General features: G+C 40.6%; 2 protein-coding genes and 1 pseudogene across 2 annotated transcripts; 2 read left to right on the top strand and 1 right to left on the bottom strand.

The window, feature by feature from the left end:
• The first annotated feature begins 3,199 nt into the window (after positions 1–3,199).
• On the top strand, positions 3,200–36,554 carry elp2 (elongator acetyltransferase complex subunit 2). Its single transcript, XM_085262745.1, has 22 exons — positions 3,200–3,358; positions 3,486–3,564; positions 3,922–3,995; positions 4,209–4,353; positions 6,153–6,230; positions 6,608–6,672; positions 6,794–6,860; positions 10,070–10,216; positions 10,471–10,566; positions 11,529–11,629; positions 17,624–17,755; positions 18,242–18,391; positions 20,432–20,623; positions 20,830–20,899; positions 21,047–21,142; positions 23,581–23,638; positions 24,581–24,653; positions 28,353–28,545; positions 33,898–34,019; positions 34,170–34,309; positions 34,744–34,854; positions 35,760–36,554. The coding sequence occupies exons 1-22, from the start codon at positions 3,227–3,229 to the stop codon at positions 35,953–35,955; spliced, it is 2,517 nt and encodes an 838-aa protein (XP_085118871.1). The 5' UTR covers positions 3,200–3,226; the 3' UTR covers positions 35,956–36,554.
• Positions 36,555–45,659: 9,105 nt separating this feature from the next.
• Positions 45,660–46,300, top strand: LOC146549411 (uncharacterized; annotated as a pseudogene).
• A 490-nt stretch (positions 46,301–46,790) lies between these two features.
• gabbr2 (gamma-aminobutyric acid (GABA) B receptor, 2) lies at positions 46,791–246,497 on the bottom strand. Its single transcript, XM_085262608.1, has 19 exons — positions 245,825–246,497; positions 196,020–196,157; positions 157,295–157,465; positions 148,525–148,626; positions 134,193–134,258; positions 133,691–133,879; positions 130,154–130,396; positions 117,947–118,007; positions 108,389–108,469; positions 107,556–107,706; positions 105,521–105,653; positions 103,569–103,676; positions 98,959–99,081; positions 61,431–61,541; positions 58,854–59,078; positions 58,460–58,642; positions 57,969–58,098; positions 53,390–53,507; positions 46,791–50,582 (listed from the first exon to the last, which is right to left on the bottom strand). The coding sequence occupies exons 1-19, from the start codon at positions 246,137–246,139 to the stop codon at positions 50,417–50,419; spliced, it is 2,814 nt and encodes a 937-aa protein (XP_085118734.1). The 5' UTR covers positions 246,140–246,497; the 3' UTR covers positions 46,791–50,416.
• Positions 246,498–265,187: the final 18,690 nt, after the last annotated feature.

Raw genomic sequence — 265,187 nt, 5'->3', positions numbered from 1 at the left:
AAAGAGAGGAGTTCAGGCTGAGGTCAGGCGTCCTGTTTGGCTGTTCAGCTGGATTTGCATTGACTTTATTTAACTTACCTATGGTTATGTTACGGCTTAAAGGTTTCAGTTGTTTGTAATGTTAGATGAGTTTAATCCCAGGTGTTTATGTTAATACAAGCTGTGGTGGTCAGAGGATATTGCACTGCCTGAGTGAAAACAATATGCAGAGAATAACAGACACTGGCTGGAAAGACATTTTAATATGTTCAAAATAAAAAGGAGAGTTAAGTACAAGTGCTAATAAGAAGCGGGTCATGCTATCCTTCTGCCAAGGAGGCGCCCTCGGGGACAAGACAAATTTAATTGTACATAAACAAAACCAGGCAGCAGCAAAGTGGCATGCAGACACCCCGGCCCTGCAATCTCGGCTTTTCCACGTCTCTATTTCTGCTGTTACATAATCGCGGACACCTCACATAGCCTCATTATCATTCTGTTTTCATCCAGACCATCTTTTTTCCTTTTCCCCCCCCTTTTTCTGAAGGCTGCCTCGCTTGTCAGAGATGCTTTCTGCTGTTTGAAATAACAAACACATGGGGCCGTGTGGAGATGACACACATAAATGGTTATTAGTTTAATTTGCATTCTCGCACGCAAGTGCGCACCAAGATAATCCCACTCCTTTCACCTTGAAGAAAGAGCTCGGAGAAAGTATTCACAGTAAGCTGTTGCAAAATGCTGTTATCACTTGGGAGTTTGGAATTGTAAAAGCATGACTATAGACTCATTAGGTGTGCTTTTGTAGACTCTTGCAACCACAGAGGCAAAGTATGCCTTTTTCTGGGTTTGAAAAACCAGAACACTATTTTATTAGATATTTAAAAAATATATTAGGTCTCTTCATCATCCATCAGCCCATAAGTACTCTTGTAGAATATAAAATTTAATCCAGTGATTCCATAATTTGCTATATTCTAACAAAACTATCTTCAGAGATCCTTGGTTGCACCTGTAGGTAACAAATGGTACAATAAAATGAATGAGTGGAACATTTAAAGACATTTTGTGCATTCATTCATCCTTGTGAGATTTTCACAATTTTGTAGACATTATTTAGAAGTGTGTTTATACATTTCTGTCACAATTCAGACTTTCTGAAGTAACAACAGAAAGAATAGTATTAAGTTTATCATTAATGTAACATGAAAAGTTCTATATTTAATGAAAACACAGAAAAAGTAAAGAAACCTGCATTTATATCCACAACATTTGTCATGATACAGACTCCAGACTCTGTTAAATAATCATAAATCCATTACTGTGGATTTCTTATCAAACTGACCTTGCTGACATACACAGAATAGCAGGAAACAACGTTTTTATCTTCCAATCATAACCACATGATGAGGCCATCAGAACTGATGCAGAGTGCATCAGCTGGATAAATTAAAGTACTTTCTTTGTAAATTGAATTACAAGAGTTTGTACTGTGTAAAGATGTGTTCACATAACCATATACACCCCGTTTTCCACTTTATGAGAGATGAATGGGATCTTTCCTAAGTAAATCTCCCCTCTCCTCCAATGACCTGTCACATTTGATCAAATTAATCATGCATTATGTAAGCAACCACAGAGACACAAGCGGATGAGAGATAATACAGATACTTCGTCACAGATGAAGCTCTTTGGCTGCATCTGAAAATGGCTTTTCTGCCACTCATGAGCTGACACTCCAAAGATGAGAGCCATAGGGTATCCTCCACATGGCGTGCGCCCCATAGAGAGGTTGTCTCACCCTGCCAAGTCTGTCTAAATCCTGCTTCACTGTGAATGAGGAGGGACAACAATAGCAAGTCGGGCATAATCTATTTTCTGCTGAAGTGTTGGTGACAGGGTGTCTGTTTTGTCTTTGTCACACCCGTATACCGTAAGTCAGCTTGGTCAGAGGTGAGCCAACACAGGCCCAACACTCTCCCTTTCTTCATCCTTTCTCTCTTTCCTTATTATTTGGGCCTGTTCCTGTTTGTCTTTGCTACACTGTCATTTATGATATGACTTAAGGCCTCACAGTCACCATCATTTTCCCCTCTGATCCTGTCAAATAGGTGCCCCGAAAACTCCTTGTTACAAAAGTGTCAGCTGTGCAAGCCCAAAAGACCCAGGGGGCTTTTTTCTTTTTCTTTTTTTTTCATTACAAGTAAGGTTGTCTGGCTAGCAGCTAGCTCAGCTGCGATCACTCACCCTCAATATAGAGTGACAAGTAGATGATGCAGTCTGACACAGCTCTGTGCTTATGCTATGGCGTGTTGATTGTTGAGAGAGAGTTTTAATTGAGATTTTGATTGAAATGGCACTCACTTGCCCTATAAGAGCTAGCGTCTCTATAGTACATACACATATTTTATACAAATCCACAGTTGTATATATTTGTACATTGTCTGATGCAGTGTGACTGTCCTTCAGGCACAAGACAAGAGAAAATCTCCAATCATCCATCCTGCTAAAATATCTCCAAATAAGGCTCTAAATCTCCAACAGTTTTGTTTTTGTCTGGCCTTCAAAATTCCCTGTAGGGGAGATGAAACGAAATCTCCACAGAATAACAAATAATCACCTCACTGTTATCCTATTTTACTTTAATTCAGCCATGCTAGAGATCGAAGATCAAACAAATAGCTTATTATGTATACTATTTTATTAATGTTATAATATTAATACAATACAAATTAGAGCATATTATGCATAAGGTGTTACAATGAGTTATAAAATGTCCTTTGTGACTTAATAAAGGGGAAAACCCTTCCCTTCCTGTCTTAGTGATGTTTTGAGGCAGCTTCAGTGCATCTTGGCATTAATTCTTCACTTTTCGCTCCTACTACTCTAGTCAACAGTGTCGCTCGATATTCTCACTTCAGGAGTCAAAAGTTCAGGTTTTGCCTTCAAATTGTTGCGCGTCTGTAGCGTGTCTATGGATTTGTGATAGCATTACGCCATCTACTGGACTCCAATCGGTAGCGCAACTACAACTAATCCTCCCCGAGATATCTGTCACTAGTCCACAGTAAGCACCCATATTGTAATTAAAATATTAATATTATTAAAATAAGTCACGTTATAGACGTGTGTAAATTGTTTTTTAAAAAAATAACATTCACTGTGCTCAAAATGTGGAACCGTTGTCACAACGGTACCGTTTAGCCCCGGCCACATTTACAGTAACTCCACAACTTCAGCTTTCAAGATGGCGGCGGCCGTAATTGAAACATGCCATGTAGCTTGTTGTGCAAACAGGACGCCAAATGTTGTTTCTTGGGGTCGCGGAGGAACTATCGCTTATGGGACATGTAACTCGGTGGCTCTATACGACCCAGAGGTAGGACAGGCCGTCACTTTCTACTGAGAATCCGCTGTTAGCTGTCACAGCCAGCGACGAGCATGCTGAAGTTTTAAATGGGCCGATATTTGTTTTTATTACTCCAGTAAACTTGTTCTTTCTTTAGGTGAGGAGAGTTGTAGCTCTTCTAAACGGACACACCAGCAGAGTCAATGCGGTCCAGTGGGTTCACAGAGAGGACAGCGGTGAGTGTGGAGAGAATGGAGCTGATGGCTGTCAAACTGCTTGTGTGTGTGTGTGTGTGTGTGTGTGTGTGTGTGTGTTTGTTTCCGTTGTTGATCCAATGCTGCCACAAAGGCAGCTGTTCTTTAAGAGCCTCGCAGAGGTTGCACTCGTGTTGAGCTATATTCCTGTCAGGACACTGTGCAGGTTAGTCACCTTATTCTGCAGGAAGCCTACAGCGAGCTCTCCAGAGACTCCTGGCACATTGAGAAACTATATTCCAAAAACGTTGCCATATGCTACAAGATTTATGTTTACAGTAGTTGTTACTGTGTTATGTGCGCCAAACCATCAAAACCGTGTTACTGTTATTGTCACAGCTCCAGAGGGTCATCTAGTCTCAGGAGGATCAGACAATCGGCTCATCCTCTGGGAAGCTCAACAGGATGGAAAGGTGAAGCAGCCGCAGCACATATTGCTCATACTGTTTCTTACACCTTGCCACCTCTTTAAACAGCTAGTAAAGCAAGTGCATGCTCCTTGGAGAAATGTTTGATTCCTCTCCATAATAATGGCCATACTTTCTGAAGTGATCTCCATCATGATTTGGCAGCATATAGGGTAGCACAGGTGGATTAAAAAAATAAATAAAATGTGATGTTTCCAGTTTATCCAGTCTGTTGAGTGTAAGGGCCACACTGGTCCAGTATGTGCTGCTGATGCCATCTACGTGGAGGACTCAAAGATACTGGTGGCCTCCTCAGCATCAGACTCCACAGTTAAACTCTGGCTCTGCTGTGATGCCAAACAAGGTAAGAGACAAAAAAAAGAGTGACTGATTTATTCATCAATTACAGTTGCTGTGATTCCTGAAATTGATAGTTACACTACAATTCTACTTATATTAAACTTGAATGATGTTCCCATAGAGAGGAACAGCCCCTCAGCTTGGATTTCCTGCTTAGGATGTTGAAGCAGCCCCAAGAACCCAGAGTTAATAGTCCGAGATGGCTGCAATGACCATAAACAGTAGTAAACACATAATAATATTCTGTCCTGCCACTGTTGTGTATTTGTGGCTCACTAAATAAGCCAAATAAGCTAAATACGCTTTTCCTGGAATTCATTAACTCAGGAGTAACTCCCGAGTTCCCAACAGCTAACTTCCTTTGTAACTGGAAGGCAGCATAATCACAGAAGCCCGACACAAAATCAAGAGTAATTGAATTAAAAGGAGAGAAGCTAGAAGATCTTATTTCATACAGTGGATGAACTGAGGGGCTGCGTCAAGACCAAAGATAAGCTAAATGAGGATAATTTTGAACGATGAATCATTCAAAGCTACTGCAGTTCAGTCTGAAACAATATGGAGCTGGTTAAGAGTGTGATTAGTCAGAAGTTATGTCTTCTTCTTATGAGGCATGGCTACTCTAAAGATCTATAGTTCTCTTCACATATTGTTTGATGTGTTTCAACAGAGATCCCTAAAGTGGTAGCACTGCAAAGCGTTTACCACAAAGAAAAAGCAATCATTTGTGAAGAGCTTTAAAAGAACAACATTTTTGTGTCCTTTAAGATTTCACAAGATATTAACTAAATTACATGACCTGGAAACGTAGGGGGTCTACAGCCACAAGCTAGAATGCTTCAGCATCCTTTCCCCTCTATATACCAACTATTAACTGACATATAAAATGTTAATTATTTGAGTTTATCATACTGTTTCTGATTACCTGTCTAGTAATGGCTTTCAGAGAGCATGGCAATGTTTGTAACTTGATTAGCGCTGTGCTGCAAAACTATTTAGGCTTGTCATGTATGCCACAGCACTTACAGTAGACTGTCTTCATGGTTCAGTGGACTTACTTACATTTAAGAAGAATTAGATGTATTTATTTGTAAAGCTTTACCTTCAAAGCTTCCAAACTAACTCACTCTTCTCTCTGATATAAATCTTAAAACTAAGTCACCATGTGCACAATAATTGGTTACAGGTACCGATCACCTTGCAAACTGAATGAGCCTCAGACTTTCCTAACTAGAGTCATAAATTCCCCTTGAACATCTAAAGGCTTCATTATCTGATTGTTCTTCTAAAGGGTAACGTGTATGTTTATAAACGTAGGTAAAACAACTTGCTGGTGATTTAAAAAAGAAATAAAAAGGCCAAATTTTAGATGGAATTTTTTATACCCCGTATCATACAAAGCTGTAGAATTATCCCTGGTAAAAACTGTGAGCATCTTTCGTGTTCCTGTCTGTCATCCATGATCCTTCCCTTGTTTCTAGCTGTCCCCCGTAACGTCTCCTCTTTGCTGAGAGTTCTCGTCCAGGTCTCAGTGCAGAAAAACATTAATGAAGCCTGACAGTTGTCGAGCTCAAGCGTGCGTTTTTGTGCACTAGGCATCACCTTGGGTTATATTCCCAGTTAAGAATACAGTCTATTTCAGATCGGTGCTGTTTGAAGAGCAGTGGCTCGAAATGTACTCTCTTCATCGGCGGGGGGGAAACTCTGTGTCCACATGTATAATGTCATCTGTATTATCTTAAATTATTTCCTGTTATTACATCGTGTTTAAAGTTTAATTTCATGTATGTTTCCTTTCCTCAGCTGAGTGCCTCCATAACTTGTCCTTTGGCAGCGGTTTCATGATGGATGTCTCTCTGGTACTGTTGCCAGGCAGCAGAGGTAAGCCTAAGCCGTTCATCCATAGACATCTCTTAAGTTATGAGACACACACACTCACACATACATTCTTTTTTCCTCTCTTGTCATCCATCTCAATTTACACGACTGCTTTAGAGCCTGTAACTGAACGTCATATTCAAACATTCAAAACTCTGTCTCCGTTTGAAGTGTCTCGCGTCATTTTGCCTCGCAATTTTACACGCTTTTCTGTCTGATTCATGCTGTGCTGCTTCCTTTCCATTCCGCTTCTGTTTATAAAACCTAGATGGGGATGTAAATGCATGAAGCCTGCTGTGAGAGCGAGAGTGTGTGTGTGTGTGTGTGTGTGTGTGTGTATGCGCGTGCTTTTGTGACTGTGTGAAAACTTCTTCTCACAGTTCCCATATTGGCCTGTGGGGGTGATGACTCTCGGGTGCATCTCTATGTGCAGGCCGATGGGCAGGTAAGCTCGGGTTGATATTTCTTTCAGGAAATGCTCTTTTATGTTCTTTGTGTGTACGCTTTCCTTTGAATTTCCACAGTTAGAGGGCAGTGTCTGACCCTTTTTAATCCCTCTACAATAGCTGCAGAGAGCCATGTCCCTGCAAGGACATGAAGACTGGGTTCGTGGAGTGGAGTGGGCATCTACAGGTGAGTGGTAATGTGTGTAGACTCTTTGTATCAGCTGTATAAGAAGGTTATTATCGTAGTAGAGTGTACGTGTGACACATTTAATTAAAAATCAAAGTACAGTAAGTCTTGAGCGATCTCTCACTTCATTTTATTATAATAGTTATAATAGATGCAACAATTGATTGAAACGTTTGCAGTTATATATGTAAACACAGTATGTAAGGCAAACAAAGTCAGCCGTTGGTATGGCCACCTTTATTCTTCAACATAGGCTGAACTCTTTCGAGCTCTCTTGTAATTTCTTTATGTAGTTTTAGGAATATTTCAAAAACCTTCTTGAAGGACATTTAAAGCTCTTCTTTGGATGTTTGCCAAGGAATAACTTTGAAAACCTGGAAAACTATTGCTAAAGACGGCTTTGAAAAACTGGAAGTCTTTCTCCTTAGAAGCAAAATGTAAAGATCTGAGGGCTGACTAAAAGGTTTTGCACAAAGACACAATCATGCTGAATCAACATTCAGTAACAATCATTATTTTATCATTTTTAGTTATTAAAAATTGAATAAAATAATGTTTGTTACTGGTCAAAGAGTTCTGTGGGTAATAAATGTACTAAGCTTACTAAAAAGGGACCTGTTACGGGCACCGAACATATTAAAGAAAAAAGGACTTGATAACTTTGTGGTCTGGAGTCCCTTTATCCCTTTATTTACCCTTTTTATCTTATTTTCTTTTTTCTGTTATGGTAGTGTTTTATCTTCCAGAGCTTGAAAAGCATGCGCTTGATTTCTCACTTATCTTTAGTCGATCTTAAGAAAGCGGGATAATGCAGTTTCTGGGCTTTGAAAGAGTTAGATAACATGTTGCTGAGTAAATGCTGAGAGGTGGGAGTAGATTTCCTGTCCTGGCCTTTAACCAATTTGACAAGAAAGGCTGACATGTGGTCTTTGACCTTTGCAAATTGAAAAACAAAGAAGTGGAAAGGCAATTTTCTCCTCGCAGACCCAGAAAATGTCTAAAGCATGCATGTGGTTTCCATCTTTCCATGCCAAAGTCCAGCCTCACCATCCACTGCATTCAGACTATTTTGATAGCACCCGGTAATGCATGGATCCAATCCAGGCTCTACTAATTGTGTAACCCTCTTCAAAGGCACTTCATTACTGCACTGTTCTGACTGTGTAAAAGCTATTTCATCTCCTTAACCAACCCTCTTCACCAGTGTCTCCTTCCTACTCACAGTCTATGACCTACCTTGCTGCCAAGCTACGAGCCAAAAAAGAGAGAGAATGAAGTTTGTTTATATGAAGTATTCTCACAGGAATGACAAAAACCCTCTCTCTGCTGCGAGGGTAGTTAAATAAATCAGTCTGTTCTTTTATGATTCGACAGATGGCAAATTGGAGCAGTAGAGGAGCAGTTTATCATAGCTGTACAATATTGGGGTTCAGAACATGATTTCTAGTTTTGTATTTCTCTCTTTTAATCTGTTTTTTTTTTTCACTAGGTTTAATTATACGTTACTTTAAAATCAGCTTGACATCTGTCATGCACTAAAAGCTTTGTAGAAAGAAGTCTCACTTGAAAGGCTTTTAATATGTTTGCTATTTTTCCTCATAATTAAATGGTCAGAAAACATGGCCGTGTTGGCCTTTTCGCAGACTGTGCAGAAACTGCAAGATTAAGATAGTGAAAGTATCATAAATTAAAAGTCAAAGTTAAAATGACTTTGATGCCCAGTTCTCGTTTTAAAAACACTGTTGCATAAGAAGTAGTCACCACTGCGCGTCGTTTCGGCACAGTTTGAGGCGAGTAGCAAAACAAATCATGGCTGTCGTTATCATTAGTGTCATTATGCTATGATTGACAAACTATAATGGCTTCATCCTTCTTATCCCAGCATTCTGGAGGCCTTTGGTGGTAGCAACACAGGACTTTTTTTTTTTGTTATATCTGTTTATCTTGGCAGAGATAAAAATGGAACGGTGGCTACTGCACTAAAACTAAAACACCAGTGTGAGAGACGGGCACACTCAGGAATAGTGGCATGTGCTTTGTTTGCCACTTGTCGGCGCGTATTTGACCCGCATACCTGTGTTCTGACTGGCTACATCACACTCAGCAGCAATCTTCTCCTAACTAACAGATAAGTGATCAAAGTGAAATTAAACATCTAGCTGAGGCTTTAATGCTCATTACAAGGCTGAAAACTAAGGCTCAGTATTTAATTGTCCCACGTGGCTCGGCTTTGACCACTTTAAGCACGATGAGCTCTGCTTGAAACTGAGTGCTGAAGCACGCTGACTTCTGTTAGAAATCAGTGGAAGTTTTATTCAAAGGTGCTATAAATAATGATTTTAAATTTATGATGAATCAAATGAGTGTCTGTGGGAAATTAGCCTACACTCTGCATAACTTTATATATTTTGTTTTAGCCACCAACAAGCTTCTGGCATAATTCTGACTGGATATTTGCCACTCTTCTGCCAAATATCTGCATTTTAACCATCTAGTTGTTGTTTTGCAGTGAAGTTGAAGAATTTGAAGGTATTCTTCCAACTTTGTTATTCCATCTCATTCATTCCATCCAGAGCATGATGCTACCACCACCATGCTTTCCAGTTCATGAAGGGGTTGAGCCTTGATGGTTCATGGGTTGCTTCTAACCAACTTCGTCTTATTTGAGGGTAACAGTTTGGGTCTTCTTCCAGACCTTGGCAAAGTTTTGACATGCCCAGATAAGTTGTACAGTTCTATAAACTGGTGATTGTGGAATCTGCAGCTGTTTAGAAAAGCTTCTGAAAGAGACTTGTCTAAGCCCTGACCTCAACCCTATTGAAAATCTGTGGACTACGCTTAAAAGCCGGGTCTGTGGACACCAATCTCAAATAATTTTAAATTTGTACACCCAGTTCTTGTTATTTAAAGTCACGGAAGATGTACAATTATTCCACACAGAACAGTACAAAGAAGTGATGAGGTTTTCAACACGTTCAAGTATACTAATGTGTCTGATCTCTCTATGGTTTTTTGGACTGTCATTGCTTCTGTTCGCACCAAAACAATACCACTATATTTCATAATACCACACATTTCATTGAAGGATATGATCTGATTAAATAAAACGATGCAAAGTGAGGATAGATTCTGCAATAGAATATTTTAAGAGCCGACACAAAATAACTTTGTAGTGAAGGTTTTTGGGTTTTTAACTCTCACTCATTCAGGTGGGGAGCTGTTATTAGCCAGCTGTTCGCAGGACTCTCTCATCAGAGTGTGGAGGCTGTGTGCCAAGTCTGGCACAGACACCCATGCAGAGGACAATCACAGCATCATCAAAATGAAAGAGGACATTTTTGAAGTGAAGGAGAGAGGTGAGTGGGCCACCCAGGCTTGATTATAAAAGGGGCGCTAATTAGCCAAATGAAGAGAGAAGGTTTTTGAAGGTTTAATGGCACATGATGGTTACAGACCTGTATGTATGTTTATACATAATTGTTTTTTTGTGTGTGGAATTTTTCAAATTTCATGCAGTTGTTCTCGTAATCAGACACTATTTCCTGTGGAGGTTTTTTTGTTGTTGTTTTTAAGCTGTTTTTTTTAGGCTTCATTTGTGTTCTTTCTACAGATAAGTCCTCGGTGTATGCTGTGTCCCTTGAAACGGTGCTGGCAGGCCATGAGAACTGGGTGTATGGGGTTCACTGGCAGCCTCCTCTCTATCAAGGTACCTTGATTAAAACCTGGGAGGAAATGCCTGCTATGACGCCCATTTTTGGGCATGCACTTGCATAAATTTGCCAGTAGGTCATTGCTACAATCTATTAGTTAGTCAAAAACACAATCAGACCATTTATTATAGATTCAGAGAAAAAAACATTTCAATCACTTACTCAATTTCCACAGCTGGTGGAAGTAAATGAATTGGCTTGGACACAAAAGGCATGTTTTTTTCCCCTTTTGTCTTTCAGTCTTGGCTTACAAAAGCCAGCGAGAGACTGTGACATTTTAAAAGGAAAAAGAAAAATAGAAGTGTTAAAAGTTATTGACTTAATTAGTCCTCAAAGGAATGACCGATGTATGCGATAAATTCTTGCTTTAAACTCTGGTTTACATATATCTTTGCTTCAGATACATCAATACAAACAATCTTTTATTTTTAATTTATAAGTCAACATAAGTTACAATAATTATGATGCAGACACATGTGTCCAAACTGAAAAACACTTCACGAAATGACAGTTGCACTCTCCCTGCAGTTTGGTGGTCTTTGCATGGAAAGCAGTCATGCCTGCAGCTATCTGTGTGTTTGGGGAGCAGAGAGCTTTTAACCACAGCACCATCATTTGTGATCTTGTCTTGTTCTTGGTGTTTGTTGTAAATAGAGAGCAGTCAGTTTGAAAAGAGCAAAACATGTTCATCAGTACTCCTTGAGTTTTTGTGCTGCACTAAAAGTAAAGAGGTCGCTGAGATGATTAAAATAAGTAGTTAAAAAAAAAACATGCTATGAAAATTTGACTGTTCAAATAATTTGCACATGCGGCCGAGAACAAAGGATGTTGGGAGTAGGATGTACTTCAGCTGAAACGTGATAAAGATGGAGAAGCACTGGCCTAATGATCAACTGTTAAGCAATTTTTTGATCTCCATGCTTTTCCTGAAAATAGATCTCTTTATCTCCTCCTGCAGGTGGCGAGCTGCAACAGCGTCTCTGTTTGCTCTCCGCCTCTATGGACAAAACCATGATCCTCTGGGCTCCTGAGGAGGGTTCTGGAGTGTGGATAGAGAAGGTCAGTGTTGTGCATGCAGGTCCACAGAGCCTACACACATATACAATAAGTGAATTCAGTCATTCTTGATAGTCAGCACAGGGTTTGTTCACACATCCACGGAGACTCGCACACCCACCTCCTCAGTCTATTTTGGCCAGTTTTCCTTTCAGTTGCTTGTGACATGATCTGGAGCCTGAATCCCCCCACCCCCCACCCTGCACCCTCCGTCCACAGTATCCCTTCTCCTGCTGTCAGTGCCCTTGCGTCAGTTTCCACTCTCCCTGACATTGAAGTGTCAGGAATAGAAGTGATAGACAGTGATGAAGAGGCGCTGAGCCCAGCACTGTGAGTTTAGCAAAGCCGGTGTTGTCCTCCCCCCATCCTCCCTTCTATTACTTACTCACACTGAGCCCCCCTTTTTTAACAGCCCATTCCCTAACACATCCAACAAGAGATGGAGAGGCTGCTGGTGGAAGATGTGCCATAGCCTCTGACTGCAGCACCTTTCCTATTTTTTTTTTTTTTTTAATCATCAGTCTTTCTTTTTGACTCTTTACACCCACCTTTCATAATGTTCTCCTCCCTTTCTTTTTCTATCCCCTTCTGACATCATCTCTGGCCTCCTTTTCTTCCTCCCCCCTCCACCTCGTGTCTTTGGTGCCCAAACAGCTGCTGTTGTGCTAGAATGAGACTAAATTTAACTCAAGTGTGGATGGCAAAGAAAAAACAGTTCTCTGCCCATCTGCCCCACAGCTTTTTCTTTTTTTGTGCAAAGCCTATTCTCATGTGGTTCAGGGCTACCTCAGAGTACCTTCCTTCATACCTGACACTTACTGCATAGGCGTCTGATACAAACTACTGCCAAAGATATGCTCGGACGCAGAGGCATCCCAGAATGGTGGACCAAAAATGCTCTCACACACACATCGCACTCATCCAGTTGAACAGAAGTGGCTGACCTCGTCATGGCAGGCACCTCGGCTGTGATCACATTCTGCAGTAATGAATAAGATTCCACACTTGATCAGTTGCATTTTTGCACCTTTGATCTCATCGTCCACATTCAGAGCGACGAGCAACAAAGACTACAGAAAGGAGAAAATTCTAAAAGTCTAGAATCCGACAAAGGGACGATGATTACGACCTGAAGCGAGCATTGATGTCACAAATTCTTCCCAGTATGATTAGACAAAGCAGTCAGAGGGGAAAGAATAAGCAGCGATGGGCGTCAAGTTTAGTGCAGCCAATCTCCCTCCATAGCCAGATTTTTTTCTCTTGATACCAAGAATAAAGAAATAACCCCCATACCTGAAATAAGCTTTTTGCTGAATGTAAGAGTGCATAGCATACGAGTCTCTTCCTCTCTTTGCTCTCCCCTTCATTTCTTTTTGAGATTCAAACCCTTTGAACTGACAGTTTCCCCTGCCTGCAGACGCTTTGTCACTTACACCAGAAACACACAGGTACAACAATGACACCTTGAATTGAATTAAACTCAATTTATATAATGATATGTTTTTGGGAATTAAAGGCATTTGAGTGTTTTCTCTACCCTCACAAAGGTTTTCTTTTTTGAGACTAGCATTTTTTTGGGGGTCCCACAGAGCTAAATGACCAGCCATGTGTGCCTTAATTAGCTGTTTTTTACAAAGAAGCGCTCCACTTCTTTACGCTGATTAGAGTAATTGGTGAGATTTAATGGAGAGCAGGGCTAGGAGTGGGATGGTTGGGGCCCACCGCTGCGTAAAGCACATCTCACTAACGAGGCACACTGGTAATTAACATCTTCAACTGACCACAGTGGGCCACCACAACGCCTAGAGGGATTATCAGTTTGTGTGTGCGTGTGTGTCTGAAGATAACCTTTTATTTAGACCTTGGCGTATGTATCCTCCTCAGGGTACACTTAGTCGCATGGCAGATCACAGAAAGCAACAAAGTCCAAAGAGAGTTCTGTTTTATAGATGACGCTACAAGTAGTTCATTTCATGCAAAGTGAGTCTGTAGTTAAAAAAAAATCAGCAAGTCAACCGTGTCAGTAATGCAAAACATGTGATTTTTATTATTTTCTTTTTGCAAAAATCTTGAGCTACATGCCATTTCTTTATATTTTTTCCAAGGACCCAGACTTTCTTGTAAGTTTTTAAAGAGGTCTTGAGCAATAGTTCTTCGAGGTTTGTACATGACCATTTTCATAGGAATGTGTTTGTTTTAAGTTTATGATAAGCTACCTAATGTTGACCTACGAATCATTCAGGCACAAAAAGGGCACCTAATTCGAGAAATGAACCACACATGACAAACAACGCAGCAAACAACCATTTTTAACTTGCATCTTTAGACCCTTTATTACTAGCAGTCTGTCACAAAAGCACATATTCTGCCGTTACGTTAGTTGGAAAATACCAAAGGAAGAAATAAAGCAAAGACCTGATGGAGGCATTTGGAATTTCTGCATCGTCTTTGTGTCTGCTCTTCACTGAAGACTCATCAGAAATGGTCTCAGTGGAAAGGTGGCTGTCAAGGTTTAGGTGTGGCATTAGAAAGGAGGTACAATAGTGAGTATCTACAGCCATGCTTTTCATGGTTTGGAGCTGCATTTCACCAGCATGATCCATATTGCAACACGATCAGGCTGCGCTGAAGAACAAACCAAATATTAATTTTAAAGTTCGTTAAAATGGTCGTTTGTTCCTTACGTACTGTTTTTCCATGTAGTTTTGTATGTTTCATGAAATCACTGCAGCCATTTCCCATCATTCTTGAGCAAAATTAAGAAACGATAGGCGGCCCAAGACTTTTGCACACTACTGCGTTACTGAAAATTGAAAACCTGAAGAAGTTGCATTGGGTTCTGAGATGTATATCAGTTTTCTCTAAAAATTAAAGACATTAGTTTCTGTTGCTGTTAACATTATGTGTACACAAGCGTTAAAGTACTAAAAAAGTGTTTTTAAAAAGAATTAACAAAGACAAAACCAAATCATAAACACAAAAAGCTAAAAAAAAATATTCTTTTACACGAAAACATTTTTATCTGTACTTCCTAATGAACCACTTTCAAGTTGAAAATGAATTGCCAAATAATATTTCAAGTAATAACCCACACGTGACAGTCTGAACTCAGTTAAACACCCTGCAAACTTTATACTGAGAGCACTGTAATAAATAGGCGGCCCTTTTCTGTTACAAATAGTGTACACGTCATTGATTCATTCTTATTCTGTCAGATCTTTTCTGAGGCAAGCACAAATATTCCCACACTGTAGATTATGCTAAATGTCTGCCAAGATAATTAAGAGAAGTCCATTTTTGCATATATCATGGAAATAATCATTCACTATATCTTTTATTATATTTTACACGCATTGTATTTTTTTACAGGACTGAGAAAAACCGAAAAGCCGCTCTCACCATCTTTCAGTGTTGCTCCAAAAAAAAAAAAAAATGTGGGTTTTAATACCTGTGCTTCATGCTGAATGGGTTTTCTCAGTATGGCTAAGCTCTCTCTCTCTGAGAATGATATATACCTCCCCATTTTTACCGTCCTTGTTCTATTACTCCCAAATACTCCCACTACCCACTGTCCAGCGATAAGGCACACCACACATCCATATTGTTCCTGCTCTCGTAAACAAGACAGATGACGGCTTTTTGCCTCTGCGAGTTTTTACATGATTTACGGCTGCCCCTTGTGTGCAGAATTTTAAAATCAATCTGCTTAATGTTGCATCCCGTTCTCTCTCAATCTCGGCATCTATGTTTCTTCCAGGCGGTCTCTCTTTCCTCTCTCTTACTCTGTCTCTTTCTAGATGGCTGGAAGATTGTGCCATTCAAAGTAAAGGCATGCCTTTATCGCTGCCATTAGTTCCGCTGTGTTTCAGCCTGCATACGGGCATTATTTTGAAGGTCACTGTTGACCAGTATATGCAGGCGAGAACGTAGGATGATTGAGATCCTCAGTTTACTTCCACATACAGTACACTGCCGTAGCTAAATTATGTATGTTCTGCTGATACTGTGTTTTTGCGTAGCCTCTTAAGGTCTTTGTTTGATACACATTGTTCACTGTGTGTTCTGCAGTTTGCCTCAGGTCACTGGTGACAATAAACTACCCTTTTAAAAAAACAAAAAACAAAGGTTACTGACCAAGCTGTACAATAGGGGAAAAAGTGTGAATTTAGCAATTCTCAAATTTCCTCATAGCCAGTACATATATCATTTTAAGGCATGGGCTAATTAAAGATGGAAGAGATACCTGGATACAGAACACAGTGCTGCTGAGGGAGCAGCGTAACACTCGAGGTTTGGTTTGACTGCTATCGATTTGAATAGATCTCCCCTTTGGGCCCAGTTTGCCTCCAAGGCCTCAAGGCCCAATAAAGCTTTTAATTGTTTGAATTCTTCATGGCAGTGAGAAGTTAACCTGGTCTGCAATATGCCCGCTGTCCTTGAAGTGTACAGACTCGGTGTGTCTATCACTGTTGAAGGATGAAGGTAGTTCTGGTTGCATCACTTGACAGCTCATGGTTAAAACGGCTCCCTGTGGCCTGAATACTCTGATTAATTTCTGCATTGTTTTTAAGTTATTTCTGTCGCGTAATCCCACATTGAATTGTACTGGTTATATAAGCAACAGCACAATACTAATATTGTCGTCTATTTCAGGATGTAATTTAAATTTTCTTTGGGTATTAATTTCAATGAATGGTTGAATTAATCCAGTGCAGTTTATCTTTGGAACTAAAGCAAAGCTTTATAGTCTGTATTCTTGTTGCCATCTAGTTCTTGTGGAATATAAATTTTTTGTTGTTGCAGTTCTCCTTTAACTTCTTATATCAAACTTGATTTATGTATTTCGCTTCTTTTCTCTTCTTGCCTTAGAATAAACTTAAAGTGAGTTCGGATGACCTCATAGGTTTAAACAGTGAATTTTCATTTGTTTGGGTAATTGGTAACTGCACTTAAATCAAAATGGGTTTTCTGTTACAGGCAGCGATTTGAATCCACAAAATTCAATACAAAACTGTCTGTATGCACAAAGGCAAGGTGCACATGATTGGACAGGTGATGAAAATCCTAAAGGAGTCAGTCGTTTTTCTGGCCACGATTACTGGTAATTTTAAAATTGGATGTCTTTTATACTGCGAGCTCACACCACATGGAGGGTTTAGTCTCTATATAGCATGATGTACGGGTCACGAGCTCTCAACCAAATCCAATTTATGCAAATCTCTCAGTGTTTTTAAGCTCAAACATTTTTCATCATTATTTGTTTAATGTGATACGCTGGGCTGCAATTGCATTCATTATGTATTAGACAAATGTATTTGTTTGGAGGGGGGCAGAGTTTATTCAACTCAATTTTTATTATTTAAATTTTTAATTTCTTATTATTATTCAATGAGACTAATAAGTCTCATTTTACATAATTTCTCATCTGGCTCGCTGGCTTAATTTGTTAGGTTTTAATTTTTTTCCTGCTTCTGTCTGCTATTACGGAGTCTGTTAGTTAATAAGTCTTAGAGGGAGACTGAGAAGAGCTTTGACAATCCTAACTTCTCCCTCCCTCAACCTGTTTTGCATAAACCTCAGCGTGTAGGCTTACATAGAACCAAGAGGAGACACATGAGCTTTATGCACTACTGCATATAATGCCTTAAAAGCGAATAATAAAATCTTGACTTTTATTTTGAACTCACAGGCAACCAGTATAGGGACACTGAGATAATGTGGGAGATATGTGGGGTCTCAATTGCACGTGCCAGTTGATAACCACGCAGCAGTGCTTTGGAGCAGCTGCAGTCGGCTAAGCAGTGACACACTGACACATGAATAAAGCTTATTACAGTAGTCGAGTCGAAACAGAGGAGTGGCTTCACTTTTGTGAGTAGACTGAGATAAAAAGAAGCTAGTTTTAGCATTACTTCTAGGTTCCTCGCAAAGTTTTTTTTTTAAAATAATGCATCCCAATAAGTTTGCCCTCAGTTATTTTTTTTCCTTTCCCGCCAGGTGCGTGTTGGGGAGGTTGGTGGTAACACTTTAGGCTTCTACGGCTGCCAGATGAGTGCAGACGGCTCCATGATTCTAGCTCATGCTTTTCACGGTGCACTACATCTCTGGTGCAAGGACCTAGACAAAGAGGTGAGAGCCATAGATGTGGTGATTATACTCAAACTTTCAAGTCAATGTCCTTTACTTAGTTGCATCTTAACGTTTTTTTCCCCCATTATTTCCAGAAGAAGTATACATCGTTTTTATGTTGAAGCAGAGTGGCAGTTCAATTTGAAATAAGATTCACTGTTTGTGTATTTCCCCCTCGGCTTCACTGTGAGAGTGTATTTGAGTGTAATTAGTCACACCAGGTTTCCTGCCTGCCACTCAGTATGACTGGCTTAGCATTTGTCTTTGTTGCTTGTCCCTGAAATTGAATAAATGTCTCAAGGCCCAATGATTTAATTCTGAGACAACTGGGTTTACATTTATACCCAGTTGGAACTTACATTTACAGTTCAACACAAACCTGAGGTTGTGTTTTAAAATAAATTTGCCTCTGAGACAGGAACATGTACCACTGATATAGCTGTTAATGTCTAAAACCAGCTGAGCAGTTAGGATCCTTTCTTCCAGGGAGAGTGGAGACCTGGAGTTGTGATATCAGGTCACTTTAATGCAGTTCAGGACCTGAGCTGGGATCCTGAGGGTGAGTTCATCCTCAGTGTGGGCTCTGACCAGACCACCAGGCTATTTACTCCATGGAGGACACAAGAGAGCAAAAAGGTAAAAACAGATGCAAAATTAGCAGCATTGAATCATAACAACAGCAGTTACAGTGACCTTTCCGTCTCACTATATGGCTTTAGAGATATGATACCATGAAAATGTGTTTGAGGTATATTAGTTATTTCTTTTTTTCTCGCTGCTCAACAAAAATTCAAGCTTCGTTTAGCATAAACCCTACAATCCGTGCCGTGTCGAACATGCACACATTCAGTGTTTCCCTGAAATAATCCAACAGCAGCCAATCCTTCAATCTCAGTTCCAGAAATCATTCGTTTCTGAAAGCTTGACCGAAAACTTATGTCTTCTACTTAGATTTAAAAATGGTCAGCTGATACTTGTCTGAGGTGTTTTGGTCTTGTACCGGCATATCTACCACATTTGCCGGTACAAGACCATATAAGGCTTTAAACAGAAACAGCACCACTTTTTAACTCTGTAATGCACAAGGAGGCAGTGCAAGGCTCTCTTGGTTCTTGGTTTTTTATTTTTGGACTCATTGAAAAGGGGTAAAAGATGATTGACTAACTCCAGTGTATCACAGCAGTCCAGTTTAGATGTAACAAAACATGCACAACATCCACAGTATTTTTTTTGTCTCTCAGATGTCAAATTTGTGTTAAAGATTATCCCAAGGTTCTTAACTTGTGTTGAACCACATGATTAATGACTTTCTACTTCTCAGGCCCCAGTCACACAGGCCTAGAGACCAGTGGGAGGTCTTACATTTCAGGGAATGGTACTTTATACAGGAATGCTATGGGGAATGTGTGTACTCTGCACACTTTTTCAAGTTTCGCTCCAGCTCAGAGAAAAAATGGCAAGTGTGCGCAAGCCAGAGTCTTCCATGCAAACAAGGGGCAACTGCAGCAGTCTGCTTGCCATCAAAGTAATCACAGGAATGATTTCATCCAGTATCTGGCAGCGATTAGATGTTAACAGGAGTTGCTGACCATGACTGTGTGACTTTAGAATTAAATAAAATTGCCAAATGGTAATCTTTGTCTAGTGATTTGGATACATGTTAAATCTCACATTGTCATGAAATAAAACCGTTCTGATTTCTACGTGTATCCTCATTCAGTGGCAAGATTAAAGAAATAGGTGCCCAGTTATTAACAGTACAGTAATATTTCACAGTTTAATTATACTTTGCTCGCTCTATATGATGAATGCTTGGGATACACTGATAATAGAAAACATACCCATCAAAAGTTCATATTCCTTACAGTAAATTCAGATTTAATTAAGATTTAGAATTTTAGTTAAAAAACGACTACTTGTGGCCGCACTGCATTTATTTTTTTTCATCATTTAATATATCAATCATATTTCATGCACTTGTATTTAATGAATATCGTTGCCATTCAAATGATTTGCTTCGTCTTGGCTCGTCCTAACAGTTGCTACTTAGCGTGTTGTTCTTTTTTGGCGTAGGCCGTTTGCCTACGCCAAAATATATATGCAGGTTCTAGTGTATTATTCTTTCCATTTTTTTAAAATGTCTTTAGGCTATATCTAATTTAGTTTCAACACTATATATATTCTAAGATGACTCAGCTGGGACTGAAACCAATATTGCAGTGGGGTAATATATTAAAGTAAAAGATTACACTTCTAAATTGCCAATATAGTCATCCACCTAGCATTTTAGAAGCAGGGCAAGACATACCAGTTTAGCATTCAGTTGGGGTAGAAACATTTGTAGTCACGCTTCCTGCTTCCACTACATTATTCAAGTTGCCAGTTTGGATTATTGCCACAATACCACCTGATTCTAGTGCCAAATGAAATCTAGTTATCACAATGGAGGCTTCCATCGTCCCCTGTGAGAACACTTTGAATCTTAAGCTGGAAATGTTTCACTTGCACGAGAGAATCAATGGTGTATTTGGCGTCGTTTCAAAGGCCTGGGTTTTGGGCCAAGAAAATAAATCCCCAAACATCAGAGATCTATCGAAAAGGGAGGCACTGCCCAACGCGACCAAATGAACAGAGCCACGTGTTCAGCATATGTTTTTGTGGCTGTCATCACTGCAGGTCACGTGGCATGAAATCTCTCGGCCGCAGATCCATGGATACGACATGCAGTGTCTGGCCATGATCGGGAGGTTTCAGTTTGTGTCTGGAGCTGATGAGAAGGTCCTGAGAGTATTTCAAGCACCTCGTAACTTTGTGGAGAACTTTGCTAATATATCTGGGACTTCAAAAGAAACTCTGTTAACATCCTGTGTAAGTGTTCAGCTAAATGTGTATCTAAAGAATATTTGATTTTATTCTGAAGGTATATTATTCCCATTGGTGGAAATGTTTGGAATTAAATCTTACGAAAGCTTTATTCTCTGAAAAGTACTTAATGGACTGTTCAGTCCCCTTAAAAAGCCTTTGCAGTCTCTAACACATGAATATACCTTCTGCGTTTGTTTCAACTATGTCAGGACTCTGCCGACCTCCCAGAAGGAGCCAGCACACCTGCCCTCGGGCTGTCCAACAAGGCTGTATTTCAGGGTAAAATAAAAAAATTACACCGCAGTTTTGTTTGATGATTTCCATCAAAAATCAATTTCGCTTCACTCTGTAGTTTGAGAAAGCTTATTCATATGCGGGTTTGTTCATCGCTTTTGCATAATGTAACAGTATAATTTCAATTTCCAGGTGACCTTGTGCCGAAAAACAAAGAAGAGGGGGAGCAGTTCAACAGGGTATCTGACCAATACCAGGAGTCTTACTTCCACCCACTCAACCTGACAGGTACTGCTGCATGATCTACACTTTCAAGTATTTTTACAGATGACCTAGTCTCACTTAAAATGTGGTAAACCTCTCTGATAAATAATTTTGAAGCCAAAAGGGCATCCCTGTTTCCCTCTCGAGTCTAAAAGCCTGAGTCATACTCGTCATTTAAGAGTTTGAGAGATATGCCTATTGCTGGTTGCTCTTATAAGAGCCGATGATATGCAGTTAGTTAGAGCTTTATTTATAGAGTCCACTGTGTTTTCTCTTGGGGAGGTGGGCTGCTGAAGGCTGATGGTATCACAGCAGGAGAAAGTTTGGAAAAAGAAGAGCGGTCTGGAGCCAGTAATGCAAGCAGAAGCAACAAGAAAATAAATTAATAAAGACAGGAGCCAGAAAAAAAGTTTGAAAACTGATCATTTAAAAACAGAGAAGGTTTAAAACGGTCACCGAGGAAAAGGAAAACTAGGGGAACAAAAGAGAAGGTAATTGTAGGAAACAGGCAAATGGGAATTGAACGAGAGTCAAATGAAAAGAAAGTAGTGCAGCCTTTTAAAACCCCTGGGCTAGAGGGTGTCAAGGGCTGTCATCAGCATGATTGAAGCCACTCCTTAATCTGCAATGCTAATTAGAAAGCGGGTTTATGTGATTGCAAAGTTTAAGTATTGATGACCCCGGGCTATGTCGGGAGCAACCAAGTGTGGAGACCGCTGTTAACAATGCATTTTTACTTGTTTGATTGGGTTCTGCGGGCAAGGAGAGAAATGAATAATCAGGCTAAAAGGGGAGCCCATGTCCGATAGCAAAAACGCAAAAAGTGCAGCTATCGACTACATGCCTCAGAAAGGGAAACTGAACTTGTGCAGATCCGGTGATGTGAGGGAAAGAGTTGGGCATCATTTAATCCCCCATGAACACCAGCAAATGTTAAGAAACACACAGTAGAAAGAAACGGGTTGTTATTGCAAAATAATGTGTTGCTTTTAGGGTGATGGGTTTTATTTCTCAGGATTTCATGCAATTAAATGTAAACATGCGAATGTGAGACATTGTCTTGAGCTGATTATCATGTTCTTAGTGTTTCTCCTTTTCAGTCTGTATCATAAACCTTTTTGAAAGGGGATAGTCACACACTTCTGTCATAGTTACAGCCTAACCACAAACCCTTCTGAAACACTACACCCTAACCTAATGTGCACTACACCCTAACCTAATGTGCACCAGAGCTCCTTCAGTGCGAGACTGCTGCATCCTCGATGCATGTCCTTCCTCCCTGCAGCTGTCAGACTGTACAATCAGAACTGCTCCCAACAAACATAGATGTTTACATCAGCGCTGTAGCAACTTCTACTGTTATAACTGCGCATTACTTTTCTCAGCTTGTATATACACTAACTTATTGGACGTTACATGTCTACTTTTTAATGCACAGGTACAATACACAATCTGCACTTTTCTAATTATTCTAAATATTCTTAAGTATTTAAACATCTTTCAGTATCCTGCCCTGTTTGCACACTATCTGTACGCTAATAAACAGCTTGAGTCTAGGTTGAATTTAGACTAAAGCTTAGTTTTAGTCTAAATTCCAATTTTCTGAGAGCATTTGAGTGTGCCTACCTAATGTCTGAAAGTGCAGCCTGTTCACAAGTTAAGAAAACAAAATTTGGCAAGAGCAGGAGACACCTGTTTCCAGTCTCCCTCTCCCCCAAAGAACTCCTTTGAATTCTAAAAAATATATTATAATTTTATTTTCTGCAAATAGTATAAAATCTTAGGATCAGATTTTTTTTCTTATGCTCAACAAACTTTCTGGTGAAGTGTTAACAAACTGAATAACCAACTTGTTATTCTGATTTCTGCAGTTTAAAAGTCTTTGAGTTTCTTACATATCTGCAGCATCGGACATCAACAGAATCAAAAAACATTGCCACTCATTTATTCACACCACATCTGGAAGCTGTTTAAATACCTTCAGAAATTATCCCTGACTTGGAGACGGGATCGATCAGGATCTGAAAGCAAATGATGATGTGTGCTTAGTCACAGTTTGTAATCTACAGTCTCGTAATCGTCTTATTCAGTCTACTAAACTCTGGAGCGTGTGTGTTTACATGCCTGTAACTATCAAAGCAGCTATTAACACGTAGCTGTGTCCCAGTGTAGCTACTGAGTGTGGTACATTATGTTCCGCAAATACTAGTGATGTTGTTTCTGAAAGGGCTTTACTAAACCCCCTTATAATCCTTTAAGGTCTTTCTTTGCTCTTTAATTTGTGTGGATTCCAGATACACATTTAAATTCAGATTATAACAGTCATTCCTTGTTTATTCAGCTGATTGTTGATTATTTTTGAACAACTAAGATTTCAGGGCATTACAAATAACAGCAAACTATTTGTATTGTGTGTGTGTGTGTGTGTGTGTGTGTGTGCGTGTGTGTGTGTGTGTGTGCAGAGCCACCACCAGAGGATCATCTTCTCCAGAACACACTTTGGCCTGAGGTCCAGAAACTGTGAGTATCTAAATCTTACATGTATTTTCTGTTACCTGCTGTAAGTGAAATGCTGACATACTTATTGATATATTTGTGTCTATAAAGACATCAGTGTTTCCTTGTGTCTTCTATTGAAAAGTTTCTACTCTATCTGAAAATAATAGATTTCCCTACATAGACTTCTTTGTTACCCCCTCACCTCTGCACCCACAACTCCAGCGGCATATTCATCAGTCAGAATCCAGCTACTCGGCTTCCCATGAGCCACTTCTCCAGATTGAATATATTGCCACACTTTGGCCAATGTTAAATCCATTTACCGGTCATTCCACCATAAACATGACAGACGACACGGCCATTTATTTGAGGTGCGAACACTGTGTGTGTTGAAAAGCATTTTTCTACCTTCATTTGGCTTCATCCCTTGAATCATTTAGTGCAGAATAGAAACATTAAAATGAGTAAGTGACTAAATTATTTTTTGTGGCATAATTAATCCTCTCCCTGTTGTGGCCAAATTGCTGCAGTGTTTGAAAGCTGGCTGGTAGAGGCTGGAAATTCTTTCCACTGAGTTGCAGACTGCAGTTTGAGCTTGTTGGCATTTTAAAACAACCAGGTGATGGCAAGCTAAAAGCAATTAGGCCGTGAGTGATTAGCTAGAGCATCATCATTGTTCATCTGTGTCAGCAGGAGAAGGACTAGTCATCACAGATCAGTATTTTAATTTCACACTCTAATTATTTACCTGTCAGCAAGTGGCGACGGCTCGAGCCTGGAAGCTTGTTGGAGTGACACTCTGGAATAAAAGAATATTTAATTTACTGTCACACTGGGAGCTCTTCCTCTGTTCTGCCTCACCATGCATCCCTTCCCTGTCTGTCTGTAACATATATCTGTCCTTCTGCACAGTCAGAGTGGCTGTTCATGGTTAACCTCTGTATGATTGTCCCCTGTCCACAGGTACGGGCACGGCTTTGAGATGTTCTGTCTTGCGTCTGACAGCAGCAGAACAGTGGTGGCATCTGCATGCAAGGTCAGTTTGATAAGCTCCAGGCCGGACTGCATGTCACAGTCAGCCCTGCAATTGCAGTCGAAAGTTTAATTACAGTCATCATACAAATGATTGCCAAGGCAATATCAGGCTTTCAATGCTTTCTTTGACCTTTTATGGGGCTCAATGATTGGGCAAAACCCACAGTTAGGAATAAAAAGATTGCCGCCCCAATACATACAGAATCACAATTATACATGGAAGACACTTAATATATTTCCAGTTTAATATTTGAATACTCTTATAAGCACAGTTTCACAGAGTCCTGTGAAAAACCAAGTACAACCATCATTCAGTAGCTTGTAGAACCACCTTAACAGCAATAACTCGAAATAATCGTTTTCTGTGTGACGTCGCCTTGTTCTTTTTAGAGAGAAGAGGCAGCCTCAGTCTTCTTCTAATTGTGCTGTCATAACATGGCAACTGAGGTCTGTAGAGTCTGAGATATAGCTCTAAAGTGTTTTTGTTTGTTTGTTTTAAATATAATTTCTCTGAGCATTGTGTGGTTTGACCTTGGGACATCCACTGGTGGAATTGTGTTCACACATACCCAAATGCTCCAGACCAGCAAACTGCCAAGACTCACACCTGCTGATGATCAATTAATCGCATGCATTTGATCAGCAACATCTGGCTGCTGCTTACCCTCTTAATTCCTTTGGAAGCATCGAGGTATACTTTGACTTTCACATGGCTGTAAGCACAGTCCACACACTTTTAAATAAGTTTGAGGACAGGACTTGAGGACAGGACTTTGGCTGTTTTACTTATTCCACAACCACATTTAATGTGTGTTTGGGCTCAGTGACCTTTTGAAGCACCCACTGTGTTCAAGCTTCAGCTGTCAGGCTGATGGTTTGAAGTTATGTTGAAGATTTCTGAGGTAGTTTGCCTTAATTACTACAACCACGTATGCCAGTCCCACAGATTCTATTGCCCAGCACTATGATACCTTTACTTCACTAGATTTATTTGTCCAGTTATGTAAATTTGTGCATTTTCGTTGCTTAAGAGATTGTTTTCATTTACCCAAATGGGTTTTATTAGATTCCCCTCAATAACCATGTAAATTTTAATTGATTTTCTTTTTTAATAGATTCAATTAGTTCAACACTAATCATCGGGTCATTAGATCTTTAGATGAAAAACCTTCAAAGCAAAAACCAGATGTAAAAATAAAAACCTATATGCTAATAAATGTACACATCTGACAGAACCATCTAACTAACCTTTACCACTTCATTTGACTATTTTCTTACAATAAATGTAAATAAAGCCAATCCCCAATTATGCGCACACCAAGCAGTAGTGCGTCATTTTTACTTTATTTACTCAAATGTATCTGAATTATTCAGAGAAAAGGCTGAATTATGTCGTTCTTTTTAACCACTCTTCACCATAAGCCCATAATTTCCTGTATACAAAGTTTGTGACAAAGTGACCCAAATGTGCTTTAAATACAGTTAATTTTTATTTTCATCACTCTGTGCACGTATATCTCAAAACTTCTGGACTGCTGCTGCTCTTGTTGCTTTGTGGGTCTTTTTAACGCTCTGCTTGGCAAATCAGACTGCAGATTGGTTCTACTTGGTTTGCTTTCCAGTCCGCATGTTGATTTATTTTCCTCTAGGTCCCAATATTTTCTAAAATCCCAGGCTGACCTGACAATACTTGTAGCCAAACAACTTAATTTTGGTCTCATCTGATCATAACACTTTCCTTCAGAGGTTTTATTTCTTCGTCCATGTGGTCAGCTACAAGCATTAGCATTAGCTACGAGCCAGGTCCTTCTTTATTGGACAGCAGCCTGTCCTTACGTAGCCATGTAAGACTCACTTGAGAGTAGACAGCAATGTCCAGCAGCTTCCAGTTTATGCAGGCCTGTACCTTTGTGGTGTCTGGATTGTTTCTGACCACCCAAACCAACTTCCTTATAACTGAGGGTGTTTTCAGATCTTGTGCAGCTGTTTGAACAGATCATCTTGAATTATGCAGAAAGAGACATTACTAACTTGTCTAAATCTGTGATCCTCTTTCTCGGATCCTCACTGAGATCCTTGAACGTTAACATTTTACTGTGTGAGCTGTGAAACCCTTTATGTTTGCACAAATAAATTACCAGCTGTAGTTAATCACGGATACTTCATAGACCATTAAGAGGCACTACGTTAAGATATTCTCTTAATTTCAGCAACACCAGATTTATTTCTATGTGGGTGAATGTATATTTTTGATCCAGTATTTATTAAATGGAATCCCTTTACTCTTCAAGATATATTTTGTGCAAAACATCAGACTCAGACAGAATTATTAAGCCCCTGTGAAATTGAAGGTTTTTGTCAAAAATGTTCAGTGTTTTTTTCTTTTCAACAGACCGTGGGATTTTCAACATAGTATTTCTAGACTTTTTTTAAAAAGTTTTCTTTAGAAAGCATAAATCATTTTTGTTTGCACACAATAACAGAATTATTTCAGGAAAAAAAACGAGATTATCAGGGTCTATATTATTAGACCCCCTGAAAAACGGACCTCTTTGAGTCAAAGCAGAAACCACTGCTGTGCAATGGTGTACTTTAACTTTGTAATGCTCAAAGCTTCTAAAAATCAAGTTCAAACTGAGAGTTATCTTCCAATTTACACACTATAAAAACTTCAGTGAGAGTTTGATCAGTTACTTGAGAAAGCATCATGCCCAAAACAAAATCAATCAGTTTAGATTTGATAAAAAGATTTGTTGATGCTCACAAAGCAGAGATGGATATGCAAAGTTATCACAGCATTTCCAAGTGTTAAGATCTGGAGTGAGAAGTATCATCACAGAGTACCACACAGTACAGAACAAATTTGGCAGAGGGTAGGAAGCAAAAGGTTTGAAAGACTCTGGAAAGAAAACAAGTGTGAGTCTAAAGACACCAGAACAACTGCTAAGATATCATTGAATGACTTAGCCAGGTCAGGAACTGTGGTCTCAAAGAAGACAACCACTAGATCCCTGCACTGGAATGAAGTGTGAGGTTGCATACCAAGGAAACTTCTGCAGATGAGACAGCTTGAATCTAGACTAAAGTAAGAAAGAACGACCTGCAGAAAGTTTATGCGTACTGGAAACGAGTGCTCTTTGGCCACAGAGGCACTGTTTATGTTTGAAGGAAGAAGAGAAAGGTGTACAACCCAAACCCCCGTCCTCACAGTGAAACACGGAGGTGGATGTATTATGGGGATGCTATAATATGTAAAGATTTTGAAAGACAACCTCAAGTAGTTGGCAGCAAAACTGGGTCTGGGTTGTCTCTTTGTCTTTTAACACAACAACCACCTAAAACATACGTCGCTCCTGGTGAAGAACTACCTCCATAAGACCAAAGTAAATGTTACTGAGTGGCCTGCAAGAAGCCCCAACTTGAATTCCACTGAAAACCTGTAAGGTGCACCGAAGACCAAAGTCCATGCCAGAAGACCATCAAATCTGGAGGAGCTTGAGAAAATGATACAGAACTGACTGTTAGCATCAGGGGTGCTAATTGTTTTGATCGTGGTAGTTTTTGTTTTTTGTGAAATAATCTTGTTTCATTGTGGAACACTTCAACTGTGGAAGTAGCTTATAAAGTAGACACAGGTGCTTTTATAAAGCATTGTGTGTTTTATGTCTGACAATGAACTGACCCCTTACTATCTTTCCAGGCATCCAAAGCTGAGCATGCAGCAGTGCTGCTGTGGAGTACAACCACATGGCGTCAGCTGCAGGTTCTTCCATGTCACACCCTCACGGTTACCCAAATGGCCTTTTCACCTGATGCACAGCTCCTGTTGGCTGTTTCCCGAGATCGCACTTGGTCTTTATGGAGAAGGAATCTCCCCACACCTGAAAGTCCAGGTGAGAAATGAGGACAACACAGACTAATAAGGAAGTCTGTTTTACAGGGTTATTAGTGTTTGGTCTTCAGGATTAGATTTTCAAATGCAGCGTGACTCAGGATGAGACGTTAGTTCCTCATAATGCTTTGTAAATAAATTCAGTTTAATTAAAAAATGTGCTTGAGTGAATATTAAGAAAAAACGACAATGCCGGAGCCCTTCTGGCACATGGAATTGCTCCCCTAATTCCAAATAATTAAAATAAGGTAAACCCACAGAGCAGATTTCCTCCAAATTGAATTTCGAGTCAAGCTGGCCTTATTGGAAGGACTCCCCTCATTAATACTATGAAGAGCCAAACAAGTGATGCACTGAATGAATCGAGTCCAAAATGGATTTAATATAGGAAAGATTTGAAACTGACCAGACTGACCAAAATGAACGATTGGTGCTTACTTCCCTCCTTCAAGGCTTATAATTCCACATTTGTAGGTAGAGCAGTGATTTGAAACAGGCTTTCAAATGGGTAATTACAATGCAGAATACATCAAATCCTCTGCGGTGGATTGCAGAGATCTCATCAAATCTATGCTCTCTGGGATGAAGCTTGAAAAGAAAATTCTGAAGTAACACTTTGAATAAATACAGACATAAAGCACGATGCAGTAGCCTTTGCATGCGCTGATAAAGACAAACCACAATGATATTTATAGTTTCTTGTTAAACTGGGATTTGTGATATTGGGGGTAGCGCTCTGTGGGGCTCTGATCTGTGAAATTGTAGAGAAGTAAATGAGAAAACACTGAAGGTACATGAACGGTTTGTGAATATAAAGAGGCCTCTGTGTGTTTGCCAACTTCAGCTAAAGCCACAAAAACTGTCTTTCCCACTTCCAGTGGTGTTTGTGGGTCAGTGTAGGTGCTAAAATGTTTAAAAAGTGTGATCTTCAGATTGTGTGCTGTGTGCAAAAAGCCAGTTTAACCCATAAAGAGGATACTTTGATGCTTCCTTGCGGTAGGTGTGAGATTTGTTTACGCACTTTGAGAGCTGGTGTCTTGCACTAAAAATGTGATGGTTGGCAAATCCTGTCATTAGACAGGATTTGCCAACCATCACTCACTGATGGTGACTCACTGAAAACTATTAAATATTAAACTATTAAGAGCAAATTTAAGAGTGTATACACTGCTGAAAGTGGAGATAATGAGGTTAAATATCCCCCAATTACCTTGAAGAGTAGTCATGCTGCGGTCAGCTACAGATGAAATTGGCCCAATTTAACCCAGCAAATATCAGCTGAAAAGTCTCAGTTTTAGCGCTCTCTCAGTCATTTTGTCAATTTCTTTTGACCTTTACCCTCCTTTGTGACTTAACTCAGTGGTTTTGACATGGTCAGAGAAATAGATTTGTCTCTCTAAGGTCAACACTGTCAGGATTCACATTGGGTGAGAGCTTTCTGAGTGAGAAATCGTCTCTGGACTCAAATCTTAAACGATGCCATGGAACAACCATCCAATAAAACAGTCTCACTTTGCTTGTCTTTTTAATGTTTTTTTTTTTTTTGCCTTTTTATGATCTATTAAATAAATAAATTTGTTGATTTCATTTTATTACATAATCAGTACAACTTAGATTCTAACCAGTCACATCTGGCATAAGGTATCTGTTTGGTCCCAGATTTATTCAGTCAGAGTCTCCAGACACACGAGCAGAGTGATAAAGGGTGATAAATATTCACTGATGATAAAAAGGAGCTCTGCCAGAAGTGGTATGAAGCTGTAATCCCGACATTACAGAGTTTTTAGCTCATCCAGCTGAAAGATCATCATCTGTCTGTTCACCCGGCAGTCACACAGTACAAACCTCGGCTAAGGCAGCTCGCTTTCTGGGCAGCATTTACTTTTAAGGCAACATTGTTGTGTTTTCTGTATATTCATTTTGTTTTGTTTTCTTTGCTCTTTTTAGACATACTTTAAAAACTGTGGAATTAAAATCAGATAAAGGTAGCATGACAGATACTCTAATTGTACGAACATCATGAAGGAGTAGGTAATACTACGTAATAGGCAATGATTTGTAAATAACTGGACATAAATAAATTGAGCTTACGATATTTGTCTACTACATCTACTATCTAGTATCTAGAAATGTACCACAATATATTTCTAACTAACTAGGCAGCTTATTTACTTTCTCTTAACAATACTTTCTTGAAACATATAATGCATTTTGGAGTCAACTTGAAAGAAAGACAGATGTAAAATGTAAAAGTGAGACATTTTATGGCCTTATTTGACCTTGAAGAAGAGGCCAGGGATTAAGCCTGTATGCTTTAAATATAAACTGATAGAAAGAAAGGTTTTTTTAAATAACTATATAGTGTTATCACTTTGACCTTTAGATGACTCTATTGGCCTTGAAGAAGAGGTCAGAGTTCAAATGTAGCATATTTAAAATCTTTATAGGGTTCTTTCTATATTATGACATTACACATCTCACTTGTCAAAAACATAGGTTTAACATAAGTTATAAAACTTTTTCTGAATTTTCAACCATAAATCATAGTTGAATTTGAAGACATTGGTGGATAAAAGCCAAATTGTAATAGATTGCACTGGAGGATTGGTCAGAATTTAATCAAAATTGCACACAGTGATCACCTAATGGATCTTCACCCAAGCTGTGCTTTGTTGTTTTGCAAACATTTCTCCATTTTCACAGCATATGCTTCATGCACACTACTTACAATTACAAGTTCTCGCTCCTAGTGTACTGAGCAATATTAATATGGCAAAGTCATTAGCATGAGATTTTTGGTGTTGATACATGTTTCATGTATGAAGTGATATCGCTTTGCTACAGATTTTCCATACGACTTGTATCCTCTTAGATGATGATAATCAACTGATAGGTTATGATCATGGGGGCGTGGTCTTACTGGTTGACCACATCCTCCAAATGTTAGAGCCTTCCTGTCACCATCAGTAACATCAGCAATACAGTCAGTGCTCTGACATGCCGAGGTATTGACATGTTTTTATACTTTTTATGACCATTGTTACTACCGACCATGTCCTCATAATACTTCTGAATTCAGAGTAAGTAGAGATCTGATCTAGGTTATCGTATTAAGATTTGGGACACATCGTCAGTAGTGGACCTTGGATTCATCGGGTGTTTCGGCCATTATCATTAGACACCCTCATCCAAGGAGGCCCTGCTGGGGTTGATCAGGGTTGAGTGTGTCACTGGTTTATGTTAAATTGTTATTTCTCTTGTTCTTTCTTCTGTTTAGTTTTCTACAGTTTAATTGCTCCTATCTATTCACTGCAACTGAGAAATAATACTTACCTCTTTAGCATTTATGGAGCCTCACTTGTTCAAAGGGATAGAAAAGGTGATAGAGAGAAGTGAGACAAAAGGGACGAGATGGGAGAGAGCAAAGAGGAGAGCCGGAAGGGGGGGGCGCCCGATCTGGCTTCCCACACCTCCCCTACATATATGTGTTTACTAATGGTGTGATACTGTGAGAGGTGCTCTTAATTTTATACTTTCACTCTAAGTAGGTAGAAAACATCTCCCAAATCTAATTCTCAAACATCTGAAACATTGTGAATATAGATCCAGATAATCAATAAACCTTGAGAAACAATACATTTGAAAACAATCAAACATTTTATTTAAAAGAGAAAGAAAAAACTAGCTCAGATATTGGATTTCTGTTGGCCTAAGTTCTGTGTAGAGCTGTTGCTGTTGTCAACAGGAGTGTGTTCTTGGAGAGGATGTTTATATGAGAGAACCTCAGCACACAGACTCTACAAATAACTCAATCCTGCATTTAAGGTGAACAGAAAACGACATTTAAGCCCTAAGGATTACCTCCTCCTGCACCTGGTAAAGCATCTTATGTTTCTCTTGGCTTCTCCGGATGGTGTTAATGGGCACTGACAGAGGCGTCCCGCACTCCTCTGTTCGCCTGAATGGTGGGCTACGCAGAGGCAGGGTGGTGTGTGTGTGTGTGTGTGTGTGTGTTCCTGTCTAGCTATCTTTGTGAGGACCGAAATCTGCATTCTACTATACTTGTGAGAACCAACAGTCACTTGTGAGGACACACTAACCGGTCTTCACAGGTTTAAAGGCCTTTTTGAGGCTCAAAATGTGGTTTTAGTATCAGGGTTACAATTAGGTTTTGGTTAGGTTTAGGGTTAGGCATTCATTTTTAATGGTTAGGGTAAGGGGCTAGGAAAACCATTATGTCAATGAAGGTCCTCACTAAGATAGCTGAATGGGTGTGTGTGTGTGTGTGTGTTGGTCTTTGGTTTCTCTTAAGAGAAATGGCAAGGGATTACAGGGTTTTTTGTTTTTTTGCTTTTTCCAGGGGCGGGGGGCTCCCCGTCTGTTCTGGTTGACTGCTGAATCACTCAAGGTGATTGTGAGGAGCACGCACGAGGACACGCACAGTCTCCTACCTTCAGACTAGGGAAGGTTAAATGAAGTCAGAGCTGATCAAACAAATGACTACCTCTATTCTATTCACACATCTTCTGGCCCCTACCTGTTTTGCCTGAGCGTTTCCCTCCACCGCCCTATTTTGTCTTGGCCTTGGAGACATTGTCACCTTCTCTCTCCTCCTCCTTTTTGTTTTTTTTAAACCTGAGTGGGCTTTTATATGTTCTACCTTTTAGTCTTCTTGATACGTTTTGTGTGTTTTATCAAAATGGACACTTTCTCTATAGTCTGTGTCTCCAGTCCCCATCTGTGTGTGATGTGATATAGCTCAACAGCCAGTCGTGTTAATGAAAGATTGTGAAGGAGGGAGAAGGAGAATCCTTTGAACACAAACCTCAACACTTTGGTTAACTCGGACTTTTGTGGCAGTGCTGATGTTTTACAATAATTATGCTATGTGTGTGTGTGTGCGTGTGTGCGTGTGTGAGAGAGAGCCAGTGGAGAGCAGGACTACTGCAGACATGCAGGCAGGCAGCTGCCAGCAGCATACAAACAAGCTCTCTAGGGAAACCAATCTGGAGGCTGAAATGACTTAGGCTAGGGAAATAAACAGCAGCAGGTCATAAACCAAAACTGAGTGAAATGGAGGGCTGGAATGAGGTTCTCTGTCTTGTTCGGTTGTTTATTTGTCGCTCGGGAGAGTCTTTGTTGCTACTGAGCTGTGAGGCAGGGATCTAAACGTGCTGATGTCATGCTGCAGTAATCATAACGCAAAGTTTTGCTACCAGCTCATCCTCTGTTGGAAAAGTGTTGTTGTGGAGATGAAATGTGACACAATACATGTAGTGCCGGCACTCATACCATCGTTTGAATGCAGTTGTTTGTATGATCTCTCTTGCTCTTTGTTCCCGTTTCCATATAGAGCCCCTGTTCTCGCTGTATGCGCACACAGAGAAGGACACAGCCATACACAGCCGAATCATCTGGTCATGTGACTGGAGCCCTGACGGCAAATTCTTTGTAACATCAAGTCGAGACAAGAAGGTAATTTTTAAATGTTGCGTCACATTATGCGTTGACAATAATACCACCTGGTTGCACCCTTGAGTTGTAGCATTTTTTTCTAAACAAAGTGTGTGTGTGTGTGTGTGTGTGTGTGTGTGTGTGTGTGTGTGTGTGTGTGTGTGTGTCCAGGTGATAGTATGGGGCCCATGTAGTTTGGACTCTGGAGACCCTGTGCTGCCTCCTGAGATTAAACCGTGCTCTTCCATCTTAGATGTGGGCGATTCTGCTACTGCTATAGCGTTCTGCCCTGTACTCTGCTCTAATGACAGGTTTGTGTTACATGACATCCAACTACCGTCATATCGACTGGCCAGGTCTTATATCTGTCTTCAGTACTTTGGAAGTTTGTTTCATTAATTTGAAGCTGCAGTTTTGAACTATTTTCTTCTCCCTTAAACTGCTCATCAGTTAACTGATTGTTTAATTGGTTTAGAAGCTGTTAACCTCACATAAAGAAACATTATATCCAATTAATTTAAACACATGACATGACTGTGGCTGACACTAAACTGCTTCATGTTCTCATCTAAAGACCCCGGAGGTTCAGTCATACTGTGCTGAAATGGAATTAAATGTGGTAAAAATGTCTAACTCTTGTAGCGAAGAGTGACAGTACTGGTTCAAGACATCTAGGTCAGAGCAAAGGAAAACGAGGTCTGCTCTGAAGTTCGATTTTGTTGTGTTTCCTTCCTACTTTCCGCAGCTACCTGCTTGCAGTTGGCCTGGAGTGTGGCAGGATCCGGCTGTACAGGTGGAGCCCTGGCAGCGAGCCTGCAGGAGACGACTGGAGCTGCTGCGGAGAAACAGACACCTCGTATCCTTACTGCACACATGCAGTCGATCTGAGGTTCATCACAGTGTCAGTTGTGGGTCTTCACTCTGATTGCTGTTGAGAACCAGAAGCTTTCTGTCATTTACCATTTAAATAATAATAATAATAAAAAATTAGATAAGCGTGATGGAGATTATGTCTGCTTCCTTTGAAGAGGAGATGCAGATGGCATCAACCGGTACCTTAATTTTGGTTCTGTCGATGTTTTATCTCACACTGGTCTATGCCACTATAGTCTGTAAAGATCAAGATAGGTTGCACAGTCTTTGCATCAGGAAGTCACACCTCAGATACGCCTTTTTTTTTCATATTTTAAGATGATATATAAGTTGGAAAATTCATTGGTTACTGCAGGTAAAAATGAACAACATATAACAAAAGAACTTTAATATGTATTATAATAATATAAATACAAATCAAAGGTACTTTCTTGCCACATTTACGGCCCCTGGAACCACTGAGCATTGTTTCTACTTAACTGCCTATTGTTGCAGACCAAGTCCATCCCTTTATGACCACAGTGTACCCATTTTCTGATGGCTGCTTCCAGCAGGATAACACACCATGTCACAAAGCTCAAATCATCTTAAACTGGTTTCTTAAACATGAGAATGAGACCACATTACTCATATGACCTCTGAGGATTGTTTAAACGCCTTGCTGAATCTTTGCCAAGAACAATTAAGGTAGTTGTGAAGGGAAAAGATGGTCAAACCCAGGTGTAGCAAAATATACCAAACAAAGTTTTTGTGTTGTGTGTTTAACAGAAAAATTATGGTTTAGTGTAAAATAGATGGGATGTCAGTTGTGTAGATTTTGTCTGAAAGCTTGTTTTGTCATCCAGACAAGTATTCTGTTGTCTCCTTTCATCACACATCCTCTCACAGACAAAGCCACACTCTGGCAGTAAAACGGCTCCGCTGGAGGCCCAAGACTGGCCGAGCAGGTCGGGGGAATGGCAAGAAGGATGGACAGGGTGATGGAGAGAGTGAAATCGAGGAGGAGAGCTCCTGGGTCCAGCTCGCCAGCGCCAGTGCCGACCACTCTGTCAAAATCTTCAACATCAACAAACGGGCTCTTTAGCACCACCAACACTGACACTATTATGTCTCTCACACCCAGAGAGACACTTTGACTGAGGGCCACAGGCCTAACTGAGGCACCGAGGCCACAGCTGCTTGCTGGCATGCCATGCAGTCCCTGTGACAGCCAGTTAAGTCATGGGTCAGTCACAGGACAAACCCACAGCACACATGCCCTGCAGTCTGTCTGCACACAGCTGAACGGATTTGATGGGTGGAAGCAAGATGGTAAAAACACCATGACCTTTGGGCGGTATTTTGCTTAGACACTTCAAAGTGTTTTAGATTCAAAGAAGAAGACTCAGCAGGATTTCTATACAGACTGCGTATTTATACAGGTCATCCAAGTAACCATTGGCATGGCGAACTGTATTCTTGAAGGAACAATTCAATTCTGAGTGCCATCAGAGGCAGGGCTTGTGTTGCATGTTTGTGCCTTGGGATCAGTTGATTAAATGTCTTTCATGTATGTCACGTATGTGTATAGGTAGTGTGCAAGCAGTCCAGTACGCAGCAATGATATATGACTGCTAGACACTAGGGATCACATTTTTATCCTCTGTGGAAACGTGAGTGTATTAAAGATGACCATTTTGCAAATATTGCTGCTGTCTCTTGACTTTTTAATAGATTTCTCCTACCTTGCAGGCATTCTGTAATCCAGTGCACTCAACATATTTTTGTGAAAAATTACAGTAAAGTGCTTTACAAAGGAAGTCCAAAATTTGACTTAGAAAAAATGATGGAAAGTTTTTAGCACGTTTCGAGGAGTTTTTTTTTTTTTCTTTCTCGTGAAATGAAACCAGGTAAGATTGTCTGTCGCCGGGCTGTTCTCATGGTAAATGGTTGTCCTCTCTAGCTGAGCACTCAATGCGCTTTATGCAACTTGTCTCTTTCATCCATTCACACAGGCACTTTTGTCTGTTTTTTTTGTTTTTTCCTTACGTAAGTGCTTTCTAACATTTGATGGATGGATGCATTAGAGAGCAATTTAGGGTTAGTATGTTGCTCAAGGATATTCGGCATGCATACTAGAGCAGCCAGGGATCGAACCAACAACCTTCCGATTAGTATGTGACCTCGTACCTCCTGAGCTACAGCCACGTCATCATCAAGCACAGTGGGTGAAATAATTGATCCCCTGCTGTATTTGTAAGTTTGGTAATTTGCAACAAAATGAACAACAACAACAAAAAAACACATTACAAGCACCATGTGCCGTCTTCTGCAGGGGAACCTTGCGGGCACTGCAAGATTTCAGTACATTATGGTGTTGTGTATTACCAGTGGTGTTCTTGGTCTCTGTGGTCCCAAGTGGCTTCAAATCATTATCAAGCTCTTCCCCAGGGGTGTAATTTCCATGGGGGTTAGGGGGGGTTATGACTCCGCCAATAATCAGACCCAACCAATATAAGCCCCCCCCCCCCAATAAAATTATAATTTATCTTGCGTAAATATTCTGTTGATTTTCTTTACTCGTTTCAGGTATTACCAGCAAAACAGTTGCATGTTTAATCATCTGGGAATTTACCCAGATTTATTTAGACAGAGATCTTGACCGCCCCGGAGTTCAGCACAAAGTTACGCCGATGCTCTTCCCATGTAGTTTTGGGTTGTTCCACCAACACCACCTTTCATGATCATCCTCAGCCCATGAGGCGAGATCTTGCCTTATGGGCTCGCCAGACTGAGAGCGACTGAAGGTCATTTTATATTTCTTCTGTTTCTGAATAATCTCACCAACAGTTGTCACCTTCTCATCAAGTTTCTTGCTGGCCAATCTGTGAGAGTCAGAATTCCTGCTAGGTTGTAGACGATCAGTTTCTGTCTCTCTCCATTAATATTCAGCTATCGTAAACCTTTGAGACTGTTAGTTTCTTTGTGAGTAAACTTACAAATTCAGCGATAACTGTTACCTCCACTGTACACCTGGATTCTGGTCGGTGGTGTAATAGGCTGGACATTTCTGACTTGTATCTGTTTTTGGTTTTCCACAAACTTCTGAGTGTAAAATCCTGCTCTCTAGTAGAAAAACTCCCCACTGTGTTCACCAAACTAGTTTTTATCTGTATTTTTTCTTCTCTCACCCTTTTTTTTTGGAAAACATCGTATTGTATGGTAGTCACGGACAATACTGTAGGTTTAATGGAGCTTTTTTCACAACCTCACAAATCAAAAAATGACCTGCTAAAATGCTGGTAAAAAAGGATGGATAAATCTAAACAGGGCTAGTTTTGAACCCAGATTTTGATTTAGGCTACATCTGCTTTTGGCCAATGAGGATCAGAACTGAATTCTCAAGGACAGGAGAATTCCATGTCACGGATTTATTGTGAGCTCATCCGGGTGTGCCGTCATTATATGTTAGCCATAAATGTATCTGCAGGAGACTGTAACTACTGGCCATAACTCTCCCTCTAATCACATATCCTGGTAAATGCAGAGGCATCAGTCAACCCAGGCTACACACTGCTCCTCCAGGAAATGGCTGTTTTTCAAAAGTAAAAAGAGGTTTTGGGACAAGGCGGCCATTTCTCGAGAGATTTTCTACATCATATATAACATAATGTAATAATTAAATCATTATCACTATGTTTCCATTTAAATATGAGAGATTATCTTGTTAAGGATATTCAAGAACACATTTGTTGTAAGAGCTCTTATGGCTTAAATGTTCTGCCTAGCATACTAATGCATGAGGCATATATGCGCACGTTTTCTCCAGCGTGTCCTTGATCACTCATCTGAGGTGGATTGCCATAATATAATATAGACAGATTAAAAGTATCACCTAGAAAGCCTTTAATGCTGAAGATTAATGGAAAAAATTAAAAGAAATTGTGACCATTCACTCAGTAAATAAACCAATAAGAAACTTCAGGACCAGTGCTTTAAAAAAGGGACTGAACAGGGGAATACTTGGGATGATTATATCATTATGCTTTGGTGTCAGTCTGTTCTCCCAGGCAAATAATCACAGATTTTAATGACTATTTTTTACACAGTCTAAATGATAATATTGCACAGAGTGTATCTACTGTTTACTTGGCGAAGTTTCTGAATAGGTCATGTCTTAGTGTGTTTGCTTGAGGGTACTGATATATTTTCCCGCCTCAAAGTAAAGAAAAATTGGTTTTTATGGAGAGGTACACTTGAAATTAGTTGCCAATGGGTGTGGGCTACAGATTGATCAAATTCTGTAAATACAGACATTACATCCAAACATAATTATTACAAAATCCAATTTAAAGTGGTTTGAATGTTTAGTCTATTACGTCTAATAGGATGTAAAATAGCCCTGTTCTCACAATTGTGCTAATTATGGAGTTCCACAGGGTTCTGTGCTAGGACCTGTTCTACGCTATATTGCGAAAAGTATTAATTCATCCATCCAAGTAATCAAATTCAGGTTTTCAATCACTTCCACGACCACAACTGTATAAAATCAAACACCCAGGCATGCAGGTGTTTCTACAGATTTTTTTACGATGTTTGCGAAAGAATTGGTCGCTCTCTCCTCTAAGTTCCTGCTTCTAAATTCAGATAAAACTGTGGTTATTGTAGTTAGTTCTAAAAACCTTAGATACATAACCTGATAGTTGCTCTGGATGGCATTACTTTGACCTCCAGTAACACTGTGAGGAATCATTTTTGACCAGGATATGTCCTTCAATGTGCATATTAAACAAATATTTAGGATTTCTTTCTTGCATTTGCACAATATCTCTAAACATCCCATCTCAGAATAATGCTGAAAACTTAGTCCATGCATTTATTACTTCTAGGTAATAAATGCATGGATCAGGTTGTCCTAAAAGTTCCCGGAAAAGTCTTCAGTTGATCCAAAATGCTGCAGCAAGATTACTGACAGGGACCAAAAGAGAGAACATATTTTTCCCATATTAGCATCTCCTCATTGGTTCCCTTTTAAATCTAGAATCAAATTAAAATACTCCGGGGTGTTTAAAAGTAGAATGTGATGCAGAGTCTTCAGTTTTCAGTCTCATCCTCAATAGAACCAGCTCCTTGTTTGAACTGTAGACAGACACCCTCTTTTAAGATAAGGTTTAAAGCTTTTATTTTCGGTCAATCTTAGTTAGGAATTTCTTGCATTTGCACATCTGAGCATTGAGGTTTCTTCCTGTAAAAAGGGAGTTTTTCCTTCCCGCTGTCGCCAAGTGCTTGCTTAATAAGGGGTCATCCGATTGTTGGAGTTTTCTCCCTATTATTGTAGGGTCTTTGCTTTACAACATAAAGCTGCTTGAGGAGATTGTTGTTGTAAATAGGTACTATGTAAAATATAACATTGAATTGAACAGATTTGGGGACTTTGGAGAAAAAAAAAGTAAAAAATAACTACCCTTTGATTTTTACTCACCGCTTAATATAAGTAAATTAATTAGCAGAGCTCTCAGCTGTACATAAAATGAGATGAAACTTCAATAGTTAAGAGTCAAGTACTTCCGCTGTACCTTGGTAACTCGGGGCTAATGGCAACATTCTGATTCTGATATAGTTTAGCCTGCCTCCACTATCACAGCATGTTAACATCTGCTAATTAGATTAAAGCTGATGGGAATGTCCTAAACCAAAGTGCCAGACAGACTGAACATTTGAACAGACAATGCTAGACAGAAGAGTTGTTTAGAAATTTCACTCTAGGCTATAAATGTCACCTCGTGGTAGAACCAGATGAAATGTCAGGGGGTCATTAAAGTGATTATGATCAGGACAATATGTCCCAATGTCCTTATCACTTTGGCAGATGTAGGCTTTGAGTCTCAAAAGTGAACTGCCTTAATCCTGCATTGTCTGACCAGCAGAGGGCGACACCTCTGACTGAAAAATAGACTTCATAGAAGAAATTTACTCACTCTTTTCTTGATTATTGACCTCAATAACAAATTCCTATTGGGTTTAGTTGCTGGTTTTAAGTCATCTATAAATACACCATGACGCTCACTTTGTAAACTCGTGGGTGACGTCACGGTCGCTATAACCACATGATTTCTTCTGTATCTGTCCCTCTCTATTACAATCTTTAGATCAATGATATTAATGTGTGTGCACGAGTTCGATAAATTGGATAGAGTACTGGCTTGCATACTTTCCATTTTATTCTGCAGCCAGGCTTAATTTCTGCAATGGAGCCATCACACGAAGGAGGATACATAGACGCTTCCCTTCCACTGACACTTAGGTCAACTTAATCAATCTGTCTTCCATTTGCACAGCACGATCCCGCTGAGACAAGAGAGAAGGTCATGAAGCATTTACACACACTGGAGCATGTCTTCCTGCCAAAGCCTTTCTGTGAAATGCGTGGATATCTCTGAATCAGTAAGCAGCAGAACAGACATCTGCTGTATTTAAAAGCTTGATTCATCAATTCATCAGTTGATCACTTGATGTCCTGCTACGTTCCCTGAAAAACAATTATAGTTATTGCAAAGTTATCAGTTTTCTTGTAAAGGCCTTTGAAAATCTATCTCATCTGAGAATTAAAGGAAGAGTTACAATTTATTTTTGCACACATGCAGCTTTTGCTTTCATGCAACATTTAGAAGAACAGGACCACTTCTTTATCTGGACACTACCTAGTAAGGGTCAAGGCACACTGCTAGACTTTCTCCAAGAACTAAAAAGGTTCACATGCTAGAATCTATGAAGTTAAATACTTAGCACTCCATAGCTTTTTCCTAGAGCGGTATTGATCTTTACATGATCAATACTAAAAACTAAAATGGTCTTTAAGCATTCATGATGTTTAAATTAGAATTTTAGATTTCTGGATCTACTCAAATCATTTTCCATGTTAATCTGGGATTTTCTATAAAGTAGAGTACTCACACAATCCACAGGTTATTTTTTGTAAATTAGTGGCTAACAGTTCAACAGCATCAGAAACAGAGTTTTTAACCAGCATTTGTCCATTGGACAATACTACGCAAAAGTTGTGAGCCATTTCCTTAAATTTCAGTGATTTATTGAAAAGTCCAAACATACATGTAAATATTTCATGTAAAGCAAAAAAAAAAAAAGAGTTTGTACAATTCTAAAGTGCCTCTAAGTCAATATTTAATAAGACCACCTCTGCTCTTCAACACAGCCCAAACACTCTTATGCAACTTTTCTTGTAATTCTTTTAACTAGTCTTGAAGGTCAAAACTCATCTTTATTTGTTGGCTGTCTTTTTTTTCTCTTCCCCACTGCTTCAATAATGTTAAGGTCTGGGCTCTGGATGGGCCAATCGTTGACTGATGGTGTTTTATTGTGCGTTTTTCTATCCAGATATGCCTCTACTGGATTGGCAGTGTGTTATGGATCGTTGTCATGCTGAAAAATGAAGCACTTGTCAATCAGATGCCTTCAGATGATGTTGTAGGGTGGAACAAATTCAGATGGTACTTTTTGTGTTCATAATTTCATCATTTTTGACAAGATCCCCAACATCACTGGCTGAAATAAACCCCAATCAATGATAGAGCCTCCACCGTGTTTTACAGGTGGCTGTAGACACTTGCTGCTGCATGTCTTTCCTGACCTCCTCTATATATTTTAGTTTCAGATTTCATTACTCCATAAGACCCGTTACCACTGATTTTCGGTCCAGTTCTTCTGTAATTTGGCATACCTCAGCCTTGTTTCACTTAACTGAGAAAGCATCTTGACAGCCACTGACACCATTTTCTGATGAGGCTTCAGTTAACAATACATTAACTACAGGGCCAGATGGAGCTCTCATGACACACTCCACATCATGCTGAGATATGCCAAGGTTTTATATAATACCTCTTTGTGAATCACCTTGTTGGTGCCAACATACTATTTTATACTTGTCGGACTATGTTATTGCTGGTATTTTTAATAGATTCAGCTGAAGAAATTAGAACAAATTTTGTGTTTCTGTGACATTCCACTAGTAACAAAGTCCCTAAAGAAACAAGTTAAAAAACAAATTAAAAATGTCTAAATTCTGTTAGACACACCAGTTCAATCCTTCATCCCTCTGAAAATATCAACTGCAATGGCTGGGCTGAAAATCAGTGAAAAAGCAACTGGTGTCCAAAGAAAAACTTCAAAAGATTTTGGAAAACCACTTTAAAAAATCTAAAAAAATTCTTTCTGCTTGGAAGCAACAAATATCAAAATATGAGCACTGGCCAAAGACTTTTGCACAGTACCCTTTTCAGAGGGGAAAAGTGAAGCCTTGGGTGAATTAAACCTAAATTATGTCTACATACACTACCAGTCAAAGGTTTGGACGCAGCTTCTCATTTATTGTTTTTTCTTTATTTTTACTACGTTCTACATTGTAGATACATAATTAAGACATCAAATATATGAATAAAGATATATGGAATCATGTCGCAAATAAAAAATAACTCTAAATATTTCTTATATTTTATATTCTTGAAAGTAGCCACCCTTTGTTAACAGCACTGCAAACCCTGGGCCTTCTCTAAGTGAGCTTCATGATGTAGTTCCCTAAGATGGTTTTCACTTCCAGCCCAGATAAATGCCACACAGAGTTCCAGTAGCAGACACATCTCTACATCAACTGCTCAGAGGAGACTGCACGAATCAGGCCTTTATGGTCTAATAGCTGCTAAGAAACCACGACTAAGGAAAAACGACAAGCAGAAGAGATTTGTTTGGACCAAAAAACACAAGAAATGTACATTAGACCAGTGGAAATCTGTGCATTGGTCTGATGAATCCAAATTTGAGATCTTTGATTCCACCCACTGTGTCTTTGTGTGATGTGGAACAGGTGAACGGATGATCTCTGCATGCATGGTTCCCACCATGGAGGTGTGATTGTGTGGGGGTGCTTTGCTGGAGACACTGTTGGGCATTTATTCAAAATTGAAAGCACAGTGAACCAACATGGCTCCTGCAGTGGCAGGATGCTGTGGTATTTTTCAACAGGACAATGACCCCAAACACACCTCCAGGCTGTGTAAGGGCTATGTAACCAAGAAGCAGAGTGATGGAGTGCTGGGCCAGATGGCCTGTCCTCCACAGTCACCTGACTTAAAACAAGTCAAGATGGTTTGGAGTGAGAGGGACCGCAGAGCGAAGGCAAGACTTTTTCACATTTAGACTTAATGACTTAATTTAGACTTAATGAAGGCTGCACTCGGTGTAGAACAGTCAGTTCATGGTATGCAGTCAGCCACAGTCGCAACCGGCTGCTCTATTGGTTCTCTGTGTGGAGCACAATGCTGCAACCATGTTCAGGCTCAATATTTGCAAATGATAAACAAGCTTATTTAAATGAGTCATAAATGCAAATGCAAAAACAAACACACTGTAACACACTCTCCTTCATCCTGTGTGCCACTGGGTTCAATTATTTATCAAACTCAGTGTACAAGACTTTTCTTTGTACATTTATTCTTTGCACTTTGCTTTCATGTTTGAGGACAGCAGATTTCACTGTGGGCCCTTTGCATGCCAATAAGAGCCTTGATGTTGACTGGCCAGTGTATCACATCCACACTTTCTTGTGCTTTGGAATCAAATTGAATGTTTGCTGTATCTGCAGTGCTGAGGTTTCTGCAGTTGTCTTCACAACAGTGGTATTGGCCTTTTTTGCTAATTCTGTGTATGCTAAGTGTTTCACTGACACAGTATTGCAACTAATTGTTCACCCCCATGCCTTTCCTACTGTGACGAATTGAACACCCTTAGTAAAGGGGAGATTTTATTAGTTATTTATTATGAACATGCAGTTCTTACATTTTACTGACTATTCACTGGAGGAGATGGAAGAAATACCAGCAATTTCTTATTTCTTCGCAATTAAAGTTATTCTGTTTGTATCTAGTCCAAACCATGTGCAGCAAAGGCAGTAAGGTTTTGTTTTCTGTATGTAATGAACATCAGAGCGATTTTTGATAAGTGTAACGCTATGAGCAACATAATTGCTTAGCTTAGCTATTAGCTAAGAAATTGTAAGTACATATTACTAAATCGCACAATACTGACTGAAAATGTCATTTTTTAAATGCACGACAGCATGGGTCACCGTTCACACAGCCTGATGTACATAACAATATATATTTAATTCTGGAGAACAAGCTCTGTTCATAAGGTTAATAGCTATTAGTAATTATAGCATTAGCTTCAAAGGCACATTCATTACCCAACATTTGACTTTTGCTGTCTATAGGTAGAAATTACTCTGAATCACAGCTCCGCTGGCAATAACACTCTTGGCCATGAGTGAACTAAAGAAACCATCCATCTTCTTCTGCTTGTCCAATTCCCGGTCGTGTGGAGGGGTCTGGAGCCTATCCCAACTTCCATGGGTTGAGAGGCGGGGTACATGGTCAACAGGTCGCCAACTAGTGTTTGCACCTATTGTTTCCTGGCCAGGTGGCTACTCAAGGATCTACTTAGGAAGATCCTGTGTTTTGTGGTGGCTACACACTGGCTGTCACTTGGTGTTCGCTCTCTCTGCGGTAGGGTATCACTCCCTGTTCCTGTTCCAACACACAGTGGTGTGTTTGAGTAGCTTATCTGCATAGCAATTTAATTAAACACATTTAGATACCTTCTTTTTTCATAGTATAATCTTCATGTGCTTCATCCAAAGCACACTCTCTGTGTACTCACTCCTTAATTTATTGCCAAAGTATTCACTCACTGTGTCTTTACTGTTTCACTAGCTTAGCTTGTAGCCGACTCGCTAGCAGCATGGTCTCTTCACCTGTTCCTCCTGCACTTTCCTGCTCATTGTGTCAGATATCTAGTTACTCCTTGGCCTCCTTTAGCAGTAATGATACTTGTAATAAATGTAGCCTCTTTGCAGCTCTGGAGGCCAGGATTACTGAATTGGAGACTCGGCTTCACACCCTTGATACACCTGTAGCTAGCCAGGCCCCTATAGGCGGTGCAGCCGAAGGTAGCGTAGGCCCCGGCAGACCCCGAGCAGCAGGGGAAAGAGAACGGCTGGGTGACGGTAAGGAGGAAGCATAGTCTTAAACAGAAGCTGCAGGTACACCACCAACCTGTTCATGTGTCTAACCGTTTTTCCCCACTCGGCGACACACCCGCCGGGGATCAAACTCTGGTAATTGACAATTCTATTCTCAGACATGTGAAGCTAGAGACACCGGCAACCATAGCCAATTGTTTTCCAGGGGCCAGAGCAGGCGACACTGAGGGAAATTTAAAACTGCTGGCTAAGGGTAAACGTAAATTCTGTAAAATTATAATTCACGTCGGCAGTAATGACACCCAGTTACGTCAATAAAATAAATATTGAATCGGTGTGTAAATTTGCCAAAACAATGTCGGACTCTGTAGTTTTCTCTGGTGTTGCTATCAGTGTGTGAAGAGTGGGAGAAGAGGGTTGCATTGACAATCCAACACAATGGGCAGCACATTGAACACATTTTATAAGTGGTCAGAAACTTGTAAATAACTCATGAAAGAATAAAGTTACGTTGAAACCAAGCACACCATTGTTTTTCTTGTGACATTACCAATAAGTATGATGTGTCACATGGCCCTCTTCCTACTGAAAAAACAAAAGTTGTATCCAAGATGGCCGACTTCTAAATGGCCACCATGGTCACCACCCATCTTGAGGAGTTTGCCCCCTCGCATATACTAATGTGCCACAAACAGGACTTTAATATCACCAACCATTCCCATGTTATTACGGTGTAGCCATATAAATGGCCCAACCTGTATTTTGGATCTCTAGCATTTCTAAAAGCATAAACTGATTTCACCACTGATCTTTAAATCAAAATTGTACCATAAAACTGTAATTGTACCACATCCAAGACATGCACGAAAATAAAAACAACCAATACATGATTTTCGGTCTCACTTTATTTAATGATGATGTGAAAAGTAAAGGCTGTCCATAACATTCAGACAACAAAAGAAGAATGTTTTTTTTTCTCCAAAGTCCCCCCCCATAACAACTAATGGCTCCAAAAATGTTCAGGTGTTCCAAGTGTGATACTTATTTTATACAACTTCTTCATATCTAGACCTCATCTGTACATAACATAGTTACAGATACTGTAAATTAAAAAAAATGACTTCCAAGTATCCTTGTGGCATTTTGTGAAACATTTTCCTATGTAAAAATGAAAATGTACGTAAAGATCTTTACATATACATATATATAGTTCTCTATTCTTTCTGTAATAAGAAAACAATTTATTGCCCCTCTTAAACATGTTGCATTTAACATAGGTTTTGTTTATCATTTTAAACTCTTAATTGAACTTAATGCCATGTGATACCACATATCAAACCGACAAAACAGTAACAGTATGGACCTCTGTGTTGTTCCACTTAATATATTTGTCATATTACTATATTTTTGGACATGTATGTTTTGTGTTCTCCAGAAACCCTGATGATGACACATACAACGATATAATATATATACGTACATGTCACTTTGATCTTCAAACTTAAAAGACCTGTGGCAAATACAAATCATCAGCATGATGTTATTCATTACAGGAATTTATGAGCCCTTGACCTTCCACGATTGCATCTGCTGAACAATTTTTCATTCATGTTCAAAAGAATTGAAATGGTTCATAAAAGAATAAAAATCAGGGCACCTTACAAAATATATCGAACAACAACTGATGATCTGCATTTGGTATTTTTGAATGGACTAAAAGGAAAAAAAAGTAATTTGATAAATTGGTAAATGCCAGGAGTGGTTTATTAAGATTGATCGTTTGCTACTACTTTCACTTTATTGCCCTCGGTGAATTGTTGCTAAACCAGTAGCATATTCGATATGATGATGTTGAGTTTACCCACTGAGAATCTTGGCATTGACGTGTGTGAGCTGATTAAACAGGTTAAGAGAACCTAAATCCATGAGCAAATACACGTAAAACCAAATCGCAGGTGAGAGGATGAAACTACAGAGTGGATTTGTCACAACAGTTGCAAAAACAGAGGTAACTCTGTGAATTATACATTTTATTTCATGCCGTCTTGAGAAAGCCAAATACCAAATATTCCATACATGGACACCATCATCAGGGTATCAGCAAATTGTACACAATCACATTTAATGTAATATATAAAATGTGCGGTTGGTTTGTTTTATCTCCTGAAGGAAGAACCAACCCTCTGACAATGTCTCTCACTCACTTGTCAAGTGATCGTGATTCTCTGGTTGGCAAAGGTGCAGGAGAAGCTGTGACTCCTTGGGCATCTGTGCTCAGGGTTTTCCCTGCTCCTGTACTAAGCAGGAGCTGGAAGGGGAGGAGCTCTCATAGGGGGGGAGTCACCGTGATATGTCCCCATAGCAGGCGGGTCCCTGCTTGGTTGTCTCTTGCTCCAACTCGGTCGCAGGAGAGATCCACTCCAGCTGAGGTGGAGTATTTGCCAAGTACTCCCAAACTGTCCCGTTCACCGAGGCATGGAATTGAAATTAATCTATGACACGTTGTACACTTTACAGATGTGCGGCCAATGTTGTGGGTCAGCGCATTTACCACACTGTGTATGTACTGTGGGTCCTGCAGGCTACAATATAAGACAACAGGCACAGCGCTCAACAAACGCCTTAAAAACTAAAAACCAAGACACCAATGGTGAAACAATATGCTGAGGACAAACCTTCTCACGCTCGATAAAAAAGTCCTTTGTTTGTCCGGAGTCATTACTTGCTTTTCTCCTGCATGAGGAAAGTTTTACAAAAAACTGTCGATGACCGTTGTGCTCAATGCGGTTCAGCGGCACTGAACATTACATTTCCATAGCAACCGAGGTATGTTCACTGTTGCTAAGTGTGAAGTGGGTTTTCATGACACTCGATATTATCTGTGAAGAAAGCCCTGTGTCTGTGCTGTATCACTGTGTCCAGCAGTGGCGGCATCACCGTCTTGGAACTGTAAGCTACAGTCGGTAGGGGCTTATTACTTGAGACTCCCTTGTGTTTACTGTCTTTACTACCACTCATGGAAATTCAGGTCAGCCCGCTTAATCCAGACTAGCTGTGGAACCGGAAAACCTACATCCTTTCCACCATCACTTCTCGAGTTTGATCTCTTCTGACAAAGCAGCTTTTTATTCATTTCAGAGTCTTGTGCCTTTTTTTGTGCCATTGACTCCCCCATCGCCCTTAACTGTGCCGGTTAGCTGTAAGGGCTAGATCGGACGGACATCTTAACAGTCTATGGAGACCAATCTGTGGGGATCAATAAGACCAGGCCCGTCACTAAAGCAGTGTCTGAAAAGCACCCGATCTCATGAGGCGCTCTCATATGAGCGTGTCTTTGCGTGTGCACTTCTTGGCATATTAACACACATAAACGACATCTGTGGAACACTCTCATGGCGTTCTATTTTCTAACATATGCAGCCTTTGAGACTTTTTAAAAAGGCATAGCACTGATATTCTGTATAACATGCTTTCTGAAGACATATTGAGCAGACTGTAAAATATGAAGGCTTATGCAAAGTCTGATGTGAAATCTCTGATGAAAACAAAAAACAGCGGTACAGATAAGCAAAGTGGAAAAAACAAAATAAAAATAAAAAAAGAACCAAGTTGTTTAAATTTCAAATAAATGGGCACTGGTGCATTTTGATATTTGGTGACTCAGACTTTGATGTATCTTACTTTGCTGCCCACAAGCTAATTGATTAACAGTTACACAAAAATCTATATCTCTCATACATATGTCTAATTTGTAGGATGCCATGTTTTATACGCTTTTCATCTGAAATTGTCATGCCTACCTGCCTCTGTTATAAGCCTCACGCTTAGAACCAACTTAATTGTCCATTCACAGCATATACAAAGCTTACAGTACATCAATGTTAAAAATGATGATATTTACATATCTGGACAAGATTGGGAAAGGGTAAAGCAGTAAATTTGATGATTTCCTTTTGTTGGATTTTGCAGATTCCTCATCTCCAAACCATTATCCAGTCACTGAAGCAGTGAAATACTCAAGTTAGATGACAAACTTACGTGTTGCTGCGAGCACATACATACAACAGATTAGGAACAGAAACAGACAATCCCCTCTGAAGCAGATAAGGCTACACATCATTAGGGTTGGTCCACCACAGCTATTGGGGTGTCGCTATATTTGTGCATGTGTGTGTATTTGTATATAGCCTATCTGTGTTTGACTGTGCATATGTGTATATGCCTAGGCAGGCGGGGGGGCAAATGGACAAGGGGATGTTAATTAAAGGAGTTTTTAAGGGTCATCCAGTGCTCACTCTGTCTCCTCATACCCCATCCTGACTGAGGATATCAGTTTACAAGAAGACCAAGGTGAAGAGGTATGAAGAGTGAACCCCCCTCCCCCCCTCCCTTCTCTCCCTGTCCTCCTTGATCCGAGACAAAATACGCACTTACGCTGATGATATCAGTCTATTGTAGAAAAAAAGAATCACATATGTCTCCTCTGCAAAGAGCCAGGTGGGGGAGTGAATGAAGCTCACAGGCCAGAGACCATTACCCGGTAGGAGGGGGGCATGTGTCTGTGCCTTGGGCTCGAACCAGGGCTGCCATTAGGGCTGGTGCAGCTAGCATCTACCCCTCCTATGGAAGGTAAGTAGGCATGATGGAGGATGGGCAGCTGCAAAGACAGTCGACGCTGTATGCTGCAGATAGAGAAGGAAAGGAACAATGTCAGTGATTACAGCACATTTACTGAAGTATTATGTTATAGTCAGCAGTCTGCTCTTTCTTTTCTTGTCATTACTTACAATATAATTTCTTTGCATATCCCATGGATGCTGAAGAATGTGGATTTTTTTTTTTCACTGACTTGAAATTGTTATTTCGGGCTGACAGATCACACGCTCCTTGTCCTCCACCTGCTTTCTTCTTTTTCTTGTAATCTGTTTGCCTTTTTTCATGTCAACTTTGACATGAAAAAAGGCATGTGCTTTTCTCCCACATGAGTCACAGTGAGTGTCTCTGGGGAAATGCTATTTGGAATCTCATGGAAACTCTTTGTAGAGCTGTGCCTTTTCTTTGTACACAGCTGTTTCAGTTTCTTTAGTCAGACTTTCTGTTTCTTTCTTGCCTCAGAAGTGCAGGGTTCTCTCTCGCAACGTCTCGCAACGTCACCAATTTCTTGTCTTTTCCTGAAGGTAAATGTATTTCCGTATATAGAAATATCAGGGCGTAGCAGTATGGAGACGATAATCAGGCTGTATGCAGATTGCACAAGTCTGTTGGTTCAGAATGATTCTGATTTACTGACATACCCACAGTGGTGAGAACATACGTTTCATAAATCTGATGGTAATTTTGCGTAAGCCGTTTTCTGCACGGGATAAGAACAGATATTAATAAATGAGAACCAATGTGTCTGTCTATCACGTTGGATCGCTTTGTTGTATAAATCTAACCAGGGCTGGATCATTTTGCTTCTAATAATGAATTTACCCCATTTTTACTCTTGCTGACCCTCTGCCAGAGTTCCGAGTCAGTATTTGTCATTTGCAAATTAGTGTCTTTGTAAGTTCAAATGTGCGTTCGCAGCTGTGCCCCGGACAGTGCACTTCATCTGCTTTTAGTGATTCCTCTTGCATGATTTATCTGAGCATCATATGGGATATGCAGAGCTAAATTCAGTTCATCTCAGGTTATCAGCACCAACCGCAGCAGTTTTTTCCCCCACAAATTAATTAACACATTAGCCATAAAGCTAGTGACGGAATTGAATTCCTCACTAAGCAGTAAGCATCTTATTTTTCATTAATTTTAGCAATGGAGCTCTTTCAGGCAGATCTGATCCTGGAAAGGCTTCAATAAAATGCTGTGTTTTAGCAATATGGCCATATGAGCTGGATGTTGCTGTCAATACAACAATTTTGTCACAGTCTGGAAGTGGCATATGCAGTGGTCTTGCTCGATTTACTATTAAAATGTTCGCTACACACTTTCACACATATCAAGTTACAGTGAGAAACTGAACATGGCGAACAGAAAAGATGGATCATAAAAGACTGGCATCTGGCATTGCACAGCTTCCCACAAGCCTTCAGCAATTTCTTTAATTGTTTTCTGTGTATTCTTTAGCATCCTCCTCTCTAGCTTCTTCTTCTTACTAAGCCCCTAATCCACCGTTCCTCTTTCCACCGTCGCTTCTGGGATCGTCTGACGTAAAAGAACATTTCATGCTTCCGCCTGGTGTGACAGTTTGCACCCTACCTCGCCAGAGCCATTGCCACTGCCAGCCATTTTCAAGAAAGTTACATAAGCATTTGGTTGTGTAAAAAATTAAGAGGGGCTAATAAGATTCAAGCTTGTTCTGCATTAAACGTAGTAAAATGTCTTAATTAGGAAAACTTAAATATTAATGGTCCTCAGGCCTTTTCAGTTATTCTGACCCGTTCTACTTTATGTGATGAAAACACAACAGCTTATGAAGGAATTTCGGGATATTTTTTGGAATATCATATAGGACACGGGTGCTACACTTCACAATAACACACCCCTGCATTTTTCATGTCACAAAATATTTATACAGCTCGATCTCTCTCTATTCATAACTCTTTTGTAACTTATTTATATTTGTCTCTTCTTTCTCTTCTCTTTCTCTCCCTTCATCTCTCTTCCCTCCATGTGATCAAACATTCATGTGGCATGGGAACAGCTCCAAGTGTTCCTTTACTTCTGTTCTCCTCCCTGTCTATTTTCAGAGCTGCTTCCAATGCGGGCTGTAAATCAGTGGTTACATAAGCCTCTGCGAGTCTCTACCTTCTTCTTTCTCCCCTCCTTCTTATCTCTGCCTTTCTTATCTATCTAAACATATTTTTTCTCTTTAAACATCTTCTCTGTGTAACTGCCCTCTCCTCTGCATTGTATCCTCCTTGCCTCTTGTCTCCGCTTTCTTCATCCATCCATCCCTCTACATCCTGCATTCTTCTCCTGGTTCTGGTTAAACGTGTGTGGGAGGGAGGGAAACTTCTCAATGATGCATGAAGTGTCCCCCCCCCCCCCTCCCCATTGATGAAGTTGACATCCCTCAGCTTTGCTGCCTTATGAATAATAAGTGAATGCAGATCTGCATTTGAATGTTTTGAGAGTTCATCTTCCTTTAAAAGTTGAGAAAACAAATCAATTACCTGCGTGTATATGCATGCAAAATGGACATGTGTGTTTTTGTGTGTCCGGCTGTAAGTAAGCTGCAGGACGTTCAGCATACTTGGAGAATACACTTGCACTCTGTGACGTGATATGCATGTTGGTGGTTGATGGTATGTGCGTTGCGTGGGAGAGAAAAGTAGAGGGCCAGTCCATGCTTTCATAAGGCTCTGTTGCCAGAGCAACTGCCTGAGAGCTGCTGGTGGTTGTGCTACATGTGACATGTCGTCTGATGAGAAAGCTGACAAGACAGAGGGAAAAAAGGGGAGAGACACGGGAGTAGAGGGGCTAAGGAAATGGGAGAGCTCACTGTTCTGGTGAGTTGATATCCTCGAGAGGACCTCTGTTTATTCTGGAAGGATCCATGGAGCCCCACTGCGCCTGTGGTTTCTGCTCTAGGTGGTTCTTCAGTATCGACTTTTCTCCATCTGCATGAAAACATGTGTAGACAATAAAGAAAATTGCAGGCTGTCACCTGGACTTTCATATTTTGTCAGTGTAAGTTGAACATGACTAGGATTTCAAATAAGGCATTGGCCTTCAGTCCTAACATTGGGCTTTCCAACCGTGCAAAAAATAGCAACAAATGCTAATAAATCAGCTAATGCTAGGTGTGTATTGTATGTCAACACACACCTAGCTAAGTTAGTCTGTGAAGGATCATGTCAGCTCAGATGTCCATGCTCACTGCATATGCTTCATTGACACTAAGAAGTTAAACCAAGTGTGTTGACATTCAGTATGAAGAGACCGCTTTTGCATGATGTGCAGACTAGCGTTACAGATTAGTTCAAAAGGAGCAGGTGAAAATGGCTAAAAAAACTAGTCAAAAATTTCTCGCTCAACTATCTGCATGCTAGACAAATTACACAAGTCAGACTATGTTTTGGACAGAGATGCAAAAAACAAACCTGCTTTGCTCAAACTTTGAAAGTGGACGCTAACACTTGGACCAGATTCATTTCAGAAGTGGGGACTGGGTGATATCACAACAGAACAAGTGCACTGAGTCACCAGCTGAAGATGCCAGGATTCAAACCACTGGCCCTGAGGACTGAGGCTTAAGTGCTCTACCACCAAACACACAGCCACCAAAACATTACTGTTTGTGAGTGCCAGTAATCTAAGGCTATCTCTTTACAACAGGGAGAAAAACACTCCCGCTGCATTAAGTAGCACCACATGAGCCGTCTTCTTTCTTAAACGGGACTGGAAGAAAAAGAAAATGTATATCTAATAGTTTAAACCTGAGAAGAATTAATTCAAACGGGAATAATTGGATCTTGTGAGGTGAAAAGCAGGCAAATACTCCTTGTGTACCGTCCTATCATAGGGCAAGAAAATGTTTCAATGAAAAAATAATTTAATGGTATTTAAAGCCTGAAAATTCGCAAATATTCCACAAGTAAAAAAACAAAACAAAAACACTGTAAAGTATAAAATATTTTGTCTTTCTTTCAGTGCTGTTAATCTATACATAACAGCATTTAACTTATCATGCTAAAATCAGGCCATGGCTGTCAACCTGTCAGAAAACCGCACCTTAACTGTCATCTCCTGGTGTTCTCCAGCATTGCCATGTGCTTCTACATATTCATGAAGACAGCTAGAGCGAGGGAGAGGTGGAGTGTCGCGTCTCACCCTTTGTGAGTGAGCGTAATCGCTGTTGACACAGCGTTCTTCCCTTATAACAGCCAATCATTCACAGCCCCCAATACATTTAGACCAGCTCTCTTATGAATACTGATGACTACAGTTAGAAGCCAGTGGTGATGATGATGATGACCGTCAAGCATAAGTAGAATGAAGCTGGGAAAAGTTTATGTGCCGATGATCTTTAAAGGAAGCTTAACTACCTGTGATTTTATTGTCAGAACGTGTGTCAGGCTGACATTTGTGAGCAGCGCCTTACGCGCGCTCTCTCTTTCTTATTGTCTCCATAAGAGAGAATTTCAGCAACCCAGCAGCTGATACGCTGTAACCCAAACATAAAAATATTTTCTCATTTAGAGAAAACTATTTTTTCATATATACTTTGATCATCTTTTAATTTTTGAAAGGTTTAAAAGAAATTATTTCCAATAACCTACATCTTCTTTGACATATCTAATTTATTGGGCTCCTTTGACGATATAAGCGAGGAAGCACTAGAAAAGGCTGTGTCTTAAAATAGACCCAGTTTTATGAGCCCACACAATCTGAATTTTACTTCATTACACTGAACCTGATGTCAGCTGCCAGCTGCTGCCTCCAATTTCGACAGATTTTTTTCCCTCAGCAAGTGTAAAACAACAGGTAAAATGATGCATTTTTATGAATTGAACTACACTGTGGGATCCATTGATTTGACCTTTGAAACCACGCATGCTAAAATAGACAAACTAAAATAAGCTCAGTAAGGAAGATTCACACTGTATCCACTCATCTGCCTGAATTCCTGGGTGTTCAAGCTGCTACTCTATTCCTTACATCACTGTCAAACGTAACTCTGTCATCATCACACTGGCCCAATCATTTTTTGGGTAACTTTCTGTGAACCAATCAGCCTCTGTCCTGGCTCTTGTTCAGTCTCATTTGTGTGACCCACCTCCAATCCATTTCCACCAGAGATCTTTGTCCAGGTCTCCAACTGCTTCATCTCTGCCACCACTAGTGTTTTTCTTCCAGGTGCTCCCTTTAGGGATCACCACAGCAGACCATTTGCCTCCATCTCACCCCACCTCTGAAACAAGCTACATCTCTGCATACTTTCAAAAACAGAATCAAAACTTTTTTTGATCCAGGCTGACACGTAATAGATGTTGATTTTCTTTGCTTTGTTGTAGTTGCTGTTTTCAAAGAAATGTGCTACATAAATAAAATTGCGATAGCCAAAGCCATCCTTATATACATCCATGAATCTCCTCTGTGATCTTCTTTTCCTCCTGCCTGACAGCTCCATATTCAACAGCCACTATCACATATCTATATAAAATCTATCCTTGTATCCTCGGCACCGTCATATAATATCAATAAATAACTTAAAGTAATTTTAAAGCCAAACTATATTTAGTTTCAGACAGGAGGGCGTACACTTATTTTTAGCACAAACACAAAAGGCAGGGGCAGAGAATACGCTAAAACACACAAAAAGAAGCATTACACACATTTCTGTGTGAATGTGCTCATTAACAGCCATCAGTTCACTGCGTAACTATGAACTTTCACAGATGAGGAACTTCTCAAACAATTCCAACACGCTCTGCTCCCAATTGGCAGAATGAGCGCAGCTGTTGTGCTCTTTTACCTTCCCGAGCTCAGACAGATCCATTAGACACCCCTGAGAGCAGCTTTGTGCTGGCGTGTGCAGCAGACACGCTGGATCCGGCTGCTGTACATCAGCGTCACTCTGCGACTCTTAAAATGGTGCCTAATGCAAAGCGACGCTGCTGGGCTGTAACGATTCGCTGATTCAATTTGAGGCAGCAGACTTCATAATGTCTGCCATACATGCATCGTTTAAACAGCACAGGCAGAAGTTTGGAGGACTGATGGGACATGCATCTTTATATTTCAGCAAATTAGGATTTGCTCTTCGTGTTTCCATAAACTAGTCTCGCCCGATGATGACTCACCTCACCTGCTCTCAAACTTTTCTTTACTCTTATCTGGTTCTCGACTTTGTTTCACAGACACTAAACTACCGTACGCCCCAAACAAGAAATAATTAGGTATAAAACCGAGTGTACACCAGGGTTTGAAAGTGAGGCGAGAATGACGTGTGACTACAATATGTGCTAAATTTGACAAACAGCAGTGGAGCATACGTGTACTGAGGTGCTGTAGCTAATCTCATGACTCATTACAGACGTCACAGATGCTCCTGTGTCCCTCGAGCTGACAGGTGCTCCAGCAATGGGAAAAAAAGAAAGATATTCCTTCATCCAGCTGCTCTAAAAGCAGAATTAAAATCCTTTACTAAAACCACTGAATATGGAAATGCACCGTAACGGTGGCAAAGAATTAGTATTAGATAACGTATGTGAGGATTACTTTGAAACTGAAGCCAGTTCAGGATTTTATGATAGTCCTGAAATTGTGATACAAACCACTAAAATGTAAATTACACTCGCTAATGTGTAACACAACGGAACCACAAAATGATACTAGCACAGTGCACGATCACAACATGATATCAAAGTGCATACATTACAACAGAACTAAACAAAAGCAGTTTTGATCTCTATAGCTTATTTCCTGCTTCATGATTAATGTTCGTTTTTTTAAATAACTAACTAGTTCATGCACTATAGTGGCACCACTGTGTAAAGAGGCGTGGCCTCTTAAAGTGACTTACAGATTAGGGATATCAAACTCATTTCACATCATCGGATGCTTAGAGCCTACGTTGATCCTAAATAGGCCAAACCGCTCAAACTCCACTTTCTGTCACTGAAAAGTCGTTTAACTGCACATTCAATCTCTGAGATTTCTCAATATATGAAAAAGTGGTGCACTTTCATCTCAGCGCACCTCAGTTTTTTTTAAATGATAAAAAAAAAAGGCTGCCGTAGTAAATAGTAACAAAAGCTCATTACTGTAGTATGAATGGCTGTGCGCAAGGTCATTATTGTTAGGAGAAGCTGTAAAATTAAAATAAAACACATGCCCCCGTTTACACTTTCCAAAAATGTCCGGTGGGCTGGATCAGGGACGATTCTGGCTGCTTGGCTTTAGGTTTGACACCCCTGCTACAGATGGTTCTGTGAGTGAAACAATTTTTCACTAATATGGGATATTTCCCATGTGCCTCAAATGCTTATTGTCAGACAGATATAAAAACAGAGCTATAAAAACAGTATGGCAGTAGTTGACCAGGGCTAAATGAAAGCATGCAGCGAGTATCTCACCTTTGCCATCTGTAAAGTTGCGTATGCTGAGAATGTTGTTGGCATCCGAATAATGGTTCTGTTTAATGTAGGGAGTTTTCTCCGGCGTGTCCTGCAGCTGCATGGTCACTTCCTCCAGCTCTTTGTCCAACTTTTTACCCAGAAAAAAATGTTCTGTTAGTTCATTGAGTATTACAGTTGATCACTTAAAGTAAGTACATTCTCACCCATCACTTAACTATTGTTTCACACCAAGGTTTCATTAATTATCCACAGACAGCCTATCTTACACACTGTGAGGTTATCAGCCAGAAATGAACCTAAATTAAGGTTTGTCTGGGTGTGACTGACTGCTGCAAATGCTACTTTGCCAAAATGATGAAGAAATCTTCAAAGAAATCTTTTTTAAAGTGTAACAGAACATTTACTCTTTGTGCCCACTGCATCGCTGTCCTGTCTGAAAGGTGATGAATGGTTAAAAGATGAAAACAAAGAAGCTGTAACTGGCTGACCTCTGTTATCCTCATACGGAGGCGGTGGTTATCAGTCTGAAGGCCGTCCAGTCGAGAAGTGTTGGCTTGGTTGACGCTGGTGACTGAGGTGGAGGTCTTGGAGTCTTCTTTCTTCTGATTCTGGGTGAACTTTAATCTGCGGTTCTGGGTGGCTGCGTCTGGGTTTGTTCTCATCGTAATTAGCTGAAAGTGGAGTTATGGGCATTAGTCACAGCTGCACTCTCGCACTCTAAAATTGCATGAGTGCAAAAAAAAAATCAACGCCTAACTGTTTACGCTGCGTTTTCAGCTTTCAGGACTTAGCTGAGTGATAATTAAAAGCTCTAGTTTATGTCATTGCAGAGTCTTTCAGCCACGCTCACACACACACCCTCTCTGTCCTATAAAAACTGACCTTGGGAACGAAGACCAGACAGAGCGTGATGGTGCTACAAAAGATGATCACCAGCGCTACAATGCAGAACTGGACATTGGGCTGGTCCCTCGTCAGAAAAGACACCGCGGCGCCAATGATGCACATGATGCCGACGTTGTACACGCTCATTCCGATATATTTGCTATCGTTCAGAGCGGGAATGCTCACATTCCTGGTCTCCCATGCCAGAAAGCACCCAAACAGCTGTAAGAGAAGAGAAAAGGAAGAATATGAGTTATGTTTAAGAGAAGATCACACAAAGATCTGAGAACAAATGAATGACTTTGGTCATAGAAAGTCTGGACTTGTCTTTCTCCATCAGTGACGTTTAAGCAGCTCTCATTTTCCTCCTGCTTGTTTACATTTCTGTCTGAGGTCTTTCAGAAGAATTATTCATTCTTAATTTATTTCTGATTGTTCATGGAGTGGGGGTTGTGTAATTTCACTTAGCTGAAAGCAGACAAAAATAAACTTCATTATATGATGACGTGGTAAAGGGCTGAGATACAATCTAAAGAGACAGCAGTTAGTTTCACGTCTGGAAAATTTTATGTGCGAGTGAATTGTTTGTTGCAGCAGCAGCAGACTGCTGAATAATTCACAGTGAGCTGTGTAAGAGGGCTGCCTGCTTATTCAAAGTCTAAATCAGAGTTTGTGGAATGACAAGCAGAAGAATTAATAGAGCAGTCATCGAGGCTTAGTGCACCTGAGGTGTGCGAGCATGTGGATGTCAGGTACGGCTGCAGTGTACTTGTATGTGTCCATATGTGAGTTTGCATGCATGTAAAAGCAGGGATGACTCAAGCCATAAACGTTTTGGTGTTGCGCTGTACCTCCCGGTGCCTCGCGGAGTTGACGGCTCCTGTCAATTACATCACTTTAACTTTCTGTACCGCTAAACTTCTTTGTTCCTGTCTTATTATTTTACAAGAAAGTCTCTTGGCTTATTCCTCTACCATCTCCTCATTCCTTCCATCTTTCCTTTTTGGGAACTTTTAGGTAGTATTTTTAGCCAGGCTACTCTGTATTCTTTCAATCTGCTTAAGATGAGTCATACATCACCAGAATCTAGCTTTTACTAACACCTAATAATGAGGAACATTTAGTACATGCTTTCATTTTCTTCAGTCTTGATTATTGCAACTCACTCCCTTTTCACATGCGTCTTTCAGCAAGCCCTAGCCCATTTTTAACTGGTCCAAAATGCAGCAGCTAGGCTGCTAAAAAAAACTATTCAGCCCTCACACATCACTCCTATCCTTACTGCCCTTCACTGGCTTCCGTGGAAGTTCAGAATTCCCTTTAAAATATTGTTAATAGCATACAAAGCCCTTCATAGCCAGGCTCCTTGCTATAAGGCAGACCTGCTGAGACCTTATTTCAGCAGTTGGCCTCTTCGATTATTCGATCAGAGTCTTTTAACTGTTCCAAGCTCTTACTTTAAAACTAGAGGTGACCACAGAGGTTTTCTTAAACTTTGTAACAGCTGAATTAGATCAGCAGAATCTGTGGTTTGTTTTAAAGATTAGCTTTTTCTTTAAGCTTTTTCCCAATATTTTTGGGTCTTGTTTTTCCATTTAGAATGAATGTTCGACTGTGTGTTTGTATAGCTGGACATGTGCAGCACACTTATCTTTAATGGTCTATCTTCAGTGTCTCTCTTTTTGTGGCAGGCATTATACAGTTTCTCCTTCTTCATGGAGATTTTAAAGCACATATTATCTAGCTATTAGCTAGCTGATAATAACTACACATTCAGAGTTTGAAGCTCTGCTGATGAGCTTAAAGTAACACAGAGTTTTCAAATGAAATCACTGAGGAAAACCATTTAGTCTAAAGTAACTCAATATCGCTGATCCAAAAAACAAAAAAAACCAAACAGAAATTTACTTTAATGTCTGTAAGTGTTAAATCAGTAGCAGTTAGAAAAAGAGGCAGTCATACCATAAACTCATACAAGTGCAAATGAAACAAGTAGCTTGACATATTGCAAACTGCGTGCTTTCATTCAGCTTCTCAAGAGTTAGATGAGAAACTCTGTCATATTTGTTTTCTGAAACTGTTAAGGAAAGTATAAAGTCAGGAAAAAAGGAAGCCATTATCCACTCTCATTTCCTCCCCCTTTTTTAATCAAAGCTTCTCCTGTGTTATTGAAGATTGTTTTCTTTCCAGGTCTTTGTATTGGAGAGAAGGGTCCTTCCTGATCCTCCAAAATATTCACCTAAAGTTTTAGGGAAAAAAATCAAAATAAAGCTGAAAGTCTGCACTTCAATCACATGTTCATTGTTTGAGGAACAATCCAGTGTTGTGGCGTACAGAAGCAAAATTACAAAAATTGTGTTTTTGTCCTAATCATCTATTGCATGTCTGTCCAAAATGGGTCTCTTGTTCCTTCTGCACTTTTCTTTGTTTTTCCTGATTAAAAGGTGTTTTATATAGACTTGTTGGTAAATGTAAAGTATACACTAGAGATAGATTGCAAAAGAAAATCCAAGCCACATCAGCAGACACATCTGCAGATCAATCTTTACATTTGACGAAATCCTGTTTCCTCACCATTAGTAGCCCCTTGTAGGCATAGACGATGCCCAGCCAAATGGTCATGTGGGTGTTCTCACAGTGCTCCAAGAAAGGTCGGATGGCAATGTCTCGGCCTTGGGGGTCGGCCTGTTGACAAAACAACAAATAGACAAGAAAAAAAAACTGAGTACAGCTCCCACAAAAGTACCAATCTCATCCCAGAGATTGAAACATTGCTGTTAACTCATAACCGCCTGGTTATGAGTAGGAAAAGATTGCTGTTTTGGTTCCTTCAAAACATTAACCCGACATGTTTGAAGACAACATTTAACTGTGACGGCAAGGCGAGTGCCACCCACTTTGCTATTGCATTGACAAACACTGTCACTGGAAGAAATGATAAAACCAACAGAGAAACACTCTAAATAAGCTCTACATAAAAAAAGCCCTCAGTGAGCCTTTCGGCTGTTCTCACATTAGTTTTCGCTTTGTGGCTTACTTCACAAAGGAAATACAGACTATCCAATGCTCCTGCAAATTCAGGGTGTCTGTGATCAGCTATCCAGGTGTGAAATCAAACTGTTTCCCCATCACGGCCACTGGGCCTCTCCAAAGTCAGCTAAAGTTAAATTAATCTGTGCTTAGGATGCTAATGGGCACACCTAATGAAGCTTATTCATTAATGTGATTTACACCTCCTCCTTTCTTTCTTGTTTCTCACTCAGTCTCCGTCACGCTATCTCTTAATCCTGCCATCGTCTCTCCGTTCCTTCCAGCTTTCTCTTCGCTTCCACTTGTCTTTCGCCACAGCTCATGACACGAGTGACTTGCAGAGCAAATTAGCACCTGTGGTGGATATTAATACGCTAAAACACGTCACCTCCCCTTTCCCTTTTTCCCCTCTCGCTACCTTTGAAAAGCCTTTAATAAGAGCATTAGCTTGGCTGCATGGACTCATCTGAGGCCACTCTAATATATCAACTGTGAGACACCTGGGGCGAGGCCGGGCACAATGCCATGATGCTCTCCAGGTGTGTGCATGTTTAGTATTCGCAATTAGACATGTCTAATGTCTCAGCAGATGGTGTGTGAGCGTATGTGTGTATAAGCAAACCCAATAACATTTTTCACGAAACGTAGTCTATAATCGAAATTCCTGGGAAACAAAAAAAGAAGAGTAAACAAAGGGAAAAGAAATACACTGAAAAGATTGCCTTGTTTCCATCCTCATACCTATGACACTGTACTTTTTATTAATGCTCTCAACCATTCACAAATGCACACCTACACATACACACCCCAAAATACCTTGTGCACTTGTCATTCTGACATGAATATTCTCCATTCAGCTTGCATTAATTTAGATTACAGCTATTCATGCCTCCCTTCATGACCTTGATGAATTTATATTAGAGGTTCTCTATAGGATGATGGCTTAAAATGGGAAATTGGTGCTTAAAAAGGTGCCCTGACTCACCCGAAAGAAAGAAAAGAAAAGAAAATGGGCCCATAACACATCATTTCTGGGTATCCTTGGCGAGTTATATCATAGTACAGTTTCCTAGCTTTTATTCCCATGCCTCTATCGTAGAAATACAACTTCCACAGTGTTCCCTACTCAGCTTCTCTTCACTGCTCATTCTGTTTCAAATGTTCAGCTCTGCACAGGATTACATATGCAGTTAGTTAAACATTGCAAACGGTTTGCAAAAAAAAAAAGAAATAAAAAAGAAAATACACGACACAAACCTTCCCTCCCCCCACAACAACTTCTCCACAATCTTCAAAACTTCTGATGTCGCAAAGCAGAAACATACTGAAGACTGAGGATCGCTTCGGTGGCAGCGAGTTCACACACTTTGTCAAAGCACTCTCGTACCCCTTCTGAGAGTTTCCGTGGCAGCCGCGTGGTTCATGTCGCAAGCGTCTGAGAATATTCTGGGACTTGAGTTTTGGATTCTTGTTAGCTTTAGGTGAAGGACTGATGGAACGGGGTTTCTGCTTTAAAAGCCATCAGAGGTAGACACTCGGGAAAGTGGGACAGGAGATGACGCACAGAAAGGCTTTTTTTTTTCTTCTTTTTTTCTACATGGAACCACAATTAGGAAAAGGAATCCTAAGATTTTCATCGTGCAGCTACAGGGAGCTTCTACTTTCATTTTATTTTTAGCTTAGTAATGCTGTGAGCATGAGAATATCTGTGCATCCCTTATGCATGAGATGTCCTGGTTTTTGCCAAGTCGCAGGGCAGTAGCAGGTTACTGGTTTCATCTCCGGTCATGGGAAGTAATGCGGTTTTTAAACAATGAAAACAAGCAATCTGCAACCTGCTGACTACATCGCAGAGAAGGGCAGTATTTGTATGCACGATACAAACAATGCTTAAGTGAAATACATTTTTTTTTCTTTTCTTTTTTTTTACAGAAGACAACATGTTTGAAGCATTTTCAGCAATTTTTGTAATTATGTACTGTCAGACCTATATTGAAACAAAATCCTAAAATTATCTGATGAAGCCTGTGAAAAAACTAACAATGAGTCTCCTTTGATCTAACTTTCCACTCCTTCTCCTTGTTCTTCTGATGTCAAATATCCACAAGCAGTAAACAGCCTGTAAAGACTAAGCCTTGAGACATTTACGTAACGGCCGCCCATGAAAGACAAATGCTGATTACACCAGCAGATAAAGTCAGCGATGTTACATTCCGTTTTAGAAAAGACCGCTGACAAGTTGTTAAGATCGATTAAGACATTATTTTAATTCGATAACACGACATAACAGGCGATGCATGATGTAATTTCACAGCATTTACTGTCTAACTCCTCGGAATTTATGGTGTTATTATACTTGTACAAATCAGCAGCTGAATTATGTAGCATCTCCATTAATGCCTCTTGGCATACGTTCTATGTCTCTCTTGTGTTCCGCTTCTGTGATGAAGTTGCAGTGCACTGTTTGTGGCAACATTTAAATACGCACAGATGCGGAAAAGTGCAAGTATCTTAGTTTCCTGATTTTTTACTTTAATTTATCGACCAATGCAGCTGTGCTCAGTGTAAAGGATCTAAAGGATTCAGAGACGAGCTTGAATAGACAAAAATGAACCTAAATATCAGATATTTATTACGAACCTTTAAGTTGTTTTGTTTGATCTATGTTGTCAGACCTCTTGAGAGCTTTTCTACAGAACAGCTTTACTCCATCGTTCTCCAGCATCTTTGTCATTTTTGTATATTTGTGTTTTTGGCTGAGCAGCCTCTTATTCCAACAACAATGCTCCAGGAAGTCACACTTCTTGCAAATCAATTTATTCATTCACTACGAGAGACGCATTCTGCATCGGCGCGCTTTGCATAGTCGCAGCTCCGAGCAAACTTGTGTCACTAACAACTAAATGATAAGACAAAATGAGATATAATGCTTATTAGGCTTGGCTCTCTATCGCAGCAGAGCAGACAGGAGTTCTCGCCTTTTGGAGAAAAGCTGTCTGGGGAGTTGCCAGGCAACAGGGCTGTTGGCGGCAGGCGGTGGTGATGGCGGTAAAAGTGCCGGTTCGCTGTCATTTTTCAGAGCATTAGCCTTCTAACGGGATCACTCTGGGAGGGCTGCAGCGAGCACAGTGGTGGCAGATTGTCTATGGAGAGATGGATCTAGATGAAGCGACTGAGGGAGTGATAGAAGAGGGGAGAAGAAACGAAGGGTGCGACGGAAAGACGACCGGAGCATGAAGTATGGATGGAAAGATTGAGTGTGAAATAAGTGGAGTAATCAAGGGGACGAACAGATCGAGAAGTAGATGATGCTGATCCTGTTTTCTCAAAGGGAAAGCTTGAGGAAATCAGAAAGAGCTATGAAAAGGTGGAGATAAAGATTAGGATTCCAACTATCTGATACACAAGTCATGGTTTTGCACAGGGATGAACATTTACTGTTTATTGTCGTAGCTCACTTACTACACTAGCACAAGTGGCAAAAACCAGACTTGAAAGCACAAAACTAAATTTAGAAATTCCTATTGTTGGCCATTTCGTCTTCCAGCTTCTGTAACTAAGCTTATGAACGGGATTCTGTTCAGCAAGTGACTGAAGTTTCCTGTTACCACGCAACAACGATGAGCCCTTGTACAAAAATAAAACTAGACATGAATATGCTCATTGTGATGAATTATCTATCTCAAAAAGAAGTCTATTTCCCCCACTCCCCACCCCAAGTCGATTATTATACTGAACTGAATTAATTAAAAGACAGAGCTGCCTGAAAGGAAGGTTTCAAAAACCTAAACTGAATGATGTGTTTGGAAAATTTCACTTGTTCACTAAACCCTCATTAAATACTGTCATGTTCCTTTGAAGTCGTTTAAAAGATGAAAAGAGCTCAGACAAAAACTACAGCCGCATGGAGAATCCTGCCTTTCTGTTTTCCCATGACTCCAAAAGTAGAGCTACTGGGGCTTGTTCTAAGATATGGATCTCGATCTGACTGTATCACGCCCTCTGGCCCACTGGACAGCAAGAATAGATAGACCAGTATGTGAGGGGAGGTGGAGAGCTCACTCATTGTCACCTGCAGCTACTTCACACAGAGGTGTGTCAGTGTGAAACATATGTCACTGTGGGTGCCAACTTGTGCACATTCTGGCTGTTTGTGCGCTGTGTATGCATGTGTGTAGAAATGAGCTATTAGGTAAAAACTGAACAGAAGAACTCCATCCCTCAAACCAGCCATTAAAACGCAGGAGATTTTCACCACTGTGAAAGAATGAGGGAGAGATGAGGACAAAAATAATATAGGTCTCTTGGCTGGAATTTTAGACTACTGCAACAGTCTGTGTCAGTGTAACGTTGGGCAAAAGAGATGAAAATGACTGTGGTGGAAAAAAGACATGAAAAGCACCGGAAATGGGATTTAGTGAAAAGATAACTGTCTACAGTGGCCATTTTTTAATCCCTTTTTAACATTACTTTGTTGTGATTACTGCAGAGATTAAATATATATATATATATATATATATATATATATATATATATATATATACACATATATATATATATACATATATATATATATATATACATATATATATATATATATATACATATATATATATATATACATATATATATACACACATATATATATATATACACATATATATATATATACATATATATATATATATATATATATACACACATATATATATATATATACATATATATATATATATATATATATATACATATATATATATACATATATATATATATACATATATATATACATATATATATATATATACATATACATACATATATATATATATATATATATATATATATACATACATATATATATATATACATATATATATATATATATATATATACATACATATATATATATATACATATATATATATATATATATATATACATATATATACATACATATATATATATATATATATATATATATATATATATATATATATATATATATATATATATATATATATATATATATATATATATATATATACATAACACTAGAACATTTGAACTTTATTTGAAAACATCAAGCAATATTATATGATGTACATCTCGTAATAATAGAACTGCTTGGATTTTGTGATTTGTGATTGGTAATGTGTTGAACGTCAGCGGGTGGCATTACGGCTTTCTGATGCCAAGGGAATCGGCCCAGCCAACTGTTTGCCTGGGCACGGGGACAGAGAGAGAAACACTGATACTGTGCTGTCTGATGGATAGAGATGTCAGACAAACACATTATCCTGTGAGCCATACACTGTTTTCAGACATGAAAACATAGTTGGGTTTTTTTGTGCAATTATAGCTTTAAAATGGCTTTTGGAGATACCCAGGAAGTTCTATGTATACTGCAATATAGTTTATTTCATACTGAGGAAAGTGTAAAAATCAACTGGAAGTATTTAGCATACTGATCATAAGTGAAAAGGATGTAGGTGCTTAAAGGAATGAATGAAAAAGACATGAAAAAAGGAGCATGAGAAATTGGAAGAGTGGCAGGTGGAAAAAACCACATCAAAAACCCCAGAAGGCAAAAAGATGAGAAGATAAAAGACATCCTGGCGCCAGAGTAATTTGTAGGAACTCATTTGAGAAAGAGCCAGGACCGTTTTCATGAACCCCCTAAGAAATTTTGAACAGCAGTAAAGGCCTTTAGACAAGCAGAAAGAAGCAGTGCATAGTTGGTAATTAGCTCAGCTAGTCGGACATGGAAGATGACACCAGTTCATGCCAAAAAAAGAGACCATTTAGGAACTTTTATTTCTAGATCCTACAACAGAAACAACTACAGATCCATGCATAAGCCAGATGTCAACCTTTGCATGAATAAATGATGATTTGTGACACATCACTGGAAGCTTATTCCCAATATAACTTTTCACACAACACTTTTGTAAGTCTACCGTAAGATCAGGACTAACTTCCAAACTGGTCACTGACACTTATAAGAAAAATGAGTTTTAGTTACCATCTGAACATGCATCAGACGCACCAGTAACCAAAACACAAGTTTTGAGTGGAGGACTTTAAACACAACATCTTGGAATTCATCCTGCATTATCCAACATACTTTTTCCAAGTTTTATTTTATGTCCTAAATGGAACAGTTGGCTGCCTGCAACTGTCGTTACTATTGGATTCTAGGCAATCAAATTCTTATACTTTCTATATTTTACCTGCAGCCAAAAAGAAATATTTTCACACTGTGCACTGTGATCTGATACTGCAGTAACACTGGCAACAAGAAACAAAGCCATCGTCAAAACTGTTGGATTTGACTTTTAAAACTTTTTTAGCCTTTAACACATAAAAATCTGCCATTTTCCTTCTTGTATACATAATGTAATACTTACATTTCCCTCCAAATTTAAGTGTATGTGTAAAAATACACCAAATGTCTTTTTTTTCATAAATTTTTAAATAGATACACATATGTGCACTATATCCAAAAAAGAGTAGAAAGCCAGATTGAAGATCTAAAACAATAGCAGGGGGTATCGTGTGTGTTTTTAATGCAGGGTATTGCCAATGCTGAATTGCATATTTTTTTTTATCTGACTGCTTTTCAATGCGGTGTTTTGCAAAAACAAACAAACAAGCAACAACAAAGACATTTGTCATACTGCCATAAATAGAGTGATGCTGAAAGCTTGTAATTCTGAATCTCATCTCACCTCTCCACAGAGGTGATGAGATTAATAACAGACATTTCCACACTTATCCTGAGGTTATCAGGCACTTTGCTGTTCTGTGGCAGCAAAGCACCTGACTGTGTCACTTGATGTGGCTCATCACTTGAGTGTCAGATGACAAACATGGGATGACGCACAAAAGTCATCTGTCAGGGTCTAAAAGACAGAAATCAGTGGTAAATGGACTGGTTCTTACATAGTGCATTTTACTCTGTATGAATACTGATTTACTGTAAGACACATTCATCTATTCACATAGATTTTCTTTCTTACTCTATGAATCAGGCAAATTCTAACGATCACAAATTCACCCCCTGATAGATGCATTGGGGCCTCAGTCTCTTGCCCAGGGAAACTTCAATGCATGGACACGAGGAGGCAGGGATTAAACCACTGCCCTTCTGCCTGATAGAGGAGCTGCTCTATCTCCTGAGCCAAGGCTGATAACTTTAGGCCTAACTTATACTTGAGTTGTACTCTGACTTTTGCTCTTTGGCTAGTAGCTGGAAACACTTTTTTCTCCACAGAGAATCTTCACTTTTTTAAAGTTAACCTTGTTTACAGCTGTGATACCATGGTAACATAAACATCCAAATGAGAACATAACATAATTATCACAGTGTGAACTGAGGTCACATCAGATAAGCAGTGTGACCATTTTCTGGTTCACTCTTTGTAACCAGAGGGGATGCCTACTGCTGGCCATCAGCATAAATGCAGTTTTAAGCAACTTGCCTGAGCTTCAGTTTTGAGATCCTGAGGCTAGGCCCTTATCATGCTGTACCATACCATTTTATTTATGAAGCACTTTTTAAAACAAAAACAGGGCTGACCAAAGTGCTGAACAATAACACCAAACATAAAAGGCCAGAGGGTAAAAAATAAAGAGGCACAAAGAGCTGTAGACGTTAAACAATAAAGGAGTAACTTAAAATCACAGTCAGCATCTCACACTGGGTCAAAGGCCAGGGAGTGAAAGTCTGTATTTAAGCAAGATTTAGTGAAGGAGACTGCCTGAATGATAGTGGCAAATCATTCAACAGTTTTGGAGCTGCAACTGTGAAAGCTCTTTGAGTTTGCATTGCGTCACTGGAAGCAGTAAAAGCATCTAGTCTGCTGAGCTTAGGAAGAACAAGATGGGACACATAGGTCAAGCAGTTCAGACAGATTAAAATGAGACGCGATCATTAAGAGATATGTTTAAAAAACAGAAGCCAGTAAAGGGAAGCTAAAACTGGAGTGATGCACTTTTGCGCGCTTGCACCAGATAAAAATCAAGCATGGGTATTTTGCACAAGCTGTAGGTGAGCAATGGAGGGCTGGCTCATTCCTATAAAAAGCACATTGCAGCAAAAGAGATGAGACATAAAAGAATGTATTAGAGTTTCAAGGTTGGATTTGGATGGATAAGGGTTGATTTTTGTCACCAGCCTCAACTGGATAAAGCAATCATTTCCCCAATGTGTTTATATGAGTATTGAGCTTTAGAGTAGGATCCATTTTATACCTAGTGTAAATTGGTGATAAGGATTTTGTTATATGGGGCTTTTTGGAAAATAGCACCAAATGGGAGCAGGTATAAAGAGAAAAGGAGAGGTCCAAGAATCGAGCCTTGTGGTACCCCCAGGGGAGTTCAGCAGAGGTGGATGTAAAGTCAACAGCGCTAACAGAGATGGGTGTCTTTCCCAAAATGTCAAACAGGACAGTTGGTATCATATTTATATGCACTGCATCATTCATTAGTACGTAGGGTTATTGTTTTGAGGGGCACATTTTAACCCAAAACACAATCTTTCCCTCCACCTCATGAGTGAAAGCAAAAGTAAACTGTGGTCTCTCTTACTGAAAACAGGACAGCACGTTCTCAGCGTGAGAATGAGAAATGAGCAGAAGTATAGAAAAAAATAAGCCATCAGGGAAGGGCAGGAAGGAGCTGAGGGAGATAGCTGAGGGAGGGAAGGGGTGGCCCAGAGAGGCTGACCTACATGCAGAGGGGGCATGGTGGCAGGGCAGCAACATGCCGCTGGCACTCCAAGTTGTGGGTCTCAGCCGTCCTTCACAGTATATGTGAACACCATATAACTGTATGAGCGCGCATGTGTGTATATGTGTGTGTGTGACTGGGTGAAAGAGCTTGTGTGGGTTTTACTGTAGTGTCCTAGTCATACCAGATGGGTGACTAGGATATTCCACTCCAGTGCATCTTCACAGATATTATTCTGCCTCACTTCAGAGGGAGAACTGAAGGTAGAGGTGGAATGAAAGAGGGAAAAAAACAACAGAGATAACGAAACACGAGTTCACTGTCCTCTGTGCTGTCTCCACACATGCATACGCTTTAAACTGTTCGGTCTTTAATCTTCATTAAACTATAGAATTCACATCTCACCATTCAGTTTCCATCCCTCTTAAGACAGTCTCCTCCTCTTCCTTTCGACTTCCCCACTAATGAAGATAAAGCGATCTCTTTACTTAAATGTCTGTCTGCATTTCAATATTTCTGCTCTCTTGCTTGCTTGAGCATCCACCCCCTTTTCTTCCTTTTTTCATACTAGCCTGTAATCCCATTTGAGGACTAATCCCTCTGATAGAACCGTGGCCCAACAACCTTCTAACCACTACTGGGCCAAATTGGCATAAACTGTGAAAGGGTTTTTTCTCCCCTTCCTTCTTTCTGTTGTTCTCATCTTTGCAAAGAAAAGGGCACAATAATATTTTGACAAAAGACTGATTTCATGTTGTTCAGATAACTGGCTGAACTGCTAGTGCTCGACAAAGCAGAAAAAAAACCTAGAGCTTCAGGCAGAGAAATTAACCACTGGTTATGGGTTCATATTCTCAGTGATGATTGTCTGTGGCTACAGGAGCCTGTACTTCCTGTATCCCCCCCGCCGGGTACCAGTAGATGCTGTATCATCTATCTGTGTAAGAGTGTGCTTTAATCTGAAGCATTAAATTGGTCTTGTTGTATCAGTAGCATGTGTCAAGTTGAACGTTTTTTACCTGAGATTCACATATTTGTATTTTTACCAGCATCTGAGGGCTATGAATTGAAAAATTCATGAATCGTCACATTATCAACAAAGTCAGAAGTGTGCTGCGATCCCTGGTTAGTAGCACTAAAACATTTACTGCAGAATGCTGCGTTTTATTAGCACTGTCATCACCAGATTCATTTTCACAGTGTGATACGTTTTGGGTGTTTTGTGCAAGAGTTGTGCAACCAAACATGAGAGGTTTACTTTGTTAACAAGTACTAAAATAGAAACAAGTAGATGAGCGCTCCCAAACAGACTTATTTACTCACTAATGCATTCGTATTATTACGGCACAATGACACACACGAACACACAAAGCTACATTATAATGAAATATGCACGCACTCACACTGGTGCAGCTCCCTGGGCTCCGACGGGGAGCTGCCTTAACTGATTTATTAAGAGCTAAACGCGTCATTAGTGTAAGCGGCTAACCCTGAACGTTGGACTCATTAGAATATGCAAATGCTGCGGTATAGCCTCACATTCTTTTGCGATCAAAGGCTCCAAATGCTTATGTGGCTGCTGTTCTTTAACACAACTCCCCGCCATAACCCTAGCTTACATCAAACTGCCCATCTGTGTTGCTGTATGTTGGGCGCAACTGTAACTGCCTTATGTCGCTGTTGCTGCCGTTTTCATCATTATGGAAGTTTGTACATTGCTGGGGAATTCCATGTACTTGTGGGAAGTGGTAGCATGACAGAGAAATGGGAATAGTGTTAATGAGATCTGTGTACTGCTGGGAAGCAGGTGCATCCTTTTAGAGGCATGATTTTATATTCTGGGTTTATACATAGATAAGAATATCCAGTGATCTAGAAACTTAAAGTATATCCTGGTACACTCAAAGCTCACTGGCTGCACAAAAATGGCAGAACTAGACTAGAAGCTGCTGTAGCATCAGTCAGAGCTAAACAGGAGAGTATTTGGTCAGTGAAGGAAGAACAAAGAAAAGCACTTATTTTTTCTAATGACTGCCTTTGGATTTAACCACTGGGATCACGTGATGCTGTGATGCATTGATGAATTGTTGATATTTGTGTCTAAACTCATTCTGTGTATGGGGCAAAAGTGACTGCATTGCTAACATGTGAAACATGGAAATAAGCTACAATTTCCACTCACATGTCCCTCCCCATTATCTAAACTTTTAAAATCCAGTCCACTCAAAGACACGCCCCTTTAACACCTCGGTGGACTTCTTCATCTGAAGGGCCACAATCAGGGTTTGTAACTCAGTGGATTCACTGAGAAATGAAAGCCACGTAGAACTTGAAGGATAAGCCATCTAATATGACGAGTTACTCTCATACATCACCTCACTCTTAAGAATTTCCTCTTTTTTTCTTTCCAACTCTGATTTCCCTTAGCGCCATCTCTCTTTCAGCTCCATGTTTCACCTGGTGCTTGAAAAAAGGCCCATTTTCCAGTTTGCAGACAGGTCAGTGTTTGATGACTCCAAACTTCATCTTCAGATATGCTCTTCTCTAGGACAGATTGGCCCTCAATGTCCCTTTAAATCATAGGTCCCATATATTAGTGAAAGTTTGAGCACCCAAGCACTACATATTTTACTCCACATTTTCCAGCAACAAACACACACATAGCCCTGCACAATTTCCAAAGCTTAATTTAACTTTAGCTCCTGATTGAAGTACTGAGGATTGCAATTACTGATGCCCTTTTCAGCCTTCTCTCAGCTCTTTCTTGATCCTTTGCCCGCTTTCTTTCTAAAGGCACAAAATTCACAATTTGGTTTAATACCTGGAGAGTCTTTGGTGGCATTGGGTTTTCTTGTAAACCAGTCTTAGTCATTACACACCGCATTACACTGAAATAAAAGCCCATCATTATGTCATCAATAACCCTTTTCCATTCTACCTGCTTCACTACATTTCCCATCATCCTTTGTCAAACAAACCCGTGCCAAAAAAATGGGGGTTTGCTGTCAGGAATTAATTTCCGTTCATTTTCTCTTCCTGCTTGTTTACAGTGTCTGACAGAACACCATCCTCATATATCATATAAAGTCTTCCTCAGGAAATTACTGGAAATGACCTGTCGTGTTAAACATTAATTGAACAGAGAAGAACTATTCTATCTGAACCCGCCATGAGCAAGTGCACTATGTTCACAGAATGACTTAATCTGCTTACGGACACATTCATCTCCAGCACCTAATAACATCAAATGCAACAGTGATTTCACACAATATGAAAGCAGACTATAAATGACCTATTTGCAAATATCCATTTATCTTTATACAGGATGAAACTGGGGCAGGAAATCCCCATAAGGTAGTTCCCTATTTAAAGAATCCAACTGTTATTCTCCTCGAACACGTAGTCATTATTAATGATCACCCATAATGCATATGGGTGCCAAGCAGAATCTTTGTACTTCCAGCATGAAGAGAACACACTATCCTCTTTTCAGGAATCTCTCCCTATACGTATTTTTCTCTCTACCTCATCCTCTGTCCTTCCAAACCGAGAACAGTAATTGAGTCCTCCGAGGCCTCAAGTTGCCATGAGCCCTGTGTTGTGGCTGCTTAATTGGCTGTGTTATTCACAAGTGAATCATGTTGTACTGTACTGCGTCAGTGGTGGAGGCCTTTGAGAAGTGTTTGTCTTCTTCACCAAGGGAGCAGATGGAAAAATTTATACTAACTATATATTTCCTAGTCAATGCATGTGTGTCTAGGAACTGTGCTTTATACTCTGCTTTCATTCTCATAATCTTCATACTTGTTAACATGATAACTGTATCCTGTACATTTTCCTTAGCATTGCCATTAAAAAAAATCTGTCTTCTTATATATCTTTCTCTAAACAGATATTTGCATATTAATGTGGACAATCTGTAGGCAAGGGCCGAGATTTTTGGACTGAAATAAATCTTTAACTCCGTGACCCATGTGTGGTCGCCCTGATTATCTCTCTTCGAGCCAAGTTGTGACAAGACACTCTTGAACAGCGTGTAAAGATGGATATTTTCTGCCTTGCTTGCTTCACGCACTGAAGTGTGTGTGTGTGATTGCATGTGGAGACTAATAGGAGCAGACAGCATAATGCATCCCTTCTCCACTTCACCCTTCCATCAGCTGGCTTCGCCTACAGGACTCAGGTGTTTCTTGACGTACAGTCAAAATGCAAAAAATGTCCAATGGCTGCACATGGATTTGGAATTGAAGAATATTATCTTGGCACATGTGAAACAGCCAACCATGTGAAAACCTTATGTAATCACTTGCTTTGTTAAAGGTCTCTCAGCAGGTGGAAGGACATTAGACCTAATGCAATTATTCCACCTCAGTGGTAGCCATATTAAGAATTTTAAAGGATGAAAATCATTAAAAAAATGGATTAACAATTTTATTTGCATTGCAGAGCCTGGCATCCACCACCTGTTCTCCACCTGCCCTTCTTGTTTCTTTTTTCTCCTTACTATATACCCCCCATTTTTTAGCTTCCTTCTCCATTCCTATCCTCTCTCTATTCTCTCCGTTCCCTAGTTTCAATCTATTGCCTGCGGGGTCCAGCCTCGTGCTCAACTTTTGGGAGAGACCTAATGATGCAGAAATGCTCTGCAGGATCTCCATGATGCTCTGTGAGAGCAGGAAGGAAGCGCACACCCTCATACAAAAACACAAACACAGGCACACATACAAAATGCACACTCAGGCACAGCTGCAGAGCAACAATTGCAAGTGCCCCCCAGATGCCCCCATACACATGTCAGGGGCAAGTAGTGACAAGAATGTGAACAGTGTGTCACACTGAGAGAAGGAAGAGAAAGTTATATGATAGGAGCATCAATAGCAGCCTGCAGGGGCTGACACAATGAGTTCAACGCCACTGGCTTAATGTGACAGTCCTGCCAGCACCTTGCAGCCTCTGCATGGAAGACATACACACACACACACACACACACACACACACACACACACACACACACACATGCACATGGACATTTCCACATAAGCTTGGGTGAGTCAACACTCCCAGGGGGCATCTCTCCACCTAGCTGAAACTTGGCTCTGACAAACACAACACCTTATGGTTAGCTACTGGTGGTGCCCAAGGAGGGACAGCAACACAGGCACCGTTCTTATTCCATGTCTCTAACATCTCTAATAATGCACAAAGCACAAACAGCGCTTCGTGCAGCAATCTCCGTGCACTCCTATTCAGTGCAACATACCCTTTAACATAAGCCAGCAAAGGTTTCTCGCCTTTCGTTGTTTGTGTTTGAGAAAGAGAGACAGAAAGCAGTGTGTATACAGTGCAGGTTGATCAGCCCTCTGCTACATCAGCAGCAGGCAGGAAATCCATAGGAGCTTGACAGTCAATTACTTCAACTGTCATTGGCCTGCCATTGCTGGCTTCCCCAAGGACAGAAACCAGTCACTCCAAAGAATGATGCAAGAGCACCAATCCAAGTAAAGTAGTATCCCACCTGAGCCACGGAGGGCAGGTGCATTCTCAGGTGGGAAAGAGAAAATAGGTATTGATCATTACATTACTGGGATGGTTGTTTTTGGCCTGCCGATGTGCATGTAAATAATAAATAAGTAATTAATGCAGAATGCTAGACCATAAAATACCTGAAGAGAAGCAGATTCCAGCCCTGTGAGGCCTGTAAAAACACTCATGTGTTGCATAAAAATATATTTGTGTTAGATGAGGTCACACAAATATCTTCTACTGAAAATGAAACTAGTCAAAAAAGTATTTTTGAAACTGACTGTCCTCAAGGTGGAAACTTAGCGCAATCAGATTGCAAAAGCTTCCCGCTTCTTTGTGATGACACAGAAACACACACTCAGGCATGCACACTGAAGCACACCTTTACTTTTTGTCAAATTCTCAACCTTTTTCCTTGCTAATCCAAAATATCTCCTCTACAACTCTGGAAACAAGCCCACTGGCTCTTTTCTCTATCGCTGCGTTCCAGTCAAAATGTAAAAAAGGTACACAGACAATTCCTGTTAGGAAAGACAAGCAAAGACAAGTTCAGGATATCATGTGTCTAATCAGTTATTCACTCTCTCATCAGCAACTAATCTAGGAAGTTTTCAATGCATCAAATCAGCATCAAGATCTAGTTCCTGGTAGCAGGAGATCGGCTCTTGATTTCAGTTTATTGATAGAGTTGTTGATTTTTCATTTGTTGATTCGTGTGTAACATTAGATAGTTTAATCATGCCACAAAACACTACCCAAGACGGCTGTCCAATTTCAGGACAGCACCCTGCTGCATGACCAAAGATTGTCAGCAGTTACAACAATTCCTTGAAGCCTTTAAGTTTCACTCCAGGGTTCTTTCTTTTTTTCTATTCTTTTTCTTTTCACCTCATTGAGAATTCTGTTGCAGTTTTTGAGGTTACACATCCAGGGATTGTTGCCTATCTACAGAATATAGCATTAACAAGTTGAACAAAAGATGGATGATAGCAGAAATCCCAGCAGAGAAGAGTAATATCTTCTCTCTAATGTGCCGGCCACATGGAACTGGCAGTATGACAGAGATTATTATTATCATCAGATGGTCAGATGGTGCTTGTTTTCATGGCTCAGCTGGTTGAGTTTGGCCATCGGGACCATCACCAGGTGCTGCCACGTCCTCTCTCAGCACAGACCTACCATTGGAGGGCACTGCAGGGTAAGTGCATTCCCTAGCAGGCAACAATGTGACTAGAATTATGTGGGAAGCATATGATGATTTTTTTTTTTACCCTTGGAGGATAGTATCAGATTTAGATCATATCAGTTTATCTAAATGTAGATGGATTTTATAAAAGCTTGTAAGGAATAAAGGGAGGCAGAAGTAAAGTTCATAAACAAAGAACAACACTCACACTAGGAACAAAAAAAAGCAAGGAGAGTCCAAAGGGAAAAGAAAAAAGTCTATAGCACACAATCTGTGGGCATGTGATGCTGGAGTGTCTTTGAATTAATTTAGTCCAAAATGTAAGAATAGAATTTCTACTCTGATTGAGGCAGATTAATTAAAAACCAAAGCCTTGTTAATTATACCCAGCTATCTCAGACAGATGAGGCCTCTGATGCGTTGCCTGTCGCTCCCTGTAAAGCTCACCTCAGCTCCTCTGGCGCTGTCCCACTTTAGTTCCAGCTCCCCTGTCTCTAACACATTTTGCAGCTGGGAACATAAGTTCACGCCGCAGATAAAACAACAGCCCCACTTTGACCCTTGTTAAAATGATTCCTGTACTTTAATTCTATTCTCACTCATAATTTGTACTTTTCAATCTATGCATTAGTAATAAGTGAAGGTTTACACTTTTCTTTGACAGCTTTTTTTATTCTACTTCTTTTTTTTTTAAGTGGATACTGTGATAGGCACGACGCTAAATACTTGAGGGTCGAGTTGGGACTGTGCCGCAACAAAATGCTACTACTCCCTTGCTGCCACTTCTCATTTCTTTCCTTTTATAGGTGTAATGAAGAACAGCGAATACATCTCGCTCCCTCCCTCTCATTCTTGCTCTCTCCCATCTTTCGTCTCTCCATTTCTCTGCCACCTTATCGATCCTCCAATCCAATCAGGCTCTTGCGGCTACGTGAATCTCATTCTGAGGACATGGCAGCACATTTAATCTGAACACAAATCAATAGCAGTATGTCTTGTGAAGGAATGCAAACTGTATATGTATTTATGCATAGGAAATGTGTGCGTATATAAAGCTGGAAACAAGAAAAATGCTGCATATTATTAGTATGATTTTAACCATTCAGGCCTATATTTAAAATGTTCTAATAACTAAGAATCTGTCATCTAAATTTAAAAACTTCCACTTTATACTAAAGTGCTGCCTCCTTAGTGAGTGATTAGGATAAGAAAAGGTGATATACTGGCAATGTGTAGATAAAATGATGCAGATAAGTGAAGTAACAAGAAATGTAGCTTTCCGTAGGTGCTTGCAACCTGACACCTTGCTGCAGATAATATAAAAAAAATACTGCACTGCTGTTAGGACTGTTTTGAAACTGCTGTGTAATTCTTTCAATATTACAAACACACATACACACCTCTCCTATGGTTGCAGTATAGACTAAGTTTGCTTTTTTACCTTCAGAAACAAGATTCCACTCATACGTCCTCTCTGTCTTTGCTCTTCTGTCATGTACAGTTACTGTGCACTATAAAATGCTTTAACGGAGCGCTGTTATTTCTTATTTCTTATTTATTTGTTTTCACTGTGCATCAGATTACATCTCAGCAATGAACACGGACACAAATTGTCACGCATGGAGCACAGACCCATTAGGATCAGAGCCTGGAGAAATAAAGTCATAGGCAGGCAGAGCAAACACGTACACACACACAGTTTTCAGTAAAGGCAGTCAATGTTGCACAGTATGTCATTCAGGTTAATTACCGGACAGATGGTTGTCAGCGCGACTGGGTGGGTGTGGATGTGCATAACAGGGAGGTGGCGTGCCTGTAGCATAACGACACCTCTTCTGTAAACATACATATGCAATGCATTTACAGTGGTAGGTGAGAAGTACAGTACAGTGCACTGAACACGCCGACGTAAACTGACTGACAATCAGTAGACTCTGTTTGCAGCAATGGAAAGATCTCCTCCTGCCTAATCATTTCCAAACTACTTTGTCGCTCTCCCTCTCGCCATCACCTCTTCTTGCTCTTTCTCTCTTTTATGCACTCCTAACACCCCTTCTGCGTCGCCGCGCTCTCACTAATCCACAGTGACACATCTCACCGTTCGAATCTCACACAGAGACCGCCTGCCTTGCTGCAGCTGATAATGTGCAATGCGCCACAGAGAAGCAATCAGACGATTTAACACAGAAATAAACAAGCAGTTCGCACATGACAGGTAATTCGTCATTAATGACTGTAATTTTCAGCAGTCGTATCTACTTCTGGACCGCTATAGTTAACATGTCAACATGCAGCTGTTGCTCAATTCCATTGTGAAAATCACATATTAAAAAAGCCAGAAGCATATGGGCTTAAGCTATATTGTCATATAACGTTAAATGAAGCGGAGCTAGGACGATGTGTTTCGTTTCTAAATCTGGAAATTATGATAACAAATCTGTGATGCATAGCACTGGGAGATCTCATGCTAATTGCAGCAAGATGCTAAATGTTTTCACCCTGAGTAGAGGCACTAACGTTCTCCTGATGTACTGTATTTAACTTTGTGAAGGATATAACTCTAATTTTTTGTCTTATATACATACAATTACATGCTGGATGTCAATAAATATGGCCAAAGACTGAAATTAATGAGGTCACCATATGTATAAAAAAATCTAGGTATAGGTAGAGCTTACAACTTAATACATCATCTCAGCCCAAAGAAACCTCTGACATGTTGTTCAGACCTTCTGTTTGAGAGGAGGAGCCAATCAGAAGAAAGTAAGCTGAAAGGAGGGGTAGATAAGCTTAGTTCAAATAGTGGCTGAACTGAGGGGCTACACCAAGCCATAGTACAAAATAAATAAGGCCATTTTAAACTGGATCGTGCAAAGCTTCTCCAGTATTATTTAACAATAAAACTATAAATGACTTTCTGAAGAGCAAAACCCCCCAAAAGGAGCAAAAAAGCACTATAAAGGGCAGTAGGACACTTAAGTGGATGAGGTATAGTTCAAGTAGCACCATATAGTTTACATCCCGCCCTCCCAGTGCTCCTTGTGAGCTTATTGATCCGGGACATTCATAATCGCTCTCTGCTCTTTGTGTTTCCGGAGGTTTGCAATGGCAGAGGTGGCTGCATACACCAGAGGACAGACAAATAAAGGGAGGGAAACCAGGCACAAGGACAGCCTGTCACATTCACTCAAGTGAGAAGACCACAATAAATAGGACATATTTATTGCTACATTACATAAGGATAACTTAACGTGTTCTTTGGCAGGGATGGTGCATTTAAAGAAGACAGGAGGCAGTCAGGTGTAAAACACACCCTAAGCATTGCCAAGCTAAGATGATAAATTTGACACAGGTACGTTAACACAGAAACTTGTGTGGCTTTTATACATTTAAAATGCTTCACATCAGATTATCACTTAATTGGAACCAATTTCCTCCTCAGTGTTTTGTTCCTATCACCTACACCAACCCCTCGTTTTTATGTAAAGAGCATTATTAATATCGGTTAAAGCAGCGTGTGCAGGCTTGTCTGTAAAAAAAGATGCTTGCAGATCAAAGTGAGTGGAAAATTCACACAGGTCAAATCCAATCTCAACCATGCTACTTACTCTTTGAAGAGTTGACTTTGGAAATGACAGTGAATAAAATCACAGGTTGGAAAGAGTTTAAATAGAGGTGAAATTCACATGCGCACAAACACCACATGCTACAGATCACAGACAGATAAGAGGAGGGAGGGTTATTTACTACATATATCCTGAGTGAGTGAACCTGAAAAAAAGACTCTCTCTGGAGAACTGGGTTACATGACTCAGGCGTGTATATATATTTATATATACATATCTAAAACCTCTCCCTTTTATATACAAATATTAAACGCAAACATGTGGACAACAATAGTTTGTCACAGCTACCGCTGATGATTTATAGGCGGGAGCAGGACGGGCGTAGTGCCAGGTTCCTGCAGCTGCGCTGGGTTTAATTATCTGACCTTCTCGTCGACTGGCTTGCAGGATTCCTGCCGATGGCAAGCGCTAATCAATGTCACCCTCGGCAGTGTGATGATAAGTAGCCATGACACCCTTTATTCCCCCCTTCCCTGTCTCACTTTGTCTCTCATCACATATCTTCAACTTCTTCTCCTCTAATGTCTCCATCTCATAATTCTAGCTGGTATAGACCTCTCACATTTTAGCTCCCGTGCCCCCTGTAGCTCTTCAGCCTTCTCTCTCTCTCCTCCAGCTCTGCCCTTGTCTCTTTTCACTCTCCCTTAAGTCCCCGGTCCCTCCTTCCCATTCCTACTATCTTCAGGTCTCTATACTGCTAGTGTCTGCAGCGTGCCAAAAGCTCAAGGTCTTGTGTAAAAGAACCTTTGCACTTAGTGGGATGTATTTGTATGCCTGGGCTATAATGCTGAGGCCGTGCTGGTAGTTTGTTCAAGCAGCACAGAAGTGCTCTCAGCTCCCCATCACTGGCAGACCTTGGTCGTCTTCTATATCTGACTTCTCTGCATACTGGTATATGTGTGCTTAGGTGTTAGTACATAAATTTGGAGGGTTGGCTGGGTCAGTGATTAACCTTTCTGTAATTGCCCCCTCCCCCTTACTGTGTCACTAAGTCTCTCAGTGGTGGCTCGTTGTCCTTGAGGTGAACCCAGCTCGGTCAAGGCAGTGCGGTGTCGCTGCAGTTTGTAACAGCTTGTGGCCTCGCATGAAAAGTAATTAGCGAAAGAATAAATCTCCAGTAGATCTCACCATAACATAGTTCACACCTCAAACACAGCTGTTACTTTAACTTATCAGAATTTAGATTATCATTTATTATTCATTCACATCAGCCCGCACCAAAGTCAGCAAAAGCACCACCTTGATTGAGGACCTGGGATGTATCAAAGAAAGAAAGCAATCCTCTTCCTGACTCAATCCCTGGCAGCAGTATTTTCAGCTTAGCCAAGGGCTGGGTTGCAAGCCAGCAAAGGTCACAGTGACTACTATTGGTCGGTCTTTCTATCCTGTCTCACGCTGTCTAGACAAAGAGTAGAGATTAGTAGCTATAAAGACCATAGTATTAGGTCACTGGAGATTGAAAAGGGTGTGAAAAAAACACACTACTTTTCTAAGCTTTATAACATCATTTTCTTTTTTGAGGGAAAACATTTCTTACAAGTAGTATCAGTTTAGCAGTGCAGGGTTAGTGGCAGGAAAGTAATTAGCATTTCTGCATCAAGCATACTGTTCAGTTTAGACTGGTAGCAAACTTGAGCTCAGTGGTAATCCTGGCAGAATAGCTGATCACAACATCAGACCACATCAGCTGATTACTCAGCTGATACCATTTTGCAAGCTGACAAGTCTTACATAGAGCAAGCTATTCAAAATGCTTTAGTGTGCCTACACTTAGTCCTTGTTTTTCTCTGCAAGCTGCTTTGCAACCCACCTCCAACCCACTATTGCAGTTTTCTTGCTGCTCTCTCCAACTCCCCAACTCCACGCCTACAAATGAAATTACTGGGAGGTCTCAGACCACAGCTGTCCAGATGATACACAATTACTGCTAATGGAAATAAAAATCAACTTTGAACTGTAGTGCTGATCAAAATAAAATGTTCTTAAAACTCATCAGACCACAAACAACAAATTTGTCATTAAACTAAGTGACAAAAACACACTGTTTGTTCTTTCTTTCCTGCCATTGTCTTCTCATATTTATTAAAGCTTGAATTCTACTGAAGTACCTCAGTCAGTCAGTCCACTTGTCTAGCTATGACAAATTTCAGGTAGCTTATTCCTCATAAAACAACTAAACAATAACAACTCAAATATTCCAATCTGATCAAGTAAAAGGATAGCCCCATGCACTCTTATTTGATCCCTGGCATATCTGCAAATTGTCTATGTTATTCCCTGTTCCCGTTTAATTTCTCTCTAGGTGTCCCTCATCATCACCTGACTGCTTCTGGGACCACAATCATCATCATCTTTGCTATCCTGACTATCATTACCATCATCATCATCATAATCATCATCATCATCGCCATCACAAAAAGTCACTGGCATCATCAAATGCTGCATCTCTATCTGGAGTTAATAACTAATCATAGCTGTGCCCCTGGCCAGATGAGATAGAGCTGCCTTTCCCTAATCTGTGAATGTGTGTGTGTGTGTGTGTGTGTGTGTGTGTGTGTGTGTGTGTGTGTGTGTGTGTGTGTGTTAGCCACCAAGCCTTAATGGAATCCTCAGGGCTGTGTATGAGCAGACGAGGAGCATTGATGAATGCGCCTGGTCATTGATAGGAGGTGTCTCTGGTATCAACGAAAGACAGAGGGAGGCAGGAAGATGGAAAGATGAGGGTAAGGCCAATTGTATGGATAGAAGAAATGTGAGAAGGGATAAGAGTCAAGGGAAAGAAAGAAACCCAGAAGAGTGCAAGAAACGGACAGCACAATATTGATAGAAATACGAGGGAGGGGAAGCTGCATATTACAGCTGAGTGTTTGCATAAGTGAGATTACAGTCAAGCATACTATTTCATACTAAAGCCTCAAAAACAGACGTAATCACTTCAACAGTGATATTTACAGGCACACACACATGCACAGAAGTACATACCCATATTATTTTGTATGCGTACATATGAGATTCATGCAAATTCAAATATGCAGACAGTATATCAACAACCAGTGTCCACACTACAGCGGTTAAAGCCGTAGCTGTAAGTGTGGAAACTCTTGACACCACTTTTCATTTAAAAGACTTCTAATTGGTCAATTGCATACCCCTCATGCTCAATCAGCTGTTGCCTAGCAACTGCAGTCCAGGGAGCAAGGAGAGAGAAGTCGAGAAAAAAAAAAAGGTTCGGGAAAAGAGTGAGAGGAGAGTAAAAGAGGTGCAGGTGACGGTGGAGGTCGGGGGTAATTCACTGTTTGTGCTTATTTTGCGAGAATGAAAGACAGCTACACGAGGAGGTGAGTGAAGAAAGGGAGGGACAGACAGAGAGAGGGAGAGAAATCACACAGCACATACAGATGGAGCAGAAAGCAAAAGGAAGCAAATGCTGCCAACGAATTCCATATTCGACAGATTCACTTGAACAGGCTCAGTCATGCACAACCACATGTCCAATTTACCAGCTAGAGTGTCAACAAATACTGCACCTGCGAAGCAGTCCTTAAGAGTGCTCTCCCGCATGATTCAACGATAACGCAGTCAGCTTACACCTACAGTACACTGTTGTCCCTCACAAGACAAATACCACTGCATTGCCAAACCATAAAAAAAACATACTGGGCAAATAATCTTCACAAAATGATGAAATCCTGTGTAAACTACAACCTCTTTTGACTTGGCTAGATGTCCGGGTTCCCCTCTTCTTCCCCTCCCAAAACAGACTGAAGCAGAGAGGAAATAAATCAAAAACGCAGGAAACATGAAAATGCTTTCAAACTTCAAACAGCTTTATGCAGGGGTAAATCATAGAGGAGCTAACATATCTGACAAGACACGTGGAGCTAAATCAGCTTTAAATATAGAAACATGGAGGCGGAACTCCATTGATTTATTTATTTTTGAATATTCAGACATTCAGAAGGTACAGCGTGCACTCATAATCTTCTCACAAACATGATTTCCCATATGGAAAAGAAATAGTAAAAACATATATGATTTACTCATGAAAGTGGCCACTTTCTCATTACTTTCATATATTTTTTTAGTAAGTATACAAAACATACAAGTTTCATTATATAATTTTCCAAGGGATCTTATATGTGTTTTCACTCTTGTATGCTTTTCATACAAGTTTCACACAAGACAGATACAAACTTTATAAGATTTATATATATCTTTTAGGGCTGAACGATATATCGCATTTGCGATAATATCGCGACATGATCAAGTGCAATTTTCTAACCGCAAAGGCTGCGATTATACTCTGGACATGTCCAAATTCATGGGCTGCATCCTCCTGAGGCCGCATTTGTAGACCGATTACGTCACAGCGACGCGCCGAAGGCTGTCCAAATTACTACCATATCCCAGAATTCATAGCGCGGCCCAGCCAAACTCCAGTTTCCAGCAATGGCGGCCGCTACTAAGTTTTAAAATTACTCATACTAATCTTTCTGGGTCACAAAATAAACTTTTAACATATTTTCAGGCGAGAAAGTAGTTGTGTAAACATCAAATATCTGCTCGGTTTATCAAGATATCCCATATTTGCAAAAGTGCTTCGACGTTTTCAGAGGCGTCTGCTACCCACCAGCTCGACAGCTAGCCGGGAGCTCGAGGATTACTGATGCGGCCGAGAGCGGCACAACTCCCGGCACATCATTTTCAGATCACCGCGGAGTTTCGCTGCTCGGGTTAAACGTAATATATAAGTCACTTAGACAACCTAAAAATGTTATTGTTGGGCTTTTTTCAGTGTTTTGTTTGTTCGTGAGTAAATCGGTTTGGCTGAGATTAAAGTTATTAGATTAGATAAAATAAAACTTTATTAATCCCCCGGGTGGGTTCCTCCTTGGTTTTCACACAGCTGACTAAACGTCAAACAGAAAACTTATTAAACAGAAGTATGAGACAGTCGAGAATTTACACCAGTGTCTGGTTATATTTTAGATAGCAAGAAGCAGACGGCCGAGTTTATTAAACTCCACCGAGACAGCGGTGACGCTAATCAGAACTAGACCGTCCAATTTCACGCCTTTAAACTTTAAAGGCGTGTTTGTGTGTGTGTTTATACAATTGCTATTATGTTTGCACTTTATGTGTAATGTTACTGACTGCAGAGATCAGTAAGATGTGTGTATTTTTTATTTATTAGTTTTATTTATTTAATATTATTTTTTAATTGAATGACTGTCTAGTAGTTCACAGATGTCGAAAAACTGAGTGTGGTAAAGCCACTGATTTTGTTTATGTATATTTCTGCAATCTGCACATTGTACTGACTTTCATTTTAATGTTTACACCAGGGTTCCTTGTCAGCACTTTATGCTCAGATGTTTGTAAGCTAAAAATAAACTATTGTGTATGTTCAAATATACTGTTGTGATTGAAGAAGTTAAATAAAAATGTCAGTCATCAATTCATGCATCACCTCATGTCATCATAACAGAGGTCTGTCTTCCAGGAAAGAACAGTTTAAAATTAATGTAATATAGTATTGGCCATACTATATGATGTATTGCTTGTCTTTGTTTAATAATACAGAAGACAAAGACCTTAAAAAATAATCGCATCGCAATCGCAATATTGGGGCAAAAAATCGCAATTAGATTATTTTCCATAATCGTTCAGCCCTAATATCTTTTCCATATGGGTTCAAGTGCAGCACAATATACTTTCATCAGCTGGCACAGTTTGATGGTTACGAAGAGAATAACTTAATCTCAATCTATCAGTGGTCTTTAATTTCTAATTGGCTTGCTCCAGTAGCTTTCTGGTCCATAAATCAATTAATTAACAGTTAACATTTAGACCACAGTTGCAAAATCGATGTCCCTTCACAAAACATTTGGCCCTAAAAACAAATTCAGCTTGAGTTTTCATTAGCACATAATGCAGCACTCTTTATATAGGTTGGGGCATGCGTCCTGTCCAGGTGGAGATTAGATTAAACTTGCTGCTGGCTGGGACATTCAAATACAGGCATAACTATAAATAGAAATAGGACGTCCCTCAGGGAAGACCTGTCACACAGTTACTTAGAGTACCACAAAATAACAGGCCAATGACAAAGGCACCATGTTGTGCCGGGACCTACAGCATGTACAGCAGAGTAGCTGCACAGTATGTGTAGAAATGGGTACACAGAAATGTGATCGTCAAAGAGTCACTTGCAACTGGGTCTTTTTCAACAGTTAACTATCCAGTTACTTAGAGGAGAGCACCTTGTCATTCATTCAAAACACTAATTTAACACAAGTAAAATATAACACAGCACACACAGTAACAACACCTTATTATACATGCAACAACACAGAGCTTGCCTATCTATTAGGCAAACTCTCAGATGCTCATGCAGCCATGCAAAGCACCAAGGAATGTGTGAGGTCTGTGTACCCTTCCCTTTTATTCTCTCCCTCATATCCTGCTTCCCTCTGGAGAGGGTCGATGAGAAGAGGCCTAGGTGGGTGGCGGTTATCCCTTAATGACCCGGTTTACTTTGAAAAAGCATTGATCTCAGCCAGAGCTTTAATGCTAACAAAGGAGAGTCAAAACCCATATTAGCACCACCTTGGCAATGCTGCTGCTGCGTGGATAATGCGGCAGATGATGTTCTCCTTCATTATGAGTGAAGACTTTGTGACTCTCATTGCTTGTCCTGTGATCACTCATTGGTAAATCCCTGTATAATTTACTTTTAAAAGAAATCCAACAAGCCAACCAGAGTGCAATAAATACAAAACAGGAGTTGATTTGGGCTCTAGCAATGCTTTGATAGTGAAAGGAGAGCATAGTGTCCTTCAGATGGCATTCACATAATCAACAGTTGACTGAAATGGATCAACTAAAACATCGATTTTTAAGATGTCTTAGTTGATTAAAATCGATTCTAGCTTGGATAACGTGATATCGGTTCATTAAAATCCTGAATCGATTTTTTAATATAAATTTATTTTGCCCGAAAAGCCAGAATCTCAGGTTAAACCTCACAAAATTTCAACAACCACCAAACAGTAAATGAGAGCAGGTACACGGATTCTGCACAAAGACGTAAACACAAAGCGCGGACCCGCCGACGGATCAGAATCAGTGAGATGTCACCTTTCTTACCGGATGGCACGGACTGGCTGATTCTGATGTTTCGGCGGGTCCCCGCTTTGTGTATACGTATTTTTTTTTTGCGCTAGATTCTGAAGCTGCAGGTTTTATCTCTCTCCAACCAAAATTCACTGAACCAGCAGCAAAAGAAGCAGCAAACTACACTTCACATTTGATAAACATTGTCATGAATTCCCTCTTACTTTTACTGTTTTGCTTCCACCCAGGGGCGCATCTAGAGAAACTTTCTTAGGGTGGCATGAGGGTGGCAAAGAAATCAAATGGGGGTGGCAAAATCAAAGCCTTTATTCCCCCCCAAACACGTTTTTCATATAAATATAGTCTATAACTTAATTATTGTCTGTAGCTGACATGATTACACACTTTAGTTACATAAAACATGTGAGTTTTGATTTTATGTACTGTATAGCCTGTATAATAAATAAATATGTAACCCAATAAGTGTAAAATCCAGAAAGCTACACAACATGGGGCGGTTCATTTACAAACACAAGTCTAACTCCAAAAAACAGTCTCACACTGTTTTTTGGAGTTTATACATGCTTCGTCTCCAGGGCCCACTGTATATATTTATATCTAAACATATATAAATAAAACCACGTTTGTTTACATTAGTAATTCTTTTTGTGCATAATTTTATATTGTTGTTAATAATAAATTAATTAAAGCAACAAAGCAACCTGAAGAGCCCGTTGGGAGCCGAAAGAGCCGGTTCTCTAAAAAGAGCCGAAAATCCCATCACTATTGTTTACAGCGCTGTCGGCCGCTGCTTTTTTCCTTTTACTTACTTCCGAAAAGAAAGCCTCATTTTTGTTGTTCAATAGGCTACTGAACAAATTTAAACTTTTTAAAACTATGCAAAATTGCAAAACGCTTAGCTGTGTCTCTAATAAAACCTCTGTAACTTTGCTCTGCTTCCCTTCAGCAGCATCAGGTAATGTTCATATGTTGATTAAGGGTTTTCTTTCGTTTTTGATCTACTGCAGAACATTTTTATAAAATCCCAGGCCGGGAAAATCACCTTCATGTTTTTCTGTGTTTTATCCTCAGCTACTTTGACACAAAGGCATCTGCTGTAATGCTCACACCTTTGATAAAGTCTCGCAAGTGTCAGCTTTCTTTTTATAGATATAAAAATATGGAAATGTACTGATGCATGATCTGAATTATAATATTTCTGACTGTCTAAGGCAAAATTTCCCTGATTCACATCGAATCGAATCAAACCGAATTGAATTGAATCGAATCTTCGGGACCTTGTGAATCGGAATTGAATCGATTTTAGAAATCAGTGATGATACCCAGCCCTAGTAATTAGTTCTGAGTCCATTTTGGAAAATAGTAGAAAACAACCGGTGCTCGATGGAAGATACAGTCATGTGAAAAAGGAAACTTTTGCAGGACTCCATGCATGTGAAAAACTAAGTTCCTTACTGCTACCAAAGGAATCCAGACGGTAAGTAGCAACTAGGTACCAGTAATAAAATGCACTTGATAAACTGATCATAAGCTATAGCACATCTATAAATTATTAATATAAATATAATATAATATTTAATAATTTTCTCTAAAAAGAACATGGCAGCATGGAGTAAGCTTGTAGAGTTGCATCTGAAAAAAAAGAAACCTACTTTGGACAGTAGTCCAAAGTAGGTTTGGAGACGATTGGTCACACTGCACAAAACCACATTTGTCAAAAACCAAACACAGCATATCAGCACAAAAATTTCATAAAACTGTCAGCATGGTGGCGGAGGGGTGATGATTTTCGCTTGTTTTGCAGCCACAGGAACGGAGCACCTTGCAGTCACTGAGTCAACCATGAACTCCTCTGCTTATCAAACTACTCTACAGTCAAATGTAAGGCCATCTATCAAGTAGCCAAAGCTTGGCCAAAACTGAATCGTCTAACATGACAAAGAAGTACAGCAGCAAATCTACACCACAATGAATGCATGCAGGTTGTTACGATGGACCAGTCAAGGTCCAGCCCTCAACCTAAATGAAATGCTGTTGCGGGACCTGAACTGAAGCAATGTTGAAAGAAGAGGGGGCCAAAATTCCTCCACAATAATGTGAGACTAATAAAGTTATATAGAAAATGATTAATTCAAGTTATTGTTGCTAAAGGTTGCTTTAAAAGCTACTGAATCACTGGGAGTTGTATTTAGTTTTTCACAGGACTGCAGAAGCATGTTAGACCAAGAGGATCAAACACATTTTAGTTCATGGCCCCATAAAGTTCAATTTGACCTCAAGTGGGCAAGACAAGTAAAAACACTGGATAAAAGCTGACAAGACATGAAAAAAAATCTAAAACCATAAGCCTAAAGCCTATTTCCCCCAAATTCACAGTCTGTCATATATTCTACAATTTACAGAGCCTAACAGAAAGTCATAAAGTATTCACATGTGCATGAGTATTTTACATATATAGTTACAAAAAAAACCTTGTCTAAATCTAAAAATACTATAATCTTTCCTTATGTTACAAATTCCTGTGCAAAACTATCCAGTGGGCTGAATTTGACCCTTTGAACCAGCTGCTAGTTTAACACCTCTGACTTAACTGTCAGAGTAGAAGCCACACACACCACTAGCGAAACAGAAACATGACCTTTGCCCACATAAATCTAAAATGTTTCTGTTTAGTCTTGGCAGCTTTTCTTAGATCAATGAGCACCCACGAGGAAGAGGTTTCTAAAACAATCGTCTGACCACAACAGTGTGATGGATCTGAAATTTTTGACACAACTAAAAGCTGATTTTATTAATGAGGTCACATAACCCACAGGCTGCTCCGACTACAGAATCAGAGTTTAGAGAGAATACATTTATACATATAAATGTAACACCCATGTAAGGTGCAAAAAAAGGGTGACCAATAACAATAAAAACTCAAATAGCCTCAGTGACCTTGACACACAGATTCCCACTGGAGTAGTACACGCGTTCTCTGACTCAAGGAAATTTGCTGGCACATGTCTCACTCCCTCTGGCCACACTCGCTACTTTCCCCAACTCGGCCCATCAGCACCAAATCCTGACCGGAATTGGGCCAGATGTTGATCCCTCCCTTTGAAGAGGTGGAATTGAGAAACTACACAGAAGATGGTGAACTGAGAGTAGAAAAAAGGAAAAGAAACACCAGAATCAAATGAGACAGAGAAAAGGGGGTGATGAAGAGAGGTAAAAAAAATTGAGGATGGGGGAAAAAAAAAAAGAGTGGTTCAGTCCAGCCTGAGTTTCATCCACTGGCACTGCTGTCAGAAAGCACTTTTTTTCATCCCCTGCTTTTTTAGCACACTCCCAAAGGGTAATAGCTGGACAAATAAAGAAAAGCAGAAGAGGGGTAGAGGATAGGCTGGGAGTCATGGAATAAATAAGGAGGTTTGGCAAACAGAACAGGGGCTGGTGACATGATTCTGATGGTTAAATGTCTAACATAGGTAGAAGGCAATTCGAAAAGTAAACAATATAAGCGCATGGTGATGAAAAAACAACATGAAATGAAATGTGGGGACTGAATGTGAGAAAACCTTATACCTGTGGGTGCAGGAGAGTGTGTGCGAGTGTGTTCGTTAAGTCTGTGTCTGAATCTGGATATAAACACATTAAGTATTAACCTCTCTACTTGATATTCATATGAATGAATAATTTAATGCAATTTACTATCACATGGGGGTGATGGATGCAACATGCCACATTAATACAGCATATGCAGTCAAATGCAACGGAGCGAAATAATGGGGACAAATGTCAAGAATGAAGAGTGAAATGATTCAGCAGGACAAGTGGCAGGCAGTAGCAATGCAAACAGCACAGCAAAAACTGCCAGGACTGCTTTGCAGAGTGACTCTAAAGTGTGGAGTCACATTGATAGCAGGTGCCTGCTGTCAGACTGGTCTGATGTCATTATTAATAGAAATTACAACAGATGCAAAAACTGGCCTTCTTATTTGTTGCCCACAGTGTGACTGTTGTCTGCGGTTACCTTTCCTCTCTTTTATTTAGAAATGATGTGAACAAAAATGTTTTTTTTCTCCATCTTTTAAAAATAGCATTTTTAAGTATTACAAGAACAGATGGCATTTTACAGCCTCCCGCCAAGAGAAATGGCTGTGTAATCTGAGTAATTGCCTTACTTAAGATGTATTTTCATAGCACAACTTTTTTTTTTAAACAGCGCTCAAATGCATTTATGTTTGGGGCAAATAATGAAGACCATAGCAGCGTCCTTTAGCCTCTGGTCAGATTAGTTATGCATCTTAACCCTCGCCGCTTTTGTCTGAGCCTGGCAGTGAAGACCCTGTCTCGATTTCCATTGCTGATAATGGGGGCTCCCATTCAAGCTAATCAGCATCATATCATCGCTGCATAAAGATGAATATTTCCACATTAAATGCTAGTGGTGAGTCATACTTTGCTTGCTCCTCCGATGATATGATACTGGGACCAGGTGAGTGCATTGACAAAGCACCGGGATTAAATTCCCTCCACCCCCCTTTCTCTCCTCGTCTTGCTGCATACAGGTGGGGCAGCAGAGGCAGAGAAGCAGAGGTAAACTCTCAGAGATCTTCTGGAAGAAAATCCGCATGCATGAATATGTATGTGTTGATAAATCTGTTCTGCTTCGATCAGCCATTGACGATCTATCAGCCTTGGGCATGTATTTCTGTGTGGATGCTTAAAGTTTTCCCAGCATGCGTTGTCATGCTGAGACGGGTGCCTCAACCCATTATTTTTGTCTCGTGAATCAACAGTGCCGCTCTCTGCGTTATGGATGTCAGGAACCATAGCCGTTGCCATGGCGATGCCACACTGCAATATTCTTTTGCAGCTCTCCTGCCCGCTGATGCTTGCAGCAGCTTCCAGGCTGCAAAAAAAATAAATAAAAAAAATACACGACAGAGGAGGGAGGGGAAGAAAGAGAGGAGAGGAGAGGAGAGGAGAGGAGAGGAGAGGAGAGGAGAGGAGAGGAGAGGGGGTCTGCGGCAGGATTCACCAGAATGCTAATCATCCTTTCTTGACAGTTTGTCCTTCATTATGCGGGGGGGACAATACCCTGGATCCACAAGAGTGGATATGAATGCATCCGTAAACACACAGGCACTCATACAAAAACACATCTGCGTATGACTTGCCACATTCCACACGTGTGTACACTGACACTACAGCATGTGTCAGTACTGCAGGGCTTAATTTCTAGCAGCCAGCAGCTGCTGAAACATCCATGCCATTAAGGAATGGACAATTATTAACGAGCCACAGAAGGGATTTTAATTGCTCACTGCAGCCCAACAATTCCATCAGCATTCCCAGGATATTTGGGGGAGCGGTCAGAACGATTCCTGCTTTCTGTACATTAAGTTTAAGAGGGAGGGCTGTAATTATCATCTTAGTCCATCTACATTCCACTTTGTTTTGTTTTGTGCTTTTCTATATTCAGCATGTGAGTCTTTATTTCATAGTATAGTATATAGTAAAAGCAGAGGAAAATTTCTTATAGTATCAAGGTCAAAAGTCATTTTTTGGGAGAGCACCATCATCCATGTAGTGCAATTAAAACTACAGGCTTGAAGTGGAGCCATAAAATATGACTGGGGGGTGTGAGGTTACTCTCCTCCCATTTGAAAGACTTAAAGACTTAACTCCCCGCACGATCTTTGGCTCTTCTTTACTTTTATTTGGGAGGGTATTAAATCAGTGATGTTTTATGAAGTGTTCCACAAGGATCTATTGTCAGCCTCTTTAGTTTCATCTTCTTGTTAATGCTAATAAAGGATGCAAAGGGGAATGGCCCAGTTTTGTGAATGGTAGCTCATTAAGCTTAGCTTGCTAGATTCAGCAGTGGGATTAACCCTGCGGAACTGAATTTTTCCAAGTTGCCCATGTACATCGCAAGCCCAATCATTTCATCCAAAATCTGCGATAGCCACTGACTTTGGCCACACACTCTCTTTGACTGTGTCTATTAAATTAAAGAAAGAAAAAGAAAAACTGAATACGCTTGTTGTTTAGCAAAGACACCCTCCGGTGAAGTGGTACAAACAGCAAAACTGGCAAACTAGGTAGCACCGTGACAGTTCAATAACACTGCACTGACATACAATGTATCCTTGGATACAGCAGGTGGGTACAGCTTAGCGAACCCAAGGTCAACTTCAATTCTCCACAGAGGTGAAATGTGAGGGGGTGTAGGGGAGTTTCTGACAAAGACAGAGCGAGAAAGAGAGAGGGAATGAAAAAAAAGAAAACGAAAAAGAATGTTGGCCAAGCATGATGCGGTAGTTCACAGGAAACTGGGTAACTAATAGTCCTTCTCTTTGAGCAATTTACTATTAGTGAGTCAGTCACTGGCTCCTGAGCTCCATGGAGACCGTTTACCACGGTCCTATTCCCCATCCCCTCAAACAGTCAGACTTAATCTACCTTTCAGATCAGAAACAACACACACAAACAAACACACACACGCGTATGCACACACACTGGACTACAACTGCAGGAGATAATGTAATAGTACTGGGGAGAAAATGAAATATGATGGGATCACTCTGTATTGTTTATTATTATCTTCTTTTTAATTGTCTTTCATTTTCATTGGATACTAGTAGATCACAACACCAACTGTTCCAACACCTCACTGAACCCAGTGGAAACGCTGAGTTATTTATTGCAGTGCTTATGCCATTATGTACATGGCTTAAAACCCTTCTGCCTCTGTTTATAAAGCAATATTCTCTGTTAGTTTTGCTTTAAAATTATTGTTACAACCACAGCTATTGATGAGTTATCGTTATCTCCTAACCTCTCTTTGCTTCTTGTCTACTTTCAGTTTATTTGGGTTGCCTTCTGGTTTGTGGTCCCACGTGGCAGGCCTGGAGGCCCAGGGTGCAGATGAGCTCCAGGCTGTCTCTTCCCTCAGCTGAGCCCCAAGGGTCCACTGGTGCCGGTGTTTGAAATCTGGCAGGCAAGGCAGGTTTGTGGACCCTATGCCTCAGCCCAGGCATGCAGATTCATAACCTCAGGGGAAATGCAGACTCCAGCACTCAGTGGTTTATATATATTCACAACCCTCCACTGGCCAGGACATAAAGTCTGAGACTACTCCATAAGGAGTCAGCTGCCCATGCTGATAACATTCACAAATACTAAGCAAGGCTTTGTTTTCCTCTTTCAGCAGGCTTAAATATATAAGTGGCTATATAACACAAAAGAAATACAGCTTTCTCTAGAGTTGTGTAAATACCTTTCATTGTAGATCAGAAGTAGTCAAATAATACTGCCAATATAATACTGCCAATATAATTTACATGTTTTCATCAGGGTCCGCAAACTGGAATCTTTTTATCCAGGACTCAGAGAGAGAGAGGCTCTCTGACCTGCTACTCTTTGATAAGCGCTATTTATCACTTCACAAGATTTTCATCTAATTGAAGAAAGTCAAAATTGGGTGCAAGGTACCTTTCCACCCCCACAGGACCTTGGCAACAAGCTGGCAAACAAGAAGAAAATCTATTCAGGATGATCAAAAGAAGTCTCCAACAACAGACCCAGATTTTCACCGCACCAGACTTCTGGCAACCTCTGTTTAGCAGCAGGGTCAATGAGTATGCAGCTAATGCTGTCAGTTTCTGAGGATTCCTAGGGTGCAGTTAGCCATCTTGTGGCCTGCATACAGAACTCTGTGGAACTCTTTGCTCATTAGGTGAAATGTCATCTTCGTACTAGCCGTAATCTCCTGTTTGTAATTTGAAAGAAGCAACAGTAAAGTAAATGTAATCGCGCTGTTCCACTGAGTTTTTAGCCAACACATAAAGAGAATAATACACTGTAGTATTAATGGAAAGCAGATTGTTTTTAAATAGTGTTTTCAATTCAACATACCTGGGACCTGTAGTACTACGCAGGTTCAGAATATCTAGGATATCTTTCTGCCATCTGAGTTCACTTAAGCTAACAATAGCAGTCACCTACTGTATGTGATGGTGGTGATAAACTCAATAATTCAAAACAGAGCTTCACAATCTATCTATGACGATGGTTGGTGGTATGTTTTAGGAAGACTGTGGAAGTTAATCAAGCAATAATATTAGGACAAAATTAATAACCCAACTTCAGTTGTTCCTTTGAATTAACAGGGTATGTTGTTTGAAAGCCTTATTCCTTCAGCTGCAGCCTGGAGAACCTCGTGCAAATTGTTAGTGCAAAGTGTTTATACCCAACATTCTGTGCACGGAATGTTCATGCGAAATGTTCGTACCCGAATGTTCGGGCAGAATGTTCGTACGTGCGGAATGTTTGTACCCAAAATTCTGTTCACGGAATGTTTGGGCGGAATGTTCATACCCAACATTCTGTGCACAGAATGTTTGTGCGGAATGTTCGTGCAAAGTGCTTGTGCCCAACGTTCTGTGGGCGGAATGTTCAGGCAGAATGGTCGTCCCCATTATTCTTTTCACAGAATGTTCATTCGGAATGTTCGTGCACAATGTCCGCGCAAAATGTTTTTGCCCAAAATTCTGTGCACGGAATGTTCGGGCAGAATGTTCGTACGTGCGGAATGTTCGTACCCAATATTCTGTACACGGAATGTTCGTGCAGAATGTTCGTACCCAACATTCTGTGGACGGAATGTTCGCGCGGAATGTTCGTACGTGCGGAATGTTCGTACCCAATATTCTGTACACGGAATGTTCATGCAGAATGTTCGTACCCAACATTCTGTGGACGGAATATTCGTGCGAAATGTTCGTGCCAAGTCTTTGTCCCCAACATTCTGTGCATGGAATGTTCGTGCGAAGTGTTTGTGGCCAACATTCTGTGCACGGAATGTTCGGGCAGAATGTTCGTACGTGCGGAATGTTCGTACCCAACATTCTGTACACGGAATGTTCATGCAGAATGTTCGTACCCAACATTCTGTGGACGGAATGTTCGGGAGGAATGTTCGTACCCAACATTCTGTGCACAGAATGTTCTGTGCACAGAATGTTTGGGCAGAATGTTCGTGCGAAATGTTCGTGCCAAGTCATTGTCCCCAACATTCTGTGCATGGAATGTTCGTGCGAAGTGTTTGTGGCCAAAATTCTGTGAGAGTATGTTCGTGCGGAGTGTTTGTACCCAACATTCTGTGCACGGAATGTTTGTGCAGAATGTTCATACGCAACATTCTGTGCACAGAATGCTCAGGCGGAATGTTCGTGCAAAGTGTTTTTGCCCAACATTCTGTGCACGGAATATTCGGGCAGAATGTTCGTACGTGCGGAATGTTCGTACCCAACATTCTGTACACGAAATGTTTGTGCCCAACATTCTGTACATGGAATGTTCGTGCAAAGTGTCTGTGGCCAAAATTCTGTGCTAGTATGTTCATGGGAAATGTTCTTACCCAAAATTCTGTACACGGAATGTTCGGGCGGAGTGTTCGTACCCAACAATCTGTGCACGGAATGTTTGTGCTGAATGTTCGTGCAAAGTGTTTTTGCCCAACATTCTGTGCATGGAATATTTGTGCGGAATGTTTGTACCCAACATTCTGTTCGCGGAATGTTCAAGCAGAATGTTCGTACCTAACATTCTGTGCACAGAATGTTTGGGCAGAATGTTCGTGTGGAATGTTAGTGCAAAGTCCTTGTTCGCAACATTCTGTGCTTGGAATATTCATGTGAAGTGTTTGTGCCCAACATTCTTTGCCAGTATGTTCATATCCATATCCAGTTAAGCAGAAAAAACAAATCTTCACTTGAAATTTCTTGCCTGGCTACAGTTTTTGAGTGAAGAGTTGTTCTTTAATACACTCAGATTATAAAAACTACAACTGGATTATGGATTTGAAGTATCCCTTGGCCTAACATATTCCATCATCTTATGTATCTGATAATTTGATTAGGTTAACAGACTTGGTTAAACCAGTGAATTTTGTAATCATCTATATGTTATTGATTTATCATCTATTTTGAGACTATCTGCATCGATATTTGCAGATATTCTCAAAAACAACAACAACATGCACAGCTTGAAGTGTCCCTGGTTGAAGTTTCATGTGGAGCAAAGTGAGCAGATGTACTCAAACAATTAGCTTTCCTAAACCACAGCTGCTGTATACTTCATTAATAAATCACTATTATAGCCAGATCCTTTCGCCAGTGGGTCCTCACTGCACCAGTGATAAAAAAAAAAGGGCACTCCTACTGACTTCAGGCAGTATGCTCAACACAGAAATATGAAATAAAAAATAAATCACCCAATTCAACCAAAGCGACTAATACCTCTGAGTATAGAAATATTCACTTGCCTTGCTAATGTGTGGATTCCCTTAATATCACTGATAGTTATGTGCTAATATGCTATGCCTAACTGAAAACACACTTCACACATCATCAACCTCTAATGCCAGAGCTACAGTATGTTCAATTGAGCCAATTGCGCGCAAAGCTAGACTAATCCTGCACCAATCTCAGAGAATCTCAGTCTCTTTACAGTCACAGTATACTGTAGCAGTTTTAATTTCTGCTCCCTGCCATGCCAACTCTCCAGCGAAGATGAAACGATGCCAAGTGCCTCTTTTCCAGTGGAGCTTGCCAAAGTCTCCCATTCAAGCTGGCAAATGTCCGGCCACGGGATGGGCACAGGAGGCAGCAATGGCTAACATCCTGACCCAAAAATAACAGGCACAACAAAGATGCTCGTGCAGGAGCCTATAGCAGACATTTTGTTTGGTTAAACTCAAAACACTCAGGCATTTTTAGCAAGACTTTATGTCACCAAGACTCCCCACCAGCTAAGGTAAGCTTCATTACCAAAAGCGCTGCAAGTGACCACAAGTTTAGACAAGATGACTGACCTCCAGGCTGTATTCCTCCACAGTCCTCCTAAGTGGGTCCACAATCTGCCAGCAGATGAGGATGCATAAGTCGATTAGCAGCATCCCGCCAACGATAATCAACAGCTTCTGGTCCTTTATGATCTGAAGAGGGAAGAGAAAATTAGGTGCTTTTATTAGCTAAATAGCCCACACCTGCTAATGTTATATGATAATGCAAGTATCTGTAGTGTCATTTCAGACAGCATTTCTTATTGACCACACTGATTATGTGAAGTGAGTTATTCACATCCCATCTGAGGTCCTAGACCCCTGCTGTTTTCATTTTAACCATCTAATCAGGGTCTGGTAATAATGTATTTAACTGCAAATGACCACCTGCTGGGATCGGAATCCAGCCAGGCCTGTGAGTCCAAAAGACCAAGGCCTGGTTCAACATTCGATAAAGACACGTAGCGTATTTAGCAGACTGTAATCATCCCGGGGGTGTAAACCACGAGTTGACATTCAGTTGTGTCAATACTATGCCACCAACAAGCAACAGTTTTGTTACCTTGTGGTGAGAGAATGTGGAAAAGATCCACCAAACAAGAGCCACTGCAACCACAAAAGCTCCTCTTTTGTACCCTGAACTTTAGAGGGATGAAAGCTGTGACCTGTTTGTGATCTTTATTTATAATAGCGTTTGACTGTCTGGAACCGCAGATCAAAGGAAAGGTCAGGGGACGCAGGCTGGGCTGTGTTTGGTGAGTATCACATAGCCCAGATGCAACTCAGCAGTGTTGTGCAGGTCTCCACCCATAAGTGGGCCCAGGATGAGATAAATAATGGGACTGTGTTTTTTGATCTGCCATCTTTTGATGCAGTGCTTTTGAGCAGATGTATGTCGGCAAGGCAAAACAAGGTATGTGCTCTGTTATTGTTTATCACATTGCTTCGGGCCATTTAGGACAACATGAAGAAGAAAATCAACATATATTACATATACTGATTAAAATTCTATAAATCTAACAAGTAATTAGACATGTTATATTTCTGAGAAATGTACTCTACCCTACACCATCTGCTAAACTGTGATATGTTATTCTGCCAAGGCAGTAATTAATCTAAATTACCTGAAGTGTTGTCTGTTTTCTTTCCACCAGTCACACCAGTAAGGCTCCAGTGTGGCTGTAGTTACTAATTTGAGGAAAAAGCCCAAATAATTTAGAGCCACCACAGAGCTATGTTCTTAAAATGATCCTTTTTGTTGATTTTTCAGGATAATTTTTATGTTGCATCCACATCTGCATTGTGTTGTGATGTGTGAAAATCTGTCTACAGGTAGATGTATATATAAATATACATTTCATTACTGAAAACTGCCTCTGTGGCACTTCCATGACTGTATCCTGCTTGGTTCGGTACTTTCTTGGCAAAATATTTCTAAAGACAGACAGATTTTCTTTTCTCCCTCTACATGAATTGTGAGTCCATGGTACTGGGGACATAGATGGTTGCTTCTTTTATTTTTTTAAAGTCATGTTTAGAGTACCAACATCTGACAGCACTGGTAGTTATCATGACATTATCCATGCGATCTACCTCAGTAACACTACAGTAAAGAGAGGGCTGTCTTTGCAACTAGGAAAAACTGGAGGTTACCTTGGTGATTACATTGCATTTTTTCTCATTTGGCAACTGGTTGCAAGTAGCTGTGGTAACCAAAGGTTGAGTGTGCAACACCTTCAGTCCCTGGGTGTCAGCTTTTGATTAAAGGTGATAGCACATATCGCATGTTGGGAGGCAACCTGTGACTCAGATGGACTGGCAGAGGTTACAAATAACTGCTGTACAAATGCAGATAGTCGACAAAAGCAGCATAGTCAACTCAACACAACTAGTTGAGGTGCTAGTTGGTTATATTCTTATTGTACTCTTAGAAAAAGGCAGGTCTGCTAGGTGCCTATACCATTTTGCCATCCTGCAGCAACTGTGTCAGTATTTGTGGAGGAATTATTGAATTTCTGTTCAATATTGAGAAATCTACAAGGTCTACAATGCACTCTGAACAGAAGTAGTAAATGTGAATTTCTTTGTCTGTAAACTGCAACAAATTTGCAGTTTTCATCGATTTGTCACAGTTAATTGCTGCATTTTCAGAAACAGATTGCATGTAACCACCTTGAGCTCATTTAATCACAAGCAGACTGATTCTTTGTTATTGCTGTTTCATCACCATCTTAAAACACCAAATTTGCTTTGAAGATTTGCCAACTGATTCCAAGTGGACGCAGGACCAGTCTCTGTCCATGCAGCAGTCACTTCAAAGGCATCAAGACTCCAAGCCAATTACACATGGCCACAATACTTTTGCTTGTGCCGCAGTCTCCAATCATTGTTTTAGCGACTGTAGGACATTTTGCCTCAGAGCTAATTCAAATTTACAGGGTTACTGATATGATTGATATGAGACCCTGAAAGTCAATGAATTACTTAAAAACTATCAATAATTTCAGATACAGAGATGAGATTTGGTTAGGACCAAATAAATCACAGTCTTCACTTATCTACACGTCAGACTTGAGGAGCTGATCATGCACAGAGTCACAGTTTTACAGTTAAAATATTTGTTGCATGACTTCCATCCTCCATTTTTGCTTTTTCTTGACACCACTGTTTTCCCATTGTTATTAAATTAAGAAAACAATATTTGCAGCAGTGATTTTGTGCATTGTATCTTTCATGTATGTTTATCAGTTAGGAAGCAATCCATCTAATCCCTGAAATAATGATCAAAATGTGGAAGCAGTAAAAACAACATGTTTAATCTCTACTTTTAGGTTTTAAATCACACACTTATGTGTGTGTGGCTCGTACACAGGGGGACTTTTGTGAGCACATACTGTATGCTTATCTGTGTTTATGTGTTTGGAATAATAGGACATTGATTGGCTCTCCTCTCTCTGCATCGTCTGTGGCACTGAGCTTTTAAAGAAGTGAACAAGTGCCAGCTACAGCCCACCAAGTGGAACCTTTATTGAGCTCACCCTTGATTTACAATCCCTGCTCTCCTACAGAGAAAAAAAAAGATGAAGGGGAGGATAGGGGAAGAAGTGAGGGATGCAGTTCCAATCCCACAGTTTGAAGAAAAGATGTGTTTGTCCCTCCCCTGACAGCAGTTGGCAGACATTTCAGGACACCACCAGCAACTATCACTCTAGTGAAGCCAAAGCCCCTGCACTCAATCAGTGTGGGTGAAGTGGGATGTGTGTCTGTCCTGCTCACACAAACCCAGGCCTTGAACCATCAGAAAACACACCCTGAGGGCCTGAATACTACTTCTGGAGAAACATTTGTTATGTCTCTGTTAGCAAGGGAAAGAGGATGAGAGGATGGGAACGGAGCAAAACAATTGGCTGTGAAAGGTCAGAGAGGAAAAAACTCTTTTGTTTTCATTAAATGATCACTTTGAAAAAGACAGTGAATTACAGAAATGTAAAAGGCCGGGACCAAAGTCACACATTACAAAAAATGATTACAAATGTGTTGTGACTGAACTGCAGTGGAAACTCAATCTAAACTGGGCCTCAGTTCTTGGATTCTCTTTATCTTAATCTATCATTTGCCCTCTTTTCTCGGCGCCCCCTTTTCTTTTCATAGAGTCCAACCTACTTTTTTTTTGCCATTTGGGCCATGTTGTTTGTCTTGTCCCTTTCTCTGCCACGCTTTGCCTTTCCCCTTCTGTCTCTCCCTTCTGCCACTATTTCCCTGCATCCCTCCAACCTCTTCCACTCTTCGATCCTTCCTCTTTCCTCCTTCTCTTCCTGCTTTCTCTCTGGCAGGCCACCCACACGTCCTCCAATATGCAAGAGGGTGAGAGAAAGGGAGAGAGAAACAGAGGGGAGAGCGAGGTCTATAAATACAAAAAGGCCAAGCAGAGTTGCAACACTTGGTGAGCTCGACACCGCTTTTATATAACTGGGCCAGCATAGCAGATTGTGTTAGATGTTTAAAAAGCCATTTGTATTTCTAGATCCTTTTTCTCACAGAGAAGATTCTAAAAGCAGGTGCCATGGGGCTGCCAGTCTTTCAGTTTGTAAAAAGCACAAGTAGCACTGATGCACTGAATACAATCACCCACACACCAGCGATGGGGTTATAAAAGGCATGCGAAGCCTCCTGGAAAAGACTGTCATGTGCCAACAGATACGACTGTGGTTGTATCAACCGCCAGTTATGCCATCCAACAGATGTAGGTAATGTCATGAAAAATATAAGGTTAAAAACCTCGAGAAAGCATATGGCCGTTTAAGTGGAAAGCTGCAGATTTGTTTGATATAAACAAATTTGAATATAAATGAAAAATCAAACCACGTTTTTAAGGAGGAGGAATCATTACTGCAAATCTATGAAGCAGGAGTGTGTGGGCCATGTTTCAATCACATCAGAAAAATGAGAAGATATAGACTGGATGGAGTGGTGAGGAGTACTTCCCTGCCTTTTGTCTTGTGGTAACTGGGATAGGCACCAGACCACCCTACAACCCTAAGGTGGATAACCAGCTAAAGCGATTAAGAAAATGGATTAGGTTAGACCCACTGAGTTACCTTTATAAAAATATTTCAAAAAATCATAATATTTTTCAATACCTTCTTCTTCATCTTCACATTTTTGAAGATGGCGTGTACCCTCCAGGTCTTGGCAAACATGGCTCCGAAAGCTGTTGTGTATCCAACAATGAGGATCCACGTCCGAACCTATCAGAACAACAGTGAGACATGAAATTGTGTCATGTCATAAACTGGTGATCAAGGCTGGAAACAACATCTGATCTGACAGCTATTTGCATTTTTCTCCAGAAGTTCATTCAAAGTAGCATTATGAAGCATTCTAAAAATAAGGTGCTGTCAGATTTATTTCCCATCTCTGAAGCTCTGGGAGAACATCCTGGACTATGAAGCTGTCACACTCCTGAGCGCATTTCAATTTTAATGAAAAACAAAATGTAGATCTCTTACTTCCACGGCACAAATGGCACCGCTGATGTGTTTTTAAAGCTTCAAGTGCAACTATAACTGAGAAAACCCTAATACAGCCACAGAGACCCTGTGTGCACGATTTCATGTTTTGTATTTGATTACTGTATACGGTACATATTTTCTTTTTACCTGTGTATCTGTGTACAAGCTCTCTATATCTGCATACACATATGAGAAAGCAACAAAATGTGGCACAGCGGTAAAGAAAAGAAGAAGACAGCGAAAAAACAATTACGCCATTTGTTCTCAAAGCAACCAGCAGATATTGATCGGTAGCAGTGAATGGATAAACCTCTGTGCTCCTCTGCTGCAGCACCCGAAGTCTGAAGTGACAAACTCTGTTGTGGCTCTGCAGCAGAGCTTGAACCAGGTGACAGAAGTTCAAGACGTGCTCTGCCTAACACCTCTTTGGTACACATGTGCATATTTGTGTCTCTATATCTGAACAGGGTGGGTGTCTCAGTGGAAACCAGTTATCACTGTAATCAAAACTCTTTAATTAATCCAGTATCTACACAGTCACACAGTAATGCTACCTGAGGGGAGATACTTAATATGCAGCATGCTTACAAAAGGCCTGCAGAGAGAGATTCTGTTAGTTTTCACACAGTCACATGTGAATACGATTCATCTTTTGGTAGTGCTTTCCATTCTTTAGAAACTGTTATATGACATAAGATTCTGGGGATGAGAAGTGACCCAGCAAAGACTTCTGTCTGGCCCACTGAAGGTGTAGGAGGGCAGCAATTCCGGTTTATTAATTGTATTTTCCTACGTTTTACCGTTTTTCCTACAGATAAAGCCCATTCATACTACACCAAAATAACTAAGCACCTGATAAACAATTACATGATAGAAAAGTTTTTCACTATATACTATTTTTTTTTAAATCCATAGTAAAACAAAAAGAATAAATAAAAGAAAATAAATTCTGTAAAATAACAAAAACTTTGTTTTATTATTATACGGCAGTCAGAGAGCTACAAGAACTTTTTGCAAATTTAAGCCCAAACAGTCACGCTGACAGCTGTCTTTCATTTACTGCAGCAGCATTTTGTTATCATGCAGAAACACTGCGATGATAAATCTTATTTTAAAATATCTGAGGTATTCAATAAAAAGTTAAATTCCTTTACACTGACAGCAAGGAGAGTTTCACGTAATATCAAAGTGGGCTGTATGAGTTTGACATTACTGACATAAGATGAGAGCAAACATGGCCAGAAGAGAATTTCATATTTGTTTACACATATTCAGATAAGATGTGTACACTGTTTATGATAAAGGTTTCGCTTCCTCTAGACACGATTGAGTCCATTTCTTTTTTAAAAACCAATCAACTTGAACCAACGAGTGCTCACAGAATATGTTTGGTTAATATGCTGATAAATTGATTTAAAACAAAGACATAAAGCTTGCATCTCTTTTTTGACTAATAAAATATACTTTGGTGGTGTGGCAGTGGATGGGTATTTTTTTCTCCTTTTTAATTGAGGCAAATTTTAAATTCTTGCCTTTATTCATTATTTTATTTATAGGAGAACACTCTTAAGAGGACTCACGGTGCAGAGGGTCTCAAACTCTTTGTCAGAAACAAAACCTCCGTCCAGACCAAACAGGAAGATAGATGCATAGGAGAGCATGCCTCCCAGGATGATCAGGTTATTCATGTAGGGACTGGACATCTTGATTAATCTGAAAAGAAAAGAATAAAGGATTAGAGGAGATTCAAATGATGATAGAGTAGAGTTTAATCTTATACAAAGTGAGAGCTGCTAAATAATAGTATTTCTCCAGAAATAGTTCATCATTATGCTCATGCTTCATCATTTTTTGATTTCAATACTAGAGATGGACCGATCTGATATTACGTATCGGTATTGGCCCGATACTGACCTAAATTACTGGATCGGATATCGGAGAGAAATAAATAATGTAATCCGATCCGAAGTATCACAAAATCACCTCACAAAACGCGCTACTTGGCGTAACCCAGCTCGGCGCATCGGAGCAGTATGTGTCACGTGATAGAGCAGCTGTTGTCTGCGAGACCTGTCGGCGGTCTGTTGGAGCATTTGGAGCGTCGCTACATGCTTCCTAACCGCGGCATTTCATCTCGGCGAAAACTATCCCAGAGAAGTAAAACAAGTGTGTAAGTTCATCCCTGAATGTTTGCATAGTATTTCCACGTTAAGCTTAACAACTGATATATGGAGCCACAGCTGGACTGGCCATCGGAGTTCCATATTGAGGTGAAAAGGAAGCGATTTGTCCCGTACTTCAGCTAGAATTAAAAAATGGACACAAAGCTGGAGTTATTCTGTCTTTTCTGCACAGTTGCATCTACTTCTCTCATTCTCTCCTTCCTCTCCTGTTATTACTTCAAACATGAAACTGATCAATGATCAGCTGATCGGCTTTTCTGCCGCAAGTCCCGTCTTTCTTGTTTGTTTATCGCCCACTTTGCGCTAGAAAGAGGAGACCAGCAGCTAAACAACAGCAGCGCATTTAAGCTTGATCAGCTGTTGTTAGAATGTATTTAATATTACTTTCTAGTATCAGCTGATGTTTGCTGGAGCCACAGCTGTAAAAAGTGCTGGTCATGATATCGGTTTGGTTATCTGGTGAGAGGGAAACATGAAGATGAAACCAGGAGATGTCCTTACTGAATCATCAGAGCTGAACAGGTGATGGAGAAACAGGTTTACCTTATAGGTGACATGAATGGGTTGAAGGGAAGTTATGAATTGTTTCTGAGAAATAACACCAGGATCCTTTTCTAAGTAGCTGACAGCTGGTAACTGTGCAGGGGCGGATCTAGCAAAGTTTTGTGGGGGGCCAAGTAGGGCATTAACAGGGAAAGGGGGGCACAAAGAAATACTTTTCTTTGTTATGTGATTTAAAAACTTTGAATAAATAATTATCTGAATCTTACAACAAAAGTGGTCATCTGATTACATGTATAGAAATCCATTATTGTATATAGTAACTAATAAGTCTAATATACACCCTAGTAAGCTATAGTACTTTTTCCTTTGGGAAGGTACCATCTGTGCAATCTGCAATTCTGTTGAAGAAAGATGTTGAATCTATTTAAATATTGTAGAAAAATAATTGATTTTATACTTGCATTAAATTAAAGTTGATTAATTCGATTAAGGGCTGGGGGTGGTTCCCTAATATTTTTGCTGGGAGTTGGCAACCCTATTAGTTAGTTTATCAGATTGATCAGTGTTGTTGAACTATAAAATGTTTTGGGTGGAGTGTATTGTTTTGCATACAGGTATAACAGAATAGCTTCAGTCTCTTGTTTTTTAAAACTTATACAAAATGCACAAGATATTTATAAAAAACAGTTTTATTGATTACAAAATACGCTATATCGGATTCATATTCAGATATCCAAATTTATGATATCGGAATCGGTATCGGACATTAAAAAGTGGTATCGTGCCATCTCTTTTCAATACCATTCAGTCTCCTCAGATTCTTCTACCACTACTTCTCTCTTCCTACTAGTCCATAATTTACCTTCTTCCTTCCACTCTACATTGAAAAATTTCACCTTTGCTGGCTAGTTGTACAACTTGTGCTGACCTGTGATTCCGATTCTTGATGTTGAAGAACAGGAAGGCCCCGGCCATGAGCATGCCCAGTATGGTGATGGTGGACAGGATGCTGTAGAGCGGCACGTTGATGTGGCGCCTCTGCAGACGCACAAACGTCCGATCCTTCGGTGGCTCTACACCTACAAGAAAGAAGGTTTGTGATACAAGGAAAAGAGTTATTTTATCATACTAAAGCATAAAATAAAACTGTCTTAACTTCAGTTCTTCCAATGAATAGTGATGCTGCAGTAGCACCGGTTATTTTTAGAGATAATTTCCTGGTCCCCCAGTTTCCACTAGTTAAGTGTCTCTATGATAATGGCTCTTAGGATGCTGCACTTTCTTTTCCCCTTTTTTTTGCTGTATTTTTCTATCTCCAGTATGCCAATCGATCGTAATAGCATCATCTTACATATTTCCACTTACTGTGGTCAGCGATGTGGAAACAAGCTTTTTAGAAGCTACAGTCTTAGACTTTCTGTATGTGGAGAAAGGCTCAGAAAATGGCTTTGAGCATCGCACAAATTACAAAGTATGTCAACACAGGGAAACATGGGAGGGGTTGAAGAAAAATGTACTGGTAAATAATTTAGCTGTGAGAGAACAGTTTAGGGAGGTGAGTTCCTTCACTGAGTGGTGGTGTTGTCTGAGTGGGTCTGTATATTTATGTTAGTTGGAAGGAGTTTGGGTTCAAGAGCATAAGTGAGCATAAAAGGAGCTGCTAAGTTTTTAGTCTTTACTAAAACATCCTGGTTAAAAAAAAATTGGAATAATCAACAGATTTTCTTTAGTGAGTTTTAGATTCCTCACACAGCCACATACCTTGGAACCTGATGGAGTTGTTGATGAGGTCCAGCACATCAGCAATTGCATTGTATTCACCGACTTTCACTTCCTGTCCCTCTGTTGAAACAGAAAAAAAGCACAGATATGTAGGCATCAACATAAATATATGTAAATAAACTCTCCAAGCATCATATAAAAATGCATACAGTTAAACCCAGTTTTGAAAGCTTGCAGCTCTATCTGACACTGACACTGCAGGTTCACAATGACAGTACGCTAATGTTCAGCAAGTAATTTTACTCATGTTAACAGTCTTAGTTTAGCTTGACAATGTGCTAAGGCTTTCTATTTAGCACTGTAAAATTTACAGCTGAGACTGATAAGAGAACTAATAATTGCTCAGGAAACCAAAACATTACATGGCCCAATGATGGTGCAAAAGTAAAGGAGACATTCACTCAAATGCAAAGACCACGAACGGAAAATGAATGTCTGTGTTAAATACATCTGCGTTCCATCTAGAAGTAGTAGAGACATTTCACTAGAAACCCTTAATTTCATTCTCACTGTTTTGGTCTAATAAAAGTCACCTGGAGGTCAAAGTCACTGAGGCTCTGTGGGAATCTTTTCATTATTTTTTGTTTCGTTCCAATACATCAAGTAGATGTTCAGATATCACAGCAATTCATCCATGACCTTCTGACTAACTCAGCAGGCAAACTGGCATCACCATCCCTCCAGACATATTGTTAGTATGACATTAATTGGTTAGATCAATTAATGTGTAATCATTCAGGTAGTCATGTTAAAATCCATCAGAACTGTGTTTTGGTGAGTTTTACTTTTGTTTGATGTTTGACCTTTACTGTGCCAAATGATTTATTCTTCAGTTCCGGAAACTTGGCACCAACGTGAAATGCCACTTTTTTGGGCAGTTATTGTGGAGCATTAGTTAAAGTCACTGTAATTTCAATGGTCAGCAGAACATAAAAACTGCATGCCTTTGCTGCTGCAGACACACTTTTCAATTCAGCATTCTTTGAGAGTCATGTCTCCGTGTCTTTGATTTATTGTGCCTGAAAGAAGAAGCAGTAGTGTGGAAGGCCTGCTTCAACAGACAACTTCAGTGAAGTCTGATATGGAAACTTGAATCTTGCTTTTTACATACACTGAGAATCCAGTAGCTAAAGTTAGCTGAATGCAGTGACACATATCAGTTTTCATTCATCTACAGAGGTAGGACGACATTTCATTTTTTAAATCGGACTCATTTATGAACAAAAAAAGAGACAAATTATTAGTGCAAGTAGGATATTTTATAGATCTTTGCAGACGTCTGGATGGGTTCTTTAATTATAAGAAGCACCATGCTGGGTTTATAAAATGTTGGACCAAGTGTTTCACATTTGGAGAAAATGAGATAGAGGAACAAATAAAATTCACACATTAATCTGACATAGTGAATAACCCAGCTTTAAGCTCTATCGCTACACACAGTAATACAACCTCAAAGAGAGCTTTGAGCCCCAAGATTTTCCAAGGGCCATTAGTGATTTAACAAAATATCCATAACACTAAATTTTAAGACACTCAGCATGATTACCTACATTTAAAATTCTCAAACGGCAGCTTTCATTTTCACCCTAAAATGGCCAGAAAGTGATCTTATTGTTTTATATAGTTTTAATTCCTTGTGTATTATACGTCAGTGAAACCAGGAGTTTAACGGAAAGCAGATACTGTAGAATCCAGTCAGCAAACAAAGAAATAAAAACCTGACAAATGCAGCAAAAAGCATACTTCAAAGGGTAGTTACGTCTATCTCTTACTTATTTTAGAGCAAACAATAATTATATATTTTTTTATTACACTATCAGGTTGCTGTAGTGTTTTCTGATTACATTCAGGGGATAGCAAACTGCAGTAACCCCACCCCATAAACACCATCAGCCTCTCCGGAGCTGTGCTCAAACAAAGCTATTTCAGAGTTTACAGTTTTTTCTTTTAGAAGCAACGATGAGTCTCTCAGGTGTAATACAGGAGGAAGCGTAACCTTGTCAGACAGACCTGGGTACTCACTCATAAAGATTACTCAGATTACACAAGGGGGACAGAGAGAGGGGACAGATTATCCAGATCTTTTTTTTTCTTTGTAAGTACTACAAACAACCCGCAATTTCTCGTGCTGCAGATGTCAAATCTCTCTGATCCTCGCTGCTATCACTCTTTTGCAGGCCCACTGAACTCTTCCGCAGCAATGCCCTTGAATGGAAAATGACAAACATCACCTACTGCAGCATCACAGGGCTCTTTTCTCTCTCTAAATGACCTCAAGTGACCTGAAGTTTTCCCATCAACCCATCAGCGATTGTTGAAAATGACTATTTGACAATTTTACAGTGCAGTAAATGTGCTTAGGCAATAAGATTTGCATTTCTCAACCCTCTCACAGTGACTCAGGGCCACTGACTAATTTCTCTTGACTGCGTCCTAAACAGCAGAAGGGACTATATATCAGCATTCCTCCTTTCAAAGGCTGCAATGCTATCACAGCATTCTGTCCCCAGAGGAATACGGATGGCTGCAGCAGGATGTTAAATTCAACCTGTCGCTCAGTCTGTGGCCTGACATTTAATTGTCTTTTGTTTGATTAGTCAACATAACACAATTGAAAAGTCAGTGAAAATGTCATTAAAATGTAGAAGTTCGATAATAATAAAAATGAAAATGAATATCAAAATTATTAACACCTGCATAGTTAATATTCTTTCATTTTTATGCTTTTTTCCCCATTACAGCCATATCATTACCGTCCATCTCCTGAGTATAATTGTTCTAATTACCTTGGAGTATGTTAGAATAACAAATTGTTACAATTTAACTTTGAAGAAATCCATAAGAAAGCACTTAAACTTAAACAGTCATCCAGCATTCAGTGTTACAGGTGTTCAAGGTGTCTCAAAAGCTGACGAGGACTCTTTTTATTACACAAAAAAGGCAATGGTTTAAAGTGGGACTACCAAGACACTTCAAGTTCCAGGAGACACCAGCTGGCAAAATCAGTTCAAATTCAGGGAGCAGGTTTTCATGGATGTGAAAGAAAGAAAAATTCTAGATGTTAGAAAACAAGAGATGAGTAGAAACTGAATCACTAAAGATTTGCAGGAGAACCTGCTGAAGGCGGTCTGTACAGACACTCCATTCATGACCAACAGTGCTCAAAAGAAAAACAAATAGCTTGTGTACTTGTGGTGTGAGATCTCTGGTATAAGAATGATATGGACCATAATAATAAGGGGATTATCTCTCCTAGGATTCTTTGAAATATGAGTTAAGAAGAATATAATTGCTTAAGAATAAGCAAGTTTATTATTTAGTGAGTTCATTTCTTAGTACAATACCAAGTATCAGTGCCAAAGATCAGTACCTAAATGTGCCTAAGAGTCCTCCCTTTAACTAGTAAATGCAGAAGCCCCGCCCACCTGAGGTTTAAACCTTCTGTTTGCAAAGAGCAGCCAATCTGAAGACAGCTGGTTTTAATGGAGAAGAGATAAAACAGCTTGTTTCAGACAATGAATGAACTGAGGGGTCGCACCTAGAAATAAATAAAGATTATTATGAACTGTGAATTATGTAAAGAAGTTCAACTAGAGTCCAAGCATCAATAACGAGCTGGCAATTAGCATTAAAGGTTTAAAGGCTGGACAAATTTAAAGCATTTTCGAGTCAGGGCCTCTCTGCTGGAATCTATTGCCTGAAGGTCCAAGATATAACTGGCATGATAACATGATTTTTTAAAAAGCCTTTCTGAAACTTACCCTTAAAAAATGTTCAGTTTAGCATTATGAAAAATACTTTTCCCCCCACTGATGCACCAGCATCATAATCACAGACGATCCTCATGCTGGTTTGAAAATTACAAAATGGAAATTGCCGGTACTCTTTTACTATAACTCTCTCTGCTGATTACCAAGGATCAGACCGCTTTTTATGAACACAGTCTGACCCATTTTTGTAGCAGTGTTTGTAAATGTAATCAAGGTTGTTTGGGCTTGTTTTTGTGTGAGCTTCACTTTAGACTGCCTTTAATCATGTTAACTGTATTTTTGTCATGTCTGATCTGTTAAATTCAAACAGAAAAAAATAGAAAATTCCTGATTCCTTCAAAACACTGGTGATACAGTAGTCTTAAGAGCTATTTTAGTTGAAAGTTATGCTAAAACACTATTACCTGGAGGTACGCTGACAGTAGCAGGTTGTTCTTATTCTAAATTCCCGCAAGACATGATGGAAAAGCAAGAAATTCAGAAATCCAAATGCATCCCCTTACACTGATATGATATGGTGGCTCTGTTGTGGGGGACATTTTCTGGTTTTGTTTAAATCCATTTGTCGCCAATTCAATACAAAGTTTTTCCAAGTGATCACTTTTATCCTGTAACGAAACATTTCTATCCTGGTTCGCTGTAAGGATGAATGTTTTGATCCAAAGTGCTGGAGAGGTCACTAAAAAGTGGGGTAAGAATGAATAAATGATGTGAATCGTACTCTATGACCTCGCAGTCAGATCGAGATTTAAACACATGTGGGAGACTTTGGAGCAACATGTTAGACTTCACTTTTCAAACCACCAAATGAGGGAATATGTTTTGAAGAACAGTCCCTCTAGTATAGTGCAGAAAAAGAAAATAATGGTTCCTTATCTACCATGCATGTAAGTGTGTTGATTCAAAATCTGTACTCAGAAGTACAGCAACTGAGATCAAGACCTCTAGTAGAGAGGGATCTCTTATTCCCATGAGAGAGTGGGAATAAAAGCCGTCGAGGCCCCTGACTAAGAAAGCCTGACAGGGGAAAATGGAGGATCAGAGGAGAAAACAGATGATAGGGTCATGTTGGGGATTGCTCCCTTTTGAAATATTCAAGCTGGGGCTGTCCCTGCATGCCTGGTGTGACAAAAGGGTAACACAGTTACGAACCCTGACAAGTGAGGAAGAGGTGATTGGTGAAGGTTAAGAGGGGTGGAGGAAATACAGTATCATAAGACCAAGAGAAGATAGTGAGAGATGCGAATATAAGGAAATGACTTGATGGAGGAAAGCGGGAGAGACACGGAAAACAAGGTGAGGAACAAGGGTGATAGATAAACACAGAAGGGGTTAGGAATTCTGCATATCAGAAATTTTGAATATGCATAGAAATATGTTGCCAGTCCTGTATTTTTAATGTTGCTATTTGTCATTGTGGTTTGGGGTTTTACTGTACTGCTATGTTATTTAAACTCTTGCTTATATTTTCTAACAAATTGATATGTTCTTACAAACTTATAACTAATCCATTAATAATACAAAGCAGGGGGCACAGATTTGTGGAGGCAGCTATGTCGGCCCACCATCTTGAATACGGTGACCAAGATAGACACCAGTGTTTCACCTAATCACGTTTTATGCATGTGGCTATAAACCAACCCCATACACACCAAAGTAGAGGACAAGGGACTTGTAAGCCAAACTCAAATTTTAATCCACCACCGCACCTTCAGATACAAGATATGAAGGATCATACCTACATTTATCTTCACCAAAGAAGCAAAAATGCAAATGAAAGAGACAAAAAAAGTTTCTCTTTTGGATGACAAAAGCATAATCACAGGCATATTACTATAATTCATTTTACCAGCTTTACTGGTACCATTAGAAAGGTTCCTTTTTGTGACCGAAAACAGATTTCACTTCCTAACAATCCAATTCATAACTACCGTTTTCATAAGAGAAAGTTACAGTTTATAACTCAGAAAACTTTGATCCTTAAATATTTTGTTTGTCGGCGGTCACCGCAGCGAGGATTACTCTCTTGAATTATGGAGCAGTAAGCAAACTGAACTGACTGCGATCTGCAATCTACTGACATTTAGTGGTGAGATTTTACACACTGTACCTTTAAAAGAAAGAAGACAAAAATTATACTGTGTGTACTTTTTTTTTAGTAATGAGTTCACCTTGCTTCTTCACTCTCCCACCCACCAACACACACACACACACACACACACACACACACACACACACACACACACACACACACACACGCACGCACACACACACACACACTTTTTACATTGTAATTACACATTACTGTTAGGGGTATGGACTGTATTACAGAGGATCCTAATATTACTGGGAATCTGCTGTACAAGGAGGGTAAACACTCTCCTCATAAAAATGCAGCATCAATTGTTTCTCAACTCCAAATTCAGATAAATTACATCGTAAATGTTGGGGAAATTAGTTCATAAGTCACAGGCTGTATTATCATATACCACCACTGCTTTTTCAAGGGATATTTTTAACACTATTCGAGTTTTTTTCCAAGTAAGCTGTGATGCCCCAAATGGTTAGACGAATCTTCTGTTCATTTAAAAACACTTTCTTTGTGTTAGTTTTATTAGATGTATTTATTTAATCCTTATTTATAATTGTTTGATGATTTAAGTGAATTTTGCTGTGCTAAGTGAATTTATAGGTGTATAAAAGGCTGACTCCTAGTTACTATGATTTTGAATCAGTTTGATTCCTTGCATGCAGCTCCCAAAGCAGTGTGGTCAATATCACAAAAACTGCTTTGTTACTTTCAGACCCAATTAAACCCAGGTATAGGGCACTTGCACATAACACTTTCCTGCAGTTTTTCCTATAACATACTAGAGATGGACCGATCCGATATTACGTATCAGTATCAGTCCGATACTGATGTAAATTACTGGATCGGATATCGGAGAGAAATAAAAAAAATGTAATCCGATCCATTAAATATCAAAAAAGCACCTCACAAAACTTGCGACACGGCGTAACTCGCCTCATAACCGTAGCACGTTGGAGCAGTGTGCTCACGTGATAGAGCGGTTGTGTGTATTTGTAGCCTCGCTACCAAACCAGCATTTCATCTCCGAGAAAGTTATCCCAGAGAGAAGTAAAGCAAGTGTGTAAGTTCATCTCTGAATGTTTGTAAAGCATTCCAGCGTTAAGCTTAACAACCGATACATGGAGCGACTGCCTCTCTCTCTCCCTCCCTCTCCTGCTGCTACTTCAAATGTTAAACTGATCAATGATCAGCTGATCGGCTTTTCTGTCACGAGTCCGTCTCTCTTCTTTGTTTTTGGCCCACGTTGCACCAGAAAGAGGAAACCAGCGGCTGAACAACAGCAGCACGTTTAAGCTTGATAAGCTGTTGTTAGAATTTATTTAATATTACTTTCTACACCAGGATCTTTTTCTACGTAGCTGACAGCTGGTAACTGTGCAGGGGCGGATCTAGAAAAGTTTAGCCAGGGGGGCCGATAAGGCATGAACGGGGAAAATGGGGCACAAAGACATACTTTTCTTTCTTATTCTCATTTAAAATGTCTAGCTTTTAATAAATAATTACCTGAATCTTACACCCAAAGTTTTAATCAGATGTAAAATGTATAGAAGTCCATTACTGTATATAGTAACTATTAAGTCTAATATATCCTAGTAAGCTATAGTACTTTTTCCTTTGGGAAGGTACCATCTGTGCAGTCTGCAATTCTGTTGAAGAAAGATGTTGAATCCATTTAATTATTCTTGAAAAATAATTTATTTCTGTGCATTTTTTTTCACACTGCATCAAATTAAAGTTGATTACGTCGATTAAGCTTCATGAGGTGGAGGGTGGGGGGTGGTTCCCTATTTTTTTTGCTGAGAGTTTGCAACCCTATTAGTTTGGTTGCTTAATATTTCTGCTAAGTACACTTTAAAATACCAGAATAGGGAGGATAGACTAGGTTTAAGTTTATTAGATTGATCAGTGTTGCTGAACTATGAAATATTTTGGGTGCAGTGTATTTTTTGCATACAGGTATAGCAGAATAGCTTTAGTGTTGTTGTTTATTTAAACTTTAGTATGAACTTATACAAAATGCAGCAAGATATTTAAAAAAAACCGTTTTATTGATTAAAAAACACACTATATCGGATTTATATCGGTATCGGCCGATATCCAAATTTATGATATCGGTATCGGACTTAAAAAAGTGGTATCGTACCATCTCTATTACATACTAACTATACCCTTTTTTAGGACAGCTGTCTGCGCTCAATCACCAACAAAGGCACACAAACCAGAAAGTGCATTCATATACTGCCTTTTATATTTCTTCTGCTGTCAGGGATAGAAACACACACACACAAGGAGTGTGATGCAAACCGCCAGAGGGATCAAGCCCCTCTGCAGTCAGGAAGATAAGATGGTGAGGCAGAGAGGACTGAACAGCGCCATGCAGTGTGCTACATATAGTCTGGGAAGCCTGGGAGCTGGGGATCCCCTGCACCAAGATGCAATCTCTGGGTTATTCTCCCACTCAGCAGGCCCCATTGGCTCAAAACAACCTCAGGATGATGCCATATGAGGACAAAGACTACCGAGGCATGCTTCTCATATACATGTCCGTGCACAAATCCTATAATACCAGAGGAGTAAAGGCCATAGTTAAAGGTTTTGCAATTTATTGTTCATCTTATGTGTCTTATGTGACCACACAGATAGTCCTGTGGAAGCTTTCCACACCAGAAATACAAATGTTCTAAACAATTCATGCCTATTTTTGTGGAAAACAGTTCTTACAGCAAATTTTTCTCTCCAGAAAAATAATAGAAATATGTGAACAAAGCATCTAACTTCCAACGTGGAAATATTCTCAGCCTCTCTTTCTTCTGAATAGGTGTCTGCTGCAGCTATAGACAATGGTATGAACAATGGCAGCCTTTTAATTGGAACCAGATGGCTGTGATAATACAGCAAAACAACTTCAGTTCTTATTGAACAGAGATGTGAGTAATTCGCATTCAACAAATGATAGCAATATACTTCTAGAGTCTGGAGTCATGTTACGAATAAGTGTGGATGGCTACAGGAGGGTGTGACACAGGAAATGTAGTGAGCGTTAAATATAAATCAATTTGTTCTGTATTTTTCTCATATAACACATATTGTGTTGTGAAATTTTAAATGATTAAATACTTAATTGCTATGCTAGTAGCATTGAAATAAGGTTCTAAAAGTGTTTTCTTCTCTGTCACCAACACATCCATGCCTGTGGAGGGAATCGAGCGATGGAACCACAAAAGCAGCAAAAAGTGGGCCACTTGCACTTATTTAGTATTTATTTATTTATTGTCATTGTCAGAGAACAATGAAATTGCATTTGGGGCTTCCGTACAACCCGTATACCGAGCCACCCTCACTGCTTCACACCAAGAAGGCTACTTTTGTCAACATCCTGGTCAGCCTGGGCTCTTTTCTGTGTGGAGTTTGCAGGCTCTCGACCTGCTTGCATAAGTTTCCTCTAGTCGAAAAAATATACGTGCATTTCTAAATTGGCTGTATGAGTGGATGTGACAGTGTGTTTTTGTCTCTCGTTCTCCCTCTCTATGTGGCCCTGTGACAGGTCCCCTTTCCAAAGTGTACTCTTCCCTTTTGGCCTGTGTCAGCTATGATAGGCTCCACACACTCCAGGAGCCTAATTTATAGTAAAAAAAACAAAACAAAAAAAGAGACAGGTGGTGATATCACACATACCTTGAAACTGGTTGAATTTTATTGTGCCCATTCTCTCTCCATTACGAAACATGACTTGGCCCTGGAAAAAAAAGGAAACACAAGAAGAAGAATATAACATCATTAATTTAACTCAAATCATTCCATAACCATTTTAAATTGTTAAAACATACTCCGCTGATGAAGATCTTGCAGCCTAAGGTATAAATTGAACTAAGCAGTAAAAAAAAAGGGGGAAAAAATAGAAGCTTACTTCAACTAAATTTATGCACAGTGCTTTCCTGATACTGGAGTGTTGACAGGAAAAGTCTCGGCTCCTGCACTCTGCATCTCATTTGATTAGAACTGGCCAAAATTGATCTGTTTATAGAAGTAAACAAAATTATCCTTCAGCCAATTCATTTACTAATATCTTTGGAACGAGATTGGGTCAGCACAGCAGAATGATTTAACTGTGTTTACTCACTTAGCAGTGGTGCAAATCTGAGCTCAGAGAGCAGTTTAAAACACGATTCTTTAAGTGCATCTCATCTGTGGCTAAGAAAAAAAAGCTGTTGTAGCTGTTCGTGACCGAAATGCATTTTTGTCAAGGTGTGCTTTTACTGGTCGAACAACCACCTGACAATAGCTAAAAATAACAATGGAAACTTTCTGATTTCATCTTCAAAGGAATAAAATAAGCAGTTTCAGGCCAGGGAGTGTCTGGCAAATTTAGACAGGATGGAGCAAAATTCAACTTTTGGCAGTATCATAAGACATATTCAAACCAATTGTGTCTTTGTGACTTCCACCTTATTTTCCCTTTTTTCTTCTTCTATATTCTTCTTCCCACTCCATCCTTTCTTTATCTCTGTCTCCCTCTTGATGCATCAACACTGTTCAATTAATTCAGCCCACCATCTGCTTACAGAGGTCCTTAATTACGCATTTAACTGGGTTTTATATTAGTTAGTTAGTTAGATAGATAGGTAGATAGATAGATAGATAGATAGATAGATAGATAGATAGATAGATAGATAGATAGATAGATAGATAGATAGATAGATAGATAGATAGATAGATAGATAGATAGATAGATAGATAGATAGATAGATAGATTTAAAAAAGAGCTGAGGGGAATGTGGGGGACGGAAGCCTGAGCCAATTTTGCCTCAAAAAGATGGAAAGCTTTGAAGTAGCTGTGCAAGATCCCACCCCTCTGTTTGAATCCGAGTCTTTGTGTGGCATCTTTGATGTTTGCAGGAGTGTGTATGCACATCCATGCATGTCTATGTGTATGCACTTAAAATGATGCCACATCATGCCTATGTGCATGCATGTGCCCACCCGATAACGCATGCATGTCTGAGATACTCCTGGGACACCGTCTCCAGCGCTACTTTTACCTTGGCAATGTAAAACAGATCCTCTGCTAATTTTACACCACAGTGTCAATCTGACTTGTCAAGGCTAACAAGTTCCTTTTGTCACACACAGCACTTTTCTACAATATGCTACGCAATTATTTTTGAAGCCTAAGGAGGATCGTACAGCGTAATGCAGTTCAGCTCATTAGGCATTACACTGAGATAACTGTGGTGTGTAAACAGGGTCAGACAATGTGAGTTGAAAACAGGGGAACTTGACTTGAACCCATAATGACTCTAAGTGTATGCATCCAGGTTTCTAGAGTAGCTGCATGCTGCACATGCTCTCACTCAACATTAGCATAACCACCATAATTGCCCTTCATATCAGCAAAAGTGGAGCTATCACAAACCTCAGTGAAATGGTGTGTAGTTGTTTTTAACAGCCCCCAAGTTGTCGCCTCTAAAGTGTATGCAATGTCTCAAGAATATGCAGAGAATTCCAAATGTTTAGAGGAACAAAGACTTTGATCATCTTAATTGGTAATACAGTAAATGTCTGCGCTATAAAGACTGCATTATGAACTTATTGTTCGGGTCTTTCTACAACGTATCATGATAATATGAAGTTTTGGCAACCTCACTAGACTGTATTGACTCAGCCAGGTATTTTTAGGCTAGTACTGAAAGGAAATTCAGTGCTGTGCCACAGTGGTGGCTGATGGAGCAATCACTGTGTCCAGACATGTATGTGTGTGTGAAAAAAGTCTTTCTGAGGTGAGATGGTGGAGGCGGCCATGTATCACTTTGTCTGTTGAGTTGAGAATACTGTCAGTGACAGGAGTGCTGGGGTCAAATGAGATGTCAGTCTGTGTGCTGCAGGTGTAACATCCTGTGAGAATTCGAGGTTTGAGGTGGGAATGCACACACACACACACACACACACACACACACACACACACACACACACACACACACACACACACACACACACACACATTAAAAGTGGCAAAACAAATACACGTAACCCCCCCGTGCTGTCTCTTCTGAGTATTTGTGTTTGAGGTGACTGTCAAGCCTCAAGCTGTGCTACTCACCATTACTAGGAAACACACTGATACCAACTCTATGACCACTGACCACATAAAAAAAGAGCAACAGACCTAAACCCACAGACATGTCAACCACCAATCACAATCTGCTGCGACTTCCCTCCCACATGAATTCCAGTGTCCATCATTCCTTGGTTCTTGCAGCTATCTGCACTCTATGCTCTGGAGGTCTCTCCCAGCTAATGTCAGCCGTCTTCTCCAAATCAATACTATGGAGCCTTCGATGATCACTCTCCTGCTGCTGCGGTTGACTCTGCTACTGATTCAGCAGAAGGACTGAGATCACGCACAGAACAGTTTAGTCCCTCGAGACGAGTGTGTACATACAGCGCAGAATCGTGACAGCAGGAAAAACACAAGGCTCAAGCCAGGTATTATCCTATAGGATCAAGCACACACGTGCATACATAGAATTTAAACAGGGAGAATTTGCCTTTTCACCAGTGCTTGCACATGGATTAATTCTTTTTGTAAACCTGGCACAAGTCACTGCAATTCACAACAAAATTAAGCGAGTTGTGTAACAGCTGCTTCCTTCTTAAATCAGAATTTGAAAATAACATAAAAAGAAGCATGCAGTGAAGAATTGCCTCCCTAAGTCGTTGTCATGTGTGGGTGGAGGTTTCTATATGCTACGTGTGTGCTACATACAGGGCGCACTTTGATCTAATTTCATGTAATCCGTTAAAAGAAAAGCCATAATTGTTGACGGATGCGTTTAATTATTCTGCAAAGCCACTTTTTTTTTTACGCTGTTTACTATATGCACAATATTCCCGCTCACAGTTGTAAACTTCCGGCGATTGTTGTTGGTATTATAAAATTAATTTTACTAGCAAAAGAAGCATCTATGTGCAAGGACATCAACAAAATGAGACCATGTAGATTAATTGTATCTACCCTCACAAAGATAGCTGCTAAATCGCTGCCTCGTAATGGCAAACTCGAACTCTCGGGGTCATAGGATTCACTGACAGAGTCAGACGTGATGGCTCGCTTAAGTCAAAAGTTATTAAATATTGAATATTTAAACAGTATGCTGAATTTAGATGTAATGTACAATAACTTTGTTCCTGTATTTCAATTCAAATTTGTCATCTTTTACTACTTTAAGAAGAAAAAAAACTCAGAAATTTGAATTCCTTTTACAATTTTCTCCTTTTATGTTTATCAATACATTTACTAAAGTAAAGAATGTAAAGTAGATGCTCCACAGGGAACAGGTACATGCAGGATCAATATAAATCGATATACATTTGAATGGGGAGATAGGGTTGCTAGTCTACTCAAACAGCATCAGGACCTCATCTTCGTTCGTGTGCTTGGAATAAAAAGAGAGTGAAATGTTACGTGGCCATTGATATTCCCGCTTTGCTTTGCTTCCCTGAGTCTCTCGGGAAAGCCTCAATGTCAGCCTGCTCCTGATCAGCAGGCCGGACTAGGTCTGCACTGAGAGAGATGAGAGCAGAGGGATGAGAAATAATAAATTGCATATAGTCCTACAACACACATACCCCCTGGGACATCAGTCACAAAGGAGCCTCACAATAATAAGGAGCCTGTGCTGAATTTCACTGAGGCTATTTTCTCTTCTTTTATTTCTTTCTTTAGCGTTCTCTCAGCAACTATACTGTCCTGTGAATCTTTAATCTGGACTTTATTGATGTTTATGAGCAAAATTACTAACTAATGCACCTCTGCAATTTCCAACATAGTCCATTCTTTTTTAATCCTCAGTTGCAGTTTAACCCAGTTATGAATATGATATAATAGGAGTAATGTGCTGCTGAGTGAGGCCCTGCATGCCTACCGGCTGTCTAGGCTGAGAGCAGTGTGGCATCCTCTAATAATTGAGTGGCCTTTACAAGGGAACAGGAGATATCCTGTAACAGCTCAATAGGAAGCAAGCGCGAGCACACTCACGCATCCGAGCACACACATACGGTATACACGCTGCTTGCAGCTAGCATAGCCACCAGGATCAATCCTGAATGCAGTGGAGTGTTTCTGCAGCACCAAATGACATCACTTTAGGAGAAACAAGGAGAACGATCATAGCAGTGTTGTATTACCTCTGTGCGCTGCTCTGACATTCCACACAGTTTATGCGCATGATAACTTCTACGTTTGGCTCAGTTTTCCAGTCACAGTTGAAGTTTTTAATACTATCAGAAAGAATAATATGATTTTATTGTGTAAGCCATCACATGCCAAACAGCCCATCTACTTATCTTCTACCTACTTCACAGGTATAACTTATAAGTATCAATATCGTAACACATTTTTAGAACATGAGCACAACAAAGTTATAAGAGGTCGGAAATATGAAGGAACCTAGTCAAATCTCAACCTAGTGAATCTGTGGCCAAACAGAGTGATGATCAGTGTCAATGGAAAATTGTATTTAGTAGTCAGTATAATCTTTTAGTGATATAAGTTTGCATATGGTAGAATACTGCATGTAGTTATTTGTATTAGGAAATATTCAACCATGTATACTTAGAGGCATATAATTAATTGTGTGTGATCACTAACAGGCTACAGGCTTGGGGTGCACCCCAGGAATGCACCCCCACGTCCTGGGAGCACGAGAGAGCTTGTACCTGGTTTTATTGTTTTATGGCAGGATTAACGTAGTTACGTTTGTTTTAGTCTAAGTGCTCTTTGTTTAGATGAACTGCAGGTAGGGCTGCTCGATTATGGCAAAAATGATAATCACGATTATTTTCACTGAAATTGAGATCACGATTATTTGACGATATTTATTTAACCCTTTAAGACCTACTATAGAACCAAGTCCACCAGAGCTTATATTATTTTTTTACATGCTGTAGTGCCATTTGTGGGAGCATTTCAAGTTGCTATACATCAATACAACTGTTATAGCCCATATTTTAATAATATGTATGCATTAAGTGCATAGTAATTACATAAATTGCAAAAAAGTGCAATAAACTACAAAAAAAATTGAAAATCGCTTTTGTTTTGTTTACATATATTTCTACTTGGAGAAATTTAAGAGGTTTATCCCTCAAAACTTTAAATACAATAAAGTTGCAAAAAATAGTTTACAACAACAGGAAATTTATTTTGAGTGTCTTCATAGTTTTATTTTGGAGATACAGCAATTTTTATATACTGCAGGAAAAACAAAAAACAATCCTATGATGCAAATTTGCAAAGAAAACAGCAGGTGCATCATTTCACTGTGGGAAGTGTTACGAACAGCTGATAGGAACGGCAAAGCGTGTTTCTGGAATATTATGTTTTTGTTCATGCAAGCGCTTTTTATGCAATTTTTGCAAAGCTATATGTGGAACGAAACCGTGACCGAGGACAAGCTGATGGCATCAGATGTAAGTACAACTCCTCCGGTTTCATATGCAAAACAAATTATTGCGCTGGCTTACACGGTTCAGGTTCTACAGGGATTTAACAATAGTTACGCAAAACGGAGCGTGCTGCTCTGACCGGCTTTAAAGGGTTAACAATGACTTTAAAATAATAATATAAAATGGTGTGCAACACCACTGAAGTTTTTTTTTTTTTAACTCTCTTTTCAACCAACGGCAGTCACTCTCCAAATAACTTCTGCTTAGCTTTCCGAGCTTCCCTCGGGTCCTCTTAATCAGCGGTCTCCACCCTTTTTTGCGCCACGGACCGGTTTATGCCCGACAATATTTTCACGGACCGGCCTTTAAGGTGTCGCGGATAAATGAGGGAGGGGCTAATAATCGGCTCAGTCATTTTTAATGATCGTTGAAAGCCCAGATCGTAATCGTGATTAAAATTCGATTAATTGAGCAGCCCTAACTGCAGGACTTCCTCACCGTGTTATCTAGGGTGAACCATTTAGGGTGAGAGGGAGGCTACCCTCTTCCTGACCAAGGATGTTTGACCCTTTGATCAGCAGTAACACACACACACACACACACACACACACACACACACACACACACACACACTGAAGTATAAATAAAGACCGGGGCAGTTTCTTAGTGCGAGTCTCTCAGTAGGGAGCTGCCCTTGCTAGCAAGAACTCTGTGTGTTTCTCTTCTCTGAGTCTTTACTGAAGAAGCGTTTTAGAATATTTTCCCTAACATTATTTGGTCCTTCGTAGCCGGAGCAGAAAATATCAGAATTGTTATCTGTGACTCTGTTCCAAGATCCAGCACTGATTCCTGACGCCGTGGGGAGCCAGCACCGAAGCCTGTGCACAGCCCTCTTGGACGAGGAGAGAGCCCCAGGACATTAAATTCGGGTCTGGGCCGGTGTTATAATCTGGTCCACGGCGGTGGGATTCAGTCCAATGATCTGAATCACCAGTGGGACGTCAGGGGTGAGAAACACTATTTTGGTATATAAGACGGCCGCAAAAGTTTAAAGAAATGTGATTAAAAAAAGGGGGGTTTAAGTTCGCCAAAAGACCTGTGTTTTGACCAGTTTTAGAGGTAGCTGAAATTATCTCGTGACAAATTAGGTTTAAGTTCGCCAAAAGGAACTGTGTTTTGACCAGTTTTAGAGGTAGCTGAAATTATCTCGTGACAAATTAGGTTTAAGTTTGGCAAAAGGAACTATGTTTCGACCAGTTTTAGAGGTAGCTGAAATTATCTCGTGACAAATTAGCGCGCAAATGTTTATGTGTGTGTATGTGTCTGGAAGTAAGTTGATTTTACAGCACAATACGCTGCTGAACTACTTCCATTTTTGTTTTCTTTGCTGAGGCTCACGTGCTGGTGACAGGAGAACGGTTGAGTTTGGGGCTTGTTGGGTTGCACCTGCGCTCACATCACATCACAAAATAAAATGTATAAAATAACAAATAAAATAACATATGATAAAATAACGTGTTAAATGGGTGGAAATCCCTAGATCAATGTTTAAATTAACACTCACGCATTGACTCTGTCGGCTATGTTTTGCCATGCATGCTCCCTTTCTTTTGCAGCTGAGGCTGTGTTACTTTTTTTCTGCAAAATTTGCATGTTATCGGCATATACTGCCATCAGAATTTCGGCCTCAAGCGCTGTAAAATACATTGACCGCGCCTTCTTTCCCTCCGTCTCCATGGTGACTCGCTTAATCTGTGCTCCACTAATCAGGGCTTTATGTATCCTCGTGCGCGCGCTTAATTTGGGGTTAAAGCAACTCCGCGTTGACTGAACTACTTGTTATCAGCCTTTCTGAAACCGAATATTCCGAGTTGGACAGTCCGGGGTTACTCAACCCTGAGTATCGTTTTTCATTCTGAGTTTTCTAAACCGGCTTCCTGAAATAGGGCCCTGCTCTTGTTCATCTCTGTTCTGTCCTCATTCTCCTCTCTCTGCCTCTCTGCTCCTCTCTCTCCCTCTTTGTGCTGACAATCATCAAATATACAGTTGAAACCAGATAATTACACACTCTTCAGATCAAAACACAAACACTTTTTTAATTGTAACATCAAATCAGACTAAATGTTTATTTTTTTAGATTGATAAATATAAAAAACATATTTGTTAACTTTAAGAGTAAAGAGAGAAACTATCTGTATTTCTTAATTGTAAATGGCACCAAATTGTATTCAAAATTGAGCCACACTTATGGAGCTCCACAGTTCTTTTCCTGGTGTTTTGGTTGACATCTCTTGATTTTCCCATTTCAAAGAAACAGGCTCTGTGTTTTGCCTTATATGCATCCACAGCTGTGCCACCAATTTACTCACATGGACTCTGCTGACCTATCACAAGCTTCTTCAGGTCAGAATGGAATCGTCTGGAGTTTTCTTATTAATTAACAATAAACTTAGTGTACATGTACTCCTAAATTTGATGAAAGTGATAAAAAATAGACAGCTCTGTCTCTCTTTATTCTGACATTTAACTAATTCAAAAGATATTTCAATATTTATTTATCCAAAACAAGTTTACTCTAAATTGATGTTGCACAGTAAAAAAATGTTTTTGTGTTTTCCATAAAGTGTATGTAAATATCTGGTTTAAACTGTGAATATACTGCTGTGTATTGAAGTTCCTCTTGTTTTGCATAGAAAAATACTGAACAACATACAAAGCATAATATATAAAATACTACCAGAGTTTTTTTCTTTGAAAGAAGCCCCTTATGTCCATTCTTGTATATCAGTGCATTACTGAAACCGGTTTATTTAGCCGTGGAGGGAAACAACTGAAAATATGAAATAAACACACATGTAAGCTAAGACTCTCTAAAGCAGGGGTGTCAAACTCAAATACACAGTGGGCCAAAATTCAAAACTAGAACAAGGTCGCAGGCTAAAATTAATATTTATTGAAAAATATTTAGTATTTAGTATTTATTTATTTATTGTCATTGTCAAGAACAATGAAATTGCGTTTGGGGCTTCCATACAACCCCAAAAAAAGAAGAAAATAATAAATACCCCTTAAAACCCAAGTGTACATATTTAACCCAGTGTGACTCCAATGCAATAAGACAATCCTTAGCAATAATGTTCGTAGAAATTCAGACAAAGACCTGAGAAACATGACAAAATACAACAATGCAACCCATTCAATATTATTGTACTGTGAGATATGATATCAGATATGATAGTTATCTATTTAAGAAAGAGGGGGGGGGGGGCAGGAGGGGGAAGAGAATAAAGATATGATGCACCAATGCAGACCAGTTCATTGCTATTAAGAAGTTGGATATGGTTATTGTCCGTGAGAGGGGGGCAGAGAGTTCAGGAGCCTCACAGCCTGTGGATACAGGCTGTTGGCCAGTCTGGATGTTCTGGCCTGTATAGACCTGTACCTTCTCCCTGAGGGCAGCAGATGGAAAAGGTGGCGCGCAGGGTGATGTTGGTCCCGCAGGATACTGTGCACCCTCCTCAGACAGCGAGTGGGGAAGATATTACTGATCTCTGGCAGACTTGTTCCAATAATTCTGCCAGCTTCTTTCACCACCCGCTGGAGTGCTTGCTGATCGGCCTTGGTGCAGCTGGGGAACCACACTAGAAATCCATACGTCAGAACGCTGCTGATGGCACAGTTGTAGAAGTTCAACATCAGAGATCTGGGAATGTGTGTGCTCCGCAGTCTCCTCAGGTAGTAGAGGCGCTGTTGGGCCTTCCGTACAACTGAGGTGATATGGTTGCCCCAGGACAGGTCCTCGGTCACAGTTACCCCCAAGAATTTAAAACTGCTCACCCTCTCCACCGCCTCACTGCCAATGAAGAGAGGCAGATGGTTGTTATGGCCCCTCTTCCGGAAATCTACAATGATCTCCTTGGTCTTTTTGGTGTTTAAGACCAAGTTATTGTCGTGGCACCATGACTCTAGTTGTTGCACCTCTGTCCTATAGTTTGTCTCATCATTGTTGGATATAAGTCCAAGCACTGTAGTGTCATCTGCAAACTTAACAATGAGATTGGACGCGCAGGAGGAAATACAGTCATGGGTGAAGAGAGTGTATAGCAGAGGGCTCAGAACACACCCCTGAGGGGCACCGGTGTTGACCACAAGGGTGGAAGAGGTGTTCTTACCCACTCTGACACTCTGTCTACGGTTAGTGAGGAAGTCCACAATCCAGTTGCACAGAGAGGAGTTAAGTCCCAGTTGGTGGAGTTTGGGACGGAGTTTGTATGGCCGGATGGTATTAAAAGCCGAGCTGTAGTCTACAAAGAGGAGCCGTGCATAGGTGTTCCTGTGTTCCAAGTGCTTCAGTAATGTGTGCAGCACTGTGGCGATCGCATCCTCGGTTGACCGGCTCTCCCTGTATGCAAACTGGTGCAAGTCCAGGGATGGTGGAAAAGCAGCTCTGATGTGTTTAATGACCAGTCTCTCCAGGCATTTGGCGGGAATGGGGGTGAGTGCCACAGGTCTGAAATCGTTCAGACATGTGACATTTGACTGTTTTGGGATGGGAACGATGGTTGCTGCTTTGAAACAGGATGGTACCAGTGAACAGGACAACGAGGTGTTATATATAGAGGTGAAGACGTCCGCCAGGTCCGCAGCACAGTCTTTTAGCACCCGACCCAGCACTGGGTGAACCATCTAGGGTGAGGGGGAGGCTACCCTCTTCCTGACCAAGGATGTTTGACCCTTTGATCAGCAGTAACACACACACACACACACACACACACACACACACACACACACACACACACACACACACACACACACTGAAGTATAAATAAAGACCGGGGCAGTTTCTTAGTGCGAGTCTCAGTCTGGAGGCTGCCCTTGCTAGCAAGAAGTTCTGTGTGTTTCTCTTCTCTGAGTCTTTACTGAAGAAGTGTTTTAGAATATTTTCCCTAACAATCAGTCATTCCTATAACTGTTTTTTTATTGTAACATACAGTTGCTGTAATTAGTTTACTGTATTGTGTGACCATTAGAGGAAAGGTATTCGTTTCCTAATAATGCTTGCAGATGTAAATGCTCTATTTCTTAAAATAACAAATACACAGTAAATACAACACTCACTTTGATTAAATCACTCTGTCAAATGTAGCCATACATATACATATGTTTGTTATAAAGAAGTATCAGAGTCCACTGGCACTCTGGCAAGTTGAAGATGTGACATTGTAGAGTAGTGATTAAGGATTGAATCATAAAAGCCTAGAAATCGGCTGGTAAACAAAAGTCACGAGGAAAACATGTGTATTCCCTAACCGGTTGGTGAGTAGTTGCTGGAAGTTGAGGCCAATCACTGAGAAATGAGTTGCCTAAGCCCCAGTCACGACCATCTAACAACGTCAGGTAGTTAGGGAAAAATGTGCATCCCCCAACAGGCTGGCAAAAACCTTGTTTCGGTTGCTTTGATCACCAACAGATTTTCACAGCCATCTGCAGTTTGCATTGAAGACACCGACGTGTCTGCAAATACTCATCAGCTCCTCTCTGAGCGGCAGTGAAACTGAAAATTGCGACACAAACTGGAGACAGAGGTCATATGCCTGCAGAGTAAAAGTCACACCTTTTGAAAGGTGTTGGCTGCAGTGCTGAAGCACAGCTTTTAATTTGAAAGGGAACATTCTTTATTTCCAGTTTGTGTAGCACCTTTTCGAGATTTATCACCACTTAGCTTGTAGTCAGACAAGTTGGCATTTTCCATGCAAAGTATGGGTGACCATGACGATCTGCTGGCTACTAAAATAGTCAAAAGGAAGTTTCTGGTGCAGCACCCTCTTTGCACATGATTTCACCATCAAACTGCAGAAACCACTCACCAGCCTGTCAGGGAATACACATTTCTTTCCTTACGACCAGTTGATGTATCACATCAGATATGCCAAGCAATACGTATGTAGGTAATGTGAGAAACAGCTATAAAGTTACACTTTATGAAAGCAGTTTATCCATTTTGGTTCCTATTACTAATTTATTAATGCAAAAATGCAATTTTCACAAATTAATTCAATGTTTTGGAGGGTTTGCTGAGTGGGAAATATATCTTTAAGAATGTTATGTGAAAGTTACCAAAGCAACTGAGAAAAACTGAAAACTTTCAGAAACCTTTGGTCTTTTTTGGACTGGGATGTTGTCTGTACATGCACTTTATACATAAAAGTTTTTCTACTTGTCCACTGGTCTTAACCAGTATTAGGGAGAACTTTTTGCCTACACACAGTGCATTGAATTTCGGTGTCTTTCTGTTTGTCAGTTTGTCTGATGGTGCTAGCTTCACCATATGAAAGTGAGTCAAGTAAAAGAAATCAATTTCACCTCTACACATGTCAGACTATCACTGCTATGTGCTATAGATTCACAAACTAAACAACAGCCCGCTTCCTAACTTACCGTAACACCAAAGAAGTTGGTTTCATTCATGACGTCCAGCACCATTTTTCCTACTTCACGGTCGTCCACGGTGAAGTTGTGGTACATGTTTTGCCGTTGTTTTATCCGCAGCAGTTCCATCGCTCTCGTCAACGTTTTGGCAATGACCCAGATCCCATCGTAAGCGAAACCATGAAACTTGCTTGCCTCCACGCCTTTCTGCTGAAGTTCTCTGCTATACTCCCTCTCGTACTCCTTAGGGGTCTGGAAGGAGGGTAAGAGAGAGGACATTAAACAGAGAAAGTGTCCTTCTCCTAACTTTATAGGATTTTATTTCTTTTCTGTGGAAAAACACTGTTCTGTTAATTCAAACTCATTGGAACAGTTGTAGTGTGGCCCAAAGTAAATGATTCATTTGCCACAAATAACGATACAAAATTAATTGGAAATAAGAGCACTTTGGATCCCACGATTCATTTAGGCTAAGCTCTCTAGTTTAAAAACATGCATCAGGGATGTCTTTCTGAAATTAAGCGCTGTCTCCAAAGAGTCTTCAAAACACTATTACAGGACTACTTTAAAGTAGAGTTGCAACGATTTGTCAGCATAATCGATAACATCGACTATAAAAATTAAACGATGCGGAATTTTATTGTTAAGCGTCATATACTAATATTTGGGTTTTTTAAAATTTGTTTTTGTAACTGCAATAAACTACAGGAAGCTATGGGGGCAGTATCACTTATATCGTCGGCCAAAACTGCACTCAGTAGTGATGGGATTTCCGGCTCTTTTTATAGAACCGGCTCTTTTGTTTTGGCTCACTAAAAAGAACCGGATCTTCCGGCTCCGAACCGGCTCTTCAGGTTGTTTTGTTGCTTTAATTAATTTATTATTAACCATAATATACAATTATGCACAAAAGGAATTACTAATGTAAAAAAAAGCGGTTTTATTTAAATATGTTCATATATAAATATATGCGGTGGCCCCTAGAGACAAAGCACGTACAAACTCCAAAAAGCACGTACAAACTCCAAAACACATTCCTAGAGTTAACTGAACTTCCAAAACAGAGCTACCTAGATCACTTAAATTACACAATTGAAAGTATATGTGTATGGTTTGTGTATTTATACACAAGCACTCATATATATATATTCAAATAATTAAAAAAAAAAAAGTTCATTTACCTGTTACTACCAAATCAGGTCGTTGGTACTTGCTGGCTTGTGTAGCCACTAGGTAACAAAAGCTCAACACTGCGCCTAGCATCTTGGAGCACCTCTGTTGTGTTTTGTACATGTTTTGGAGTTTTTACGTGTTTTGAAGTTTGTACGTGCTTTGTCTCTAGGGGCCACCGTAAATATACTTTTATTTACCCACTCCACATAAAATGTAATGAATAAATCATATAATACAAAAACCAGCTATTCACATTTCAACTTTTAACTATTTAAATTTTCAGCTTTTTCCTTTTAAACAAATTTAAAGTGAAACAACACAAAACACTGCAAACCACAACACAATTAAATATGAATTACAATATGAAAACCAAAAGAAGATGCACATTCTCTGTCATATGGGCCTGCATGAATAAACTTTCTGAATCCTTTATCATCCACAACTAGATTACTATACCTTTCTAATGTGACGTTGTTCTCCCTGGCTCTCTTTTATGGAACGCCAGGACTGCCATAATGAATTAATTAAATACACCATTAAATAATTAATTAAATGTGTCAATAATTAATTAAAATTGGAATTAATTAATTAAATAAATAGTTATGACACATGTAATTAATTAATTATTGACACATTTAATTAATTATTTATGTATTTCACATTTTAATTAATTATTGACACATTTAATTAATTAATTATTGACACATTTAATTAATTATTTATGTATTTCACATTTTAATTAATTATTGACACATTTAATTAATTATTGCCACATTTAATTAATTATTTAATGGTGTATTTAATTAATTCATTATGGCAGTCCTGGCGTTCCACACTCTTTCTCTCTCTCCCTCCTATTCTGTTCCTGCGCTACTGCGTGTGTAACTACCGCCCCTCCCCCTTCTGCCCAGCGCAAAGCACAAGGCTTGCATGCGGAGTGAAGCGGAAGAAGTGCGAGAGAGGGTTAGAGAAAGAAAAAAAACAACCCATGGCTTGGTGTTGTGCCAAAAAGTGATTGTCTGCCAAAAACTGATTTCCAGTGTTTCTGTGTATTTTTTATGTGTAATATCTTTACGTATGTTCGTAAATAGACTTCGGTGAACAGGGGATACAAAGGGGTTACATAAAGAATTAAAAAATTATCTGTTTTTTAAGTATCTTTACAACTTGTACTTACATTATAACCAATCCGGTCCTTTATCCCCACTTAAAATATTTTTACAGAACTATTGTAATATTTGCTGCCATTTCTGCTGTCCTGTTGGGCAACTTACTCTTACAAAATACATTTTTAATGTTAATGAGATTTTTTTTTACTGCATAAATAAAGGTTATATAAAAGTCGCTGCCAAAAACTGATTGCGGCTTGTATCTTGCTACACGAATGTTGTTTGTGGCTCAAGATGACTTTATGTCATCCATAAGGGATGCATTTGACATATGTTTAACATATTATAGCCCAACAAGTTACTTATAGCACTTTAAATATGAGCAATCGCTTTTTGGCAAATACCGGAAATCAGTTTTTGGCAGACAATCACTTTTTGGCACAACACCGGCTCACGTCGTTCACGTCAAAGACCTGGCTCTAAGAGCCATTTCGTTCGCGAGCGACACATCACTAGCACTCAGTACTAAAGAGGGAGAATATGGCACCCATGGCAAAACAGGAGGATGAAAAAAATATGGAAACAAAGATTTTTAAAAATGTCAAAGCATTTCACAGAAAGTTAAATGCAGACTGTGGAAAGCTGAGCTTTGCTTTCACTACAGCACTACTGCAGTGCACGAGCATTTAAAAAGCTGGCACCCTGGAGCTCTGACGTCAAATTCCATCTAACATTATCAATAATTAATTATTTATATAATTAGTTAAATAGTTTAATTGGCATTGAACACTACGCCATCTGAGAAGCTGTAAGTAACAGTCATTTCTAATGTTTATTTAATTTTTATTCTGACCATCCTGAGAAATATTAAAAATAGCTTTGATTATCTTCAAATTTATATGTTTACTGGGTCATTATTTTAATGTACTGAGGGACGAGACAACAGGTTGATATTCACAGGTGGGCAGACTTGAGCAGGTGACGTAATGGAGCCTAGAACAGGAGGTTTGCCCACAGGAAGTGGAGATAAGAGTTATAAAAAATATGCGTTGACTAATCAATGAAAAATTTGTTACAGCCCTACTTTAACGAACTACAATCAAACTTTATTTAAAAAAAATTAAACTTGACTTAAAAAACTTCCCTAAGCTTTATGAATGAAGACCTTCAGACAAAAATTATTCTATTTACCTCACGTTTTTAAGTATACAGTATAAAATTACCTTCTGCACATCAGAGTGTAGTTGAGATGTATGTCACTCACCCTGCCAGAGATGCCCTTGATTTGCCGAGCGCTGAGTGGCTCAAAGTCCACGCTAATGTATCCCTCCATGGCAGTGAGAAGCTTCTTGGTGGTGCAGTTGGTGTTGTTGGCCTGTTCCCACCAGTTGCCCTGATACCAGCCAGGGATAATCCACTGATATTTACTCCCAAACATGTTCAGGTTATACGCCTGGTTTGGGCACAATAATCAGAGGTTGGAGCAATGGAAAATCAGAGAGATTCAGATTAACAACTAATCTTGTTGTTCTTAAAAGAAAGGAAAATGACACTTTGAAATCCAACCATCTAAAGTCCAAATTCTGTGCATCTAATGATATATTTAATTACTCCTTATTGAAACAGGATTTAAAAAAGCATGTCAGCTTTGTTCATAATTATGACACAATGCATTTTACTAATAGCGCCAACTGTGTATAAGACAATTTCTATCATTTAAAATAAAATGCCAAGACAACAGAAGGCAACATCATAAAGAAACTTACACAGCAGAAGACTCTGGAGGCCAGGTTCTCATCAAACTGGCCAATGATGATCCTCACATCATTGTCCTAAAAAAAATACGTATTTACTTAAATGGAAACATTTAACTTTATTCAAACAGAGAAAGAAATCAGGATTATGCTGCACTACAATCTTATTATACAATCTCAATTTACAATCCTAATGTAATCGTGCAAGCTTTTTATTGTGATCTTTTGACTCCCTGGCTTTAATGGTGAAAAGCTGTCACAGCTGTCTTTTGGTGAAACTACATGGGTCTATATGCTATGGGATCAGTTTTGCTGTGTGTGAGTCTACCATAACTCCAAACAGTTAACAAACACACAGAATCAGAGATGTTGTATTTACTTTACTGTACATACTCATTACTATGTGTAATCCTCTAATCTGTACCTAGAAGGGATGTGGGACCTGAGGCACAAACCAGTTGTTGAGAGGCTAAGGCATTACCAAATTGCGAAGTCCTTCTATTAGAACGGAGACAATGTCAGCAGGCAGAACTGCTTGCAAACCAGGCTGAACTTGCTTGAGTATTCGAGGCACATGGCCTGGTAATTGTCTCTGTAAATAATTCAGAGTCCCCGGGTGGAAATTCAGCATGTTTCATGGTGGGGAAAAAAGATCAGGCTCTGCCATTTAGTGAGCACAGACATATGTGTAGTCCTAAACACAAGCACAGACCTACATGCAATCACACTGTGTGTCCACAGACAGTAGAACTAAACTAAACTCACCACTAAAAATACACACACATAAAATTGTCCCAAACCTAACCAAATAATATTGATATAGGTTAACTCAGTGTATATAACTTGTACAAAAACACAATTAACTGAGTTTTAATCTCATGATTTTGGCACAATATTTGACATGTGTGCTCCATCAATAGCAAATCAAGTGTTCCCTTTATACCGTGCAGCTTGAAGTTTCCTGGACTAGTCTGGATGAGGAACAATAAGTTAAAAGATATATAACAAATAACAATGTCTGGCACAGCAGAAAGCAAAGAGTTTGTCCCTTAAAGCTGATCATCATCCTTTGTTTGGGTATACAAACAAAAGCTGCGATATAATAAATGCATGAAGGCCAAGAAAAACAAGGGAAGCTAATGTGAACCATCCAATATCAACTAAGAACTCCACAAGCGAGCCTGTGCAGTCTGTGCATTCATCCAGGTTGCAAAGACGCACTGAAATCACCAACGCAAATGTTTTTCATTTGGGCAAAGACAGGTACCCAATAAACACTACAGGGAGTGCAGAATTATTAGGCAAATGAGTATTTTGTCCACATCATCCTCTTCATGCATGTTGTCTTACTCCAAGCTGTATAGGCTCGAAAGCCTACTACCAATTAAGCATATTAGATGATGTGCATCTCTGTAATGAGAAGGGGTGTGGTCTAATGACATCAACACCCTATATCAGGTGTGCATAATTATTAGGCAACGTCCTTTCCTTTGGCAAAATGGGTCAAAAGAAGGACTTGACAGGCTCAGAAAAGTCAAAAATAGTGAGATATCTTGCAGAGGGATGCAGCAGTCTCAAAATTGCAAAGCTTCTGAAGCGTGATAATCGAACAATCAAGCGTTTCATTCAAAATAGTCAACAGGGTCGCAAGAAGCGTGTGGAAAAACCAAGGCGCAAAATAACTGCCCATGAACTGAGAAAAGTCAAGCGTGCAGCTGCCAAGATGCCACTTGCCACCAGTTTGGCCATATTTCAGAGCTGCAACATCACTGGAGTGCCCAAAAGCACAAGGTGTGCAATACTCAGAGACATGGCCAAGGTAAGAAAGGCTGAAAGACGACCACCACTGAACAAGACACGCAAGCTGAAACGTCAAGACTGGGCCAAGAAATATCTCACGACTGATTTTTCTAAGGTTTTATGGACTGATGAAATGAGAGTGAGTCTTGATGGGCCAGATGGATGGGCCCGTGGCTGGATTGGTAAAGGGCAGAGAGCTCCAGTCCGACTCAGACGCCAGCAAGGTGGAGGTGGAGTACTGGTTTGGGCTGGTATCATCAAAGATGAGCTTGTGGGGCCTTTTCGGGTTGAGGATGGAGTCAAGCTCAACTCCCAGTCCTACTGCCAGTTTCTGGAAGACACCTTCTTCAAGCAGTGGTACAGGACGAAGTCTGCATCCTTCAAGAAAAACATGATTTTCATGCAGGACAATGCTCCATCACACGCGTCCAAGTACTCCACAGCGTGGCTGGCAAGAAAGGGTATAAAAGAAGAAAAACTAATGACATGGCCTCCTTGTTCACCTGATCTGAACCCCATTGAGAACCTGTGGTCCATCATCAAATGTGAGATTTACAAGGAGGGAAAACAGTACACCTCTCTGAACAGTGTCTGGGAGGCTGTGGTTGCTGCTGCACGCAATGTTGATGGTGAACAGATCAAAACACTGACAGAATCCATGGATGGCAGGCTTTTGAGTGTCCTTGCAAAGAAAGGTGGCTATATTGGTCGCTGATTTGTTTTTGTTTTGTTTTTGAATGTCAGAAATGTATATTTGTGAATGTGGAGATGTTATATTGGTTTCACTGGTAAAAATAAATAATTGAAATGGGTATATATTTGTTTTTTGTTAAGTTGCCTAATAATTATGCACAGTAATAGTCACCTGCACACACAGATATCCCCCTAAAATAGCTAAAACTAAAAACAAACTAAAAACTACTTCCAAAAACATTCAGCTTTGATATTAATGAGTTTTTTGGGTTCATTGAGAACATGGTTGTTGTTCAATAATAAAATTATTCCTCAAAAATACAACTTGCCTAATAATTCTGCACTCCCTGTATGAGTAATGAGGGCTTCATGAAAATGTTCCACTTACTGGACAAAAGATCTTCTCCCTTCATTCAATTGTTTTGGATTATTTTGTACTGTACGCAAAACGGGGAAAAGAGATTGGTCGCTACAAGTTTTGTTAAGATCCACAAATTCACAGGTGCAAGGAATAGAGTGAAAAACTATATTTTGCTTTTAGAATATTCACTTATTCCAGGTGAAAAAACGCCTTATTTGTCTGCAGAGATGAAGTATTTTTTCAAATGTGTTTTCTACGTTTGCACTGAGCTTAGGTGAAGAAAGAGGACCAATTTTATTTCACATTCGTACAAATCATGTGAAATGATGGGAAAGCAGTGTTCTGCTTGGACGGCAATGGATAATAATCATAAATAATCGGGATATCAATATTGATCAAAACTATCATAATTGTCATTATAAGCAATCTTATTGTCAGGAGTAGTGTCGTGGACGAGAGAAGGAGGACCCAATCGCTGGACTCACAGGCAGGTAGGTGAAGGTGGATGTTTATTGCCGAAGGAGTGAGCAAACAGTACAGAGGGAGGAAATGGCTGGCTGGCTGGCTGGCTGGCTGACTGACTGAATGAATGAATGAATGAATGAACAAAGGACTGGCTGGCTAACTGAACATACAGACGACACTAACATCAGACGTACATCAATGACACGACAAGGATCGGATGGAACTGAGGACTTAAATACACGCTGGGTGATGAATGATTAGAAACCGGTGAGTACGCAGCTGAACTTAGTCTGACTAATGATATATGGAAATAACTGGAACACAATACGCAGGCGGTATGCTGGCACAGAAAACACAGATGTGAAAATAAACTGAACATGACAAAACAGAAAACACTGGGTCAACGACCCAGGAACCCTGACAGTACCCCCCCTCCAAAGGCCGGCACCCGACGGCCAAAAGAAAAAAAACCAGAACAGGGCGGGCGGAGGGGGCCCAGGACGGAGGGACGGAGTCCACACAGAGCCAGTTCAGGCGGGCGGCCATGCGGCCAGTGGCTGAGCCCATACAGTTCAGGTGGGCGGCCACGCGGCCAGTGGCTGAGCCCATACAGTTCAGGTGGGCGGCCACGCAGCCGGCAGAGACGCTGAAGTCGATCCGGTGGGCGGCAGCGAGGAAGACGGCGGCGGCCACTGAGCCGGTGCGGTGGTCGACCACACCGGCGACGAGGAGAAGGCGGCCAAGGAGCAGCTGCAGAAGGCGGCGCGGGAGCCGGCGGAGACTGAGGAGCAGCTGTAGGGCCAGGCAAAGCAGAAGCCGAAGCTGAGTCTGAGGCCGGACCAGGCGAAGCAGAGGCCGAGGCTGAGTCCGAGGCCGGACCAGGCGAAGCAGAGGCCGAAGCTGAGTCTGAGGCCGGACCAGGCGAAGCAGAAGCCGAGGCTGAGTCTGAGGCCGGACCAGGCGAAGAAGAGGCCGAGGCAGAGTCTGAGGCCGGACCAGGCGAAGCAGAAGCAGAGGCTGGACCAGGCGTAGCAGCAGTGTTGGGAAGGTTACTTTTAAAATGTATTTCATTACAGAATACAGAATACATGCCCCAAAATGTATTTTGTAACGTATTCCGTTACGTTACTCAATGACAGTAACATATTCTGAATACTTTGGATTACTTAATATATTATCATGCTTTTTACAACAACGTGAATGTACTATTGCTGTGTGATTTATTACTATTACTGAAGGTCCGCGACTCCGAACTGTAGTAAAGGGACCTCTGACTAATACGGCGGGGTCCCTGTCGGCTCGTAGCCGAAAAATAGCTTTACTTTGTTGTGTGGGTCAACTTTTCTTGGAGAGACAGAGAGAGGCGTTGAAAGGCTGCTCCAACGGAACTTATTGTTTTCGGAGGAAAACACAAACACGGTGTACAGTCGAGTCTTAATAGCTTACTTACAACTGGGCTCGTAAGGCACTCTTCTTGGCTGAAGTGGTTATTATTATATTTACATGCTTCCAGCTCCCGTTTTTCCTCGATGACAACACGTACCTTTCCACTCCCCTTTTTCTCCCTCCTCGCGTCCATTCTCCCTGCAACACGGACTACACTGCCCATGATGCTACATTCTTTAGAGCTATGCTTGTAGCATTCTGCCTGTTAGCTTAGCACAACAACAACAACAACGAAAAGGCGCTCTCTCACCCAGGAAACACACAGTCGCAGAGAGAGAGAGAGAGAGCGTTGCCCTGTAACCATGGCAACCGTAACGCTGCCTCCTGGAACAACAGAACGTAGCTGTCAAACAAAACCCAAACAGTCCTGACCCGCGACAAAATGAAACAGGAAAGTACCGCAGTGTAATCCATTTATTTCAACAAAGTAACTGTATTCTGAATACCACCTGTTTAAACGGTAACTGTAACGGAATACAGTTACTCATATTTTGTATTTTAAATACGTAACGGCGGTACATGTATTCCGTTACTCCCCAACACTGCGTAGCAGAAGCAGAGGCTGGACCAGGCGAGGCAGAAGCAGAGGCTGGACCAGGCGAGGCACAGGCTGAAGCTGGACCAGGCGAAGCAGAAGCAGAGCTAGGTGACAGCGAGGCAGCCGCAGGTGGTGGCTGGACGGGCTCCTCGGGCCCTCCAGCTGACGTGGCAGGAGGCTGGACGGGCTCCTCGGACCCTCCAGCTGACGTGGCAGGAGGCTGGACGGGCCCCTCGGACCCTCCAGCGGAGATGGGAGGCTGAACGGGCCCCTCGGACCCTCCAGCGGAGACGGGTGGCTGAACGGGCTCCTCGGGCCCTCCAGCTGACGAGGCATGAGGCTGGTGCGGTTCTCCTGAACCCCCAGCTGACGAGGAAGGTTGCTGGACGGGCTCCTCGGGCCCTCCAGCTGACGAGGCATGAGGCTGGACGGGCTTCTCGGGCCCTCCAGCTGACGAGGAAGGTTGCCGGACGGGCTCCTCGGGCCCTCCAGCTGACGAGGCATGAGGCTAGACGGGCTCCTCGGGCCCTCCAGCGAAAACGATCTCAGAACCAGTGGGCACTGGAGCCCCTGGCACACACAGGACAGAACCAGTAGGTGCGGGGACCTCTGGCAGGGAAGCGGCCGGGCCAGCGGGTGCGGAAACCCCTGGCTGAGAAGCAGGGTAGCTCACAGCTGGCTCTGGGTGCTGTGGCTGCAGGTCCGGGAACTGAACAGGATGGTGGACGGGCGACTGGACTACTGACTGGAGGACAGGAGGCGACTGGACTACTGACTGGAGGGCAGGAGCGGACTGGACTACTGACTGGAGGGCAGGAGCGGACTACCCTACAGGGGACTGGAGGGCAGGAGCGGACTGGACTACAGGGGACTGAAGGGCAGGAGACTGGACTACAGGGGACTGGAGTGGAAGCTGAACAGCAGGTGAGGGAACTGACTGGAGTGGAGATGCTAAGGGATGAACAGAGGTAGGCGAGGCTGACGACGGAGCTGAGGTTGGTGTGGCTAATGGTTGAGCTACAGACTGAGCTAGTGACGGAGATAAGGCTACAGCTTGGGCTAGTAAGGCTGGTGCCTGGGCAGGGGACAGTTCAGCTAATCTAACTAGGGATAGTGCGAGGGCGTGAAAGGCTGGGTCAGGAGGTGGATGAAGTGGTGAGGTAGCAGGTGAACCGGTTAGCTCTTCCAAGCCGCTAGGGAGTTCTGGCTGGGTTCTGGCTGCCCTCAGCCTGGGCGCTGGGACAGGCACGGGAGGTGGCTGGACACCAGTCACCCCCACCCGAGAAACAGGAGCGGGCGTGGAGGTAGACTGGGTCGCAGCTGCCCTCCTCCTGGGAGCTGGCACTGGAGTGGGTGTAGCCTGACTGACGGGAGTGGAGATAACGACCGGGTGTGTGATACTGGCAGGTTTCTCTGGGATTGTTCCGGTCCTCCTGCCACCACTATTTACAGTCTTTGACTGAACAGTTTTTGGGGGAGCAGAGCAGAAAAATTTGTCCCAGTCTACGTCCTCGTCTAGGAGGGAGACCCCCCATGAATCAGAGATAAGTCTATTAGTTATTTGAGGTGAAGAATCAAATGAGGAGGGTGGAAAACAGTCACTAGAACTCACCACCGGGAGTAGCTGAAAATAGTCCTTGTTATGGTGGCGTGTGCGCCGCTTTTTCCGGGAAGAGGAAGCGGGTGGGGTACACAACCGAGCTTCTGGCGCGGGAGCCTCCATTGAGCCGAGGTGGTAGGCGGAGCCGCTGTGCCATGGCGAGGGTGAAGTTCCAGTGAGTAAAACGGCTGGCGGGCGAGCGAGGAGCGGAGCGGCGGGAGAGCGAGCAGCCGAAGCTTGGCCTGTGACGCCCGCTCTCCGCGGCGAATGCTCCGGTGCAGGTGAGGCAGCAGGTGGGGGAACGCGGCGTCTCCGAGGCCCGCCCAGAGCCAGGCGAGTCCCCTCGAAGACGTGCTCTCTCTCCGCGAAGAGCCGCTGTTTTCCCCAAAGCCCCTCCGTCCAGCGAAGGAGCGCTGCCTCCTGCCGCTCGAAAAGTTCAGAGTCCGCTGGGTCTACAACGCGGGTTCGTGTCATTCTGTCAGGAGTAGTGTCGTGGACGAGAGAAGGAGGACCCAATCGCTGGACTCACAGGCAGGTAGGTGAAGGTGGATGTTTATTGCCGAAGGAGTGAGCAAACAGTACAGAGGGAGGAAATGGCTGGCTGGCTGGCTGGCTGGCTGGCTGAATGAATGAATGAATGAATGAATGAATGAATGAAGGACTGGCTGGCTGGCTAACTGAACATACAGACGACACTAACATCAGACGTACATCAATGACACAACAAGGATCGGATGGAACTGAGGACTTAAATACACGCTGGGTGATGAATGATTAGAAACCGGTGAGTACGCAGCTGAACTTAGTCTGACTAATGATATATGGAAATAACTGGAACACAATACGCAGGCGGTATGCTGGCACAGAAAACACAGATGTGAAAATAAACTGAACATGACAAAACAGAAAACACTGGGTCAACGACCCAGGAACCCTGACACTTATGCAGGCCCAAATGATAGGAATCAATTCTGTTACTGAAAATTAAACTGAATGGAAGAACAACTGTGTTAGTAACAGTTACCTTGTAATAACAGGATCTCATTTCTTAGCAAAATATACTTGAACACTAAATGTGGGTAGCTACTACTGCTTATAACACATAAGCAGTTCTGAAATGTATCCGTCTAATAAAGGCTGGGTATAGAAGCTCTAAATGGCAAAGAATTGTATATCAGTACCTTTCAAGAAATATGTATGAACATGTTTTATAGTCTGGGTTGAAGTGTAATGTAGAATGTGACTAACGCGAGCTAGATTTTCACACACACAACCTGTGTTATACTGCCATTGCCCTGGGAACCCACAAATACAGTTCATTAGGTCACCCCTCAGGCAGTCGCTACCATATGTCATGCATTCCAAGATCAGAAGGAGCGGCCAGTCACTGAAATTTACCTCCAAGACCCTGAGGCTAAGATAGATAGAAAGATAAATAGATAGATAGAGTGTGTGTGTGTGTGTGTGTGTGTGTGTGTGTGTGTGTGTGTGTGTGTGTGTGCGAGAGAGAGAGAGAGAGAGAGAGAGAGAAACACACACACGTGCCGGCAGCTACTCGATAACACTGTTCTTCCCTGAAGAAAAGGCACTTAACCCAAATGACTCCAACTATGGCCGTGGGCCACAGCCTCAGTATAAATTCTAGCCTGCCTGGCAACAACATGAAAACGCTGTGTAGTTGTGGGCAAGGGCATGAGTGAGTGTATGGTGTTGTGTTGCACTGCAGATGGACTGGGGCACTACAGAGCCCCAAATTACCCTCATTGCTTAAGCTTTTATATAACTGTTACCATAATAGTTCTGAATCAGGGTATAGTGTTAAGGGCAGCCTTGACTGCTTTATCTGTGACAGGGTTGTTCGTAACTTTACAGCAGTCATTTGTCTGTTTGAGTAATATTGTAACTCGTAATCCCAATCAGGCACTTTTAAGGCTTATTAGGCACCGCACACACATATAAACACTGTACTAATGATGGTCTTTTACGAGCTAGTGGGAGATGTGATTTGTGTACTGGGCTACGTGTTGTTGCTATTACTAAAACCGTACCCCCATCTGTTTGATTACTGTGCAGCGCATGTGTGGTGTGCAGATATGATGAAATATAAACTCTTGCAGGGATGTGTCTGATCACTAATTCACTCAAGGTGAACACAAGGCTATCGTTTGAAGTTTTGGCACTAATAACTGAACAACAATTATCAGTGTGAGGATTTCAAAATAAAAGTCTTTAAAATGGAACGCGAAGAGGTTCTAGTGTTTGATCTCTGCAGCAGGATATTCTTTTTGCAGCTCTGTGCCATTTGGGGATGTGGGCCAGCAGAGGTGCTTCATCAGTTTCATGAGTATCAATAAGAGGCCTTACAAAATAGGCAAACTTATGATTACACTATCAGTGTGAACCATTCATCTTGAGCTGATCCACAGTGTCTATAGAGCCAAATGTTAGTTTATATTTGCTACACAAGTTGTATTATTACAGTATAAGTTGTACAACACTGAGCAAACAGGTGAAAGAGGTTTGAGATTAGGTTGCTTCTAGTTTATTGTTGAGAAGTGGTGCCGTCGTGTTAGTTTTAGGTTAAATAGAATTTTGAATACAAGGTTTGGCTGTGAGTTTGTTGGTTTTAAAGCCACTAAGTCCATGCCAGATGTCTGAGTTTTAGATCACAATCATTTTACGACCTGACAAAGTTAATATCAATAAAAATGTCATTAAAACAATGACAATGTCGCCGGAGCTGTGGGCGGGTGGGTGCAGGGGGGCTCAGCCCCAGTGCAGGGGACCTCTGGTGCATCGGCCCAACTAGGGGGCTCTCTAACTGGTGGGGAGGCTGTTATATCTTTGTAGGTGGTCTCCTCTCTACAGGAGCTCACTCTGCAGGTGGGGGAGAGATATAGGAGAGGCAGAGAATGAACCCAACCTGGGTGTCTATTGTCTTGTGTAGTTTGGGAGATGATTGGATGATGGGGTGGGTGCAGTTTTCTCTGGGGTGGAGTCGGGTGGGCTGCCCCGGACTCTGTGGGGCTGGGCGGTGCTGCTGCTGCGGGCTCCGGTCCGGATGGGCCTGGGCCCCCTTGCGCTGGTGGGTTCCAGAGTGTGGGGGTGCCTACTGGGGTCAGCGGGGGAGCTGGCCCCAGGGAGGTGCCACTTGCCCCTCCCTTTCTTCCCTCTCCATCCTCAGCTGCCTCCCTATTCCCGCTCTACAACACCCACCCACACACGCAGGGCTTGGGGTCCAGGTATGTCACCAGGGTGCAGGGGAGGCACTCCCCTTCTGTCCCCTTCTGGCCGCCTGTGCCTCAATTTTATTCTGCAACCTAGACATCCACATTACTCACACTCTCACATAACACATACATATAGGGCCTTGGGGGTGGGCACGTTCTACAGCATCCAGAGGATGGTCAGTGTACTCCAACCCACCTCTGGCGCTGGTGCCCTACCCTCAACTTTAAATGCACATAGACACTAAGGGTTTTCAGGAGGAGTCGTGCTGCTCTCTGAGAGGAAGCAGGAACCATGCTCTCCTGTGTATTAAATGCACTTTAGAACAGCACACAGCAACACTACATATGAGCGAGCATTGGGAGGTTTGGGGTCTTCACTCACCCCGGTTCTGTTAGCCGTCAGGGCTGGGGGGCTGGGAGGAGGTGCTGGCCGTCAGATTGGGGTCTGGGATGCGGGGCCTCCCTGTTACTGCAGATAAGGAGGTGGTCCGCTTGCGTCCACCCCAGAGAGAAGGGTTACATCTCCTGGGTCTAGGTGCGGCTTTCCCCTCTGGGGGCGGGGTTACCTGGACCTGGGATATAGAGTATGTTTGGGGAGTGCGACTGTCTGTGCAGTGTCTATTTGTGTCTGTCTACACGTTGGGTGAGTGCCGAGTATTTGGTTGTGTATATGGGGTGGGAATGCATGTTTGTGTCCGCGTGTGCCTGTTCGTCTGTGTCTATATGTCAGGTTGGGTCTTAGACTCAACCTCTCTGGGTACATCTCAGGCCCTCTAAAGTACGGAGGCCTATCTCCCCTCACCACACTCCCTGCCGGTGGCTGATGCCCTCAGACGTTGGTGTGTTGGTGGTCCTTGTCGACTGGGGCTGGGCGCTCATGTATGTACCGGCTCACATCAGTGGCCCGGCTGGGCCCCTTCCGGGGGGTGGGATGCCCTCCGGCTTCTGGCCTCTGGGCCTGAAGCTCGGCCCTCTCTGGCACAGCTGGCTGCTGGCAGAGTCCACGGGCACACCACTGCAACCCCCTCTGGCCTCTGCTCTGTAGCTGCTGGGTGACCTCTCGTTTGGGGCTCTACTCAGCTCTTCCCAGGAGGGTGGCACGGTTCCCCCCCCTTTTGGTGGTCCTCCTCGGGTCCTCGTACTCTGGGGCCTCTGGATATCTGGGGCCTGGATCTCCTCCATACCTGCTTCATACCCTGGGGGACGGGGCTATGGCTCCCCACACTTCCTAGCAGATCGTTACATGGAGAAACCTTTGGAATACAAGCATGCTGATCCACACAGGTGTGCACACAGGTGTACACACGGGTGTTCACAGACGCGGACTACACCTTTCTATCTTGCGTGCTGCACAATATTGTTTAATGTTTAGTATCTACTGTTATCTACTGCTAGCTAGATTATTGTGATGGTGCTGTTTTTTTATTATGTTGCTCTTTTTTTGTTTGCTTTCTCTTCTGTTTTTTTTCTCCATACAGGTGATCCAGGTGTTTTGTTTGTTTTTCTTTCTTTCTTCCCCACTTTCTCACCGTCTCCTCTCCCCTTGGTTTTCTTTCTCTCCCTCTCTTTCTTTCATTCTTTCTGTCACGGCGAGTGAGATGAGCCGTGTGGAAAATAAAGGAGGATCCAAACGCAGGCACTTGTATGGGTGTGAGGGTGGTTTATTAAACACAAAAAGGAAATGGACAAACGGCGAACGGAGCAATGACTAAACTAAACTGGGAACAAACTAACTACAGAACACGAACCTGGACATGAATGAGAGCGGGCGGAAACAGATGATGGTTGACTGCAGGGAAACACACAGATGAAGCAGGGTGGAAACACAGACGGACCAGCAACTACAATGACGGAAGACATGACTTAAATACACAGAGAACCACAGGGGAATTACACAAAGGTGGTGGACACAGCTGGGAATAATCAACAAGACGAGACAAAGGTAAAACTGAACACACTCACAAGAGACGCAGACCTTCACAATAAAACAGGAACAAGAAACCATCACACTAAGACGCAGACTTGACATAGAGAGACAGACAGAAAATGACACATGAAACTAAACCCACACAAAACATGAGGGCACAAATCTTAACCCCAAATAAACAGAAGCATGGAACTCTAACAATAATAATAATAATCGTAATCAAAACCACAACAATCATTCAAAAAATAAACTAATAATCAAAACTCAAAACACTGGTTAGAAACTGACCCAGAACCGTGACACTTTCTCCCCGTCCTATCCCCCAGTCATGTCTGTCCCGTTTGTAAAATAAATACATAATTATAATAAAGGTCAATCAAATGGACCAATATGGCAAGGCCATGATGATCCACTCGGTAAAATAAATCCGCTTGGCATCTTTCTTGGTCTTAAGACAACAATTCTGATGGCTAAAGATCCAAACGGGACACAAAAACAAACAAACAAACAAAAAAAAACAATGACAAAAAACACCCTGCTACCTCAGTGAGACAAAAAAGTAAAGTGTAACAAAAAATGAACCATCCCTTGGTGTGTCTCATACTTGAGGGGGAAGAGTTCTGAATGTACGATAAATAATTAAGGCATAATAAATAATAAATTTTTTTGGTCTTCATTTAGATTTCAGGACATTTTTTCTCATGTGGCTTTCTATTGGATGCAAGCTGCCTAAACTGGCTCTCTGTCACAAAAAATAAAAAAGCTCTTGGAGGTCCTAGTTTGTGTTCAAACTAAAGATTACTAAAATTAGAAGTGCTATGTATGCGTGTCTGCCTTTGTTTTCTGATGCTGTGTTTGTCAACCTGTCCAGCAATAAACGGGGAACTTGGGACGGAGAACGAGGGATAAAGATTAAAAAAAAAAAAAAGCGACTGAGAGGGCTGTTACAATGCCCAGCAGCAGCGAAGCCTGTCTCCTTTTTGAATATTTCAAAAAGAAATTCAAATTCAAATTTTATTTGTCACGTACACAGTCATACACAGTACGATATGTAGTGAAATGCTTGGACAACTGCTCGTGACCTAAAGAAAACAAAAAAAGGAAAAGGCTATGAATAAGATAGGAAATAAATATGAAAAATTAAAAAGGGTAAATTTAACTAGGAAGGAATAAAATATAAATTAAGGTTAAAAATGAAATAACTGTACAACACAAATTAGAATGAAGGGTAAATTTAACTGGGAAGAATAAGATAAAATATATAAATTAAAGTTGAAAATAAAATAACTGTACAACAAAATACACAATACACAATATAGAACTATATAAGAATGTATGAAGAAATCTAAATCTAAATAAATATATACACAATAACAGCAGCTGTACAAGTACAAGAATGTACAAGAATATCGCAGATGTGAGTGCTCTATTTGTGGATCACAAAGTGACGCCATGGGCCTTTACCCTCACATGGATTGTCACATTACCAACAGTGTCCCGTGAAAAAAACCCATAAAAATAAAGAAACAAAATTCCAGCCTTGACAACAAAATCTGTGTCACTCTCTTCCCCCATCATATTATGTAGCTGTTGGAGAGACAGCAAACCACTGTTGTGTGATGAGCGGGAAAAAGACCCATTAGAGTGTAAGAACCCCCCCCCATCCACCTAACCATCCACCCGATCCAATTGTTCTGTAAAGATTTCAGCACTGTGGATTGCATATTTAGAGTTGATCAAGGAAGGGTGATGTCAGCTTAAAATGTCAGCGCTTAAGACACAGATTTACACATATATTTTAGGAACGACGGCTTATCTTCCTGTTCCTTCTTCGTTCTTCTCTCTCATCATCTCATGTTTCTTTCAACCTGCTCCATCTTGTATACGTCATATATTCCACCAACATATCAGTAGGGGGAAAAAAGTGTTACTCCCCCTCCACTCTCTTCACTTCTATTTTTTTTTACTCTTACTGTGCCACTCTCTACTAAAAATGTATTTAAATATCGATTTTATGCATCCTTTTTTTTTTAAATCTTGCAAAATTTGTATGCAAAAAAACCTTGTATGCATGTGTTTGTATGTATATGGTTAAATGGCCACTGTCAAGACAGAGGGAGACATCCACTTGATAAAATACTAAAGAATTTACTTTACACAGTATGAAAAATAGTAGCTAATATGAAAACCTAATGGGTATTTTGTCATTTTGTTTTAACTGGGAATTCTACAGGTTGAACTGGTCTTGGATCATTTCCTTAAGTTTCTAGGTTGCTTCACCTACCTTCAGCTTTTTGACATTGCCACAGGGATCATTGGAGAAACTCTCTGTGTCTGCAATCTCAATGTTTGCTTTCTCCAGCTCATTTGTGAGATCGTTCCTCACCTGCAAAACAGAAAGAGAGAATACACAAATGTTGTTGAGAAATTACAAAAACATTTCCAAAAAAGTTGGGACACTGTGTAAAATTTAAATAAAACCAATGATTTCCAAACGTCATAAACCCATATTTTATTCACAGTAGAACAAAGCAAACATATCAAATGATTAAAGTGAGAAAATGTATAATTAAAAAAAAAATTGAATCTGATGACAGCAATCTGAGGCAACAAAGAGCTGGAAAAGTAAGTGGTAGTAAAATGAAACAGCTGGAGGAACATTTTGTGACTAATTAGGTTATTTGACAATGGGTCAGAAACATGACTGGGTATATTCAAAGGGCATCTTAGAGAGGCAGAGTTTCTCAGAAGTAAAGATGGGCAGAGGTTCCCCATTCTGCAAAAACTGTGGAACAACTTTATGTTCCTCAGCATACATAATATCATCCAAAGAGCCTGAGAATCTGTAGAAAACCCTGTGCACGAGGGGCAAGGCAAAACAGGCATGAGTCTGTCCTGCAAATCACTGAATGGGCTCAGGAAGACTTCCAAGAACATTTGTCTGTCGCACTTCACCCTGCTATCCACAAATGCAGGTTAAAGGTCTACCGTGCAAAGAAGAAGCTACATGTGAGCAAGAACCAGAGAAACACTGCTATCTACTCTGGGCCAAAGCGCAGTTAAAATGGACTGAGGCAAAGTACAAAAAAACTGTTCTGAGGTCAGATGAGTTGAAATTTAAAATTCTTCTCAGAAAACGCACCCTTCTCATCTGACTTGTTAGCCATGCTCAGTGTCAAAAGCCTGCATCTCAGATCATATGAGGGCACATCAGTGCAGCTTCATATTATCAGCTTGCACAGCTGACAATGCTGAAAGATGTAGTAAAAAAGTTGTGTCTACTGTAGAAGAATGTAAGTGTGGTCAGAGGTTCAATAAGTTATACATGCTCATAAAATATCAGCCAGCATGACAATTGCAGTCAAATGTGCAAATGTGCTTTTATTAAGTAACCTACCAGAGTTTATTTGAGACAATGTTACCATTTACACACTGCACAATAAACTTCACAACAGTGTAATAACTTAAATCACATAGCCTATAGGAAACAAATACTGTGGTACTATGACGGAGCAGCTATTAAAAATATGGAAAAAGGGAGGAAATGCAGTTTTATAAAGTATATTAAACATTAGATTCATTAAATCATGTATGCATAAATCACAGAGAGAAAATCAATCATTTAGCTCAATGCTGTGATAGATGCAAATAAAAACTGAATGTGTGAATATATTTCTGCTGGCTTAAAGCAGATGAAATCATGTCGCAATATACATATAGTATTCTGTACACAGCATTATAAAGCAATAAAGTGAGATGGATGCAGGCCATCTAATGTTCTGAAATGGTGCATGCATATTCTACCATGAACTGTGAATGAAAAGACAGAAAGACAAGCAGCTTGTCATTTTAGCATGGCGGACACATACATCAGATCTGTCATCCTCCTGATTTGCCTCAGCCCGTTCAATGAGGAGTTGTAATTTTCGCAATATACCGAGCGTGCATTTGTCACAGCGATATGAGTTTGTTTTTCGCTAAATAAGACACAAAAGAACAAATGTACACTTCAAATAATCTTCGCTGGTTATCCAGGGCTTGACAAAAAGTAGACAAATGTGCAGTGCTGTAGATGTATCTGCAGCAGCTGTATGTCTGCTGTGATGTATTGAGCCAGTAGAATGGTGGGTAATTCAATCTGAGAAGATGGAGAATGGAGCAGGTACCCCACTGGGATGGCAAGCTTGAGGTGTTTTATCATACCGCCTCTCACTTTTTCTCGGCCATCACATACACACATGCTACGAGTCGGCCCTCTTGCTTCCCTCCTTTAATCCACAATTTTAGAAAAGCCCTTTTTCACAGCTGACATTTTGACTTCTCATAGCAGGAAAACCACAGGTGTGACTAATACCATTAATAATGGCTCTGTTCCAGTAAGGCAACACACTGAGACATCACGACAACACCATGGCTCTGACATGGAATGCAGTTGTACCTACGTCGAAAAAGTCAAAATATGGTATAAAGTCCTGTGGTGTTCATGCTGGATTTCACTGATGTCCACGGGCCATGCCCCGCAGCCATCAGTGTCTCCACCCCAACCCAAGAGCCATGTTGACACGTCAGAGAGTTGGCAGTGACAACATATAACAGCTAACAGAAGTCCTGTGTGTTTCCTCTTACTGTGCTTTAATATGTTCATCCTGTAATTATGTGTTCTAAATTGCTTCAGCTACATGGTGGTTGTATATTCACATTTCTATACAAAAGTCTCCTTACAGTGTCACCTTGAATTGACTTATAATAATACTTAGAGACTGTACTGCAGTGTTTCAAAGATTCAGTTGAGTATTTGGATAAAAATTATAATCTTTGCTCTTTTGCAAGATGAACTGTGAAGTATACAGGGCTATACACCCAGCTCAGATTTAGCAAAATGCTGCAAAACTGAGCAGATAGTGTTTCATAGTATAAATTGATAATGCCTCAAAGCATACTGCAAAAAAAAAAAGAAAAGAAAAAAAAGGGATGTGGCCCAGTCAGTCACCTGGCCTCATCCCAACAGAGCAGCTTTTCAGATTTTCAAATACAAGAGTGAAAAAAGCAGGTGGTGGCTGGAGTAAAGTATTACAGTAAAAACAATTTTTATACTGAAAACTTTGTCTGACCAAGTCTGGCAAGTACTCTTGAGCCTCTGAAAATGGGGTACTATGTGTAAAAATTGCTGTAATTCCTAAACAATGCAATACTTTCACTAAAAGCTGAAAAGTCGGCACTTCAATCACAAACTGATTATATGAATGGTGTGGTGGAGGAGACAGGCTCAATTACAAAAATTGTATATTTCTCCGAATATTTATGGACCTAACTGTAGATGGGACATAAATAAATAAATAAAAACTGTGGAAAAATTAGTGAAAAATTGGTATTTCTTCTCAAAATACCAAGCACCGGCCAATCATCAGCCCGTTAGTTCAAAGTGGCGCCAGGATTTGAACCGTAAAAGCTACTATCAGTATTATTGCTATTGATACTCCTGTTAAAATTAGCCAACTGCAGCTTAAAATTAGTCATTACAACAGTTTTGTGCTATCAACTAAGATTTCTGACATCTAAAAATCAATAACTCTGAACAACCTCAACTTTATTTCCCTCATGTCTCCAAATGTCTGCTTTCATAATCGCCTTCTCCTCTGGTACCCCCGGAGGAAGCTCTAAATCACTCTGTACATCACTCACTGCTGTACAAACATTCTCTCCAATGTACTGCTCGCTGAGCTGAAACAACAGGGAGGCCGATGTGAATCAATACAACCAAGTTTTGCTCTTGAGTAACAACTGGCTTGGTGGTCTGGACGAGGTACAATGTCCTGTTGTGTTGTGTTGCGTTGAGTGTTGATCCTAAAGGATAAAAGGAAACGAACTTCAGTGTGAAAAGGGACAGCAGCTGGTTAGCCTGTTGTTTGTAAAAGGTGTGTGGGTCAAACACAAATGGGTTTCTGGGAAAATATATACCAACCACTCACACGCAAGACATGGAGAGTTGCACAAAATTTCTGCTGTACTACAAAATACACTCACAAAGAGCACAGAGGCTGACAGACAAAGCCATTGACTTGCAGGAGTAAAACCCTTGTCACAAAAGGATTTTATTGGTTTGATTTTGTGTTTCTTCCACCGAGATGGAAAAATGCATCCGTATTCTGCTGGACTCACTCGGTTAGACAGAGCGAGAGACGGAGGGGACAGATGGATTGAAAGCTAGTAGGAGGGGGAAAAGTGAGCAGCTTTCCTGCGTAACAAAAGCATCCACCATTGTTTGGGGCAGCCTGGGAATCCCCGACAGCAAATGCAGAAGAGAAATAATCCTATTGCACTTGTGAGCATGGGTCCACGCACACAAAAAAAGAGTGTCACGTGCACCCAGGGCATGTAAAATACTAGAATTCAGAAAGCACATTGATTGATTGAATCTTTATTTTGAACATGTTAAAAAAGTACAACAACATAGAATTAAAAAGAGACAAACAAACAAAAGGAAAACGAGCAAACACAACTACAAATAACTTTCATGTTCAAAAAGGAGCAGGAAGAAGCATAAACTTATTTAATCCCACTCCCTTTCCACTATCTAGTAATCAATAGACTGCAGAAATATCTCTACATTAACACAATACTAATATGTGCATCATATATATATGAACAGAAACTATATCAAAATGACTGTGGGAGATGAGGATGTTGAGAAAATCCATTGTACGCTTTCTGGTAGGCATATGACATAATTATTTATCATCAAAGGGAAATATATATTTAAATCAGCTGAAGATTAAAAACATACGGTGAACCACTGTGTTTCAGAAACGGTCAAGCCTCCTTGTTTGGCAACGTCAACAACAGCTTTGATTTTCTTTGTATGATGTCATTCTTCGCTGGTTCACTGTCCCAGCATCACCAAGCTTCACCTGGCAGCCAGCTACTCTTAACACTGACCCGTGGGATTATCTTGGGAATTACTTTTCCACTCTATGACGCCAAGCTGTTCGGGACCAAAATCACATGTTGAGTCATTGAGTCATTTGATGCAAAGAAAAGCGTATCTCTTGTCTATTCAGTTGTGGGACAAACAGGCTATACCAGTAATTCGTCTGAGACATGAGTCATCATCAATGATAACCCCACTGCTATTCCCAAACCCTAATTGTGCTTTGGAAACAACATTTCTAGGAATACTGTTTATGGGATGTAACATAATGAAACAGGAACTGAGTGAGAGTGGATGCTAGGATGGTAACGTATGCTAGAGTTATCAGTCGTCATAGTTTATTTAAACGTTTAAGCTCTGAGGGGTGCAGACAGAGGACAGAGTCTTAATCCTGCTCTCAGTCAGGTCTGTCATCTGACTGACAGGTGATTGCTGCTCCTGTTCCTGAGTGAGCCCTGTTTGTCTGGCTGTCTCAATAATGTTGATTGCTCTGTGTGTGTGTGTGTGTGTGTGTGTGTGTGTGTGTGTGTGTGTGTGTGTGTGTGTGTGTGTGTGTGTGTGTGTGTGTGTGTGTGTAGATTGTCATCTTCATTCCCAAATACTTACATTAGCTGTTATTCTTTGTTACTCTGTTATTCTTATTTCTCAATACAATGAGCCACAAACCATTGTAGAAAGTCAGTGTTCATCCATAAAGTCGATATGCATGTGTGTGTGTGTGTCTGTGTGTGTGTTACACCGGTGCCTAAAAATAACAGTGATGAGCACGCTTTTTCTTACAGGTTACACTCTCAGGGGACACCATACTGTATGTTTGCTGCCTGTGATGTGCAAGCCACTGACTGAATCTGTAACAAGTGTTACATAACATTAACCTTGTGAGCAGTCTCCCAGGGAAAGCACACTGTAGGTCAGCAGGGGGACGGAGTATGTCACAGGGTGATGAATGCTGGGGTAGAGGTGATGGAAATTAAAATAATGTCAGTAGTATACTCATTACATAGATGCAAATGCCTCTGTGCACGCATGCATGATTTATGGTACATTCAGTACTGTAGAATACTTCTAGGAATATCAATTTGGCTCTAAATCCAACTTTAATAGATCACAAAGAAATTGTGTTTTTGCATATTTCTTTGCAAGGGCTAAGATTTAAAAAAAAAATTTAAAATCTGTTCAAAAACCACAAAATCAGCTTGCAAAGGTATGAAACTTTCTTAAAGTGGAAAATACGTGTTTTTTTCTTTAGGACAGTGCTTAGAATTTCTCATTATATTTGTTAAATGTGAAGAATTAATTAAATCTTTAAAAAAAAGTATCTTCACAAGAAATATTTCTGACTAGCTCTGCCCACTCTTGTGCTGATTCTGTCTATTTGTGTATTGGTGTATTTGTATATTTTCACATTCAAGAAGTGGGAGGACACTGGCTTTCTGTGTTTTTAGATCCTAGGAAAGAAATGTTTAAACTGACAAGTGACACTAAAACAGTTGTGAAGGTTAAGAGTATAACATATGAAGTTCATATAATTTATTTGAAGTTCATAAAATTCATATAAAAATGTTTATGAATTAAATGTAAAACTGGAATAGTGTTATTAGTAGGTAAAAATGACATTTTTACTATTAATGTCTGTTTTCCTGCATTATTCAAATAACATTTACTTCTATATCTCTTCTTTTTCTGGTAGCGAGCTGGAGTAATTTCTCGATGAACCAAAGAACAGTAAGCTCTGAACTCGACAGAGGATTGTGTGAATCATAAAGTACGGAAGCAATGCTTGCATATTTGTAAATCGGGATTAGAGGCCAATCTCGTGGCAGGTTGATTGAATCGTGCCGTCTGTCTTGCACCCGTCCTAAGCTCCTTGGTGCTTTCAGGAGGGGAGCGATAAAGGGATTTGGTCTCTCTGAGATTTGCAGTGAGACTTCTTATACACACCCCCACTTCCACAACCCACCCTTTAGCCGCTGAGCACTTTGTTTTCAACCAGTGCCTGGAGGCAAGAGCTCACAATATGTTTCTCAAATTCATGCTTTCAATGCCTCTGACAAGGCTCTTTTAGGAGAATGTTCCTGTGCTGCCGACGTGATATGTTTGTGCCATGAGTTTGTGTAGTTCTCCAAACGTGTGATAAATCGATATGTTTCCTAATGTTCAACCCTCCTACAAACAGGAATGTGTTTGTCTCGCTAGTTAGCATCCATTTTGGTATAATATGATTTTAAGCTTTTAATATCTTTAGCTAATGGTGTGGATCAATTTGAATGTTGTTTCTCCCATTTCTCTTATATTAAAAAGCTGCTAGCTGCTTTTAATAATAGAAGGGATTTTTGCATGGTGTGCAAACGATTGTGCGCCTCCTGTTCCTGAGCTGAAATCCAACTTGCCACAGCTTCCAAAATACGTCCTCCAGCTTTGAGATATATTTCAGCTCCAACATTGTCATAAGAGAGTTAGCTACAAGTGCTGAGTCAACACAGATAATGTTCTTCATCTATCCATGCATTACTTCTGCCAGCTCTAGTAATGTAGGCTGGATTCAGCATTCTGCGTATTTAATGGGAGAGGAACATCAAAAAGAACAGATGGAACGTAGTAAATATAATAGGAACTAAATATCATGCAGTTCTCAGAATTTGCTTCCAGCTGGAGCAGCAATTCAGTTTTGGAGGCGATGCAGGACATATTTTAGAAATATTTTCCCAGCGCGTCACCGTCTTTGATGTCGAGGGCTGGTTTATCTTCAGTAAGAACTATCTCTTTATACATGCAATAAACTGTATTTATATTTATTTTTGAACTGCAACCGGTTTCTCAGGTCTTTGTCTGAATTTCTACGAACATTATTGCTAAGGATTGTCTTATTGCATTGGAGTCACACTGGGTTAAATATGTACACTTGGGTTTTAAGGGGTATTTATTATTTTCTTCTTTTTTTGGGGTTGTATGGAAGCCCCAAACGCAATTTCATTGTTCTTGACAATGACAATAAATAAATACTACTACTACTACTACAACAACGGAAGTCTAAGGGACATGGGTGTTAAAAATAAGGATATAAGTGTGGTTGGTCTCAGTTATATACACAGAAGCTACTACAGATATATATGTTCAAATGGAGAGCTAGAGAGAGCAGCAGGATGTGAATGTCAACTCATTCGTTTTAGTAAGTTAGAGAAAAACACAATCACATGCACAGACAGGAGGTGCACACGACGCCTCCATTTGGTCAAAAGAAGTGGAAAAATCTGTGTCGGATTTCTGGAGGTGGAGCCAACAAACTGGGACATTGCCCTCAACTACAAGTCATGTTTTTTGGTTTTGTTCTGCCTTCATCTGTTCCTTGACCAGTGGATGGAAATGTTTGTTCATCTTTTTTTTAACCTTTACATTCCCTAATAATCCAGTGTGCATCCTTTCATGTGACTGGAGAATAATCATTCATTAGTGACAGCTGTACAGTGCACAAAGCCTAAATAATTTCCATCTAATCCATCTACATGTGAGTGGTGATTTGTTTTAAAGTAGTAATAAGAGTGTTATTTCTACTGGCTTCCTCATCTGAATAAGCCAAGATGGAAATCTCCTTGAATGATAATATAGTCACTGTTTTGTGATTTAACCTCTACCTTCAGAAAATAAAAACATGTCTCCCAGTGAGAGGCGATAGGAGGACGGCACACATAAACGCTGGTAAACAGCACTGTTATCGCGCAAACTTAAAAAAGAACAAATGCCTGCTAAACAAGAATCCCTGTTGGGACTGAGAGTGCTGAAGGCAATAATGCAAAGCCATGTTATTAATTATGTGCATATCCTTCGACCAGTGGGAGATTTTAACTCCTCTCACACCTGGTAAATGTATATTTTATCCACAATAAGTAGAAATGTAATAAGAAAAAGTATTCATTCCAACCGTTAAGGGTATTTTCACTATCAATCAAATACACTGAACTTCACCTAGTTTTAGTATTAATGACAAGGTGGTGCCACTGTAGTCTTTGATATAGATGATGGATTTGTTTTAGTGAACTGCTTGAACTTTTGGTCAATACTAAACATGGAGCATTAACAGCGTTGGAAAAAAAAGAAAAGTATATTTATGAAAACAGCACGAACTGACCTCTGAGAACCTCTGAACGTCCTGTGTGAGGGTCCCCACACGGCTCCAGTTGTAGTAGTTGAGAAACTTCACCACCGCTGGGTTCACGGCATTGTCTGACGGAACAGTGCGGAAGAAGTTGGGGTATTTTTTCTTGTCTGCTAGAACAGGAGTTGTCGCTGCAAAGGATAGCTGTAATGGAAAAAAGGAAGAAGTAATATAGTGAGCATGGAGTCCATCAGTTAGGGGTAAACGTAACAATCACAAGTAATCCCGACAGCAAAATGTCAGACTGTGTTGGTTTCACTTGAGCTACTGTTGTTAGTGGCACTGTTTAAGAATGTGTCGTTGACTCTTATGAAGTGGAAGGCAGGTTCAGTGACTGCTGTCAGTTCAGGGTTTAAATCATGAGAATGTGACACTCATTCATAAAGAACTGATGACCCGCAAATGGATGACTTTTCATACTGGTTGTGTATTTATGTGTCTTCTAGTGTCCAGAATGCTATTTGTCTGCCATGTAGGACAGGTAGAGTACTGTGCAAAGCTCTTTACACACCTCCACCCCCATTTCTTTATGTTGAGGTATTTTGTTGCTAGCAGTCTGCTGCAAAAACTAAGAATTTCTTCCATTTTCAATAGCTGATAACTCAGTTTGACAGGCATAAAATATTATTTTGGCACCAACAAAGTGACTCGCAAACAGCTATTAGCTGAAAACTTGGCATATGTCTCTCTGCACTGCGTGGAGTGTGTTTTTTGAGGAAGCTGGACGAGTGGAGGACAAAAGAAGAAATGCGAGGCCAAAATAAATAAACGTCTACGGCAGATTACCAGTATCTGAAAGTCATGTTCTTAAGAAATCCAGCAAAAAGCTGATGAAGTACCCGAGAGATGTATCTTTCCCTTAAGTTGATCCACCTACTATTCACTGAAGCCTCATCGGAAATAGTCTCAATGCACGGGTATGTGTCAAGAAGCTGTTTTTAAGGAAGGAAAACAGGGAGCAAAGGCTGAGGTATGCCAAATTACACAAGAACTGGACTGAAAATCAGTGGCAAGAGGTCTTATAGATTAATGAATCCAAATTTGAAACTGTTGGTACGAACTGTTGTCGATATGTGTGGGACGTCAGGAGAGAGGTAAAAGAATGAGCATCTACAGACATCTGTAAAACATGGTGGATTTTCTGTCATGGTTTGGGGTTCCTGACAAAATATTAAGAAATGAGTAGGGACTCAAGACTTTTGCGCAGTATTACACAAAGGATCTTCACTTTTGTCTGTCTTTTTTGATGGTGTTGTAGCTTTAGAGGACACCATGCTGTGTTTTTAGGTCAGCCTTTGTCGTGTTTCTCTCTGGTGTTGAATGTAGAGATGCCTTATGATGGAGTTATTCTCACTTCTGATGACATGGCCTAGCTAACACCATCATCTCCACATCAGAATGGTGTTTATGCTCTATTTTTCTGCAGTGGGTTACCAGGTCTCTGCAAGAGAAATGGTTTACTAGAAAATGCCTAGAATCTCCTGAGGCTTTCGCTGGGAGATGTTGACAGTTGGTTGAGGAAGCTGTCTGTCATCCTCAAGCAGTCTGGACCACACGGCAGCTCGAATATGGTAGGTTTAGATTTGTGGGTGCCCGTTCTTATGTGTTTATGTACGTTTTGATGAAAAGGGAAAAGCAGCTTAGCAATTTAATTCATCTCCGTGTTGGTAAGTTAAAAGCATTTCTTGTCTTCAAATGTAGGCATTTTGAATCAGCACTGACAAACACACACAGACACCCACTTAAATAAAAATCAAATGTGCTGAACCTCACTCAATAATTGCCTTTTTACAGACAAGTCTGCATCAACAGATGCAGTCTAAGCATTTTTGAGGCACATCTCTGGTAAATCAAAGGCTCACAAAGACAAAGTGGACCCGACTATGTAGTATTTTTCCATAGCTGATGAAATGAAATCGGGATGTGGCAAGCGAGCATAACCCATATGGCAGTATACTTGGGTGTATAACTAAAAGTTGAGAGTTATTTAGTAATTTGTTTCATGAAACCATGTTCTTGATGCATTTCCCCTGCACAGCTGCCTCTCTAAAATACAAGTATATCCATTTAAAGCCTCCTCTCAGTCTAAAACAAGCTATTTACCAACAAAAGTCACAACTCTCCACCCACCCCACCTTTCATTTGTCATTTCTATGCTAATCAAGTTTTATTCTCTCTCTCCCACATTGTAGCACATTTTCAACAATAGGTCATAAATTTCATCCAAAGGCAAACATGGCTGTAATTAATTTTTGCATTAGCATTAGCATTTCCCATATAAGAAACAGCGTGCGCCCACACAGACAAAGACCTGTCATTTTATCATTTAATTTAGCCTTTCACATTTCGTTTGAATGTATAGTACTACCGTACAGGAAGCATCATATCATTATATTCCGAAAATTGTGACACCATCGCCACCGTGGCTTTTAAATAATGGACACAGGCATGTCTTTGATATTGTGCATACGTCTTTAAAAGCCATGAATAACTGTCAGAGCAGAGATTTGAGAGGTACTTTAACATTTAGGCACCAGCAGCTGAGCTGAGATAATAAGACAGTGTGCTCTATTTTCAATGTCCTATTTGTGTTAATTTAATGAGCGATATGAATCAGCGCAGGGTTAATTACATACTTTGTAGAGATTAAGCAGAACTTGTGATTCATGATAGTGATCAACCCAAGGATATTATTCTGACTGAGACCAAAAGGTGCATCAGTAGATTTCCGAAAAGTGTACTAAAGCGTTGAGGAGTTCAAGCACCTCCTAACTTTGGTGATGAATGTGATCTTCTCATTAAGCCTCCATCCACTTCTAGACATCTTCACTCTTCATTAGTTGCTGTGCTGCAGTTATAATAGTACACTTGCTGATGACTTGTTATTACTGGAAATGTACTTTAGCATTGTTTAAAGGTAACTGACTGAGAATATGAGAGCGTAACTTAAAGATCAAGTCAAATATAATTCAAAAGTAAAGCAATTTTAAAAGAGGACTGGATATCCTAATATTGTGGTTAAACAGTAATGTGATGAAAAGGGTTTGTGCTTCTTAAAAGCAAATAAAAAACAAAAACAACATCTGACCCATTTACAGTACCCAAATTGCAGGGTTTCCATTACAGCAGATCCCCAAATATAAAAGTCTTCCTCCAACCAGTAGGAGACCCTCAGTTTGGCCCACTAAATCACCACTTTCTGCACAGAGCCACAGGGGTTTGTGTTCGCACATCAGTGAGACAGGTTTTTAAAACAACACATGGATTACAGCCATCAATTAGGCAGAAAGAAAGGCCTTTATCTCGCAACCACTGCTAAATCCAAAATTACACACCAGTCTTAAAGGGCTTCAAGGGGTCTTTCCAGCATTGCCTTAATCTCCATTTAGCTAAGGCTATTTGGTACACCCACACTGGGAGATACGTCCACGGATCTACAATAAGAGCTAATGGAATTTTTAAACCAGTCCTCTTATGATTGCTTCTCTGCAACATTTTTCGCCATCCCCAAGGTGTTTTAGGTTCACAGGGGTTATTCTCTTTTGCAGGAGTTGTTTGTGCTCTTTGTACAATTTTATTTTTGCTTCATCTGTTATAACGCTTAACAGAAAGTCTCAGGAGACTGACAGAAAGACCAGCAAACCCATGCTTTTGTTGCTGGTCAACCAATAAATTTTTGTTTGGAGAGAAAATAACATAAGTGGTAGATTTCATCGAGTCATGAGCAATTGTAACCGTTGACCCCTCTGGTATTATCAGTTTATGAGGTCAGTTAAGGGCTGAGAAAAGGCTTTACAAAACATGAAATCAATCATAAAAAATAAAAAAAAATCAGCAATGCAGCATCATTCTGTCAGCATGTTTCGGTGTCACAAAAATATCGGAGAAACACATTTGGGATAAAATATTCTTTTTTTCCCCCACTTTTCACAAGGAAAGCATGCTTTTCGGTTCATGTTAACACACAGAAAAATGCAATTAAAACATAGCATTTACAAGTAATCAATTTGTCATTCTTGTGTTCTTAGAGGTAAAACTTGATCTTTTAGAGATCATAAATACGCGGCCATAGATGTGTTTGAGTAATAAAGGTGTAATATCATTTTTATTAAATAAACTCAGTGCTGGCACAGAATCATTTGGTCCTCTCAGTGTAAATAAAAACTGGCCATGAAAAGCAAACAGTAATATCAAGGTCTAACCATGTCATCAGGCATATTAACACTCTCTTAAAAACAATTCTTTTTGCACACTGAATCCAGGTCAGAGGGTTCAAAGGACGCAAGTGGCTTAAGTCCACATGCAAGCAGGAGCAGGGCTTGATTTTACTTATTTTTAGCATTTATTCAGTTGCATTTTTTGTTTGGTTGGAAGACTATTTTTTAAAGACCTTTTTTTTTATAAACCTTTTTCTTCTCTAGTTTTCAGTTCATTAGCTTTTCCTGACATTTCAACGAACCACAGCATTATTTAAGGACAGCGCTGCAGCTAACTGGAGCTTGGGCAATTCAGGACAGTGTATTAAAAGTGTAAAGATGAGAGGGATATCCAGCGTATTATTTAAAGGATAGACAAGTCTTTGTCTAACTCTGACTAGCCTTTTTCAGAGGAAAAACCAAAAATAGTTCTATGATATCACACATCTGAGAGTAGTGGGTTATGTAAGAGGTTTAAAAGAGGACCGTCACAAATAGAAGGGCTTTTGGTGGAGAGCACTGATGTCAGATTTACACTACAGTGTGCATGTACACTCAGATCATGGACAGGTTAAGGCTTATGCATTCACATACTGACACAAACAATCACACTAAGGCCATCTTTCTTTCAGATCCCACCAAACTACAAAATAATTAAAACTGTGGCAACGGGCTCCCGGCAGGTTCTTCCTCTCATCACCCTACAAGGTCACATGCTCTCAGTAACACGACTGGGGATCCGCCTGGCCCTACTGAGAAATAATGTTAGTCTGAAGACGAGGTGAATCACAGTGGTGATCTATTTAGACTTTCTGAACACACAGCTGCTTATCACAGTCTATTTAAAGTGAATACAAAAGCTTGGCTGCTTCTCAGTTTGAACTTATTCAAGGCACAATCAAGCTAGTTTTATGTTCATGTTTGAATGAAAAAATGACAGGAGGGCCCAGAATAGAAAATAAAAGGTAGCAAGATAGGAATTTTGCTGCTTATTCATTATAGTTCAGTGAATATGTGTTTCTGCATCTAATTGCCTGGCACTTAACTTCTCAGCCTGTCACTTGTTGTTTCTCTGTTGCCTGATACCAGACCGACGTGTCAACACGTTTCACTCTGTTTCCATCTTCATTCATACATTGCCTTCATGTTAACTGATTTCCACGGTGGAGGGGGCTTAATTTTCCCTAACCAATCACCAGAAACCACAGCTCACTGCTTAACAGCAGTGACAGCGATGATAGTCCGACTTCTGTTGCTCACAGTCTAATCATTGCTTCTCCTCTAATTTTCTGGAGCCAATCAGCTCAGTGAAGTGAGTGGAGTCAAATATTTTAGGCTTAGGTAGGTGCTTATATTATGTCTATAACCATGTAATAACACAGCCACTGAATATTACAGCTAACGGGCACATAGTAATAGAGCCAGGCTGATATATCTGTCATGCAATATTACTAGGCCATGCTGGCCTATCAAAGATAGATAGCAGCATCAGTCTATATGTTACAATATGAAAACTGAAAGGTAAGTTGATAGCCTGTGAATGTGGTGCTGGAAACTTAATAAATTGTAACACATTGTGTGTCTGCAGCAACATAAAAATGCAGACTAAAGGGCAGATCACCTTGGTTAGTTCTTAAACTGTCTCTTTGCATCATCTGCAATGCATTTTCCCGATTTGGCATGGGATTGGTTATCAATGATGTACAAATTAAAGTGCAATTATAGCCGTACCACCATAAGAAATAAGGAAAATGCATGAGTGTAACTGTTTATATTTGGCAGGCCTAATAGGATTGATTGTCCCTAGTGGGACTGTTTTGCAAAAGGATCTGCTGGTGCTAATTGTGAGGTTGGCCTTTGGCTTTCACAGAGAAGTTGGATAAAACATGAATGATAGCTAAACAACACCAATGATACCTCGCGTGTTTTTGTACCAACAGTGGATTTGGACAACAGACAGAATGCACCAATGAGTACTACACAGAAAAAGACATATAGTTGCACAAAAACTGGGCATATGGCTCACACTTAGAGGAAATGTATGTTATCTGATTAATGTTTAACTCTGATCCAGTAGCTGTTAAGTTAAGTGAAGATATCAATAAGTCCAAGTGTTGGGGAAAAGCAGTGCTCAATATTTCAACACAGAGCATGTGCACAACTAAAACACATGTTTTAAAAATCCCACTGCTCTCAACGTAAAAATGTTTAACTATATAATTTTTCCCTTACAAGTCAGTATATCAGTGAGATATAATTAGAAGCAAAAGTCATTCACAAGGCAATGAATGATCTCTACTAACATTCAGTCATTCAGTCATATTCAGTCGATCAATCGGCTTAAAGTCAATTCAACATGGTGCTAAAGGAAGCACTCCTGGACAAAATATTCAATGATGAATTCTGAATATGGATGTTTTGCAATATTAGCGATCTTGCAAAAAGAAGTACTTTATAAATTTCCTGCATAATATAGCTTCTATTTCTGCGGGCAGTCTGGGGCCACAGTGAATGTTATATACAAGCAATCAAGTACATGCATGCAATCGAGTATGAGACATTGATCAAGTACTTTCTAAAGGTACTTTCTATAGCTGAGAGGGAAGGCTTTGTAATCAAAATGGAATTGCATAAAACAACCTCAAATGCTCAACCTGCCTGTGTCTATTATCTCTACCTTCACTCACAACACAACAGATTCAAAGCCCATCCATCCTCCAGAGCACCAGGCCCCCGTGCAGAGTAATAGTTAGAAAATAGTGGCGATGTTGATTAGAAAGCACGGAGGTGGTCGTGGGGTTTATTCAATATTCAAGAGAGGCATTTGGTGCACCATGGGAGCACCCAGTTGGGGAGGCAACAGTAAGGAGAAGCTTTGAACCCCACACAGACCACAGACCCAAATTCATTATGGATGTGATGGAGGAGGGAGAAAAAGAAGAATACTGCAGGTAGATAGTGGAGAAATTTAGCGAGAAGCGAGAGGTGATAAAAGAATCATGTATGAAAGTGGAGAGAAAGCAAAAGGACTGAAAGATGCGAACAAGGGGAAAAGAAAAGAAAAGAAAAGATATAGTGCTCTTCGTGTCACACTGCTCTACACGCACACAAGCATATGATCACATCATACCAGATCATCATATAGCTCAGTCAAGCGTGTGCTAGAGAAAAACAGCAACCCATTTCCTCCAGTTATAGAAACGGGCAGTAGGCAGCTCAGCAAAGTCATCTCATTTTAGTCGGGTAAGTTAGATGTTTAATGGAGAGGAGTCAGTCGGCTCAACTTCACTGCAAATTAGCTCTGCAACATGAGCACGATGGAAAACATACTACTGCTTGGATACCAGGAAAGATCTGATGTGCTTGTAGCACACACAATAAGGAAAGCGAAAGTTCACGCACGCGTTACAGCTCCCTACACAAGCTTGAAAAACTTTGTGTCAGTACATAGTGAGGTACACAGCACATACAAACAGTCTATCATTAAGCCTTTTACAGTTTACACCATCTGGCTTTTGACTTACTTATACAGCTGTGCAGCATGGACCACATCACCTTCATCATATTAATAATAGAATGTTTTATCAATGTCAATAGCACTATTACTTAATCACCTTAAAACTAATTTTACTACCACTAATAATAATAATAATAATCATAAACTGGACCTTAACGTATTTCAATTCCAAGGGCATTCCAAGGAAATTCGGTCAATATGAGGTCACCCATGTTCAAACCTCGAGCTGAGTATTTGGCTGAGAGGTTGATCTGACTGAGAAAGTGTGGGATACTGCACACTTGCATTGCAATGACTTGTCAGCCACAAGACTGGCCCAGGCTAAGCCTTACTTCACTTTATTCTCCTTGTGAGGATCTACAAAATTTACAGATTGAACAAGTTGTACTCAATATGAAACTACATTGAGCATAAACTAATTGGAAACTTGGTTACTGAGATGACTGATGAAAGGAACAATCACACTTTTCTTTTTTTGCAGCTAGAGGAGTCGACCTATACTGGCCATAAGAAAGAAGCCAATTTAAAGCACTTCTGCACACTTATCAAAGCTGTCATACAGAGGAATAAAAATGTAACACATCAACTGGAATGACTAATTACAAAATGAGATGTGTTTGCCTGATATTCCTATAAGTAATCTGTACACCATTTCACTGAAAAGTTCACAGAATCCAAAAAATATTTCATCCACCCTTCTTAGAGTCTCAAAAGATCTCAACCTTTTCCGTATAGTTTGACAGACACGCCTGATAACAACGTATTCCGGTACTGACACTATAGGTCGACATGTCCTTAAAAATAAATGTTGCAAGACCTGTTTTTTAAAACGCAGACCCTGTTTCAAAAAACTGTGCAGAATGTCTGTGTCATTTGTGGAGGACTCCTTATAGTCCTGAAAAAATAAATTCACGCTGTCAGCCCAGACGAGACTGTGACATGGACCCTGCCATAACGTGTAGCAGGATACTGTACATCACATACTTTACCCAATAACTAGCCTCTTGACAGCTGAGTGATGTGGTGGTCGTCTCTTTTCTCACAGCTTACGGCCTGCTGCATCCCCTGCTCTAACATGTCAATCATGTTGTAGCTAATGTTGGAGCCAACATGTACATCCACCCACACACACTGATTGACTGATGTCCTGCTTATGCTTTCTGGCCCTGCACAACACCCAACCACATTACTCTTATCTGGGGTCGGCGGCTTTCATTCTTTGCTTGTCTTATCTCTGACTGTCATTTACAGCATTTATGCTTTCCCTTACACAATTTCCTCTGGGATTAATAAATTATTTCTGATTCTGATTTTCATATCTGTATCTGGCTCAGAGTCACAAAGACATTAGACTGCCAGATGCATAGCACCTTTGTGAACAAAAGAGAGTCTAAGGATGACAACAGGAGCTGTGGTGTGGTTAAAAATATTTCTTCCTCTAAAGTTTAAGAGTAGGATTGATCTTGCGCACATGTGCATTGGCATTAAACCAGTCTTGTGAAAGAATTCAACCTTCTGTTTGAATTGCCCCGTGCATGCATTCAGTCACACATGCACTGGCAATGAAATGCAGCCAAGAGAAGCATTCATTTACGTGTTGCAGGTACTCCAGACCTCCATGTACAGACATCTCACCTTTGTATGAAATACCTCTTTTTCTAAGCCCTCCATCCCCCGTTACCAAACCCAGACATCAAAGACATGTGCTAAAGTTTGAAGAACAACATGTTCAAAGAGAAACTGAAAAGGCTGAGAACAGAAGAAGGAAAATAGCAGGAGGACCAAATTCGGTGTTCTACCAGAGTCAATTTACAGCAGAATAATTGAAATTCCAAGGCTCAAACATCTGGTTTAATGCCTCAGTTAGTCATCAATAGGCTGATAGCTGCTCATCGCACTTACTGGTGAGTTGTAAAAGTGTTTGAGTTCAGGTTAAAATGTTACCAGTCATCCCTAAAGCTGCCCACTTAAAGCTACATCACTGGCATGGGTTGAATAGTGGAGTAAACCTGGTGACTTAATTCTAACCTCAGTGCTTGGCTTTCTGAAAATGATCACATTTGCCAAGTAGAAATACTGAGTCATTAAGTCAAGCGGCAAGTGAAATGAGACAGACGAGCAAGAAGCAGTCCCGTGTCAATTCAACAATTAATTCATAAGAGCCTTTTTGTTGTACAGTGTAGTGTAGTAGTGTATCTGCGTCGCATATTAGATATGGCATTTCCATGGAGCATTAATCAATAGAAGGTGTCACTTGTCACCAGCGTGTCTCTGGGAGTGCGAGGCAGGAAAGATCGAACATCCCCCTCTCATCACCTCTGCCACGAGATGAGCTTATACTCTAGGACTCTGCCATTCTTCATCAGCCGACAGGCTGTCCTTGAACGATGGAGATGAGTGGCAGTGAAGCATCGCTATCACAAACAAGACTGGGGAAAGCATTTTCTTATCAATCGCGGTGCCGTGTACACATCAGACGTTGACATGACTTGGTGCGAAATGAAGGGAGAGAACGCTCGTTTAAGCTACAGCTGGAAAAGTTAGCTAACAGCTGTAGCTTATACGTAAAACGGCTATGTGACATTTCATAAATGTCTAAGAGAGGGAGACAAATGTTCTTCATACATATTTCATACAAAATTTTCTTTTAAGTAAAAGTCTGGTTACATACTAGCCAAAGCCTAGACAAAAAATTCTGTGAATACTCAGGAACCTGTGGGAGGAGGGGGGCTTTGAGTGATGGTATTCTGCCAACTTGCTCCATAACTATTCTATTTATAAACCGAGATTTGATACCGTAACCTGAAATCTCACAGTGTTCCCTGCTGCTGCCACTTGGCTGCCAATGAATGATTAATGAGCAGATGCTGAACTGCAGAGACCATTATTGTTTCTTTCTGTCCTCCCTCCTCCTCCTGTGCATTGCTCTATACAGCAATTCCTTTGGCGAGGCAGGGGATTACATTGCACAAGCTTGCCCAAGTTGTACTGAACACACTGTAAAAAAACAATGACATTATCATTTTTAAAATAAAATAAACTGATATTCCTGCCAAAGAGTATCAATCTGAAACTTGAACGGGGTTAAATTTGTAGTTTCTTCCACATACAGAATTTCATCTGCCACCAGGTTGAAAATCACTATAACCTGTCTAAATATTTAACTAGGTACTTAATTAGGAATGATGGGATTGTAAAGAAGAGACTAGTTTCTGAGAGAGTTTAAACACTTCTCGATGTTTTAGGTTGTGGTGATAAAACAGATTATTATCCCTCTCATATCTGCAACGAGAAATATAAAGTCAGCATTAAGTCCTCTATTAACCTGACTGTTGAAAGGGAAACGGTGGGTCTGGAGCCACTTGTTAGTTTTACCTTCACTCACTCTTCACTTTTGTAATAAAAAAAAAGACACGTAATTGTGAATATTAATAATTGATTGTAGAAAAAAAGCAGCACATAGTATAAAGATGATTTTCTACCAGAAAAGTTGGTGCCATTGGGATCTAACGGAGCACCGTCACCACAAAATATTGAACCCTGTGTTTGTCAAAGTAAGAACAGCTGTAGCCGTTAGCCTTTTTTGACAGGATGGTAGGGTTAGACAGGAAAGGGTGAGAAATTGAGGGGGAATGAAACACAGGAAATGATCTAAGGCAGCGGTCCCCAACCTTTTTTGTGCCACAGACCGGTTTATGTCTGACAATATTTTCACGAACCAGCCTTTTAGGTGTCGTGGATAAATACAACAAAATAAAACCAGTGCCGGTACCAAAAGATTTAAGATTTGTTCATAACACACGGGAAAAGACCCAGAGAAACCGACAATAAAATAAAAACAATTTAAAAAAAAAAAAACTATAAAAACCAATAAAACCCCTGAAAACCATAAATTTCCCAACCGAGCCTCAACTGTCGCGGCCCAGAACCAAACGAGTCACGGACCGGTGGCCCCAGGGTTGGGGACCGCTGGTCTAAGGTCAATTGAAACCCATGTCCCTTCAACAATCACACGGCTATACTGGCTCCCACTGGCCTCATATCTGAAGTTCAATAGTTGTAGCAACGCTTTTGTTTGTTTGTTTTTATATATGTTTAAATATTGGTTCATGCTAAGAGTAAGAAAACTGTTTTCATGTGATAAATTAATGACTGTAATTATGTTGGGGAAAATGCCTTAAAAATGTGTTTTTAGTTTGTTTCTTTTTTTAACAAAACAAAAAAATAGATTTTTTTTAATTTTTTGTTTTATTTGGTTTCTTGGGAGTTATTCATATGTTTTTGTCAAGTTTTCCCCTTTAGTAAGGCAAAGAGCCATGTTGTTGGGAGGCTCGCACCTTTGGTGAGGTCCTCTCCACACACACTCTGGGACAGACACAGATATAACATTTTGGTTTGCAGTAAGACATATTTGGTGAGTTGTGGGTAGCACAGCGCTGCCCAAGTGGCTCCCAGCATGTCTTCATTTATTTGTTTTGGGTCGTGAAACTCTTCTTGTAGAAAAACTATAATAAATATTTTAAGTAATTCTAAGGGTTTGGTAGATTTTTAATTTTTCTTTAATGTTTCTTGACCAAATATATACTGTATTTGTGTACTTTTAGATGATTTATTTTCCTGTATAAGGAAATGGCATGGAAATTCTTCACAGGGAAAAAAAACCCTTTGCCCTGACAGGAAATGCACACCTTTACTGATGCTCAGTGAACTATTAAAATATTTGCTAGAAGAGCCAATAAACTGCACCATGTAATTTTCACTCTATAGCAGGTTATGTATGGCCAGTGCATGGGAAGCCCACACACAGGCAATTTCTGCTGTGAGTGGGCAAACATTTCACTGAAGACAGCCAGCATTCGCAAATTACTATATTTTAAGTTGCCAGACACGGAGACTCTCTCTCTCCCGCTCCCTCTAAAGAAAGCTTTTACAGCCCATACTTACAGGAATCTATCAGGCCTATTTAGCTGAATAATTTTCAGATGTGACTCTTACCCTTGCTTTTTGGTTCGGTTGCTGTTGATGGCCACAAATAAATGAAACACACAATAGACAAAACACGTAGGAGAGAATAGAAAAGAAAACACAGCTAAAGACAGAGGATGATGCTGGAAATAATAAGATAGTTTTGACTGCATTTTTTCACCCACTCTTCAAGGACACAAGATGTTTTCATGCAAAGCAGGATAAGAAAATGAGATGGCACTGATTTCTCAAACACTTAAAGCTCCGCAAAATTGATCCAAATCCTTTTAACAAGAGAAACAGGTGCTTTCTGTTCCATTAAACAATGAGATGCTTTATATCACTTGTAACTTTGTTTTCTTCCTCTATTTTTCATAAAGATTATTGGTATTATAAGTCTTGACTCTGTATTTTCGCATATCCGTTAAAGCCTTACTGATTCTTATCTGGAAAAGGCCTCACACCAAATATGTCTCAGTTATAATTCCTCAATCAATGATTTTGCAGCCAACAAGATGACAAAGGCTGGGTTGGTTTAAGGAATTCATAAAGCAAATGAGTTTTTGCTGTGGTGCCAGGCCAGGATCAGTTTTAACTTGGCAGATGGCATTGAGGTTTCAAACATGTTTTCGGGGTACCGATTTAACTTTCAGATATCAAGACTGAATCAGTCTGATAAGTCCATTACTGTTCTGCCTTCACTATGTGTGTGCGTGTGTGCGCGCGTTCATTTGCCTGTACTGTATTTCTGGGTATGTGTGGATGTCGGTACCAGACTTCAGACGTGGTTGCTCATGCAAAGGATTCCATTAGAGAGGTAAGGCAATATGAAGTCTATTACAGTGCCGCCGCTCTGCTGGAGTTCCATTGATTGTCCCGAGCCTTGTGCTGAGAGGATCGGTGTAATTTGTTTATATATCCATGAAAAAAAAAAATCATCCAGAAGTTAAAAGTACTCAGACCACCGAGCCTTTTTTCGTTCCCTTTCACTCTCTCCCTACTTCCATTCACAAAAAAGGTAAAACAGTGTAATCCTACAGATGTATCACAACTCTTCCTCCCCTCCTGCTCCTTCTCTTCATCTCTGTCCATTAGACAGCTAATTTGATTTGCAGGGCTAGTCTTTCTCTGCTTACAGCTGGGGAAGAGATAAAAAAAAAGTATAACATGCCTTTAGATATCAGTATATCCAAGTGGAAAGGACCTCAATAACTCTAGAAAATCTCTGTGCAGGTCAGGGCTCATGGTAGTTTGCTCTTATTAAAGTGACTGCTATGTATATGAACAGGGAAAAATGTGGGAAACACTTTTCAAAGAAGTGTTTCAAGCTGTACAGGAGGTAAAGTCTTGTGTTGCTAAAGGTGCTTGAATTTCTCAGGATGGAAATTTAACTCTTCGACTTCAGCTTTCTACTGGGATAAACATTCTTCCAGCAGCTGGTAGGCTTCATGTGATTATCCTGCTGAAAGACCCACTTCTCTTCATCTTTTGACTGGTAATTGACTGTTAATTACTGTTGCTGTTTCATGTTTGTTTAACTTGAGTTTATTCAGAGTGTTCGCTTCACTCCAATCTGTTTACCTGTGCACCTCCTACTATCACTCACAAGTCTCTATACCTACGGTGTAGCATTTATAGCACAGATTTCCACCTAAGTGATTTCACTCTTTTCTCTAACAAGTTCTTATTAATAGTGAATGCATAACATCAGTTACATTACATGTAATATTACACGAATGTTCATGCAATTGCAACAGTTATTTTGCAATTTTTAGGGACATGTTTGTGCTCTCTTAAATGCCATGCCATAATTAGGTGTTAGAAAACAGCCCTATGAATGTTATGAAGGTTAACATAATGCCAGTAATCAGTAATTTGATTTCTGCAACTTTTTTGCCTTCACTGGATTGTGGTGATCTGCTCTTTATGAATGCACCTGGCCAGTATCTAAAGAGGTAAGACACTGTTTGTAATTTCTGTTGCCCTCTTGACCAGGTCTCTCTAGAAAAAGATCTTTTTTCTTGGCTAAATAAAGGATATAACAATAATAAATATTAATTTTCAAAGTTTATGAAACAGACGTGACGGATTTTTCCCATTGACGTGTGTACGTGGGAGTTGATTCTCAACAGTATGACTATCTCGAGTGAGGCATGGAGTTTTACCACATGCTGACTCCATCATATCACATTTATCATGAGGAAAGAGGAAGGCTGAAGATTTGCTGTGTGGGGGTTAGTTTAGCACAGAAACACTGGGTACAGTATTTTACCTGAGCTAACCCTAATGCGTCTCCACTAGCTCTGCGATAAACACATCACATGGTATTTCCTCACAACACGTGAGCAATAAAAAACAGCAACAACACTAGGAAAAGTTGAGTTTTCACCAGCAGCATGTATCAAATGATAAATGGTTTTTAAAAAGTATTTTTTTAAAAATAGACACAAAAAGCTGTGGATAGCGTGCAGAGATTTACATTACATTCAATAATAGGGCCCCTTTAACAGCACCCTATCCATTCTAAAGACCTGAAAGCTATTCTTGTGAGCACAGATTCTGCAGTGAGTCAGTTAAAAAGTATTCATCCACAAAGCATTATTCACACGCAAAAAAAGCCTAGACAAAAACACACATCTTTGAAAAAATAAGACTCTACAAAAATGAAACTGCTAACAGAGTCGATATCTCTGATCCACTTACATCCCTGCCTGACTCCATCAGCACCACGGTGTGTGAGTGTGGTCGCAGTGGCCCAGAAAAACACTCGAGCTGAATAAGGTTGGGGAACAGGTGTGTATAATAAAATGTGGTCAAACATGGGTACGCTGTGCAACTGTTAACAGATTATTCCTCTAGAACCCGAGGGGATCTGTGCCCTGCGGCTTCGCTCAGTCAGGGACAACACTCTCCTGAGGCTGGGTAGTGTCCTGGTTTTCAGGGTTTCTGTGTAACAAGTCCAAGCAGGCAACTAGAAAAGGAACTATTAAATCATTAGGTGAAGTGGTTATCTCATTACAGTGCTAGGAACGCTTGTGGATGCTGCTGACCAAGTGTGTACCAACATAGTGCCCTCTCCCAACAAGACAAAGAGCTCAAGGTGTAGATCCATGGTCCAATCTCCCCAGACCCCCAAACAGGTAAGCATGCCCCGGTCTTACCAGTGCTCTTTGCCAGACAATACAGGTCAAGAAGGTCCTGGCTCCTAATCTGCAAGGATTGTTCCGAAAACCTTCCTTTCACAGCCCCAAAATATCCACGTTAGGTTAATCATTGCTTCTAAATTGGCTTTAGGTGTGAATGTTTATCTGTCTCTCTGAGTTTGCACTGTGATGGTTGGGCGACCTGTCAGGGTCTCTTGCCCAGTAACAGTAAGAGGGATATTTCCTTCCCCTTTGACTGTGACTATCATCACTGAAATGATTCATTCATATCTTCTTTTACAAAACAAACTGATGCACCATTTATAGTAAAGTATCTAAGCTGACCTCACCTAAACTGGCATATAATATTTCATCCTTGATTCGTAGCCGTCTGCACTCTTATTCACAGCATATTTTCTCCTTATTCTATAGTTATAGTATAAATCTTATGACACACTGAACAACTGCCTCATAATCAGGACTTATTACTCGTAGTATATATGTATCATAAAGGAACATAAAACATATATGCCTGTGATTTACAGAAAAAGAAAAAAGAAAAGGTGCGTCTAACACAATTAAGATGCAGTGAGAGAATAAAGACCTTAACAAATCCTGTCCACAATTAGCCACTGAGACTGAGCCTGATGTGTCATTAAACGCAGCTATCTGCGTTAGCTGATTTATTGGGATTTCACTTTGCTGTAGTATTTGCTTTGTTTCCAATCTTGGCCTATCAAGAAACTCACAGAAAGTATCTTCTACATTCCTCTCCACCTCCTCTGCTTTGCTTTTTCCATCTCTTCCTCCACATCGCCCTCAGCCCATGTCCAATGCACACTGCAGCTCTCAAAAGCCTTTTTGTTTTTTTGTTTATTTGTTTGTTTTCTGTAGTCAAAAACATCTTAGACCCATGGTGAATGAACCCCTCTCAAACACCAATGAGACAGTTGGACCGCTGATCATCAGCAGATTGCCCAGTTTGTACAATTACTTTTAGCTTATAGAATTAAGCTAAATTTCATTTAAATCACATAATGTCTCCTCTTCATGTTTAGTACATTCCTACACTGCCTCTGTTTTTAATCGCCAGGGATGGCCCTCTAGAGAGCACAAGAAAGAACCTGCGTTGGTTTGCAAACTGAAGAGCATCCGCCTCCTGCTCTTCCATTGGTTACATCTGCACTATCCTGGATCACTCATTGGCATCCGATAATCGTCTGATGAGTGCCACCTACACGCTTCACATAACATAGTCCTTTAAAAAAAAAAGAAAAAAAAGAAGAAGACCACGTTTAGGGCTCTATCTTCGTTACTTGGAGTATTTTTTTTTCTACAACAGCAGCTTCACAAAGGAACAGGATAATAAAAGTGACTTCCAGTGTTGTTCTCACTGTTGTAGCTATACTGAAAACACCTCTCTGACACATGAAACTACCATTTAACACAGGCAACATGCATGCATTTAAATGATATTCCAGAGTAGCATCTCCTTTCTCCTTTTCTCATTTCTCTCTGCTGTCTGACTATATTAGTACCTTTATTTGATATTCACAAAAAGCATTATTCTGCTGTGAAACCTAATTCACCCTTAGGGGAAGCTACACTTGCTGGTTTCACCAGAGAGAAGAAGGAATTTCAGATTATCTCTTCAGCTCCAAAGCTGTTCATTCCTTTGGGCAACGACTCTGCTTATCAGAACACGTGTTTTCCATAAAAACTGCTATTTTTCTTTCCATTTTCATTTTTTCATTTGTTTTCTCCCCAAGCATTCTCTTTGAGAAAACAAAGGTACTACACGTTTTTAAATTTACCCTTTGGAACTATTTGAACCCATGCTGGGAAAGGTTGTTTACTGGTGGAATTATGATTACAGGTCAAAAGGTTATGTTTTCCATTTGGGGGCTTTTTGTTGTGGATGTGGGTCAGGCTCTGTGTAGCTGAAAGGAGTCAATGAATGGATGTAGCTTGGGAGCAAAACTAGCAGCAGTAGTGGGTATCAACCATGGTGTTTTATCATGTTTCTTGGGGTTATTGATTTCCATACATGCATTTAATATTGGGTAGAATATCTGAAAGTTTGGCTTTTCATTGTTTTCAGTGATAGAGTTATTAGAGTGAACCTTTACAGTCCTACAGTCCACTAAGGTACTCGTTTTTTTATTGTGTCATCGAACACACACATATATTTACAAAGACATGGACGTGGCTTAGATTTGAGAAGTATTTGCAGATAAATTTGTTTTCCCAGCTTGCATTTCAAATCCAGTCAAATGCACTGGAATTAAAAAAAACACCAGAAAGTAGAAAAACAGCACCAAACGTTGAATAAAACATAAAGGAAGTAGAAAAAAATAGACATAGTGGAGACAATAACGCGATGTAACAGCTGGAGAAGTGACAGGAACTAAAATATGTGAAGGATTGCACTGAGGCATGTTTTAAAGAAGCAGAGGATTTTACAGTGTTGACGATAAAAAGATGCTGGTAATGTGTGTTTTTCACATGATTCATGTAATACTTTAGATTGGCTATTTGCTTTTCACTTCAGCAACTGTTCCGTCACTTTATTGTCTCCCCAAAAACACTTCTGTTGTGTTTTGTGAGTCTTTTTTTCTGGTTTTAGGAGCTTTTGTGGAATTCATTTCAATTTCTTCTGTGTTTTAATTGACTTCTATTTGTTTTGTCCTTTTTCAGCATTTTTCTATTTGTTGGTGTTTTTCAGGGCCACCACACATTTCTCTGTGAGAGCTGCACAATGAGCTTAAGCTCATCGCTGCATCTTACTTCTACTCAGTTTGACTGAGCTTTGAAGGAGTGGAAGAACCATCCACCTCCCTGGAGCATGTCTGGGGGCTGGTGAGCCCTTTGCCTTTGCAACACATGGATACATCTAAGAGAAGCAAATGGCCAAGTTTTCTCCTCACCTCCGTGGATCCGCAGTTCTTTGAGGTTTGACAGAGGTGAGTCTGAACTCAATAGGACCATCCAACACCAGGGCCACTTGAGCCACAAAGATGCATTATCCAAATCTTACTGTCACTCGTAAAAGGTCTTTCTGAGTCTACAGACAATGGAACAGCGGGTAATACAAATTCCTCAGGTAGCATTAAACGAATAGATTTCAAACATTGACCCTTATTTTGGGCATTTTGCTTTTTAGCCCTCAAGATATAGTTAAAAAAAATGTGGCTTGACAGAGAAGAAACATTTACTACAAAAGAGAGAAGAGCACTTAATTAGCCGACATGTTCCTGAGCCACTCGCAACAACTTTGTTCCTCTATTCTGGAGGAAAGTCTTGCTCTATGTGCACAACGACATAACCCTGACACAGGTTTGATGCCATATATTATACTAAGGAAAGAAAAAAGAGCTTAAATACCCCAGAAAGAAGTTAAAGATGCAAATTACCATCACAGTCAAAAGGCAGGTCACACTAGGTTTATTTTTCAATTAGCCATTTGTATCAGTCATAATAAAGTTCTCATCTCTTTGATAATTGGCTTTTCTAACCTAAGCCTCAATAGCCTGACCTAGTCTTGATACCCTGACAACATTTACCCAAATCAACCCCAAAGAAACTGCCTTTAAAAAACAAAAGGACGCATAGAAGTTCAAACTCACATGAGGATGCCAGAAATAGTTCGCATACAGAATGGCATGAAACTACTTCCCAAAAGCTGTGCAACTTATGCACCAGATGTAATACAAACATGATTTAGTCAGTCTTATTATAATCTCAGAAGTCTCTACTCAAGGTGGACTGCATCATTTCTGTACCCAGAGCCGTGAATATAAAATATTACTGGCAAGGACAAAAAACTGAAATCTGCAAAACATTTACGGGAAAATGTGCAGTGCCTTTAAATTCCCCGTGTACAAGTACTGTATCAAGTGTGGCGGATAAGTGCTGGTGAGATATTTAAAGCTGTGTCTACAGAGAAAACACAAAACAGCATGTATATTATGTGCGATATGCCCCTTAATGCACCTCTAGTCATATTTTAATTGAATTTCCTGTGTACCAGTCCTGGCCTGAGTCTGTGAACAGCTAAGTTCAACACTGTGCCTGATGTCTTCTGTGTAAACATATTCAATAGGAGCTGCTAAGCTCTTAATGTTACGCCTCCTATGCAGACCTGTTGTAAAGTAGCAAATAATGAGTGAAAATACGCCCACACCATTACATGATAGTTATAACTACATGTTGTCTTTATCGACAAAATCAAATGTCAGCCACTGCGTGGAGAAAGTCCGAAAAATTTCTTTTTTTATTCTAGCACAATTGTTTTGAAGAAGACCTTCAGCTGAGCTGCCTGCCGCGCACCTCTTCTCTCTCCTCCTTTGTCTCTTTCTTCTATAGGCTGACCGTGATTATAGCGCCATACAACACTCCGTTGCAAACGTGACTTGGATGTCAATGCTGACCATTCCCATACTCAGCATGCTGCGTATATCAGCGACTCATCTCCAAGACACAGGCTCCAAGGTCGATCAATGTGAGACATGCCATTAGGTTTCTCCCTCTCCTCCTTTTGCTGAACTCTCAGATATCACTGCTGTAACTCCTTCTTCGGTTTTTTGCGTAGATGTCATTTCCTTTGATCTTGTTTTTGTGGAGAACACAAAGGTGGATTTTGGTGGCCTTCATGATCCCTGTATCAAAGTCACATTACCCCAAAAACGTCTGGGTGCAATTTCCCATTTAAAAGCAACAATATTCTTCTACCCTGTGGTATCTCATCTTGTACCTAAAGTGCAATTTCTTTCTCTCTAGTAATCACCAGAGCAGCTAAGCTATGGCTCTCACATTTAAATACTCCAATGATGTCTTCACCTAAATGTCCTTCAGTTGTGCTTGTTGCTTTGCCTCTAAACAGGTGGATGTTTGCCAACCCTCTGAAACATTTGAAGAACAGTTCAGTTGCCCTAAGGAGGGGCAGTAGAGCAGCAGGAACCTTGAGCACCAAGCTATAAGTCACTGAGGTATTAGGTACTTGAAAAGAGTCAAGTTAAGAGGACTAAACAAAAGGACTGGAAATGAGCCAGGGTTAAGACCTTTACATTGTGAGTTTCTGCCTACAGAATTTCAAATTAGGCATTCTCACACATCGAGCAGAGGAGGAAAGGACAGAGGGAAAGAAGGAAAACTTCACCATGTAAAATAGGTTCTTTCCTAAAACAAGTCCCTGTGAAGCTTTGTAGATAATAGCGATGATAGGGATGGTGTCCCTAAGAAATGCAACTATTATACTACTATAATATTTGCAAGAATAACTTGTTGCACTTGTGTTTATATGCACTTATGGGAGACAGTCAACTTAGAATCACCAGTTAGCCTAACCCCACTAACTGCAGGTCTTTGGGAGGACGCTGGGAGAACAAGGGTGATATAGAAACCCCCTACAAAATGACTTACCTGAGAGTTGATTGGAACCTAGGGACTTCTTGTGTGAGGCAACAGTGTGCTGCCCCTCAAATTTCTGGTGACCACAGATATGTGTCTGGACCAATAAACCACTTGGTATACACAGTCAAAAGGCAATTCCTCGAGACAGTCTACTGGTCTGCTCTTCAGTATGTTAAATCTGTAATATTTGGAACAGTTAATTGGTAGATATCAGCCATCCATTTATCAAAGCAGACCTAAACCACTGTATGTTAATAGTACCAGTGCGGTAAAAGAACCATTACATAGAACAGATGTGAGAGCTGGTCTTGGAGCCCTGCAACTAAAGGAAAATTAATTACCAAGGGTCTGAGTCAATCAGCCATGGATTTTCAATTACTCTTCAAATGGTGGCCATGAAGCAGCTTTAACTGTGAAATATGCTTTTGAGAGGTCTGAAAAAACAGGAACCGGTCCGGGGATTCATTTCATTTTCAAAGACCTGCCTCCAACACAGGTAGAATTCTTCATTGAGGACATCTGATAGCATCTGGCTTCTGCAGCAGAGGGTCAGTTCATTGAGCAGCGAGCGAGAGCGAGAGAGAAGAGAAAAAGAAGTGGCCAAGATCTTGCTATAGGGGAATACAAAGGCCGTCCTGCTATATAGAAAACTCTCTCCCTCTTTTTCATGGCCTTCCTCTCTCTATCTTACCTTTGCCTGCTTCTTTACTCTCTCTGACTTTTCAATTTACAGAGACCTGCAGGGGCCAAAAGGCTGGCTCAAAGAGGACTGTCAAGTTTTAAAATTCCATCTCCTGGGTTGCAAAAAAGAGCGAAAGAGAGACACAGACAAAGCGTGAGGTGGGCTTGCAGTCCAACATTTAGTAACGTGACCCTTGAATATGATGCACCAAAGACAGAATAGGGTAGCATTACAAATGTGTTCTAATGAGATAGCATTAAATGAGTGGTGCACCATTGGAATGGTTCAGGTGAGTTGTAAATGTTGTGCATTTTATACCTGCTCTTTTACAGACTGGTTCGTCTGTCTTTAGAAAGATTGCTGTTTACACATGGCAACACGGTAAAACAGTATTTATGCAAACTACGCTCTAATACGAGTCAACACAAGGCTTTTTATTTGGGAATAAACTGTATTTATTTAATGGCATTGTGACAGTGGAAAAATGGGCCTTAGTAATTTTCACAAAAAATACTGGTCACTGTATTGGATCATCTGTTTTCTCTATTATAAATGTGTTCCACATAATCCCCATTCATAGACAAAGGAGACCCAGCTAAATGCTGATGAAGAGAACTTTACCCCCATAATCTGCAATATCCGTCTCGGAAAGCAGAGGCGTGTGTTCAAGGGTTCACTGCTTACCCCATAATTATACCAATTAAGCTGATTACTCTCTCTGTTTTCTGCCAGTGGGGGAAAAGGAAGTAATGCCACAACAGAGCCTGAAATCAAAGTTTACCTCTGCAGGATAAACACCCAGCCCAAATGAAATTTCTATTCCAACCCCATGCAAGCTCACTCTGTCACACTCACTTCCTGTCAGATCAATGAAAACAAGTTGGAGAGTTTAGGGAGGAGTCAGTACATGTGGATGATCGGTGAAAGAGGGAATTGTTCAGAAAACAAATCAATGGACAAAATAAATATTTCACCCTCACCAGTGAGCCAGTGTTTCTTTTGATTGCCTCTATGAATCCTCTCGCTGTGATTGTTTGTGATTAGTCTCAAGCACACTTCTTCATCCTTTAAAACGCCCTCTGGACTGAACGTGAGGTGAGGAGGCAAGACGGGTGATGGAAACCAGCTTGGTCTGGGTGGTCAGTTTACCATGTAAAGTTAGGTATTCTCGTATTTTTAGGTACCATCAAAGGCTCGTCTCTGTGTGTGATGTTTGCAGTGTTCCCTAATGAGATGACAGAAAATGTCAAGACTATTAATACTGTTATTATTATTATCAGCCAAGTAGCAAGCCAGGTAATGTGTGCAAGGCTCTGGCTTTCTTAAGTGTGCAAATGTGTGTGTGTGCATGCAGAAAAAGAAGAAAGCGACAGTGTGGTTACTTTCAATTATGTCCTTTTTCATATTTAATGGTGTTTATTGGAGGTAAAGGTCAGCGATGGTGTGTTTATGAGCGCTTCCGAACGCTGAGAGAGGAAGCTGGCATCCTGCTGGTTAGTGTGTGCTTTCTCTTTAAAAATGCACGACGCCACTCCACAGGGAGCAGTGACCCCCCTTGGCGTTAACCTATTGAGTGGTAAATATCAGGTAACACGGCCAATGAAATTCCACGTCTCACATCTTCCTTCGCAACCTTTTACAGTGTTTCTTGGGGATAAGTACCAGAGTGTGTTATTTAATGAAAGAAATCCATTCTGTATTATTGAAAACTGGAAAACTGGTGCATTGTATCGATTTCTTTGCATATGTACACAAGATCTGACCCTCGGCATGCTATATATATATATATATATATATATATATATATATAATGATACTAATCCAAAAGTGTTTGCTGTAGTGGATCTTGTTTCAGCAGTGAAATACCTTAACCATGACAGGAAGCAGTTTAACAGTCCAAGTGCTGAGGGTACTTTGACACTAATCATCATTTAGGACGATGAATAATTACTCCAGTTTTACTGCAGTCACATTCTAGCTACATTTCATGCTTGATTCCATAAAACTAAAGACTGAAAGTTCTATCATCAGTGCAAAAGTCTTCGCACAGATGTTCTGTGAAGTACCACAGGACACCTTTGAACTAAAAATGAAGTATGACCTCTTCAGCTGCAGGAGACAACATTTAATATTGGACCACTTGCTGAATATGAAGCTTCCTGTAGGCAATAACAAAAAAACAAACATGTGATGACCCATGGGGGTGTGGCACCCCTGTGAGGGAATGACCACATTAATGTTATTTTGTGTAAACACTCATGTAACGGGACATTTTTCATTGCTATATGTATTTATTTTCAGTTCTTTAAGAGGATAGAAAATCCATGTAATAGGGATTCATTTTATGTTAGAAAGCAGTGAGGGCGGAACTTTGGTGCTTGCTCCGGGGTTTCGGGGTGCAGTAAGTGGAGCCCACCTTCCGCTGCTTCCTCAGACACGTTCTGGAGGAAAGCAGAGACGCATCGTGTCTTCCTTACTCCGCTCTTCACCTGCTTTTACAGGTAACATATTTGTCATCGTGGTCTTCATCCTTGGGACCCGTAACAGGGGCATAATATTAAACTAGAAAAATTTGCATTTCCTGCGAAAATGCTGTGTGGATGCCTTAACGCTGAAGATGTCTGCTGAAAAAAGCTGAAAAAATTGAAGAAAAAAAAAGCAAAGAATGTTGCTCTGAGCAGGATTCGAACCTGGCCCTTCTGGTGCTCAAGGCAGGTTCTCATCTCACTGCGCCAACATCTTTCTGACAAAGAAGAGGTGGAGAGACTGATAATTGTGCTGAAATGAGCAGAAGAGGCTGAGAATTGTGCTGATAAGAGGTGAATAAGAAGAATTTCTGCTGAAAAGAGTTTAATCAGCAGAATTTCTGCTGAAAAGAGTTGAATGAGCAGAATTTCTGCTGAAAAGAGGTTTTTTGCTGAAAACAGCTTAAAAAGCTTGGATTTGTGCTGAAAACATCAGAAAAAACTGAAAATTGTGCTGATAAGCGGTGAAAAAGCTGAAATTTGTGTTGAAAAGAGTTAAAAAAGGTTAACTGTTAAGTGAAAGAAATGTTGCCACAACCTGGATTTGAACCCGGGCCTCCTACTCTGAGAACGGCTGCTTATCTCACTGAGCTAAAACATGGCTCAGCCAAGCAAGCAAAACCTGTGATCACACTGATAATGTGGTCCTATTCAGCAAAATGGGCCAAAAAATGACATAAAAAGCTTAATATCTGAAAAAGTATAAAGTTATGACTACCAAAAGTCATAGCAGGCATCAGGAGAAAGAGCTGAACAGTTTAGAGTTTGAATGGTGAAAAACGGCTGAAAACTGAGGGAGTAGTTAAGCGGCAAAGAAAGTGGCAACTTGAAGAATAATAAAGGATAAAGAATAAAGAGAAACAGGTAAACAATAGTGTGGATGCCTTTCGGCATCCACACAACAAGCTAATCATATTAAAAACTTACAGTTGTTTGTGAGTCTTATATTGTACCCAGAACCAAGATCCATTTATATATTTTTTTGCTAAATCTTAAAAATAAATAAACAGACGCAGATAATTATTCATGCATGAATAAAATAATGACATTCAGCTTAACAGAACCAAAAAAAAAAACTATCTCCATGTTTAATGCATGAAATGTATCTAAAAAAAAGAAGACAAAGCAGCAGATGTGACAAAACCTGCTAAAACCCAATATATAGCATGGTTAACATTACAAAACACTAAATAACACTGAAACAAGTTCTATCAAGTAAAATCTATTGTTGTATGATGGAAGTTAGTTCTAAGTCAAGTCATTTTTTGTTTTTAAAAGATAGCAGTAGCTAAAAAGCAGCAGCCAACAGAAGACAGCATGACAGGAAACAGTTCTGATGCATTAGGATGTAAAAAAGCTCAGAGCTCCACATCAAACACAAACTCGCTTTTAATACCACAGGGGTATTTATAAATTTAAAGGTTGGTACAAGCTGAGAATGCATCTACCTAGACAGTGAGTCTGTGAGTGTGTGTGTATATGCGTTGTTGTTCAAGGAGATCCAACCATATGCACATTTTGAGCTCAGTGTTTAAGAACATTCTGCCCCACTTTCCCTTTTTTCTTCTGCCAACCTGTGGAGTTCAGCAGTCATCAGATATGCGAATACACAACAAGGCAGCTTGCGTTATAATGTGGAGGTATATGTATGAGAAAAGCCACATACATACACAGTACATGTGTTTTTGTTTGGGCACGGAATCATCTGTGCACCTGTGTGATGTTTTTTTGTGCACATAGCCATACGTAAGTTTATTGTAGGCACACCGATGAGTGTGAGAGAGACATGTTCAAAGACAGACAAACTCCACTCTGCACTAATGAGCTGGCTGTGCTGCTCTCCCTGCTTTGTCTCCCAGGCCCTCCTGCTTGCAAACCACTAAAAGGTTTGAATTAAAATTTTAAACAGTGCACTGTGCAGTGCTGCCAGCAACTCAGGGTATTTATATATAAAACACACTTCACATACCCCAAAGCAATGGCAGTTATATAGTGTGTAGAAGACCTTCCAGTATTCTTGCAGCTGTTTAGACAGCTCGTCTTCTTAACAAATTCCAGACTAAGATCTCCAATGTGGATAGAAATCAACTTGCTAAACAGAAAATCTGTTATGCTGAGTTTTGTTATTTATTAATGATTTTGTTGACAGGAAATTAGGTCTGCGGCACTTAAACCAAGTGTATTTCCATAAATTCATTATTAATTCAGTTCAATTCACTGTTATTTATATAGCACCAAATCACAACAGGAGTTGCCTCAAAGCACTTTATATTGTAAGGTAAAGATTCTACAATAGAGAAAACCCAAACAATCAAACAACCCCCTGTGAACAAGGAATTGGCAACAGTGGGAAGAAGAAACTCCCTTTTAACGAGAAGAAAACTCGAGCAGAACCGGTTGGGGCTGATGGGAAGAAGGCAGAACAAAAAATAGATTTTAAAAAATCCCATGGAATAGATTTATATCTGAATTTAGAAAGATGAAATTGGAGGTCATCCAGGTCTTTATTGTGTTAAGACATTCTTGCATTCTTAAGACATTCTTATATCATCTGCATAGCAATAAAAATGTACAGTGGCTTTCAAAAGTATTCGCCCCCCCTTGAACTTTTCCACATTTTGTCACATTACAGCCACAAACATGAATCAATTGTATTGGATTTCCACGTGAAAGACCAATACAAAGTGGTGTACATGTGAGAAGTGGAACGAAAATCATACATGCTTCCAAACATTTTTTACAAATAAATAACTGCAAAGTGGGGTTGCCCATAGACATTGCCTGATGAGTGCTAATAGAGTGCACCTGTGTGTGATCTAATGTCAGTACAAATACAGCTGCTCTGTGACGGCCTCAGAGGTTGTCTAAGAGAATATTGGGAGCAACAACACCATGAAGTCCAAAGAACACACCAGACAGGTCAGGTATAAAGATATTGAGAAATTTAAAGCAGGCTTAGGCTACAAAAAGATTTCCCAAGCTTTGAACATCCCACAGAGCACTGTTCAAGCCATCATTCAGAAATAGAAGGAGTATGGCACAACTGTATACCTACCAAGACAAGGCCGTCCACCTAAACTCACAGGCTGAACAAGGAGAGCGCTGATCAGAAATGCAGCCAAGAGGCCCATGGTGACTCTGGACGAGCTGCAGAGATCTACAGCTCAGGTGGGGAATCTGTCCATAGGACAACTATTAGTCGTGCACTGCACAAAGTTGGTTTTTATGGAAGAGTGGCAAGAAGAAAGCCATTGTTAACAGAAAACCATAAGATGTCCCGTTTGGAGTTTGCCACAAGCCATGTGGGGGACACAGCAAACATGTGGAAGAAGGTGATCTGGTCAGATGAGACCAAAATGGAACTTTTTGGCCAAAATGGAAAACGCTATGTGTGGCAGAAAACTAACTCTGCACATCACTCTGAACACACCAAGATGGATGGAGCCAAATACAGGGCAATCTTGGAAGAAAACCTCTTGGAGTCTGTAAAAGACTTGATACTGGGGCGGAGGTTCACCTTCCAGCAGGACATCAGATGATATGAGTGTATTTTGAGTAGCTACTGTGCTTCAAATAAACCAAAACATTCTGTGGGGCGCGGGGAAATATACTGGTAGATGTGTTACATTTTCAATCTCGTATGCATGCTGTGAAGGATAGAATCATAAAGAAATGCCTGCCGTAAAGCAACATAACGGTATCAGGTAGAAACCATAAAGCAAACTTTAAAGGGTTCAATTTGAAGTTGTCTACCTTCGTGCTACACAAAGAAACTGCCCTGTCATTTTCAGCATGCACATCATGCTACCGATTTGCATGTGAATGTGATGCTGCGGCTACAAAGCAAAATCTTTTGACAAATGTGACACTTAAACTCACCGTAATGCAGCAGAGAGCATGTTATGACTATTCATGAGTAGTGAGTAGTTTCCTTGCCATGTTTGTCTGCATTCTGAAATGGTGAAAGCCCATATTTCTGTCAGCATAATTGGAATATGACAGTTCCTCATGCCAAACGCTTCACCACGTTTTTGCCAATTATAGCAATTCCTGCTTTTTGTGCCCAAGGTTTTCTGAGGCCCTTTGAAAAGGAAGACCCCTTTTGTTACAGGAAAGACTGAGATGGGGGAGGAAAAAGAGCGAGAGAGAGAGAGAGAGCGAAGAGGACTAGAAAGAAAAGAAGGGAGAGAGAGAGTGATATGAGCGATGGCATTGGGAAATGTGCAAGCCAGTCTACATGCAAATTGCACATGCACATATCTGCTTCTGCATCTGTGCAAGTATGGGCTAGTTTATTTATTCATCTGAGCAATTGTTTGTCTGCCTGAATCTAAGCCTGAGTGCCACAGCTGTTCAAAGAGGACACCAACTGGCAGTAGGATTCGAGAAAAGTTGTTAGCCTAAAGAGAAGCGTGTCTTCACCATGGAACCTATACAGAATCATTTAAGATAGAAAAAGAACTAGCATTGATGAAAACTGGAGAAATAACTACACAAAGGGTATTCGATCTTTAAAACAATCAAAGATATGAATGACCTGTGTAACTTTGTATGCGAATATAGCCAGAAAATAGCGTTTACACAATTTTGTTAGGTGTTTGTCTTTTGGGAATAAGTTAAAGTGGCCTAAAGCTAGAAAGACATTATCGTTTATCATGACTTATCATACTGGATTCCATTTGTAGCCGCAGGTGAAAAGGAAAGGTATTCAATGACTGCACCAGTAGGGAATAAAAATAGCATTGAGCTCAGTATCAATCTCAAGGAGGCTTAACGCTTCCGCATTCTGATGCCCCGATAAAGAGAAAGAGGATCGCGTGGGAGGAAAGAACGGCAGAATAAAGTGACAAAAAGGGAAAAGGAATTTAATCAAGTAAGGAGGTGGAGAGAATCTTTAAGCCTCTCTGCCTAGATCTGGTGTTTGTCAAACAAAACACTTTCATCAGTTTTCAGACGGGTGCAATTTTATATGGGAGTGATATTACAGTTTGAGTGCAGTTAGCATAATAGGTTCGTGCAAACATCACATGCACAGCTGCTTATTGTGCAATACTTTGCTGTACATGTTGCTATGTTTGAAATTAAAAGCAGGAATGAAAATATATACATCATAAGTTAAAGCAGTTTTCCCGTCTGCATAAGTAGATGCTCATCATCTAGTTCGATAGCGTGTTGGTGCTAATGTGTGCTGTGTGTATAGGGAAAGAATTATGCTTATGGCCGTTCTACTGTAAAATCAGGTTATATTATCACAGTACAAGAATACTGTACATCAGGGATTGGTGAGAGAAGGAAGACAAAGGGGAGCAATGGAGGATGGAAAGCACTCAGTAATAAGAGTCTTTCCCGCTTTCCATTTCCGCTCTCTTATCCACTAACTTCTATTTTTTTCTCTCTCATTCATTTTATCCCCCCCCCCCCCCCCCCCTCTCTCTCCTTCAGTCTCTCTCTGAATGAGAGTTGATGCCTCAGATATTAGTGAGCTGTGTCAGACAGTTAAACTGCCCTTTATCGATCCTCTAAGCTTCACTCTTTCCAAGCAGCCGTTATGGTTTTAATGGCTTGTAATGGAGCTGGGTTCTCTTTGATGTTCAATTGCTCAGCTAGTCTGCCCTTGTTTTTGATATAGTTTCAAAGGATCTTCCTAATGCCTGCCTCAGAGAAGCTAATTTCCAACAACAAATTTTTGGGTTCCATGATTCTAAACTGTCCTTAAAGTGGAGGAAAAAAACTGAAGGAAATGGAGTTGAATGGGGTAACAACATTCTTTTAAGGGGTTTGTAAAGGTTTTCTGACTACATGAAATGTTAAAAAAATCGTTTTTTAAAACGGCCTAAATACCATTAATTAGATTCAAGAAAAGACCAAAAAGTTGTTCACCTCAAGAGGTACACAGACACCAACATTAGGCATAATCCAAAACTGTGATATAAACCACAGAGGCAAGTTATAGATTAATGACATTGGTTTTACTGGATTTTCTCTACTTTGCAACTAAGAAAACCTTTTCCAAACTTGTTTGTCTTCTTTATTTACTCCTACTGTGAAATAATTTGTATTCCTGGCATTCTTTTGCTGATATTTTGGAATAAACCTTGATTTTACCCTCTAAAATATCTTTAAAATACTTGTGTTTGTGTTGCCTAATGTATGTTTTTTCTGCTGAGTTCTCTTTTTGTTTCTACACTGTGCCCTGAAATAATTTCTCCTTCAGGTTCTCTCTTGTGGTGCCTTTTTAAAAACTAACTATATTGTAGCCTGATTAAAAAAGTGAAGTATCTTGCTAAAAAAAAAAAAAGATGCATATTGTCCTGCTAAATCAAAGCAGAGTCAACTTTTACATGCGTCTGATCTCAAGTTATTACAGTCAATTAATTTTAGATAAAGATTAATAACAAATTAAATTTATCAGAGGATTTTCTTGTTCAAAGCTTTAGTTTCATCTAGAAGGGAAAGTTGTATACACCCAGCTATCTTTTCAAAGTGCTATGGAGTCTATGACCTAAATAAGAAATATCAAAGCCTGGAAACCCCAAAAGAGAAAAGTGAGAAACGGGAAAAGAACCGGGATTGGGGGGCACACAAAAAGAGGGGTGGGTGGGTGTGCATGTTAAAGTCCCTGTGCGAAACATCAAAAACAAGCACGAACTATGAATGCATCTAGTTTGTTTATTGGTGCTTGTGGCTGGCACGTCCCGCACCATCATTAGTGCTATGAATGTGACACGATGATTTTCTTTTTACACACCCTCCACCAGAAAACTACTGGGAGAATGATACTCGAATGCCAGGGTGGAATTCAGCATGTACTCATTGTGTATTCTTTTTGAATGTGTCTCGTAGACCTTGGTGTTGAAGAGTTGTGTCAGTGATAAAGAGCAAGAAAGAAGAACTGTTTCCACTTGTTGTTTCCACTTCCTCAGGAAGAAAAGAAGCAGCAAGAGCTTCTGTCAAAGCTCTTGTTCTTTTTGAGTGCCTCTGAACTAGCATGTTTATTCAATATGTGACACCAACAGTTGCAACACGTTAGCGCCGTATTCAACAAATGTTCCTAATTAACTAATGACTGTGTTTCCTGTCAAATCGCGTGCATTCGACACTGTGAATAGGTACAACTGTGTGTGTGTGTGTGTGTGTGTGTGTGTGTGTGTGTGTGTGAGACGCTACATGCTGGTGTTTCTCCAACAGCACACAGCATTCATGACCAAGCATGTCTGATTAATGCACAGTAAAGCATGTAATTAATCTTTTCTTCAGCCCCATTTTTTTTTTTTGTTGTTGTTGCCTCTGGTGACAAATTACAGAAACTCTGACACAGTCACTCAATGAAAAAACACATACGAAGTCTTCCTATTTTTACATACACTCACCAGCTGCCAAAGTGCACATGCAGCTCAGTGCATTTTTGCATGTAGACATGGTCAAGAGCAGGGGTGTCGAACTCCAGGCCTCGAGGGCCGGTGTCCTGCAGGTTTCAGATCTCACCCTGGGTCAACACACCTGAATCACATGATGAGTTCATTACCAGGCCTCTGGAGAACTTCAAGACATGTTGAGGAGGTCATTTAGCCATTTAAATCAGCTGTGTTGAATCAAGGACACACATGAAACCTGCAGGACACCGGCCCTCGAGGCCTGGAGTTCGACACCTGTGGTCAAGAGGATCTGCTGAAGTTCAAATTGGGCATCAGAATGAGTTTTTAAGAAACTGCTGATCGGCTGGGATTGTCCTGCACAATCATCACTTTGATTTACACAGAAGAATCCAAAAAAGAGAAAAAATATCCAGTGAGCGCCAGTTCTCTGGGTGAAGATGCCAGAGGTGACAGGCGGAGACTCGCCACACTGCTTGTAACTGATAGACGGGTAACAGTGACACAAATAACCACTCATTACCACCAAGGTTTGCAGGAGAGCATCTCACACAGCATGTCGAACCTTGAAGCAGAGGGGCTATAGCAGCACAAGAGCACAATGGGTGTCGTGTAGGATTAGGAAACTGAGCCTACAATTCATACTGGCTCACTAAAACTGGACAATATAAAACTGAAAAATGTTGCCCGCTCTAATGAGTATCGATGTGAATCACAGGGTCGCAATTTTGTAAACAACATAAAAGAATAGATCCATCCTTTCTTGTATCAACAGCTCAGGCTGCTGCTGATGGTATAACAGCATAGGGGATATTTTCGTGGCACACTTTGGTACAAAGTGAGCATCACTTAGCACAGCCTACTAGACTATTATTGCTAACCAAGTCCATCCCTTTATGACCACAGTAAACCCATCTCTGATGGCTGCTTCCGGCAGGATAACACACCATGTCACAAAGCTCAAATGATCTCAAACTGGTTTCTTGTACATTTCAATGAGTTCACTGCACTCAAATGACCTCCACAGTCACTGATCTCAATCCAAAAGAGCACATTTTCAATGCAGTGTTATGGGAGATTCATATCGTGGATGTGTAAATGACAAATCTACAGTAACTGTGTGATGCTATCATGTCAATACAGACCAAAATCTCTGAGGCACGTGTCCAGCACCTTGTTGAATCTGTGCCATGACAAATTAAGGCAAAAATGGAGTACGACATAGTGCTGACACGGTGTACCTAATAAAGTAGCTGTTGAGAATATGGCTGTTTTGCTTTAGAATTGGCATTGCTTTAAATGTCAACATTTCCCTCGTTTAACCTCATCAGCAGTCTGTCCCATAAATCTGGACTAGTTCACAGCTTATGACAAAGGCTGTTGACTCATCCTCCCACTCGTTTTCCAAATGTTAACTCCACATATAGGCCTGTGCATTACACAACAGAATCAAGCCTCTGTCCGTTCAAAGGTAACAGTGACGTCAAGCGCTTCTCCGGCCAGTTCAGGCAATAACTTAAATCTAATCTTGGCTCAGAGAGAGTGAGGGACACCACTTCTTACTTCCCCCGGGTGTCGCCTTTTTTGTTCTGTCAAGCAGTTTGTATTTTTTTCTCATATAGTCCTCTTCACGAGGGCCCAACATCAAGGAAGATATTGATGATCAGAAATCAGACTGTGCTACTACTTAGCAAGCAGAAAGCATTTGGGGAAGTCATGAAACTTTTACTCACCCACTGACTAAAACAAAGAACGCACTCAGAACACGGGCGAAATAATAAACTGGACTTCACACGTGTAATTTTGCGATATATGATGATCTGTTGTGATGCTCACACCAGCTCTGCCCGTGCACTCTGTTATTTTAGCCTAAACTCTGAAAGTGATGAAATATTGATACGGTACACAGGAGGATTTGACGTAAGTAAGGCAGAATACTGCAGTGCTAGGCATCGCATGTTTTATTGAAACACCCAGTGTAGCACTCAAGGAGAGTGAACAAAATAAAACTGGGGGGGAAAAAGACACCAAAGAGATAGTGCAGCCTTAAAAGACAACAATGCTGCACTCATAAAGGAGGGATGCAACTTCTGTGTCCCTAAATTGCCTGGTTTAATGAAGCGTTGCCAATCAATATGGAAGATGCCGAAGAAAAATGAGCTTCATATGCGGGTAAATATTAGCTCTATGTCCAGGTCTTGACCAAAATACTTTCAGAAAGCGCATCCACTTTTTCCTCCTCCAAAATATTGATTTCATTATTCAGTGTCCCCGGAAGATAAATAAATCACAGGTTTAGCGCTTTACATCACGGCGAGGGACACTGGGGAATAGCTCATCTAAAAACAGTGACAGAGCTAATGGTGAGGTAGGATTTCTGTTCATGTTTAACCTAGTTTGCTTTGCAATTAACATATAAAACATGTCACCAAAGCTGTGCTCTAAAACATGTATCAGATTTATCAGTTATGAAGGACGGGGCTCCTTTGTCTTTTCTTTCTCGACCAAATTACAAGAGGCAAAATGATCAGGAAGCATAATTTTTCATTACACACTTGACGTGGCTAAAAAATGAACAGTGCGACCGCTGATAGGCCTAATTGGTGAGTGAGCAGGGGCAAGCAACTGGAGCCAGGATGGGCCATGGCTACTTCCTGGCACGCAGTGAACCATTTACAGAAAATAGGCGCAACTGCTGCTGCTGCGAAGAAAAAAAGACCTCCGAACTTAAAACGATGGGGGGGGAAAGGAGAGAGAGAGCGTGAAGAGCATGCTGCAGATATCTGTGCCAGCAACTATTTAAAAACCTTGCCAAATGCTTTCTGGCATTATATAATTTCATGGTGAGGAGAACACAAGGTTAATCACTCACCAAGATGGTTGCCAAGAAGATGGCTTCAACATCCATTGTCTCACAGATATAAAAACACAGCAATCAGCTGCATTTGTGGCTGATAGCGGCTCACAAACGCAGCTGCGTCTTGCCCCGCTTCTTTGAATTTCAATTTTAGCCTATTAAAGTCTTTCTGCCCCTGCCTGTCTGTTCCTCCATCATTCCCTCAATCTATTCCACGCCATCTGTCCACTGGCCCGGGTAGTATTCTTATCCACCATTTTAATTTCCTTGGGCAGTCATTTTAGCACATGTACAGTACGCATTACAAAATGTGACTGTAAATAAAGAGCCTAGCAAAGCCGCTTGGGGAAGGAGGTCGGCAAACAGGCATCTCCGACACGAGCCATGAGTCAGAATCCAAACATCCGCTGAACGCATCAGTCCTCTAGTACTGTACAGGAAAAGCGTAACAATATGCTACTAGCAGACTGGTCACCATCTAGATGTGATACATGCTGGATTTTTTTTTTTCATTTACCTCCAGCAAAAGACTCTTAAAATTTTAAAGGGGACCGCTGACCACCAGGCTTTTATAAAAGGTGGACATAGTCTCACTCTGGGCCTTTTAAAAGGCAGCAAGGGTCGACTCCTCTGAGAGCAAAAAATTAGATATTGGAAAAATAACCCAGTTTCTCACTGGATTTATGACATCAGTAAACATTTTCTTATTGAGTTCATAATCTCAATTGCTTTTTTTTTCATGGCCTCATTTAGAGTCAAATAACCCCGAAGCAGGGTGTTCTTTACGGTGTGGCTACCTTGTCAATTATAAGTGGCTACTTATATGAGAGTGCATACGTTTCTCAGTCATTGCATCTCATTCAGTTTGAGGCTTCAAACAAATTGGTGAAATTATGGTGGCTACGTCTACCTTTTATTTAAAGTCTGTCCAACTGCAAAGCAGAGACCAGGTGATAACCACACAGCACCCACAGCCACTAATAGTGTTATCCCATTGTCTGATTTTAGTTAAGTATTTTTAAAAATGAACAGATTTGAGAGGGGAACAGTTACAAAAAATGACATTTATGTTCTTTAACTATCTTGGCATTGGTCTGCACTCATTCGTTTTGTGGTATTTCTGCAGACTGATATACTAGGAACAGTTAGTGGAACTTTTCTGCTGACTGAGCTCTCGGGATTTGCAAGGGGGAAAGTTGATAATTAAATTGTAACACAGAATGCAGAAAACTATTTTTGAAGGGATCATGGCTTGAGGTTTTGGCTTTATCATGGATAAACTGTCAAATTGCGCAGAGAAGATAAGTTACTGTACAAATTGGCTTCTTGAATATTTTTTGCTCTTTCCTCCATCGTTTCATAACTCTGCTTATCCCTAACACTCTTACAGGAGGTCTCTTATGTTTGTAGACACCATTTTATTGATTGCCAATAAGAAAATACTGGCTACTGAATCTCTGGCTAAAAATTATAAACACTGATCTACATCTGCTCTGCATTAAATGCAAGTATGTACATCCAAGTCTTGCGTGTAGACTGCAGTGAAAGGACGTGCAGTCAGAGTTTATTTTTGTTGAGCCGTTTCAAGCTGACTTCATTAGGCATCAACACTGATTGAACGCTATTTTTATGGGTGTATGATTAAGCTTCTTACAGGAGTAGTTGTTCTCTCAGCTATCGCCACTGTAGATAGTATCTGCCAGCTCCCTGTTTTGATGTGGAAATGATGAGCTTGTTAAGCCTGGCCCATAAAATCACGATGGAAAATTCTCCAGCTCAAGTTTTGTAGAAGCAGTGCCAGGGCTTGGTAATAAGTAAGCAGGGTGACAGAATTCACAGCTTTAAAAACAGACTCCCATTGACATGGCACATTAAAAATTGTGAGGTGCAGGATTCGAACCTTTCTCGTTTCATCATTTCTCATCCCCTCTCCCATTCCTCTTTGGGTTCCCTTTGTTAGACCCTTCCTTTCAATCCCTCTTTTTCAACCCCTGTTTTTAGTTTGAAGTAATACCACCAAACAAGTTGCATGTCTCTCATAATAATGTAAGCCTTCACTCAGTTTCACACACATGCATATACACAAACACCGTGTGCAGAAAACACTGATTAGGAGCACACAGGCCTGTGTCTAACTAACCTCAATGCACGCTCCAGCTAACGAAATAGAAAGCTGCCACCTTACTCTGCATTTAGGGTCTGTAAAACAAACAAAACCTATGTGGTGTGTTTTCTATGTCCAGGGACAAATATTGAGCAGATTTCCAGCTCACAGTATGGCTGGTTGATGACTCATACTCTAATGAGGATGCAGCTTAGGCCTGCAAAGATAGCTCGCATCTGAGAACAGTAACCTCAACTTCTGATACCACACCTACAAACGAGAATGTACAATTCTATATATAAACACCTACTTGCCTATAAAGAGATGCACACAGATTAGATCCTTTAATTTAAAAAAAAAACAGCAGATAATTATGACTCGTGCTTTTAAAAAGACACCTGTAACAAGATAAGTTAAGTCTTAGTATTATGCTGGACAGATGCTGATTGAAAAATGTATTTAATCAAAGTTTCCTTGCACCTGCATGTCTGCTGTCCCAAAAAGAAAAGGCTATTTGATTGCTGTGGTTTTAGCTATTCATTTAAAACTCTCTCCCAGTCACTTGCTATGTGATATTCAGACATAGTCACTGTGTGCATTTGGGATCAGGCTGACATGAATTTGTTGGTGTTGCTCTTTGTAATGACAGCAGAAAATGGGCTACTTGGTAAAGTGCTCTGTGGAACAAACTGTACCAACACAGTGTTCTGCAGAGCAGAAGATTGCATCTCTAAGGTATCACTGTCAAAAAAAAAGCAAGTGAATAGATAAGCAATTAGACATACATGCAAACCAACAGATAAACACTTAACATTCAACTATGACCTGAACCATCTTTCTCAACTGGGATCATTACCACCAAGAGAAAGCAAACACAGCGTAAAAAACCCCCCAAAACAATTAGTCATCCTTTTATTCCTAACTCTTTTCACTCATGAGTGACCCGAACAAGACAGTGAGCAAAAAACGGACTGTGTAAAGCATTCACAGCAACCGCAAATGGAGGAAATATATTCCACGTAATGTGACATTCAGTTCAAAACACAGCCTCTTGAATTACACTATCTCTTCCAAGCACAAACTCCACTTCTTTCTTATCTGTGCTTGATAACCTTTGCAGCATTTGCAGACAATGAATTGTATTCTTTGAAAGCATGCGTTTCCCCTCTTTGGTAGAGCAAATGTAGGCACAAGCAATAACTCTGGGGGTCAAAAGTTTTCCCGATACAAGAATTAGTGACGTTTAATATCCACACAGAGCAACCACAACACGTAACTCACAACAGTTAATGGCACAAAATGCTATTTAGAAATTGGAAGGAAGCAGTATGACAGGATCACTTTTATTATATTGCCTAAGAAGTTTATTGGCCAAAACACTTTAGCTCATACCAATCATAAAACACCCCAAAATATATCTTTTCACCTGTGCAAGGCAACATTTTACTGCAATGTGATCAGTCTGTCTCATGATTTGACAATCATTTTATAACGTGTTTCCTCTACTTAAGCCTAAGTGTTAAGTAAAATGGTTCTCACATTTTTCACAACTGATTTTTGGTCATGGTACTGTTGGTTCAAACCATTTTGACTCTGCCTCTGATTGTAAAATGGGAGGGGGATTTCGAGGATTACAGCACTGCCAATTAGACATTCACCCTGGCAAGGTTAATGAAGGATTAAGCTATGAGTTGGAACCCCTTTGAAATCTTAAGACCTATCTGTCCACCAAAACACCTACAGAATAGGAATTTCTAGAACCTAAGCAGCTTTTAAACACCAAAGTCAGGTTTCCTGGAAATACCCAGATTTCTTTTTTTAAAGTGTGTAGACAGGAGTTCACGTGTAACAACATGATATTAAGACTACATACTGTACACAGTCATACACACTCGTGCATGATGACATGGAGTACAGCTCCTACCTGCACCAGATTCCATCCTTCCAAGGACTCTGCAATGATGGATGTTACAGAGGGGCAGACGCCGCCGAAGATCATCAGGTGTTTGGGCCCGTAACAAATGGCATCAAAGAAGGCCCTCAGCCCCTTGGCATTGTCGCACTGCAAACACAGAGAGAGGCGTCGTGAGCTACAGCGAGGCAGAAGATGAAGAGAGAAGATGAAGTCATGGAGAAAGGGGATCTTTGTATTTAGTTATTGTTGTAAAAACAGTAATGGTAACGGGGAAAGGAAGTGATAAGTCAAATGTAAAACAATGTAGCTCACAGGCTGCAGGAGCGTTCCCCTGCTCCAGCCCAACGCTGCAAAATGCAGCCATTTTACGTCACTATAGCAACAAGAGGAAAAGATTGTGTGAAAGGAGGAGAGAGAGAAAAATGAGCAGAGAGGGAAAAACACTGTGTAGGTTTCAATTGATTGTTATATGAACTGGCTAACCAGTTTTGCTGCGATTCTTTGATTTCCACAGTTGTAATGATATTCCTATCAGCAGTAAACACTCCAAACCTCAATCTTCTATTATTGCTACTCAATTCAGAGATGGAGTGACTGACTGGCAGGTGGTGTGTGTATATGTCTGTATTTGTTTCCTCTGACACAGTCCATCTTATCCGGAGAGTCATTTGACCTTGTTAGCCATCAACCAGCTACTGAATGAAATTTTCCACTGAGCAAACGCGCTCCACAACGCAGATTGAAAAACTGAAAATCGAATGTGAAGGAATGAGATTTCTAACCAACAAATGCTTTGATACGTGAACGAGGCTATTAAGTTGTGTTGCAGGTGTCATGGCTTCACTTTACGTGATCATTTCTGCCCTTGTATCCATGGTTTCTTTCTTCTTTTTCCCTTATTTTTGATAGGAACATGATAATCTGGGACACCTCAAATCATTTGCCAGGTCAAGCTGCAGTGGAGGACACAAACAACTTCCTTGTAAGTCGCACCATCAACTGCTGGACCAACATTCTTGCATTCAGTAGGATTTAATCATGTGCTAGGACCAACTCAGACTCTTTTGTTGCCTTTGTTGTTTTTAAAGTAGATGACAGTTAACTGGTAGAGATACGTTTTCCTCTATGCATCCCAGTAGAGAAAAATCCATGCTATAATGGCGGTCAAAAATAGACACAATTGCGAATATGCCTCGAGTGAAATGAGAGGGAGAAGATGTGATTAGACACAGTGGGTATTTCTTATCCTCGCAATACAGCTGAATGAAACAGCAGGCTATTAAAGAAAATATTCATTTCCCTGCATCTGGCCATAACAAGGTGGGCTGGTACTGAAGGATTGTGACTTTTAATTGGTTACCAAGCAACATGAAAAGAAATGTGGGCAACTAAACTTGTCATCATGAGCACAATAGGACTTGGAGATACAGTAGGCTTAAGCTGATTTATTATGAGAAGTGACAATGTACTGTAGGTGGCAAAGAATAATGTTCTTTAGTCTTTCTGCACCAAATAAAACTGTCTTGCAACAACAGCACAGTCTACTTGTGTACAAGTACATGTGCATACATATGCATCAAAGTGCATTGGTTAAGACAAGAGCATGTTAACGTAGCCTCCATGTTGTCACCCACCAGATTATGAACTCATATTCTGAATCCTCAGTTTTAGCATTGAGTCCAGAAGAGAAGATATTTGAGAATATCAACAAATATTTGAGTAACATCTGACTAAAACACACAAGTTCTTTGTTCATGCGTGTTTCTTTGCCCGAAAACTCCTCTTGGACCAGCAGGAGCTAATAGTTCTTATCTAATTCAAATATTATGACATAGTCATGTTGCCTAGCTACCACCTAGCACCAGACTAAGATAATAGATCATAAGGTGGTATGTATGAGGTATATTTTCCGCATTTACACACCTGTTACACTTTATAAAAGTATCCTATCATTTTAACTTCATAAAAATCAAATCAAATCTATATCTACTATCTAGGTTGAATTATGCATGATATATTAGCAACATGCTAAAATGACCCCCCCAAACAGATTTTTTGCACAGTCCTTTTGCACAGTTAGTTAAATGCTAGTATTTGTAGCTATATTAAAACCACACCAGAAAGCAGTACAATGTTCACATAGGTGAGGTGATACCTAGCAGGAGAGCGATCATTTACACTTACAGTTAAACAGCTGTGTCCTGATAAGGGTATAACAGAAAAACTTGCCTCCTTATAAAGGTGACACAAAGGGGGATATTAGCTGTAAAACCACAGCTGCTTTTGTGCCATGCTGTCAACATTTTTATTTCTGCTTCGAATTAAGAAGTTTGATCTGGAAATCTGTGAGGATTTGCTCTTTTTTTTGGAGTGGGCCTCAGTTTGACTTTGGAGGAACTGCAACCACCGTAAAGCATGGAGAAGGAAAACTGTGAAAGAAACAAACAAACAAAGAACATTTCTAAATTGCTTCTCTTTCCTAGCTATCACAAATATCCAAAGATCTTGCAAACTTGCAAAATTAAGCAGCTGGGACTAAAGAGTGTTTTGGATTATTGCTTGATCAATGGCTTAAACAATTACATGACTTAAGCGATTGATTGAGGCTTGTTTCTCTTTCAGCAAATTACTTCATCAGCTGATCATTCAGCTTTCCACTTTTCATTCATGTGCTCTTAAATCTGAAGGCCATGCATGCCCGCAATCTACTGTGCTCTGCTCACAGAGCCTTGACCAGTGTGTTGTCATGCCAACGGCGTGACTATTCACACTTTTGTGCGCTAGATGAGTGAGGTGCCGCGGCAGGGCCGTTGTAGCAACGGCTATATTTAGTCTCTCGTTAGGTAGCACAACGACCCAGACATTAATCAATACTTATTCATCTCCAGCAACACCGTAGAAGTTGGACAGACAAAGCAGGATAAACAGGAGAGGCAGCCGAGTATAATAAGCCACAAAGAGTAACGACACAGTGAAAGTGATGGTGGGTGAAGCAAGCAGTTGAATAGAGGGTGAGAAAGACAGGAGAGAAGAGGTATAAGCCTGATATTAGCCATACACTAATAAAGCATTCAACCAGTGTTATGAGCCTGCCCTCCATTATAAGCTCACAATAGAGTAATTCGTGAGCGTGAGATTCATTCACAGGCTCTCTGTGATGCTTAGAAGTCACACAATGCACATTTGCCTACAGTCCATTAAGTAGGGAAAAAGTAAATTTAAATGTCAAACCTAAAGTAGTTTTTAAGTGATTATATTTAAAATCTTTGAATCTCATAATGGCATTCGTTTCCAATACACAACCATTTTCTCTGTGCACAACTCTGTTCTATAGTGATGACTTTTTCGAGGCTTTCTAATAGGTTACAAACAGGTTTTGGTAGAGACGTGGCACTCAAGGACTCGTGAATAGAAATCTATCAGAGAACACTGTAACAGCAAAGATGGCGGCTATCCAGCCCCTGCCCCCAAAGAGTCACTCATTTTGTTGCATAGACAAACGGTGGTGGTCCACTACTTTGCATATCCACTTGTTAGCATAGTGTCGTACTTCTCATGGCTTACTTACACTTAAGAAGCCTAATTAACTGTGCTCATGAATAGCACAGCATTTCCCCTTTTTCTGTGGAAAAGTGTTTTTTCAATCCGTTTTCATTCCACAGACACTGACATTTCACATTTTTTCAGGTAGGGTGTTTCAAATAAATTCCCAAATAACTGCCCAGAGGCATTTCAAAGATGGCTGCTGAGTGGTGAGACTTGCTTCCACCAGGACTTGGATGGAGTCTGTATCTTTGATGCTAGTTTATTCTAAATAGGGTAAAAGCTGTCACAGATATCATTCTCATGTAAAACATACATAAGCTCCAAAACTGCTACAACGGGAAAGTATAGCAGCACTTAACTCAGTAGGAGAGCAGTAAGAAATACTACAGCACTTTATTTCCCTCTCCTCCAGTCTGAAATCTAATTCCTGGCATTTGGAGGCCATTCGGAGCAGATCGATGGGGTTAACGTCCGTAGTAATCTGTTTGACTGCCTTGGGAGACAGCCAAGGAAGGTTTGTGTGCTGTTGGTGTTGGGTGTGGGGTGGGGGTTAATGGCAGAAGAACCTAGAAATGGGACTCAAGGGATGCATATCAGTCTGATCACAGAATCGTACAACATGCGCCCTTCGTACAGCACAAACACGAAAACCTCACAGGTGTTTGAATTCACTTGCTGGATTTAGAAAATATTTTTAAAGATATATAAATAGTCTGAGTTGTTGCATTTGTTTTTACAAAAATCTTCTCCCTCAGATTAATATTTAAGATTTCAGTGCGATGAGATTGCACCACAACCCTTCCATTGACAGTATATTACAGAAAGACCAGTTTATTTCAAATGCTCCTCAACACTATTGTCACTACTGCATCTCCTCCACGATGACCTTTACACAAAGCTACTGATATTCATCCTTGTTGTTCAGTGTACAATGACATTAACCTGCTGCTATTGTGCTAGTAACAAACTAAAGTCAATTAGCCTGTGAGGAAATAGCCTCTCCGTGTGTCATGGTGAAATACATTTTTACTTGTTCCATGTGATAAATTACATGCATCATTTAATTTTAATCAAAACCTTGGGTAATAGCACGCCTTTAAAGATGAGCATGCATCAATGCCTGTTTATACCATAATCCAGCAATAGTTACAGAGCATTAAAGGAAGTATATAACATCCTTTTAAGGCACTTTACAATATGATTCCAAATGCACTTAATAAACCTTAATAGAAAAAAACTCAGGAATAATTAAAAAAAAAGAAGATCACTTTTGGGGACTGTTTTTTTAAGGCTCAGCAATTACTCAAATTCCTAAGTGATAATTAATTACTCCTTAATTAATTTCCACAGGTAAATTAACCTGCCCTCCCTACGAAGAGCCAGCCACATTTCTACAAGCATAATAAGCTAAACGCTTGAGAGTGAAATTTTCCAACTCACTGTCACTACACGCAGGAAGACACTGCAGAGGCCACCAAGGTGTATCTATGCTTGTCGTCTGTAGGTGTGCATATGCGTGTTTTTGAGAATAGAACAAGAGCTGATCAGAGCACCAGGCTGGAGCTAACCATGATGAAATGCCTTGTTAACGCTCCAGAGGCAGCTGCACCTGTCCCTCATCTAATGGCAATTTACTGAACCCAAATCAGCAACCTGAGGCCCTGTATAGCACATTCACATACATGCGAGGGCGAGTGATAAAGACAGAGGACAATAGAGAGAAACAGAGAGGGAAGAGCCTGATCTGATGTCAGAAGCATTCTGCTCTGCTCTGCTCATACTACTGTTCATTTTTTCCTGACAAGGTCAACAGCACAGGTGATCATTGACAGCAAACTCCCACCTCAGAATATATGGCTTTATGAATTAAGTTTATGCACATGTTATTACAATAGCATCATGCATATTTCATCTGCGGTTGCCTGGTGACTGAACTGATTTTTTTTCATTGTTCATGGTTTCCTAGAGGTTGAAAATGCAACACCCTCAACCTCTGGGTGACCAGTTTTTCTGTCTCCAAAGAGTCACATACCAACTTGGACAGGCTGCAATCTATCTCAGACAGATCAGCAAAGGACTGCAAATAACCATATATAACAAGGGACTTGACCCAGCTTCCTGACAACTGGTTGAATTCTGGTTACAGTACTAGTTATAGTCCTAAAAGCAAAGTTTTCTGTCAAATCTCAGCACGTTGTCACTGTCACATCTGCATCACAATGGCCTTTACACAAAGCTACTGATATTCGTCCTTGCTGATCTCTGTACGATGTCATTAGCCTGCGCTATTGTGCTTCTCATAAACTACACTCACTCAATTAGCCTGTGAGGAAATAGTCTCTCTCTCTGTGTCACGGTAAAATGCATTTTTACTTGTCCCATGTGATAAATTGCATGCATCATTTAATTTTAATCAAAACCTTGCATAATAGCGTCGCAGCCTGTTTACGCCATAATCTGTCGATAGTTACAGAGGGTTAAAGCAAGTATAATTCAGAGCTGGACTCTTAGTTAGTTGATGTGAACTTTTGGTTATTGTGAATTTCTGTGTATTTAGACAGCAGCACATTCGCGATTTGCAGTATTATCACAAATCCTAACGTCAATGTAAAATGACCCTATTCAACCTCAAATCAACAGCACACTGAGAGCAGACTGACTCCATGTCAATTCTATTTTATTGCCATCTCGATGCATCAAAATTGCTTGGAAGACAGCAACTAGCTGTGAGTGTTTAAAGCAAACATCTCAAAGGCAGCATGGTCGCAATTTCACTGCAAGCTCTCGCAGAAATTTTGATTGTGCATTTTGGGCTACAACCACTGTTTTTCTTAGTGTTACTGTAGCATGCTGTTGAAGTCCTTTTAAAGGTACACAGATACACATCCACCCTGCCTGCCTCATGCAGCATGCTTTCCTGTCCATCCAGCACTGGCACAGCACATGAAGCTGGACTCTTGTACCAGCTGCCTCCTGCACACACTCCACACTGAATTACTTTCACATCCCCGAGCCAGGAGAGGAAATGTGCGCCAGGATGAATCCAGCGATTGCTAAAACATATGCTTGGCATTATAAAGCCCTATAGAGTTAGCACCCAATAGGTCAGATCTAAAGAAGATTATCTCTTTCACCATGTACAAACCCAACTAATCCTCTAAACTGTCATGGCTGTCAATACCAGCTACCGTCGGAAGAGGAGGAAGAATCACGAGTATGGACTGCTGCACTGAATTAGTCTGCAGCAGTCCAATGAAGGCCTACAATTTCAGCATAAAGACAGTGACGGTATAATATCTTCACCACATGCTACTTTGAGTTCATGTGGTGTCATTTAAGGTCAGTGTTTCCTGGTGCTTATCTCTCCAGGATACATCTGCACCTAAGATCTTCAAGAAGCTAGAGCGATTTGTTCCCCATCACTGAACTCTTGGGCAATTCAGAGGTCCACTGGGGTGTAACACATCACCCACCATGCCTCCTTTTCTTTCTCTTTCTTAAATGACCAAGGGAAGATAAGGCTGACAGGTAATTCACAGTCTTAGGGAGCCAACAGACAAAGCTTTCGTTCAGATACTTGGAAAAGTGCTACAAGAAAGTGAAAACAGGGGGAACAAGTGGAGAGAATGAAGATGACTTCAGTATGCTGCAAGCATAGGCAAGACTCCTTGTGGTAATATTTAAACAGCAGGCCCCGGAGTATCCGAACAGAGTACACATTGATTGAGTGAGAGTGGATGAAGTAAACTGAGAGCAGGAAGGAGTGATGGAGTTGGGCTTTTTTTCCCCCTCAATCTGTTCCCTTAACAATGCATGCCTGCAACACACAGGGAAAAAAACTGAGGCACCCACTTCTTGTCTGGGGAGAGACTGGCCTTTAAAATCCACTGCTAGAGACTGACTGGGCTGCTCAAGCTGATAGTTGTTTGCCCTCCATCTCCTCCTCTCTCTGTGCCGTCTGGCTCTTGTTATTGCAGTCAATCTATCTCTCGCTTTCTGGAGAGCTCAGATGGCCACCAGGATAACCATGATGGCATGTTGGAAGCCTCTTTAGTGGTGACAAGTCTCTTTCGCTCTTTTTCACTTTCCTTCACTCCCACACACAAAATTCTCCCTCTGTGCTCATGCTCATCCTCAAACAAAACCAACTAGATAAATTATCATCCTTACCTAAATTTCATGCAAAATTTTAATCTCTGACAAACAATAACACGCACATCTGCTCACTCACGAATCAGAGAAAACCTCAAATTGGCCAATGGAACTAAAATCAGAGTGAACACATTGCACCTTTATTAGCAATCTGAGCAGAGCAGAAAGCAGACGCTGTGTTAAGCCTATTACAGGCTGTTGTGCTTTCGACAAGGCCTGACAACAGCTGGAACATGTTGTGCTGCCCAGTGAGAGGGACAGACCAAAGTGAAATCCACCTCAAATGATTAGTCCCCGAGGAGGTGATGGATGCAGATGAGATGAGGGAGGACTGAGGGAAAAAATCAAACTTTTTCTTTTTCATTATGCAGTTTGTTTACAGGGAAAATGTGCACAGATTTTAGGGCGCTAATAACAACACAGAGCTATTTCCTTTTGCTACTTTGTAGTTCAATAAAGGATTTTAAATATATGTATAATATTTATAGCGCTGTGCAAAAGTCTTAAGCCACCCCTAGTTTCTCTAATTATTGTTAGAAAATGCAAAATAGGTTCAACCATTGCAGACATACATAGAAGTCTCTTGTAGTTTCTTTAAGTAGACTTCAGTACTCCAGGTGTCTTGAAAGACATCCCAAAGCTCTTCTTTGTTTCGCAGATAGCTGTAGACAAATACATATTAATGATCATTCCAACCAAAAACCTGTTGCCGCTGATTTTATGTCTTTTCTTCTTAGCCACCCTTCCACTGAGACCATTTCTGATGAAGTTTCAGTGAGTCATACATACAAAATGAAGGGCAAGATGCATCTCTCAGATCCTATGTTAGGGCTTCGCTGGATTTCTACTTATTATTTTGTAAGGACATGACTTTCAGATACTGTTCATCTGCTGTAGATAGTTTATTAGGCCTGCCGCTTCTTTGTCCTCCACTTGAAATGGGAACAAATTTTGTGTTTTTGTCAAATGCATAAAGATATAATGGGTTTTTAGCGAAATTGTCTATTATATATAGACATATTACTTGTTTTCCTAATAAGCTAGGCGCCTTTTTTATGCTTGAATCCTTTACAGATCAGTTTTAAGTGGCTTGACAAACAAAAATCATTCTTTTAAAAGTGGTCAGGTAAAAAAAAACAGATGAATGTCCATGGAGACACTCTGGAAGACCTTGAGAAATCCTGGAGACCATTTTTTTAAATTAAAAAAAAATCTGTCTCCATGGAAGCAAAATATAAACAACTTCAGGGTGACTGAAGACTTTTATACAGTACTTATGCTGAGTGATTGGCCAGTTCATGCACATAAAAATATATTATTTTTGTCCTGTTTTGAATTCTATGTATAAATTTCATTCACTATATATGTGTTATCCCTCAAAATCAGGGAAAAGAGTATGATGGAAAATACAGTGGTATTACGCACTTTTGGACTCAAGGTGAGCACTCAAAGCACTTTCAATTAAATAAGTGCTTTTTTTCTATGCCTAAGCACTTTTAACTTAAGGTTCACACATCCATCACACCAAGAATACTTACCCAAAGATACTTGGGCATGCAGGCTGGTGCCCCAGCTGAAGAATCTGCTAAATAGTAAAGGAGAAGAGTAATATGGATGAAGAGTGTGAGGAAGAAAGAAGGAGGGAGCCCATTATCAAGTCAATTATTTTGTGGCCCCCAAAGACCCTTCACTTTGTCCCATGGATGAATTCAGTAATGCAGAGGAGGTAAAAGAGAAAGAGGTGGAACAAAGGAGGACAGTTCTGGTTAACAGTGCAATATCTGTCCATTCTTACGGCAGAGAGAGGACATCCCAGCAAATTTGGTAACACTTCTTTTTTTAGGGGAGGCGGGAGAGGTTCTCTGCTACAAATTGCACCATGCTCAGTTTTGGATCAGGGCATTTCTCGTATCAGCTTTTATTTGTTTTATCGCTGACAGCACAACCTAAAATGAACTCCACATGAAAAATTGTTACCCTTCAAGATAGTTGTTAGATAATGTTTGAGTTTTTGTCAACTGAAAAAGCCTGTAAAATGAGCACATAAAATTCCTCATATATGTCTTGTCAATTGGGGATATTAAAGCTTTATGGACAACAACTGTGTGAAAGTATGAAACCAATCCAATCCCAGTGCCTCAGCCTCGCAATCTTTATGAATCTCTCAGAGCGAAAAATTTACAAGTCCTCCTGGATGTTGCTGCCCTTTGCTTTCAAACGTTTCACATTTAAAAGTCCCTGCCTCCACTTTTATAAGCCCCCTCCAACGTATTTACCTCATATAATGCTGTCTGCAAAACGTGCAGACCGTCACTCGCTTTCACTCATTAGATAAGGAAAAAGAGGTGAAATACCACTTTGAAAAGATACACGAACAAGGCGGTCTGCATCAATTCAACTGCCCAATAGACTATGACCTGGAGAGTGAAGCTGAAGAGCCAGGTTTGATGTTTTCCATAGTTTAAATGTAGCAGTTAAGTTAACAAGCCACCAGAAAACTTCTAACTTATACAAATATATGGCAATGTTTAAAGGTTAGTCAGTCCTTCTGTATGACAATGTATTGCTAAATGTCAAATAATTTCTGTGTATTAATTCTGTTTTGTTCAACTAATTAGCCTATTTATCAACTCAACTTATGGACATTAGCATGACAGCCAAGGTTTTGTGGTTAACACTGCTAAACTACACTTTCTAAGAAACTATAGAATACTGTATCTAAAGTGCAAGTTACTGTCAATATGATTTTTTTACCGGACGTGAAAACACATGGTGCAAATTAAGACACTTCAGACTACTTCAGCAATTTATTAAAGAAGGGTAAATTAGATTTATCAGCCTGGTAAAAATGCAGGGTTGCAGTCAAATAGTCAGTTTTGGTTAGGAAGGTCCCTAACTGGGTGAAGTGACCTGGAAGTACCTGTGTGGCAGCTACGTTAAGAGCTAGTATCATTCTGTTAGTGCACAGTGTTACCTCCTTAAACTTAGGATACACTGGATCTTTTATGAAAGGAAAGCCGATAACACTGTACTTCATGCTGAAGCTAAACACCATCCAACCATTGTGAAAATCAAAAACTCAACAGGGATCATCATGTGATGTGCTTCTTCTTCTTCTACCATAAATAAATCGATGTGTCTGGTAAGCTTAATGTTGCCCTTTTTTAAAGTTACAGTCTTGGCAATGAAGTGACACGTCTTTCATTCATCTTTCATGGACATTTTCTATCAGGGTTAAGAAAACGTAGGAAAAAAGACAAAGGAAGTCATTATTTTGACTATTCGACCACAGCCCAGATCTTTCTAACTCAATGTCTCCTAGTTTGAGATAACCTTTGTGACACCACCTGGGTTATTCCGGAAAAAGCTGCTCCAGAGCCAGACTAAAATCAGTTCAGGAAGAATAGAGTGGGTAAATGGTTAAATGATGCGAGGAAAAACAGGGGAGTTCAAAACAGTTCATGCGCTTTTCTTTTCTGCAGCTTCACCTATCACGATTTTGACACGATGTTTTCATTAATGTCTAACATGTGACCCATAATGGGAATTTACTCGCAATTTAGTTTAGCTTCGTCTCTTCGAAAGGCACTTTTAATTATTACACAAGTCGTGTTTAAGACTCTGTGTCCAGATGACATTGCCAGTAGTCCTTCCTATTACTTTACTACTGGTTATTTCACAGCTGCCCGTCGAGCGAAGAAAGATGCAGACATTACTGTTGACATTTAGTCAGGCCTCAAAGGACAGACAATGGCAGATTAGTCATCCTACTCCAAATTACGAGGACCATCTACTGACAACTTTTTAAAGAAGAGTCAACTTTTTATTCCACGGAAGACAGATGGGAGTCTGGCAAGTGTGGGCATAAGTGTAGTGCAGAGCTGGATTCAAAAAACTGTGAGTGGGTGCATGGAGGCGTGCGTGTGTGTGTGTGTGTGTGTGTGTGTGTGTGTGTGTGTGTGTGTGTGTGCCTAGTACAATAGAGCAGAACACAGTTCAGGCTGTCCCTCTCTGCAGCCTAAGGATCCTCCTGTCCACGCACATATCAATCTTGTTACAGCACAACGCCGCCTCCCAGGAATCCTGGCCTTGTATATTTAAGACCTATCTTTCATTCTTTAAACTTTTCTCCTCCACCAAGTCTTCTTTCACGATCTCATTTTCATCATCATTTTTTTATCCTCTCTTCTCTTTTTCTGTCTTACAGTTTCTCACATCTCTAGTCCTGTGCCACCCGCTGCTCTCTCTGTTTCAACTATCGCACGCAACCGCTCGTCGGCCCCTTCCCTCCCTCTCTCCTCTGGTCTCCAGGAGGTTTAAAGTTATTAAGGGTCACGGCTGCAAGCGTTGCATCATTAACGCATCTTGTCTAGATGTCAGCGTTGCAGTTTTCTGCTCGGTCCAATTAGTTTTTTAGTTAATCACCTAACCTTATTTTTTCAAAGGGTGTTTTGAAAGAGCGGACTGGTGTAATATGGAAAGCAAATGTGCTTATCAATCATCAGCATTAGTTAAGAACTGATTAAATAGTCGGTGGCAGGAAAGCACAGAGGACTGCAGATTGGTTGTTGAATGTGATGGATGATGACATCTTGGTGAGAGGGAGAAAATAGAGATGTGAAGCGCAGCATGCAGAACGAGTACGAGGGATTTCTAACTAATCTTAACGCCTTTACCGATTTTTTGCTTTACCAGAATGAATGTTGTTATTAACTCAAAAAATGTGATTTTTTTAAGACCAAGTCATTACTGAGCCTCTAGCACATACTAGCACACGTGTACTCCCTGTCACTGACACATGCAGACACACACTCGCGCACACACAAACAACATGAGCCCTGGGCTTCATCAACCAGTGCATATTTAACCAAGCTGGGGGCCATGCCAACAGTGTCCACAAACAATCATCAATCATGAGGAGCAACGCACAAACACTCACACATGCACACGCATACACACAAACCATCCAACCAGGTGGTCGACTATTGTCTCACAATGGCTAATTTCCGGACCAAATAAACACTCCAGTTAAAGACACTGACTGTGAGCGCTTGTCTTTTCTAATGAATCGCTTATTGACTAGCCTCCATTGAGGTGACTGGAAAGCCACTGGAGACCCGACCCCTTCTCTCGCCCTACAGGGTGACAGTGAAGCAGGAATGTGACAGCCCGAGCACTTGGACAATGCCGTCTGGTTTGAGAAGCTGACGTACAATACTGTGTTTCCATAGCTACCAAGAAAAAGAGAGAGGGGTGATGGGAAGAGGAGGGAGAGAAGGGCCTAGACTGCAAAGGAAAATTAATTTATGTACAAGGCCATGTCACAAAGAAAATTGCATTTTTCCCTTAGATGGGGACAGAGGAAGAAGCAGTTGTTAGCCCAGTGTGTGTGTGTGTGTGTGTGTATGCACCTGTCTACAGCCAGCCAGATGCCATCTCAGTAGATTGTGGGCAGAAGTGTTGCAGGATGTCAGAAGGCTCTTATTACAGAGGCTTTTAAATAAAACAGGCTGAATGGCTTGAACTAAGCTCCATCCAATGAAGCAGGACACATACTTTAATGCAAAGTAAAGGGAGAAATTTAAGCAGTGAAAGCACGCTCTGGTTACTCCGTACTTTATGTATGTGCGACCGTGTGAAAGCCCTTGCTCATTAACACCAGCAGGCAACAAAAAAAAAAGTGCACAGGGGCGCGCACACTCTGAATACATCACTGTGTCATACACACAAACAGAAAGTGAGAGAAAGATTTTCCTCCTTTTTTGTGCCATGACGACTCGTCTGAATTCCATGGCTCTCTAAGTAGGTCATGCAGCGTTTTCAGAGTTCCACTCCTCCCCACGCTGCATCAAAAATGCATAAATCCCTGCACATTCTCCTGCTAGCAGCTTCCCAGGCTGGCTATAGCACATCTTTAGTGATTCTAATCCCATCCAAGGTGGTTCTGCTGGTATGTAAACACAACATGGGATAAAAATGCAATCTCTGGCGGTTACATTCATGATGGCTCCTCATTTTCTGGAGGATGTTTATGAAGTTATAGTGCAGTTATAATCCGTTTAGTGAATACGTGCCGGTGTGAGTGAGCTTGTAAGAAATGCGCAGTTTAGCTCAAGTCCAGCTAAAATAAAAGCGAGAGAATTATTTTGTTTCGTATCAACAAAGCTGGGCTGGTTGGCGATGCTATCTCTAAAGATACACTCTACTGCCAGATGAGCTGAATGACTTGAATAGTGAGGTTACAAAGTGAACACTGGTGAGATAAGTGCCGGCATGCCTCCTGACAATAGAGAAGCAATCAAGACATGTTACCTTTGCACAGTGGGGCAATGTTACAAGGACTTTTGTAAAGGCTTTATTACCGTACATCCAAGAATTAAATTAAGGACACGAAATTCTACTGAAAGAATGTAATGTTCCCTTTATAAACGCTCTGAAAGCACATTTCGTTTAGAGATTCACAGCTATGTTTCCTGTCAACCGAGCATTCTCTCCGCCTCACTCCGGGTATTGAGTTCATCCATAGATTAATAATTGAGTAGATCACAATTATAGTCTCCCTCTGTTACATCCCAATCTCTGACCACTGATCCACCCAGGGGACCACAAATGACAGTCATCGCCAGTGACTCTTTGTAACTGCATCACTGCATGCGTGTGTGCGTGTGAATTACTTAAAAGAGAGTAAAAGGGCTAATTTTAAATTGCATGTAAGAAACCACATAGAGGACAGCTTTTAATGCAAGACTGGAAAAAATAAACGAGATAAAGCTAATCAATTCATCCAGTTTATTTCTAATAACTGTACATCTGTTTATAGTGAGTCTTGCAGTTTAAGTCGTTTTGTTTTGACAAAAAGAGAGAGAAAAGAAAATCTCTGAAACATTTGCAATGTCTCCTTCTGAATCCTTGGCAAGCTGCTGCATAACAGGGAAATTTATCAGATGTTATGGTCGTGTCGGTGCGCAAGTTAAAGTCAGTCGGAAAGATGGCAGAGAGGATGGCCTTTAACACTGTGGTATTTCACGTCACCGTGTGCCCAGGTGATACGTGTCTGTCAGCTGCTCAGAAGCTCTACCCCAGCAAATATAGGCCCTAGGGGACCTGTGTGGGGGAACTGTGGGCAGACCCACAAGACCCACAGTGGGCAGCCCACTCTGTGCCCGAGGACTGAGATCACATGTAGGGCACATCTGGGCCCTGTATATATTATAAAATGATACAATTGCTTCACAGCCCTAACTGCTACGTAGCTTTTAGAGTCTCGGAGAAAGAAAGAGGTGTGTTGTTCGTTATAAGGTGGAGAAAAGCTCCCAACGACCTTACCGTGCACCTAATCTACTCGGAGGTAAGTGTACGGCAGGCTGAGTTCTTCCTCAGCATTATATGAGGTAACTAATATGTACCAACAGGTCCGATGGAGTGATGAATCCTAATTTCAAATATTTGGTTCAATTCTGCTGCAGCATCTGTTACAAAATAGGTACAACAGTGAGTGTCTACAGCCATCTGTAAAACACAGTGGAGGCTCTGTCATAGTTTCGGGCTGCACGTCAGCCAGTGCTGTTGGCCGTTGTTTAAAATTGTTAAAATTCTGAATGCAGAAAAGTGCCTTTAGAATTTAATCCACCATGCAATAGCATCTGCAAAGAGTCTGATTGCAACGACTTCTATTTTTCATCAAGACAATGCTTCCAAACACATCAGCAGTGCAGTAAAAGCACACCAGGATAGAAAAACACACAGTGGACCACTATTAGTCATGGATCGGCCTCCCCAGAGTCTGGACCTTAACATTACTGAAGCAGTGTGAGATAATCTTGATGGAGATGAGTATAAAAGACAGCCAACATCCACAGAAGAGCTTTGAATGTTCTCCAAGAAGCCTGGAGACATGACAGAAACACTTTTCTAAGAGAGTTCAAGCTGTGTTAAATAATAAAGTTAGTCATACCAAACATATATATATAAAAACATCCCTTATATGCTGTATTTCCAAGTAACTTTCCACACGTTTCAATAAATCACTGCACATGTTTTCCCATCACTGAGAGCGAGGTTTTTCACAGTACTGTTTCAGTACTGGGTGCAGTTTGAGACAGTGCAGGAGAATTATTTCTCGTGTCATCAGAACCTCTTTTTTTTGCCAGACCTATTAGATCCAAACTAAGTAAATGTTAAAAAGTGCAATCTATGCACACAGTATTTCGCTGTAGTCCTGAAAAGATGCATTTTTGAAACTCCAGTTGAAAATCAGAAATCTGCCACAGCACAAACAATCACTGTCTTCCTGCCAAAGGTGGAGATAAAAGTAAAGAGAATATTTTTGGTAAAGTAGAAAACTACAGGTATCCTCTGGGGATTCGTATCTGTCAGAATATCAAAATTTTATATTAATAAAGTGCACAAATGCTGTCAATAAGAATACACTGTAAGAGGCTAGGCTTAAAGACAGGCTTAGGGCCAGCATCGAATGCCACCTCATAAATAAATCAAATAGTGCTAGCCGCCTTCAGTTTCTGTGCCAACAAAAGTCAGCAGGACTGCATATAGGAGAGACAGAGATGTGTGTGCATAGGAGGGGAATGAAGCAAGAGGGAAACATATTTCATATTTCAGTATTGTCCCTAGCGTGTCACTGATGGACAGTCAACACACACTGACACCAACAATGTCACACTGGGCACATGCTCTCAGAAAATTGCACTTTTAACTCCTAAAATATATGTGTAATATGCACCTATTTAGTATTGAATTTACTAGATTTGTCTACATATCATCTTAGCAAACAAAGGAGTCAAAGTCCTTTTGCATGTGCTGACATCTTGACCTCTGACCTCTCTGTGAAAGAGAAAATAAAAATTTGAAAAATCAATAAGGAATCCGTTCCTTCCTCGGCATTCTTGGCCTTGCCTTCAATAAAGCAACAGAAGATATATGATCCTGGATTTAGACATATGGATCTCTGCAGTGAAATGTACATGCCACATCTTAAGTGACTTAGGCTACCTTCACACTGCAGGCAAAAGCGCCTCAAATCCGACTTTTTTGACCCTATGCGACCCATATCCGATCATGGTATGACAGTTTGAACGGCACAAATCCGATATTTTCAAATCCGATCTAGGTCACTTTTGTATGTGGTACTGAATCCGATACATATCTGATGTTTTAGAAAGCGACTGCTGCTTGAATGGTCATGTCTCATTAAATCCGTCTTTTACGTCACTGACACAAGACAGAAGCCAATTATCAGCGTCAGAAAAGACAAACGAGAAAGCATGGCGGCGGAAACTGGAGACGGAGCGAGTCAATGGACAGAAACTGAGGTTTTGGACTTGATTAGCATATGGGGAGATGACTCCGTGTCCATATATACCTCTGCACGGAGGTAGCAGCCACTGCTCAAAACAAGACCATTGTTAAAGCACGGGTTCTCTTTTTTCTCAGTGTCCTTCTTTCTCTAATTAATTTGTCTAAATTCTGTCGGTGCAGACTGTGCAGAAATAGACTGCTGCAACAACACCTGCTAGCTCTGTAGCCGCCATTTTTACTTCCGTAAACAGCGCGCGTTGTGTGTGACGTCTTCTTTTGCGCATGCGGGCCGCTTTGAGGGCCGTGAACCGTTCACACTAGAGCGCGTTTGCTGCCACATTTTATTTGTAGTGTGAACAACCAGAAAAATAAATCGGATTTGATCAATTAAGGCCTGCAGTGTGAACGTAGCCTTATTCTTAACAAATTTTCCAGTAAGTGTAGCTCCGGACTGAACAGCCATCATATTATTTATTCAGCCTGAAATAAAAAGTCTGTTTAGTAAGGTGGGGTCATATTTTGTGTTTTTTCTGTAGCTATATATGAATATCAGATCGACATCGTTTTTTTCACACCTAAAATTTGTGACTGCACGACTGTTTCTGTATCATTGACAGCAATATGGCAATCTGAATCACTCAACAAACTGCAGATGCAGGTTGTGTTGTTTGACATGTGGGAACAGGACATTAAGAACTCACAGCAGTGTCACCAGAACATATTCTAGTCAATCAGAATGAACGCACTTTTCAAATTTTGGCAGATGCTCTGAAACAAAAAGCTTTTACTCAACAATGGGTACAAAGTCGAGCCGTGTAAAACCGGCGTACAGGCTCACGCTCGGCTCTTGCGTCAGATAATGAAAGAAGGAACTGATGCAACTAGACAAAAACTTCACAGCTAAAGGAAAGGGACTGATGAAATGTGTAGATATTGTGCACGGCAAACAATACACGTGTCAGCATAATAATACCTCAGCTTGTATTTCATGTAAAAAGAACAAAAAAAGTCACACGTTTTCATGTCTTTGAAGAATAATGACAACCTTTATAGTCACAGCTAACAGCATGAGGAGGTAGTGGTCAGTAAAGCAAGCACAAAACATGCTATTTCAAACACATTGGGGGGGGGGGGGGTTTCACGCACTCCTTTTTTGGCTGATTTTTTAAAACTTTTTAAGCATTTTTTTAATCAGACAAAGAGCTTTAAAATACTTTTTAATGTTGGAAAGATCTTAAAATACCAGAAAAATCTCTGAATCTCTGCTGTACTTCAGTGAGTGGCAAAACAGGCTCAGAGTGGTATCATCCAGGTCTATATAACTCATTGCAAGCATGCAATTTAACAACAATCCAAATCAGAGCTACGCTAATTGTTTTAACTGAAGACTGTTGTTTGCATTTAAGTCCAACATTTCAGCACATTACCTTGCAGAGTATCACTCTCTAAAAGCAGCCTTAGACTGCTCTTACAATATGACCCTGCATGCCTGACCACAGTGAAGGCAAATCAAAACTTATTTACATCTCAGGAAAAAGCCAGGGAGATATAATCTAATTCAGAGGGTGTTTTGGCCTGCAGGCGGAGGGTTAGGAGTCTCCTCTGGTTTGAATCTCCCAAACTTTTACAGCAAAGGCAGATCAGCTTAATGAGTGTTGCTGAGCTCTGGTAAGCATGGGCTACCAGGCAGCTACAGAACACTCCTTCTCTTCTTCACCTCCTTTCTTGACTCCACAATGCCCAGTGGCTTTTTTTTGTTTTGTTTCGCAGTGAACCAACAGCCCCTCACATGAAACCTGTCATACCAAGACAAAGAAGCAACATTGAAATAACGACACCTCAAGGGCTTGAACACAGTGCTCTGCTGCCCCTTTGTGCTTGCCACCTTTTCCTCTTTGCATTTCAGTTTGTGTGCACACGTGCACCTCACGCTGTTTGCGCAAGTGAGAAAATCCGAAAATCCTCAACGGCAACTGGCCCGGGGGTTCACTCCTAATTGCCCCCGCCACAAGTAAGGAGAGGAGAGGCAATCGTGTCAAAGTGACAGAATACGAGACAAACACAAAGCAGACAAGCGCCACCGCAGGCAGCAGGGTTCTTATACTTCCATTTAATCCTCAGACGGCTTCAGAGCTACTATTTAAAGACGTGTTTAAAAGCCTCAACCATCTGTAATGGGCCTAAGTGGCATGCAATATAAATAGGAGATGTATGAAGCAGATAACCAAGAATAACCATTAAGGGGCAAAAATAATGACAAAAAACTGAGATTTTAAAAAGAGGAAAAAGATAAGAGGGGACACAACATTACATAAAGATGTTTACTGTGTTGTTTGCTGCTTATCTGCCCATCATGTGTGCATGTGTGTGTGTGTGTGTGTGTGTTCCCCTCGTCGACAAGCAGTAATGAATAAAATAACAGTGGAGGAAGATGAACTGCTTCCTCTGTGAACTCATCAGGCAGACATTGGCATGCACCACTGAGTCCAAGATGGCTGCATCTCTGCACCCCTCCTTGTGAATGTTTGCTACAGATGTCAATATGAAAGCACACTGCAGGTGAGATTATGGTAGAATACATTATGGAGCACGTGAGATGTTCCTACGAATATGCGGCACGGGTGGATAGGAGACGTACTGTTGCATCATTCCTAACAAACCATAGCATAGAAAAAAAATCTGTGCTGCTCAAAAAAACTAGAGAAAAGAAAAAGACAAACAGCTTCACTTCTTCAAAGCGTAGAATTGTTTTCTTTCAGCGGCTCTTCTGACTTGCTGAAGAAAACATTCATGTTCTGCTTGCTGATCCGATCAAACTCAGAAGTGAAAGCTGCATTTAAATATGCAGTCGTGCCTTAAAGCGCCATAAAAGTCGAACACAACGACACAAAAGAATCTGTGGCTGTTCCAGCAAGTTTTTTTTCACAAAGCTTCACTGGAAATACCTGCCATTCAGCTATGATGATAAATGTGGACTCCTGTGATGGAGGGAAAGGAGTGCAACTCTGGAGGTTCTTCTTTCATGTGTTTGATGTGTCTCCAGGAGGATGGCAATGCCCCCAGGGGAGCAGGCCAGGCCAGAAGGCCTTTGATGAGGTACCTCCACTGGGTTGTGATCGGATAAAACTGCTCGCGTCTCATTTTCACCCGCTCGTGATGCTATAGCTCTGATAGCGTAATGGAGTTGCTGAATATTGTAGGGGTTGTGTGCTATTGTACTGAGGACTGAGCTTAGCTACTGTGTTGTGGAAAAATGTGTATTGTTGAAATTCAGAGCTATATGTTCACACTAGCGGCTTTAAAAAAAAAAAAAAGCTCTGTAGTTGAATATTGTAACTATATACCTCCCTTTTGTATCACATAATGATGCTTTTTCCATCTCGACGTTACTTTACTAGAAAAAGCTTTAACAGAAGTACTGTGACGACATTCCATTGACAGTGGAGACTCCAAATTCTCATAGACAATCTCTGAGTTTTGCTGTGAAGGAGGCAAATGGTTGATACACACACAAACACACACAAACACACACAGAGACAGAGAATGTTTTTTTTTTTTTAATGTGCTCTATATCAGAAAAACAGCGTGAGGGTGGGATGGAGGACAGAATTAAACAAAGAAAAAAATGTCAGAATGAAGAAGGTAGAGTTCAGGAATGACAAACAAAGAGTGTGCGAGAAACAAAAGGTGCAAATAGTGGAAGGAAGCGTGACAGGAAGAGAACATGAAGAGAGAACGAGAAAACGAGCAAGGGAGGAGGCAGAAAAGTTCCATCGCTGTTGCGATAATGTGGGTGGAAGGCAGCGCGTGGGCAGAAACATGGGAGAGAAGAATACAGAGGGAACTGGCTCATGACTCTGTCTTTCTCTGACTCGCATCCGCTCATCCACAGAGATGCAGAAGAAGCACGAGGCTGCTCGAACTAACCAGTGGTAGGATAATGATGGCCACAGTCACTGGGGTGGAGAGGTGGTGGGGGTGGAGGGGTAACAAGGGTAAACTGTGCCACTGATTGCGTGAACGTGCATGTGACTTGGTTGTTTTTCACAGAACAAAGAGTAATGTCAGTCACAAAGGAACAACCCCGCCCCTCACTTACGGCCGGTTTCATCATTGGTGGAAGTGATGAGATACTTAACACGTTGACACATGAGCTCATTCACTTTCTGCACGCAAATACAAACACATGCACCCGAGCCATCTGATGTTTCTGGATGTCTCCACCGGTCGCCGAGGAAAAAGGGTTTTTTCTTTTTAGTCACATCCTGCTCGGTCAGCCTGCAGCACGTTGCCATGGCAACAGAGAACCTGTTGAAGGGGTTAACTGCATTGCTGGTGTTTAGGAGAAAGGGTTTTGTGTGACGGCATTTGCAGCACCCATGTGTTTGTGCCTTTGTTAAGCGCGCGTGTGTGCGTTGCGTGACGTGCACTGACGTGTTTTGGGTTCTTTTCTCGTCTGCGGGTTTTTCTGCGTGTGAGAAAGCAGAGGCTGACAGCAATGATAGAAAGAACGTGAGTAACAATGAAAGCGCCCCCTCCAAAAAAAATAAAAATAAAAATTTCACTGGATGCTGCCGTCTCCATGGTTGCAAAAGTTCAAAATATTTTAAGTGAACCAACTCATCACAAAACTGCACACGGGTGTTTGTCACACAGGCGCCGCCTGAGCTTGTTGCCGATAACCAGAAATGTTTGAAATGCTCAGAGGCACTGGCAATTAGAGCCATGACTGTTATCACTGCAGCCCACTCTCGCACATATGTACGCACAGAGATCGATATTCTGACTTTGTGCACATGAAGCTGCCCACTCACTGTAACAATCGCTATCTGTAGACTTTAATCTGTGATGTCATTCCTTTGGAAAATATAATCACCTATTGTGAGTCAACCAAAGGCCTGTATGCATTTCCAAAAACTATTTGGACAGAGAACTGCCTTCTCAGAACTTGAGAATTGGATACGTGGCCATTATGTCTAAGAATAAATGCAGATAAAGATGTTAATTTTACACAATTTCCTCTGTCAGTCAGAATTGTTTCTCTGCCTTGTCCACACCGTAAACTTGTCCCCACGCTCAAACAGTGAGCTCAGTAACTGTACTGCAATATTCTGGCCATTAAGCTTTATAAACTCCATGCATCAGCCAGACATGAGGGAGAGATCATAACCAAATTTTCCTCTAAAGACACAAAAAAGGGTAAATTAATCTGCACTGTACTATAGATGAAAAATGCATTATTATACCTATGCATTTTCAAAGCATAGAAGACTAGGGGGGAAAGATCCATGAAAATAATGTCCAATATTAAGAAAGTAAAGTGCTATCTTGCTAAAATTAATCTTTTTATTTCAATAAAATTAAGCGTGGCTTGTTTGTAGTTGGTTTTTGTTTTTTGAACACGGCTGTTGTGTCAGCTTGAGCCAGCTAGCAACCTTTAGCAGGGTGCAAAAAAAAGGCAGAAGCAACAGAAACCCAGGAGTTTCCTTTTTTTTTCTTCTTGTTAATTAAGTGTCAGTTTATCAATGACAGGCCGTTCAACAACAAGGCACAACATTAAAAGCAACAGACTAATATCGTGTTTCTTCACCTTGTGCCGCCAGAACAGCCTTTTCTACTTAGGCCTTGATCTCCAGCACAGATGCATGACTAGACGTGACATCTGGGAAATATTGGAGGGGTCACATCAACACCTTGAACTCATGTTTGTGTGATGTTCCACAAATTATTCATGCACAATCTGCAGGTTCGGAGATCCTCTGTCATGGGCACATTTTTTCACGCTCCCCGTACATCAACTTAAAACAAATGCTCATTTGAAATGATCTCACTTCCCTTGACTTTTTCACAAGTAGGTTCAAAAACAGTATGTTCATTTTGCCCTTCAAACATAAATCCCACCTACAACAAAAGAAAGCTGTAGCTTACAAGACATTCTGGGACTCGTGATGCCTGAGGTTGCTCTTTTTTGATGTTGGACGAAGTGACTGAAAATGCTTATTCTGTTGTTTGTTGCAGTGAAGTAATGTTAGTCACACACAGAGAAGTTTACCAGTCCCCAGGGTTAAAACGTTCTTTATGGCCAAATGATGATGCAGGTTCAAAGTGCTGATGCTCTAGCTTCTCTCACATGCATATACTTGAATGCTATGTTAATGTAATCCTGTTCATTATACATACAAGCGCCTTACATAGAACACATGCGACACTTTTTGGCATTAATGTTTCCAAGTGTCATTCTGTGCTCTATGGTGTCACCAGGTCTGGTCTCAGAGAAGAGCGAAGTCAGCCTAAGGCACTTAGTGCACAGTATATCTGATCCAACTACGCATGCAGAGTGGGGATGCTGCAAGTGACTGTCTAATACAGTTGTTAGCATACAGAGATGATGAGCTTGGAAAGGGACCAATAATGTGTGACTGGAAACACGGACCATTATTTCCAGGCTGCATATAGACAGTGGCAACCAATGACGTAATATCACTGCATGCTGTTGAAACCCTATATGAACTGGTTTTTAAAGCAGGCAGACTTCTCTGGCCATTTCTGTGGGTTAAACATGGCTGGTGTACACTGCACTTGTTATAAATAAACGGAAACATCTCAAAAGCTTTTCTCAGGGGATGTACAATCAGATGCATGACTCATACAAAGACACACACGCACGCACACACAGAGGCATAGAGAGGGATCGATAACAATATCCTCTATCACAAATCATCACCAGTAAAAATGTTTCAAGAGAGTGTGTTTCATCAGGAAGGAAATGAGCCTACACAAAGTGTGCCTCTGTGCACGCTATAGCTCCACGTGTCAAAGAAAATCTCTGCTTTTATTCTTTTGGTTTCAACTCGTCATCAAAACCAGCTCCGCGAGCTTGACGTCACCTGTTACTTCTGTTTTTTAACTGTCCGTGAAAATGAGACCTCAGCTTCAGTCAAATCAAGTCATTTTATTTTTAGAGCGCATTTTAAAACAAGAAGCGTTAACACAACTGCTTCACCGCGAGATGAAATGACGAGCAGAAACACACATAAAGTGGAGGAAGTAAGTACGCCGAGCAACTAGAAATCTCTGGCAATACAAAAAAGCTGTAAAGAAATACGACAGAGACAGACAAATAACTTATAGTATAGAATCTTTCTACCGTAAAAGAAATGGTGAAAAATAGACTTGGCTTTCTTCATATTAACAATGTAAAACATGCATTCAACACAAAACACTGCAGGTTCGCAGCTACTGCAAAGATGTTGAGGTCGACTGAAGCAAACCAATGAACCAATAACAAAGAATGACACTGAAAAACAGATCGCGGGCTCCATCTCCAATTTAGACTTGTCCTCTCTTTTCAGAGAAGGACGGAGACGAGCCGTGACAGTGATGTGTCCTGACATCCTACAAACAGAACCTGTGTCTGTCAGTACACGCACGTCTTCCCACGTGCACGTTAGCTTATATGAATCTGTGTGCGCACGTGGATGGATGCATGATTGTGTACGCGGTTTATTCATTTGGTGATGAATCACTAGGCTCTGGGGGTCCCAGCTGACTTCCTTTTGCCATGCCAGTTCCCACTGATCTTTGCCTCAGTCCCTCGCTTCCTGCCCTCAGTGTCTCTGTTGTCTCAAGAAGACACTTTGAATTGTGAGGAATTAGAAAAAGAAGATGTCTGCCAAGGTGATTCTCCCCCATCCCTATTTAGTTTGACACCTAGCATAGACAAAAAGTGAAATATCAAAAAACCAGGAAGCAAAAACAGAGCAATACAGACAACAGCCTAAAGTGGAAATACACAACGAAGAACCAATAAAGTGAAACCATCAAAACTTGCATGCATGTCATTACTGTCAGCTGAAAATAACACAACACAAAGTATAATTATGAATAATAACAAGAGCAGCAGAGTTTCAAGTGTTGACAGCAGTAACAATAATATTTGAATTAGTAATTAAATAATTAAATAAAGACAATGGTAAAAAAAAAAAAAATAGGATAAAGGAGGGTTGTTAGTTGAATGTGTAAACATATTGAAGACGCTGTTTGAGCTGAGCGAAAAATGAGTTTGTTGCAAGTATATATATACAATGTCTTTCAGTCTATTGGTCCCTGTGTGCTCACAATTATCAATACCTCACTGGTTTCTGGTCAGGTCCCTGTTTATTGTAAGAATGCTGTTATTCACCCACTGTTAAAAAAAAAACCTAAGTTTGCTGCTTCTCTTCTCAGTAGCTACAGACCGATTTCAAAATTACCGTTCATTTCTAAGATTTTAGAAAAGGTTGTGGCTAAGCAGCTTATAGCTGTTCTAGATGAATACAGCATTCTGGATAAATTCCAATCTGGCTTTCGTAGAGCTCACTCTACTGAAACTACACTTCTTAGAGTCTCCGACGACATTTTGATGAGATGTGATGCAGGACAATGCTCCGTTCTGTTGATGTTGGACCTGACCTCCGCCTTTGATACTGTGGACAATCATATTCTGCTAGATAGGCTGAGACACTGGGTGGGTATATCAGGGGCTGCTTTGGACTGGTTTGAATCCTATTTGCATGAACGATCCTTTTCTGTGGCTACCTCTAAGTACAGTTCCTCTTCTACTTTTCTTGCCTATGGTGTGCCACAAGGTTCAGTTTTGGGGCCTTTATTGTTCTCACTGTATTAACTTCTTCTTCAACACTTATTGAGCACTTTTAAGGACATTTCATATCACTGCTATGCAGATGATATTCGGTTATATATCTCCTTTAAGCCCCATGATGTTTCCAAGCTACAGATTTTGCATAAGTGCATAGATTCCATTAGATGTTGGATGGCTGGAAACTTTCTTCAACTAAATGAGGAGAAGACTGAAGTTCTTGTTTGTGCTCCTAAAAATTTTGTACCTAGTGTTATGGAAAACTTGGGTCCACTTGCTACATTTGCAAAACCATCTATCAGGAGCCTTGGTGTTAGTATTGACTCAGCTCTGACTTTGGATGCCCATGTAAAATCTTTGGTTCGCTCCTGTTTTTATCACTTGAGAAACATTGCTAAGCTGAGTCCCATTGTATCGCACTCCGAATTAGAAATTGTCATTCATGCATTTGTTTCATCTCGTCTGGACTATTGTAATTCTTTGTTTACTTGTTTATGTAAAGCCTCTTTGGAGCGTCTACAAGTTGTTCAGAACGCTGCTGCAAAGCTTCTGACCAAGTCCTCCAAGTTTTCCCATGTCACACCCCTGCTGATTCAGCTGCACTGGCTCCCCGTTAAATTCACAATCCAGTTTAAGGTTTTGACCTTGACTTTCAGGGCTCTGCATGGACAAGCACCAACATATATAAGTGAACTTTTACATCCATACATTCCCAGCAGGTCCCTGAGGTCATGTGACCAGGGCTTGCTTGTTGTCCAACACACGAGGCTGAAAACAAAAGGCGACAAAGCTTTTGGAACTGTGGCCCCCAGATTGTGGAACTCTCTCCCTTTGAGCCTGAGATCTGTGGACTCTTGTGGGCTTTTAAAAAACAGCTAAAAACCCATCTTTTTAAACTTGCTTTTGGTTGATTTTTATTTTTAGGTTTTAGCTTCTGTGAAGCACTTTGTGATTTTTATCTTGAAAGGTGCTATATAAATAAAGTTTTACTTACTTACTTACATATATATTAGGGGTGCAACGATACACAAAATTCACGGTTCGGTTTGATACTTTGGTGTCACGGTTCAATATTTTTTCGATACAAAAAAAAGTTCATGCCTTTTTAATTTGTCATTTATTAAAATTATAAATATATATTTTAACTCAAAAGTACAGTTTTTAAATTTAATGTTGCTGAAACAACAAAATAATAAAAAAAAATCTATCTGATCGAGAAATCACTCATCTTTGGAAAAGAGAGTTTATTACAGAGAAATGGCTCTTTCAAAAATAAAAGCTATACTATACGCTTCTTCTGGGCTATATTCTCAGCAGCATATTAAACATATCAGGTCCCCATAAGGAGAATCACGTGCTAACGGCTGTCTAAATGACTCGGGTTTGTAGTATGTGTGCTTGTTGTTTTTGTCTGCTTCCACTTGTCTTTGCACTAGGATGATGTCGGAGTAAATGTGCAGTCATATTCGTTGTGTTCCCACTAGTGCTGTCAGCGTTAATCTCGTTAAAATGACATTAACCCCATAACGCGGCAAATCTCCGTTAACGAGTTACCGCGGATCGCCCCGTGCGTGGGACTGGACGGCGTCAACAAGCTAACTGCACTAACGCACTAGTTCCCACCAAATGAGCATTGCGTGGCACATCCAACATACTGTTTTACTTTTGTCCATGACGCTCTTACCATCAGGGTCATGCTACACATGAAAACCAAGATAGTTCCAAACGCCAGATCTGAATGAGGGTGGGGGAGGTTCAATTTCGGGTAGCGTTGAGGCAGTTGCCATGTTGCAACGAGCTTAGCTTCTGTCTTGCTAGCTTGCGCTGCGCTCAGTGGATCTGCGCTCGACAGTGCAGCCTAGGCGGGCAGAGTAGTCGAACGCAGATCCACTGAGCGCTCAACACAGACAGCATCGTCAGAAGAAAAGTTGATAAAATAAATCAGAAATTTTGTATTGTTCAATACACATGCTTACCGAACCGAAAGCACTGTATCGAACGGTTCAATATCGATGCGAGTATTGTTGCACCCCTAATATATGTATATATGTATATATATACATATATGTAAATATGAATTCCTGAATTGGATAAGCAGAAGTGAATAGGTGGATGGAAAATTTTACAAAACACAAGATCAGGCAGAGAAAGAACAGGAGAAAAAAAGGCAAAGGCAGGTGGTTGAAGGAGGTGGATAAAAATGCAATACAAACAGATATGATACTGATTGACTGTTTTTAGTGAAATGCAATCTGTTTGTAATGATTTTCCCCCCACTGTGCAATACTACAGGGATTCTTCTGTGTTCCAAGTATGAAACTTAAAATTATTCACAAAGGTGAGGATACGCAGGAGTAGGGTGGTAAAAATGTTGCAGAGTAAAAAGAACTGGAAATAAGCATTTAGCAGTAACACAGAAACATAAAAATGGTGGGGTTTTACTGCTGGAATAACAACAAAAATGAGTGCCATGCTGTTTAGGATGAGTACTCTGTGTCAACTATTCGGTAAGCCCAACAATCTGCATGGAAAACATTTTCCCACCCCTCTGTAAGCCCTTTGGAGATGCTTCTTTGTGGCTTCGTCACAAGCAACTGAGTGCTTCGTTCCGACATCACTAGAGAAACAGGATGTTTTATCAGACAAGAGCCAGTGGGGACTTGGACTGTCTGCCCTCTGATCTGTGTTCTCATCAGTTGGGCCAAGCTGCTGGACTAATGGGCATCTGGACAGATATTAGAGTGTTGTGCTAACTTAATGAGAAAACACTAGTTCCCCATACTCCTCCTGACAGAGAAGGCTGGAAGAAGGGGGAAAAAACAATGAAGAGAGAAGAGGACAAACAGGAGGGCGCTAATTAGAGAGCATGAAAAGGGGAATTGTGAAGATATAAAAAGATGATGAATTTATTGTAATTTTTTAAAAGAGATTATTTTAAGTGCGGTTTTTCCACAACCAAGATGATCTGACTTTGCGGTCCTTGTAGCTTTAGCAAAGCAATATTTTTTTTTCTCTGTTTGCAGCAGCCATAAATCACTAACACGCACCAACATCCCTCTCTTTCTCTCTCCAGCCTCAAATCTGACTATCCACTTCTGGCTAAATTGTTCAGGTCTGATGAATAAACCAGTGCTGTGACTCTCAACCCAGGAGAGGGCCGTGCATTACTGCTATGAAATGTTAAATGACTTGCAGAAGGAGCGAGGACTATAAAAGCAGCAGCATCAGCAGCACTTGGAAGGGGAGGATCGAGGGAGGGGGAGCTGGCTGTGTTTGCTCTTCCTCTCCTCGGCACAAGTGTCAGCTGCGCTCCCCGTCTTTTTAGCCACTGGTGTGGAACGGGGCCCGGCTTGTTGGGGGTTTGAGCAGAGTGTGTGTTTGTGTAAGCGGGAAAGAGTTTTCGAGGGGTGTGCGTGCTTGATTCCGGCCATGTGTGTGCGTGTGGTGTAACTACAACCTCAGCTGCCAGCAAAGGGCCCCTCCGGCTGGGTTCAGGTGCGTGTATTATCTTCTGAACTCTTCCCTCTGTCTTCCCTCCTTTTTTTCCCCCTTACTATTTTCGTGCCTTTCTCGCTGTTTTCTCTCCTCTCTTGTGATACATTGCTCTGGGATACTGACTGAGTTAATGAAACTTGGGACTACGGCTTGGTAGAAACACGCTCGCCTCCCTCCTAACTGTCATGCCCAAGCACTGCGGGAGAGATCGTCTGCCTTCCACACACACGAAGAACAAAACAAAACATGCCCAGAAAAACAACACACCAAGGAAATGTATGATGGCAGACACACACAGACAAAAGAAAACACACTTTAGTAGCAATCCTGGCTCATTAGAGCTTTCCTATCTCTCAGCCCTGCAGGTTAAAAACACTTCATATTAGCCATGCTTCAAACAGCCATGCTGAAGGAAGAGGGGGGAGAGAAAATTTACAGATTTTCATTATTCATGTTTTTATGCAAAGGGCAATTTGCACACCCAGGGTATTGTGTGGAGAGAAATGATACACTGTATGTTATTTAAACACACAAATATGAGTATAGATGAAAGACGGAGTCAACTGAACATGCACGGAGCTACTGGCATGTGTATATAAGGTATATTTTGGCAGGAGATACAAAGGAAAGTCTAGTTAGATACTGGCGCTGCTACCGGGTGTACAGCTCTGTGTTTTTGATTAGGAAAATCATGTAAAGACACACAGGCAAAAAAAAGAGATGCTGTGTTTGTGCTGTAATGCATTCAAGTAGTGCAACCGAGTAATAAGACCAAGCTTTGAATCATAGCTACACATATATATAGCACTACCATACTTATGGCAGTTGTGAGCCAGATGAATGGGCTTGACCGGGCAAGACAAATAGGGCTGACAAATGAGGAGTGAGTGTGTGTGTGGGGGGGGGGGGACCTTAGCCAGATCCCCTAGGGGAGGAAAGCCCCAGGAATATCCTTTCATTTCATATTTGTCCCTCAAGTTCCCCTCCACACATGAAAAATAGAGCACTTCATCACTCTGTGAATCTTTGAAAGCATGAAAGAGGTGCTTGAACTTAAACCCACCTTGATGTTTTTGGGCTATGTGGGATAAGTGATGAAGTAGAAAGAATTATTGTTGTGATAAAAAATAAATAAATGAAACTCTCGACTCAGTGCGGTCGTCAAAACTTGAATCCATCACTGGTATCGGGGTCCAAGGATAAGTCCGCAGCAAATTTTGCCTTTCGGGATGAAAACAGCAGTGCAACATGAGTATGGTTAAAATGTATTTATATGAGACACTCATCGTAATTTCACATAAAAAAAGACCGTTGTCTGGGGCTCGAGAAAATAACATATTTGAGATATCTCGCAGTTTGTCAGCCATAACTGCACAACACAGCGAGTTTTATGGCCGTGATAATAAGAGTGACAGTTTCAGCCTGTAGAATTAATCAGCTGTGTGAATGGGAGCCGTAAGGAAGTGTGGTGTCAACAGCTTCATTAAAAGAGAGCAAGTTAGTGTGACCTCCACTAACCCACTGACCAAAAGCCCCACCCCAGATGAAAATCTCATAAATTTTGAATGAAGACTAAAAGTATTCCTCCAGCTTTTTGTCTTATTTCTTCCCACAGTTCTCACTTCACTTTGCTCCCTCATCCCTCTCTGCGTTCATGTCTCTCCAGCCTTCTCTCTGTCTCATTCTAAACCATCACCCACTAATCTCACCAAGGGCCAAATCAGCAGATTAGAAAGAGAGTGATTCTCTCTCAGACTTTGCAAAGCAGTTTAATGCTCTGTTCAGAGAAAGTTAGAAGCAGATTAAATCCAAGAAATCTCTTTCTCTCCTTCCTTTTCAATCCCAGCACAGGAGCGCAGACACGCAACAAGAAACAACAAATGTTCCTCGGTGCCGACCAGCTGCTTAAAATGACCCATTTTAAAGGATGTTGCCAAGTGTTTAGTCGCATTCATTATTATTATTATTATCATTACTGACCTCTGTTGACACCAGAGATTGTATCTGCTTAATTGTATACTGGAAATGTGATAATCTCAGTTGGAGGGTTATTATGTAAATTTAATTGCCAAAAAACATTTTCAGGTGATCGTGGCTCAAGAGTTGGGAGTTCATCTTGTAATTGGAAGGTTGACGGACAGTCTCGGTCGTTGTGTCCTTGGCCAATACACTTCACCCGTTGCCTACTGGTGGTGGTCAGAGGGCCTGATGGTGCCAGTGTCCAGCAGCCTCGCCTCACCCACACCGCTTCAATAATGTTGAGGTTTGTTCTCTGGGGAGTCCAATCCATGACTGATAGTTTTTCTGTCTAGGTATGCTTTTTATTGCATTAGCATCTTTAGGAACAGATGTTTTCTAGATGGTAAAATATAAAATAAATTTTCCACATTCATAATTTCATCAGTTTGGAGAGGATCCCTAAAACAGCCTCAAACCATGACAGAGCCTCCACGATGTTTTACAGATGGCTTCGCCTTCACAGTTGCGGTGATTTGAATCAAACTTTGGTAAATGGTAAATGGCCTGTATTTATATAGCGCTTTACTAGTCCCTAAGGACCCCAAAGCACTTTACATATCCAGTCATCCACCCATTCACACACACATTCTCACACTGGTGATGGCAAGCTACATTGTAGCCACAGCCACCCTGGGGCGCACTGACAGAGGCGAGGCTGCTGGACACTGGCGCCACCGGGCCCTCTGACCACCACCAGTAGGCAACGGGTGAAGTGTCTTGCCCAAGGACACAACGACCGAGACTGTCCAAGCCGGGGTTCGAACCGGCAACCTTCCGATTACAAGGCGAACTCCCAACTCTTGAGCCATGATCGCCCACATGGATCATGAAACTTTGGATTCAAAATATGCATTTATCAGTCTGTGAGAGCTGTCACCGATGGTTTTAAATCAAGTTCTTGTGTAATTTGGCCTTTTTCCCTGTTTCCTTTAGAAATGACTTCTTGGCAGCATCCTTTCCACTGAGACCATTTTTGTTAAAGTTTTGACAAACACAAGATTTGTCACATCTTTGCTGGAATTTTTCCTATTATTCAAGGACATGTCATCTTATCATTTAGGATGCTCTGTGCACCATGCTAATAGTTCTTTGGGGTTCACCTTGTTCATGCAAACATTCTATTTTTATGCCTGTTAAACTGTTATCATTTTTAATAAATTCCACTAAAAAATGGGGGCTATAACATTTTGGTTTGTTTGTTTGTTTGTTTTTGTTTGCAAACATATCTGTCATGTGTAGACACAACACTGGTTCATCCCTTGAGTTAGGTCACTATTAAGTCGCTTAACCAACAAAGAAAACAGCCTCTGAAAATGGTCAGGTACGGGACTGAAAATGAGTGACAAAGCAGCCAATGTCCTCCATTAAGTCTGGAGAACAAAATCATTTTAAGAATTACAACAATGTCCGGCTGCCTGGAAGCAAATAAAATAAATTAAAAGAGGAGTGACTCCACAGTGCTCTCTGTTGCAGCTTAGATTCTTTTAATTTTATTAATATATATTTTGCATAACTTCAATTTCTATTTTGTTTCTTCTATTCTTAGTCTTGTTCTTTACAGTCGTTTCTGTTTTTTAATGATCATTTATTCTCTTTCTCTTTTTATAATGTGTATTTTTAATAGAAAAAATCTATTGTACAGTTAAATGCTTGTTTTTTGGGGATTTTACTGTGCATAGGACATTAATGCTCTGAAACTGGAAATACACTCTGTATTTATTGCTTAATAAATAATCAGTCAAGACCTCTTAATGCCACCCCCTCTAGCAGTGACCCATGTGAACAAAAGGAGCATTACTTTAAAGGCATTGATTCTGTGGGTGTGTTAATCAATAGTGCAACAGGTTTTAACACATAGTGCAATGGGAGAAGGCAAATATTTGCAAAATGACACCACAGAGAGTGGTGGCAGCAAAAGGGTTGCATTAGGTTAATCAATCACTTACATAATAATCAGGAAACATGACAGCATGAGGGTTCTTGGCTTAAACACTAATAATCTTGATGTGTGGCAGAATATTTCCTCCAGGCTGCTGTACAACACACTCAGCAGACATTCATCACTACCAAAAAAGAGGTGGCAGAGGGAAGGGCAGCCAAAGGGATGGATGGGGGTGAAGAAATTAAAGAGGGAACAAGGGATGTTGTAATACAAGTGTGGGGGTGTGGATTGCTGGTTGCCTAGAGGATCAAACACCGAGCAGGAAGGGTGATGGGGAAACGGTGGTCTTCAAAGAAGTGAGGGTTGTTCGCATTTATGGGTTTAAAAAAAAGGCAGGTGTTTCTATGGGAACCTCGTCTGCGCTTCTGTGTATTACTGCTCACACTGAGCGTACTGACATGTACTTTACATTCAGGAAAAGCATGAATGCACACACAGCCAGGCTTCCTCTGGAGATTATAGAGCTCCATGTTTTCCTCTTTCTTAATTTTACTTTTCCTAATCCTGCTGTGTTTCTCTGCTGCTCGCTCTCGCTCTGTATTTATAATCCATTTTTAGATATTTCTCAAGTGAATCTGAAATGCAGAAGTAACTCATTTACATACAGAATATATTCCCCCTTTTCTGTGACACACTGAGCCTACATGTGTCTGTGTTCCTTTGATCTTACTTGAGATGCCTCTTGATCTAAATGAGACCGGGCATCATTTAAAAAGCCCCGCACCTGTCGGTCCTGCTATTAATAGTACATTTCAAAGAAGGGAACAGTTCTTGTTTTGGTTTGGTTTGGTTTTTTCACACAATGCCAAATAAGAAAAATAATATAGAAACTACTGTTCGCGTATATAAAAATCCCAAACTAGAGAAGTTTTTCCTTTTGTGAAAAAACTGAACCTACGCTTAAAGGCAGGCTTAAATAAAGAGTGTTCAATGAAGGACTGTTAATCTGAACATCAAAATGTACTTGGTAACGCAACCTCATCCATGTATAAAACCAGAAAACAGTGCAAGTGCATTTGCATCATAACTAAAATTAAATTAATTAAATGCATTTTTTAAGCCAGTTTTTTGGAGGAAAAAATACAAACAAAGAAAAAATGTGTATGTCAATATGCGAGGTGATGCATAGCTTCAATACCACGCATAACGTGTAAGGAATACATCTCTCTCTCTCTCTCTCTGGCACGCACAGGCAGAGAGTGCTACTACTATAATTGTTAGTGGCAGATCCATCTCCCCGCGTTTCATTTTTTCCCTCTGATAAAGCCTGAGGAATAAACGCCAGCTTTGCAGCCATCCTGCTCATCCAGCCCCCACGCCCACAGTCCCTGTAGGTGGTGTTTTCCTCGCCCGCCTACCGCTCGCCCGTTACAGTGCCAAGCGCAACATGTGACAGTAGCAGCACATGGCCTCCGAGCTCCCCCACCCTCCACCCCAATCCTCTGCAGGCCTGCCCCCCTCCCCACGCCTGTCTGAGAACACCCCACAACAAGCTCCACACACTTGTCTTGTTTCTTTTCGCTCCCCAGCCAGCAACCCCAAATGACTACCTTAGAGGCACAGACAGCCGTGCACACCACACGCACAGACGCATATCAGTGCAATTAACTCCCAAAATGACACACGGATGCTGAAATGTTGGAGAACCTAAAGCCATGTGCCTGAAAAGAGAAGGCTAGGTGTGTTCGCATCAAACTGTTCTCAGATGCAAAAGTGTTGTGCCTCTGTCTGATTTTCACTGCCTTGTTCCGGCGCTGCTCTCGTGGCGTTAGAAAGGGGTAAACATGCCAGGTTGTGTTCATACCAGTCACATCCAGCTGTCGCTCATTTCTGACTAAGCTACCATCCTCCTCTCCCCAAAATCCTCTTTTCTCTAAACCGTCTTCACATCACATCTTCTCTCCTCTCCTCACCTGTGCTCTTTGTGCTTATTACCCCACCATATCCTCCTCTTCTTCTTCTTCACTTGAGATTGTGTTTTCACCATTACTCAGGCTTTAAATTATTTAGATCGCCTTAACAACTGATATCTTATATAAATCAAATTTCAAACAGTCCAAGGGATGGTGTCACGTGTGTAAATAAAACATAATTTCCTCAGTGAGTCGAGCAGGATCTGAGCATTGAAGACATTTGGTCTCAGGTGTCGAGCCTGCCGTGTTAATATTTCAATTACCTTCATGAATAAATTGATTAAATAGGCGCTAACATTATTCTTGGTCTGCCTTTGTTGTGGTGGGAGAAAGCTGTGACATGCAACATGACTTCACCCAAAACTTTCTCTTCTAATATGTTCAGACTGAAGAGCTGTAAATCCACAGTGATTTGGGAGCTACGGGTGGTAAAATCTTCTCCAGATTTGCAATTTTTCTCATTATTTTGGGGTTTTTCTTTGATGTTTTTAGCCTTGTTTTTCTTCCTTTCCTTTCCTTGTTTTGTTTTTGCATGTATTTTTACTTTTGCATTTAATCACCAGAAAATTAAGCATCAAATACACCTCATTTTGAATCTTTACCGGAAGCTCGATTGCCAAATTTACTGCACACCTGATAATCATAGTACCACTAGCTTATTGGCACAGTGCTACACTTCAAATTAGTAGTTCTGCTTCCAGTCATGCCTTGCTTTGCCTCTCTCCATGTTGCCACCTTCTTTTCTCCTAGTATTAACTCTGTTCCTCTCAGCTTCGCCTCCATAAATTGTGGCTGGCAATGCTTTTTTCCATCTGTCACAGCTTATTCCATGTACCATCAGAGATTAGAAGACCTTTCTTTTTCAGACATCGTTGGCATTTACCATTGCCCTCCATCAAAAAAAGAAAGAAAGATATGGTCGCGAACCCGCAGTCCTTTTGCCGCCGTTGTCACACACTCTGCCTCGAGGAACAGCCGGGCTAACGCTGATTCCCTCTTCGATGCAACGTCATTGACAGCTTGAAAAGAGTATGCAGGCATATTTCAATATAATAACATTATAAAAACCTAGGTCTAACCCTTTTAACACTTGTTTTTTAACATTAAAGTACAACTATTAAACAATAGCAATACTGTCATTACAGTGTGCCTCCTTTTATTTACACTCTAAGTCCACTTTTTGTTCACTTTGCGACAAGAAATTTAAAATGTGACACATAAAAGCCTCTTCCACAAAACTAGAGCGAATAACAGGAAAATCCACTGGCTAAAGTTAAGTAAAGTTAAATAGCGGCGTACTTGAGGAAACACGCACAGAAGGAGGCGTTTTGAACAAAAACAGCAGTGGAAGGCCCATTTTTGAAAATGCGATTCCTGTTAGCTTAAGAAGTCAGCATGAAGGCCTTCTAGAAATCAATAGAAGCTCCCTTGTGTGTAAGAGCAAGTCAACAGAGCAGCACAGAGTCGGGGCACACAGATAATATTTATGTAGAGGGAGGCTGCCAACAACCACCGGGGACCATGTATAATTCTGATTCATGCATCATAAAAGCAGTGATGTTGTAAATATGAGGCACGTTTACTTATTCAATAAGAATACACGCAGCAACAGGTCAGCACCGGAGAGTTGTTTAGCATGCCACCTTTAAATATTCATGCGCACAACCTCTGGATAGTGTGCCTTGCTTTTTGTAAAATTCAGAGATTGTCAACGAGCGCACAAAAACTCGAGCACACACTCATCCTTTCGGGTCCGTGCGCCTTTGTTTGCGGACTAAGTGTGAGGTTGTATGATCAAAGCTCCAACATTATGTAGAGCAGACGACGTGCATCAGCTGTGATCACGTCCACCTCTACCTCTGCGGTATATGCAGTTAGCAGGTTTACCAACCTCACGAACAAACGCATGGCATGTGCAGAGCGCTTCCCCTACACGATGCCCCGTTTCAACATAATTTACATACGTTCGAAAGACATATTACACCTTTTACCCATTTGTGTGCTGAACATTGGAAACAACTAATAAAACATACATGTTACATGTTCCTGTTTTCCTCTTTTAAGCCTCGCTGCAGGAGATCCTTCTGGTTTTAATGGTTATTTTAATTGCTGATGTTCCACTAGAATACTAATAAGGGTAGTAATTAGTGCAACATGAACTGTAGCTCAGAGTGGACATGAGTTGGTTTTTCCTTTTAAAGAGTCTGCAAAATGGAACTAGAGCCCCTGGCATGGAGAGGACCTTTAAAATTAGCATTTGGATTGTTTGGTTTGCAAATTTTACACTGTAAAAACTACTGCAACTCCAAGAATGTCACAGTTGACCGAACAGGCAGCTTGTTGCGCTTTGCCTTGAATTATATCCTTTACTTGGAATAATGAAATCTCACTCACTATCCAACTGCTTTCTATTGAATTAACGTGATAGACATCCTTACTTCTCACAGCTTGGGGTGTCATCAGCCTAACCAGCTATCCCTGTTCATTGGCCACATCAATCTAAGGCAATAAATGGTTCTGAAAGCCAAAGAACCATCACAGCAGGAAACGCAGGAATGATACATGACAGGGAGATTCTTGCACTGTAAAACGCCAGTTTCCTCCCAGAATGAACTTTTACTTTTATGTCACTTCAGCACTTCGATTTATTGTATACCTTGGGGATTTAATTGCTTTACAGTATATAGCTGAGTGATTATCGTTAGTGATGTTCACCCAAGATGATCATTTTCTTTACAATTTCAAACATAATTGAAGGGTTTAATAAAAGATGGCTGACAAGGCCAGTTCTATGGCAGCATTGGTGAAAACCCCAGGAGTTCATTTCTAAGGCGTTTCACTGCGGCTATGAAATACTATTGAAAAATGTCCTGTCAGATATCAAATGAAAATAGGACACATTTAAAGGACTACTTAAAATGCGATTTAGCTGATGGTATATAATGAATGAAAGAAAAGGTGTAGGTGAATTCATACTGCCAACAAGCTGCCCGTTTTTAAGTCGTAGCAAAAAGGGTGGCAGCAGTTGTTCTTGGATGTTTCCCAATAGGAAGAATGGAACAGGCGTTCTGCCATCACCCTGTTTTTAGCCATGAAATCAATACACACGAACAGAAGAGCTGCTTTCTGGCAAAGACTGGTCTGCATTTGGATGGAGGCATGAAATCAGCATGGAAGTGAGAGCATCTAATCAGGAAAATAGTGTTATCACCAGATAAGACCGTCTGAGATGAGGCTTATTAGATTATACTATGTATATCCGCTCAGTCTATATTAAACATGTCAATTACCATTTCCTGATTTTACTTTTAAAAACATAGAAATATATTTAGATGTTTAAACTTTCTAAAAGTATTTTTAAATCCTGCTTATCAATGTGTTATTTAAGGTCTTTAGAAATGATGTGAAAAAATCTGCTGAAACTGTCGATGCATTAGTTGTTGTTCATCCAGCTTTTTTTTAATGTGTGGGTATGAATTAATATTATCCATATACATATATTAATATCTAAAGGGCTTTCAAATGCTTACGCTTATACTTTAGTGTAAGGATTCAGAATATGTTCAGTGTTCAGAGGATGATTTACACATAATCTAGGTCAGAAAGTGCATTTCATGATTGCACTCATCTTCTTCAAGTGCACTTCTTGAAGTACAGACTGAATCCTCCAGAGCATACTGTGGGGTCCTTTTGATTCTTGAGATTGCAATTTATTTGCAAGACGTCAAAAAGGCGCTCGTTTGCATCCTGCATATCCGAAGACATTTGCTCAAGTCGACAATCCATCGGTCCAGACAGACTGCTGATCGACGTGAGCATCACAGGAAACTCTAAGATGGCAAGGATACTAGTGTTTCTATCCCTTGATCATTGGTCAAATATTTGCCTGCATCTATTCGGTTTAATCACCATGTAGATTTGGTCCAAAGTACATCTAAGCATTTGGGATTGAATGCTAAAAAGCTGACATCTGTGGCTCTCAGCTTCATCGCTAAAAATCACTTTCACTATCCTTTTACGTTATGAAGCATTAGGTTGCTGCTTAACACCTAATCACACACATTCTGTCGCGATCGATGTGAGTACACAAAACCTGAACAAACACTTGACTCGAAGATGTTCCTGCAAGGTTCAGTTTGAGACAACATTTCCCAACAGATCGCGTCTGTGGTTTATTTTAGGCTCTTTATAAAGCCTGAGCGATCAACAGTTCTGGGCTTAGGTTTGTTGCAAAGGAATGAGCCGACTGGTAAAAACATACACTGCCGCTCCTCTTCTCTCTATAAAAAGGGTAATAAAAGGCTCCTGGCTTACAGTAGCAGTTCATTAGTCAGACGGGCAACTGCAGGTCAGTCCAACCAGGGCCCCGATCCCGATCTATCAGCAACAAGCTCTGTAACACTAACTGCTCTTTACAGCCTCAGTCCCTGCTCTATTGCCTGTAACATGGTTTGTTTAGCAATGTATTAACTTTTTTTTTCATTGCAACATGTAGAGCAGCCAAGAGCAACTTTTGCAGTGTAGCGGCAGTGTGCAATGGTGTGAGTAACGGTATGCTGTGTGTGTGTGTGTGTGTGTGTGTGTGTGTGTGTGTGTGTGTGTGTGTGTGTGTGTGTGTGTGTGTGTGTGTGTGTGTGAGAGAGAGAGGCTGTGCATTGGGGTTTGTTTGCCAAATGGAAATGCTTAAAGCAAAACGCTCTGACAAAACACAATTCCACTGATACAACATAAGAAAGAACAATGTAATCTGTTTTGCTATTCATTTATCAAACTATCCATCCATGATGACACACACATGTGCACACACACGCACACGCAGAAACATATACATGCACAAAGATTAGGACTGAGTCACAGCAGATAGAGCCTGGTTGGAAATAATCTCTTATCATCATTGCACAGCCTTTTGTGATCGCATACGACATGATTGCCTGCTTTGGATGGGCATGACAGATGTGTATACCATTGCTACTGTGCATGGGCACTTAGGCAGAGTGGCTGGGTGTGTGTGTGTGTGTGTGTGTGTGTGTGTGTGTGTGCAGGTTACATCTGTGATTCTACTGTCTGTTGTTATCGCTCTTGGCTCACAATGGGCTCACCAACTGCTTTTCGCTAACAGGGCCCAGTAATCGCGGATGGGGAAATAGTATCCACCATGTGCGGACAGCAAATGGACAAAGGTCTGATGTGTATCAGAGACTGCCGAGCAGAGATGTGCAGTGTGCACGCTGGAGTCCGCTACCTGAAACAAATCCTGACGGTTACATTTTCAGTGCTCATTTTCAGCACATGTAATAAGTCAAAATGTAATTATATCAATTACAAGAAAAACATGCCAAACCACAATGTTTGATGGCCACAAAATATAAACTGCACACAAAAGAAATGGAAGCATGATATATTGTTCAAAAAGCTAATATACAATACTGTGCAAAAGTCTTAAGGCAGCCCTCGTTTATTTATATTTTGCTAGGAAAATAGAGGAAAAAAACTTAAAATGTACAATCATAAATGGAATTACAGTATATACGACAAAACACTTTGTTATTTCTTCAAGTAGTCTTCAGGAATAGTCTTCCAGGCTTCTTGAAGGGCATTCAAAGTTCTTGAAAGACCTCCAGAAAGACTAGAGAACTATTGCTCACAACCACTTTAAAAATTTGATGCGAAAATTCTCCTAGTCTCCTGTATATTACCATAATTTGTTCTCCAGAGTCATCATGTATACATCATGTATACAATGTATACATCATAGAGTTCAGTATTCACATTATTGTTTAATAGTTTAATGGCATTCTTTAATTGCTTTTCAACAGTAGTAGGCTTCCATTATAGGCTCCACTGCTGTGTTCTACTGGAACATTGTGAGAAAAGCTATGTGAACCATTGGAGAACAACAATTACTCACTAATATGTTTCATGATGGTATCACGTGGATAAATAATCATATTGTGTGGAAACAGATGGTATTAAAACGCCATTTGAGCAAAGCGTTTTGACCAAACTGCACTGGACCTTTGGGCCGTGTTACGAAGAGAGATTGATGGTTTAACAAGGTGTGCTGAGCATAAAGTCAGACAATTCAATGTCACATGGGCAGCTCTTCTTTCTCTTTGGCAAGTTGTGCTCTTATGTTAACATTATGTTAACAGGTTATGTTGAAACTTTTGGTTTTCAAGGGTCTAAAAGTGCCACATTTTCTCTTATCTTTTGATAATAGACTCCAACAGTAACAGAGATTCTCAGCTGAGAGAATAGCTTATATCCAGTATGCCAACCTGTTGAGCCATGCATTAGTAACAAGGGTGTGGTAAATCAATAAGATCAATTTTACTTTGATTTGGCAAAAAAACAAAACAAAATGTTTTTAATATTGACTTCATGACAGTATCAGACCTAAATGCACTTCTTGAGAGATAATGTTTAAATGGATCCAGTTTAATGTTTCAGAGCTCTAATGTGCAGCTATCACATTAGAAATAAACACCAGCACCGAGAGTGCACTGGTAAAATCAATATATTAACTTATTTAACGAGACTGATAATCTTCCACTGCGTTGCTCTCTTGCTTTATCTGCAGCACACGAATTACTGTTTTTGTTTTTTGTGAGGGGGGGGGGTTCAGATCCTTTATAACTGTCCATGACCTGTTCCTTTTTAATGGACTATCAGCTTAATTTGTATGGAACATGATTCAAATGCCCCCTTTTATGTGAGAGCCCGAAGCAGAAAACTCGATATCCATTATCTGTTATTAGGTTTTATGTTTTGTTGAGCTAGCTAACGCAAAGCCAAGTCGAACTTGCTTCATAGTACATAGTCCTGCCCTCTTAACTGGTCAAGTGTGCTGGGTTATCAGCAAGTAATACACATTTTCTTGCAATAACATGTTTTTATATTATCTTTGTTAGTGCAACAGCAGTAGCTGATCAAGTCTAGTGTGTGTGTGTGTGTGTGTGTGTGTGTGTGTATATGTGCAGCCATGATAGAGAAAGCCTCCAAGACTATCTGCAAGTGTAGATGGCGATTAAGCAAGAAAGGCTATTATTCTTTGGCGTGAAGTGGCTGAAAACGTCCACCTGTATGAAGTCACTTTCTCATGGCGGGCATACTTTAGGCCAGGTCACACGACTGTGTACCCACATGCGTGCATCTCCTCCCAAGACGCAGGCAATATTTTGTTGGCTTTTTGGCCAAGAATTACACGAGCTTTAATGTAATTACAGGAGCAGAAAGGACAGACTCTCTCTGCTTATTGCTCTTTGCTGGGTCCCCTTGAGAGAGCGACAGACAGGGACATGCACAGAGTATTTGTCCAATCTCTAATGACAACAGCACACCCATTCCACGGTAATCCTTTCATTTCTGTCCACTCACGGGAGAAAGACAGGGAGGTGAATGCGATGTCTGTGAGTATGTGTGCGTACGTGAGGGGGTGGAGGATTGATGAGGAGTGAGAGAAGCGGACAGTGATGGAGTGAGGGGATGGAAAATTTGCAGGATTGAGGCATAATAACAGCTGACAAGGGCGATATTGGGCAGAACACAAGTCATTATTTAAAAAGGTCATCTGCAGTAGTAGGACCTTGGTCACGGTCTGCTTTTTGGGGGGGTTAAAGACGAAATAATTACAAGAGAAGGAATTTTATGTGTGTCACCCTTGCATACATACGAGGCCGTTTAGTGATGGAAATTCTCCAGACGTGCCGCAGCAAGAAACCTCTCTTGGGGTTGGTAAGCATAAGCACGCAAACACATATTTTCCTGGTCCTCTTTAGAGGTCTTGTTTGCAGAAAACAGGATCAATAAATAGATTAGAACATCTTAAGTATTATTTGGAAACCTAAAAAGTGCAGAAACCATCGTGCGCACGCCACATTTGGGAGCTAAGAGTGACTTTTTAAACAGTTTGCAGTACAGTAGCAGATAAACATTTGCTGTGCTAATTGCCTGCGCAAATGGCTTGGCTGGTGATCAGTGGCAACTTTATAGATGCACCAGCAGAGGCAGCCAGACAGACTGACGTAGTGTTGTGCTCAACATGGCAGCAGCCATCTTGTCAGTGTTTTCAGCAGCACTGAATAAAGATGAGAGATTTTCATCCATTTCCCAGCTTTTTAAACTTGTATTTTTTCTCCCGTTTAGCCGCCTCACGCTATATCTCCCTTAACTCGTCCTCCTCAAGTCACTATTTTCTGCCTCTCCCACCTCCCCATTGATCCTCCCACCCATTTTCTACCTCCTGGGTGTCCGTCATTCAGCTGTACGGTTTGTACTGAAATTGTTTGTTTAATGTTAATGGCAACCAGATGCCTGGTTTGCCACCTTTTGGAGTCATTGTGCATCTCAATGACAGTAGAGTCATTGAAGAAAGAAAGAAAAAGATGAGTAAGGGGGGCATGCCAACAGATGTCTCATCATAGCATCTGCTGCGAAAGCACAATAGGAAGGCATAAAGAAAGGAAGATTAAAATTTGACAATGACAAATTAATTTGAAAACTAATTGATTATCACGAGCTGAATTCATTAACGCTTTTACTACACCACCGCTCCGACTGGCTGTAATTAAGATGCAGTGAAGTCAGAGCGATGTATGCAGATTTAGATGCTGGATTCATTGTTTAAGGTGACACACAATGCTAGAGTATATTTAGATATAGCGACAGATCATTATTGGGGTTTAGTGTTTTTGGTAAAGACGGTTACCCAAGTGCTTGCACTGATATATACTCGCATATGCCCATTTATGGAACACCAAAATGATTGCACACACTACAGCACAGTCCACTGACTACAACATCAACAATCTTGGACTAAAAATAGGCTACTTGGCTCTATATGTTCTATTTCAGTGTGCTAATAAAGATCTAAATTAACAAGAATATACTTTTAACAATGTGATGCCTGATGCCTTTAACAGCAGCAGTTTTGCTGTGTTCTATTTCAGTGGAAGGCTCCAGTGTAATTGCCTGATTTTAACAATATCAGCGCGGGGTGATTCAGTCCATCACCATTCGGTCAATCACGTTCACCAACCACAGAGATATACATAAGTACCTCCACCCACACATCCAGTGCACAGACTATTTCCCATCCTTTCCCCAACCTCCAGCAGCACTCAAGTGCAAACACACATTCTGATTGCTTTGCAAGCAACCAACAGGACTTGCTTAGAGTGCTTTTACAATGGAATTACGCCGCTGCCTCTCACGTGATTAGCCTGATTGGGTCAGCGCATCGGGCATAAAAGCGGCATGAAAGCGCATACAATATATACAAGACCGTGCAAGCTCTCTTCCACCATCAAATTAGCAACACACAAGCGCAAACAATAAGAATCCGTCAAACATGCTTTAATCTGCACTAGGCAAATGCAAGCTGCGGGCTCTAATTTGTTTTTGCCACACTTGAACACGCTCATTGAATTTTAGTGGTCAAAACACCAGCAATGTCAAATACAGCATTGTGCAATTAAGACATTAGAAAGGAGGTCTGTGTGAAGCAATGTACCAGATAAAAGAAGAAGTCAAACAGGGCTTTTTTTTCTCTTTGTAAGCTTTGGAATAACATCTGGGAGAAGCAGAAAAGTGTGGTCAAAAGGTCAGGTCCATTGTGATTAAAAAGTGTTGGTGTATAAGAGATGGGCACAGGGAACAAGTAGTTCTGAAAGTTCTGGAGTGTGGATGCTCAAAAAAAAGGCATTCTTTATTGTCTTTCATGCAAACTTTGCATCCTTTGACAAATATTTACATTAATCATTCAGTGTATTTAAGATGCATGGTACAAAAGATTTTTTAAATGATTTTCAGAGGCTTTTCCTGGCTCACAGTAGGTCCTTAGGGGGTAATAACATGGTAGTAAGCATGATTCTAGGGATAACAGACAATGAGCGTGCTATCTTTCTTTGACAGAAATCATTCCATTTTCTTATTATTTCCAACCATTTGATAGTAAAAAAATACAACAGGGAGGAGACTTAAATCTGTCAAGGAAAAGCCCAAATTGACGTTGCATAACTCGGTCTGATGAACCCGCGGGTCCATTTTCCTTTTTCCGGAGATGAACAACACTTCATGTCTAACTGCTCAAGTGACTACAATATCCTGACCTCAGGCAGTGCTGCAGGGGTGCCAATCGACAACAGCCGTGACCATATGTAGGCGTGAATGCGCTGCATGCCTGTTTGTGTGTTTCATTTATGCGAAATATTCTGTGTGTACTTGTGTGTCACAATATCTGTTGTAAAGCCAGCTTCGGGGCGCGTAAAGAGCCTTTCATCAAGAAAGTTCACATTTGCTATTTGTCTCGCTCAAGCCCTCCAGGCCACTGGCAGGCTGACTCAGACAAAGGTCAGCAATTAATGCTCAGATTTGGCATATTTATTAAACTGTGACCCATGCTTCTTTCATTTTGTTAAATCACAGTGTGAAAACATTCAAATAAAGAAAACACTGTGATCAATTTCTGAGGGGATATACGTAACACAAGATCTTTGGAGCCTGTTACGGATCTATTATGCATACCTCATTACATGCAGTAATTGCTTTCTCTCTTTTTTTCTTTTTTCTTTTTTTTCCCAAATAGCCATTAAAGTACTTGCCTGACAGAAACAATGCAAACAGCATTACATTAGGATCCAATATGAATTAAGAGGCTGGCCATTTCCTCTTCCTGCACAGAAGATGATATAATCCTATTTCGGGATCTCCATCTAACAGCCCTACGCATCTCTTTCCCTCTCGCCTCACTCTCTGATTCTCCCCTGAGATCCTGTTCGTTCTATGAGAAGGGCCGCTGCGCATTGATCCCCACTATCTGTGTCGGGTCAGTGAATACAACCACACTCAGCACTTTCTATATGCCCAGAGAGCGCCAGAACTGCCACATGCTGCTTTTCCCTGCTCACGCTGAACATTCACCCTCTCCCAGGAATGGTGACAGGCAATCTTTGCTGACCCTCCCAGGTCACCACTTTGGCACTAAATGCTGCAGGTGTCACACATTTAAATAACACATGGCATACATCAGACCCCTTTTGAAAATACAAGACTTTTAAAGGTGGAACTTCATTTGTATGTGTAAGGTTATTATACAAAGAATCTTAAAGCTGAGTTCAGCGTGTGAAACAGTAAGTTCATTGGATGGTACTCTAAGAGGCTCTCCCCCCAAATAACTACAAAAATAAATGGCCAACAAAACAAACAAAGAGCTGTTGCTAAAACAAATTTTCCTCAACCCCACCAAGAGTATCAGCATTGAACCAGCTCGCTTTGACTCAAGACCTATGCTTAGCAGAACAGTAACCTCCATTATGAAAATGGCTTTTCACTGAAAACGTAACTTCTTGTGACAAAATGACAGAATGCCTTACACACACTAAGCGGGGGGTGGGGGTGCTCAGCATCCCGTGGACAAGACTACTGTACTGTGGTTTCGGGCTCGCCATCACAAGCTTAAATGTGACATGTCGCATTTAGCCCTCTGAGAAGAAAAGGGGAAGCGGCTTATACTGCAGCTGTGTGCGGCGTCTCTAAACATAGGTCACTTCTAGCAGAACAGAAATAGCTGTATACTGTACGCGGTGCACTGGACACGGTCAAGATGCGCATCTCAAACTGCAACAAACTCGTTGTCGTTGTGTTTCTACTGATGAGTTCACTCTTCGCTGTAAGAATATAGGTATCAAAGTCCAGCGATTACCCTAGAGTTCTAAGTGTGTATGAATGAATTATTTCAAATTCACAACGCTTCACTTAGAATTTTCACGGTATTAACCTTTGCCTTGTTGATTTTATAGCTTTTTGTCTCATACGATTCAAGCTGAATAAAGGTTGTCACTGCAATTCAAAAACTTTCCATCACCGTTCTGCTAAAATGGGATATTTCCCTGAGTGGCCCCTCTCAAGGGCCTGTCACTCATCCTATAAGCCGGTGAACTAGCGTAGCTTAGCCTAGAACCCTTTCATTGCCCAAAGTCTCCCTTCCATCCTCTTCCAGTGCCTCCTGTCCTCTCCAAAGCTTTGATCCTCTAAGCCTGCAGAGTTACAGTATCAGTCCATGGTTACACTAAAAATCCACACTCACACATCTAGCTGCAGTAAAGGACCAACTCCTGCTCCACCGCTAAGCCTTCTAGTTGATATAATCCATCCTGCTTCTTTTCTACCTCAAATGCTCTGTTTTTTTGTTTTTTTTAAGTAAGGCTGTATTTTCATGTGAAATTGTCTCAGCCTGCTGAATTGTCTGTGCTGCTGAAACATCTCAAGAGTTGGTTGTCAGTCTGATCAGACTAATTTGAAACCACCAAGGCAGAATATCTGCTCTACTTCCATTAGCTGCCTCTTCAATCCACCAAACACTAGCTCACCAGCCTCAACTCTGCGGCCTTTTACTGCAGGACAGCTCCTGAGTGCCTCACTGTCATCTACACCACCACCACCCAGCCCCACACTGCACAAGGATGGACCAGGCCTGCTCAGTTAACCCATGGCTCCACTGACAGGGGATAAAGGGATAAAGAGCCTGTGCTCGGGGACTGATTACTTACATCTGCAGGGCTAAATCCCAGTGCCCACACAAACACAGACACATGTGTACAAGCACAACGCAGGCACACACTTGGCCTGCTGCTAGCTGCAACAAACGCACTCATGCATGTATTATTTTCTGACAAGCATGTGCTTGGTGGAAAGTTGGGTCCATCCCTTTGTTTGTGAGTGTGTGTTTAGGTCATTCCTTTGTGTGTAAGTTAAAAATGATATTGCAAGAAATGTACAATGAAAACGCATATATAGGCAATAGCACAACCATCACGGATGTCACATTATTGGTCCTATAAGTGAGTCAGCGGGTGAAAGCAATATAATCAGCACTACAGTGATATCCCCCTCCCAGGCAAAGGTCTTCTCTAGCTGTACATGCTTATTATTGTTCAGACACAAACAAGTGTTCACAAACAATAATAGCATCTTATATCTTCAGATGTTAGTGGAATCATATTTTCCCCAAAGTCTCAGTTTCTTTATTTTCTGCAAACATACAATAAGAATATTCAGTAGCGGTGATATGCTTCAATTTGCACTTGGCCTCTTGTTTACTTTAACCACAGCGTCCTGAGCCACATGATTCCACATGTAAATATACTATAAGCTATTTGGAGGACATTCTTTTTCTCTCTTTTTTAATTTTATTTTTTCCTAGTTTTTACAACCAAGGATGCCTGCAGTCTGTTAGCAGCTTAACAACGCATTTATGAGATCTGCTGTTAAAAGAATAATACAGAAGTTTCACTGCTGGCATCTAATAGTCTTACTTAGTCGTTTTCAAAAACATGACCAGAACTTGGGAGTTTCATTTGCCCCATCTGGGAAAACCACCCTGAAATGCCATTGGGTTTTTATAGAGCAATGGAGTTTAGCCTTTGGCCACAAAGTGATCAAATAAAAATGTTCTCATGCCTTCCCAGTATTAGAAAGCTGGCATCACTACCAGACATTTCCAGCAAGCATGTGTCAGGCTGGCCCACTGACCTCTTGCTTCCAGCTCATCTTTCTCTCCAGGGGAATAGAAGGAGAAAAATCATAACTCTCATAACAGCACATTAATCCCAAGGTCTGAGCACATGCGCCTCTGAGGGCTTACCCCTGTCAACAGAGATGCGCGTGCTCTTTCACATGGACACACCTGTGCCCACACGGTAAGGAAAACCTGCTGATTTCTAAGGCAGCGGGACAGGTGGCACAATAAAACAGATCTGGCTCGACCTATAAAACAGATGAATAGAGTTGCAGTTCATTCAACCTCTACTTGTCTCGCTGAAATTCACAGAAATTTGACAAACTATCAAGGAAGCAGGTTGATGGTAAATTAAACCCCTCAGCTGCACAGTGTGCGCTCAAAAGCATAGACGTTACTTAAGCCTAAAGGACCACTATACTGTTGAGTCAAATAACTGAAGTGTAAATAGATTATGGAGAACAAGCTATTGTCTACACTTTTGGCAACTTCAAGAGGACTTCAGCTGGAGTTGTTAGCGTTATCAAATAAATTGATCTTAATTTGGAGCTTGAACACTGTGATGTTCTGCTCTTTTCAAGGGTGCCAGGATTCAGGAGAAATCGTACAACCAATTACCGCCATCTTCAGGCACGAGGAGAACCAGCCCCTTTAATCGTTAGAAAGCTACACTGATTCATGACTGAAAGCCCGCTTATAAAGTGGCCACTGCAGAAACAAAGATCGGATGCTGTGATTTTAAAAAAAATTTAAAATAAAAAACGTTAAATCACTGGTTGGTGATGGCGAATAGCAGAGATTGCAGTAACCATTAAAGCATTGAAAAGTGTGCCTCTAGAGTACCCAGATAAAGCAGAGCCTTGTGATGGCACCTTGCATTTTAAATGCCCTATCAACTACCAGCGACAGCAGCTAAAATGAGGAGGACGAGGCAGACACGTAGGCTACATCATGTTCGTGAGTGTGTGTGTGTGTGGGGGGGGGGGGGGGGGGGGGGGCACACCTACAGTTGACTTTTGCGCACTGAAGAAGAAAAAAACACCTTCGCCAAAAACAACGAGGCTTCGCAGATGCCAAGCATAACAGAACCCCTTTGGAGGGACACTCGGTGGAGCTCTGCGGGGCAATGCGCGCGCCATACACACGTGCACAAGCTGACTGTTCGCGCGCGCGCCCCCACATAGGCAAATACACACATACAAGCCATATACAAATGTTTCAAGCACGCCCGAGCCAGCCGGCGGCAGCTTAGTGAGCAGATTTAGTCTGCATGTTTACCTCGGTGTCGTATATTTTGGTGATGAGTGAGAACGAGTACTTCCCGGACTCCCTTATGTGTTGGATGGCCAGCTGAACCGCCGGCTCGATTCCTTGGCTGATGCTGCTCATCAGGGCCGACTCGTTCATGGGCATAAGAACCATTATGGGCAAGTTTTCCCCGTCCCTGGTGAACCAGCTGTTGTCCTGTCCGTGTTTGGTGCGGTCGTTGCACACCTTGGTTAGAGCAGGGTGAAATAGCAAAACAGAGAGGAGCAGACATCCCGTCGGGAGGAACATCTCCCAGCCGCTGCAGTCCCTCCGGGCTGGAGCCATGCTACTGTACAGGGTGACCAAATGAAATCCCACCGTGCCCTCACTGCTCGGGCATTGCAAATTCGGGCTCGTCCGGGATCCTCACGCGCCCGTCCGTCAAGGAGATATGAATTCAAAACAGAACAGACGCAAAAGCCGCAGCAGCCCCTGCAGTGGGCAAACTCGTCCCGTGGATTACGACTGCAAACTGAGAAAATATTTCTACTGTGTAACCGTGCCTCTGTGAGAATATTCCAAGGGCGCAGAGATTCGCTTTGCAGAGGGAGAGCTACTGCCTCTCGGTGTCCGTCATCCAAACGATCTCCTGTCCAAACAACCCTCTCATTCTACAACCCCCCCTTTTCACCTTTAATCTGAACCACTTGTATAAAGAACAAAAACTGTTCTGAAGGATGCCCCCCCTCCCCCCCTAAAAAAATAATTTAAAAAAAATCTGGCAATTTCGGGATACAAATTAATCACTCGTGTTGACAGTTCTTGCAGATACAAAATCAACTCCGAAGTAAATTCCCAGCCAAGAGATGCCAACTGTGGGCATCCCCACCAAATACGGCGCTCAGGCGGACAAATGTCAAGATAAGGGAGGGAGATGGGGGGGAAAGACTAAAAACAAACAAGGCTGATGCTGAAAGCTTGACCGCAGAGGTCTGGGGAGGAGATGTCGAGAGCGTCTGCGTTGACAGCCTGTGGGACTGTGAATCTCCTCTCCGATGGTGCGTCAGAGAAGCGCTGAAGCCTTTGCTGCTGCCGCTGCTGCTGCTCACCGTACGCGCAAGAGGGAGCACTGAATGTGGAGGAGGAGAGGAAACGAGAAAGGGAAGGGGAGGAGGGTGAGACGGATATACAGCAGCGTGGTGGGAAGGCTGCATAGGTTTTATGCAGGACAGACTCGTCGGAGGCCTGACAGCCGAGGGTGTTTTACTGGGCTATTACATCTAAGAGACAGGCCACATGTCAGACATGCATGGAGCAGGCCAGTTAAAACCTATGAGGTGTATGCATGTGGAGGCTCGTAGCTGTGAATTGTACTGTCACAAGTGACATCAAAAGTAATTCTTGTATTTTTAGTTACTCATTAGGAATGCCGAACCTCGTGATATGATGGCGTCAGTCTGGAAACCACTGTTAAACAAACAACACATACAGAATCTGGGATGGATGGATGGATGGATGGATGGATGTGAGAGGAATTATTATTATTATTATTATTATTATTATTATTATTACCAACAATAATTAAAAAAATAACTACATAAATATGTAAAATACTTGGAAAACACTGCAATATATTGGAGTAACAAGGAAGTATTTCAGCACCATGGACAGCGCACGGTACGGAATAGCATTCGGCGGTAGCGTAGCTGAAGTTGTCTCTTCTTCCATTGTCACGTGTACATTAGCCCTTTACCTGTACAGCCTCAGGGCAGAGGATACGCTTTCTTATTCATGTCCAATATGTGCAAACATTACATTTCTCCGGCAGGAAAGGAAAGTGGTTCCCCCTCCCCAATAAAAAAGAAAAAAGCCAGTCGACGCAATAGCTCGCAGCACATTTCCTGGTATTGTTAAACACGCGTGGGAAGAGAAGAGAATATGCTGCCGCGGGTAACTCTTCACCACATGTGGGAAAAAATACGGAGGCCTTTCAAGTCATCAGCTTCAAACGTATCTCAAAACAAAGGCAGTTTGACCTACACAGTCACAGTATCACATCCACAGTTACAATGAACATTACATTTTAAAAAATGAAAAAAAAATGGGGGGGGGGGGGGGGGGGGGAGGAGCATATGAATGAAGCACAAATGAGAATATAATGTATTTTCCCAATGTGGCGCATGGCACGAATATTGTCTCATTGGAAAGTCAGAGGTGCGAACTGAGCTTTGCTCTACATTTGCAAAACAACGGGGATGAGGCAACAGCTTTACTTCCATGATGAGTTGTCCAAAGTGCAACACAGCTGAAAACATGCGGGTCTTTCCCATTTTAAACAATGCTGGTAATTCCGTATTTTTAATCATCCTTCCAAGGATAAGCAGATAAGCAGTAGCATTAAAATAAACCACATGAAAGCATTACATCTTTCCAAATGAACTCCCTCTGTAGGCTCAGCTGGCATCAAAAAGTGGGCAGTATGAAATAAGCTTTGCATAGAAAACACTCCTGATCATGATCTGAATCTAACGCCTTAACACAGCCAATTTCCTTCACCGTTATGGATTTAAAGCATTGAACTCTCACGGTCAATAGGCCTCTGCCATATTGACCATAGTTCTTACAACATGGGTCACTTATTACAAGTCCAAGAAGCTCCAATCACATGTCACACAAAGGAAATTTGTTATAGCCCTGGAGGAATGCTGGAATCTACATCTCTCTCTTTCTGTCTTTCTGACCAGTATATGATTTGCATGAAATGTTTACCTAAAATAAGACATCTTAATTGTGGGAACACCAATAGTAAAACACATTTTTTGTCTGAGGCTGATTACTGTTTTGACCCACCTTTTGGCCTGTGAGGTCAGACACATTTAAGCTAATCAACAACGAGCTAAAAATAGAAGAAAAACTCAAGTTGGCTCCAATTAAAGGTCAAAAGAGTACAAAACAGTCAAGAAAACGCTCAAATAAAGGAAGTGAGTTAAATAAAAAATAATAAATAATATATGCTTTGCATTCATCCACACAGCGCTGTATTTTCCCTCTTCTTGATAGTTTTCCTTTTTTTCTACTCAGAAGTCCAGATGAAGAAGTAGGTCAAGTCACTGGCCCATCTGTTTGTTTTGCACAAAACAACAATCCTCCGCTCAAAACAACCGTCCAGTACTGAGATGGCTTCAAACATGAAATATGAAGTACAGTAGAAATGATGTGGACCTCAAATCCATGAGCAACGTAACTCTTTAAATCCAAGGCGAGGAAAAAGTACTTCAACTGGAAATAACATGTGCTGGAAATTTGCAAATAAAATATGGATTATATTTTAACAGTGCCTACAGACATTTTCAGGTATAATCAATCAAGACCTCTACATAGAAATGGCTACTTTTCTTTTTTCCAAATGTAGAAATGCTGTCCGGCTAATGGGGTGTCCAGCTAATGATTGCAGATTCCCAAATGAAAATGTACATTTCATTTCTGATTATGAATCATTCATTAAGGTTTCAATCACAGCCTTCCAATCTACCCGTCCTCACTAAGCGAGATGTCAAACCAATATATCATCACTAATGAGAACATACTCGCACGGTATGAAGGGCACGCAGTGAAATAATTATGCAGATGTTGGTACTTGAGCAATCAAAGATGAAATTTTATGACTGCGGATTCAGTGACATGTAACAGCTTGGACAACAGCTTTTGCGTAGGGTGAATGTGTTTGACTATATCAGATTTGTTTGGTTTGGGGTAATAATGCATTTAGAGATCACCAGGAAACAAAACAAAAACAAGTTTTTATGCAAATTTACAAAGTCTCTCAAATGCATCATCCAATCCACGTACACAGATATAGATGTGGCTGACATCGTCCCTGTTTAATAGAGATTAATGGGGTGGCCTGTGAACATCTCTCACCAAAACTCTGACAATATGCTACAGGATGCTCTATGAATTCTAAATGCCAGCCATTCAGAATGAGATAAATAGTTCATATGGTTGTGCTTGAGTATATCTTGAGTCAGTTTTGTATGTAAGAAAGCAGAAATCAAACAGCCTAAACTTAAGGCTGATTTACTGGACACCCAATCAGTAACTTTTTTTTTCTTATAATTCAATCACACTGAATATTTCTGCAGAGTCTGAAGTGGGGGAAGGTGGAAAGGCTACATATCCATCCATCCTGTCCCTAATTCACCATTTAACCGCAGAGGGCTGTTATGTTAATTTCTATTTGTAAGTAATAGAGGCTCAGTTTAACTTGGAATCACATTCCACATCCTTGAACATAAAAACAGCACCATGAAAAGGCTGCACTGATATGCCAGGAAGCAAAAGATAGGGCAGACCTTCATTTAGTCCAGATCAGCATCGTGGTTTCGAGTCATCCCAGATATGACAGATTTTAAAACTCCAACCCAAGGACACGGACTTTATCTCAGAATGCAAATCCACTGCATAGGGAGGGCACATTTTATTATGAATCTCTGAGATGCTTCTTTCCCTTGTTCTCGACACGCTTGCCCTGCCAGTTACAGTGGCAGCTATTTGAATAATTGGTTTCAGAATCTGCAGTCACAGTCCTGCAAATTCCATGCATACCAACAAGTTGAAGAGCGATTTTTCAGCACAGCGTGCTCCATGCAAGGCAGTAGAGAATGCATGTTTTATGAAAAGACCACAGACTATCAACTAAGAAATTTCCCTCTGGGTTCAAGAAAAAGGCATGTATCGCATTGGATTTGTTGGAAAACTTGCCACTGAAACTTCTTATGACCTTGATTTACCCACTTACTGTATATGTCATGTGTGACCATATGCTTTTTATTAGTTTCTGTAGCATACTGTTACAGTGGTGTATGTTCCTATTAAACATAGGCAAAGTTTAAAATATTTATACCTGCATATGTGCATGCAATTTATTGCTTCAAACTGCTTTAAATTCTCAACTTCAGGCAGTTTTTCGTATTGTGTAATCACAGTGGGAGTGGATATCCTTCTTTGCAGTCAAAAGGTCATCGCAGGCAAACAGTTCTGGCTCTAATCATCCCCAACTACTTCCTGTTTAAACCTTTTTGGTTGCGAGGGGCAGCCAATTAATAGAAAGAAAGGGAGGAGCTAAAAAAAAAAGCTTTTTTGGACACTGAATTAATTGAGAACCTGCATCAAGGCTCACAGTAAGATAATGAAATTAGCACAATAAGTCCCTTTAAAATATCCCACAAGGATAATATTAACCATTCGTAAATATACTCATATAGGGATAGTTTAGGCCCATGGCACACCAAGTTTTCAGCAGGTTAAAGAATACGTAAAAGAAGCGTATTTTAAAATGTTCAAGAAAAAAGCTTTTAGGTTCTTCATAACTGCATTAATCCAATCCAATGCAGCTGTCTTGAAATACAAGAAACTGAATTTAAACATCACACCACCATGTAGTGATCAGATTACAGACCACTAACAGCAGGACACGGCCTTGTAACCTGGGGCTAAGGGTACTGGTCTTATAGGGCTGTGTATATCCTCACTTTTAGCAGCCATTCGGCTTAGAATTGACTCAAGCTAAAGCTGGACAGAGTGATGCTGAAATAAGGTGCTTTTACTCAATGCTATAAAATACATTTTACCAACAACCTGTATCTACAGTACTGATCCAAGGCAGGATGGATCCAATGGTTTCATGTTGTTTACATCAAATTTTGATGCTACCTTCTGAATGTTGCCTTGTTGTCACCAACAAGCATGCCACATTCAGAGTCACTTAGATCTCTTTCCCATTCTTCTCAATTTGAACTTCAGTAAGATGTCTTGGCCATGTCTACTTGTCTAAATGCACTGAATTGCTTTTCAGTAGCTGTTGTATAATATACCAAGAGTCCAAAGGTAGCTAGACTGAATTCATCAGACAGATTCAATTCAATCCAATTTTATTTGTATAGCACTGAATTATAACAACAGTCGCCTCATATTGTCAGGTAACCGCCCAACAATAACAGAGAGTAAACCCCAAACAATCATATAACCCTCTATGAGCAAGCACTTGGTGACAGTGGGAAGGGAAAACTCCCTTTTAATAGGAAGAACCCTCTGATAAAACCAGGGGAGGAGGGGCATCTGTTGAGACCAGCTGGGGGTGAAGGACAAAAAAGATGTTACCAGTTGGCAGTAGATCAATCTCACTGCTAGGTTTAAAACTTGATAGTAATTGTCAAGCTAATGTGACTAGCTTAACACTTAATATCAAGAATTAAAACAGCTAACCAAGCAAAGAACTAAGTAAGTAAGTTAGTAAAATTTTGCACAGTACAGTGACTATACTTTTATATATATTAAATAGATTAGAACTGCTAAATTTAGTTCTAATATATCCTTATTTGTTAGGTAGCATTATCATTAAAGACTTTGATTCAGCTGAAACATAAATCAGCCCGTAGATATCAAGGTAGAGAAAACTACTAAACACCGAAAGTAACTGGGGCGTACAGTTAGGGCTTTGCTCCATTACACATGAGCAGGTTTCCTCTGTTTGTCAGCAAACCAGGATAATTTTGTGTAATAGTTTAGTATTTTTACTGTGTGAGTATTATTTTTACTATAATGTATTATAGTTGATAATTTTAAGTATGTCTGTGAAGGTTCTCAGTCATCCAGGTCATCGTAGTCAAAGAAGCTTGCAAAGAAAAGCGTCTGGACTTCTTTAAGTTGCTTGAAGACGTTTCACCTCTCATCCGAGAAGCTTCTTCAGTTCTAAGGTCAAATGGTGGAGAGTCCCAGATATAAACCTAGTGGGAGTAACCCCCCACAGAGGGACAAAAGGACCCCCTGATGATCCTCTAATCGCCTGAGCCAAGGTGTGAAACTGGGTGTGGGTCCCAATCAGCCAGGGTTTCCCGAAACCCTTTGAATAATTTTAAGTACTATCACAGGATCCAGTGTCACTACAGGCGTTTGTTTGGTTTAAGTCAACTTGGGAAATAAGTAACATTTTGCCAGAATTGGAATATTATCACATTCTGCAGACATAAAACAAATATATAGCATTTTATTCAGCAGCAACTGTTGTCTGTGGCCTACAGGGGTTTTCAGTGTGGCTGCTATTTATCTTCAACAAGAAAAACAGATGCTTAGATATGTGGCCAGCAGGGGTGTTGGAAATTAGAGAATTCTATCAAAAATAAATACCAGGGAAATCACTTAGAAATTGCTTGGAAATTCAGCAAATTATAATGATTTTAATTGTGAGCGGAACTCCTACCTACAAAAACACTATTAGGAGACGTAGCTACCCTGTAACAATATGGCAACTGCATGATTCAACTGGGAGGTAATGAAGCTGACAAAATGCAGTCTGGTTTCAACTTGTGCTACTGAACAGTAGGCAATAAGAACAATGTCTCACAACCCTTTGTTTTAGAGGTTCATCACTGCAAAGTATAGGAGTTTAGGAATGGCAGGCAGTGGACCAAACCACTGTGAAGCACATGAGGGGGAGTCCACTTTTTCCAAACTTCAGAATGTATTGTTTTGCGCATATAATCACCATCACAGCTGAGAGTACACATATTATATTATTTAATGTTATATGGTTATCTCTATAATCATGCATAGAGGAGGACAGAATTGTTTTCCCAGAAAATAAGGGGATTCTCATCCGCTTGCCCACCTTGTAATGGTTGAATTGATATGGCAACACATTTTTTTCCTTCAGCCCAGGCACCTGGTAGCTTGAATGTAATAATTACAGCAAAAGTGTCAAAACATGACATGCAGTGTGGCCAATTTCTTGAACAAACACCACTATAGAAAATAAAGCCTGTAGGATTTTGCAGGCCCATTGTCTCCAAATGGCCCCAAAAAATACACTGTGTGTTTCTGATTTAAAGGTTGCTCTCTGCTGTGCACCCTGGAGAGATAATCTTGAATGGGCAGGCTACATTTGTCCTGGTCAAAGGGGTTATCGCAGCCTTTCTTATTCCATTCTGAAATTAAATCAAGAGTATGAGAAGAGACTGCATAAAGTAGGCCACTGCCTTCAAAGGAGCTTCAGTTGCAGCTGTGCTGTGGGAGGACACTATTTTGATTACTGTCAAGTCCTAGTAATAGCAAGAACCGTGTCTTACATAATCACACTTACAATGAATCTTTCTAACGTCATCTACAGCATAGGAGCTCCAAGAGCAAAGATGATCATTTTAACAGCAATTCCACATGCCTGAAGGTTGAACGTATCGCAAGTAAATGTGACTGTGTATACAAAGCAAATATGCAGATCGTATTTTCATCAAAATATTGCGTTTGGTGTAACGGTGAACCATGGATTTGCAAAAAGTGTGTATGATAGCTGCAAAGGTTCTTCTTGAAGGGAAAACAAGGAAATTATCTGCTTTTGGACAAAGAAAACAGACAGAAGCTGGATCCACAAAATAAGATATCATCGTTTCAGTATATGTGTATGCTAATGAGTGTACTTCATACTTACTATAGCAACATGTGGCAGCAGTATTATCATACCACATTTGGAATGAAATCAATAATACATAGGCTAGTGAAAGGCTACCACACCCACTGTCCACTGCCCTCTTATCTCTGATTGATTGATCTCTTCCGTCATGCAGAATTCTCTGAAAGCATAATCTGCAAACTATTAATTATATATACAAGCAATGAATTTTCTGTTCAAAGATTTTCAGATATAGGAGAACCCAGTTTTATCATACAGTTTCTAAGCAAATGTTCATAAATTCTTAGGCACGACTAGCAAAGATAAAACCAGTCTGTGGAATGGAGCATAACCTCAAGTTTAAAAAGATCCAGGCTAAAGTTGGATGTGACAATATGTCAATGTGTCGTCTCTGTTTTAGTGGTCGGATGTCAGATCGTCAGCTCGATAATTAGGGCCCGGGGTGACCAGAGAGCACAGTGAACGAGCTCACAAGAAAGCCAGAGTCACGCTTTTGCACATTAGCCCCAAACTATTAATAGAAACTGTCATTCTAATTAGTGGGTATGAAGAGATCCAAACACACAAAGGCAAGCAAAAAGAATATATATATATATATATATATATATATATATATATATATATATCCGATGAACACACTCACATTCATCGCAAGCATAATATTCTTCACCAAACAAATTCTGAGTAGGAAGTGTACTGTAGGAGAGTGAAAGGGCGATAAGGAGAAGAGCAAAGAGAGAGCAGAGAGTTCAAAAGGAGGAATCGAGGGGGAAATGAGAGAGAGTTGGAGAATAAGTTGGAGGCACAGGAAAAGAAATCAAGGCATTTCTCTGGGTCAAGTTAATGACAGATGCTGATGCGTGAGCATGTGCCGCCCTGCAGCGCACATGCTCAGAGATAGAAGGGGTGTGCGGCAGATTTCTAAGACCTAACACCTCGACTCACCCCACCAGCATTAATTATACACAACCATCTTTCCATCCAGCAAGACAAAGAGGTGCGTGCTCTAAAGGGGTTAAAACCCACTGGATGATTTATGTGTGGGCTGATCGGCGTGGCTCTCTGTGATAAAGATGTAGTGAATGAAGAGCACTTGGGGAAATTGTATTAATGGACACAAGACATGCCCCAACGCCTCTGAGAACCAGCACGTATATTGATCACTGATTGCTTGTGGATTGCTTCCTGATGATTTCATCCTAATGGCTCCGTAATGTTTTTTTGTCTCTAGAAATCCATTACAGTCTCTGTGATCAGCTACTTTACAAACAAAGGCCTTAGAGAGGATGGATTAAAAACAAGATGCCACACTTGTGAACTTTTTCTAAAATACAGTTTTGATTTGATTTTATGGCTACAAAGTAAATTAAGTAAAATTTCAGTAGATGAAATGCCCTTTGAACTTGACATTTGAATCATCCCTAACTAACCCTGTCCAATCCTGTAAAGGTTTAAAAGTTCCACAAATCTATTAAATAAAAATAATAACCATAAAGTATTAGAAATATTTATATCACATCAATGACCAACCCTCCTACTACTGTGTGCCCATATTTACTGTGCAAACAGCAACAGGATGAACAGCAGAAGAAGGACCGTTTGTGCTTAAGTCAGCCATTATTACTCATGTGATGCACAACCTTTTCAACTATATGATCAAAATTACAAGAAATACAAGTTTATACTGTAAATAGCGGCAACGGGATGGACAGGTTATGCTTTAATACATCTGTGAATCATTCTGAAACAGAAAAAAATAGCATTTGTTGTGTGTTGTGAATTTAAAAATGTCAAACGTGGGGGATTTTTATGATTTATATCAGCAACTGAGCAAAGATGAATTTAGGCTATTGTGCTAATAAATTAATAAATTAGTGATTATTGCAAAATAAATAATTTTATAATTGTATGATTGATTTTTCCATGCTAGAGGGGGGTTAAACTGAGTAATGATCATATGGTCAGTTCTGTCATCAGGAATACTAGGAATGATCAACATAATCAAACCAAACATGTTCAATTCAATTCAATTCAATTTTATGTATATAGCGCCAAATCACAACAAAAGTCGCCTCAAGGCGCTTCATAGATACAGAGGAAAAACCCAACAATCATATGACCCCCTATGAGCAAGCACTTTGGCGACAGTGGGAAGGAAAAACTCCCTTTTAACAGGAAGAAACCTCCAGCAGAACCAGGCTCAGGGAGGAGCGGCCATCTGCTGCGACCGGTTGGGGTGAGAGAAGGAAGACAGGATAAAAGACATGCTGTGGAAGAGAGACAGAGGTTAATAACAGATATGATTCAATGCAGAGAGGTCTATTAATACATAGTGAGTGAGAAAGGTGACTGGAAAGGAAAAACTCAATGCATCATGGGAATCCCCCGGCAGCCTACGTCTATTGCAGCATAACTAAGGGAGGATTCAGGGTCACCTGGTCCAGCCCTAACTATATGCTTTAGCAAAAAGGAAAGTTTTAAGCCTAATCTTGAAAGTAGAGATAGTGTCTGTCTCCCGAATCCAAACTGGAAGCTGGTTCCACAGAAGAGGGGCCTGAAAACTGAAGGCTCTGACTCCCATTTTACTTTTAAATACTCTAGGAACAACAAGTAGGCCTGCAGAGCGAGACCGAAGTGCTCTAATAGGGTGATATGGTACTACAAGGTCATTAAGATAAGATGGGGCCTGATTATTTAAGACCTTGTATGTGAGGAGCAGGATTTTGAATTCAATTCTGGATTTAACAGGAAGCCAATGAAGGGAAGCCAAAACAGGATAAATATGCTCTCTCTTTCTAGTCCCTGTCAGTACTCTTGCTGCAGCATTTTGGATTAGCTGAAGGCTTTTCAGTGAGTTTTTTGGACATCCTGATAATAATGAATTACAGTAGTCCAGCCTGGAAGTAATAAAAGCATGAACTAGTTTTTCAGCGTCACTCTGAGACGCTGGATGGCTTTCTTACGAGCTCGTTCACTGTGCTCTCTGGTCACCCCGGGCCCTAATTATCGAGCTGACGATCTGTTCACCAGTTCAGATTTATAGAAAACTTCTGGGCAGCCATGTTGCCGACATCCCACTTGTTTGCACACTGTATCTGCTGTTCATCTCTTTAATCCACAGTAGCATTCCTAAACTAAATGCTCTGAATGATCTGAGATATTAAACGCTGGATGGCACAGACTGTAATAGTTACTGGCCCTGATGCATCAACCACACACACACATCTAAACATCTGAGCTCCTCACTAATGAAGTTAGGCCAATATTGTAAAAACCTTGGTGTCTTTGACAACCACCTCAGCTTTTATAAGCATGCCAGTTATCTCACCCATGTTATTTTAGTAAGTTAAGCTCAGCTTCATCAAAAATAAATCCGGAGACATTGATACATGTTTTTATCTCTGGATTAAACTGCTACAAGTCACTATACACTTGCCTGAGCCAAAAAAGTTAATACAAACTGTACCTGATCCACTCTTATTTTAGCTTCTCTTCAGTGGCTACCCGTTCATTTTAGACCTGATTTAAAGATTCTAGAGCTCATACCAAACTGTATTTCACATACACCCATGGTCATGACCTGAGGTCTTCAGCCAAGGCTCTGCTGGTCATCCCACACCAGGCTTTTTCTGAACTACTAGTCTGAGGAGATGAGATCAACAAGCTCAAGCTAGTCCTTTAAATCCCTCATAAAGACATATTTTCATAGGCTTTCTCTGTGCTGGTTTTGAGTTATTACTACATCATCCTTTGTAACTGTTCAATCACCTTCTCCAAGTGATAATTTTTAATTTATTTTATATTTGCCTTGAATTAAAAAAAATTGTTCTTCACTTTTAATCTCCATGTGCTGCCAGTACTCCTGTATATGATGAACATTTTAGGACATCGTCAGGTCTCAAGAAAAAAGTTGTCAGGTATCAGACAAAAAAATGTCAGGTCTCAGTTCTCAAGAAAAAAGTTGTCAGGTATCAGACAAAAAATTGTCAGGTCTCAGTTCTCAAGAAAAAAGTTGTCAGGTATCAGACAAAAAATTGTCAGGTCTCAGTTCTCAAGAAAAAAAGTTGTCAGGTATCAGAACACAAGGTACCAGAGAGAAAATCTTCCTGCAGGTGGTGGTGTTGTCATGTCCCACCCAGTGTTGCCAACTTAGCGACTTTGTTGCTATATTTAGCGAGTTTTCAGACCACCTTAGCGACTTTTTTTCTGAAACGTGACTAGCAACAAATCTGGCGACTTTTTCTGGCGTTATTAGAGACTTATTTATGACGACTTTTTGACATGAAAGCTCGTATCGCTCTTACTCTCAATAAGCAGCGGGTGCTGCGGTGGGCACCTCGCCCGTGCCAAAGCGCTCACAGGCGGAGGATAGTCCTCCCCCAGCTGCTATCAGGGCAGGGCTCCTGCACTGACTGTAACGCAGTCAGTTCTTTTACTGTTATGTTGTTTTGTGGACCACAAAGTTTAAAACTACACACACACAATAACTCCACCAGAGTGCCTGTTTCGGGTCACTTTTGCCGGTCCAAGCTCGGATAAAGGAGCAGGGTTGGAATTGTGACATTAAAAAAACAATAATTGCTAAAAGAAATTTAATTTGTAGTTCTAAATAAATTCTAAATGCATTTAAGACGTTTTTTACTGACTTCATGTCTCTACCGCGATGTTATTTCTCTCTCCAACAGCGTAGGTTACAATTATATTAGCATGACCAATTATGCAAATTAGGAAATGACATCATTTAGCGACTTCTAGTGACTTTTAGGACAACCAATAGCGATTTTTCTTACTGAGGAGTTGGCAACACTGGTCCCACCCGAATTGATTTCCAAATACGTCATCAACGTGTGACAGTGGGAGAGCGTAAGGTCATTGACCTCACCAGTTCAGGCTCCTAACGACACAATTCAGGGTCTGCAGCCTTAAAGTGCACAGCCTTAACGGTCCACAAGGGCCGCTTAAAGGCCGGAAAAGAGAGGCTTGTCAAATGGGACCAGTGTTGCCAACTCCTCAGTAAGGAAAATCGCTATTGGCTGTCCTAAAAGTCGCTAGAAGTCGCTAAATGACGTCATTGCCTAATTTGCATAATTGGTCATGCTAATGTAATTGTAACCTATGTTGTAGGACAGAAAAAAAGAAGAGACATAAAGTGAGTAAAAAAACGTCCTAAATGCATTTAGAATTTATTTAGAATTACAAATTAAATTTCTTTTAGTGATCTTTGGGGGGTTTTTTATGTCACAATTCCAACCCTGCCCCTGCTTCTTATATTAAGTTGCGGTTACAGTATGTTGTGAAAGTTACATATCAGAGAAGGAAAGCTAGTTTTGTACGAAACCAAATCAGTACTATTTTTGTCTGGCTAATTCATTCTAGCTAGCGACAGTGGTGAAATGTGATTTTTTTGTTTTTTATTCGGAGATGTTTCTGTTTTATTAGGAGACTGTCTCACCCCAACATCGTCAGACTCATGGCAGTTGCCTGCACTGAGTCCTGCTTTTTGTTGGCAGCTGAATACATTCATGGCGCAACCCTGCAGCAAGTGCTTCACACAGACAGCTGCTACTCTAATAGTCTGTGTTATTGAAGGATTCAGCACTTCTTTTGGTTTTTTTTATCCATTTTTAGACAGCGATGAGATCGGCTACACACTCCACAGAAGCCCAGAGTTACTGTTAATATCAAAAATATAATGCTGTCCTTTGAGATTTTAACATTTAAGACTGAGTGTAATGGATCTAAAACTGTTTAAATCTCTAGTCTACATCCTGGTAACATGGAAACTTTAAAAACAGCAGCAGAAGGTTTCAATAGTGTAGTCTAATGTGTTTTTTTCATTTAATAATAATCCATATTATGTATAACAGCTACATTCACCCTGGAGAGAAACTAGTGAGGGAGACCATCAGGACCAAGCTGGGTTTCTGGGTCCAGAGGTTTGGAGAAACTTCTTCCCTTTCTTTCATCACAGCTGTCCTGTGCCAGAAGTTCTGTTGACCCACTGAAAGAGGCATCATTTAAGAAACACCAGGAACACTGAAGCTCATCGCATTGATCAAGCAGACTCATGATCTTCACCAGCAGCTCCCTCACAGGGAAATCTTCAGAGCTCCTCTATAGACCCGCCCCAGAAGATGGATAAACCCAGCATTTCATGAACACTGTGATGGAGACCTTTGGTTTGTGTAATGTTATAAATACTCGGATACTCCCCAGAGGCTCCGGACTTTTACATAAAGATATTATATTCAGTCCTGTAGAAAGTTATATATTTAAAAAGATATGATCCTCTCTGGTTACTCTGGCATGAATAACTCTGCATCACTTTATGGTAAATAACACACTATCTGCAAAAAACTGTGAAAACTGTGACCTTTGACCTTCATCAGGTTTTATTTAATTGTGTTAGAGAAACTCAGACATGCTCTTTATGCAGCTGAGTACATCAAGTGTTTAAAACGGAAGCTGTGCAGGTCTGAGATACAAACTGAGGTCCTGTTAATGCTGATATATAGTGACACAGTTACATGGGTGATTAATCCTTTTGTTTTTTTGTGTTTAACTTTATCAATAAAACAGCTGCAGCTTTCACTACAGCACATGTGGTACTGTTTTCATCAGGTCATTTTGCAGTTAAAATTTTAAAGATGCCGAGGAGCAGCTCAACAAAACCTTAAAAGAGCTGAAGGCAAAAGAAAAGCAAGCCGAGGACAGGAGGGGATTCTGGAGCAGACTGCTGAGAAAGAAGTGACCCAGCAGCATCGAGTTTGAGGACATCAATAGTTTCTTCCCCTCTCTCCACCTTTCTTTCACCCCATCCTTCTTCTTGGGACGTTTGTTTGTTTTTTTTTAAAACTCTAATCTAAATACATGTACTGAAACACACAAATAAAATTGCCATAACTTGACCTCATGTTGCCTGCTTCTTTTCTTGTGTGTCTGTGGATGTAAAACAGTAACACACTTTCTGCTCTGTGTGTCTTTAATTGTAAATAAATGCAATATGTTTTCATTTTAAAATGCAGTGCAAAAAACTTCTGCTCTAAATCTTTTTTTTTGAGCAAAAAGCTTTTTTTTTTGCCTGTTGTGGAAGTTTTCCATTTAAATAAAGCCTGCAGACGAGCGGTGAGCGATAGCTAACATTCTTTAATCAAACACACAGAGAACAGACAACCAAGCTTGATGAAGTCCCTGCATGACTGCGGGACAGACGGTCAGCAGAGTCTCCCTGAGCCTAGCATGGCTCTCAGTTAAATACCTTCTCCAGGAACAAAAGGCAGTACACAGCTGTTTCACACCTTAAGGTTCACACTCCCTTGCTACCTCCCAGAGTCCTCGAAGACACAAAAGACTCTTCCTGTGGAGTTGTCTGCTTCCCCCAACTTCCTTACTAGACCCCCACCATTTGTCTTACTGTATGAGTGTCAGACATGTTAAAATCCAGTGGCACCAAGGTATCATACAATAAAATAATGTGATTAATACATAAGTAAAAGAAATTCCTATACAATCCCACCCTTTGATTCTTAAATCAAAGAATCACATTAATACCAGAATTTCTTTCCTGACATTCTGTTTATCACATCAACATTATTGTTCACTTAAAGGAGTTTCACACTGTGTATCCTCACTTCACTGTTCTCTCACCACCCTTTGTTCATCTTTAATCTTCCCCACAATCTAAGCTCTCACATGCAAATGGAAACAACAATGATACAGAGGACAGGCCTTCTCCAGAGTGTCAAAGTACTTTGCATGGCAAAGTAAAACAGCATGAGGTGGTCATTCCCAGTCACAGTCATGGCTCCTGGTGTCTGTGCCATTTACAGAGTCATAATTCCAACGCTGATCTCCCTCTGCGCTGTCACCTTTGGAGCTTGGCACGCTCTCTCCATTCCTCAGTTTCTGTTCCAACGCCGCGGAAGATTTAAGGCAGAGCATGTCGTACACCTTAGTTGTCTTCCTCAACGCCGAATCTCTTTCACTTTATTTTAAGGTTTTGCTGTTCACAATCTCATGACAATCTCCTGGAAGCCCAGTGGTGCAGTCCACTGTCGTTTGTCAGTTGTCCTGGAGATGGTCCCTGCTTCTCACTGGTCCTCTTGAAGCCTTCTCTCCTGGTCATGGTCTGCATCTGCGCCTCAGTCAATCCTTCCATATCCCTCATGTCACGGTCTCTGCAATTTAAAAATGAAAGCTTCCCCGGACCAGTCCAGTCAGTCCCCATTTGTTATTTGCTGACAGTAGAACCTCTCGTGACGCAATAAGTTTCTACTGCCAGCAATGACGCCATTTCAAAAAAGAAAAAAAACAATTTAGACTGGATTACCTCGTGAATCCTTTTTGGCAGGGACTTGTTTTCTGATTGTCCCAAATAAGTGGCTTTCTCCCGAGCCCATTTTATTTTGGAGAAGCTCACTTGCGATTGTTCAACATGTTGTGTAGCGCTTTCGATTCCGATCTTGCAGGCCTGCTTTTAGAAGAGAAAATTGCCAAACACAAAATCTCAGTGCATTGTTAACATCAAAAAATATGAAGGCCTAGTTTTAGGGCTTGTCTAAGCGTACTCTCTTAGAATGATAGATCAAAACTGGCAGGTTCAAAGTGGTACCAAAAGAAAATGCATCAGCCAAGTAAATCCCCAAAATTTTCATCCACCAGTCACACCTCAGACAACAACAATATTCTATTAGATGATGAGTTTCTTCCCATGTAACCAGACGTGTGTCATGATAAGACCTCCCCCACACATCAGGAACAAGAAACTCAATAATCTATTAGTCGCCACTCATCTGACCCCCCCTGCAGCATTCTGTTCACCCCTGCTATGATTCAATCATCCTTCCCCAAAAATAATATTAGTTCACTAGTCTATGTATCACTTCTTAACCTGCTAAGTGAACCGGACAAGATGATGGTAACAGAAATGCATGCTTAAAATACTGTTTGATCTTCATGAGCTTCATTGCATGTGTGTTTGTGTTAGTAGGATTAATGCATTTTTCTGTTTGTGTAATTTTTGTGTACCTCTCCTCTTTGCGGTGCTCCAGACACTTTTCAATTCTCCACGTAAGGCAGTCGTTTTTTCTTCCCAGTTTCCTAAACCCAAATTTCATTTCCCACACTAAAACAGCCTTCCTCCATGTCCTCCCCTGCTCCTTCCACTGTGGTCTCATCTCATCTCCCCCCCTTGCAGCAGTCCAGTGAAAGTCAGTTGTCCTGTCAAAGGAGCTTGCAAAGAAAAGCGTCTGGACTTCTTTAAGTTGCTTGAAGACACCCGAAACCCTGGCTGATTGGGTCCCACACCCAATTTCACACCTTGGCTCAGGCGATTAGAGGATCATCAGGGGGTCCTTTTGTCCCTCTGTGGGGGGTCACTCCCACTAGGTTTATATCTGGGACTCTCCACCATTTGACCTTAGAACTGAAGAAGCTTCTCGGATGAGAGGTGAAACGTCTTCAAGCAACTTAAAGAAGTCCAGACGCTTTTCTTTGCAAGCTTCTTTGACTACGATGACCTGGATGACTGAGAACCTTCACAGACATATCAGTTGTCCTGTGTTTTCCACTGTCTCATCTTGCCATTTTCTCCAAAACTGGGAAATGTCCAACTCAGGCAGTCTTTTCAAAGGTCCATTTACACACAGTGAAGTTGCAGCTCGTTGGAAATGCACATCCATCCATCCAGTCATGATGATGCCATTTTTCTCCTTGCTGCCGCTGTGTTGCACAGCTGCTGCTGCTGGACCTTTTCTTCACTGCTCAGGATGCTGCTGTGAGCTCTTGAGATCCATCTCGTTGTTCTGGAACTGCATTTCTTGTCTTCAGGGAGAGATTCTTGGAGCTTGTGTTCTCAGGGTGACAAACACATGGAAGTTAAGCTGTGAAATAATTCAGCCAAAACCTGGCTTGAGTGTTTCTAATGGTGTTAACCTATAATTTTCTTCCGACTGCTGCACGTGGAAAATTGATCCAGGTCTGCTCTTCACCTGCAAGTGACACACTGAGACATTTTGATCATTCTTCTTATTCCTTAAACAACACATCTCCCCTCTCTGGTTCTGAACTCCCTTTTCTTAAAAACCCAGAGAGATTATAGTTGCCCTACGCTGAAAAACACCAAACCCTCTTCCTATTTTATTGCTTATTTTTATCAACAATTCTGCTAATTTTGTGTGTGTGTGTCCACCCTAGGGGAGCTGGTGTACCACCTTCTCCCGCTAGTTGGAAGCAACTTTTACACACATTTCTACACTCCTCTCCTCTCTTTTCTTTTCTTTTCTTATTTTTGTTCCCAATTTTCAAGATTTTTAACCCCATTTTTCAGTGTTTTTACACACACATCAACGTTTCCCACACAACCATTCTCTTTCATCTCACAACATACTTGCACTGACATTTCTTACCATACAGTCAAATATTGAATTTTATCTCTGGCCGCTGGGTGAAACGTCCGCCGCCACTGGATCTAGATCCCATATTTACATTCAGAGCGTCCCCTGCAATGGCCTTCTTCCCTTCTCGGCAGAAAAGTGCTAAAATACCGTCACTCCGCACACTGTATTGTGCAGACGTGATTATCAACAATGGACTCGAACCACCGTTCCCTGTGATGGACCGGTGTTTTTGCAATTACTTTCTGGCAGACGATTGCTTTTCTTTGCACAACACCGGAACCGAACACAAGCCTGGGGGCTCGAACCCCAGGATTTTCCTCCCAGAGACTCAAACTCCGGAGCAGCAAGCACTTCACGGCTCGGCCAGACAAAAAACTCCTCATGACTGTATACAAAGTTAGCTACAACTCACCCATCTGCAGGAGTCCCCTCAAAGTTGATGGTCTCGGTGGTAACTGAAACACACGACTCCATGACTCCTCCATTTCCTTTGCTTCAACAGCTGGTAGGACAAAGGTACCTTTTCCCTCAG

This window comes from Mchenga conophoros, linkage group LG22 (assembly GCF_057382185.1).
Source record: "Mchenga conophoros isolate Kocher_MC1m ecotype Shallow Benthic linkage group LG22, M_conophoros_male_GT1.1, whole genome shotgun sequence".
NCBI classification, from domain to species: domain Eukaryota; kingdom Metazoa; phylum Chordata; class Actinopteri; order Cichliformes; family Cichlidae; genus Mchenga; species Mchenga conophoros.
Note: the sequence above shows the minus strand (reverse complement) of the source record. Positions and strands in the feature narration are given on the sequence as shown.

Excerpts from the sequence above, each read along its gene's own strand:
- gabbr2 (XM_085262608.1), bottom strand. The coding sequence starts at position 246,139 with ATGGCTCCAGCCCGGAGGGACTGCAGCGGCTGGGAGATGTTCCTCCCG. Across the intron at positions 133,880-134,192 it reads CCTCCAGAGTCTTCTGCTGT|GCGTATAACCTGAACATGTT; the intron begins GTAAGTTTCTTT and ends TGCCCAAACCAG. Across the intron at positions 58,643-58,853 it reads GTCTGGTCTTCGTTCCCAAG|CTAATTACGATGAGAACAAA; the intron begins GTCAGTTTTTAT and ends CTCCACTTTCAG.
- elp2 (XM_085262745.1), top strand. The coding sequence starts at position 3,227 with ATGGCGGCGGCCGTAATTGAAACATGCCATGTAGCTTGTTGTGCAAAC. Across the intron at positions 3,565-3,921 it reads GGTTCACAGAGAGGACAGCG|CTCCAGAGGGTCATCTAGTC; the intron begins GTGAGTGTGGAG and ends TTATTGTCACAG. Across the intron at positions 11,630-17,623 it reads CTGGAGTGTGGATAGAGAAG|GTGCGTGTTGGGGAGGTTGG; the intron begins GTCAGTGTTGTG and ends CTTTCCCGCCAG.